The following is a 220,434-nucleotide window of genomic DNA, read 5'->3' as shown; positions in this document are numbered from 1 at the left end:
AATCCACACATTTTCCCTCTAAATGACACAAAAACGATTTTCTCTGTCACACACTCAGTCACGACACACGTGCCTGGCTGCAAAAGTGCGTTCTGAGTGACGTCAGCAGCAGGCGCTCAGCTCGTGCACAGGCAGCAGCAGACCAGCAGCAATTTCAGCAAATTGCAAATCATTGTTGGCTGACTGCAGCAGCACGGGTTCGACGAGCCAAACCCAATGAATATAGTTGGTCACGAATGTTTGATCTTGAACAGAACTTACAACATCAATCAACATGCCTCAATCAAAAGTGTACAGCCAGAAGTACAGAAAAGAGTGGGAGTCTGTACCTGAACAAATGTCAAATCATATTTTTTGCCGAGATGGCCAGTCAATTTGAGTAACGTTATTGTGTATTCTACGTAATGACGCAGTTTTACGTTATCACGCAATGACATCACAATGTCATTTAGCAACTTTTAGCAACAAATCAACCTGCCTCTAGCAACTTACCCTGAAAATTAGTTAGCAGCACTGCTGATGTAAGACCACTGAATTTTGGAATTCAGTTACCGTATGAGAAAAGAGAGGCTAGAAGTGTGCAACAACAGACCATGGCAATACTTTCTGTCCTGGTCCCATTAGTAATGAATTGATTTGTTAGGTTGTAAAGGAAACAAATGTGTGACTTCTACATTGTTTGACAAGGTATAATGGTTGTCTGACTGAAGAAAGGACAAGTTGTCAGGGATGTAGTTCAATTTTCTCACGTCACTTATGAGAGCTTTTAGTTTTCAGGTGTCTGTTATGACATTTTGAGCCACTCCTTTGGAGAGCAATGCAGTGTACTTTTATAGTATGGTATAAATTATTCATAAGAAAAGAGACACCACCATGACATTGTATGGAGAACAATTTACTGATGTATTCTAGCTTCTAGACATCTTGTTTTGACGATGATGATCCATCTCAACAAATTCAACCAAACATCTGGCTTTAGAGACAGAGAAAATAAACCAATATTAGGCTTTGTTTAATGGCAGCATTTAAGTTAGTCCCCACCCCCGAGGGAATCAACTGCATGCCTCTGCTGCATCCTTCCCCTGCGAGGTCCACACGTAATGAGGCAAATAAAAAAACAGGAGGGAAGCGTCTGGAGGATCCGCGTCTGTGAATCTACAGCCTTGAGCCCTGGCAGCTCCAGTCCACGGGAAGCAAGCATTGAAAACCTCGCTGAGGAGGTGGGAGGAAGGAAGGGGGGAGGGTGGGGGGGAGTTTGGGGACGCTGGGGAGCGAGGAAGACGGAACTGCTTTTTTTTCCAGGGGGAAAAACCTGAGAAGACTGGATGTCTCTGCTAGTTTTAGGTGTCAAAACCCAGTGTGTGCAGCGGAGAGAAGAAGACAAGACATTGAGCTATGCTGTACGCTCATGTTGCACCTAAAACAAGAGATTCTCATGAACTGAATTCTGGGTGAATGACTGAAGGCTTACCCAGTGGCAGTCTAAAGAAATTGATCTCCAGGCGAGAGGAGGTTTCTCATGAGGTGAAGGAGCTGAACTCGGTATGATCCCTTCTACTTCCCCCTCCATCCCCTTCATAATTCGGACATGCACTCTCACAACCTGACACTTCACCTGTTCTTGGAAAACCAGTTCCAGTAGGGAGTGTGTCCAATCAAATCAAATGGTATTTGTCACATGGTCCAAATACAACAGGTGTAGTGAAATGCTTACACCTTGTCTAGCCATGGAGTCTTCAGTGCCGTATAGCACCCCCAAACTGTCACTCTTAGTAGTAATGTATGTGTCAGTGAAGAAGTATCAAAAGTTCAGAGAGCAGACATACACACTCTTGTTTCTCCTCCTTTGAATTTCTTTGTGTCCATTCTTGCAGGGGTTTCCCCGGGAGTTGTTGTTTAGATTAGACACTGTATTGCCATATGCTTGCTCTAATTCCTGACAGAAAAACAAACAATGCCCAGAATTATTCTAACCAAGGGGGCTTGCACCAGGGGGAGAGAAGTAGCTTACGCAATTGGAGGGTTTACTTTTGTTTGTCAAAGTTTGGATTTAATGTTCAGAGGTAGTTTATTTGAAAGGAAAATAACTTTGTTTAACTCTATATGGGAACTGGGATAATACTACCCATAAGGGTTTTCATTGCCTCATGACTCCAAGCAAAGCCAGTCAGCCTCCCGTGGACAGATTTTCACCTATGTTACCTGTCCCATTTGTAATACGCATTTGGTTACACTGTGGCTGCAATTTGAGAATACCTATGGTGATCCCATCATGTGACAGACTGTTTATTAGGAATGCAGGCTGCAAACAGATGCACAGAATTGCCAAAATCTTCATCTTTTTCAGACCAAGGGAAAACAAAATCATATCACCGTCTCAAAATGAAAGGATATCATGTGCAGAATTCGTTTAACCCCTGTGATCATGCAACGATATGTGTTTCCCTGAGCTATAGTCCAGTTACTGTAGCTATAGAGATTTTAAATGTTTTAAATTAAATTGAATTGGGATCGGTTTTGTTCTTCAATGTAAGACAGTATGATATCTCAATAGCGGTGTGTTTGAGAATGACCAAAGAGGTCAAGATAATCGAGATTGGATTGAGACGATATAATGTTTTCTCTTCTCATCCTGGGGGTAAATTTACATGAAAAAAGGCTCAATTAACTTGCACATTTACAACCTCTAATTGCCTTATTAAAATGCCACTACTCACTCGGACACTGTGGCATTTAAAAAAAGACTGGTGTGTGTGTGTGTGTATGTGTGTGTGTGTGTGTGTGTGTGTGTGTGTGCACGTCTGTGGTTCTGGGTGTGGAAGAAGTGTTAGAGTTTTTTCTGCAGTCAGCATTCCGATATACCTGGCTGGAGGGGAATCTCAAGCGGTACCTTCCCCGCACTCTCCCCTCACCCCTCCTGTTACATTTCACGCACATGTGGTGCCGGGGATGTTCATGGAATGTTAAAACAGCTCTCTGACATTTAAAAGCAAGTCATCCCAGTTCCACCTTTCTCCGCTTAACATGAAAAGCGGTACTAGATTGTGTTGTGCTGGCTCCAAAATGCGAACACAGTCGAGAATGATCGTTTTACCTAACAAAAATGGCCACCAATCCTCACAAACCAATGACCTTTTTTATCCAAGCCTAGAGTTATAAGCATAGCATGGCACTCATTGTGAGGTATTGCTGAGAGTCTTTTTGAGGGGGGTGAAGCATTGAGTGAGCTAAGAAGGCTTTGCAGACACACATTCACAATTCAACTCAACTGCAGTTGGACATCAAGGGTAACATGTCATCTGAAATATTTTTAGGGGTCAAATACAGGGGGAAATGTTTTTTTAGTTTGTGCTCTTCACTAGTTTTCCCGAGACACTTTCCCACTATGGGAACATGAAGTTCCGTGAAGTATCAAATTTAAGGGTGACATGCCAAGGGAGGGGTGACTCATTTATGACAGCCCAATTTAGAAACCATTTGCAATGTTCAGACACCTCAATGAATGAGGAAAGTAAACCATTTTGTCTGAGATGAACTAGGAAGGAATCACAATAAGTTAGATCAAGGCACTTGGGTGCTAATCAATAGTACCTTCAGGAGAATTGACCGTGGGTAGTTGTGTGGGGTGGAGGGGTGTGGGTGTGTGTGTGGGGGGGGGGGGGGGGGGAGCTTCACTGACAGAGGTGGCAGCAGTAACTCTAATGGGTCTGAGTGCTGTTTGCCTCTCCGATCGCCTCGGTGGGGGCCACAGTCGAAGCGAAAGATTCCCTAGTTATGCATTCCACCCAGGTAGGAGTAATTGGGCAAACAAGATTTAATGACTGCGTGGTTGTGCAATGTCACTTTGGGGAATTAGACATGTTTTTAGCAGATGGATGAAGTTTCGCCTGGTGGTTCTCAAGCAGAAAACGTGTTGTGCTTCCACTGCTGTTGGATTTATGTCCAACTTCGGCAGTCAATCTCACAGGGACTTGCGAAATTGGAGAAATGACATTGGAATGCAAGTTCAAAGGAAAGGGTAATGCTTGCAAGAGATAAGTACTTCAAGACTACCATTTGATCTGACTGTATAATTCTCTTCTCTGAAGTTGTATATGCCTTATTTTACTACATTTGACAGAATTCTCTATCAATGTGCAGGGGTTGGGTTGGCTTTAATCATTGTTTGATTTAATTTCAGATCATGGTTTGATTGAATCCTAGGTTAGGTCAATTAAGTAAGCTTCTTTAGTTGTGGGTAATATCAAGAGGCCCAATTTCTGTCTTGGATTTGTAGAGTTGACTTGCTTCTCACAAAACGTGTTACCGGGCCCACACTGGATTCTGTGTAACATCTGGTAAATGTCTCCGAAATGCCACTAATTCCTAGATTAAGGCTTTCGTTGTTTTTGGCATTCAATACCCGCACTGTAAATGTTACCGTCATAGTAAAGTATACATCTCTCCATGTGTTGTCATGAGGGGCTCCTTCAGTCAGTATTTTAGCAACTGAGAGACTTTCATAATACACTCGCCTGTGTCACACATTTACAGGTAGTTTGACCAATTGGCCTAGTGGATCCGCTGTTTTTCTTCAAGGTTAACACAGAAGCAAATAGACCACCTTATTTTGCCTGAGGAGGTGACCTGAGGTTCAATGTATTTCCCTCCACATCCCCTTCTCGCTAAACTATGTAAGCCAGGGGCACGTTTAATTTCTCAAAAACTACATTTCACACTCCAGCTCCTTTTTTATTTAACACGGTAGAGGGAGTTCTAAGTAATGAGAGCGATATCTAGAGACACTTCAAGTTATCTGTGCCTCACAGCCCAATTCTGATATTTTTCCCCTAATTGGTATTTTACCAATCAGATCAGTTCTGAAAAAGATCTGATGTGAAAAGATCTGAGTGATTGGTCAAAAGATCAATTAGTGGGAAAAATATCAGAATGGGGCTGCCTGTCTAAATGCAGCCACAAAGGCCCACCTTAACAAAAGGCTTGGGGCTTCCTGCTGTGAAAGAAAGCCAGAAACCGTGACTGCTGAGAAAGAGGGATGCACACAATACGTTTACCCGTGTGTAGCATCACCAGTCACTCCTCTTAACAAGCTTTTGAACGTATTCTCCAGCACAGTGTAAGAATAAAAAATAAAAAATTAACATGCCACCTGGTAAATGAAGCATTAAGTAATGCAAGAAATGTCAATTGTTCCTCTCTGTTGGGGAACAAATGGTAGGCACACATTTTTTGAAGCCCAGAGTGACCGATGTATTCTAAGGATAAACTATTTGTTTGACAATACAAACCTGTGTAACGATGTTTGCAAGTCCTCCAAAACATACTGCACCTAATTGCTGTAGTCCTTAAAAAATATATATATTCAAATTCCATTGAAATTATATTTGAATGCCTCAGAGAGAACACGTTTTTTGGTTGATTGTGTCTAGAAATTATAATGGTGAAAAATAAATCATAATGTTAGAAAGTGGGATTAAATAGATTTAATTTACAGTTTTTGTCAACGATCTATACAAAATTCTCTGATGTCAAAGTGTAAGAAAAATTCAAAAAATATATATATACACTGCTCAAAAACATAAAGGGACCACTAAAATAACACATCATGGATCTGAATGAATTAAAGATTCTTATTAAATACTTTTTTCTTTACATAGTTGAATGTGCTGACAAAATCACACAAAAATTATCAATGGAAATCACATTTATCAACCCATGGAGGTATGGATTTGGAGTCACACTCCAAATGTAAGTGGAAAACCACACTACAGGCTGATCCAACTTTGATGTAATGTCCTTAAAACAAGTCAAAATGAGGCTCAGTAGTGTGTATGACCTCCACGTGCCTGTATGACCTCCCTACAACGCCTGGGCATGCTCCTGATGAGGTGGCGGATGGTCTCCTGAGGGATCTCCTCCCAGACCTGGACTAAAGCATCCGCCAACTCCTGGACAGTCTGTGGTGGATGGAGCGAGACATGATGTCCCAGATGTGCTCAATTGGATTCAGGTCTGGGGAACGGGCGAGCCAGTCCATAGCATCAATGCCTTCCTCTTGCAGGAACTGCTGACACACTCCACCCACATGAGGTCTAGCATTGTCTTGCATTAGGAGGAACCCAGGGCCAACCGCACCAGCATATGGTCTTACAAGGGGTCTGGGGATCTCATCTCGGTACCTAATGGCGGTGTCTCCAGACTCTATCACGTCTGTCACGTGCTCAGTGTGAACCTGCTTTCATCTGTGAAGTGCACAGGGCGCCAGTGGCGAATTTGCCAATCTTGGTGTTCTCTTGCAAATGCCAAACGTCCTGCACGGTGTTGGGCTGTAAGCACAATCCCCACCTGTGGACGTCGAGCCCTCATACCACCCTCATGGAGTCTGTTTCTGACCGTTTGAGCAGACACATGCACATTTGTGGCATGCTGGAGGTCAATTTGCAGGGCTCTTGCAGTGCTCCTCCTGCTCCTCCTTGCACAAAGGCGGAGGTAGCGGTCCTGCTGCTGGGTTGTTGCCCTCCTACGGCCTCCTCCACATCTCCTGATGTACTGGCCTGTCTCCTGGTAGCGCCTCCATGCTCTGGACACTACGCTGACAGACACAGCAAACCTTCTTGCCACAGTTCACATTGATGTACCATCCTGGATGAGCTGCACTACCTGAGCCACTCCGTCTCATGCTACCACTAGAGTGAAAGCACCGCCAGCATTCAAAAGTGACCAAAACATCTGCCAGGAAGCAGGAACTGAGAAGTGGTCTGTGGTCACCACCTGCAGAACCACTCCTTTATTGGGGGTGTCTTGCTTAATTGCCTATAATTTCCACCTGTTGTCTATTCCATTTGCACAACATCATGTGAAATGTATTGTCAATCAGTGTTGCTTCCTAAGTGGACAGTTTGATTTCACAGAAGTGTGATTGAATTGGAGTTACATTGTGTTGTTTAAGTGTTCCCTTTATTTTTTTGAGCAGTGTATATATATATATATATATATATATATATACACACACAGTAACAGTCAAAAGTTTGGACACACTTATTCGTTCAAGGTTTTAAAAAATATTTTTACTATTTTCTACATTGTAAAATAATAGTGAAGCCATCTAAACTATGAAATAAGAGAAGACAATCCAACTTGACTATCGAGAGGAAGTAAAAGTCGTAACAAGGTCATGTTGTAACCCAAAAAAGAGTTAAACAAATCTAAATATATTTTATATTTGGTAAACGACCAAGTCGATATTATGTAAAGAACAGCTCGAATAAGCAAAGAGTGACGATAGTCCATCATTACTTTAAGACATGAAGGTCAGTCGATATAGATAATACGGTTTCTTCAAGTGCAGTCGCAAAAACCATCAAGTGCTATGATGAAACTGTCTCTTATGTGGACCACCACAGGAAAGGATGACCCAGGGTTACCTCTGCTGCAGAGGATAAGTTCATTAGAGTTAATAACTGTACCTCAGATTGCAGCCCAAATAAATGCTTCACAGAGTTCAAGTAACAGACACATCAACATCAACTGTTCAGAGGACACTGCGTGAATCAGGCCTTCATGGTTAAATTGCTGCAAAGAAACCATTACTAAAGGACACCAATAAAAAGAAGAGAATTGAATTGGATTGAAACACAGGCAATTGACATTTTTGGTTCCAACTGCCGTGTCTTTGTGAGACGCAGAGTAGGTGAACGGATGATCTCCGCATGTGTAGTTTCCACCGTGAAGCATGGTGGAGGAGGTGTGATGGTGTGTCTGTGCTATTTAGAATTCAAGGCACACTTAACCATCATGGCTACCACAGCATTCTGCAGCAATATGCCATCCCATTTCATTTGTGCTTAGTGGAACTATAATTTGTTCTTCAACAGGACAATGATCCTACACAGCTCCAGGCTGTGTAAGGGATATTTGACCAAGGCAGAGGGTGATTGAGATGGTTTGGGAGGAGTTGGACCGCAGAGTGAAGGAAAAGCCACCAACAATGTTAAGGTGCGTGAATGAGGACCCAAAAGCGAATTAACGTAAACAGAGCTTCTTTAATAACAAAACAAACGTAGGCTCAGATGGACCGGCAGATTCCGACAGGACAGGACAAGGTTGCAGCAAACATGACGATAGTCTGGTTCAGGCATGAATAACACAAACAAGAATCCGACAAAGACAGGAGCAGGAACAGAGAGAGATATAGAGGACTAATCAGAGGGAAAAAGGGAACAGGTGGGAAAAGGGGTGACGAGGTAGTTAGGAGGAGACAAGGAACAGCTGGGGGAAAGAGGGGGAGAAAAGGTAACCTAATAACGACCAGCAGAGGGAGACAGGGTGAAGGGAAAGGACAGAAACAAGACACAACATGACAATACATGACAAACAAGGGCTCAGCATATTTGGGAATTCCTTCAAGACTGTTGGAAAAGCATTCCAGGTGAAGCTGGTTGAGAGAATGCCAAGCGTGTGAAAAGCAGTCATCAAGGCAAAGGGTGGCTACTTTGAAGAATCTAAAATATATTTAGATTTGTTTAACACTTTTTTGGTTACTACATGATTCCATATGTGTTATTTCATAGTTTTGATGTCTTCACTACGATGTAGAAAATAATACAAATTAAGAAAAAAAACTTGAATGAGTAGGTGTCCAAACTTTTGACTGGTACTGTACATATGAAAAATAAACATGAATATATCTCCATTAGATAAATATTCAACCCCCTGGCAGCGATTACAGATGTGAGTCTTTCTGGGTAAGTCTCTAAGAGCGTTTGCACACCTGGATTGTACAATATTTTCCCATTTATTATTTTTTAACTTCAAGGTCTGTCAAGTTGGTTGTTGATCATTGCTAGACAGCCGTTTTCAAGCTGATTTAAGTCAAAACTGTGACTAGGCCACTCAGGAACATTTAATGTTGTCTTGGTAAGCAACTCAGGTGTATATTTGGCCTTGTGTTTTCATTTATTGTCCTGCTAAAAGGTAAATTTATTTCCCAGTGTCTGTTGGAAAGCAGACTGAAGCAGGTTTTCCTCTAGGATTTTGCCTGTGCTTAGCCCTATTCCGTTTCTTTTTATCGTTAAAAGAAACTCCCTAGTTCTTGCTGATGACAAGCATACTCATAACATGATGCAGCCACCACCATGCTTGAAAATATTAAGAGTGGTACTCAGTGATTTGTGTTGGGTTTGCCCCAAACATAACACTTTGTATTCAGTACATAACATTTATTTCTTAGCCACATTTTTGGCAGTTTTACTTTAGTGCCTTATTGCAAACATGTTTTGGAATATTTTTATTATGTGCAAGCTTCCTTCTTTTCACTCTGTCAATTTGACTGGTATTGTTGAGTAACTACAATGTTATTGATCCATCCTCAGTATTCTCTTATCACAGCCATTAAACTCTGTAACTGTTTTAAAGTCACTTCATGGTGAAATCCCTGCGCCGCTTCCTACCTATCTTGCAGAGTTCGGAAGGATGCCTGCATCTTTTTAGTGACTGGGTGTATTGATACACCATCCAAAGTGTAATTAATGACTTCACCATGCTCAAAGGGATATTCAATTTTTACCCATCTACCAATAGGTGCCCTTCTTTGTGTGGCTTTGGAAAACCTCCCTGGTATTTGTGGTTGAATCTGGGTTTGAAATGCATTGCTCGAATGAGGGACCTTACTGGTAATTGTACGTGTGATGTACAGAGACGATTTAGTCATTCAAAAATCATGTTAAACACTATTATTGCACACAGGGTGAGTCCATGCAACTTATTATGTGACTGTTAAGCACATTTTTGCCCTGGAACTTATTTAGGCTTGCCATTATAACAAAGGTTGTTGAATACTTAGACTCAAGACATTTCGTTTTTCATTTTTAATTAATTTATCAAAGTAAAAAAAAAAAAATGATTCCACCAAACAAAAACACTATTAGTAAGTCATTCTGGTTAATGACCTTATTGATTATGCAAAATGGTGGGATTTTATTCTTCTAGGGACATGTCAGAATGGTTCATTCAATATCAGGTTATCTAGACAGGGTTTTTAATCCGTGCTGGTATATCAACTGGTAATAATTTGTTACTTGGTCTGAAATATTTGATTTCTGTGAATGTGTCTTTACAGCACCTTGCCTTTGCATTCATCCAGTCCCAAAAATCATTGTTTTTGATCACCATGATATTGACTTTTGTTTTACATCTCAAGAACACATCACAAAGCAATCCACATAAATATGTTGTTTATCATAACCAAATTACAGTCCACATTTAAATTAGCTGGATGCCTTTTATATAATGTGCATCAAGTCTATTGCTGATACACAATGAGTGTGTCCATTTCATTATGTATTTCAACATGGTGTTTGATTATAAAGGTCACACTTCACATCTTCATTATGATTACATATGTACACCTGATATAGCCTAATTGTGTTACGTGTAATTGCACACACATTGACATTGACATGCAGGTGTAATTGCATTGTTTAAAGGATACTTTATGTGAATCCTATCAATTTATCAACTTGATTATTAACATCAACTTGATAAAAAAAAGTACTTGTCATTTCCAAATCAGAAAATATATATAGCTATATCAAAATCAGTTTAGGCTTTAGATTGTGCATTCATTTCAAGACATGTTACCCGTGGACTCCGATTCATGACTTGGTAACAAATAAAACAAACGCAGAGGAACTGTCCAGATTGATTCAGTGCAGTTTCCCAAAGTTAGTTTGGCCTCTAGCTGAGACTGTATTTTATCCTGGATTTACCCATGCCCTGTGCGTGTGCCAAGTCATCCGACGCAGACGCAATTCTGCTTTTTGGTCCAATCATTTGCTCACTCTTAGGAATGTCACATCTCATTTTGGACATTCATAACATATTTTTTCCTCAGCACGACCTTTGATGACCGGATGTATTTCTGTAAATACATTTGGAATTGAAAGGAACAGTTTTTTATCTTGAGATTTAATCAATGAATGCCACCGCAAACATTTTTCACAAAGGCTATTATAACGTTCAAAAATGATTTATGAGAGTTAGGCTATTTAAGGACGTGGTGTAACTGTTTTTGCTAAAACAAGTAAATTAAAAAAGTGCAAGTTCCAAATAAACACATTTTATCATTATTTTCATGTTGGCAACACGCAGGTGTCCGTTCATTTGTCAATACCGGGTCCAATACTCCCGCCTCACGACTGCTGCTCCGCTAGTGTTCTCCGAGGATGACAGTCCAGCGGCATCTCCGCCTTTACATCGTGCACCCCCTCCCCTTCTCCTAGTCACACATTCTCACTGTAACTCCAACTGTAGATCACAGGTAATATAATCGTCGAAAAAAGGACCTTACGTCAAAGAAAAGGGAAGAAAGAAATAAGGCAAGCAATGCTATCTTCTGACAATATCTCATTCAGTTTGAGAGCGCAGCAGGATGAATTTAATCTTCTCAAGATTCTTGGCATACTTTTACTTCGGATTCCAAGTTATTCTACAGTTCTTCATCGACCCTTGTCACCTCCATCCCCAGCCGTGCCACATTCTGGCGCAGATAGGACACACCGTGCGCCTTGGTGCCCTTCTGCCCACCCGCCAGCCGGCCAGAGTGCAGGCTGCCTTGAACCGCGCCCTCACCGGTCTCGTTCAAACTGGGGACAACTTTCTACCTTACAACCTGAGCCTAGAAGTGGTTCCCCGAGAGCCGGCCAACGGAGATCCGGAGTCCCTTTTCAGGTGTGTTTGTCAGGCTATCGTTGTTCAGGGGGTCTCCGCTGTTCTCGCCTTCCCCCAGACCCAGGAAGAGATCGTACAAGTGGAATTTATGGCTTCTTTTTTGGAAATCCCTTTTATAAGCATCATTGAACACGGAGAGCCTCTGAAAACACAGGTAACACATTTACATTCAGTTATGTCACAGCTGAAGTAGTCTTTACAGTGTTTGTTTTCAGGTAAATGGTTTGTACCGCCGCAGTAAACTTAAGCTATTCAAATGCCTGTGCGTTATGGTGCGCCACTGTGGCCAAAAGTGTCGCGCTGCTTTTTCCATGAACCCAATCGAAACCAAGGGGGTGAATGTGCAGTTAACAGGGTTTTGTGGAGATAAAGCCTATATAAAACATTTGTGGACATATATTGTGAAAAGAGCACATGAATATAGTGGCAGTGTAGTCTTATGGCAACTAGCCACTCTTTTGCCTCTCCCAACTGTTGCCCTTTTCTATTTTTAGCCCCAGTGTCCGGGTTTTGGTCCTTGTAATATTATGACATTTACCCTGCGAACCTGATATTTTGTTTTCAAGGGAGATTTTATTAAAATGGTGCAATTTTTGACCTGATCACGTACAAGATTTGCCTCGGTAACACGCTGCGCGAGAGCGCACTGATTGTTTCTCCAAAAATGATTTCCATCAGACTTTCCATTCGACCTGATCTATTAATTTCTCATTTAGCAGAATACATTGTCAATGTGTATGTTTGCTTTAGGGCCATAGTGTGGTGCTGCAACCTGGTCTCAGAGCATTTCATATTACTCTATACATAAATCCAAAACATCTAATTTAGTATGATATGTTAGGTTTTGTATGGTAGGCTATGTATTCATTTGTGGATGTCCATCACCCATTTCGTATGATATGTTACGAATTACAATTCGTATTAAACTGAACAAAAATATAAAGGCAGCATGTTGAGTGTCGCTCCCTTGGTTCATGAGCTGGAAAAAATATCCCAGAAATGTTCCATATGCACGAAAATCTTATTTCTCTCAAATTTTGTTAGCAATTCTCCTTTGCCAAGATAATCCATCTACCTGACAGGTGTAGCATATCAAGAAGCCGATTAAACGGCATGATCATTACACAGTTGCACCTTGTGCTGGGGACAATAAAAGGCCAGTAATGTGTTGTTTTGTCACACAACACAATGCCACAGATGTTTCAAGTTTTGAGGGAGCGTGTACTTGGCATTCTGACTCTAGGAATCTCCACCAGAGCTGTTGCCAGATAATTTAATGTTCATTTCTCTACCATAGGCCACCTCCATTGTTGTTTTAGAGAAATTGTCAGTATGTCCATCCAGCCTCACGACCACAGACCATGTGTAACCACGCCAGCCCAGGACCTCCACATTCGCCATTTTAACCTGCAGGATTGTCTGAGACCAGCCACCCGGACAGCTGATGAAACTGCGGGTTTGCACAACCAAATAGTTTTTTGCACAAATAGTCAGAAACCATCTCAGGGTAGCTCATCTGCGTGCTCGTCATCCTCACCAGGGTCTTGACCTGACTGCAGTTCGGTGTCATAACCGACTATAGTGGGCAAATGCTCACCTTCGATGGCCACTGGCACGCTGGAGAAGAGTGCTGTTCATGGATGAATCCCAGTTTCAACTGTACCAGGTAGATAGCAGACAGCGTGTAAGGCGTTGTGTGGGTGAGCGGCTTGCTGATGTCAACATTGTGAACAGAGTGCACCATGGTGGCGGTGGGGTTATGGTATGGGCAGGCATAAGCTACGGACAAGGAACACAATTCTATTTTATCGATGGAAATTTGAATGCACAGAGATAACGTGATGAGATCCTGAGACCAATTGTTGTGCCATTCATCCGCCACCATCAGCTCATGTTTCAGCATGATAATGCACGGTCCCATGTCGCAAGGATCTGTACACAATTCCTGGAAGCTGAAAATGTCCCAGTTCTTCCATGGCCTGCATACTCACCAGACATGTCACCCATTGAGCATGTTTGGAATGTTCTGGATCGACGTGTACAACAGCGTGTTCCAGTTCCCACCAATATCTAGCAACTTCGCACAGCCATTGAAGAGGAGTGGGACAACATTCCACAGGCCACAATCAACAGCCTGATAAATTCTATGCAAAGAAGATGTGTCCCGCTGCATAGGGGTCACATAAGATACCGACTGGTTTTCTGATCCACGCCGCTACTTTGTTTTAAAGGTATCTGTGACCAACAGATGCTTATCTGTATTCCTATTCATCCATAGATTAGGGCCTAATGAATTTATTTCAATTGACTGATTTCCTCATATGAACTGTAACTCAGTAACATCTTTGAAATTGTTGCGTTTATATTTTGCCAAACGTACTAGATATTACGAATATGCTAAACATTTGTTACAAATTCTAGCTAGGTGGCTAGCTAACGTTAGCTTTAGGAGTTAGTTTAAGGTTAGGGGAAGGGTTAGCTAAAAGGCTTAAGGTTAGGCTTAAGGCTTCCACATGCTTCCCTGCCGAAACAATTCGTAAGAGTTTGTGCATATATTATGACAACATTTTGAGATGTTTTTGTTTGTTTTGGACTTCGGTGAAGGTTTTTTACAGCTGTTCTGGCACACAACAGTTTTTCTAGAGGCAAACTGAAGTTCGGAGCCAAAGTCTCCGCCTCTGTCAGTGATTGGTCAGCAGTAGAGATTCTTCAATAAAGTCTTTGTTGTCAATTTTGCTAATTTTCATGAATTTAATTTTTTTGAGAAATACTGCACCAAACAGCTTTATTAAGATGTAAAATTGAGCGACTAAGATCTCCTCGGCAAAACGGCAAAATGAATGACAGATTTTTTTCAGATATCTTAGATAAAATCATACTTTTAGTAAGTGTATACTGGCTATGGCGTCTCAAAATGGACAACCAGTACCGTTTCTGCTTTTGTCTCATTTTTCACGCCAATGTCTTTTAAGGAAGTATTTGAGCACACTCGTTCGTTTCGCCTAGCCGACTTCGGCTAGCCGCCAGCCGAACTGAAGCATGCTGATGCCTTTAGGGGAAGGGTTAGCTGACATGCTAAGCAGTTGCAAAGTAGCTAAAGAGTAGTAAGTAGTTGAAAAATGATTGATTTGACCTATCTGAGCCTTCTTGGTGACATGGAATGAGCTACAGCTAATCAGTATATTATTGAAACACAAGAGGCATCATCCTGAGTTCATACTATTTGTGCCTGTCAGTTGTCATGTTCTTTACATTATTACCTATGACAATGACTGCTTTACACACACACACACACACACACACACACACACACACACACACACACACACACACACACACACACACATACACTTCCATCTGTATATTAGATAACGTCAGTGACTTTAGAGCAATGTGAAGCAACGTGACTTTCATGGTAAAATAGCTCTGCAATGATTTCCCTCAAAATTATGCAGATCGGTAACTTCCATAGGGACCATGACATTGCTCATTCACCTTGTTGGTAAGGGACAAGGCCATGTACTTGAGAGCATTTCACCATCTTTCATTCAAAATGTCTCTCAAAAGACGTATGATTTCACAGTGTCATTGGATTTGGTATTGCTATTTCCCTTGGCATGCAAGGGAGGCGACGTGAACATCTTAAAAATCATAGCCAGCTGGAAGATTCCTTTGAGCACTGCAAGCTCGGTACACTTGGGGAGAGCTGTGCCTAAAATCAGAGAGAGCGAGTGAGAGAGAGAGGTGGGAAGTGCAGTCACAGTATCCGTACGCCGATTGAAAACTTGTACTCTTGTCTCATTTTGTATTCCACGGCCCCTTTCCATTTTGCCATCAAAACCAAGATCACAACTCTGGCTAATGGTGCATCCTACAGTATACAACCTCCATCCCTGTCATGGCTTTCAGAGAGAGGCCTGCAGTTTGATCAGCACTACATGAGACGACAGGTGTTTGCCTGGGCACTGGCCGTTTCTTTCTGACCTTTCAGGTCAGCTATTACCCTGCCTGTCATGCTATGCTGGCTCTAATGCACCTGTCCCAGGTTTAAGAGACTGGATGAGTCATAGTCACAGTTTCACAGCACCAGCTGAGCCACCCCAGTCAAGCAGCCTGCCGTAGTATGATGTGTCAGAGTGCTCACTTTGGCAGTTTCAGCTGGAGTCTCTAGCTGTGGTTCTCCTGTGGTTGTTCTCTCACTCTGTCTGTCTCTCTCTCTCTCTCTCATTTGTCTCGGGGCGCATCCCTTTACTTACTGGCAGTAATCTGAAAGAGCTGGACAGCTGTGTACGCATATGGGCAGTAGGTGTCCTCCATATTGCTTTCACCTATCCTGTGTCTTCATATCCATGCAGATAAAGGAGAGGTGGGAAAGCCGCTTTAGGTTCTCGAAAAACACCTTTAGCTGTATGTCTCCGTGACTTGTCCGTTTGTGTTTGTCTGTTAGTCTTTCTAAGATGTGCAATGTGTTTTAAGTCTTTTGTTGATGTGGTTGTAGGCCACTTGACTGTGTGCACTTGTCTTTCAGCTGTTGATGCGCCTGTCCTGACATGTGCATAGTTACTACGTCAGTGTGTCTGTGAACTATTGAACTTGGCAGACCTGCCCAGTTTCAGACGGCTTACAACACAAGGTACTTTAACAAATTAAAAGGGAGAAAAAAAAATCACACACTGTAAATCTTAGGGTGGGCAGGGAAAAGTGCACACATTTGTCTTGTTTAATGTCTGCCCATTAAAATTGCTTTGGAGGGTTCCTTAACTGACTGTGAAATTATCACTGGGCTGAATGGGGAAAGAGATGGGAGGCAAACACATACACACAGTCCACCCACCTGGACTGTTTTGTACCAAGCCACTTGACTTCCTCAGTTGCACCTCATTATGCCATGATCAGCAGCAGATGAAACCTGTCAGAATTATTCATGACAACAATTTCACGATGCCATGACACACAGCAGTGGACAATCATGGTTAGCCAACGAGCCAACCTCCCAGTAAATCACTGCATGTTCAGGAATTTGCCAGGAATTTGCCATGAACTTCCATTAATATTATCACTGGAGTCATGTTCTGTTAATGAAAGTCCTACGTAGGGGTTATATGAGGTCCTGATGAGTCCCCTTGCTTCACTGGGATCTGAAAGGAAAGGAATAAGTCATGTCATGTCGGGTTTATGACATGGCCTTTTGATGTCTTACTCTGCTTCCAAACCGACTTTGAGAAAAGGAACGATCCCTGTGGAAGGATGTAATGTATTCAATGTCTACACGTCATAGTTTTATGTAGGTCATATACTGCGTTCAGTGTTTTATACAATGTGGTGTTTCACACAATATAAAGGCGACACAAATAGTCTTTTAATCCTGTGAAAAGTGGGATTGTGGCATATGGGAATGGCATCACATGCATGGGGCAGAGCTGAGATGGAAATCTCACAGACACAATGAAGTCCCTTTCCCTCGCCTTCTTCAGTCTGCCAATCAGTCTAAAAGCTCTCATTGGTCTGCACTATGGCGCATGTTGTGTAACCCCCCGAAAATTAATGAACATGAGTAACAGAGAAGAACACAATGCCTTAGAAATGGGGGATTGGCCTTCTTCAAGCTCCTTTGAGATGCATATTAGTGCCTAGAGCCGAGTCTACTTTAGATCAGACACTGAGATAGAACTACGGGCTCTGGGAGGGGAATGAGCTGAAAGATGGTCCCTGCTGTTCTGGTGAAGTGTTTGCTTTAACAAGCATGGTGAGGTCTTGCAAACTGAGGTTGTCATACTTTGCTTTCCCGGGCGAGTTCGCCGACTGCACTTGTAATGCAATTGTGTGTATAAAAGAACAGATCATCACTTAAGATGTGAGAGGCAGCCTATTTTGAAGCTTTGACAGTTGAATCAATATCAAACCCCTGTAATCTGTTTTGAAAATTTGCTGTTGTTTGAGTGTGTTTATTAGTAGTGGTATTTCTTATGGCAAGCATATATGATTGTGGATGCTCTTGACTAGAGCTAAACCCCTAATTATTTGCTCAATGAAAATGGTCGCAGTGAGTGTGACAGGCAATTAACGTTGCCAGTTTTATATGTTGGTAATAAATGATTTGGTAATACTGCACAGTGATTACGCTAATACACCCACACAGTAGGTACCAAGTCCTTCTTTTAAGATTAAAATACCAAGCTGTGATGTACCGCTAATGCAAACAGCCTTAAAAGTAATCAAACCATGTTCTCATTTGAGAACTCTCTAGATAGTAACTTTCATGGTGCCTTTTTGCTGCTTCATTCGGTGGATTGATTCTCAGAAATATTCTGCAACTTTCTTGATAATGCTAGAATCTCATTGAATGTTATTTCTCAGTGGTACAGCACTGGGCTTTTTTCACAGTAGGTCATTACATTTAATGAATCATCTGTCCCAGAGAAATGTTTACAGATACGTTTGCGGAAACATGCATATTGGAGAGAAATGGATTTGGCTTGAGGGTTAAAATAGATCTCTTGCTCCAACCCAACATTAGAGGGCAAAGGCACAACTTTCAGAGAGGTTAACTTTCCTCCTTATGCAACTTACTTGAGTATAACATTTAATTAGGATTATCTTGAGTGAGATTCTCGACTGCTTTGTTAAATAGGGGGAAAAGTATGGGTGTGAAAGCTATTTTTTGTCAATGTGTTTCTTTACTACCCAATCCGAGCTTTGCTGTCAACAGCAGAAGCTCGGCTTGCAGTGGTCGAAGTTAAGGCAGGCCCAGTGCATTAGCGGAAAAAGGTCTGAGTCAGTAGACTCCTGAGCACCAAAGATAGAGGCCTGCCTTTCATACTGCAGGTCCAGTTTACTGCTCAAGGGACAAAAGGCAGGGAGCGCAACGATTAAAACTCCCCCTCCCCAAGACTATTCCGCTTGCAGAACTAGACATGAGTCATCATACGCGATTTGATGCTCTAATGCCTAGCAAAGGTTATTAAAGAGAAGGGACCTGGTTTGACACCCCAGATTCTTCTATTCATCTTCAGAGGCGCATTGCTATTTCAGGCAGAATCTGAACTTTGACCTGTTTCTGTTTGATTTTTGCCTCACCAATAAGATAAGTTGCTGATAGTACTAAGAGGCTGAACAGACCCTTGATGGGTGTTGGCAAACATGAGAAATGGGATTCAGAATATGCTGACATATACAGTAGCTTCATCTCCCTTTCCTTCAGGAGTAAGCACATAAATACACATACGGTTCCTCATAGAAATCTTTATATTTTTCACTTATATCTCTCTTTTATCTCTCTTCGTCATGCAAACATAGATTCACCTTAATTGCAGACTGTTACTCCACTCAGAGTTGACCATTGCAGCCCTGTCCAAACAGCTCCAGTCTGCTTCACCTAGCTGTGCAGGGAGAGGTGTGAAATACCTGGGGGAGATAACTGGTAATTGCTCACAGGTGGGGGAGAGTGATAGGCAGTGTTAGGATCTGGCTAAGTCCAAGGTTACAGACCCAGGGGAGACTGGCTGGGAAAATCAGTTTGCTGCTGGAAGAGGTGTTTGAGGGGCCAAGAAGGGCACTCATCCTTTGCTTCAAATGGAGACCCCCATTACCCCAGGGCAGTAATGGGGACATTGCCCAGCAAAGGGTCCTATACTTTAGATGAGATGTCAAACTGAGAAGCGTGATCTCTGATAATCTCATGACATGTGTTGGCATCATGGTGAACTTGCTATCTACAGAAGTTGGAAGTTTACATACACTTAGGTTGGAGTCATTATGACTCATTTTTCAACCACTCCACAAATTTCTTGTTAACAAACTATAGTTTTGGCAAGTCGGTTAGGACATCTACTTGGTGCATGACACAAGTAATTTTTCCAACAATTGTTTACAGACAGATTATTTCACTTATAACTCAATGTATCACAATTCCAGTGGGTCAGAAGTTTACATACACTAAGTTGACTGTGCCTTTAAACAGCTTGGAAAGTTCCAGAAAATGATGTCATGGCTTTAAAAGCTTCTGATAGGCTAATTGACATAATTTGAGTCAATTGGAGTGTACCTGTGGATGTATTTCAAGGCCTACCTTCAAAGTCAGTGCCTCTTTGATTGACATCATGGGAAAATCAAAATAATTCAGCCAAGACCTCAGAATAAAAATTGTAGACCTCCACGAGTCTGGTTCATCCTTAGGAGCAATTTCCAAACACCTGAAGGTACCACGTTCATCTGTACAAACAATAGTACGCAAGTTTAAACACCATGGGACCACGCAGCCGTCATAACGCTCAGGAAGGAGACGAGTTCTGTCTACTAGAGAAGAATGTACTTTGGTGTGAAAGTGAGAATCGAACAACAGCAAAGGACCTTGTGAAGATGCTGGAGGAAACGGGTAGAAAAGTATCTATATCCACAATAAAACAAGTCGTATATCGACATAACCTGAAAGGCCGCTCAGCAAGGAAGACGCCACCGCTCCAAAACCGCCATAAAAAAGCCAGACTACGTTTTGCAACTGCACATGGGGACAAAGATCGTACTTTTTGGAGAAATGTCCTGATGAAACAAAAATTGAACTGTTTGGCCATAATGACCATCGTTATGTTTGGAGGAAAAAGGTTGAGGCTTGCAAGCCGAAGAACACCATCCAACCGTGAAGCACGGGGGTGGCAGCATCATGTTGTGGGGGTGCTTTGCTGCAGGAGGGACAGGTGTACTTCACAAAATAGATGGCATCATGAGAAAGAACAATTATGTAGATATATTGAAGCAACATCTCAAGACATCAGTCAGGAAGTTAAAGTTTGGTCGCAAATGGGTCTTCCAAATAGACAATGACCCCAAGCATACTTCCAAAGTTGTGGCAAAATGGCTTAAGGACAACAAAGTCAAGGTATTGGAGTGGCCATCACAAAGCCCTTACCTCAGTCCTATAGAACATTTGTGGGCAGAACTGAAAAAGCGCGTGCAAGCAAGGAGGCCTACAAACCTAACTCAGTTACACCAGCTCTGTCAGGAGGAATCGGCCAAAATTCACCCAACTTATTGTGGGAAGCTTGTGGAAGGCTACTCGAAGCGTTTGACCCAAGTTAAACAATTTAAAGGCAATGCTACCAAATACTTATTGAGTGTATGTAAACTTCTGACACACTCGGAATGTGATGAAAGAAATAAAAGCTTAAATAAATAATTCTCTCTATAAAGTGGTGATCCTACCTAAGAGGGAATTTTGACTAGGATTAAAAATTGAGTTTACGTACACCTTAGCCAAATACATTTAAACTTCTGACTCCAACTGTTCGCGTCGTTTCTTGTGTGTTCTAATGGAACTGTGTCCAAATATATTTTATATTTGTCATCCTGATTTCCGGACCTTTTTTGGATTATCATTATATTCATCATTATATCCCAGGTCTGACAGAACCTGTGCAGATGATCTAGGTCCTACTGTAACTCCTAGTGGGAGACAGCAGCACCAGGTCATCTGCGTACAGCAGATGCTTAATTTCAGTATTGTGTAGGGTGAGACCAGGTGCTGCAGATTATTCTGTTTTTGCCAATTCATTAATGTAGATGTTAAAAAATGTTGGACTTGTTGAGCAGCCCTGTTTCACTCCATGTCCCTGAGAGAAGTCTGTTTGCTTGTTGCCAATTTTAACCGCACATTTGTTTTTATTGTACATTGATTTAATAACATCATCTATTAGTTTATAATAAAAAAAAGACCTTCATGCCAAATTGAATCAAATGCATTTCACATTCTTAAAATAAAGTGGTGATCCTAACTGACCTCAAACAGGGAATTTTTCTAGGATTAAATGTCAGGAATTGTGAAAAACTGAGTTTAAATGTACTTGGCTAAGGTGTATGTAAATTTCCGACTTCAACTGTATATTCCCCCACAAATTTGCTGCGTGCTGGTGGGTGCTACATATTGGTGACGAATGGATTGAGTTACCTCCACATCAATCAGTTTATGAAAAGCCCTGTGTGAAATGCAATAATACATTGTAATCTTCAAGGAAGGCACTACTTCCATTGGATTCGCTAAGTCTATTAGAAGATCCTTTGAAAAAATGTGTAGAAATGACAGTTAGTAACTCAAAAATGCTGCACGCACAAAACAAATATTAGACAGCAAGGCTCTTGATCCAGGATTGGATTCTCTGCTGTTACCAAGCAAAGCTTGATTTTGGAAGAAGCTAACCACTTCGCTAGCTACATATTGAATTTGAATTTCATTTATTTGGGGTAAAAGACATATACAACAAGATGTACAATGTTGACCTAGAGGATATCACTTAAAAGTATTCATTAAAAAGCTTGTTTCCAAAGTGGTCCTCGATATTATTGATTAAAAGGCAAGACAAAATTACAAACAACCATATATACATTTATTTATTTATATTGACGTCCTAAAAGGTGTCTCTCTTCACTGCACTTTACCCTAACCTTAAAAATCAACCATATTAATTCCGACCTTTAAAAAACAATCTATTCATTGCATCATACCTATCATTCAAATATATACACCTGACCAGCGGTAGGGGGCACAAGGGGCAGTGGACGGGTTTCTATTACTTAGACATCCTTGTCTGAATGAAAACCTTTGCCTGCTTTTTAAAGCTATTTCATAGACAAATGTCTGTATAGAGAAACGTGCTCCCTCGCAATACTGTTTACTCTTGGGATTTTACAAGACATAACACTAGCTCTAGACCATATCAATGTGGTTTTTCATATAACCTGGGGCACAATCATTTAAGATGTCAAACATATGATTAAGTTTAAGTTGGTCAACTCTGGACTCCAAAGGAAACAAGCCCACCTCCCAGAACTCCTGTACCCCTATGTGGGTCCTAAGGGGCCATAAAGCATATACCTGATAACATTATTTTGCATGACCTGCATTCTAATTTTCTGCTTTTTTGATAGCCCACTATACCAAGCAGAGCAGGCATAATCAAAATTACACAGATTCAAGGTTGAGACAAGCAGTTTTCTTCACTTTGATGTTAAAATATCAATTTGTTCGCCATTTTATAAAGAATTTTAGCAGCAATCAGGTCTCCAGAAAGGGATTGATCTAGGGACACACCAAGATCAGTTACACTTGTTTTAGATTCAATCTCCTTGCCTGCACAGTTTACCCAAGCAATCTATGTTTTGTTCCAAACAAAATCGGTTACATTTTTCCCAAATGTAGCGACAATTTGTTGTCAGTCAACCAATCTCCAACTAAATGTAATTCCTTACTCAGGGTCTCCTTGATGTAAACTGTATCCTTCCCTGATACCAGTATGGCTGAGTCATCAGCATAAAGCAGGAGTTTGCATCTGCCATGTCATAAACGTATATAACAAATAAGAGAGGCCCTAAAATTGATCCCTGCAGTACTCCACAGGACATTTCTTTGGCCTCTGACAGAACATCACAAACCTTACATTCTTGTGTTCTGTTGGTCAGATAAGACCTAAACCAATTCACTGCTACACCATTTAGACCCATGCATTTCAGTTTCATCAGGAGAATATCATGTTCCACAATGTCAAAAGCTTTCTGCAAGTATAACATACCTGAATAGTTCCCCATCTCACTTTCCTGCTTGATGTGGGCAAAAAGGTGGATAAGGCAAGTATCAGTGGAATGAGATGTTCTAAAGACAGATTTGAGTTCATGAATACATTTGTGCTCAGTATCCCTCAAGTTGATTAAAAACGAATCTCTCAACAATTTTGGATAAGCTGCTGAGGATCGACACAGGCCTGTAGTTTCAGGAACCACCCTGGCTGTTTTGAGATAATTGGGAAATGTACCACTACTAACAGAAAGGTTAACAATATGCAATATAATTTTAGCAGTGACACAAGCACTATCCTTTATGAATCTTGCAGGAAGGTTATCCAGCCCAGTTGCTTTGTTTGTGCTCGTTAAGCATAGTAGATTGGAGACTTTGTTCTCTGTTCCCATGCACAGCCCAAACAAATAATTTCTGATACCTTTGCTATGGTAAAAGTTGTTAATGAAAGACTGGCCATGGTGTCCAGAGAAGGTTGGTAACTTCTTAACCAGAGATGAGGCTATAGGAGGTAAAAAAAAATAAAAAAAATAATATGCAACCTTTGCCTGGTCATAACATAAAACATAATCAATATCCAGGCCAATACTACAGGATTTTACCTTATAGGGAGTTTTTGAGCCAATGTCCTTTAAAATATTTCACAGTTTACAAGGCTGATGTAAGTTGACATTAACAGTGTCTATGTAATGTTGGGATTTGGCCTTATCCATTTTGTATCTTGCCTGGTTTCTACAGTTAATAAAACCATAATCTTGTTGTAGATGTATCCTTTTAAATTTGGCCAGGTTGCGATCCCTTTTCCTAAGATCTCGGAAGGGATCCATTTTCCTGTTTGATTCAAATTTGTTTCATCGCCAGAAAGTCGAGTGCAGACAGAAACATTTATTTATTAAAGATACCAAAGATACCTGTCCACCCACGACTGCGTGGCCAAACACGACTCCAACACCATCATTAAGTTTGCTGACGACACAACAGTGGTAGGCCTGATCACTGTCAATGATGAGTCGGCCTATAGGGAGGAGGTCAGAGAACTGGCAGTGTGGTGCCAGGACAACAAACTCTCCCTCAATGTGGGCAAGACAAAGGAACTGATCGTGGACTACAGGAAAAGGTGGGCGAACAGGCCCCCATTAACATCGATGAGGCTGTAGTGGAGCGGGTTGAGAGTTTCAAGTTCCTTGGTGTCCACATCACCAACGAACTATCATGGTCCAAACCTACCAAGACAGTCGTGAAGAGGGCTCAACAAAACCTTTTTCCCCTCAGGAGACTAAAAAGATTTGGCATGGGTCCCCAGATGCTCAAAAGGTTCTACATCTGCACCATCGAGAGCATCCTGACAGGTTGCATCACCGCCTGGTATGGCAACTGCTCGGCATCTGACCATAAGGCGCTACAGAGGGTAGTGTGAAAGACCCATTATATCACTGGGGCCAAGCTTCCTGCCATCCAGGACCTAATAGGCGGTGTCAGAGGAAAGCCCATAAAAATGTCAAAGACTCCAGTCATCCAAGTTATAGACTGTTTTCTACCGCATGGCAAGCGGTGCCAGAGAGCCAAGTCTAGAACCAAAAGGCTCCTCAACAGCTTCTACCCCCAAGCCATAAGACTGCTAAACAATTAATAAAATCGCCACCGGATGATTTACATTGACCCCCCCTCCCTTTTGTACACTGCTGCTCCTCGCAGTTTGTTTGTTATCTATGCATAGTCACTTCGCCCCCACCTACATGTACAGATTTTCTCAACTAGCCTGTACCTCCGCACACTGACTCTGTACCGGTGCCCCCTCTATATAGCCTCGTTATTCTTATTGTGATACTTTTTATTTTAGTCTACTTGGTAAATATCTTCTTAACTCTTCCTGAACTGCACTGTTGATTAAGGGCTTGTAAGTAAGCATTTCACTTGTTGTATTTGGCGCATGTGACAAATAAAGCTTGATTTGATTTATTCTAAAATATGTTATTTTTTAATCCTCAGAAATCTACACATAATACCCCATGATGACAAAGTTAAAACAGGTTTTTAGACATTTTTGCCAATTTATTAAATATTGAAAAACGAAAATACCTTATTTATATAAGTATTCAAACCCTTTGCTATGAGACATGAAGTTGAGCTCATTGATCCTCCTTAAGATGTTTCTACAACTTGATTGGAAATTCAATTAATTGGACATGGTTTGGAAAGGCACACACCTGTCTATATAAGGTCCCACAATTGACGTGAGGTCGAAGGAATGGTCCGTAGAGCATCAAGACAGGATTGTGTCGAGGCACAGATCTGGGGAAGGGTACCAAAACATTTCTGCAGCATTGAAGGTCCCAAAGGACACAGTAGCCTCCATCATTCTTAAATGGAAGAAGTTAGGAACCAAAAATAATTTTTCTAGTGCTGGCTGCACAAACAAACTGAGCAATCGGGGGAGAAGGTCCTTGGTCAGGGAGGTGACCAAGAACACGATGGTCACTCTGACAGAGCTCTAGAGTTCCTCTGTGGAGATGGGAGAACCTTCCAGAAAGACACACATTAAGACACCATTTATGGTAGAGTTGCCAGACGGAAGCCACTCCTCAGTAAAAGGCTCATCTCTGGTCTGATGAAACCAAGATTTAATTATTTGGCCTGAAAGCCAAGTGTCATGTCTGGAAGAAACCTAGCACCATCCCTACGGTTAAGCATGTTGGTGGTAGAATCATGCCGTGGAGATGTTTTTCAGTAGCTGGGACTGGGAGACTAGTCAGGATCGAGGCAAAGATAAATGGAGCAAAGTACATGGAGATCCTTGATGAAACTCTGCTCCAGAGCTCTCAGGACCTCAGACTGGGGCGAAGGTTCAACTTCCAATAGGACCACGACCGTCAGCACATACCCAAGACAGCGCAGGAGTGGCTTTGGGACAAGTCTCTGAATGTCCTTCAGGGGCCCAGCAAGAGCCCGGACTTAAACCTGATAAACCGAACATCTCTGGAGAGACCTGACATTAGCATTTCAGCAATGCTCCCCATCCAACCTGACAGAGCTTGAGAGGATCTGCAGAGAATAATGGGAGAAACTCCCCAAATACAGGTGTGCCAAGCTTGTAGTGTCACACCAAAGAAGACTCAAGACTGTAATTGCTGCCAAAATGTGCTTCAACAAAGTAAAGGGTAAAGGGTCTGAATACTTATATAAATGTAATATTTCCGTTTTTTACGTTTTATAAATTAGCAAACATTTTTAAAAACCTGTTTTTACCTTGTCATTATGGGGTATTGTGTGGAGAATTGAACCCTGTGGCAGAGGTCCGGAGGCCCTCCGATTTGACACACTGAACTCTATCTGAGAAGTAGTTGGTGAACCAGGCGAGGCAGTCATTTGAGAAGCCAAGGCTATTGAGTCTACCGATAAGAATGCGGTGATTGACAGAGTCGAAAGCCTTGGCCAGGTCTATGAAGACGGCTGCACAGTACTGTCTTTTATTGATGGCGGTTATGATATCGTTTAGGACCTTGAGCGTGGCTGAGGTGCACCCATGACCAGCTCGGACACCAGATTGCATATTGAAGAAGGTACGGTGGGATTCGAAATGGTCGTGATCTGTTTGTTAACTTGGCTTTCAAAGATTGTAGAAAGGCAGGGCAGGATGGATATAGGTCTATAACAGTCTGTGTCTAGAGTGTCTCCCCCTTTGAAGAGGGGGATAACCGCGGAAGCTTTCCAATCTTTGGGGATCTCAGATGATACGAAAGAGAGGTTGAATAGGCTAGTAATAGGGTCTACCAGGTAGGCTAGTTGAGAACAAGTTCTCATTTATAACTGCGACCTGGCCAAGATAAAGCAAAGCAGTGTGACACAAACAACAACACAGAGTTACACATGGAATAAACAAGCATAGAGTCAATAACACAATAAAAAAGATTAAATCTACAGTCGTGGCCAAAAGGTTTGAGAATGACACAAATATTAATTTTCACAGAGTCTGCTGCCTCAGTTTGTATGATGGCAATTTGCATATACTCCAGAATGTTATGAAGAGTGATCAGATGAATTGCAATTCATTGCAAAGTCCCTCTTTGCCATGCAAATGAACTGAATCCACAAAAAACATTTCCCCTGCATTTCAGCCCTGCCACAAAAGGACTAGCTGACATAATTTCAGTGATTCTCTCATTAACACAGGTGGGAGTGTTGACAAGGACAAGGCTGGAGATCACTCTGTCATGCTGATTGAGTTCGAATAACAGACTGGAAGCTCCAAAAGGAGGGCGGTGCTTGGAATCATTGTTCTTCCTCTGTCAATCATGGTTACCTGCAAGAAACACGTGCCGTCATCATTGCTTTGCACAAAAAGAGCTTCACTGGCAAGAATATTGCTGCCAGTAAGATTGCACCTAAATCAGCCATTTATCGGATCATCAAGAACTTCAAGGAGAGCGGTTCAATTGTTGTGAAGAAGGCTTCAGGGTGCCCAAGAAAGTCCAGCAAGCGCCAGGACCGTCTCCTAAAGTTCATTCAGCTGCGGGATCGGGGCACCAACAGAACAGAGCTTGCTCAGGAATGTCAGAAGGCAGGTGTGAGTGCATCTCCGCACACAGTGAGGCAAAGACTTTTGGAGGATGGCCTGGTGTCAAGAAGGGCAGCAAAGAAGCCACTTCCCTCCAGGAAAAATGTCAGGGACAGACTGATATTCTGCAAATGGTACAGGGATTGGACTGCTGAGGACTGGGGTAAAGTCATTTTCTCTGATGAATCCCCTTTCCGATTGTTTGGGGCATCCGGAAAAAAGCGTGTCCGGAAAAGACAAGGTGAGCGCTACCATCAGTCCTGTGTCATGCCAACAGTAAAGCATCCTGAGACCATTCATGTGTGGGGTTGCTTCTCCGCCAAGGGAGTGGGCACACTCAGAATTTTGCCTTTGAACACAGCCATGAATAAAGAATGTTACCAACACATCCTCCGAGAGCAACTTCTCCCAACCATGTAGGAACAGTTTGGTGATGAATAATGCCTTTTCCAGCATGATGGAGCACCTTGCCATATGGCAAAAGTGATAACTAAGTGGCTCGGAGTACAAAACATCGATATTTTGGGTCCATGGCCAGGAAACTCCCCAGACCTTAATCCCATTGAGAACTTGTGGTCAATCCTCAAGAGGCGGGTGGACAAACAAAACCCAACAAATTCTGTCAAACTCCAAGCATTGATTATGAAAGAATGGGCTGCCATCAGTCAGGATGTGGCCCAGAAGTTAATTGACAGGATGCCAGGGCGGACTGCAGAGTTCTTGATAAAGAAGGGTCAATACGGCAAATATTGACTCTTTGCATCAACTTCATGTAATTGTCAATAAAAGCCTTTGGCACTTATGAAATGCTTGTGATTATACTTCAGTATTCCATGGTAACATCTGACAAAAATGTCTAAAGACACTGAAGCAGCAAACTTTGTGGAAATTAATATTTGTGTAATTCTCTAAACTTTTGGCCACGACAGTCTATATAGTGTGTGCAAATGTCGTGAGAAGGTAAGGTAATAAATAGACCATAGTAGCAAAGTAATTATAATTTAGAAAATTATCACTGGAGTGATAGATGAGCAGATGATGATGTGCAAGTAGAAATACTGGTGTGCAAAAGAGCAGAAAAGTAAATAAAAACAATATGGGAATGAGGTAGGTAGATTTGATGGGCTATTTACAGATGGGCTATGTACAGCTGCAGCGATCGGTTAGCTGCTCTGATCCCGGATGTTTAAAGTTAGTGAGGAAAATAGAAGTCTCCAGCTTCAGTGATTTTTGCAATTAATTCCAGTCATTGGCAGCAAAGAACTGGAAGGAAAGGCGGTCAAAGGAGGTGTTGGCTTTGGGGATGACCAGTGAGATATACCTGCTGGAGCGCGTGCTGGGTGTTGTTATCGTGACCAGTGAGCTGAGATAAGGCGGAGCTTTACCTAGCATAAACTTATAGATGACCTGGAACCAGTGGATCTGGCGACGAATATGTAGCGAGGGCCAGCCGACTAGAGCATACAGGTCGCAGTGGTGGGTGGTATATGGGGCTTTGGTGACAAAACGGATGGCACTTTGATAGACTCCATCCAGTTTGCTGAGTAGAGTATTGGAAGCTATTTTGTAAATGACATCCCCGAAGTCGAGGATCGGTAGGCTACTCAGTTTTACGAGGGTACGTTTGGTGGCGTGAGTGAAGGAGGTTGTGTTGCGAAACAGGAGGCCGATTCTAGATTTAATTTTGGATTGAAGATGTTTAATATGAGTCTGGAAGGAGAGTTTACAGTCTAACCAGACACCTAGGTATTTGTAGTTGTCCACATATTCTAACTCAGAACCGTCCAGAGTAGTGATGCTGGTCAGGCTGGCGGTTGCGGGCAGCAAACGGTTGAAAAGCATGCATTTGGTTTTACTAGCGTTTCAGAGCAGTTGGAGGTCACGGAAGGAGTGTTGTATGTCATTGAAGCTCATTTGGAGATTAGTTAACACCGTGTCCAAAGAATGGCCAGAAGTGTACAGAATGGTGTCGTCTGCGTAGAGGTGGATCAGGGAATCACGCGCAGCAAGAGCGACATCGTTGATATATACAGAGAAAAGAGTCGGCCCGAGAATTGAACCCTTTGGTACCCCCATAGAGACTGCCAGAGGTATGGACAATAGGCCCTCCGATTTGACACACTGACCTCTGTCTGAGAAGTAATTGATGAACCAGGCGAGGCAGTCATTTGAGAAACCAAGGCTGTTGAGTCTTCCGATAAGAATGCGGTGATTGACCGAGTCGAAAGCCTTGACCAGGTCAATGAAGCCATGCTGTACAATACTGTCTTTTATCGATGGCGGTTATGATATCGTTTAGTACCTTGAGCGTGGCTGAGGGGCACCCGTGACCAGCTCGGAAACCGGATTGCACAGCGAAGAAGGTACGGTGGGATTCAAAATGGTCAGTGATCTGTTTACTAACTTGTCTTTTGAAGACTTTAGAAAGGCAGGGCAGGATGGATATAGGTCTGTAACAGTTTGGGTCTAGAGTTTTCCCCCCTTTGAAGAGGGGGATGACTGCGGCAGCTTTCCAATCTTTGGGGATCTCGGACGATATGAAAGAGAGGTTGAACAGACTGGTAATAGGGGTTGCAACAATGGCAGCGGATAATTTTAGAAAGAGAGCGTCCAGATTGTCTATCCCAGCTGATTTGTACGGGTCCAGGTTTTGCAGCTCTTTCAGAACATCTGCTGTCTGGATTTGGATGAAGGAGAAGCTGGGGAGGCTTGGGAAAGTAGCTGCGGGGGTGCTGTTGGCCGGGGTTGGGGTAGCCAGCAGGATAGCATGGCCAGCCGTAGAGAAATGCTTATTGAAATTCTCGATTAACGTGGATTTATCGGTGTTGACAGTGTTACCTAGCCTCAGTGCAGTGGGCTGCTGGGAGGAGGTGCTCTTATTCTCCATAGACTTTACAGTGTCCCAAAACTTTTTGGAGTTAGAGCTACAGGATGCAAATTTCTGTTTGAAAAAACTAGCCTTTGCTTTCCTGACTGACTGTGTGTATTGGTTCCTGACTTCCCTGAAAAGTTGCATATCGCAGGGACTATTCAATGCTAGTGTAGTTTCCGTGCTGGTCGAGGGCAGTCAGGTCTGGAGTGAACCAAGGGCTATATCTGTTCTTAGTTCTACGTTTTTTGAAAGGGGCATGCTTATTTAAGATGGTGAGGAAATTACTTTTAAAGAGCAACCAGGCATCCTCGACTGACGGGATGAGGCCAATATCCTTCCAGGATACCCGGACCAGGTTGATTAGAAAGGCCTGCTCGCAGAAGTGTTTTAGGGAGCATTTGACAGTGATGAGGGCTGGTTGTTTGATCGCGGACCCATTACGCACGCAGGCAATGGGGCAGTGATCGCTGAGATCCTGATTGAAGACAGCAGAGGTGTATTTAGAGGGCAAGGTGTGAAGTGCCAGTTTTCAACCCCCCTGGCCTGCTAGGCTCCAGTGGGGGAAGGGAGCCTCCTACAGAAGTTAGAAAGTTACATAATTTGTGTCTCTGAGGGCTGTGAGATGGTGTGCTAAAGATGTCCACATGCTTCCCAGCTGAAACAGTTTGGAACAGTTTGTGCATATATTATGTAAACATTTGGTGACGTTTTTGTTCATTTTGGACTTCGGGAAGGGTTTTTTCAGAACAAATGTTACATTTTTTATCGAGGCAAGTCGGTAAGCGAGTTGGTAACCGAAGTCTACGCCCCCTTGTCGGTGATTGGTCAACAGTAGGGATTCTTTAATGAAGTGCCTGTGGTCATTCAACGAGAGACGACTCGTCCTAATGCACATTTTTTCACTAAAGAAATGCTTTACCAAACATCCTAGTCAGATGCAAAATTGCGCAACTAAGCAAAATGTACAAAATTAATGACAGATTTCTTGAGTTATTGTTTGATTAATTCTGACTATTTTGAGGAAGTGTATACTGGCTACAATGTCTCAAAATGGACAAACAGTACTATTGCCATTTTTCAAGTATGGGAGTATGTGAGCACAGTTGTTTGGTTCAACCGAACTTAAACATGCGGACACCTTAAGAGTCTCTGGCAGGTAATTTGTAACACTTAAAGACATTCTATTTTTGGTGATTACATTTTATGCACTGCAGTAAGAATATGAATATAGGGCCCATAAAAGTTGTTTGGCTTGTAATAAATCATTAAAACAAAAAAGAGGCAAAACTTGAACTAATTTTAATTAACATGTCAGAGTAAGGGTTATGAGAATGGTACTGAAAGTTCCTTTTTTACTGGGATCAGGGCTTTGAAATCAAGCCTAGTTGTTGTAGATGTGATACTGATCTGAATGCGATCCGGTGTTTGGCAAAAACTCTATACTCCCATTTGTTGTTCTTAGGGCTGTATTATCTCAGATCTAACTAAACAGAGATTCATGGGAGCGGCTTATGCATGTATTCATATAATTTCCCAGGGACGTTCTGGAATAACTAGGGTTGGTTTTGGTTGTTGCTCAAAAATGCAGAGCTTGCTTTTGTTTAGTGAAAGTAGAGGCACTAGAGGCAGACCGTACCCAATCTCTGTATTGTTTGGGCAAGACTGTTGTTGGGCTTTTCCTTGATAACAATTTTTTTGTAGGGGTTGATACATTTTTCGTAAGTGAAAATTAAGTCAGAAATGTCAAAGTGATTACAAACTTCAGAAGCCTTTTTAAACCTCAAATGCACTACAAGTTTTACATTTCCTGCAATTCCCTGAAAGTTATTCTGCAACAGGGTGATCAAATTAAGTTCAGGCACCTGTATAACGCAGTCCAAAACAAGCCTATTTGATTTTCCCATATTCCAATGTTCCCTTTTTAAAATTATTATTATCACAGAGTAAGTTATCACTGTATCGTCTATTAATTTCACAACTTCGCTGAGAGAACGCCTCGGTACCATTTCCAAGACAGCATAGATCACAGAGACGCTATTCGATTACAACCACATGAACAAATGCAAGGAAAAAAATGACAGGTCAGACTGTAGAATGACCCCCAATATGGCCTAGTGAGTGAGCATAAACAGTACATTTCCGCTGTGTCGGCTGTCAGGCCCCTCTGTGTTATTTCTGATTCACGGAGCATGGTTATTGACCTATCATTACTCTTAGAAGCCCTCCAGTCTGCTTCAATGCAGAGGAATTCAGCTGACTGTTTTTTTTGTTGTTGGATGAAGCAGCACATTGACCGAGAGACCAGACCAGCACTGGGGCTGGATGGAGTGTGCTGGCATCTCACTTCAGAGCTAATCCATTGTCTTCCCCTCTGACTGCAAACAGCGTTTTGGCAGGCACCGCCGCTCCCTGAATTCTGCATTCGGCTCGTTCGCCTGCCAAAGACTCCCCTTCAGCTTTGCCGCTGCACCCATGTTATTATCCAACCTCTAGTTGTGTTGAGCTCTTCCTTGTTCATTTTTTTTTTGCGACCACCATTTTCTAGACACAGCCTCGTTTGCCCTCCCCTTGATTCTAAACAATCCCACTTTTGGTGATTTTATTGCAGAATTTGCTCTGCAACAACCATCCCTGCCAACCCTTGAATTGAATGTCGTTCAGACATTACGAGGTCCAGTGTATTAGCCATATTGGTCATTTGCACCATCAATGCTAAAGTGGGGGTCTTCGTAAATGTGACACTTAAGCTTGTACCACTGTATGCTCTCTCAAATAGACGAGGCACTTCAGCCCGGATCTGATTGAGCAAACAAAGAGTGAACTTAACCTGTGTAAACATCTTCGGCAAACAAATCTAGGTTTGGAATGGTCAGTGTACTACCACGACCTGTGGCAGTCATCAGCTCGCTCATGCTACAGCTTAGCAACGAAGGGAACTATATTCTCATGCAATACTTTGATTTCATCAATCCAATTAATTAATTGCTAATCCTGACAGTTCATCCAGCCATTTTGTGCTGGACAGTTCCCAATCTTAAGTGCCAATATCATGTCATGATATTTGACTGTCAATTTGGATACTCCTCGATTAGATTTCAGAAACATTTAATTTAGCAGATAAGGTATGATATTTATATATTCCTGTTGTAAACCTAGTGGTTTTGTAAGAATTCATTACATTGAGTAATTAACAGTATGCGGACTAATTAAAGGACAAAACGCAGCATCATATGATGTAAAATCCATCATACCGGCTGTAGTTATGAATTTTGAATCACCTCCTTGATTATCTTCCCTATATCTGTCACTTCCCTTGGTTCTCTCCTTAGGTGTTATTGACTCTGTTTTCATGTCGGTGCGTTGTTTGTGTTACGTGTTTATGGTTTCATTTATTTATTAAAACAGTCTCAGCGCACTCGTTACAACAGCTCAAATAAGCAAAGAGAAACAACAGTCCATCATTACTTTAAGACATGAAGGTCAGACAATACGGAACATTTCAGGAACTTTGAAAGTTTCTTCAAGTGCAGTCGCAAAACCGGTCAAGCGCTATGATGAAACTGGCTCTCATGAAGACCGCCACATGAATGGAAGACCCAGAGTTACCTCTGCTGCAGGGGATAAGTTCATTAGAATTACCAGCCTCAGAAATTGCAACCCAAATAAAGACTTCCTAGAGTCCAAGTAACAAGGGCGGCAGGGTAGCCTAGTGGTTAGAGCATTGGACTAGTATCTGGAAGATTGCAAGTTCAAATCCCCAAGCTGACAAGGTACAAATCTGTCGTTCTGCCCCTGAACAGGCAGTTAACCCATTGTTCCTAGGCCATCATTGAAAATAAGAATTTGTTCTTAACTGACTTGCCTGGTTAAATAAAGGTGTAAAAAATAAACAGACACATCTCAATATCAGAGGAGACTGTATGAATCAGGCCTTCATGGTCGAATTGATGCAAAGAAACCACTACTAAAGGACAAGAAACATGCGCAATGGACATCCGACCAGTGTAAATTTGTCCTTTGGTCTGGAGTACAAATTAGAGATTTTTGGTTCCAACCGCAGTGTCTTTGTGAGACGCGGTCTGGGTGAATGGATTATCTCTGCGTGTGTATTTCCCACCGTAAAGCATGGATGAGGTGTTATGGGGTGCTTTGCTGGTGACACTGTCTGAGATTTATTTAGAATTCAAGGCACACCTAACCAGCATGGCTATCTGGTTTGGGCTTAGTGAGACTATCATTTATTTTTCAACAGGACAATGACCCAACACACCTCCAGGCTGTGTAAGGGCTATTTAACCAAGAAGGAGAGTGATAGAGTGCTGCATCAGATGACCTGGCCTCCACAATCACCCAACCTCAACCACTTTTAGATGGTTTGGGATGAGTCAGACCGCAGAGTGAAGAAAAAGCGGCCAACAAGTGCTCAGCATATGTAGGAACTCCTTCAAGACTGTTGGAAAAGCATTCCAGGTGAAACTGGTTGAGAGAATGCCAAGAGTGTGCAAAGCTGTCATCATGGCAAAAGGTGGCTATTTGAAGTATAACATATAAAATTATATCAAATATATTTAGATTTGTTTAAGACTTTTTTTGGTTACTACATGATTCCATATGTGTTATTTCATAGTGTTGATGTCTTCACTATTATTCTACAATGTAGAAAATAGTTTAAAAAAAAAAAAAAACTTGAATGAGTAGGTGTTTTAAAACATTTGACCGGTAGTGTATATATATTTTCTTAATTATTATTATTTTGTGTACTTTTACCCCTTTTTCGTGATACACAATTATTTACAATGACGACCTACCCCAGCCAAACCATCCCCTAACACGACACGGACAACACTGGGCCAATTGTGCACCTCCCTATGGGACTCCTGATCACGGCTGGGTTATGATACAGCCAGGGATCGAACCCCAGTCTGTAGTGACGCTTCTAGCACTGTGATGCAGTGCCTCAGACCACTGCGCCACTCAGGATCCCAAAATGTGCCATGCAAATGCCAAGCTCTACCAACTGAGCCACAGAAATCAGACATCGAATATCTCTTTAAGCATGGTCAAGTTAATTATGCAGTGGATTATGTATTAAACCACCCAGACACATCAAAGATACAGTCGTACATCTGATTTGAGCCGCAGGACAGAAATGAAACTGCTCAGGGATGTTGCCATGAGGCCATTGGTGATTTTAAAACAGCTACAGAGTTCAATGGCTGTGATGGGAGAAAACTGAGGATGGATCAACAATATTGTAGTGACTCCACAATAATGATCTAAATGACAGAGTGAAAAGAATAATAAAATAGAATCCAAATATCCCAAAACATTGTATGCATGGCACTTGTATGCAACAAGGCACTAAAGCAGCAGTTCCCAAACTGGGGTTCGCAACCCCATGTGGGGTCGCCTGATATGAAAATAGGGTCGCGGTAGAAATTCCAGAAATCCTGAGAAAATATATATACAAAAACAAATATAATATTGTCTTTGTATCTCAAAATCCTTGTAATGTGGTTTATCTTAAAAATGTAAATGAAAAATATTATAATCTAAAATATTAAATTAAATAATTCCCACTGAATGGCTTGGCCCACTACGCTATGAAACCACACACTATTGCAGAGACTTTGATATTACCAACCACAATTGATATGGTGAAAACAATGAGTAGGGAAGCAGAGGCACAAACTCACATCAATACCTTTGCATGATCAGTCCCCTTCTGTACTCCCTGTTCACTCCCTGTTCACTCTTGACTGCATGGCCAGGCACGACTCCAAAACCATCATTAAGTTTGCCGATGACACAACATTGGTAGGCCTGATCATCAACAATGACGAGACGGCATATAGGGAGGTCAGAGACCTGGCCGTGTGGTGCCAGCACAACAACCTCTCCCTCAAACGTGATCAAGACAAAGGAGATGATTGTGGATTACAGGAAAAGGAATCCACAATCATTCTCATCGATGGGCTGTAGTGGAGCAGGTTGAGAGCTTCAAATTCCTTGGTGTCCACATCACCAACAAACTAGCATGGTCCATGCACACCAAGACAGTTGTGAAGAGGCCACGACAAAACCTAATCCCCCTAAGGAGACTGAAAATATTTGGCATGGGTCCTCAGATCCTCAAAACTTTCTATAGCTGCACCATCGAGAGTATCCTGACTTGTTGCATCACTGCCTTGTATGGCAACTGCTCGGCCTCCGACCGCAAGGCACTACAGAGGGAAGGGCCTACGGCCCAGTACATCACTGTACTGGACCGTACCAGGCGGTGTCAGAGGAAGGCCCTAACAATTGTCAAAGGGTCCAGCCACCCTAGTCATACATAGACTGTTCTCTCTGCTACAACAATTGAATCAATCTCTTTGAAAGACTTTCTAATTCTCACCTAATCTTCTCTTGAACCCTTTATCATTGAAATCCATCTTACTCCAGCATGGCCATCTGCATTTTACTTGCTCTTTAAAAAATTAAAAAAAGAATGTACTTGAGAATAACAGGAACGTCTAAATTGCGAACAATCCAGCTCCTGACGTCCAACTTTGGCAATCATGTTGTTCTTTTGATTTACTTCTAGAGAACAAGGTAAGTCGGCAGTCACTTCCCCTATTAGTATGAACTGACCCTGTATATAGCTTACTTACATTCTCATGTTCTTTGTATTTCTATTTCTCGTGTTTCTTGCTGTTGTTCTACTTTACTTTATACTACTACTGATATTGAGTACTGCGTTGTTGGGAAAGAGCTTGCAAGAAAGGCATTTCACTGTACTTGTGCAGGTTACATAGGCAATCTCGAAACAAATCAAATGCCATCAGGATGTTCAATCAATCTAACCCGCTGTATGCAATACATAGGTGATTGCAGCTGCGACAGTTCTGATAGCAACACACACAAGTGTTCATGTTAGGTCCCTGGGTACATCATTAACATGGCTTTGATCATGCCTAATTAAGAAATATAACGAGCATGTCACTCCAGTTCAGTCGTATCACTCCAACCATTGCATGAGCACAATTAAAAGTGAACATAAACATAGTTCCCTCATCCAGAGGGAATTCCAAGATTTTGGTAAATGAACATAAATGAGAACCATTTAAAACTCACACTGTACGAAATAAGATAATGATCATACCTTCTTTCTGCTTGTAGCAGAAAAGGTCATGGACAGCAGTTGGGGTAGGAACTTGGATTTTGTCTTGGTGTTTCATATTTCTCCCAGGTGAGATCTATGAGACTGGTTGTGAATGACAGCCCTTTGTAGCTCCCCTCAGTGCTTCAGGCCATTCTTCTTTGGTTCCCATCGCCCCTCAGGCCTCTCCATAGAGATAGACCTGTTAAAACCTCTCAGTGAATAAGCTGTCAATCATCGAAGACTTGAATACCTGCAGCCTATGAATGATGTAATAATTATATTTGGTTATCTTTTGCATTTGGGGCTATCCCTAGATGACAGATTTGATGTCCATGCAAATGTGTAATTTAAAACCATTGTCTGTGTTGGCACCATTATTTTTGCCCGGGTACAACAGGTGCAATGTCACTATAATTAATGACTAGCATTTGCATTCGTATTGTTCAGTGCAGACCGTAATGGACACTGGAGTCACAAACGTTCATGAAATAAAGATCTCAACATTTTGTTTCACTATTTGGAGTGGAATTCAAAAAGGCACTCGCACATCTGAGCTCATCTATTTTGGAGCAGACATACAGATGTTGATAGAACCTTAAAACAGACCTGATCATTCCGTCAGCAGTGATTTATATTGGATTTTTTTCATTTGAACTATCGACAAAGGACTCACCGTAGTATGGGTAAAGGGACCTACCATGATGATTCTGGTGCTGGGGTTTCAGTGTGGCAGGCCAGGCTGGGGGTTGGAAAAGGGATTGAATACCTGCTCATAAATATCTCGAGGCCATACGTTTCTTTGGTGCGACAGTGTACATTCTGCATCACCGGAGGTACAAACTGATTTGTTTTGACTCCAGCAGTGCTATGCTGTTCTGCACTCTCAATGCTGCCAGCTACAGAAACCCACTGTACTGTTGAACAATGCAGGATGAGGACACTTCAAGCAGACTTGCTGAGTCAGGCCCATGTATAAAGAAGTTGATACTTTCTCTCGATACGCTAACGCAACTATAATTAGTTTTCATTTCCTAAGCCTTGTTTTTGTTTCGGCTTACAATGACTATAGCGAAGTGTTTTCTCAGCTACTACAGCAGATAGCTAAATGTTTTTCGTGTTCACATTAAAAGGGTTGTCTACAGGGCTGGGGAGTAACAGTTTGCCAATATGCGTTTGATTGAAGGTTAATGAGTTTCATTCCCCACCACTTACTCATCTCAGCCTCTATCATGCCTTCATACAGTAACAGTTGGCCATGGTGTTATTCAAGGTAAACAGTCAGTTGGCCATGGTGTTATTCAAGGTAAACAGTCAGTTGGCCATGGTGTTATTCAAGGTAAACAGTCAGTTGGCCATGGTGTTATTCAAGGTAAACAGTCAGTTGGCCGTGGTGTTATTCAAGGTAAACAGTCAGTTGGCCATGGTGTTATTCAAGATAAACAGTCAGTTGGCCATGGTGTTATTCAAGGTAAACAGTCAGTTGGCCATGGTGTTATTCAAGGTAAACAGTCAGTTGGCCGTGGTGTTATTCAAGGTAAACAGTCAGTTGGCCGTGGTGTTATTCAAGGTAAACAGTCAGTTGGCCGTGGTGTTATTCAAGGTAAACAGTCAGTTGGCCATGGTGTTATTCAAGGTAAACAGTCAGTTGGCCATGGTGTTATTCAAGGTAAACAGTCAGTTGGCCATGGTGTTATTCAAGGTAAACAGTCAGTTGGCCATGGTGTTATTCAAGGTAAACAGTCAGTTGGCCGTGGCGTTATTCAAGGTAAACAGTCAGTTGGCCGTGGTGTTATTCAAGGTAAACAGTCAGTTGGCCGTGGTGTTATTCAAGGTAAACAGTCAGTTGGCCGTGGTGTTATTCAAGGTAAACAGTCAGTTGGCCATGGTGTTATTCAAGGTAAACAGTCAGTTGGCCATGGTGTTATTCAAGGTAAACAGTCAGTTGGCCATGGTGTTATTCAAGGTAAACAGTCAGTTGGCCGTGGCGTTATTCAAGGTAAACAGTCAGTTGGCCGTGGTGTTATTCAAGGTAAACAGTCAGTTGGCCGTGGTGTTATTCAAGGTAAACAGTCAGTTGGCCGTGGTGTTATTCAAGGTAAACAGTCAGTTGGCCATGGTGTTATTCAAGGTAAACAGTCAGTTGGCCGTGGTGTTATTCAAGGTAAACAGTCAGTTGGCCATGGTGTTATTCAAGGTAAACAGTCAGGGGTTTCCTGAGAAGGTGAAGTTAGTGCCGGGGGTTTTCCCCTTCTTCAATTAAGTAGAGGAATACTGGTAAAAAATACAGGGACCAGGTTATTACTCCTTCCAGGCAAATTAGAATGTTGTAGCTTTGATTATGAAGTCAGATATTTCCCTAACATCCTTTTATCTGTCTCATGTTGAGTTTCCTGTTCCCGGTGTTTCCTGTGTTCTAGGAGTTCTATGTTTTATCATGTTTTATTTTCTGTGCCCTATGTGTATTTTCACATTGCATTTTATCTTGTGTTTCAGTAATATACTTGACTGCCATGTGGGATAAATAAAGTAGTATGTAGAATTTACTGAGGTTATACTTCTTTGCTTTTGGGTTTGTTTGTTTTGGTTTTGCCGGCACTAAAGTGATGTGGGGATCTGTGGCAGTGGAGTGATTTAGACAGGCGTCTTGAGGTCTGCTAACGAGGCTCTTCAGACGCAGGACCTTTGGTGCCTGGAATTGAGGATTGGTTGTTGGGTTGATGAAGCATGGCAGTTAATTATTCCTCCCTCACTCAGAGCAACCACTTGTGGACATGGAGGAAATGTGCATAATCAAGTTTGACTGATAAGGCTCAGGAGTGATTTGGAAGGAACAGATTGAGAGAAAAGGGAACATCATCTAGTTAAAGTTTGAGCTATTCAAAATGGATCAAACTTGACTTGTCCGTATTTCCTATACAAACCCAACCCTGCCTTTTTTACCTTTTCATCTCCCTCACATAATACTTGAAATATGTTAATCTTTTTTTCACCAGCCCTTTTTTCTTCCGGGGTGTTTTCATTTTCATTATTATGTTTTGGATGAATCTGCTGTAATTTAAAATGTATGTTTTTATTTTTATTTTTTGTAAATGGTATAGTATTTTGTCTTTTTCGTTATGCGTTGGACCCCAGTAAGACTAGCTGTTCGCCATTGGGGTCGGCTAATGGGGATCCTAATAAATCAAATCAAAGGAAACTGATACAGTTGTGTCGGAATCTGAAACATATTGCAGATGATATGGGTTGCAGCCTTGGTTCTATCAAATTTAACAAAAGCATCAGCAAAGTGAGTCATGACATTAATACATGGCCTAGGTCCTAATTAAATATTTGTGGATTTGCCTTATGCTGCGGTAAAGGCAATCTACAGAGAACTGGAAACGTTGGCCCTCTGGATTTATTTAACCTTGATTAGCTAAGCCAAATGGAAGTTGTTCATTTATCTTGAATGGATATTATCTGTTTTACAGCCTGCATTGATTTGTTCCAGATTAATCATCCATCTTATACTGTAAAAGGTCATTTGGATGTCATTGGGTCTTGGAGACCCAATTTGCATGCAGCAAAGAGGCAGGAAAGAACTAGTCCAAGTCAACTCAATGATGGCAATCATTATTTTCTCCATATAACATGTTCTCGGGCATCTAGGTGATGTCTTCTGTGGTTTTAGATCAGAGGTCTTAGTTCTGAATAGAGCCACAGTTGATAGCCCCATATGTCATACTTACTTATCAACCTCCTGAAGGCCTCCCACCTGTTTATTAACCTTGCATTTGGACTGAAAGCGATTGCAGTAATTTTGGACCATAAATCAAATCAAATTTGATCTAAAGTGCATTTAAACATCTCAATTCACGTTACAGTAAACCCAACAATAAAAACATGGTCCACTCTTTTCCAACCTATTTGTTTACTCCTTCCAGGGCCGACCCACTGATTAGGCAATTAGGCCTATGGCAGCAGATTGACGAGGGCGGGATTTTCTGAGCTAGACTGACCTAAACGCAACTCCAACAACACATAAAACCTCACATAATTCTGCCCCAAAACAATTTCTATCAACCAGTGGCGTATGGGCTTTTTTTAGGTGAGCGCTGATGCCACCTATGATAAGCAGTGCCCACTTTGTCAAAGGCAGAGACCCAAATATTGATATTTTCTCATTCCCAGCGCGCCTCTCCAGGGTGCTGTTGGAGAGACGCATCGCTGCGGCGCGCCACCAACATTCTGTCCCCAAAAATGATCTAGAATAAATCATGTAACAGATGGTAGAAAGAGTATGTGGCTTTTTCTATAGTCTACAGGCTGGAGATAAGATGTATGACAATGTAAAGAGACGGAAATCATGCCGGTTTCTCTGATCAAATAGTCAAACCTAAATGGCGCCCAATCAAATAAAAAATGCTCTTACATGTTAACAACATGTCCTAAAAAGAGGACGGGTTAAAGTCAAATGGACAATATATAATGGATAATCAGGCTACTCACAACTGCTGTCCAGGAGTTTCATCCCGTGGCCTATATTGTCACGATCAAGTGGTTTCGCGTTTGTACCCATAAATTTTTTTACAAGCTGAGCATAGGGGAAAGCTATATACACTTCTGCATTTCCCATTGTGTAAAACAATTGCAAATGGTCTCAGGATAACTGGTACCGATAAAGTTGGGTGGCCAAATTGATTAATCACAGGAATCAGGAGGAATAAAGCCAATGCAACTGCCTTTTCTTTCCTACCAAACAGTGAGCCTGCCACATGGAGGCCAACATGGTAGGCTACCCCAGTAAGGACGGGCCGACGTATTTTGGCTGTCTTTTTATTCTACGTATAAAAAGATACACATAGGCTATACCTCATTAAGCAGGACCGACACTGACGCCATTCGGACGTCTTTGTTTGGTTCAGATTGTGTCCGGTCTGGACCAACCTTAATTTGGCCCAAACATAGACATCTATAAATGTTGTCTTTTCAACATTCATTCAGAACCCGAAAATGAACCCGATTTCAAGGTCTGAAAAATATTTCCTTTTTCAACTTTCGCTCAGAACTGAAAATGAATTTGATTTCAATAAGACTTCTCTTCACTTTTCATTCAGAACCTAAAGTGTGAATTTTCGACGTCTTTTCAACGTCATTGTACCTACTATGATTATTCTAGTCGGGACCTAAAATTTCGTTGCATGCTGACTCCTTCAGTATGCAAACAGTATCTTCACTGCAGATTGAAACGTTTTGATGAAGACAAGCGTCAAAAGCGCTATTGATCTGTACTCGTTTCTCCCCAAAGTAATGACCAGAGATACTGGATATAATGACGAGACCCTTGTGTCTTCGCCTTTAACAATGGCATTCGTTATCCACAGAGCGGAACAGTGGGCATGTCAAACTCCTGCCTAGTCCTCTCTTTGGATTGGGGCATACATCTTGTTATTTCAGTACTTTTTTGAATATTCAATGAGTGACGTGCCTGTGTTCAATGGAGAGTGAGATGCTATGCTAGCCTCATGAATATGTATAGACCATCTTGAATTTCAATATGGACAACTCCGATATAAGATGTTTTTTCACAAAGTTTTCGGGATGTCACATGCCTCACACATATCAGTAGTCTCGTAACAACCTAAGCATTACTAAACTTGTATTAGATCAAATAAGCCTCACGTATCAAAATAGCAATTCATTTTTCTCTTGAATAAATTCGACATGCTCTCATTGCCCTCCATACAAAAACTCCTCACTTGCTTAATAATTAATGATCTGCTTAACGTGGGCATATTTTGGGCGGCCAAACCCTCTCGCTTCGCCTCTTGCTCCCTGGTAACGCATGGCATGATTTATGAGGGCTATAGGAGAATCTCAATTTCATACTCCTCATGTCCACTCTCCTTGCCTCTTTCTCAAAGCCCTTTGGAGGAGAAGGTCAGAGGGGAGGAACCTCTGGCTTTTTCATCCAATGGGCTTTGAGAAGGAGGCAAGGAGAAAGAAAAGAGGACATTGTGTAATCACCATATATTTGACCTAGTTCATTATTAGAGAAATCTCAGGCTCTTTGGTGAGCAGAGTATGACAGGGACAGGCTAATCAGAGAGAGGCCCAGAAAGTGTAATTTATTTTGATTGTAGTGTCCCTTGAGAGCAACGACCCTCATTAAGTCTCAGAATTTGGACTCCATTAAGGGCTTATGGGCCTTTTTAGCATTTTTTTTTTAACATTAAAGCTACGAATAACTGAGATTAAATAAACACTGATATCACACAGAGCATTTTAGTATTATCCAGATTGGGCAACATACTACCATCTTTAGTGCCCAGTATTCACCGACTGTATGCAATGCTCCTTTGGAATGAAGAATACATATGGGGAATTGTTAGCTTAATACTGAAATAGTTTCCCAATATGATTCTAGCCCAAATTACAATGCATTGGGAGGTAATGGAAATGCAAACATAGTGTATTCCAGCTTTTAAAAAAAGCTTCTAACGTTTGTAATTTTCACTTTAAAATGTCAGACTTGATTTCCTAACAAAATATGCATCAACCCCTACAAAAAATGTCCATTATTTATAATCCACACAATAATTCACATTTCCTGTTGCTGCAGGATTATTTTCCTGCTATGAGAAACTGGTCAGATTAAGAGCCTACACCTATACTAATTCAAAGAGAGAGAATGCCTGATGCTGATGAAGTCGATGTGTTAGACCAGTATACATGCTTGTTTAGCATCCTGTAGGACTACTGTACATTAGGCAAGTCCATTACCCAGCAAGATCAGGATATGTAAACCTAAGGATGTCGAATGGCACTCGAAACATGATCTAAATTGGGGTTTAGGCCTCCTGAGTGGCGCAATGCTTGAGGCATCACTACAGTCCCGGGTTCGATCCCAGACTGTGTCGCAGCCGGCTTCAACTGGGAGACCCATGAGGTGGCACACAATTGACCAAGCGTTGTCCGGGTAGGGGAGGGTTTGGCTAGCCGGGATGTCCTTGTCGCTCTAGCGACTCCTTGTGGTGGGCCGGGCGCATGCACACTGATTTTGGTCGCCAGTTGTATGGTGTTTTCTCCGACACATTGGTGCGGTGGGCTTACGGGTTAAGCAAGCAGTGTGTCAAGAAGCAGTGCGGCTTGGCAGGGTCGTATTTCGGAGGATGCATGCCTCTCAACCTTCACCTCTCCCGAGTCCGTACGGGAGTTGCAGCGATGGGACCAGACTGGAACTACCAATTGGATATCACAAAATTGGGAAGAATATGCCCAAAAACAAAAAAAGGATGTTTAATGGATTTAAAAATAAATCTACATATATGATAATTCGAAACCATCATATACATGACAAGTTTTATGGGACACTCTTACTTAATTCAAATTACAAGCCACATATGCTATAGTATTGTTGAATTATATTTCCATGATCCGTCCATCACAGTGCAGATTAACATAGTACTTCCTTGTCTGTGGGGTACATATGGTGCATACAATCAATGTATCAATATGGCTAATCAATATGCCAGAAATAAGCTAATTTAGTGCAGTGAATCATTACCCATTAGGAATCATAGACAGAGCATAAAAATACTACACTATACTATCGTATAAATACTATACTACCCTACTGTAGTATTTACTGTAGTGTTGCAGACATGACTGGAGTATACGGTAGTATTTACAGTGTACTATAGTAAACACTGACCGTAAATATTGTCATAAATAACTGTAGGATATACTATAGTAATTCTTGTGTTTTTGCGGTCTGTAGAATATTGTAGTATTTGCTGTAGTGTTTTTGCAAACATTTCTGTATATTTACTATAGTGTTTTTGTTTTATTATCTTATAAATATCAGTGGTGGCTTTCTCCTTGAGGAAACCTGCTGGACAAAATACTCAAAAGTACACATTTTCCACAATCTGTAGGTAGATAGGACTGAGGTTCAGAGCTTCTGCATTTTTCTATAAGCTATCGGGAACACAATATATTGTCTATACTTGGCATGTAGGTTTCTCACTTATGGGTGGCACAAATTAGAATATGGGTGGAATGGGAAGGGTATATGCAAATGAAATACTGTAGTATATAATTGAGTATTTACTGTAGTGTTTTTGCGGACATCACTGTAGTATTTACTGTAGTATTTTGCGGTCTGTAGTATACTGTAGTATTTACTGTAGTATTTTAGAGTATACTACAAAATTCTATATTAAGTACTACACATGATCAATGGATTCTGAAGTGTATAGTGTTGTACAGTATACTACAGATTTTCATAGTAAGTACTGTATTATTCTATAGTAAACTGTAGCATTTTTCCATGTGGGTATTGTCTTTTCTTTTCTAGGGGAGTGTAGAATTTACAGACTGGTAGCCACGTGCACTGGAAGCTAAGATAACATGACAGAGGCCTGCCTCTGATACCTTATCTGACCGATTTCAGACTGCCGGGCAGCTCAGATGTGCTTATCATACTTTCCTCCACATAATCCTAACAAATAATTGAGCTCTAGTAGTTCCATGGACACCCAGGCTTGACTAATGAACATGGTGTACCCCCGCTCAGTTAGTAGTGAGGTAATGCTGGCAACCTTATTGTCAGTGTCCTTCTTACCCCACTCCCTCAATCAAACGACGTCTCTGTGTGCACTTATTAATGCCACTTGAAACAGATTGAACGTGAAGTGGCCCACTCAGAGTTTTGGGATGTAATTGGTTGCAGAACTGAGATGGACATGGGAGCTTATGTGCATCTTGAGATGGGTGTGAAATACAAGGCTATCTGAGTTTAAACTGACTCACCTTGATGCGTTTTGGCACACCGACTCCACACCGAAATGACAAAAATGTCAAATGTCAGTTCAATCATTTTTCTTGATTGGAACTCCAAACGATCAATACTTTTGTGGAATTGCTTGACTGTAAAAATAACTCACCAACAGGTAACACCTCTGATATCCTCTGCAGAGGATAATAAGACAGCACAGAACCTCATAGGAAGCAGGTTTTGGGGGATGTGTCAACACCTCCAATCCAGCATTTACAACCTGAGAGACAAAAGCCCTGCAATGAGTGTGAGAAGTTCCCTATCATAAAGAGGGACGTTTTGGAAGCCTGTGACTGAACTTTTAAGGTTATGTTGTAAAGCTGTTTAATACCTTTTTCAAATAGCCTCAGAGCAGTGCAGACACCAATTGCAGCAGAGAGTCAACATTGACAAATGAATTGGCCATGCTAGTTGAATGGTACATCGGGTTAACGTAATGGCTGACTGGTGGCTGTCCCCCCCCCCCCCCCCCCCCCTCACTTCTGTGTTGCCAGAAGTTCCCCCTCTGCTTTGTGACGGTCAGCCCCACCAAGACTGGCAGAGGGATAGTGTCCTTCTCACTGTCCATCCACCTCCCTCACTCATATCAAACAGAAAGGAAACTTCAGGGCCAGTCAGTGGCTTCCTGAGAACACAGGGTGAACCAATGAGTGACTGAGTGAGGACCAGATGAGATCTGTCAGGAGTGTCTGTAGCACGCCTGATAAGACTGCCCTGGGTATCTCGCCTTTCACATCACACTCGAAGATGCCTCCGCTCCCAGTGATTCACTCATACCGTCCTGAGTGAATATATAGAAGGAACAGATAGACAATCAATACATCAGCTCTTTTTTCTGTTTACTCTATGTTAAGGCAGGGATTGGTAACACCAAACTTGGATATTCCATCTGTGGATGCTCTACAGACTATCAGTAACCAGTCAACTATCTACTACCCCTACCCCTAACTCTAACCTAACCCTCAATTTAACTTTTACCCTAACCCTTATTCTTAACCTAACCTTCAACTTAACTTTTACCCTAACCCTTATTCTTAACCTAACCCTAACTGTAACCTTAGATGTGTTGATAGTATGACCATCTGTAGAGCATCTCGGACTATCCAAATAAAGTGGGACCCATTGATTTACTCAACTTAACCTTTATTTCACCTTGAGTTTGACCTTTGATGTACAGTTTGTAGTTATGTTGATGTAGTACAAGGGGCCAAGTGATATGAAAATGGCTGTCCAGATCTTCACAGGATGAGACAAAACAACCTTCTTACCATGCTGCAATTGTTTGATTGAATAGTCATTCTTTTTTTGCTCGGGGTGGCGTGCTGAATTTCTTCAGCCGCCTTAAGAAGAAGAGATGCTGTTGCACTCTCTTGACAACAGTGGTGACGTTGTCAAGTCCTCGGTGATGTGGACACAGAGGAACTTAAAACTGCTGACTCTCTTTACTGCAGTCCCGTTGATGTGGATTGGGGCATGTTCCCTCCTCTGCTTTTTGACGTCAACTATCAACTCCTTTGTTTTGCTGACTTTGAAGGAGACGTTGTTGTCCTGGCAACACAATGCCACTTCCCTTACCTCATCCCTATAGGCTGACTCGCCGTTGTTGGTTATCAGGCCTACAACCCTGGTGTCGTCAGCAAACTTGATGAGGGAGTTGGTGTCGTGCAAAGCCACGCAGTCGTGAGTGAACAGGGAGTACAGCAGAGGGCTGAGGACACACCCCTGGGGGGGGGTCACATATGTTAAGAGAGTGTGGAGGAGGTGTTGTTGCCAATTCTCAGAGCCTGTGGTCTGCCCGTCAGGAAGTCCAGGATCCAGTTGCAGACGGTGGTGTCCAAGCCCTGGGCTCTGAGCTTGGTGAAGAGCTTGGAGGAACAATAGTTGTTGAGTGCTGAACTGTAGTCAATGAACAGCATTCTCACATAGGTGCTCCTCTTGTTCAGATGTGTTATGGCTGTGTGAATAGCAATGGAAATAGCATATTGCGAGGATCTATTGGAGAGGTTGGCAAATTGGATTGTGTGCCTGGCCTTGAGTGTGTTCCTGGCCTTGATGTGGGCCATGGCCATCCTCTCGAAGCACTTCAAGATTAAGCAGCACTCAGGTTTTGCTCATTTTATAACATGTCAGGAGGGCCCCTACAAAGCCTTTCATAATCTGGCAACCTGTTTGAGGATAGACTACTTATTTCAGAACTTGAGGTCGACTTGTCCCTTCATTTATTCTGCTTGACATGAAAGGGAGCATTAAACATTTTGGCAAATACGTCAAAATGTATCACCCACAGCTGTCTTAATCCACTTAGATACCCAAATACACCTAGTTTAAAATTACAGTGATACAGATTTGATTTGTTGCTTGACGGATGGCTGTTTGAATCCATACAGACCTTGTCAACGGCTGTCGTCGACATTAACAGCTTTTCTTTACTCGGGAGAAGCTACAGTATTGTAAGCCGCAGATTTTTTCCCTTCATATTTCCCAAGCTGGTACATGGGTCTTACTCTCTGTCTGTGTCAGTGGAGAGAAGGAAAGTGGTTCATTAGCCTGTCATTTAGAATGTATCCTTCAAGGCGTCTCTTCCTTAGTAAAGGCCTATATCTCCGCACCGCGCCGCACGTATAGGGTGCTTAAGCACGGCAGCTCCTTTTTGAGGGATTGAATGTGATCTCCCATCGGGGTGCCTGGAGATGCACAAGGGATGTAAACGCTGTCACCCAGCTAATGCTTTTCAAATGTGCCCAGACTTGACACATGATTAGCCGCCACATCAGCAGTGGCCTACCTACGGTAAACAAAGAATTGTGGGTGTCGTTCAAAAAGGCTGCTAGGGATATAATCCGCCTTGACAAAGGAGTCCTATCAGAGACCGAGGTTAAGTGTAGCAATTAAAGACTGCCGATTGTGATGAAAACCCATGGCTTCTTTCGCCTATGCTGGAGGGGTGATGGGAAACACACCATGGAGGGAGAGAGAGATACGGAGGCCTCTATTCTACCTTTCTTTCACCCAATGGTAATAATGACTGTAAGATCAACCGTGTTTAGGAATCTCCCTCTCTTTTACATTCAGCAGTGATGGGCCATCTTGATTCGAAAGCTTTTGAAGTGTAAGCAGTATCTAATAGTCACAGGGGAATGATCTGCATTGCACTGAGACTGATGTTTGCCCCATGTTTGAGCTTTTCACACTGTTGGCATTCTCTCAACCGGCTTCACGAGGTAGTCACCTGGAATGCATTTCAATTAGAAGGTGTCCCTTGTTAAAACTTAATTTGTGAAATTTCTTTCCTTCTAAATGCGATCTAACCGTGTATATTTATAGACAAAGCTCTAATTCTGAGTAGGCATCCGTCTGCATCCTTAAACTGGGGCGGCAGGTAGCCAAGTGGTTAGGCCAGTAACCAAAACGTTGCTGGATCGAATCCCTGAGCTGACAAGGTAAAAATGTGTCGTTCTGCCCCTGGACAACTGTCAGGTGTTAGTTGTGCAGAGATTCGTGACATATGTTTCCATAGCCGCCGTCTCCTCCTGTGACAGAGGATACATGTGACTCCTGGGAAGTGCTGCTTCTACCAGGAGATATATCGCACCTACCCGCCATCGATGGGGTGGTAGTTGAGTCGACTTCTTTTTACAGAAAGCGAGAGCCAAATCGGCATATTCAGGGGGGATGTGCATAGTGGAGACCTGGTTTGGACTCTCCACCGTAGTTGCCCCTATGGAAACACCTATACACCTCCCTGAACACTGACGTGACCATCCCTTGAGAGCCTTCTGTTGCCACGAAATAGTGGGGTCATGATAAGCCAACCAGGGAAGCCCCAACACCACAGGAAACGCAGGAGAATCGATCAGGAAGCGTTATCATACATAATGGAGCTGTGACCTCCCTAATCAGGCCCGACCCTAAAGGACGACTATCTAAAGAATGTACAGTAAAGGGAACATCTACAGGGACAATAGGGATCCCTAAACTAAGAGCAAACGAACGGTCAATAAAATTCCCAGCTGCGCCTGAATCTACTAGCGCCTTATGCTGGGAATGCGGGGCAAACTCAGGGAATTCCATAGATGTGTATAGAAATTCTATACACATGTGCGCAACAGGAAGCTCTGGGTGAGTTGGGTGCATACTCACCTGGGATGATCCACCAGTGCCCTGCCTGCTGCCTTGACTTCCTGGGGGACCTCTCCAGCACCGACCAGCAGTGTGTCCTCTGCGGCCACAGGTAGTGCAAGAAACAGCCCCCCCTCCAGTCACCCTTAGAGCAGCACCTCCGAGCACCACCTCCTATAGGTGTAGGATCGGAGGTGCTGCGAGATGGAATGGACGGACCCTGATCCGGACATCCAATGGTGGCCAACAGGTTATCCAGCCGGATAGATAAATCCACCAGCTGGTCGAGGGTAAGGGTGGTGTCCCTGCAGGCCAGCTCCTGACGAACGTCCTCACGTAGACTACAACGGTAATGGTCGATCAGGGCCCTCTCATTCCATCCCGCGCTGGCAGCCAGGGTCCTGAAGTCCAGTGTGAATTCCTGTGCGCTCCTCTTCCCCTGTCTGAGATGGAACAAGCCTCCCCTCAGGTGGATGATCGAAGACCGGCCGAAAGCGACAGGCGACAGGTGAAATCCTCATAGCGGTCTCTTACTTTTTTAGGGATTTTCTTAAAACTGCATTGTTGGTTAAGGGCTTGTAAGTAAGCATTTCACTGTTGTATTCGGCGCATGTGACAAATCAAATTTGATTTGATTGGGTGCAGGTCAGCCACAGCAACCCACGACAACCTGGAGTTTCCTCCAAGATGAATCCATCCCCAGCTCATTTGAAGCTAGTTAATTATTAATTGGTCATTTATCCCGCCGAGGCAATAAATCCTCAGTGAAACGACATGTCATGTGTTATTAATGACAAATGACAGATATTTTTGCCTGGCCCTAGAATTTCAGTACAGGCAAATAAACAGTGGTGCCTGTCGTTGCAATCAACCAATCAGTCAAGTAAATGATAAATCAACTCATGTTTACTTTTTCATCAAGATGTTAATAGTATATGAGATGCTGGGGATGCTTAAGGTTTTTAGAAGTGGTTTGAGCTACCTGGTCTTGATCTGGCAGCTCTGGCCCAAAGGATCCCTTTCTGTAATGGAGTCAAATATGACATATCTTCAATTCCTCCCATTGTCATTCCTGTGGATAGTTAAATAGATCAAATGACCCGATCCCTATAAACCTAATGGTCCTTTTATATGTATGTTTTTACTTTTACAGACTATGTCTGGACAGTGTGCATTTTGCTGGTGGGGAGAATACATTTCCCTCAAAAATGGCTTTTTCACAGCAACTGCCTTTAATTGAAGTGAACGGGGCCCCCTGGCAGACTCTTCAAAGACTTGTTTAAAGACATCTGCAAAAGTGTCATTTTTACTGTCTTCCCTCTTCAGCTCCATGAAGGGAAAGGGGGGCTGATGAAGGGGTACAGCCTGGCTGCAATTGTCTTGGCGAGCCAAGGAGGAGCAGACTAATCAGGGGCCCAATTCCCTGAGTGTCAGGAGGAGTTTCCACTCTCAGTCTGTAACGCAGATAGGATTCACAGCTTATCCTCTTTGGTGACTGGAAAACTGACACTGTCTGCTGTGCTAATGAAGCTAGCTACCTCGATTATGATGCCTCTGTCTGTCCGACTACTCCCTCTGTCTGTCCGACTACTCCCTCTGTCTGTCCGACTACTCCCTCTGTCTGTCCGACTACTCCCTCTGTCTGTCTGACTACAATGAGGAATAACAGATCATTGCTTTAGTAAATACACAGGATTCTGCCGGTGTATTAATACCCCTGAATTTATTCAGAATGAGGCCTGGATTTAGCCATTCCTACTCATAACAGTGTTTTGTGTTATGTCTTCCAGTAATACAGTCAATACTGTTGTTAAAGGTTAACACTTCTGGAGGTGTCTTGTCATAAAGGCCTCTCCGAGTTGCACACATGTCTGCTTAGACCTACAGTGTATGATGGAAGAATATGTCGAGCCATTCAGAGAGAGACAGGCTATAATTGCCTATGTGAGGATCTTGAGAGGCCATAAGTACCTCACCTGCCAGCAAGAAATCAGCCCCCCCCCCCCCATTCCTAGGTCTCCTCCTTTGAGCTCCCTGTCTTCCCAGATAAATTCTCCCACTGATGTTTCATCTTGGCAGCCCCTACCCTCCGTCTTCCAATCCCAGTAATCCATGTGTACTGGGATTTGGGCTTTGTGCAAAGTCTGCCTCTGCTTGATCCCATGTGTGAAGTGTCACCATGGAATGGAGAGAGGGATATCCTCTTTTCCCAAGAAAGCTACCTCCATTTTCCACCGTTAAGGCTGTGGGCTTTGTAGCGTAGTGTTCAGTGCGAGTGAAGGCAGGTGTTCAGCTTGATACAGGACTCAACAGCTGACTCTGATCTCCCAGCTCCGTCAAGGGTTGTTCTTTATTTTTACTATTTTCTACTTTGTAGAGTAATAGTGAAGATATCAAAACTATAAAATAACACATATGAAATCATGTAGTAACCAAAAAAGTGTTAAACAAATAAAAATATATTTCAGATTTTAGATTCTTCAAAGTCGCCACCCTTTGCCTTCATGACAGCTTTGCACACTGTTGGCATTCTCTCAACCAGCTTCATGAAGTAGTCACCTGGAATGCATTTCAAGTAACAGGTGTGCCTTGTTAAAAGTTAATTTGTGGAATGTCTTTCCTTCTTAAGGCATTTGAGCCAATCAGTTGTGTTGTGACAAGCTACTGGTGGTATACAGAAGATAGCCCTATTTGGTAAAAGACTGTCCATATTATTGGCAAGAACAGCTCAAATAAGCAAAGAGAAACGACAGTCCATCATAACTTTAAGACATGAAGGTCAGTCAATCCGGAAAATGTCAAGAACTTTGAAAGTTTCTTCAAGTGCAGTCGCAAAAACCATCAAGCGCTAGGACCTGCACAGGAAAGGAAGACCCAGAGTTACCTCTGTTGCAGAGGATAAGTTCATTAGAGTTAACTGCACCTCAGATTGCAGCCCAAATAAATGCTTCACAGAGTTCAAGTAACAGACACATCTCAACATCAACTGTTCAGAGGGGACTGCGTGAATCAGGCCTTCATGGTCAAATTGCTGCAAAGAAACCACTACTAAAGGACACCAATAATAAGAAGAGACTGGCTTGGGCCAAGAAACACAAGCAATGGACATTAGACCGGTGGAAATCTGTCCTTTGGTCTGATTTGAAATGTTTGGTTCCAACCGCCATGTCTTTGTGAGACACAGAGTAGGTGAACAGATGATCCCACTGTGAAGTGTGGGGGTGCTTTGCTGGTGACACTGTCTGTGATTTATTTAGAATTCAGGGCACACTTAACCAGCATGGCTACCACAGCATTCTGCAGCGATACGCCGTCCGACCTAGTTTGCTCTTAGCGGGACTATCATTTATTGTCAACAGGACAATGACCCAACACACCTCCAGGCTGTGTAAGGGCTATTTGACCAAGAAGGAGAGTGATGGAGTGCTGCATCAGATGACCTGGCCTCCACAATCACCCGACCTCAACCCAATTGAGACGGTTTAGGATGAGTTGGACCGCAGAGTGAAGGAAAAGCAGCCAACAAGTGCTGAGCATATGTGGGAACTCCTTCAAGACTGTCAGAAAAGCATTCCAGGTGAAGTTGGTTGAGAGAATGCCAAGTGTGCAAAGCTGTCATCAAGGTGGCTACTTTGAAGAATCTCAAATATAAAATATATTTTCATTTGTTTTACACTTTTTTGATTACTACATGACTCCAAATGTTATTTCATAGTTTTGATGTCTTCACTATTATTCTACAATGTAGAAACCCTGCAATGAGTAGGTGTGTCCAAACATTTGACTGGTACTATTCACAAACGTATTGCACTGGGCCTTTACTAGTCCTGTATTACCGGACCGATATAGCCCTATGTAGAGCAGGCATTAAAAAAGAAAATCTGCTTTTCAGCACCCTTCTCCCCAAACTACTTCCCGGGGCTATGCATACTCGTATTTGTAATCCTCTCTGTATATTGACAGTTGATAGTCGGATTGGATGATACTTGTGATCAGAAATATTTTTAACATTTTAATATGGCTAAGTAGATGTTGGCAAAATAAGTTACCCGGTCTTCCTGCAGGTTTATAGACCAAACAAATTGCAGATTAGGAGCCATGGAGGGGTGTGTGTGAGTGTGTGTCTGTGTCTGTGTCTGAGTGTCCTCAATTTGCAGCAGGTAGACAGGTTCTGCGTTTCATTTTTTCCCCTACCCTCACCCCGCTTGTTAGATATCAGGGTTGGGTAGGTTACTTTCTAAATGTAATCCGTTACTGTTACTAGATACCTGTCCAAAATTGTAATCAGTAACGTAACCTTTGGATTACCCAAACTCTGATTACATTCAGTTACTTTTAGATTACTTTCCCCTTAAGAGGCATTAGAAGAAGACAAAAATGTATGTTACCAATTGAACAACATCTATTGCAGGACAAATCAATGTTAAGGTTTACATAGCTGGCCATATATGGATGTTAAATTTTACTTTATGGGTTGGTTATGTAGGCTTCTTCGCTTTCTACTACATACAGTGCCTTGCGAAAGTATTCGGCCCCCTTGAACTTTGCGACCTTTTGCCACATTTCAGGCTTCAAACATAAAGATATAAAACTGTATTTGATAAATACAATCCACCTGTGTGTAATCAAGTCTCCGTATAAATGCACCTTCACTGTGATAGTCTCAGAGGTCCGTTAAAAGCGCAGAGAGCATCATGAAGAACAAGGAACACACCAGGCAGGTCCGAGATACTGTTGTGAAGAAGTTTAAAGCCAGATTTGGATACAAAAAGATTTCCCAAGCTTTAAACATCCCAAGGAGCACTGTGCAAGCGATAATATTGAAATGGAAGGCGTATCAGACCACTGCAAATCTACCAAGACCTGGCCGTCCCTCTAAACTTTCAGCTCATACAAGAGGAAGACTGATCAGAGATGCAGCCAAGAGGCCCATGATCACTCTGGATGAACTGCAGAGATCTACAGCTGAGGTGGGAGACTCTGTCCATAGGACAACAATCAGTCGTATATTGCACAAATCTGGCCTTTATGGAAGAGTGGCAAGAAGAAAGCCATTTCTTAAAGATATCCATAAAACGTGTTGTTTAAAGTTTGCCACAAGTCACCTGGGAGACACACCAAACATGTGGAAGAAGGTGCTCTGGTCAGATGAAACCAAAATTGAACTTTTTGGCAACAATGCAAAACGTTATGTTTGGCGTAAAAGCAACACAGCTGAACACACCATCCCCACTGTCAAACATGGTGGTGGCAGCATCATGGTTTGGGCCTGCTTTTCTTCAGCAGGGACAGGGAAGATGGTTAAAATTGATGGGAAGATGGATGGAGCCAAATACAGGACCATTCTGGAAGAAAACCTGATGGAGTCTGCAAAAGACCTGAGACTGGGACGGAGATTTGTCTTCCAACAAGACAATGATCCAAAACATAAAGCAAAATCTACAATGGAATGGTTAAAAAATAAACATATCCAGGTGTTAGAATGGCCAAGTCAAAGTCCAGACCTGAATCCAATCGAGAATCTGTGGAAAGAACTGAAAACTGCTGTTCACAAATGCTCTCCATCCAACCTCACTGAGCTCGAGCTGTTTTGCAAGGAGGAATGGTAAAAAATGTCAGTCTCTCGATGTGCAAAACTGATAGAGACATACCCCAAGCGACTTACAGCTGTAATCGCAGCAAAAGGTGGCGCTACAAAGTATTAACTTAAGGGGGCTGAATAATTTTGCACGCCCAATATTTCAGTTTTTGATTTGTTAAAAAAGTTTGAAATATCCAATAAATGTCGTTCCACTTCATGATTGTGTCCCACTTGTTGTTGATTCTTCACAAAAAAATACAGTTTTATATCTTTATGTTTGAAGCCTGAAATGTGGCAAAAGGTCGCAAAGTTCAAGGGGGCCGAATACTTTCGCAAGGCACTGTATAATAACACGATTAAATTATATATTTTCATTAAAAACCAAAGTCTATCAATATTCCAGTCATTCCAATAAATGTTATACTCCTTGATCTTCAAGAATAGGACTTGGAAATATGGAAGTATAGTTTAGCCAAATAGTTTTACCTGGGCATAACCACAAAACGAGGACTTATTAGCCAGCCCTACTCTGTTTTTTATGATTTTGTTGTCATGGAGGACTGATTGGCTCATTGATTTGAGTAGAAATGCTGCACTCATGGAATGTCATACTTTGAGCACTACTGAAAAGTGCTATTTACATGTGAAAAATGAATGCCATATGCTGCATTTGCTATAGGTATCTGATATCTTAATAATATGCAGCTGTATAAAGGGCAAATCCACTGATGAAACAATAACAAAACTGTTTTGGTAAAAAGCTGAGTTATTGGCCTGGAGAAATGTAATGTAACCACAGATTATTAGACATATTGTAGCTATGGATGCAAGGACTGAGCATCCATGACATCAAAATTATGGTTTTAACCATGTTATGAGGCTATACACTGTTTGTTTACATTTACACTGTTTACAAACATGGAGAAAAACAATCTTATATTTTGGGTTCTCATGGAGTGTGACAGTTGAACTAAGCTCATGGGGCATTTTTAAGTTATATTCTTCAAGAATCAATGGATATAAACTCAGCAAAAAAACAAACAACCTTTTTTCAGGACCCTTTCTTTCAAAGATAACTTCACAGATCTTCATTGTAAAGGGTTTTAACACTGTTTCCCATGCTTGTTCAATGAACCATAAACAATTAATGAACATGCACCTGTGCAACAGTCGTTAAGACACTAACAGCTTAGAGACGGTAGGCAATTAAGGACACTAAAGAAGCCTTTCTACTGACTCTGAAAAATACCAAATGAAAGATGCCCATGATCCCTGCTCATCTGCATGAACGTGCCTTAGGCATGCTGCAAGGAGGCATGAGGACTGCAGTTGTGGCCAAGGCAATAAATTGCAATGTCCGTACTGAGACGACTAAGACAGCGCTACAGGGAGACAGGGCGGACAGCTGATTGTCCTCGCAGTGGCAGACCACGTGTAACAACATCGGTACATCCGAACATCACACCTGCGGGACAGTACAGGATGGCAACAACAACTGCCAGAGTTACACCAGGAACGCACAATCCCTCCATCAATGCTCAGACTGTCCGCAATAGCCTGAGAGAGAGGCTGAACTGAGGGCTTGTGGGCCTGTTGTAAGGCAGGTCCTCACCAGACATCACCGGCAACAACATTGCCTATGGGCACAAACCCACCTTCGCTGGACCAGACAGGACTGGCAAAAAGTGCTCTTCACTGATGAGTCGCGGTTTTGTCTCACCAGGGGTGATGGTTGGATTCGCGTTTGTCGTTGAAGGGATGAGCGTTACACAGAGGCCTGTACTCTGGAGCGGGATCAATTTGGAGGTGGAGGGTCTGTCATGGTCTGGGGCGGTGTGTCACAGTATCATCGGACTGAGCTTGTTGTCATTGTAGGCAATCTATGCGTTACAAAGGAAGACATCCTTCTCCCTCATGTGTTACCCTTCCTGCAGGCCCATTCTGACATGACCCTCCAGCATGACAATGCCACCAGTCATACTGCTCGTTCTGTGCCTGATTTCCTGCAGGACAGAAATGTCAGTGTTCTGCCATGGCTAGCGAAGAGCCCGGATCTCAATCCCTTTGAGCCTTTCTGGGAGGGCTAGGGCCATTCCTCACAGAAATGTCCGGGAACTTGCACAGGCCTTGGTGGAAGAGTGGGGAAACCACTCACAGCAAGAACTGGCAAATCTAGTGCAGTCCATGAGGAGGAAATGCACTGCAGTACTTAATGCAGCTGGTCGGTCACACCAGATACTGACTGTTGCTTTTGATTTTGACCCCCCTCTTTGCTCAGGGACACATTATTCAATTTATGTTAGTCACATGTCTGTGGAACTTGTTCAGTTTATGTCTCAGTTGTTGAATCTTGTTATGTTCATACAAATATTTACACATGTTAAGTTTGCTGAAAATAAACGCAGTTGACAGTGAGGACGTTTCTTTTTTTGCTGAGTTTATATATGTAGTTTATAAATCCAAAAAATGGATGTAGCAACTACAGATTGCCCCTTTAAGTCTATCAAAAGTGTGCAAATTTTAGCATGTGACCATTCAGATTATGATTATTTTTTTTGCAAACATCCTTTCTGAATTTAAAAGTAATCCTTGAAGTAATCATCTATCTTTTCAAAAGTATCTGTAATCTGATTACAATATTTTTGTTGGTAGCGTAACAGATTACAGTTTTTTTGTAATCCCGGATTACATGTAATTACATGTAATCCTTTACTCCCCAACCCTGTTAGATATTATGCACATTGATAGCTTGATAGAAAATGTTCTTGCCATTTGATTTATCATAGTAACAAGCTAACAAGAAGCAGCAGTAGTCTGAATGATTAGACCAAAACAGAGAAGTGGAAGTGATCGGGCGAGTGGACAGAGAAATAATTTACAGCCTGCCTTTCTCTTTACAGACAGGCAAACTAGCCAGTTGAGTTGCACCTCACTTGACTGACTGACTTGAGAAAAATGCGTGCTGGCACACGAAAATGTATTTTGTTCCGTTCATGGATAATTAAAAAAAATACCTGACCCTAAACTTAACCCTAACCACACTGCTAATCCTAACCTTAAATTAAGATCACATATTTTTGTTTTCATGAATTTTTACGATACAGACAATTTGGATTTTGCCCATTTAGCGAAAATCAGATCTGCATTCAAGGCAACATTTATGACAATAAATGTCAACCTGCGTTATAAACATGTTTAAGAAGAAGGAGGTTACCTTGAGTGCGGGCCTTATTGAGCTGGGCATTCTCACCTTTTATGTATGACATGCTTTGTTTCTTCTCTTCAAGTGAAAGAATGTCACATTTAAATGTTATTTTATTCTGGGAAGGAAATAGGAAACAGCTGTAATATCACTTAGAGTTGACGTATTGGAAGAGTCTACTGTTACGGGAGAAATAAATAAAGGCTTTATTGTGTCTTCTCTGAGCACTTTAAATACATTTGTTTCTCTCTCCGTGAGAGTGCTTTGTACAAAACGAGGTTAGCCAAAAGGTATTCTCTGTGTAATGGTAGGTGATAAACATAATGTTGACAAATGTGTTGTTTTATAATGGTGAAATACGCCACAGCATTAATGTCAGCCTGTAATTGATTTGTTTAATGGTTTGACATCAATATACTCTGTTCAATTGTTCCCCCTCTTACCTCATTCCTGGAACATGCTCTCTTGACAGGAGGATTAAATGTTAGATTGAAAACCCCATAAATTCCCATGAATATCACGTTTCAGGTAAGACCCAGATGCAGACAGTGTTGAAGTAACAAAAGTTTATTACTAATACAGGGGCAGGCAAAATGACAGGTCAAGGGCAGAGAGAGGTCAGTAATCCAGATAGAGTTCAACAGGTCCAGAACGGCAGGCAGGCTCAGGGTCAGAGCAAGCATGGGTCAATAATCCAGTGTGGTTGGCAAGGTACAGAACGGCAGGCAGGCTCAGGCAGAAAGGTCAAAACCGGAAAAAACTAGAAAACAAGAACTAGAATAGACAGGCGCAAAGGGAAACCCGCTGGTAGGTTTCGAGAAAACAAAACAAACTGGCAACAGACAAACAGAGTACACAGGTATAAATACACTGGGGATAATGGGGAAGATTGTCGACACCTGGTTTGGGGGGGGGGGGGGGGGGGGTGGAGACAAGCACAAAGACAGGTGAAACAGATCAAGGTGTGACAATGAATCCATTTGTTTTAATTGTTGTTTCAATAAATACACAAAGGAATGAACAATAGATTACACTGAAACAATGAACAGACACATTTTGCCCTCCCTACAGGCTTGCTGTAGTATACTATAGTTTAAATACTGTACTATTACTATTTACAGTGCCTTGCGAAAGTATTCGGCCCCCTTGAACTTTGCGACCTTTTGCCACATTTCAGGCTTCAAACATAAAGATATAAAACTGTATTTTTTTTGTGAAGAATCAACAACAAGTGGGACACAATCATGAAGTGGAACGACATTTATTGGATATTTCAAACTTTTTTAACAAATCCAAAACTGAAAAATTGGGCGTGCAAAATTATTCAGCCCCTTTACTTTCAGTGCAGCAAACTCTCTCCAGAAGTTCAGTGAGGATCTCTGAATGATCCAATGTTGACCTAAATGACTAATGATGATAAATACAATCCACCTGTGTGTAATCAAGTCTCCGTATAAATGCACCTGCACTGTGATAGTCTCAGAGGTCCGTCAAAAGTGCAGAGAGCATCATGAAGAACAAGGAACACACCAGGCAGGTCCGAGATACTGTTGTGAAGAAGTTTAAAGCCGTATTTGGATACAAAAAGATTTCCCAAACTTTAAACATCCCAAGGAGCACTGTGCAAGCGATAATATTGAAATGGAAGGAGTATCAGACCACTGCAAATCTACCAAGACCTGGCCGTCCCTCTAAACTTTCAGCTCATACAAGGAGAAGACTGATCAGAGATGCAGCCAAGAGGCCCATGATCACTCTGGATGAACTGCAGAGATCTACAGCTGAGGTGGGAGACTCTGTCCATAGGACAACAATCAGTCGTATATTGCACAAAGCTGGCCTTTATGGAAGAGTGGCAAGAAGAAAGCCATTTCTTAAAGATATCCATAAAAAGTGTTGTTTAAAGTTTGCCACAAGCCACCTGGGAGACACACCAAACATGTGGAAGAAGGTGCTCTGGTCAGATGAAACCAAAATTGAACTTTTTGGCAACAATGCAAAATGTTATGTTTGGCGTAAAAGCAACACAGCTGAACACACCATCCCCACTGTCAAACATGGTGGTGGCAGCATCATGGTTTGGGCCTGCTTTTCTTCAGCAGGGTCAGGGAAGATGGTTAAAATTGATGGGAAGATGGATGGAGCCAAATACAGGACCATTCTGGAAGAAAACCTGATGGAGTCTGCAAAAGACCTGAGACTGGGACGAAGATTTGTCTTCCAACAAGACAATGATCCAAAACATAAAGCAAAATCTACAATGGAATGGTTAAAAAATAAACATATCCAGGTGTTAGAATGGCCAAGTCAAAGTCCAGACCTGAATCCAATCGAGAATCTGTGGAAAGAACTGAAAACTGCTGTTCACAAATGCTCTCCATCCAACCTCACTGAGCTCGAGCTGTTTTGCAAGGAGGAATGGGAAAAAATGTCAGTCTCTCGATGTGCAAAACTGATAGAGACATACCCCAAGCGACTTACAGCTGTAATCGCAGCAAAAGGTGGCGCTACAAAGTATTAACTTAAGGGGGCTGAATAATTTTGCACGCCCAATTTTTCAGTTTTTGATTTGTTAAAAAAGTTTGAAATATCCAATAAATGTCGTTCCACTTCATGATTGTGTCCCACTTGTTGTTGATTCTTCACAAAAAAATACAGTTTTATATCTTTATGTTTGATGCCTGAAATGTGGCAAAAGGTCGCAAAGTTCAAGGGGACCGAATACTTTCGCAAGGCACTGTATATACTATAGTATTCATTGTCGTATTTTTGCAGACATTACTGTAGTATACTGTAATATTTATTGTAGTGTTTTTGTGGACATTACTGTAGTATATTGTAGTATTTACTGTAGTGTTTTTGCAGAGATTACTGTAGTGTAGTGTTTTTGTTTTATTATCTTTGACATAGAAGCAGAGGCTTTCTCCTTGAGGAAACCCACCGGACAAATGCTTAAAGAGCTATTTTTCAATAACCTCTCAAAGACCGCAGTGTATAAAGTCAGAACATATGCTGTCTCAGCCACTGCCTCTCACCAATGGAGTACCCCAAGGCTCGATCTTAGGCCCCACGCCCTTCTCAATTTACATCAACAACATAGCTCAGGCAATAGGAAGCGCTCTCATCCATTTGTATGCAGATGATACTCAGCTGGCCCCTCCCCGTTGTTTGTGTTAAACGCTCTACAACAAAGCTGTCTTAGTGTCCAACAAGCTTTCTCTGCCCTTAACCTTGTTCTGAACAACTCCAAACAAAGGTCATGTGGTCCGGTAAGAAGAATGCCCCTCTCCCCACCGTTGTGATTACTACCTCTGAGGGTTTAGAGCTTGAGGTAGTCACCTCATACAAATACTTGGGAGTATGGCTAGACGGTACACTGTCCTTCTCTCAGCACATATCCAAGCTGAAAACTAAGGTTAAATCTAGACTTGGTTTCCTCCATCGTAATCGTTCCTCTTTCACCCCAGCTACCAAACGCACCCTGATTCAGATGACCATCCTACCCATGCTAGATTACGCAGACATAATTTACAGATCGGCAGGTAAGGGTGCACACGTGCAGCTAGATGTTCTTTATCATTCGGCCATCAGATTTGCCACCTATGCTCCTTATAGGACACATCACTGCACTCTATACTTCTCTGTAAACTTGTCATCTCTGTATACCAGACGCAAGACCTACTGGTTGATCCCTATTTTTAAAACCCTCTTATGCCTCACTCCTCACTATCTGAGATACCTACTGCAGCCCTCATCCTCCAAATTCAACACCCGCTTTGCAGTGCTTAATTTGTAAATCAGGGATGTCCCAGAACATATAGTGAGCGCGAGGGGGGTGTATCCGGGGGGCTCTGCGGTACCGGAACATATTGAGAAAAAATGTGCTGATTAATTCAAAGCATTTTAGACGTCACTGCAGTATGTATGCCTACATACTTGAGTATAGCTGCAGGACGTACACAAGTCTGAATTTCTTATAGCTTAATTTTCTAGACCTCAATGTACAGCAACATTTTTGGACGACACTGCAGAACACCCGCCATATGCATATGCACACACACTCAGCTGTGGGGCTTACATTTAATATAATTTTCACCACATCAATGTAGCAGTAAAACAACTATCACAATATCGGAATATGACTCCAAATAAAATACATCTCTGTAGGCTACAGCAGTACACACATATGAGAATATATAGGCCTCCTGCCTATGTGATAATATGAAGAACATATTCAGATTAACTTCACAGTACAGAACAGATTAAACGTTTTTTTTAAAAAATCCTACCTTAGTTTTCAAAACCTCCAACAATTTCAAGTCCATTTAACTCATGAGAGTCAGTTTCTTGCTCAAAGCCATGAGCAGGCCTTTGGCTGTGACGTTTAGCCTCCTTCTAAGGCTGTTCTGAAGACTCTGGCTGTAGTGTCTATTTTTTTTTCATTTTGAGAGTTAACTCTTTAGCCTTGTTTACAAAGCTTGCTGCCGCCAAATGTGCCCCCTCCCCTCCTGCTGATCGCTTTTACAATAATTTCTACAGTGCGAACAGTGAAACAATTAGGTACCGGAACAAACAAAGTCAAATCTGAGAGGTGCCGGATCCTGTTCCGGCAGGATCCGGCTCAAATTAAGCACTGCTGTTTCGCCAGTCACATTCTGTTAAAGGTCCCCAAAGAACACACATCCCTGGGCCGCTCCTCTTTTCAGTTCCCTGCAGTTAGCAACTGGAACGAGCTGCAAAAAACACTCTGGACAGTTGTATCTCCATCTCTACATTCAAAGACTCAATCATGGACGCTCCTACTGGCCCCGGAGAGGATGGCTGACGTTTTATTGGCTCTTAACCAGATGTTTGTTTTTTCGCGTTGTTTGTAACTTATTTTGTGCATAATGTTGCTGTTACTGTCTCTTATGACTGAAAATAGCTTCTGGACATCAGAAAAGAGCTTCTGGACATCAGAACAGAGATTACACACCTCGAATTGGATGAATTTGTTTTTTTTTTAATGAGTCGGACGATAGGGATTTACTCCAGACACCCGAAAAAGGCCCTCATCACCGTCATTCTCAGGAGAAAGAGACAAAGATTTTGCAGAAGGAGATCGGGGTGACTTGTGAGGATCAGGCAACGAGTGGCTAAACTGCCTTTGCCATCCATACTATTGGCCAATGTACAATCGCTGGGTAATAAATTGGACGAACTATTAGCACGTATATATCCTACCATACCTAGCATACGAGTGGAGGACAGAGGAGCCTCTTAAAGAAGAAGTAACAGGTCTGTGAGAGCCAGAAATCTTGCTTGTTTGTAGGTGACCAACTACTTATTTTCCACCATAATTTGCAAATAAATTCATTAAAAATCCTACGATGTGATTTTCTGGATTTTTTTCTTCTAATTTTGTCTGTCATAGTTGAAGTGTACCTATGATGAAAATTACAGGCCTCTCCCATCTTTTTAAGTGGGAGAACTTGCACAATTGGTGGCTGACTAAATATTTTTTTGCCCCACTGTATGTGTGAATGCTATTCATTGACTACAGCTCAGCGTTCAACATCGTAGTGCCCTCAAAGCTCATCACTAAGCTAAGGACCCTGGAACTAAACACCTCCCTCTGCAACTGGATCCTGGACTTCCTGACGGGTCGCCCCCAGGTGGTAAGGGTAGGTAACAACACATCCGCCTCGCTGATCCTCAACACGGGGGCCCCTTAGGGGTACGTGCTCAGTCCCCTCCTGTACTCCTTTGTTCACTCATGACTGCACTGCCAGGCACGACTCCAACACCATCATTAAGTTTGCAGATGACACAACAGTGGTAGACCTGATCACCGACACTGACGGGACAGCCTGTATGGAGGAGGTCAGAGACCTGACCGTGTGGTGCAAGCACAACAACCTCTACCTCAACACGATCAAGACAAAGGAGATGATTGTGGACTACAGGAAAAGGAGGACCGAGCACATCCCCATTCTCATTGACGGGGCTGTAGTGGAGCAGGTTGAGAGCTTCAAGTTACTTGGCGTCCACATCACCAACAAACTAACATGGTCCAAGCACACCAAGACAGTCGTGAATAGGGCACAACAAATCCTCAGGAGACTGAAAATAATTGTCATGGGTCTTCAGATCCTCAAAAGGTTCTACAGCTGCACCATCGAGAGCATCCTGACGAGTTGCATCACCGCCTGGTATGACAACTGCTCAGCATCTGACCGTAAGTCGCTACAGAGGGTAGTGCGAAAGGCCCATTAAATCACCTGCGCCAAGCTTCCAGAACCTGTATACCAGGCGGTGTCAGAGGAAGGCCCTAAAAATTGTCAAAGAATCCAGCCACCCTAGTCATAGACTGTTCTCTCTGCTACCGCACGGCAAGCGGTACCTGAGCACCAAGTCTAGGTCCAAGAGGCTTCTAAACAGCTTCTACCCCCAAGCCATAAGACTCCTGGACATCTAATCAAATGGCTATTCCAGACTATTTGCATACTATTTGCCTCACCCCTCTTTTATGCTGCTGCTATTCTCTGTTATTATCTATGCATAGTCACTTTAATAACTCTACCTACATGTACATATTACCTCAATTACCTCGACTAACCGGTGCCCCCGCATATTTACTCTGTACCGCTACCCCTTATATATAGCCTCGCTATTGTTATTTTACTGCTGCTCTTTAATTACTTGTTACTTTTATTTCTTACTTTTTCTAGACATTTTTCTTAAAACAGCATTGTTGGTTAAGGGCTTGTATGTTAGCATTTCACTGTAAGGTGTACGTACACCTGTTGTATTTGGCGCGTGTGACAAATAAAATTTGATTTGATTTGTGGCTGCTTCACGTGATGTGTTGTTGTCTGTACCTTTTGCCCATTGTGCTGTTGTCTGTGCCCAACAATGTTTGTACCATGTTTGTGCTGCTGCAATATTGTGTTGCTGCTGTGTTGTTGTCATGTTGTGTTGCTACCATGCTGTGTTGTTGCCTTAGGTCTCTCTTTATGTAGTGTTGTAGTGTCTCTCTTGTCATGATGTGTGTTTTGCTCTCTATATATATTTTTTTAATCCTAGCCCCTGTAGGAGGCATTTTGCTTCTTGCTGGGCCTTCATTGTAAATAATAATTTGTTGTTAACTGACTTGCCTAGTTAAATGAAGGTTACTGTAAATAAAATACAATTTAGTTGTCTGAACAGATAGCTCAGGGCTTTTGCTCTTTACTATAACCTGTAGGGAACACAATATATGGTCTATACTTGGCATGTAGGTTTCTTACTCATAGGTGGCACAACTTGTGGCTATGGGGGAGGGGAATGGGTGGGGTATATTGAAATGAAATACTGTCGGATTTAATATAGATAATAAAACCGTAGTTACTATCTACTACAGTGTTATTTTGCGGTATATATTGTAGTATTTACTATAGTACTTTACAGTATACAACAAAACTATATTGTAAGTAATACAGATGATCGAGGGATAGTACAGTGTGTAGTATATTATTCTAGTGTACTACAAAATTCTATAGTAATCACTATATAATCGAGGGATACTACAGTGTGTAATATAGTATTCTATAGTATAATACAAAATGATAAAATAAGTACCACACGTGATCGAGGGTTACTACAGTGTGGAGTATAGTATTCTACAATAAACTACAGTTTACTACAAAATGATATAGTAAGCACTACACAATTGAGGGATACTGCCATGTGTAGTATAGTATTCTACAGTATACTACACAATTATATAATAAGTACTACACATGATCGAGGGATACTACAGTGTGGAGTATAGTATTCTACAATAAACTACCAAATTATATAATAAGCACTACACAATTGAGGGATACTACAGTGTATAGTATAGTATTCTACAGTATACTTTTCTGCTCTTTTGCACACCAATATATCTACCTGTACATGACCATCTGATCATTTATCACTCCAGTGTTAATCTGTAAAATTGTAATTATTCGCCTACCTCCTCATGCCTTTTGCACACAATGTATATAGACTATCCTTTTTTTCTACTGTGTTATTGACTTGTTAATTGTTTACTCCATGTGTAACTCTGTGTTGTCTGTTCACACTGCTATGCTTTATCTTGGCCAGGTCGCAGTTGCAAATGGGAACTTGTTCTCAACTAGCCTACCTGGTTAAATAAAGGTGAAATAAAAAATAAATAAATAAAATGAATATACTACAAAATGATATACTAAGTACTACACATGATCTAGGGATGCTACAGTGGGGAGTATAGTATTTACAGTATACTACACTATTCTATAATAAACAGTAGTACTTTTTCATGTTTGATATTAGCTATTTTGCCCTCTTAAGTAGCTGAATGAGGTATAGACTTACGTGTCTTTCGTCCACATTATCAATAACATTTGGAATTCATCCCACAGTATCAGTTGCTTTTTGTTAGACAATTTTCCTGACAAGAGAGCTTTTTCCCTCCTACAGCTATTAAGGTAATGTATGAGGCAAATATCCTTAACTACAGTTAAACATATTATTGCCTTTGTTTTCCAGCTTGAACATTTCCAACATACACTACGTGCTTCTACAAAAGTCTTGACTCAGGGGTGTGAATACTTATGTAAAGGAGATACTGTAATATTTTACCGTCAGAATTGTAATGGCTATAGTGTTCATACATTGACTGTAGTTGAGAGCAGGTCACTTACCAAAATGGATCATCTGTAATTGTGTGTCCCTAAATAGCCTTTATTTTCAAGTTGGATCTAATGAGTCATTTGGGTCCACAGGAGTCTTTAATATTTATATAGCAGCCATATGTGAAGGATCATTTTCCATATGCGTATTAGAGCAAATCCTTTACTCTCCCGAAGCTTCAGACGGTCATAATGGCTGTGTTATTGTTTCGGATTGGAGTAATGGATGCTGCTGCAGCTCTTTGCTAACCGTTTTAGACTCGGCTGCCTCGACACTGCTGCCTGTGTTGCCTTGGGCCTTTTCCTGACTCATTCCCCACAGAACTCACAGCATTAAACAACTGGGGTCTCATTGTCCCGCGCACTGAACATCAAGAGCCGCAAGCCAACACATTCCTTTAATTTTGATGGATCATCGGCAAATCTGATTGCGACAGGTTTTTATTCTCCACCACAACAGTTTAATGAGATGAATTTCAGAGTTGGGGAGATTGGTTGGGCATGCTCAATGCTTCACACATTTGACACACACCTCTGTTACCTGAATACTCTCATTTGTCTGTATTTGGTTGTGATTCAAATGTTTGTAAATATGAGGTGACGCTAGAACAAGTGGTGACTCCAGAAGTATGGCCTCCCTGTCTGAACCTTTAGACTGGGTATTGTCTTATTAATGTGTTGGACTAGAGTAGAGTCTGGTCATGCTTCAGTGGTTCCAATACTGGTCTAAACCAGCTAGCAAGCTTACGTTGGCCCATGAGCAGCCCGTCGAACAGACAAGGCAGGTGCCCGCACATGGCAAAAGGTGTCTGCATTCAAGTCTTGCTCAATTGAAAATGAAATCCTCTCTTAAACAAGCCGTACAAAGCTGGTTACAATTTACATTGTATCCTCCAGAAAAGACAGAACAAATGTTACAACAAATATTATGGTTAAACTCAAATATACTGATTGATTTAAAAAAAATCTTTATGGATAAAAATATATATATATATATATACATATATATATATATATATATATATATATATATATATATATTTATATATAATATGTATATTACATGATATACAAAAGTATGTGGACACCCCGTCAAATTAGTGGATTTGGCCATTTCAGCCACACCTGTGTATAAAATTGAGCACACAGCAATACAATATCCAAAGACAAACATTGGCAGTAGAATGGCCTTACTGAAGAGCTCAGTGACTTTCAACGTGGCACTGTCATAGGATGCCACCATTCCAACAAGTCAGTTTGTCATATTTTTGCCCTGCTAGCGCTGCCCCGATCAACTGTAAAGTGCTGTTATTGGGAAGTGGAAACGTCTAGGAGTACCAAGGGTTCAGCCGCGAAGTGGTAGGCCACACAAGTTCACAGAAAGGGGCCGCCGAGTGCTGAAGCACGTAGCGAGTAAAAATGGTCTGTCCTCGGTTGCAACACTTGCTACCGAGTTCCAAACTGCTTCTGTAAGCAACATCAGCACAAGAACTGTTCGTTGGGAGGTTTATGAAATGGGTTTCCATGGCCGAGCAGCCACGGGGGGGGGGGGGGGGGGTGTAAAGCTCGCCGCCATTGGACTCGGGAGCAGTGGAAACACGTTCTCTGGAGTGATGAATCACGCTTCACTATCCGGCAGTCCAATGGACGAGTCTGGGATTGGCGGATGCCAGAAGAATGCTATCTTCCCGAATGCATAGTGCCAACTGTAAAGTTTGGTGGAGGAGGAATAATGGTCTGGGGCGGTTTTTCATGGTTTGGGCCCCTTAGTTCCAGTGAAGGGAAATCTTAATGTTACAACATATAATGAACGACGTTCTAGACAATTCAGTGCTTTCAATTTTGTGGCAAAAGTTTAGGGAAGGCCCTTTCCTGTTTCAACATGACAATGTCCCCGTGCACAAAGCGAGGTCCATACAGAAATGGTTTGTCAAGATCGGTGTGGAAGAACTTGACTGGCCTTCAAAGAGCTCCGACCTCAACCCGATCAAACATCTTTGGGATGAATTGGAACGGCGACTGCGAGCCAGGTCTAATCTCCCAACATCAGTGCCCGACCTCACTAATGCTCTTGTGGCTGACTGGAAGCAAGTCCCAGCAGCAATGTTCCAACATCTAGTGGAAATCCTTTCCAGAAGAGGGGAGGCTGTTATAGCAGCAAAGGGTGGACCAACTCCATATTAATGTGAAATGTCAGAATAATAGTAGAGACAATGATTTATTTCAGATTTGATTTATTTCATCACATTCCCAGTGGGTCAGAATCAGTATTCAGTAGCATTGCCTTTAAATTGCTTAACTTGGGTCAAACGTTCCAGGTGGCCTTCCACAACCTTCACCCAATACGTTGGGTGAATTTTGGCCCATTCCTCCTGACAGAGCTGGTGTAACTGAGTCAGGTTTGTAGGCTTCCTTGCTCGCACATGCTTTTTCAGTTCTGCCCACACATGTTCTATAGGATTGAGATCAAGGCTTTGTGATGGCCACTCCAATACTTTGACTTTGTTGTCCTTAAGCCATGTTGCCACAGCTTTGGAAGGATGCTTGGGGTCATTGTCTATTTAGAAGACCCATTTGCGAAACAAGCTTTAACTTCCTGATTGATGTTTTGAGATGTTGCTTCAATATATCCACATAATTTTCCTCCCTCATGATGCCTTCTATTTTGTGAAGTGCACCAGTCCCTCCTGCAGCAAAGCACCCCCACAACATGATGCTGCCACCCCCATGCTTCACGGTTGGGATGGTGTTCTTCGGCTTGCAAGCCTCCCCCTTTTCCTCCAAACATAACGATGGTCATTATGGCCAAACAGTTCTATTTTTCCTCATTTCTCCAAGAAGTACGATCTTTGTCCCCATGTGCAGTTGCAAACCGTAGTCTGGCTTTTTTATGGCAGTTTTGGAGCAGTGGCTTCTTCCTAGCTGAGCAGCCTTTTAAGTTATGTCGATATAGGACTAATTTAACTGTGGATATAGATACTTTTGTACCTGTTTCCTCCAGTATCTTCACAAGGTTCTTTGCTGTTGTTCTGGGATTGATTTGAACTTTTCACACCAAAGTACATTCATCTCTAGGAGACAGAACGCATCTCCTTCCTGAGCGGTGTGACGGCTGCGTGGTCCCATGGTGTTTATACTTGCGTACTATTGTTTGTACAGATGAACGTGGTACCTTCAGGCATTTGGAAATTGCTCCCAAGCATGAACCAGACTTGTGGAGGTCAACAATTTTTTTTGTGCTGATTTCTTTAGATTTTCCCATGATGTCAAGCAGAGGCACTGAGTTTAGGTAAGCCTCGAAATACAGCCACAGGTACACCTCCAATTGACTCAAATTATGTCTATTAGCCTATCAGAAGCTTCTAAAGCCATGACATAATTTTCTGGAATTTTCCAAGCTGTTTAAAGGCACAGTCATCTTCTGACCCACTGGAATTGTGATACAGTGAGTTATAAGTGAAATAATCTGTCTGTAAACAATTGTTGGAAAAATGTATTGTGTCATGCACAAAGTAGATGTCCTAACCAACTTGCCAAAACTTTAGTTTGTTAACAAGAAATTTGTGTAGTGGTTGTAAAACAAGTTTTAATGACTCCAACCTAAATGTATGTAAACTTCCGACTTCAACTGTAGATGGGTGAGAGAAAAAAATCTATGTAACACAAAAAAATGTGGAACAAGTCAAGGGGTATGAATACGGGGGAGCATAACTCATGAATCCAATAAGATTTGATGGCATTTAAATGGTTATAAAATTCCATTTGCACATTGTGTCTCTTCATGCTTGATGGGGAACTGCCAGGGGCTGGCGTTGAGCTCCCGACTGTCGGTGCGCTCTGATGAGCGGCCTGCCCTTTAGACTGGTAGTGACTGAGAGGAGGATTCCCACTGCTTCTACTCATTCCACAGCATTAAATATGTACACAGACTAACGTCTATAACATCTGCCTTCATCTACTCATCTAGCCGGTGAAGTTGTGATTACTTTAAGTGACAAAATGTGGATAGATGATGGTTATAATGTTTTTTGATTTCTTATGATTGATGAATGTTATTAATGTATCCTCATTACATGTTTAGGGCCAGCAGGAAACTAGAAATCCAGATTGATCTCTTTGTCATTTTTAGAACGTCGCAAAGCAGGAGGTGGTAATCATTGTCTGGTGGAAGGAGCGTTAGGGTGCTATTACTAGGTTTCAAATTGGCTGTGAGCAAAACAAAACTTGTTTTTAGTTTGAAACTAAGCTGCTGTGTTTTATGGTGAAGAAGTCGGATTTGTGTGTGGTGCAAAGGTTTTTCAAAATGGGCTAACTCAGTGCTGTGTAGAGTTGTTTAGAATGGAAATGTCCCTTTAGCTATTACATGGTCAGACCTAATGAATTTAGGATTGTTCAAAGGCTTAAGCTCATTGCAATAACCCCCCCCCCCCCCCATACAGTCCTAAAACCTCTAGAGAGAATAAAGCACCAACCATTCACTACGATTCATACATTACATGTCGTACTGTGGAGTACAATACAAAGAAAGACATTTGTTCCCTTTCTCTGAGGCACTCAGATAAGCAAACACTAATTTACCGTTTGTGTGGGTCCCCGTTACATGCGGAAACACATCGCTTGAAACCCGGCTGATGTCATTTGTCACAATAATTCCTCTTTTTGTTTGGGCTTTTTCCACTTTATGCCATATTTCATAACAAATGGTTCCACCTGTCACTCATACCCATTCTAAAATGGTGCTAGTCACGGTTGACAAGAAAGCAGCAACTCGACTCACTTTCACGGAAATTCAAGAGCCGCCAAAGAGAGAATATACGAGCCCTGATCAATATTTAATTCCATGTGTCCTGAAAAAGAGCAGAATTACTATTTTCTGTGAGTTTGTGACCTCAGGAGGACACTAGCCTCGTACGAATCCTCTTGATCTCTGGAGCTCACATTCTGTTTTGTGAGCTTGCGAGTTCGTACGAGACTAGGAGGACACAGGCAGGGCTGGGAGATCAGAAGGATTGAATCAGAGTCTATGGCTGAAAAGGCCATAGCAGCCTCCCCCTCGGTCTCTCCCGGGAGAGGGTATCTCCCACCCCTGTCACCAACTATCACCATCACCCCTCCTTCCCCCTGTCAAACTCCTCTACCTCTTTCTCTCCTATTGGGCTCCCCTACCTCTATTCTTGGGCTGGAAGCTAAGGTTACAGGATTGGAACTTTAAACCAGAAGGCTTAAATAAGTCAAACATGCATTTTGAACTGAGATAAGTAAGTAAGCATAGACAGTTGTGCCTCTATTTGGGATGTATTATTTTCGAAAGCCAGGACATTTGTGCCACTTTGGGCTTCTATGCATGAGCTGTCTAATCAATGTCTCAGAGACAATAGCTGAATGGATTGATGGAATAGTCTGTTGTTATTATCATTCCTCTGCTATTTTTTAGACCTTATAGCTAGAACCTCCATCAGAGGCTAGCCATCAGATGCTAACCAGCTAATTAGCTACTAGCAATTTAGTCATTGTTAGCCACTGCTAGCGGCCTTTACCTCTAGCTCAGACACCAGCCGCTTTTACCCTGGATAAAACCCGCCAGTCTGCACAGCGCGATATCAACCCTGAGAATATCGGACTGCTTTTCTCCACCATTACTCCAGATTACTCCATTACTGGACCATTACTCCAGATCATCACAGCTAGCAAGCTGCTACCGAGTGGCCCAACCCCGAAGCTAACCTGTGAGCCAGGCCCATCTCCCATCTCCCGGCCTGCTCACTTATGATCACTTGGCTACACAGCTGATGCCTCCCGGACTCTTCACTAACACAACTAGAAGCCACTACATCGCCAAATTCCTGCCGTAAGCTTTGGACCTTTGCATCGGATCATCGCAACTAGCTGGAGCCTTGGTTTCATGCATGTTAACATCAGAAGCCTCCTCCCTGAGTTTTTTTTACTCACTGCTTTAGCACACTCCACCAATCCTGATGTCCTTGACCTGTCTGTATCCTGGCAAAGGAAGGCCACCAACAATTCTGAGATTTCCATCCCCAACTACAACATTTTCCGTCAAGATAGAACTGCCAAAGGGGGAGGAGTTGCAATCTACTGCAGAGATAGCCTGCAAAGTTCTGTCATACTTTCCAGGTCTACGCCCAAACAGGTCGAGCTTCTAATTAAAAACATTAATCTCTACAGAAATAAATCTCTCACTGTTGCCGCCTGTTATAGACCCCCCTCCACTCCCAGCTGTGCCCTGGACACCATATGTGAATTGATTTCCACCGATCTATCTTCAGAGTTCGTTCTGTTAGGTGACATAAAATTGGGATATGCTTAACACCCCGGTCGTCCTACAATCTAGCTAGATAACCTCAATCTCACACAAATCATCAAGGAACTCACCAGGTACAACCCTAAATCCATAAACTCGGCCAACAGCTCCGCACCCCCTGCAGCTACTTGCCTGCTACAAGCCTCCCCAGCTTCTCCTTCACCCAAATCCAGATAGCAGATGTTCTCAAAGAGCTGCAAAACCTGGACCCATACAAATCAGCTGGGATAGACAATCTGGACCCTCTTTTTCTAAAATTATCCACCGCCATTGTTGCCAACCCTATTACTAGTCTGTTCAACCTCTCTTTCGTTTTGTCCGAGATTCCCGAAGATTGGAAAGCTGCCGTAGTCATCCACCTCTTCAAAGGGGGTGACACTCTAGACCCAAACTGTTACAGACCTATTATATTGTTTTGATTTACTTTTTTGCTCTTTTGCACACCATCATCTGCACATCTATTACTCCAGTGTTAATTTGCTAAATTGTAATTACTCCACTACGATGGCCTATTGATTGCCTTACCTCCTTACTCCATTTGCACACACTGTATATAGATTTTTCTATTGTGTTATTTACTGTACTTTTGTGTATCCTATGTGTAACTCTGTGTTGTTGTTTTTTTGTTGCACTGCTTTGCTTTATTTTGGCCAGGTTGCAGTTGTAAATGAGAACTTGTTCTCAACCGGCCTACCTGGTTAAATAAAGGTGAAATATATATATTTTTTTCAATGTTCTGTTTTCAATGTTCCTATTTACAGAGGCACCCCATTCCAAAAGCATAATAACTACGAGCCTCCGTGGGCAGATTGGGCTTGTTTATGATTCACGACCTGAATTCATTTCCCCATAAAGGTGTTCTATTGGCCCTTATCACAGAGATGTATGCCGAGTGACAAATTGTAATTTGGCATAAGTAAGTTCATCCATCGATCTTCTGGCTGCCAAGGAAGCAAAACAACACAAATCAGACTGCCAAAGGCCTTCACTTCGGCTGGATGTCGTGGCTGCAGACTCGATGCCATGCAGACGCCATAGCAGCATTACATAATTAATTCTAGTACAGTAGAGAGTGATATTGGACCATCCATCATGTGTTTGGCTTTAGTGCCTGTCCATTTTGGCGATGACAGGCAGAACTTGTCACCTGCAAATGTCAGGCCTTGAATGACATTCCAAAACGAATGATTTAAGGACGTTGGGCAGGATTTGGCCTTAGAATAAATGTATATTTGGTGTAGTTGTAGCTAGCTAGCGGTTGTTTACGATGAGTTAGCAACCGCTTTGACACCCGTTTCTATTACCGTAGAGCTCTCGTGTCAAACACCTGTCTCCAGAAAAAGCTCCGGTGCCTTCCGTTGTGGTTACATTCAGCGACTGTGACACACCTTCTGTGCATATTCACTTCCCATGCATGCAGTATCCTGTTCGATGTGTCATCATGTCCAACGTGAATGTCAACATTCTGAATGGCTTTCCCCAATATTTCTATTATCTACTATGCAAAGAGCCTTAACCCCATCCTATTCCAGCCGTACTCCTATGCTAGTAGCTAATTTATTAGTAGCATTCTGGGGCCAAGTGAAAAGCTTGTTTGAATTCTGTGTTTGCCCAGGCTATACTAATAGGTTTGCTTAGCCATTGTAAATCTCCTCAGCAAGCTGTGTAATTGGACAAACGTTGAGTATTGACTATTTCTCCCAATATGACCTCAACCCAGCTTAACATAATGAGAGGGCCATGACATGTAAACATCAGGATGACTGTGTTTGTGGTTTGGCCATAAAGAACAAAGTCTTTAATGAATAAATAAAAATGGCCTGCACTCTCTCAGAGCAATTGCATACAGAACAGCTTGCTGTTTTTTGGGGGTGCCTAGGTGTAATGGAGGTGATTTGGAACATTGTCGCCCTCAGATCTTGAGAATGTCCTCTTAGTTTAATGGTTAAGATGTTGGGTTGGCCAGAGACCTAGGTTGTACCCCTTTCGGCAACATTGGCAAGATGTTAATAGCAAACAGATGTGGATGTTTGGGCTTTGTGTCCCTCTCACACAACAAGGGCGCTCCTCCTCGTTGTGTGTGAGTGTGGGAAACACCTGCTGAATATTATTTAACCTCTGTCCCACCCAATACCCCGGGTATATGACTTGGCTCCACTAGCTGACACGATCTCCTCTTTTTATTATCCTATTACCATGGAATACCAACATCTCTTTAAATCTCAGAGACAGTTTGTTTCCGATCCCGGATTCATTTCATAAAGTGATTACTGTAAGCCATTTTCAACACCAGCATCAAGTATACATGAGGTTATTGCAAAAGACACCATGGTTGGAATTTCAAATTGAACTTGAAGAATATTTTTTCGAGGGGTGCACTAGAAGGGCTGACGGCCCCACCCCCTGCTCAAACTAGAATTGAGATGATACTTCCGTGATCAACAAAAATGGAGGGGTGAGTCCCTTGTTTTACCCACAAGTGCCAATAGTGGAAAGTATTGCAGAGTGCATATAGTGGAAAATATTGCAGAGTGCATATAGTGGAAAATATTGCAGAGTGCACCTTTAAGAATAATAACGTGAAGACTGCAATGCACATTTCGCAGCAGCTCAAATTCGTATACTTTTTTTATTTTCTTGCAAAGGCTCAATGCTCATGGTGTCAGGTGTTCAGAGCTTGTTGTATTTTGCAGTGTAATGATTTTATGGATTCAAGTGTGACCGCTCGGCATGGGCCTCCAAGACTTTTGTATAGTACCGCCAGAACCTCAGGATTACCTGTTCATTACCTCCTCTCTGAACAGAGCGTCTCGCTTAATATAGAGGCTGGATGGCCATCCCTCTCCTGTTAATGTCCCAGTCACCACTAATCCCTTATGGCAGCCAATTTAAAACACCCTGCCTTGATATTGCCTATGACTTTCTGCACCGGACAGATAAACACCGTCATTTACATGTACAATCGGGCTCGCAGCTCAGCGCAATACCAGTTACAGTGCCTTCAGAAAGTATTCACACCCCTTTACTTTTTCCACAGTTTGTTGTGTTACAACCTGAATTTAACATGTATTAAATTGAGATTTTGTGTCACTGATCTACATACAATACCGCATAATGTCAAAGTGGAATTTTGTTTGTGCACACTTTTTTAAAAATTAATAAAGAAATAAACGCTGCAATGTCTTGAGTCGAAAAGTATTCAACCCCTTTGTTATGGCAAGCCTAAATAACTTCAGGAGTAGAAATGTGCTTAACAAATCGCATACTATGTTGCATGGACTCATTCCGTGTTCAATAGTAGTGGTTAACATGATTTTTAAACGACTACCCCATCTCTACCACACACATACAATTATCTGTAAGGTCCCTCAATTAAATAGTAAATTTCAAGCACAGATTAAACCACAAAGGCCAAGGAGGTTTTCAATGCCTCGCAAAGAAGAGCACCGTTTGGTAGATGTGTAAAAAAAAAATAATAATAAATCAGACGCTGAGTATCTCTTTGAGCATGGTAAAGTTATTATGCTTTTGATGGTGTATCAATACACCCAGTCATTACAAGGATACGGGCGTTCTTCCTAATTCAGTTGCCGGAGAAGAAGAAAACTACTCAGGGATTTCACCATGAGGCCAATGGTGATTTTAGAACAGTTACAGAGTTTAATGGTTGTGATATGACAAAATTAAGGATGGATAAACAACATTGTAGCTTATTCCACAATACTAACCTAAATGACAGAGTGTTTGCAACAAGGGACTTAAGTAATACTGCAGAAAACGTGGCAAAGCAATCAACTTAATATCCTGATTACAAAGCTTTATGTTTGGGGCAAATCCAATCCAACACATCACTGAGTACCACTCTTCATATTTTTAAGCAAGGTGGTGGCTGCATCATGTTATGGGTATGCTTGTCATCGGCAAGAACTACGGAGGTTTTTTTTTATAAAAAGAAACGGAATACATAAGCACAGGCAAAATTCTAGAGGAAAACCTGCTTCAGTCTGCTTTCTAACAGATATTGGGAGATGAATGCACCTTCCAGCAGGAATATAACCTAAAACTCAAGGTCAAATCTACACTGGAGTTGCTTACCAAGAGAACATGGAATCTTTTGGAGTGGCCTAGTTACAGTTTTGACTTAAATCGGCTTGAAAAATCTATGGCAAGAATTGAAAATGGCTGTCTAGCAAGATCAATAATCAACTTGACAGAGCTTGAAGAATAAAAAAAAAAGAATGGGCAAATATTGTACTCTTCAGGTGTGCAAAGCTCTTAGAGATTTACGCAAATAGACTCAAGGATGTAATCACCGCCAAAGGTGCTTCTACAAGGTATTGACTCAGGGGTGTGAATACTTATGTAAAGGAGATACTGTATTTCTGTGTTTCATTTTCAATGCATTTGCTAAAATGTATAAAAACATGTTTTTACTGTGTCATTATGGGGTATTATGTGTAGATGGGTGACAAGGGGTATGAATTATTTTGGAAGGCAGTGTAAACAAGACTGCCTCTCTCAGAAAACCCACACATGTCTCCTCAGTTCTCTGGAATGTATTATTTTCTGTCGAGAAACATGTGCATGTGCCCATAGCAGAATGCATTGTGGGGTTTTCATTGTCATGTTTGGGGAGAACAGCAGTGCAGCAAAAAAACTACTGAGTTTGTTTGCTCTTCCTCTAGAAATGCTAGAAATGACTCCCTAACCAGTCAATCTCATATCAGATTCAGAAAAGATGCTGTAATTATTTTTAATCAGAAGAACCCCCCCCCCCCCCCCCCCCCCCCCCCCTAAAATATTTTCTCTCAGCAGAAAGAAAATACAGTTGCCATTTACAGTTGCATTCTTATCTTTTATTATTTCTTAAATGTTTTTTTATTGTCGAGAACGAACCTGCGAGGTACCATTCTGTTGGACAGTGTATACTATGTGTATCCGGCAGGGTAGCCTAGTGGTTAGAGTGTTGGACTAGTAACCGGAAGGTTGCGAGTTCAAACCCCCGAGCTGACAAGGTACAAATCTGTCGTTCTGCCCCTGAACAGGCAGTTAACCCACTGTTCCCAGGCCGTCATTGAAAATAAGAATTTGTTCTTAACTGACTTGCCTGGTTAAATAAAGGTAAAATAAAATATAAAAAAAATCCTGTACATATGGCTAATGAAACTATCTCAGACCATGTTTATTTCAGTATTTAGGTGGGCTTATTTCCAAACATATTGGATGTATATGTAAAAATGTAGTTGCACATCATGCATGTTTGGAAATTAGTTGCATAAGCAAACTAAGAAAGCCAAGAAAGAGATGGGAAAGACGTTTCTCTCATATTGCATTTCTAATATTTAATATTGTATGTGCATTTCTAGTCTTGCTATGGCCAGAAGGCTGAGCCAATACAAGTTTTTGAGTCTGGCTCAAGAGACTAGTGCATTCCTAAGATTTAACATGGTCTGCCAATACTAAATAGGTTTGTTCCAATTCTTTATAGTCTTTTATATGAATTCAGTTTTACCTCTGCTGTAAAAGGCTTACTGCAGTTCTCTTCCAATGTTCCACATGAGGTTTTCTTCTCTTATCATTATTGTCAATTTTTGTTTCCTGTCAAAGACGTCAAGGTCCATCAGTTCTGCCCGTCTTCTCTTTTGTCTTCGCTCCAGTCAGGTTTGAACCTTCCCAGTGTCTCTATGCTACTTCCCATTCACAGAAGACTAATGTAATGTACTGTTTCAGAAAATAGCAGTGCTGCTGGAGAAAGTACCATTGCTTTTTCTCACCACCTGCTGGTTCGTGAGGGTTGGCCTTAAAGTCACACTCCTCGATCTGTCTTCACCCACTTTGAGCAACTTTTGTTTGTAAACTAAGTGGTGGGTCTTGGTGAATGTAACTGCCAGTGTTTGTTGAACTCTGTGGCAACCAACTTATTAGTTTGTTGATTGATTGGTAACTGCCACCTCATCTGTGGCGTGGCTTTAACGAGGTGTTTCACAGATTTGATCATCTTTTCACAATAAGGATGTGCAAAGGCAGCTCAATAGTCTTTATGATTGAGGTGATTTGTAGATCAGATTTCTATGCAACCCCGGTCTCAGACCGACCAACACGAACTACCAGCACCTTTCAACAGTTTTACCATTTTCTTTTTTTTTAGCTAGGCTTGGTTAAGAGAAGCTAATCAAGCTGCTAGTCTGCATTTTGTACCGGAGAGACGGCTTAAGAGTTTTCAGCACATTACACATGACTGGTTTTAAATCCCTCTTGGTGGATTCCATCATTGATGAGAAAATCGTCAGATGAAGCCCCCTGGAATACAATTTGTTCTATGTTATTACTGCGATGTTACTACTCTAACATGATCTAATGCTACATTTGTCATGATGAGCAATCACTCTCGAAATGGCTTTTATGGTAGTCGTACAGATATCGGATCTTCGTTTGAGACAGCTTGCTACAGCAGGAAAAGTATCCTTCAGAAGCAGGAGATTTGAATTATTATGTGGATTATAAATAATGGACATTTTTGGTAGGGGGTTGGTACATTTTTCATAAGGGGAAAATCATGTCTGAAATTTAAAAGTGGGAAATTACAAACTTCAGAAGCCTTTTTAAACCTAAAATACACTAAGTAAAACATGTCCTGCAACAGGGTAATCAACTTAAGATCTTATATCCGTAGATAACAATGACTTGATTGGCCATAGTTTCAGAAAATGACTATATATGGAGCGGGTTGATATTCTTATGCTGTGGTAGCTGGCAAGATTCCACACTTGAAATTATAGGCCCACGTAGGCACATTCCAATTGAGATATTACTCCTGTCTGAACAGGATGAACATTCACAAAGAAACCAATTAAAAAAGCCTAAACTCAGATGAGAAGCATCTCCACAGTTGCATATTCCCTGTTGTTCATATTCAGGTCGCGCTCACTTGGGTTTGAGTGATCTGTAGAGTACTGTGGAAGTTCTTAGCTATAGGCCTGAACTTGACGATGCACTTGGCTAAACTATTATAAGGCAGATAAACATTTGAAATGTAGAATATACATTCAGGTTTGTGCTGAGTAGAGGAGTCTGCATTAGACACAAAGCCCACTGTCTATCAGAACCTCTTTCTTTTTTAGAAGTCAAATGTGTTTGAAGGCTCCAAAGTGAGGCCAGAGTTCCTGGACGGGTCATTTGCAGCTTGCTCTTTGGCTACATACTGCAAATATCTATATTTGCGTGAGTGCAGAGAGATCGGTATGAGGGATATGACATTGGTCAGATAATCTCCAGTCAGCAAAACATAACACCCCTTTTCTTTGTGACAATCAGGTGACGTCCCTGGAGCAAGCCGGAAACTAGACATACAGTTGAAGTCGTAAGTTGACGTACACCTTAGCCAAATACATTTAAACTCAGTTTTTCACAATTCTTGACATTTAATCCTAGTAAAAAATCCCTGTTTTAGGTCAGTTAGGATCACCACTATATTTTAAGAATGTGAAATGTCAGAATAATAGTAGAGACAATGATTTATTTCACATTCCCAGTCGGATAGAAGTTTACATACACTTAATTATTATTTCGTAGTATTGCCTTAAAATTGTTTAATTTGGGTCAAACATTTTGGATAGCCTTCCACAAGCTTCTACACAATAAGTTGGGTGAATTTTGGACCATTCCTCCTGACAGAGCTGGTGTAACTGAGTCAGGTTTTAGGCTTCCTTGCTCGCACACACTTTTTCAGTTCTGCCCACAAATTTTCTATGGGATTAAGTTCAGGGCTTTGTGATGGCCACTCCAATACCATGACTTTGTTGTCCTTAAGCCATTTTGCAACAACTTTGGAAGTATGCTTGGGGTCATTGTCCATTTGGAAGACCCATTTGTGACCAAGCTTTAACTTGACTGATGTCTTGAGATGTTGCTTCAATATATCCACATTTTCCTACCTCATGATGCCATCTATTTTGTGAAGCACCCCCACAACATGATGCTGACACCCCCGTGCTTCATGGTTGGGATGGTGTTCTTCCTTTAAATACATCCACAGGTGACTTAATTGACTTAAATGATGTCAATTAGCCTATAAGACACTTCTAAAGCAATGACATCATTTTCTGGAATTTTCCAAGCTGTTTAAAGGCACAGTCAACTTAGTGTATGTAAACTTCTGACTTACTGGAACAGTGAATTATAAGTGAAATAATCTGTCTGTAAACAATTGTTGGAAAAAGTACTTGTGTCATGCACACAATAGATGTCCTTAACCGACTTGCCAAAACTATAGTTTGTTAACAAGAAATTTGTGGAGTGGTTGAAAAATGAGTTTTAATGACTCCAACCTAAGTGTATGTAAACTTCCAACTTCAACTGTACATCCAGGGTACCATGACACAACATCCCAAGAACGTCCGAAAAACATCCTCTGGGATGTCCCTGGGACAAACTGAGAACTAGACAAAACCTCCCGGGCACTGTGACACAACATCCCTAGAATGTCCTAAAAACAACCTCTGGGACATCCCCGGGACAAACCGGGAACTAGACAAAATCTCCAGGGTACAATGACACAACATCCCAAAAACGTCCTAAAAACATCCTCGGGGATGTCCCTGGGACAAACCGAGAACTAGACAAAACCTCCAGGGGGACCATGACACAACATCGTAAGAATGTCCTAAAAACATCTTCGGGGAAATCCCCGGGACAATCCAAGAACTAGACAAAACCTCATGAACAATGGCACAACGTCCTGACCACTTTAGACAACCATTTTGTGATGTTCTGGGTAAGTCCTAATGACGTATTTTTGTTTGCAGGGATACTCCTTCTGACATGACGTTATGATTCCTGCCTCAACTCTGAATTACCTTCAACCTGTACGATTCTATCAAACATGAATAAATGAACAATAAAAATGGTTGCGGTATTAAAAAAATAATATCATAGGACAGAGAATAAATAGGAACCTTGAGTGCTCCACCTCACTCACCTCTATTCCATATCTATCTGAACTCTGTCCTTTCTCTAGTGCTGGATTTACTCAGCCTTCACACCAGTGCACAGTTGCTACCTTCTATATTCCTATTCCACAGGCTATAAAATATATCAGTTTGAACCAAGGGTAAAACAAGTGTTGGGAGACAGATAAGATCGGAAGGTAAAGTGTAAACAAAGGGAGGTTCATGGCTCTGTATATCCGGGGGGGAGCAAAACAGAAGCGTTTCAACTAAAGATAAAACAAGGATATTGGGGGAGGGATAAGATCTAAAAGGAAAGGGTAGATAAAGACAGTCTCATGTTTTTTTAAAAATCTTTGTCATTTGTTTCCTTTTGAAAAAGACGGGAGCAAACTTTGCATAGTTGCAAACACTTACCAGTGTCCTCTAGTCTACTTCCCATTCACCATATTCTCCCCCTGTCATCATCAGTATTAGAATTAATTACACAGTGACTCCTGGGGGATGCTCTAGAAATAGTTGGCTGTACCAACATAAGAATGTGTAACTCTTATGGGGATGCACACCTTCATATACTTAATGTTTATGTCCGGATTTGTGATGGAGGTACCCAGAACCCCCTGGGTCACAATTATGACTGCCCGCTGTCTGTAAGTAAAATGTTAGAGAAAGATGTTTGGCTGCTGCTGTGTGGTAAAGGAATTGGGACAGAATCTTAAAATCTTAATTCCCTCAATTTCCCTTTTCCATTTATTTCCATTTCCAGGACTAAGAAAGATTGGATTCTAAATGGATCCTGTCATTCTGTGGTCACCCACTATTTCCGTCTCTCTTTTCTTCTCCCTTTGTAGTTCCAGTTTCCAATCAAACACTATGAGATGATGTCCTTGTCCTTTTGTCCTCTCTCAGGTTACTGGAGCCATTAGTTACCCTTGTTGACCTCTATGTTCTCTGAGAGTACCTGTATAATGCACCTCTCTATATTGTCATTTTCAAACGGCTTTGCAAGACAGGAAGAACTCACATGTGGGATACTCCTGTGGTCTCAGTGAGATGTTATTGAGGGTTTTCATTGAATTGGTGACGGACTGGGTTTAGTGCATCTGTGAAAAGGATAATGACATTGTAAATAATCTATTCACATGGGGTGAGAAATAATGCCGGATATTTGATTGAATCAACCAACGTGCGGGATTTTTATAAATCACTAACCAGCTTTCCATCCAACCTTTTTATGCGAGTCAAGTACATGTTTCATGACAGGCCTGATGGAAACAGGAAATGTTTTGGTACACTTTTCAAATGTCGACAAAACAAAATACGCTAGAAAAGGTGGGATCGTTTGTGTATGTAAAATTAATTATGCGAGGAATGTCGTGGAAACGCTTTTATGCGCAAACATTGATATAATAACTATCATATTGAAGTAAACTTGGGAGTCCCACGATGATATGTTGTGTGGTTCTCCCACTACGACTGGGAAGCATGTCGTTTATTTCGCTACAGATTAAATACAATTTGATGAACTTCACAGGGTGGTGAAAGTGCAAGGTGATGAGCTTGATGCTCCTTTTCAATAAATATCGAGGGTCTTATTTTAGTAACATGACCATCGATGCCTGGCTGCCGTTTGACAAATACCAATTATCTTGCTCTTTTGCCCGTAATAATCTCATTATATACGTGCACTCTAGCCAACAGCGCGCAGATACCAAAGTGGGCACACGCTATATAACGCTTTTTTTTTGTGAGAACACCATCAGAGTTTAAAATGCAAGTGTGCCCTATTTAACTTGTATTTTTTATTAGGTACATTGGAAATCAATAGCTAAATATATTTGTATGTGCACTATGTCATCACGCACAGCCTTTTATCTGCAACAAGTCAATTTGATAGAAACCTCTGGTAGGAAAATGCGCATATTTAAAACTTGTCACCAATTGGATGGAAATCAATAATCAGTGGCTTTTTAAAACTGTACTACATCCAGCTTGGTGAAGATATGGTTGAGATGTGGCACAAATAACGATAATCCTTCTCTTTTATTTGGAGTTAACAGTCATTGTGTGGGTATACTTTTTTGACTTAGAGGATTGGTTTGGTAGTTATAATACATGATATAATAAACACCCCTCACATGGCTTTGGTGAAAACTGGCACAAAAGGTACTTATGAGTATTCATAAGAGGTATGATGCTTTGATGACAGGATTTTTTGGTTGTGTGCCATTGTGTATGTCATCGTCAAGTCTGACGAACTAACACTAACTGACACATTAGTAAGCTGTGATTTTGAGCTTTAGCTCATCAAAAGGTGGACAATCTGCACACCATTCTTTCTAAGGGACAACACAACCCACAAAAAAAAGAGAAGCAATGTCGAGATGATAGAAAGAAAGTCGTATTCTTTTAACAAGTATGTTTAAAAAAAAAAGAGGTGCAGAGTACACTTCAAAGTGAACTACAGACACATTTATGACCTTTTTTTGGTTCACACTACTTGTATGTTTTCAGCAGCTCATGAAACAAAGGGAGTTGCCCATCTCTGGTCAAAGGGAGTTGCCCATCTCTGGTCAAAGGGAGTTGCCCATCTCTGGTCAAAGGGAGTTGCCCATCTCTGGTCAAAGGGAGTTGCCCATCTCTGGTCAAAGGGAGTTGCTCATCTCTGGTCAAAGGGAGCTGCCCACCTCTGGTCAAAGGGAGCTGCCCACCTCTGGTCAAAGGGAGTTGCCCACCTCTGGTCAAAGGGAGTTGCCCACCTCTGGTCAAAGGGAGTTGCCCACCTCTGGTCAAAGGGAGTTGCCCACCTCTGGTCAAAGGGAGTTGCCCATCTCTGGTCAAAGGGAGCTGCCCACCGCTGGTCAAAGGGAGCTGCCCACCTCTGGTCAAAGGGAGTTGCCCACCTCTGGTCAAAGGGAGTTGCCCACCTCTGGTCAAAGGGAGCTGCCCATCTCTGGTCAAAGGGAGCTGCCCACCTCTGGTCAAAGGGAGTTCCCAACCTTGGTCTAGCGAGTTTCCCACCCCTGGTCTAGAGGGCAACATCAGTCTATTCAAATCAAATCAAATGTTGTTGGTCAAATGTTGGTCACATACACATGGTTAGCAGATGTTATTGTGAGTGTAGCGAAATGCGTATGCTTCTAGATCCGACAGTGCAGCAGTATCTAACAATTCCACAACATAACCTAATACACACAATCTAGTAAAGGAATGGGATGAGAATATATAAGTATAAAATATATGGATGAGCAGTGACAGAGCGGTTAAGATGCAATAGATAGTAAAGAATAGATTGTGAAGGATACAGTAGACATTATATACATATGATATTAATAATGTGAGACATGTAAACATTGTTAAAATGGCATTAATAAAGTGACTAGTGTTCCATTTCTTAAAGTGGCCAATGATAACAATCTGTAGGTAGGTAGCCGCCTCTCTGTGCTAGTGATGGCTGTTTAACAATCTGATGGCCTTGAGATAGAAGCTGTTTTTCAATCTCTCTGTCCCAGCTTTGATGCACCTGTACTGACCTCGCCTTCTGCAGGATAGTGGGGTGAACAGGCAGTGGCTCTGGTGGTTTGTCCTTGATTATCTGTTTTGCCTTCCTGTGACATCAGGTGTTGTAGGTGTCCTGGAGGGCAGGTAGTTTGCCCCCGGTGAGGCGTTGTGCAGACCGCACCACCCTCTGGAGAGCCTTGCGGTTGTGGGCGGTGCAGTTGCCATACCAGGCGGTGATACAGCCCGACAGGATGCTCTCATTTGTGCACCTGTAAAAGTTAGTGAGGGTTTTCGGTTACAAGCCACATTTTTTCAGCCTCCTGAGGTTGAAGAGGTGCTGTTGCTCCTTCTTCACCACACTGTCTGTGTGCGTGGACCATTTCAGTTTGTTGTGATATGTACACTTTACACCTTTCCACCTTTCCACCTTCTCCACTGCTGTCCCGTCGATGTGTATAGGGGGGTGCTCCCTTTGCTGTTTCCTGAAGTCCACGATCAGCTCTTTTTGTTTTCCTCTATGCCAAGGGGAGGGGCTGACTACAAAGCTACTTCTCCCTCAGTTCCAGGAGAAACAAAGCCTTGATCTCTCTATCTGGAGCAGAAGAATACTGAAACTTTTGATGCGCGTCATTGAAATGCTTTGTGGATGCTGCCTGCAAACATACGTGTGTCAAACATTTACCTTCCAACTTCTCCGCTGATGCACTGGTCCCAGTGACTGGGTCCCATGTGACTCCGTTGGTAGTGCGTGGAGCCTGCAACGCCAGGGTTGTGTGTTTGATTCCCATGGGGGGACAGCACGAAAAAAAGGATGACAATGTATTCACTCACAACTGTAAGTTGCTCTGGATAGGAGCGTCTGCTTAATGTAACGTTTGAGGTTGCGGGAGTCAGAGAGAGGGGAAGACATGAACGGAGACCCACAAACACAAGGGGGGAACCTGACGAGACAAAGCATGAATTGCAATTTGTGCGTTCCATCTCTCCTGTAGGGCTTGTTGCAGCAAAGCAAATGAGCAGCATGTCAGGGAGGGTTATGAAGACGGGTAGCCCAACTTTGTGGCAGTTATCAAAGGCTTTTGAAACGGATGGATTGAAATCGGCACTTTCATCTGTTGATATTGCTTTTTGAGTCAACGTGTGACTAAAGAGAGCATAAGCTCAAAGTTTTGTTTAATGAAAAGGGGATTATAAAGATTTGAATTTGAGTCAGGGAGTCGAGTTGTAGTCTCTCCGAAAATATTTCACTGAATAATTTGTTTTGGTTCTTATATCCAGCTTGATCTATTTTCCTTTTTGAAAATTAAGCCTTCATAATGCATTTTATAAGCCCTACATAGATGGTTCACAGATCATTTATAAGCAAATGTCATACTGAAGAGAGTGTAAAGTCAATACAGTGTGTAGGTTGCTCTGCCAAATGTAACATAACCACGATGGCATACCCTCACAAAGCTGTGCTTCACAAAGGGTGAGCAATGCTATCTTTGATTATAGCAATTGCGTGACTCATGCTCCAGTCCTTTTCTTTAGATCTGACAATCTTTCTTATTCTCTCTCTCTCTCTCCTCCCAGAACCGCTTCCACTTGCAGATGGTTACGCGGATCCCCCCGTCAGGCCTGTCAGAGCTGCTGCTGACTATTCTCCAGCGGAGCGGCTGGCAGGAGGGCATGGCTGTGCTGTGCCAGGGCTGGGAGGAGGCTGGCCTGCTGGAACTACTGGAGCTCCAGAGCCGCCTTGGCTGGGGCGCCACCCGCTGGCACCTCCGAGCCCTCCTCAATCTCACCCGGGCCGGGCCCACAGAATCCGAAATCCAGGACTTCCTTTCGGAACACTTCCGGGGACAGGGGCCAAGTCAGATCCTGCCACCGGCCGCGGTACTGCTGTTCGGGGCCGACCCGGAGTGTGCAGCGGCGGTGCTGCGGAGTGCCCAGGACTTGGGGCTTACGCTGCCCACAGTGCACTGGGTGCTGGGCTACCCACTGAGCCCCGACACCCTGCACTCCATCGGCCTGCCCCTGGGGCTGCTGGCCTACGGTGAGGTGGAGCGCAAGCCGCTGGACTTCTACATCCGCGACGCGCTGCAGCTGGTGGGCCAAGCTGTGGCAGCAGCCACAGTGGTGCGTCCCGACCTGGCGCTCATCCAGAACATGGTCAACTGCTACGACAAGCCCAACAAGCACGAGGTGCCCTCGTCCGGACAGTACCTCGCCAGGTAAAGCTGGTTCACTTTTAACCTTTGACTCACAAAGTCTCTGGAGGTTTGAAGGATTATTTTACACACATACACACACTCACATTAAGTTTGAGATCACTTTATTGGTCAATTGCACACAGCGGCCAACTGAAATTTGACTTCCGCTTTTAACCCAACCCCTCCGAAAGACACACATAAATACACAGAATTTGGAGAGGAGCGGGGTGCTGCCACACTGGGCACCCAGAGAGCTGTTGTTGTGGGGGATTAAGTGCCTTGCTCAAGTGCACAACGGCAGACAATGGCATCTAGGATTTAATACCAGCAACCCTCCGGTTGCCGGCTCTCTTCCTATCAGAATTGTTCCTGTCGGACCTGGGATTTGAACCAGTTGCTGGCTTGCCTCTCTAACCGCTGGGCTATCTGCCGCATACATATATATTGTACATGCAGTGCTTTCGGAAAGTATTCAGACCTCTTTACCTTTTCCACATACTCTAAATTGGATTGAATCAAAAATGTTCCTCAGCAATCTACACACAATACCCCATAATGACAAAGTGAAACAAGTTTATTACAAATAAAAAACAGAAATACCTTAATTACATACGTATTCAGACTCGTTGCTATGAGACTGTGAAATTGAGCTCAGGTACATCCTGTTTCCATTGATCATCCTAGAGATGTTTCTACAACTTGATTGGAGTCCACCTGTGGTAAATTCAATTGATTGGACATGATTTGGAAAGGCACACACCTGTCTATATAAGGTCCCACAGTTAGCAGTGCATGTCAGAGCTCCGAGACAGGATTGTGTTGAGGCACAGATCTGGGGAAGCATACCAAAACATTTATGCAGCATTGAAAGTCCCCAAGAACACAGTGACTTCCATCATTCTTAACCTCTCTGATCTCCCCATCCCGGATCCGGTATCAGGAATACAGACTCAAGCTCATTACCATAACGCAACGTTAACTATTCATGAAAATCGCAAATTAAATGAAATAAATATGCCATCTCTCAAGCTTAGCCTTTTGTAAACAACACTGTCATCTCAGATTTTCAAAATATGCTTCTCAACCATAGGAAAACAATAATTTGTGTAAAAGTAGCTAGCTAGCGTAGCATTTAGCGTTAGCATTAGCGTTAGCATCCAGCACGCAACATTTCAACAAAAACATAAAAGCCTTCAAATAAAATCATTTACCTTTGAAGAACTTCTGATGTTTTCAATGAGGATACTCTCAGTTAGATAGCAGATGCTCAGTTTTTCCAAAAAGATTCTTTGTGTATTAGAAATAGCTCCGTTTTATACATCACATTTGGCTACCAAAAAAACCCGAAAATTCAGTCCTCAAAACGCAAACTTTTTTCCAAATTAACTCCATAATATCGACTGAAAACATGGCAAACGTTGTTTAGAATCAATCTTCAAGGTGTTTTTCACATATCTCTTCATTGATATATCGTTCTTGGAAGCATGGTTTCTCCCCTCAATCAAATGGAAAAGTACAAGCAGCTGGCAATTGCGCACCGAATTCCACGCAGGACACCAGGCGGACACTTGGAAAATGTAGTCTCTTATGGTCAATCTTCCAATGATATGCCTACAAATACGTCACAATGCTGCTAACACTTTGGGGGAACGACAGAAAGTGTAGGCTCATTCCTTGCGCAATCACAGCCATATAAGGAGACAATGGAAAACAGAGCTTCAGAAATCTGCTCATTTCCTGGTTGACGCATCATCTTGGTTTCGCCTGTAGAATGAGTTCTGGGGCACTTACAGACAATATCTTTGCAGATTCTGAAACTTCAGAGTGTTTTCTTTCAAAAACTGTCAAGAATATGCATAGTCGAGCATCTTTTCGTGACAAAATATCGCGCTTAAAACGGGAACGTTTTTTATCCAAAAATGAAATAGCGCCCCTAGAGATCAAAGAGGTTAAATGAAAGAAGTTTGGAAACATCAAGACTCTTCCTAGAGCTGGCCGCCCGACCAAACTGAACAATCGGGGGAGAAGGGCCTTGGTCAGGGAGGTGACCAAGAACCCAATGGTCACTCTGACAGAGCTCTAGAGTTCCTCTGTGGAGATGGGAGAACCTTCCAGAAGAGCAGCACTCCCCCAATCAGGCCTTTATGGTACACTCTAAAAATAAAATGTTCCTGGAGTATCGTTTAGGGGTTTAGGGGAACCCCTATAAGTTATTCTAAGTATCTATAAGTATTATAAGTATTAAGAGCTGTCCTCTTAATGGATCCCCGAAGAACGTTTTGAAGAACATTTTGAGGTTCATTTTTGAACTACCCCCCCTGTTATTATTAATGATAACAATATGCATAACAATAACACAATATTTTAGTTCTCAGTGTTAATTATAATTTTAGTGGCAAAAATCCAAATATGAGGTAAAGGCCCAGCAGAGCCCCAAGTCCAATGGCTATATCCTCTGCCGTGTTGCTTTGATGCACCTGTACTGACCTCGCCTTCTGGATGAAAGCAGGGTGAACAGGCCGTGGCTCGGGTGGTTATTGTCCTTGATGATCTTTTTGGCCTTCTTGTGACATCGGGTGGTGTAGGTGTCCTGGAGGGCAGGCAGTGTGCCCCCGGTGATGCGTTGAGCAGATCATACCACCCTATGGAGAGCCTTGCGGTTCCAGGCGGTGCAGTTGCCGTACCAGGCGGTGATACAGCCCGACAGGATGCTGTCAATTGTGCATCTGTAAAAGTTTCTGAGAGTCTTAGGGGCCAAGACAAATTTCTTAATCCATAGCCAGTATGATTTTGCAGTGCATGGTGATCGAACAGGTTTCTTGTTATATTCATCCGCGGTGTAGGGAGGGTGGAGTCTGTCAATCCCCCAAAACGTAATTAACAAAACATGGTTTTCATACACATACCTTGTCCATAATGTAGAGGCCTATGGGATATTCATTGAATAGGTAAGGGAGGATGGTAAATGTGCATAACATACCAATACCAATTGACATACCTTTGTATGCCTCCTTGTCTGTATACCTGCAGACACAGACACCAAAGTGAGCAGTTCAGTCATCTGCACCCAATACAGCTAGCCTTCAACATATTCTCATAGCCTACATATGCGTAGCTCTTTGTTGATTAATATCCATTGAATTGTGTCCATTTTCTGTTTTAGAAAGATTTGCACAAATATGAAAAGATAGATGGTATCATCATAAAACAATATCAATTTAGATCATAGAAGGGACAAACCTTACCTTAAATTGAGGAGATCTTTACAATTTTCAGTTAAGTGCCTGCACCTGCTGTTCTTTCAAATTAAAATCCAAATGTTTATGTTTGGCAGTTAGGTTCCTGCAAGAACCCACACCAACTAAGGAGCTTCCTTGATGAACCCCACCTCCTATGGGGTTCTTGGAAAAACCTTTTGGGGGCCATTTTCAGTGCCTAGAACCATAAGGTACTTAGAAGGACCCGTTTTGAACTCAGAAGTGTAGATTGGCCAACTGGAAGCCACTCCTCAGTAAAAGGCACATGACAGGCCGCTTGGAGTTTGTCAAAAGGCACCTAAAGACTCTCAGACCATGAAAAACAAGATTCTCTGAAATGATGAAACCAAGATTGCACTCTTTGGTCTGAATGCCAAGCGTCACGTCTGGAGGAAACCTGGCACCATTCCTACGGTGAAGCATGGTGGTTACAGCATCATGCTGTGGGGATGTTTTTCAGCAGCAGGGACTGGGAGACTAGTCAGGACCGAGGGAAAGATGAACGGAGCAAAGTACAGAGAGATAATTTATGAAAACCTGCTCCAAAGCACTCAGGACCTCAGACTGGGGCGAAGGTGCACCTTCCAACAGGACAATGACACTAGGCACACAGCCAAGAAAACGCAGGAGTGGCTTCAGGATAAGTCCTTGAGTGGCCCAGCCAGAGCCCAGACTTGAACTCGATCGAACATCTTTGGAGAGACCTGAAATTAGCTGTGCAGCCACGCTCCCCATCCAACCTGACAGAGCTTGAGAGAATATACAGAGAAGAATGGGAGAGACTCCCCAAATACAGGTGTGCCAAGCTTGCAGCGTCATACCCAAGAAGACTCGAGGCTGTAATCGCTGCTAAAGGTGCTTCAACAAAGTACTGAGGAAAGGGTCTGAATACTTGTGATATGTGATATTTCAGTTAAACATTTTTTTATTTATAAATTAGCAAAAATGTATAAAACCTGTTTTTGCTTCATCATTATGGGGTATTGTGTGTAGATTGATGAAGAAAAAAAACATTTAATCAATCAATCACAAAATGTGGGTAATGTCAAGAGGTCTAAATACTTTCCAAATTCACCGTACATACGTACATAAATACGTAGTCTTACATCTCCTCCTTTTAGCCAAGTTGTGTCTGAATATAGTGTTTTTGGGTCCATATTATTATAATGGACTTGGTAAGTGCTATAGACAGTTGAGCAGTGGTTCTTTCCCAGTGTTTGCATGAGTCTGCAAATAGGCCTATCTCTTGCTGAGGTCAGACTGCTAGTCACCCCTAACCACAGAGCAGCTCCTCCAAACACAGCGATAGATGCAACCTCCTGTGTATGGAGCGAGGCTAGAGTGTGTTTGTACACGCACATGCATACGTATACACATACACACAGACAGATACTCACACGCACACGCACGCATGCACGCACACACACACTTAATACTCTCTCTCACACACATACACACAGACAGATACTCACACACGCACACACTCTCTCTCTTCCTGTCACACACACACACACACACACACACACACACACACACACACACACACACACACACACACACACACACACACACGTGTGCGTGCACGCACCCAGCTGGAATACAAACATGAAGTGGAGGAGGGTAGAGCTTTAAGCTTTATTCATGAGTTCCAGTCAGTTGCCTCCCCAATAGGGTAGCCAGCCAGGCAGGCAGGCTTCCTTATCAAAAGAGCCCACAGCCCTTTCTGCCTCTCAGTGGCTCAGAGCAGAGCGACAGCAGCACACAGCTTTACACCCGCTGTATCTGCCATGGACCAGAGTAACAACAGCAGCGCAAGCTAGCCATGCAGACAGTGTCTCAGCACAAAAACACAATAGGATGAGCTACAATTGGGCCCAATTGTGCCCCGACTCAGCTAAACATGTTGGGAAAAAGAATATAGTGGAAATTATGAAGAAAGTAAGTGGTGGCGGCTGGACTGCTAGAGTACTGGTGTATCGCATTTATTCATTGGCGTAAAAATGCAAGCCATTTTCCAGTGGTGAGCAGTAAGCTTCAAGAGTAGAGTTTGTTGCCTGGGGCTTCAACACAGAGGAGAATGATTACAACATTACGGCGTCTCCGCGTATGAGAAACATTTTGGAAATCACCCCATTATAACTATATTCAGTTCTACCAAGTCATTTAAGAGGGCCATCAAATTAATGGGATTGCACTGGGTGCCTAGTGCCTAGTAAAGATCGACGATGTCGAGCTTATGACGACGTTTTGCTCAGGAACAACTCCATGATGAAGTGTCATAATCATGATGGCACTTAGACACATAACAGCTACATAACAGAACAACTATTAGAGAGAAGAGGGCTTCGGGGGAGGAAGGAATGGAATATGAGAGAAATGCACGAGGGATGGTAGTGAGTAAAGAAAGGAGCTGTAGAGAAACCCAAAAGGTACAGGTTGGTGGGGGGGGCTTTTAAGTAATTACAACCTGTACCTACTGGTAAAGAGAAACGCATAGCCTTTCAATGTAATGATGTAATGGCATTCAGCTCCTTTTCCCTCTTGTGGGACTGAGGTGGGGGGCTATATAGGCTGAGATAGGGAGAAATTAATTACCTAAAGGTATGGAGCCAAATGACCTTTTTCTGATTCATCCATCCCTCTGCCTTTTTCTTTTCGATGGAAGGAGTTCAGCAGCGGTCACGCGGCGCCACCTCTATTATTAATGGCCGCACACATTTCTCATGACTCAACATGACTGTCACAACTGCCCTTAGCCAATGGGATTGGCTGGATCTGAATTGCCTGAAGTGACCCCTTCGCTAGGCTAAGCTAAACCCATATGCCGTAACTAATTGGGGGGCTAGTGGATTTGAAAAAGTCATCAACTGTTGTTTTGAGGGTGAAATTTCAAACCAATGATTGTTATCATTGTAACCAATTTTCAACTTAGACAAACCATGTATAAAAAAAGTTGAATTTGTACCTTTGAAACAATTTCAGATGTTCAACGTTATACCAACTATAAAACACAAACAACAAACAATAGGTTTGGCAGTACCTCCTATTGGAGAATTGATCTACAGCTATTAATTTGGTCTGCCAACCAAGCCCAGCTTTTATATTTGTCGCTGACTACTACCAATGTGTTATCGTGAGAATGATTGTTGAGAGACCTCTTAATAACTAAATATGTTCACCGTTGCTAACGAAGTCATTCCTAAAGGTGGGCTTAACAGAGAACCAGACACATCTATCCAAGCAGAAGACGCATCTCCTTCAAATGTTGATATTTGGTTGCGCTGACAACCAAACACAATTCAATATCCAGTTTGTCTACAAATGAATGATTGATATGTTGGATTCACGTCTCCAGCTCAACCAAATATCAAAGTTAAAGAAAGTTAAAGAAACTAAAATCAAATCAAACTTTAAATGCACTTTAACAAATGACCTGGATCAAATAAAATCAAACTTTATTTAAACAATTTAAAGTTTGATTAGATTAGATTTAGTACTATCCTTAAACTTTTGGGGGGGGTTGAGATCGAGACGTGAATCCAACATGTCAGTGATTCAATTGTAGACAAACTGGTGATTACATTGTGTTTGGTTGTCAACGCAACCAAATATCAACACTTGAAGGATATGTATCTTCTGCTTGGATAGTTCCATCTGTGCCACTTAGTCTGGCTTTAATTTAAGTTAATTTAATTTAAGTTAATTTAAGTTCAAATGAATCATTGATATGTTGGATTCACATCTCCATCTCAACCAAAAATCTAAGTTAAAGAATAGGCCTAAATCACTATACCTTTAGACATGATTCTTACTTGGATTCTTATTTGAGATGAAGATGTCTTTTTATTTTCCTTCATTTAACTAGGCAAGTCAGTTAAGAACAAATTCCTATTTTCAATGATGGCCTAGGAACAGTGGGTTAACTGCCTGTTCAGGGGCAGAACGACAGATTTGTTCCTTGTCAGCTCGGGGATATGAACTTGCAGCCTTTTGGTTACTAGTCCAACACTCTAGCCACTAGGCTACCCTGCCACCCCTGATGTGAATCCAACATTGTTGACATCCAAACAATTCAAGATCACTTTGCAATCCAGTAAATAGCCTATTGACAAGTTATCAAATGGTATGTTGGATTCACGTCTCCAACTAAACCAAACATCTAAGTTAAAGAATAGGATTAAGCCAGTGGCTCAGATGAAACTATCCTCCATTGTCAACCAAACACAATTCAATCATCTTTTTCTAATACAGTAAATCTTACAAACTAATGTAACAGTATTTATTCAACATTTTGAGGCTAGACTAATGTAACTATAAATAAATGTCTTCTTATGTAATCATAGAAAGCGTGCATGTTCAATATAGCATGCAAATGTCGCAGATCTTGAAGGTCTTGAACAGCATTGATCACTTGCACGATGTACAGTCATGTAATCTCAACTGCAATCCAGGTCATATGGTTGTGCACAGTGATAACACATTAAGTTGTTGCATAAATACAAATATCAGATATTGTATTCCCATTTAAACTTTGTTGTGCTTTTAAAAAGGTTGAAAGCGCAGCTAACACGTTTATTTATTTTTATTTCACCTTTATTTAACCAGGTAGGCTAGTTGAGAACAAGTTCTCATTTGCAACTGCGACCTTTAGAGGACATCTAAACCAAAAATCAGACATTGTTCTTCCATTGGAAATTGGCGTTGCTTTTAAATCGGTATAAAGCACAGCGATAACACGTTGGGAATTCAACAAACCTCTGGCTGTCTTTTTGAGTGGGCGAATAAAGTTGGAAATCTCATTGTTCAATGTCTCAACCAAATAGGACGCACATTCCCACATAGAAAGGATGTGGCGTTCCCCGCGGGACACGACAGTTTCCTTGACAAAGCTGAGCCTAGAGTTTACAGTCTGTGAGGAGGCCCAAAGTGTGACAGGCAGAAAACAGCTAATCCTAGCCACGGGGAAAACATCTAGCTGTCAGTCAGGGTTGTGATGATACACTGTTGGCCTTGCTGCAGGTGCAGGGTGGATTCGTTTGGCTTCAATTAGATGCCAATCCGGGTTTTGACATGTTGTACTACAGTACCGGTGTCTGTCTAGACTGTGCTGCAGGTCAGATGTGTCACTGTCTGCTATGCAGTTCACGGTCCATCCATTTTGTACAGTAAGTTTGAAACTGTACAGTCTGACTCACTATCCCTCTGGCAAGAAGCTATTGGAGTCCATACATGCCCCTCCCCCCACCACACCATAAGAAATCATCAATGGGAAACACTGGGGATTTATTATGCGCTGGCGTCGGACTCTCACAAGTGCATGCAATAAATAGTCTGAATCTAATGTGATCTCCTCTGGCCCATAGATTCCTGTCTAACACGTCGTTCTCGGGGCTGACCGGGCCGGTGTCGGTGCAGAGGAACCTGTCCCGGGTTCTCACCTCTCAGCGCTTCCACATCTGGAGCCTGCGGCGGGATGCGGTGGGCCAACCCACCTGGGTGACGGTGGGCAGCTGGGAGGGAGGCCGCCTGAAGGTGGAGGACCAGAGCCTTTGGCAGGGTCCCAATGGCAAGGGCCACGACCGGGGGGAGGGCCAAAGGAGTGGGGGCCGGTGGCAGGCAGGCATGCCTGTGGCAGACAGCCGGGTGCGGGTAGTTACCCTGGTGGAGCACCCCTTTGTATTCACGCGGGAAGTCGATGAGGACGGGAACTGCCCGGCGGGACAGTACTGCCTGGACGCAGGGACGAACAGCTCTGACATGCTGGAGAGCTACTTCAGCGAGCGTGCCTCGGGAAACTCTACCTTCCTGCCCACGGACTACAGCAAGTGTTGCTACGGATACTGCATTGACCTGCTGGAGAAACTGGCCGAGGACTTGCGCTTTGAGTACGACCTGTACATCGTGGGTGACGGGAAGTATGGAGCGTCGAAGAGCGGCCGCTGGACAGGGCTGGTGGGCGACCTGCTCAATGGCGTGGCCGACATGGCCGTCACCTCATTCAGCATTAACTCAGTGCGTAGCCGCGTCATCGACTTCACCTCGCCCTTCTTCTCCACCTCGCTAGGCATCCTAGTGCGCAGCAAGGACACAGCGGCGCCCATTGGCGCCTTCATGTGGCCCCTTCACTGGTCCATGTGGGTGGGTATCTTCGTGGCACTGCACATCACCGCCCTCTTCCTCACCCTCTACGAGTGGAAAAGCCCTTTTGGCATGACGCCACACGGACGCAACCGCCTGCGGGTCTTCTCCTACTCGTCGGCGCTCAACCTGTGCTACGCCATCCTGTTCGGCCGCACAGTCTCCAGCAAGACTCCTAAGTGCTGGACGGGTCGGTTTCTGATGAACCTGTGGGCCATCTTCTGCCTGCTGGTGCTGTCCAGCTATACAGCCAACCTGGCCGCCGTCATGGTCGGCGAGAAGACATTCGAGGAGCTCTCGGGGATCCACGACGCCAAGGTGAGACCCACACTTAATAGTTATTTTAATGTTGTCTGTAATTATTTGTTTTGATTATTAACTCTTTCCCCTCTCTTTCCCCCATCCCAATCTCCCTCTCTTCCCCTCTCCCTTCCTCCTCCCTATTTTCCTCCCTAGCTCCACCACCCGTCCCATGGTTTCAGGTTTGGGACGGTGAGGGAGAGCAGTGCCGAGGAGTACATGAAGAAGAGTTTCCCAGAGATGCACGAGTACATGAGGCGCTACAATGAGCCCACCACACCTGATGGAGTGTCCACCCTCAAGTAAGAGATCAAAACATATACAACCCCACTCATGGAGAACTACAGATTGTGCAAGATTTGTTCCAGGCCTACGCTCACATAGCCGATTCAGCTAATCAAGGTCCTAATGAGCAGCTGCTTCTGAAGTAGGTTTCCAAGAGAAGCTCCACAGCACTCCTGCTCTATAGCCAAAGAAATGCTATTTATTTAAATAGGCAAGTAATTTAAGAACAAATTCTGATTTACAATGACAGCCTACCGGGGAACACTGCCTTGTTCAGGGGCAGAACAACAGACAACCTTGTCAGCTTGGGGATTCAATCCAGCAACCGTTTGGTTACTGGCCCAACGCTCTAACCACTAGGCTACCTGCCACCCCAAATTCTTGTGAGTGCTTATAAGCATTGTTGAAGTTATTTGTCTAGAGGTGGATAAAGTAGAACACAGAGTAGATAGATACTTTCTCTTTCTACTCTGTCAAGAAAGAGTTTTGAATTCTCTGTCTTCCTCTCTCCCTCCTACGGGAGAAGTGTTTGTTGTGGTTCTCAGACTTAAGTCTGTCATCCAGGCAGACAGAAGAGAAAGGCAATGGAGAGGAGAGCCCAGTGGTATTGCTTCAAAAAAAAAGATGAAATGTGAAAGGGAGCAAACACAAACAAAATGGCTCTCTACACAGGGTTGAACTTCAGGTGGATGAAAGAGGTTATAGTTCAATTCAAACGAGGGGAGAGAAGACAGCTGGCATTTGAGCTTGTGTGTGTGACTGTGTGGAATGTGGATCCGCCTATCTTTGCTTTGTTAGATCTTTTGACTATGCTAGCCAGTAGCCATATACAGATATTTTTTTGTATTATGTTGCAAATACTTACTTTTAAGGGCAAATCCCTTTGAATACAATCACTTTTTGACAGCACCCCTTTTTATTTGAACAAAACCTTCTATACATATTTAGCCATTATACAAGTGGTCAGAAAGTGAGATTTTTGGGATCTGAATGCCAAAACATTTAAGAGATAAAGGTGCTCAAAGTTGACCTATTTTGCATACCCCACCATACCATGAGACATCCATCTCTTCATCACTGGAAAAGATAAACAGCTGAGATTGATATCAATTAAAAGCTTACAAATAAGGTTGTCAAACAACGTTGTAATTTATTGAGAAAAAAAACTATTTAATAATAAAAAAAAATAAAAATTGTTTAACCTTAAACGTCAATGATTTAAAACCGAATAAACTTTTTTTTCCTTCATATTTGCATATGTTGTTGCTTAGACCATATTATACATCATCTGAGGTTTTTGTGTTGTGGCTGCCATTGGCTGAGACACAACGTGCTCTTGAATTTAGGGTGAGTGTCATGTTTTGGCTAACAAATGAACTAAAATGGGAATAAAATTTAAATTGGTACCACAAAGATGTTTTGAGGCCCACACATCAGAGAATATTGACTTCAATGGGAATATCGGTTGGCTTAAGTTATACTGTCAATTCTCCATCAGAAACTTATTGAAATCAAGGAAATATAGATAGAATAGATATGACCATTTGTGTTAACATTCGACGGCGGATGGACCGGTGGCCATCTCCGGGATAGTAATTAGAAGTTACGATTTCAATTTGATTTCAATTTCAGTGGAGCACCAGCTGAATTGCAGTGTTCTGAAGGAATAGGTCCATTCTACAAAATATATTTATATAACTTAAATGACAACCACCCTCTCTATTTAAGAGCACATTGTGTCTCAACCAATGGTGGGCACGGCACAAAAACCTCAGATGATGTAAAAATAGGTTCTAATTTATGTTAAAGTTTTTTTTTTTTTAAAAGTCATCATTTATTTTCAAGAAATTGTGAAATAGTTTGACAACCCTGTTTGTAAACTTTCAAATGATGTCAAACTCAACCATTTATCTTTTCCAGTGATGAAGACATGGATGTCTCATGGTATGCTGGGGTATGGAAAATAGGTCATCTTTGAGCACCTTTATCTCCTGAATGTTTTGGCATTCAGGTCCAAAAAGTCACTGTCTGACCACTTCTCCCATGGGCAAACATATATGTGAAGTGTTTTTTAAATGGTGGCATCATTTTGTCGAGCACGGTGCTCAAGTTCAGGATGGCTGTCAGTCAAAACCCATACAGAGCTGTGAAGTGGAGACCATGAGCTCTGACATGATGTACAGCCACTGCGTTCCAAATTAGGCGCTTATCAGTGTTCAACTGTGCCATTTTCAACCATATACAGGTACAAGTGTAAAGGGCTACTCCTATTCATCCCCGGAGGAACATAGGGCCTGTACTAAAGTTTTCCATTGTTGCCGGTCTTGGGCCGCATTCTTTGCCTCAGGCCATGACAAGTGGATCTTCTTGAGTTCCGCTTCTAGACACCTGCGCCAGGTCATTGTTGGACGTCCCCTTCTTCACTTGCCTTGAGGATTCCAAGGATTTGCAATGTTCTCCGGGCCTCTCTGGGCCGTGTGACCAACCCGTCTCCACTTCCACTCCGAAACAGGCTTCTGGTTGATTTTCTTTACAGGTCTATATTAGAGATCCGCTCAGGCAACCAATATGAGCAGGATTTGTTTGAGACAGGAGTTTACAAAGACCTATGGCTTGTGTTCCAGGCTCAGTTGCAAAATAACTCAATACAACTCCTCTAGGTGGATGGTTTGATGGATGGTTTGATTAAACAGCCAAAGTGCCAGAAAATTGCCAGTCATATTCACAGGCGATTTCTTACCCAAGAGGTCATCCACTCCTTACAATTGAAGGCAGATGACCCGAAAGCTGACACACATAACAACAATGCGCTGTTTTGACATCTTGAGCCTGTATTACGACAGTTCCCATGACCCATAATCCTCTCTGGTTCAGCTAATGTGCCTAGTCAGGGGTCACGCCATAAAAGAAGTTGAGTGCCTGATTTGGGTGTTCTCCCATTTTGCCATTGCCTCAGTCAGTGTACTCTGCATTCATTCCAGTCTTGTTTGGTCAGACAGGCGATTAATGGCTTTGCTTTACTATTCTCCTTCTGCCCAATTTCCCTAGCGGTCCCCCATTTACACTGAGACATGAAGTATAATCATGATGGTAACGAGGCTCATGTGCTACATCTGGAATGAGGGAGGAAATGTCCCCAAGGCCGGATGAGGTACAGAGACGAGTGTTTGTGGGGACTGGTAAAAGGTGTGTTAGGGACATAGCCTGTTTGGTGTGTGGTGCGTAGGATTGGGACATGATCTATTTCAAACTTGGCCTTTTTGGTTTGTGGCGATTGGGACGTGGCCTATTTTGGTGTGTAGACCTAGCGTTTAGGACATGACTTTTGTTCTCATGCGTTTTGTGGTGCGTTCCATTGTCCCCTGTTCTCTGTCTATAACCCCTTCTCCCTGTGTGTTGAAGGGTAGATCCCCCTCAGCTTGATGCCTTCATCATGGACAAGGCCCTGCTGGACTACGAGGTGTCCATCGACGCAGACTGCAAGCTGCTCACCGTGGGCAAACCCTTCGCCATTGAAGGTAAGAAACCCCTGTGCACCCCAACACAGTATTGTTTTGACCTCACACTTGGAGGCTCTTATCTTCTGTTGTGTGTATATGCTGGCTGTATGTCTGCTTGTGCACGTTTATGTGTATGTGCGTCACAATGTACATTTATTTTTATGTGTATGTGCGAGAGTGCCCCGGTGTGCAGGTGGGCATGCACTTGTTTGTCTGTGTGTTTTGTATTCCCCGTCCTCTCCCTGTTTTTAAGTTCGCCCACATCTCAAATTCACATTCTTTTGATTTGAATATGGAATTATTCAAATATGTTTGCTGCTATTTTGTCTGAATCAACACCACACCCCTGTCTCTGAGAAGCCGGGGCAGGATTAGGAGAAATAAGTGGAAACAGATTCCCGCGCCTCGCCTTTCTGTTTTTGTCTTTCTGCATTGCTGCTCCCACATTGTCCACGCATTAAGGTTCTCTTTTCACCGTCAGCCTTTTCTATAGCAGTTAGTAATGGCTTCTGGAGACCCACAGAGTGTGCAGGCTTTTACTCCAACCCTGCATGAAACGGAAGGAAACAGCATGAAACAGCGTGAAATGGAGACATACTAGTACTTTTTTAAATGTTGAACTAAACGTAATTTGCGTGCCTTAATAACACAACCCTAATTCAGTTCACCAAGGTCTTGATGAGTACTTGGTTATCTGTATCAGATGTATTTGTGCAGGGATAGGACAAAAGCCAGCATGCCCTGTGGGTCTCATCTTCAACCAGGATTGAAGAGCACTGTTTCAGAGAAGCATCCCTCCCTGACCCTGACCCAATATCGCATACCTACTGAGATATAGAATCTAGGAGCCGGGCTGTAAACTTGAGCTGTCATAAGATATTGATATGGCTTATTTAGTTTCCATGGGACACGTCACTTTCATTTGAGAGGTGGGGAGCGGAAATAGAAGGATGGGGAAGAGGTGGAACAGTAGTGGAAGAGGCTGTCATCTGGGCGCTGTTTTTATTAGACTGAAAGGGCAGGCCTGCGGTGTTGGCTATGTAGAACGTCAGCTCATGCTGTGTATTCAGATTCATCACTGGGCAGGATGCACACACACGCACAGATACACTCACACACACACAGATACACACACACAGATACACTCACAGATATACTCACACACACACAGATACACACGCAGATACACTCACACACACTCCTGATTGGCTTTTTACCTTTTCCTCCTGAAATGTTTCAACCTTGAGAGTGGTTCCATGTCATTTCAGCAAGCCATGACATACACCATCTCAGTTGTTCTGAAATGGTTTATTTAGTCAGAAACAGGCAAGATTGGAATTCCTTAAACATTATTCTGTTGAAATAACAGTTTATCTCTGAGAAATTCAGCTAATTGAATGCACCCAAATTGGCCATTTTAATTGATAAGATTCAGATAATGTCCAATAAATTTAGCACCCAACGTCTGATTTGGACCAAACCGTTTCCTATTAATGAGAAAGACATAAGAAATCCCCCCCAACAACAATAGCCACGGACCCCCCCACACCCCATGCCAATCCCACCCCAGCAACCAGTATACAGTATCAGTTTTCTTTGTTTGACATGTAGTATGAAGCTGTGGCTTGGAGCATTGCTTCTCCATACTATGTAAATGTATTCCATGTGAATCTGATGATGCTTTTTTTCCAACCCTGTCCAGGGAAATTGCTAATTCAAGTCACTTGCATTATTTACCTTAAAGTAGTGTGAAAGTACCAGGTTCTGACCACTAGATGCTGCTGTTCCTACTATACCGCCACACTTTCCCAAATTTTGCAGGTCTCTTGTGTTTATTAAGTAGATCACAATGTTTTCTTTGCAACTTTGGGTAGAAAACCAATAGTTCCTTTTCAGTCAGTCACTCTGTATAACATAATATGGGAGTCAACGACCAGTCATATTCACCTGAAGAAATCACACCCAACGGGCCAGTGGATGCAGATATTTCGCCTGAAGGAAGAACGTGCCACGCAATTTACTAACTGTTCAATCACACAAAGACTACGAGATTCAGCTCCGACTTAGGTGTCTGTTAGTGGAGAGAGAGTACTCGTCCCCCTAGATGTTCGAGTTTTGGTCTTGGTATCGGTTTTGTGTTACTTTCTGCTTACTTTCTGCTCTGCTTCTGTAGCTAATTCGTCCTTGCTTGGGTAGAATTTGTGTTGGCTAAAACACCACTATTTCTGCTCTGCTTGTGTAGCTAATTCATCCTTGCTTGGGTAGAGTTTGTGTTGGCTAAAACCCCACGATTTCTGCTCTACTTGTGTAGCTAATTCGTCCTTGCTTGGGTAGAATTTGTGTTGGCTAAAACCCCACTATTTCTGCTCTGCTTGTGTAGCTAATTCGTCCTTGCTTGGGTAGAATTTGTGTTGGCTAAAACCCCACTATTTCTGCTCTGCTTGTGTAGCTAATTCGTCCTTGCTTGGGTAGAATTTGTGTTGGCTAAAAACCCACTATTTCTGCTCTGCTTGTGTAGCCAGTGCTTCCTTCCTTCCGTAAGATGGACAGTGGTAAAAGTAAGTTCAAAAAGGCTAGCCAGCCGAGTTTGAACCTCTGACCGTGCCCTACGGGCATGTGGTTTCACAATGAAAATGAAAGATACTCACAGAGGCTGTCCTGTTTGCCTGGGATGGATAACACGCTCAGGAGGCTTTGGCTCGGACCAGTTTGTGTGACAACTGTCTCCGGCTGGGCTCAACGTCCGTTGGGCGTCGGGCTGACTTTGTGAGACAGATTGTGGCTGCTGGCGAACGGTCTTCCGGGGTTGTCTGAGGTGAGAGCGGCAGCGGTGGTCGTAGTTGATAAGGGTCCCATCCCAGCCGAGTGAGGATTATGCTAGCCCTTAACCTCTTGAAACTAGGGGGCACTATTTTTATTTTTAACATTCCCAAAATAAACCAACCTATTTTCAGGACCAGATACTAGAATATGCATATAATTGACAGCTTAGGATAGAAAACACTCTAAAGTTTCCAAAACTGTCCAAATATTGTCTGTGAGTATAACAGAACTGATATTGCAGGCAAAAATTATTTCGGTGTTGTCGGCGTTCTGAACATAACGTGACAAAAAAACAGGTATTTTGGGTATAAAAATAATCTTTATGGAACAAAAGGAACATTTGCTGTCTAACTGGGAGTCTCGTCAGTGAAAACATCCGAAGATCATCAAAGGTAAACGGTTAATTTGATTGCTTTTCTGATTTTCGTGACCAAGCTTCCTGCTGCTAGCTGGACATAATGCTATGCTAGGCTATCGATAAACTTACACAAATGCTTGTCTTGCTATCGCTGTAAAGCATAATTTCAAAATCTGAGACGACAGGGTGATTAACAAAAGACTAAGCTGTGTTTCGCTATATTTCACTTGGGATTTCATAAATATGAATATTTTCTAGTAAGATTATTTGACCATTGCGCTATGCTAATTAGTGTAGTTGCTGACAATTCTCCCGGATCCGGGATGGGTAGTTCCAAGAGCAAGACAGGGATGCCTTGAGCTGTCCGATGGCAGTGGCGAGATGCGTCCAGACACGTAGCAACCACCCAGAGCTGAAACAGATGTCCCAGAGGGACCACAGCTATCATCGCACTGGCGCCAAAGCCTCGGCCGCCGCCATAGAAAAGGTGTGGGACCAGAAACTCGTAGGCCACACCCTCAAAATGAAACCTCCAAAACTTTCTGTGGGGAGGATGGTATAGCCACATGAAAATACGCATCATTCAGCTCTATAGACCAATCGCTGGCATGCACCGATGAGAATAGCCGGCAAAGTGTGAGCATTTTGAACTTGCAAACCTTGAGGTGCTTGCTTAAAATATGCAAGTCCATGATAGGACGCAGCGTTCCATCGCTTTTGGGACTAAGAAATACTGGCTGTACCAACCGCTCTGCATTTCTTACACGGGGACTACCGGAATAGCCTGCTTTTGAATAAGAGAGGAAATCTCCTCTCTCAAGACAAGCGTTAGGACCTCAGGGATCATTGGCGTAATGACGCGACAAAAAGGAGGAGGGTACACAGCGCACTGAAGACCGTACCCCCTCGTCACCGTCCTCATGGTGAAACTGCGCATACCCGCCTCTGGATGGAGCACGCTGCCAGTCTCCCATACATTATCTCCTGAAGGGGCAGAGCACCACCCTGAAGACTGGGATAAAACAAAAAATGCTCATGCACTCTTAGAAAAAATCTAGAACTATCTAGAACTTAAAAGGGTTCTTTGGCTGTCCCCGTAGGAGAACCCTTTGAAGAACCCTATTTAGTTCCATGTATAACCATTTCCACAGTGGCTTTTACAAAATCCAAAAAGGGTTTTACCTGGAACCAAAAAGGGTTCTACTTGGAGCCAAAAAGGGTTTTCCTATGGGGACAGCCGAAGAACCGTTTTGGAACTCTTTTTTTATAAGAGTGTGCTTGTTTTCATATCCGCCACCCTTGACAACCGTTTGTCTGAATGTGGGGAAGGAACTGTGCTTATTATGCCAACAACTGGACAATACCGCACACTAGATACCCCTGAACACATATGAACCTTGCATTGGTTTTAATGGTAAATGTCACATCACAATAAATATAGTTTCCTGATAATTTTATTGAAAAACATAAGACTGCTGTAACGGCTCTCCTCTTCGTCTGATGATGAGTAATAGGAATCATCGGACCAACACGCAGCGTGGTAAGTGTTCATAGTAAATTTAATTAAATAAACTGAACACTGAATGACAAAAAAACAACAAAGCGAGTGCACGACACAAAACAGTCCTGTAAGGTGATAAAACAGGAAACAAAGGCAGAGAGCAGCCTTGGACTATGCAAGGAAAGTTGGGCTGAAGCATTAGGTTGCTATTAGCACAAACTGAATAGCTTTTATGGAGGACTGGTTTTAATTGTGAGGATGACCACACAGTTTATTTCCATAATGAGACAAATCTATTGGTTTTCTACATAAAGTTGCAAAGGAAATGTTGTGATCTATTTAATAAACACGAGACCAGAAAAATGGATAAAGAGCGTTGCGGTATAGCAGTAGCAGCGGCATCTAGGGGTCAGAACCTGGGGCCTTTCACTTCTTCATGGAAAATAATGCTAGCAACTTCAATTACTAATTACTAATTTCTCTGACCCCCCCCCCCCCCCCCCCCCCACCAGATTCACAGCGAATACATTACATAGTATAGAGAAGCAATACTCTAAGCCACAGCTCCATACTACTTGTCAAACATAGAACTGATACTGTATACTGTTTGTTGGGGTGGGATTGGTGGGGGGGTCCATGGGTGGCTTTGACACACAAAAAAAAGTATTCCTCATATCTTACTCGTTGGTAGGAAGAAGTTTGGTCCTAATCTGATTTTGGGTACTATATATATATTTTTTAGGGGGTAGATCAGCTTTAATATTGCAGATAGATGGTGGTTTCTATCAATGTAATTGTCTGCATCGTTTGCAATCCTCCATATTTTGTTTTTGTAACCCTAACCCTCTGCTAATTGGAGTAAACTAAAGGACAACAACACTTAGGCCTCTACTTCCAGCTTATAAATACTATATAGATTTCAAGGACACAGTATATTTTACAATAGTTAGATTTTGTTTGTTAGTTCCATCCTTCATCTCTCATCTATCTCTGAACACCATCCAGTTTTGATTTCAATTTGCCATATATTTTTCAACTGTGCTGTGATGTTTCACAAAAGTTCTGAAACGTTCTATTCTCATAGTTTCAACAGATTGTAAATTAAAGATAAACATTTTTGCTAAGTGGATTATTATATATATATATATAACATTATATTGGTTGCAAGAATTTTGTATAATACTTTCAATTGAAAACCTCTTTTAAGTTTTGAATCCAGCGTTGTTTTGTGTATCAGTTCATAAACCATGTGGGTACTATATTAATTGAATATTATCTAAGTCCAATCAATTAAAATGGCCAATTTGGGTGCAATCAATTACTGTAGCTTAATTTCTCAGAGATATATTTCCACAAAATAATGTTTAGTGAATGCTAATTGTTTCTGTTATTAACTACAGAAACGATTTGAGAACAATCTGAGATGGTGGGTGCCGAAATCCTCTTTCTGTGTTTTTTGAGGTGGAATGACCCGTGGGATAACTACGCACATATATAGTGCATTCAGAAAGTATTCAGACCCCTTCCCTTTTTACACATTTTGTTACGTTACAGCCTTATTCTATAATGGATTAAATTGAAAAAATCCTCATCAATCTACACACAATACCCCATAATGACAAAGTGAAAACAGGTTTTTAGAAATGTTTGCAAATGTATACAAAATAAAATAATAATACCTTATTTACGTAAGTATTCAGACCTTTAGCTATGAGACTCGATATTGAGTTCAGGTGCATCCTGTTTTTGATCATCCTTGAGATGCTTCTACAACTTGATTGGAGTCCACCTGGGGTAAATTCAATTGGTTGGAAATTATTTGGAAAGCACACACCTGTCTATATAAGATCCCACAGTTGACAGTGCATGTCAGAGCAAAAACCAAGCCATGAGGTCGAAGGAATTGTCCGGATAGCTCCGAGACAGGAGTTTGTCGAGGCACCGATCTGGGGAAGGGTACCAAAAAATGTCTGCAGTTATTTAAGTTCCCCAAGAACACAGTATCCTCCATCATTCTTAAGTTGGAGACTTTTGGAACCACCAAGACTCTTCCTAGAGCTGGCCGCCCGACCAAACTGAGCAATTGGGTGAGAAGGGCCTCGGTCAGGGGAGGTGACCAATAACCCAATGGCCATTCTGACAGAGCTCCATAGTTCCTTTCAAAAGGACAACCATCTCTGCAGCACTCCACCAATCATGCCTTTATTGTTGAGTGGCCAGACGGAAGCCACTCCTCAGTAAAAAAGCACATTACAGCCCGCTTGGAGTTTGCCAAAATGCACCTGAAGGACTCTCAGGCCATGAGAAACAAGATTGAACTCTTTGGCCTGATTGTCAAGCATCATGTCTGGAGGAAACCTGGCACCATCCCTACGGTGAAGCATGGTAGTGGCAGCATCATGCTGTGAGGATGTTTTTCAGAAGCAGGGACTGAGAGACTAGTCAGGTTTGAAGGAATGATGAATGGAGCAAAGTACAGAGAAATCCTTGATGAAAACTTGTCCAGAGCACTCAGGACCTCAGACTGGGGCGAAAGTTCCCTCCTCTCATTTGCAGATTTTAAACTCATGAATTTTGTCTGCCAGATATCTTTCATGAGACTAAGTCAATCAAATTGCATTTGACTCAAGTTGTTTCACTGCTTTCCTGAAAAGAACCCCCCCTACTAAAAAAATGGTAGCACTTCCTTTACATCACAATATTTCATGAAACAGCCTTGTGAGTACTTGATTACTTGATCAACTGGTTTCTCTTGCGAGGTGATTTTTCCAGGTGAGTAATTTCACAAGTCAAGAGGGATTTTTGTGTGGAACCAGATTGACACCTTCTCTTTTCATGTACAGTAACTGCTCTTTTTCCCTGGGTTTTGAGGTGTGGAATATTCCTCCATTTTGGGCCCTGACCTCTAGACAGTCATCCACAATAAAACAGTAATTGGGGTTTTGCTCAATTAGACCTCTTCTAGCTCATCTCTCCCCTCTGCTAATTGTATTTTCTACCTTCCCTCGCTCCTCTATTGCACTTTATCTACATGGTTCCTCACGGTATTCATTACTCCATCCAGTATCATATCACGCACGCGCGCACACACACACACACACACACACACACACACACTCTCTCTCTCTTTGGTTTGCAGCTCGTCCTCTATTTATTCATTTCCAGATACTAAAACAATTTATCCGCAGAAATGCAGCAATGAACTATCGCTTCAAACAGAGTTCACTCGTTCAAAAGACTTTCTGAATCTCTGTCCTCTTCGGGGTTTTATTTGTCTCCGGTGTTTGGACTGAGTCGTAGTGGGCTACAGACAGTGGACCTGGCAGGTGCCAGGACTCTTTCGATTTGGTGATTAAAGCCACCCAGTATTTAATGACTGCGATTCAAAGCACAACATCGTCATTAACACTGGGCTACAGGGACGTCTGTGCCAGCGCAGGGAGCCGACTCTGTTGGCTTTATGGGAAACAGAGGGATGTTTATTGGATCTCCGATGCATTCATTAAGAATATTAGACTGAAGCACATGCTTTACACAACGTAGTAGTTCATCTGTTTTTACCTGTTGGAGCTGGCAGGCAAACAGGCAGGCAAACAGGCAGGCAGGCAGACAGACCGAGACAGACAGGCTGTGAGAGAGATAGACATGCACGATCACATACGCATATGCGCATATCCTCATTCAAAAACGCCTTTGACGGTGTGTGTGTGTGTGCTTGACTGTGTGTGTGCGTGTTCGTGTGTGCGTGTGTGTGCGTGCTCGGGCAGTCTCGCTCTGATGAAACGTGTTGATGTCAGAGCTTGTCTGGCATCTGTCATCTTGACTGGGAGGGGTAGGTGGGAGTGAGGGAGAGTGAGGGGGGGGGGGGGGGGGGGGGGTGGAAGGGGAGATGACTGACAGACATTAGCCATGAGGGATGAGGGGATGGATAGGCAGAGGTAAACCCCTCCATTGATTAAATACCATTTTTGAGATGGACGGAAGGGATGAAGGAGGGAAGAAGGGAGGAGGGAGAGGTGGAATGAGAGTTGTTGTGTCTCAATGATCCTTGGGCTCTCACTCTCTGTTATCCCCAGCCCACCAAAACTCATTATTAATTCTGCTGTCAAAGCCAACACACACACACACACACTCCTTGTCATTAGATAATGGATGTGCCGAACACTCCACTTTTTCTTTGTCCTGTTTCTGTCTTCCTCCATCAATCTTTCTTCAAACTCCCGTTGCTACCGACGACCACGAGATGGGGATTTTTTTTCTCCCTTCCATCCTTCCACGTAAAATCAAGAATCCGATATCGAAAATCTCATTCACAAAATGTCATTAAGAAGTTCAAAGGAGTAAAGTACAGGAATAGCAGTACAGGTAGAGGAGGAATTGTCCCATTTTATGGAGCGTCATGGAGGCTGAACTCTGGTTTAGCTATAATAATAACCAAAGCCCTGTGTGTCCCTACTGAAAGGGTTGAAGGTAAGGTCATCCGATTTGGGTTGTTATGGATCAGAAGCGTACCGCAGTTTCGCAGGGCTCCCTCGCAAGGTCTGAGCAAGGCCCCCCCCCCCTTCCCATATAGCTAATCTCATGCTATTCTACACATTTAACCATGAGGCTGAGAGAAAATGTTGCAGTGTTACAGCTAATTTCTTATAATTCCATGACTTGTTTTGCCATGGTTTATGACGTGTTCATATCCTTAGGCGGAGAGGAGGAGAGGATCCAGAATAGGCCTGCCAGTTAACTCACTCGGCATGAAGTTTGGAAGGATACGAGTGTAGGCCGCTGCTCAGTTCTCCACCTAAACAATTGAAAGAAATCTTTAAAGCAGTTAGGGCATTTGAAGTGGAATGGTGTAAAAATAGATACCTCCAAAATTAAGTCTGTTTATTTAGCAGATGTGAGACACTGTCCATGTCAGTGTTTCTACCCAGATGGCAAAGCCATGGGACTTGTGGTATAGAAGGGAACGCACCACAACTTTAACATATTTACATGCTGACATTGGTAACATGTTGTTTCCCTCCATAACCACCCTTTTATAATTGTTCTTCATTTGTTTGCGTCTAACGATATCTTACCCTTGCCTATTGTATCTACTTTTATGTAACAAATGGTTGAATGCTTCCTTCACTGGACAGTTCTCCTTTGTAAAAGATACTTTTCATCTCAATGGGATCACCTGAACAAATAGAATTAAACCATAGAAGTAATCGAATAATCTCATCTATACTCTTAGAAAAGAAGCTGCTACCTAGAACCATAGTGGAGAACCCTCTGAAAATATATATATTTTTTATACAAAGTTCTACGTGGAACCCTTTTCACCACCAAAGTGTTCAACCCGGAACCAAAAATTGTTCTGCTATGGGGACAAACGAAGAACCCTTTTTTGCTAAGCTTGTGGTAGTTATTTTATTTCCATTAATTTCTATAAACCACAATACCCATTGTACTATTGTACTATGCTTTCTTTCTCCCCCCCCCCCAGGCTATGGAATAGGCCTCCCGCAGAACTCCCCTCTGACCAACAACGTGTCAGAGTTCATCAGTCGCTACAAGTCAGACGGCTACATGGACATGCTGCACGACAAGTGGTACAAGGTGGTGCCCTGTGGGAAGAGGGTGTTCGCCGTCACCGAGGTGAGTGTCTGTCTGTGGCCTGGTCCCAGATCTGTTTGGCCTATCTTGTCAACTTCTATGGCCATCAAAGTCAGCCTGGGCCCAGATCTGTTTGTGCAGACAGCACCAGCAGATCAGGCGCCAGGCTAGAGTGTGGCTGTGGCGGAGTGGCGCCCCCTGTAGGCACACCACATCGGTTGCGGACAGTTGATGGACATTGGGTTTGGCCATTCTCATACATCTGGACATGTCAAACTGAATGTTTGGCTCTGTTCTAATATCCACACTAGCATACCACTTGATTGAAGCAATGTATTGGGCATGCATTCTTAGAGCTATGCAAGTCTGGGTTGCAGACATTCTTCAGATCCATCAGTGTCAGATGTTTATGGAAAAGATTGATTGCTAGATTCTGCCTCTGTGTGTGTCTATGATATCCTCTCAGGATTGTGTGCCATCCTAAAGTTATCCTTTAACCTCAAGCACTTAGCTAGTATAGTACTCCAACTCACGCCTTGTGGTTAGTGTCCGCACTGAGATTAGAAGGTTGGGAGTTTGATCCCCAGCCGAGTCATATCAAAGACTGTACAAATGGGTCCCAATACGTCTCTGCTTGGCACTTAGCATTAAGTAGATGTATGGGGGTAAGGCCCAGCGATAGACTAGAGTTCTGTTCAGCGGGTATGCCTGTACATCAAGCTGCCTCGCGCTACAGAAACAGGAGGCTATGAGCTGTTATGAGCTGTTATGACTTGCACAAGGCTACTTAGCTGATCCAGATTGCTTAGCAAGGCTACTAACTTACTGGGATGGCGTAACTGCCCTGACCCAATGGCTCTGTTAGTATAGACAAGTGTTTATATACATCATTGTCTGTTACTGACTCCATAACTTGTTGTTTGAATCGTTTTACGCTAGTGTTATTATTGTTGCTGCCCTGTTACTGGGACAACCGTCTGGTCCCATCAGCATGATGATGTGGGCTGTTTACCTGTTGGTTCTCGCTCCCCAGACAGACAGACAGCAGCTGAGGACTCTGGGATTGCTTTTCTAATGCCAACACCATATCAGCTTGCACTGATTTGTGGTCTGCACAGACCCATTGAAGAGAAAGTGTGTGGAGAGAGAGAGGCTCTGTGTGTGTGTGTGTGTGTGTGTGTGTGTGTGTGTGTGTGTGTGTGTGTGTGTGTGTGTGTGTGTGTGTGTGTGTGTGTGTGTGTGTGTGTGTGTGTGTAGGTGTGCGTGTTCAGGATGGGGAAAACGGTGCTAGAGCGAGACAAGCAGTGATCCTAGCCATCTGTGCAGAAACATCAAAGCCATTCCCAGTCTTGTCATTACCTAATTATCAAATTATCACCCGATTTAACTTTGGGGAGTGACTGAGGGATGGATGGTAGAACATGGATGTTTCCCACATGACAACATCTACCGTTTGTCTCGACTGAGCTGCACAAGACACGACTGACAATAACGTTTTTTTTTCCTGTTAGCACCGCTATTGATTTGCCCCAGGTGACGTTCCTTTGAACTGTGATGTCATAAACTTTGACGTTTTTTTTTTTTTGTCATCGTGTACCTGGCCATGTCAGCCCCTTAAAGATGCTCAAATTTAGAATTGGGAATGTAAACATATACATTGGCAGACTGTCATTTTCAAGCTGCCAATGTGAGAAACTCCGAGGAGTGACTACAGCACAAGTTTAAAAAAACACCCTATAAACCACATATCTAGGGTATATCTTTCAGTTTCCTCTATATCTTTCACAGTTTCATCTATATCTTTCCCAGTTTAATTTATATCTTTCCCAGTTTCATCTTTCCCAGTTTCATTTATATCTTTCCCAGTTTCTTCTTTCATAGTTTCATCTATATCTTTCACAGTTTCCTCTTTATCTTTCACAGTTTCATCTTTCACAGTTTCAGTTATATATTTCACAGTTTCATCTTTTACAGTTTAATGTGTTTCACTATTTTACTATAATTAGGAGGTTGAGAATTGCTGTGGCCTGCATTGAACAGCTTATACCTCATTTCCATTCCAAATCCTTCCCCTCACACGGATTCTGAGGGGAAAGGCTGAGGGACAGCGGAGTGGGGAGGGTAACAGGGGGGAGATGAGCTACGGCTGCCCAGAAACAATATGACGGAGGATAGGCCCACTCTTAAACACATTCGACAATCTAACACCATCCATACTCTGGCCCCAAGTTCTAATGGGATGAGTTATCCCCCCTGCATACCAAACACGACTGGATCAAGGCGAGGAAAGGGAGGGAGAAGGAAGGGGGAGAAGATAGAGTGGAGATGAGAAGGGAGAGAGAAGGATGGGGGGGGGTGACCGATGGATGGGGGGAGAGGGAGTGAATGAAGTGAGTAAGAAGAAGGGGGGGAGATAGGGAGAGAGTTATAATGGTGAGGTGGAGGGAGAGAGCAAGGGGGAGCACAGTGGTAGACTGGAAGGGAGAGAGAAAGAAAGGGAGCACAGTGGTAGAGAGAGAAAATGAGAAAGAGGGAGCAGAGTGGCACGAGGCTGAGACAGGCAGCTCCCTTTCTTGGCCGAGTCCCAGAATGAAATGGGAGGAGGGATGGAGTGAAGGAAGTCGGGAGGGAGGAGTGGAGGGAGAGATGGGGTGGGCCTTGACTGGACCCCTGGGGTTCACTGTGTCAGCACTTCGGAAACAAGCCTGCCATCGTCTACCCCTTCCTTTCTCCCTCCCCTACACATACGTCCAAACCTCTACAGATAATATCAGAGAGAGAGGCAGGAGGTCTGCATTCGGTTTAGAAGATTTCCTCTGAAAAGTTCTCTCTCCTTTCGGAAAAGTATCAAACAGTGTTAGACAATGCGGCTGCATAGACACTGAGTATGCAAAACATTAAGAACACCTGCTCTTTCCATGACAGACTGACCAGGTGAAACCCATGTTGTTAAACCTTAACAGGCTAGACGTATTGTACAACTATGCATATGTACTATAAAACTATGGCGGTGCACTGTACTATACAACGGCTGTAATGTATTGCTGTGTGTGCTGGCAGGCAGGGCCACCGTAAGGTGGATACTCAGACAGGGTGCTCACTGCTCACACTGTGCGTCTCAAGCACACACTGTCCTGACTAAAAGGCACTGCATGGTCAATCCGGCGTCTGCATTGGCCGCGCAGCCTTTACAGTGAAACGGCCTGTGCGAAAGTCAGGGCATTCGTACTTCTTACACTTCGCGGGGCAGCGCAGAGCTGTTGAGTAGAGCTGTTGAGATGGAAGTTGTCAAGGAAGTGAGTTTGTGTTGATACAGGTCCTCCACATTGTTACAACATTTGGGAGGCGCACGGCAATGTGGTATGGCTCCGCAATTGCGTCACACGTAGCCTCCGACCACATTTACAGATGAAGCATTAATTGGCTTTTCGGCTAAATGCCCTCGAAGCACTGCTGCAATTCAAAAAGGGCCTCTGCAGCAGCCCACAGGGTAGAAACTAATCATACAGGGTAAAATCAAATCAAATCCAATTTTATTTGTCACATACACATGGTTAGCAGATGTTAATGCGAGTGTAGCGAAATGCTTGTGCTTCTAGTTCCGAGTAGAGTAGAAGTGTAGGCTTATAGAGATACAACGAGAAGACAGTAGAATAAACTATAACCAGATAGAATACCAGGAAATAGAATATTCCCGAAGGCAGCCCGTGGCATGGAGGTTGAAAACCTCCATGGGACAGAGATCAGGCATGTGTTACTCAGTGGGCTCACCGCTCGGGTTCCTAATGGTTACACAGTATCATCTATTTCAATTAGTGAAAGCTGGGATCCTCCTCTTTTTAATAGACGCCATCAAAACTCTGATTTCACACGCGATTGCATAGCCTATAGAAATGTTACACAATGACTGGGTTTATAGGAGCACTTTGTTCATTCCACACATCAAAAAGGCTGTTCGATTTGATTTTCCATTGCATTCGCATTGACGTCAGAGTGACTAGAGGGACAATAGAGCGCTGAGTACCAGGCCATTAGCGACTTGATGGCCGTTAGCGAGTTTTGTCGGCTACCGTCGACCATCAGCACCATTCATTTACAGAGCGCAGTTCTGGAGTGAGTGGCCTACCCACTGGGTCCAGACGTCAATTCAACGTCTATTCCACGTTGGTTCAATGTAATTGTATTGAAATGATGTCGAAACAATGTTGATTCAGCTAATGTGTGCCCAGTGGGTAGGTATCTTGACCCAACGGTCATGTGGAATTTAACTCCTGACCGCCGGTGTAGCGGTAATAGGGTCATCGTAATAGCCCTAGACGCCCTGCTTTTTACATTCTGATTAGTTCTCCTACGCAGGACCCCTCCAGGCCACTCTAGGGGAGGTTGACAATCAATTGACTATATTGTTGACCCCTTGCGTTACATGTGTTAACCCTGTCCAAGTAACCCAACTGTCCCCTCCCTCCCCCTACAGACTCTCCAGATGGGCATCCGTCACTTCTCAGGGCTGTTTGTGCTGCTGTGTGTGGGCGTGGCCACGTCGCTGCTCACCCTGGCTGGGGAGCACGCCTTCTATCACATGGTGCTGCCCCGCATCCGACGACGACAAAAGTACAAGTACTGGCTCCACACCAGCCAGGTGAGATGGAGGGAGGGGGTGTGTGTGAGTGAACCAATACAATATCCTTTCACAGTAAGCCACTGCCTTGAGAACCTTCCTCCTGTTCCTCCCTCAGTCTTGACTTTTTCATTGTTTCTTTCATTGGCCTTTTTAAAGTGCTCTTTTTTACTTGAACAAATGTGTGGCATGTTTTACAAACTCCACATCTAAAAGCACTTACACCTCACGTATCCACTGTGAATTCAATATTAACAAACCGTTATTGCTTGTAAAATGTTGTTTATGGTGTAGGTTTCTCATGCTCTTGGCTAGACTGTCATCGGGACTATATATATCACCTTGGCTGTCATTTGAAAACATTAAGGCAACACCGCCATCTGCTGTTGACTTAGATAACCACCATTTTGGAAGCCCAGTCCAAGTTGAGTATTAAAAGGACTGACATTTCAAATCTGCCTGGTTTAAGTACGCGGAGGTCTCCTAAGCTCCTTCCCCAATTGAGGATTATTAATGAGAGGGGAAAAGTAATTACAATTTCTAAGATGGTGTCGATTCTGCACGTTTTGAATAAAACAGTGTGGAGCTTTTCAACCCCCGTAGCGCTAGGCTGTCAGTGTAACTATAGCCCCATTTATTCTGCAGAAAATCCACCGAGCCCTGAACCAGACCTATGAGGACGTGAAGAAGAAGCAAGACACCAACACAGAGAAAAGGTGACAAAATGGCTGCCTTTAAAAAAAAAAGAATTTACTTGACCTTCCATGATCTGTGATCATGATCTGACAGGACATGGACAGGTAGAATCCATATGGCCCTTTTACCCATCAGCGGTAATGAAAGGAGGCAGTCATATTACTGAGATACAGATTCAAAGCGAGCTAACACACTAGTAGGGCTTGATTTGGCACCAGACCAGTGTCTTTCTTTCTTTACTGACACAAGCCTTTTATCTCCCAGTAGCTGCTGCATCCAGAAGAACCAGCACCCCCAGCCTCCCCCTGACCCCCTTCTCTCCAGGGCATCGGCCAAGTGGAACAGCGAGAATAGCAGGGACGCTGCAGCCGCTAAGGACAACAAGCGCGTCCACTTTAACCTGGAGACCCTCAACAGCCGCCGCCTGCTGGCCCGGGGCGTGACCAAGTCCGAAGGGGACAGAGGGGGGGAAGGTATCCCCGGGGCTAACCAGGCAACACGTGTCTGTGCAAATGGAGGCTTCGGGACTTCCTTTGCCAACCTGGTGCTCTCCCTCCCCTCCGCCTCTTCTTCATCCATCCCTTCTTCATCTTCCTCCTTGGGCGTTCCTCCAAGGCCAGGGGAGCTACAAGAGCTACAGGAGAAGATCGACTTGATCCGGGATCAGCTAAGGACGGCTCTGGCCAGGAGGGCTGAGCTGCAGACTTCTCTGGCCAAGGAGAAGGCCGCCTGCTCTGCACCCATAGTGTCAGGAATGCCCCCCGTGGTTTTAGCTGCAGCATCCCTCCCCACCTCCACCAAAACCACCTCGTCCCTCCCCTCCACCCGCTGTGCCACCACCATGACAGACCCTGTCCTCAAGGCCCTGCCCACAGTCCGCACAGCCCCCGCCAAACACACCAACGAGAAGAGGTGATGCCCCTCTGGTGTTTGGACACGGACCAATCAATGGTGTAGTAAGGGGTTAAAAGGGGAGGGGTTTGTTGAAAGCGGCTGGATTCCCTTGGTTTGGATGTATCCTTTTCCTGTGATCCTGATGCCGTAGCATGGCAGCTCTTTCCCTGGACACCAACCTTTCGCTACTGGGTGAAAAATGAAAGAGCTTCTAGGGCAATTCCTTGTGCTCTACGCTGCCCAACTGCCTCATATGGCTAGTAAAATGTGCAACCTCAGGCCTACTTGAATACAGTATATCGTCCCATGCGGTAGAGCATCTGTTCTGTGAACTGAGCCATTAAACTTTCTAGCGCTCACTCCTCTGCCACAGATCCCGACTCCCACGGAGGAATCAGGAGCAGTGCGTTATGTTTTATTTCCTTTGAGATCCGAATCGATATTGTTCACTGGCCTTGATTGACATGTTTTTCAAGAATAAAAGTCTGATGAAAGTGTTGATTGTGATGAAGGTTGAAATGTGAATCCTTGTCATGTGTACTCTGTGTGGTCTGTATTTTTTACCTTTCGGGTACTGAGGGTTAAATTTCAGTGATAGAATAACAGGTATTAGGCATGTTTGATGTCTGGCAGTGTATAGAGAGCAATAGTAATGGTGTTTTTTTGTAGGCACCATGGTTGGTTGGGAAAAAGCCTATGGGAAACTTGAGTTGGATAAACGCCAAAAATAAGGTCTGTGGTACACGCAGGCTTAGGAGATCTTTTACGGTTTGTTCTATGAGAACCTTTATCAGCTAACGTCACTGAGAATTTAAGAATTTCTGCAATATTTTTTTTTTTTTTTTAATTAGCACACAAAAAGGTCACGTTTAACTGACTCTCAGAACAAAAGATCTAAGCCTGCGTTACCTTATTTTCGGCATTTATCCCAAAACCCTATTCTTTCCACATAGGAATGGCTGAATGAACCAGGAGGTAACTCATTTCTGGTTTTTAGGACAACAAGCTGGCAAGCTCTATTACACATTAATTAACTCGAAACATGTATTCACATTTAAACAAGTAAACAGGGTGTCATTTCTCCTTTCTGATATAGGATCCTTTTGTCAAATCAGGGGTTTCCTCGTGAACATGATCCAAATACGGATGTGACAGGATTTGAAATATGTCAACATACAATACCCAGGAAGTTCCTATTTTGTGACCAATAAAATTGTATTTGATTTTACAAGGGAGGTTTCCTGACCTCAGTGGGACTTCCTGGATAAATAAAAAGGTTGAAAAAAAAAAGATATATTATATTGTGGTGGACAACATACTTTGTGTCTAGGATTTCCATGACCAATACTAGGACACACAAACAGAAATAACCACAACAACGGCATTTTGTGCAAAGAATGCTTCTACTGCACTTGGTTTACTGAACAGTTAAATACATTTGAATGAGAGGAATCTAGTCCATCACAGATCGAAGGGTTCATTTATCATTGTCTAAAATTAACTACAAATGGATAGCAACTGTTGCAAGGCTACAATCATCCCGTTTTCTCTCACAGAACGGAATATAGGCACAGATAAAGAAACTGATCAGAAAACCTCATTGACGGAACATTTTTTTTCTTCTCTTATCGGTAAAAGCTTCCCCTAGAATGAACTCAAAAGACTTCTTTAAACTGACTTGTCATATTGCACAATTTGGACAACCTTCTCATCCCATAACCACATCCTCTGTCCTGCCCGTTGCATAGCCTTGACTACATCTCCACACAACTCACTGAGCAGAAATTACGCTAACCCCTCGTGTCTCAATAGAACAATGATATTTTGCGAAATGTCCCTTGATTATCGCCATTCTGTTGAGAAACAACCCATTTTCCTCTGATATGAGGCCAACAAGGGCAATCTCAACTTGCACTAATCTCTCATTCGGAATCATATAAGGTATCATTCAAAATAAAAGCTCTCTGGTCAGATTGTTCTCAATTCAAACAGCTGAGGACGAAGACGCCGACCACACCTGTCAATGACTTCTGATCCTTCCCTGACCGTTTATGTCTATAGAGTTACAATGTCAAAACCTCTCGACTTGTGTTATACCCTGTCCATGTTAGTACCTTGTTCAGCTAGTTCCAGAAAAGGGGAAGCATGATGCATGTCAGGTCCATCTGAGTACAGGAAAACAATGTTTGTCTTTAGACCCTAGCAAATACAACTAGCATCACAGTAGCATTTTACAAGCCAGTTATTTAGTCTCCCGTGAGCTATGGAATAGAGCAGTGGCCACAACAGCCGTGGAAGGTTTTTAACATTGTGCAGCTTTATCATAATCTCCTGAAGGTTTTGAAACAAGAACATTGATGAAAGATAAAATATTAATCCTAAATATATTTTTCTACAAAATTAAATGCCCCCTAGGGTCCAATATATGCTTTTTCTTCATAACTATCCAGTTGGGCAGCTGAATGGTAGATCGCAATGACAAATGTAATGGAGATGGGTTCGGCTGGGTACAATGGCTTTACCCTGAAGCTGTTCAACATCGCCTGGTATTGTCTTGTGCCAGTCTGGGGCAAAGATCTGTGTGTTTGAGCTTGAAATGGGCCTCAGTCAGCTGACGCCATGAACCAGAAAACTTCCTTGTGATGAAGCGCATTTCTTTTTTACAGTCACATGCTCCTCTTTTGGAATACAGTCTAAGGGGCCATGGGAACAAATATTGACTTAAATCATTTTGTTTGAAGACCATGAAACGGGTGTTTAAGGCAATGGTTGAGCCTTCAGGTTGATTCTGTTTAATGTGCACATGACTAGTGAAGCGATTCTAATGTGAAAGACAAATACAAAACATGGTGATGAGAGAATTGGTTGGCTAGCAGTACACAGAAAAGCTCCCAGGGGCGGACCAATGACGCAGTTTCACTCAAAAGGGGTTAAGATGAGAGAAACCGCAATGATGGCCGCTCTTCTTCAGCTCAAGAAGTACGGGGAGCAACTGCCAATCGTCATAAGAGAAGCGGACAGGGGGGAAAAAATCTGAACAAGAGCAAGCAGGTCTGCTTAACACTCCAAAGAATGGATGAAAACTCCATTTCCCATGATGCTCCACTCAGGGCTAGTGCTAGCTTGTGGAGCCGGTTGCCAGTTACGACTACAACCTCCAAACTGGAGGAGTTGAGCGCCTGTGAAAAAGTGGTGCGTGAAGTATCTACACAAACCACAGCAACATTACTAGCCTACAGTTCTGAAAGAAAAATGACCAACTCGGATACTAGAGCAACTCAGAAACACAGGGTTGTATTCGTATTTTCTTTTTCTGGGTTCGAGAACCAGATGGAATGAATGACTAGGATACGAGTACGTGTTACAGCCTTGTTATGACTGGTATGGTAGTCAACTGTGCTCTCAAAAAGAAAACGCATAGAGTACACTGCCATTTCCAAAGCCCGTCGAGACACCTAACCAAAAGAAACATCCTTTAAGGAATTGTACATCAACGCAATAGGATTGCCGCCTCTCTATTTTACAAATCAACTTTCAATCATAAACACAAATATCACATGGCAAAATGTCATGGTAGCCTTTCACAAACGATTCCACACCTTTGAAGCAAAGTTGGTGTATCACACATAATTTGAGCAAAAACTCTGCGACGGATGGAAAAAGTCACTGTCCCACTAAGGATGGGGAAACTAAAAGCAAAACAAAACATTATCGTAGCAGAGATTCTAGAGGAGAGTGGAGGGGGGCGCCTTTTCTTAGCTTTCCATCCCTCGCTTCTCCTTGGTGTCGTAAGAATGAGATTACAGTAATATAGCCACGGCGGCAATCTTGCGGTGTTGGAAGAGGAATTGAGGGGGGAGAAGACATGTTGCCTCTGCGTGTGGGAGCATACGTGAGTTGGAGTAGGGGGGCTCAGGACGGAGTGGGGCTGGGGGGTTCCTCTGTCTTGGGCTCCCAGTCTGTGGGGCTTTGCCCAGGGCTCTCTGGCTCCCCTGCCCTACTGCAGTCTGTGTGTGGAGGAGGAGAAGGAGGAAGGAGGAAGGGACTGACACTAGAGAGACTAGTCTCTGCTTCCTGAAGTCCTCCCATTGGAGGAGAGGGAGGAAGAGGCGGGCCTAAGCCAGCTGCACTGCTGCTGCAGGCCCCTACGGTTTTGATTTCCACTGGAACCAAGCTGGGATTGAGGCCATCTGTACCCTCTCCTCCTCCACCCCCACCCCCCATTCGAATCTCCGCCACCACGCTGAGGCCCGCCTCAGAAACCATGACCCCCCCCACCTCTTCAGCCTCCCCCAGCAAACCCCCTTCCGTGCTCTCCAGCTGGGGAGCCAAGGAGGAGGACAGGGCCTCCGTAATGATGGCCGCCGTCTCCGCCATCCAGTCCAGCTCCGTCGTCATCGTCAACTCTTCCCGGGCCCCTTCTAACGTAGCGCTGCTGGCCATGCTGTTAGACTGGGAAGCCTGGGTCGCTGTACCTTGGGCCTGGGCCGCCGAAGCCGCCTGGGGCTCGTCTGGCAGTTGGACCTGGCCATTGGCTGCCCCCCCTCGGGCTGGAGCTGCTCCTCCAGCTGCAGCTGCTGCGGTGGTGTTGTTGTTAAGGTTGTCCTGCAAGGCCGTCTGGTTTCCCCCCTGGCCCACCTGCTGGTTCTGCAGCAGCATCTCCTGGATGCGGATCTGCTGCAGGATGGCCGGTAGCTCGTAGTGGTGGAAGAAGTAGATCATGGAGTGCTAGGGATGGAGGGATGAAGAAGAGAGGTACAGGGGTTTAAATAAGTGTTTTTAAGTAATGGAGTTAGAAACTGTGCCTGGAAGGCTGCAAATTCCAACAAGAGCTGTGGCTGGCATGACTTCAGGGGTGTGATCAAATCACAGGCGAATCGCTACATTGGCTAAAATGTAGCCTAGGATGCTAATCTCTTTGGGACAGCCACTAGCATGAGGGCTGAAACCTTAGCATCATGCACAGTCACTACTACAGATAAATTGATTTATTCAGGAAATTTCTTTACAATTGGGTTTAAAAACCCACTCTAACCCAATATGATTTTCATTGCTATTTACTAAAACAAACACAGTTCTGTGTTTTCTTAGATTACAGTAACATTTAATGAGTAATAAGCCGGTATAACAGCACAATAACATGATAAATCACTTTCCCGCTCAGCGTACTGAATAAATGAAGTGTGTAGGTCCCTTGAAACAAATGCAAAGCCTATAGTGTTTCCAACTCAAAACACTGGAGGAGTGTGTGGGCTAGTACACTAGTTTGGGAGCGTCTTTTCTCTAGTTTTTTTATTTTTTATTTAAATGTCCACAATTTATTTGTATTTCATTTCATCCAACTCCTCCTTTCCTTCCCTGCCGTGTCTCACCTGTATGAAGAGCCAGGAGGTGACCAGAGCCAGGCTGCTGTACTGGCCGTTGAAGCGGTAGTGGTAGGCGTAGAACGCAAAGTGATACAGATAGAAGAACCTGCGGGAGAGACAGAGACAACCTCCTTAGAGAGTAGCTGAAAATACCATCATCACACTGGACTGACTTGACTGTGGAATGGAAGGACTGCCTGGAACTGGAGAGACAAAGTGATCAGTTGTTTGCTGAAGTCATAGAAATGCGCCAAATAGTTCCCTTTTCGTCAACCCATCCCCATTTTATGAGATATTGGAGGGTATGCACGGCTTACTCCAGCCAACGGCATTTCACACTCACCTCAGCCAATGACGTTTGCTGGTGTTGGTGTGGCAGCAGATGGCGTCGTACTGGTCGGCCAGCCACACGATGAGGATGATGTAGAAGGCGGTGGTAGTGTCGTTGAAGAACTCCGACATGATGGCCTCCATGCCTGGTAGAGAGGGAAAGCTTCTTCTTACCCACTGTTCATTCGTAAATAAAATCATTTTAAAAAACAAGACCCAGCTTGTTGCATGGTGGCTCAAACGGCGAGACGCTCTTACCCACGAGAGCCAGGATGACGGTGAGCAGAGGGGCTGCTGGGAAGGCGATGGTCATGTTCATTTCCAACATCTGCAGCAGATCCACTGGTGAGACGGAGAGGGTGAAAGGTGAGCGAGTTTGGCGTAAGGGCAAAGAGACGTGCGGCACGGAGTGTGTCTTTCAAGGCTACTAGCGGGGTCTGTGTGTGTGTGTTCTCACCGATGAAGACGAAGATCTGGTGGTGGGAGTAGCGCAGCAGCATAGACACCGACAGGGTCTGCAGATAGAGGAAAACAACAATTAAACTTTCAATGGAATGCCTCATTCTTACTTTTTTGGGTGAAACGTTCAATAAGGAACCCAAATAAAGGCTTCTAATGGGCTTAATTGAACACATGGGACGTTTTTTTTTTTTTTTTAAGTAGGATTTTGAACACTTGGGATTTTTAACAAATGGTGTGTGGAGACTGACACTTACGAATATTACCATGATGACAAAGGCAGCCAGGTAGGAGGTGCGGGCCATCCACATGCTGACAAATCGGTAGTGTTCCCCTGACACCACGTTCCTGAGGAAGCCTGTTCTCACACACACACACACACACACACACACACACACACACACAGACAGACATAGCACCGATCAGACACGCACTAACACACAGTTTTGCATACCACTAAGGAAAGGCACACGCAGGAGAAACAGACCTCCGCCCTTAACCACCGTGTACCTTTATTCTCCTCGTTCTCGGCCAGGGCCTTGACGCTGGACATCAGGATGTCATCGTAGCCCAGGAACTCATCCAGGAGGAAGCGGCTGAAGCCGTCCCCAAAGCACTGGTCCTTCATTGGGTCTGCATGCGCACACAGGCACAGGATTAGGTTCCGAAGCCTCACACAGACAGCACCTCCTGTCCTCAGAACACTGCACCTGTGCTACTTCAACCAGGCTTTTTAGTGTGCCTGAGTACGATGTTGAGTGAAGTGTTTTGCTGGCGATACTTGATTGCCTTTAAAGCTCTGGATAAGAGCGTCTGCTAAAATGCTAATGTGAAAGTTAGCCGAGGGAGCGCAACAAAGGGTGGTCAGAGCGCTTTCAGCTTTGAGTTTCGTTAAGATGACTGCTTAATAAAGCACCATTGTGTTGGCAAATATGACCTATGGCCCAAATACTAAAATATTTCAAAATAAAAGTCAGCAACGAGCTAGCTCCTGCCCATCTTAGCCACCAGAGGATGAGTACATCAGCATGCTCATCGGTAACTACTGATCTAACCAACTACTGCTGCTGCTCATCGGTAACTACTGATCTAACCAACTACTGCTGCTGCTCATCTGTAACTACTGATCTAACCAACTACTGCTGCTGCTCATCTGTAACTACTAATCTAACCAACTACTGCTGCTGCTCATCGGTAACTACTAATCTAACCAACTACTGCTGCTGCTCATCGGTAACTACTAATCTAACCAACTACTGCTGCTGCTCATCTGTAACTACTGATCTAACCAACTACTGCTGCTGCTCATCTGTAACTACTGATCTAACCAACTACTGCTGCTGCTCATCGGTAACTACTAATCTAACCAACTACTGCTGCTGCTCATCGGTAACTACTGATCTAACCAACTACTGCTGCTGCTCATCGGTAACTACTGATCTAACCAACTACTGCTGCTGCTCATCTGTAACTACTGATCTAACCAACTACTGCTGCTGCTCATCTGTAACTACTGATCTAACCAACTACTGCTGCTGCTCATCTGTAACTACTGATCTAACCAACTACTGCTGCTGCTCATCTGTAACTACTGATCTAACCAACTACTGCTGCTGCTCATCGGTAACTACTGATCTAACCAACTACTGCTGCTGCTCATCTGTAACTACTGATCTAACCAACTACTGCTGCTGCTCATCTGTAACTACTGATCTAACCAACTACTGCTCATTGGCAAGCTAACTTGCAAGTCAGTGGTCAAAGTTCCTATCACTTTAGCAACATCACTGTTTGTGACACATGCTATGGCATGCTTTTGAGTGTTCATAGTAGGCTTTATGACAGAGCTTACCCAGATATGAATATGTATGACACCTGCTATGTCATGCTTATGAGTTTAGACAGGCTTAATAACAACACTCATCTAGCTAAGACCATTCATGACATCTGTGATCATGTGTTATGTCATGCTTATGACAATGTTAAGTAGGCTTTATAACCACTTACCCAGCGTGACAACCATGACGGGGATGTTGAGGCGTTGCCGGGTGGTCTGGGACAAGCGGAGGAAGCCGTACTCCAGAGAGTACTCAACTATGTACTCCTCCTGAGGCCACACTGACGACACACACAGAGAGAAACACACTTACAGGTAAGCAGTGCAGCTTACCACACCAACAAAGCACACATACAGCAACCCACCAACACCACAGCACACACACTCTTGCATTGCATTAGAACAACTCATATTTAAACTAGTTAGAGCCCACCTAAAATGGCAAAACATTGACAGAAACACATTGCCAAGACTTATTTAAAAGCAAATTAGGGAAAGGAGGAGTCAGACTTACAGCAATAAAACGCAAAACATGCATACATAGCACATAAGAAATGTTATGCAAAGACCATTTAGAATTGTTAAAGCCAATGTCAGGGCACACAGACACGACACAAACAGGGCCTAAACTAAAGTCTGGAGCCTGACTCTTGACTGCTTCTGCTGGAGCGAGCTGCAAAAGGTCAGATCAACACAGTCTTCGTCTTGGCACAGCCAGGGCCCACTGCAGGAAATGCGATGGCATCATGGCCACACAGTCGGATTCAAACAGTCTGATCCATCACAACAACAGCTACAGGAAGTCGTTGAGGTGGCAGAAGACAAGGGAACACATTTTTTGGAAAGGAATCATGCCAGAAGGGGGTGACCAAGGACAAGAAGATGGCCGGAAGGGAGCTAGCTTGCAGGAAGAGGGAAGGAGGAAGAAAGGAGCGGTGAGAAGAGAGGATTCTCACTCACTAGGGGTGTAGACAGGTAGGTAGGGTTGGGGGGGGTTGAGTTTACCTGCTCGTGTTAGCATCTCAATCTCGGAGACTGTCTCCCTCAGCGGCTGCATACCTTTAGTGGGCGACTGGCTGAAGGAGAGATCCTGGCTGTCGTTGAGGCCCCCTCCCCCAAGGCCGATGCCGCTCAGCGAGGGCTTCAGCCGCGGCTCGATGTCTAGCTCAAACTGACAGCGAGAGAGGAGAAAAAGACTTGAGTAGTCACACCCCTTGACTTTTTGCTAATTGTTGTCGTTTTATAGCCTGAATTTAAAATGGATTAAATTGAGATGTGTCACTGGCTTACACACAATACCCCATAATGTCAAAGTAGAAATATGTTTAAACATTTCTACAAATTAATAAAAAATGCATCATGTCATGGGTATGTTTGTCATCAGCAAGGACGAGGTCGTTTCTTTAGGATAAATAGCAACGGAATAAAGCTAAGCACAGGAAAAATCCTAGAGGAAAACCTGGTTCAGTCTGCTTTCCAACAGAAACTGGGAGACAAATTCACCTTTCAGCAGGACAATAACCTAAAACACATGGCTAAACACACTAGAGTTGCCTACCAAGATGACATTGAGTGGCCTAGTTTTAGTTGACTTAAAATAGTCTTGAAAATCTATGGCCAAACTTGAAAATGGCTGTCTAGCAATGATCAATAACCAACTTGACAAAGTTTGAAGAATTTAAAAAATAATAAATGTGCAAATATTGTACAATCCAGGTGTGCAAAGCGCTTAGAGACTTACCAAAGACTCATAGCTGTAATCACTGCCGAAGGTGATTCAAACATGTATTGACTCGTGTGAATACTTAAGTAAATTAGATATTTCTATATTTTATTTTCAATACATTTGATATAGTGTGTGTAGATGGGTGAGAAAAACAAATGTAATCCATTTTGAATTCAGACTAACACAAAATGTGGAATAATACTTTCTGAAGGCACTGTGTGAACAATGCAAAGTCATTGTATGGTCATTATTGTGGACAGGGGCACGCGGTGGCAGGATCATTGGTGTCACTGCCTTTAGCCTTCCTCTCAAGCCCCATCCCTGCTTCCCTCCCTCTCTCTCTCTCTCTCTCTCTCTCTCACCCTCACCTGCACAGAGCTGTTGTCAAACATTTCCAGGGTCATCTCCTCCTCCTCGTCCTCCTCCTCGTGGTGCAGCGCGGCCAGGCCCAGCCCTCCTCCTCCCTCTCCCTCTGGTTCCTTGACCAGGCCCTGGAAGCCATCCGTGTCGTAGAACTGCAGGAAGATGGGCGCACGCGACGAGTTGCGCTGGATCTCCACGCGCAGGATGCCGTCACGCGGCCACTTCTCCCGCACGTGCTCCAGGCAGTTGATGGGCGAGCGGGAGAAGGCTATGTGGATGTAGGCCAGGATGAAGAGCACAAACAGGGCCTGGTAGAGGTAGAGAGAGGTAGAGCAAGAGAGAGGTAGAGAGCATTAAACTATGGCAGATTGTCTAGGGCAATATTGGTATTTACAGATGTTTAATGGGGGGGGTGTCGATAGTTACATATCGCAATATTACCTGCACCAAAGGTCTGGTATTTTTCATTTTATAGCTTGTTCTCCATCTTTCTTTTTTTTTTAAGTGAGCAAACATGTTTTCAACTCATTTTCTCTTGCTCTGTCATCTCTGCAGAGTAACATGTTTGGAATATCAAATCGTAATACATATAGGATCATGGGAATCGCTATACATATCGTATCGGCACCTAAGTATCATGATAATATCGTATTGTGAGGTCACTGGCAATGCCCTAGTTTAAGGGACACATTTTTGTATGTTTCCCCTCCGGCAACACTGATAATGTTAATGACAATCACATTGCCAGAAACAAAAGATAGTTCACATATGTGCAAGGTTTGAGGAGTAGCAGAAAGAGATCCTGTCAGGATCGGGGTCAATTGCTTTTCAACATTTTCCCCCAACCCTAAATCCTATACATCAAATGGTGGAGAAATAGCCTAACTTGGTCCTGGGGCTCCCCCTGGGTGCACATTTTGGTTTTTGTAAATGCACTACACAGCTGATTCAAATAACCAACACATCACAAAGCTTTGATTATTTGAATCAGCTGTGTACCCAGGGGGGGCCCAAGGACCAAGTTTGGGAAACCCTAGCCTAAATGACCGTCACAGAGGCTGCTTAGTGAAGGTGCCCACTACAAAAGGTGCAGTAGGATAGATTCCTACAGACAGCAGTCAGCTGAGGAGAAACGTGAGGTGCTAGAGAGCCTGGTCTATTTAGAATGATCCTCTTCATCAGGAAGACAACACTCAGAACATCAAAAAGATGCTTGTGTCCAAAGCTAAAGTGTCAGTGAAACCAGAGACAGATAGGGGACGTGCCATTTTGTTTCCCATCCATCGCATCCCAACAAGTAGTGGCAGGCAGGTGCCTCTGAAAATGGCTGTCCATCTCTCTTCTCCTGTCCTTCCCTCTCTCTCTCTCTCTCTCTCTCTTCCCCCTTCTCTCTGCTTCAGAGCGTCGCTCTTCTCTCTTGTCTGGTAACAGACTCAGGCAGGCGGATTCCCACTGTCAGTTAGCTTGTGTGGAGGCCTGGTACATAATGTACACACACACACGGAGCGCCAAGTCTAGGTCCAAAAGGCTTCTTAACAGCTTCTACCTGCAAGCCATAAGACTCTTGAACAATTCATCAAATGGCTACCCGGACTATTTGATTGTCCCCACCCCCCATTTTTACACTGCTGCTACTCTCTGTTTATTATCCATGCCGAGTCACTTTGCCTCTACCTACATGTACATATTACCTGGTTCCCCTTCACATTGACTCTGTACCGGAACCCCCTGTATATAGCCTCGCTACTGTTATTTTATTGTTGATCCTTAAATATGTGTGTGTTTTTTATATATACACATCTTAAAACTGCATTGTTGGTTAAGGGCTTGTATGTGACAAATACAATTTGATTCGACTTTTGATTTGATACAAACATGAACAATACCTTCCTAATATTGAGTTGCACCACCACCCCCATACAGCAGCGTTGTAGTTCTTGACACATTCAAACCAGTGGGCCTGGCTCCTACCATACCCGTTCAAAGGCACTTCAATCTTTTGTCTTGCCCATTCACCCTCTAAATGGCACACACACACACACACACACACACACACGCACACACGCACAATCCATGTCTCAATTGTCTCAAGGCTTAAAAATCATTCTTTATCCTGTCTCCTCACCTTCATCTAAAGTGATTGAAGTGGATTTAAAATGGTGACATCAATAAGGGATCATATCTTTCACCTGGTCAGCCTGTCATGTAAAGAGCAGGTGTTCTTAATGTTTTGTACACTCAGTGTATGTATGCACACACACCTTGACCACATAAAAACATAATCAACAACCTCTGAGTTTTTATCCACACAGATAAGGAAAAAAGCTAGGACAGGAGAGCTCTAATGTAATGCCTGTTAAGATGACTCACTAGTGACTAGACTGAGTTGAGGGTCACTGCACTTATAACCCCCTGAAAATGCCTGTCTTTGGTGTTATGCTGCCTGCAACCTTCATGCAGAGCTGATGAGGATGAGTGTGCATTTTGGTCAATGTGTTCCTGTATGCCCGGAGTTGCACAAGCAAAGGCTTTCCCGGGTTTAAGCCTAATCACAGTTCGGAAAGGCCGGCCCTACTGCAATGTTGAAACTCGAGTTAATTACTGGCTATGATAATATATTGTGTAGAATAGATGTGTCAATCATTGACTCTGTTGATGACGAGGATGTGGCTAGAACTAATACATTTGACATGTACAACCTTCCCACCTAATGCTAAGGTTTTTCTTGGTTATTGTTGTGCTGAATCAACCCATTCCTATGCGCCAGTGTAATGTGCCAGAGATAAATACGTACATGATGTGTTTATTTGGTCAGAATCTGATGCAATCAAGCGGCAATTGTGGAGGTTGATTATTTATGTTCTACTCAACTGTAAGATCTAAGGCCCACACTATTCCACACATCAAAACAGAGGCAGCAGCAGTAGTAGCAGCAGAACCACTCCAAACAAATTCGGAATTTGGACTGTGGCATGATCACAGGATGCAAAGAACGGCGAGGGCACGCTGCACAGACCCATTCACGTCCCACTTTTGGCAGGTCAAGTTGAGGTTCAACAAACTATACTATTGTTGGGCGAGAAACGAACCAGCCATTTCTACCCCCTCTTGTTTGAATGTTACACAAAGATGGTTTCTCATTGTGGTATTGTTCATGAGAAACTGCTGTTTTGTTGAGGCACTGTTTGGAGATATGGTGGGGGGGGGGGGATAAGTAGTCTACTTCCATTGACATGTGCATTCTGTACCACCTGTCAAGTTGACAGTGGCTAGGGTGTGCATTTTCTGAAGGGGAGGGGGGGTTGTACTCCATGCACACCTTTACTGTTTACCATTTTCTGTAGGTGCCCTTAGCAACATGGGTGTATTTACATACACTGTAGAGAGAAATACTGTCAGTGAGTAGCACACAAACAGTCTGGGGGTTCCACAGAAACAGTCCATGGGAAGTCCGAAACGAAATACAATTTCATTTCAACTTACCGTGCCAGTGGGCAGGACTGTTGGTCATTATGAATTTGAGACAAAATATCTAAAAGGATTGTATTATTAAACATACTTTCCAAACGTGGGTCTGTTGTAGACCTGCTTACCTAATGTCAAAATAAAAAAGTCCTGCACCTTGCACCATTATGTGGACAAAAAGGAATAACCTGTGGGGGACTTTGACATGAGGTAAGCAGAGATTAATTGGGTCTACAACAGACCCACGTTTGGAAACTGTTTAAGAAGATCCATGAAGCTCAAATTCCACACCCATTGGCACAGTAAATTTAAATGGAATTGGATTTAACTTCTGGCTTCCCACTGACTTTTTGTGCAACCCAATACAATTGAAAGCAATGCTAGTGTATGTACTAGAACCGCGTTGCTAAAAGCACCTACATTTTCTGTAATCATTGGAAGAAGTTACCCCCTGAGAAGCAGCAATCACACATGTACAAAACCAATTTGAAGCAAATTAACCTACCATTCGTTCTTGTTAGCCGATTCTTGACATTGCAGCCTACATGAAGGTAAAATAGTGAGAGGAAAGTCTTACCTTCAATAGGACAAAGAACTCGAAGATTCTTCTGAAAGATGGTGGAAACAATCTGGCATAGGTAACTGCCATCTTGAAGAATAGGGCATGGAAAAGTCTGTCTCGAACATTGATGAGTGGGTTCTGGTTGATATTAGGGTTTCGCATTCTGTTCGCCCCGCCATTGTTATTTAGCGGGACGTTATTGTTCACGTTGCCCTGGTTTTCTGACATTGTATGTCTGGCAAGACGACTGATAGCAAGTCACTATCTCAATCCAGTTGAAACGTGGATCTATGTACGCAACTTAACCGCACTGGCACCAACAACTCCAACTGTAGGATGGTCAGTTTACATCGAAAAGTCACAATTGCTAGAGGTGACCCATTTGATGTCTAGAAGGGCTGTGCGTTATATAAATTTTTCCGACATGGTCGTTGTGTATCTGGCATTCTGGCTTAACTCCCAAAGCGCCCCCACTAGCGTAGCTAACGTTAGCTAATGAGTTCCAATACAACTCAACCACTGTAGCAACCTAAAAAAATGGCGTATACAGTAATGTTAAAATATTCTTTACAAATTTCTACTGGCCGTTTTAGGGCCTTATAACTAAGCGTCAGTCACCATTCAAACCCAGGCTAATTAACTACCTGCAACATACCATTGCTAACATGCTAGTTAGCACTGGTGGTGAACAACATTCCGAGGCGAAAACATTGACGATTATGGTGATGTATATTCTTAGTATATTATTTTAACTTAGCTTGTATGCATTTGTCTCATTGTAATTCACCAGAAACGTCCAATAAAATAAAAATAAAACGCTTATCAAGTTAGCTAGCACTACCCTGCTCACGCTATAGTGGCTATCTAACGTTCAAGTTCTACGATGATAACCCGTATGTTACTTTTTAGTCGAGAGTTCGCCTCGAAAATGTCTCTCAGTTTGACTTTTTAGATGGACATTGAGTATGATTCCCGATTTTTTTTTTATTCTACCGTTTGCAATACTCTCAACCAGTTTAACTATTCCTTAGCATCAACCATTAAGCCTTGAAAACAAACAAGGCAAGTCAAGAGTTTGACAATAGTCGATTGGAGCGAGCGCCCTCTGTAGATGCAACGTCCATACACTTTATAAAAAAAGATCATACAAATATATATATTATATATATATTAAGTGTAAACAAAAATTGACAGATTAAACTGTGATTCGTTTTCGATTAAATTATAATCTACCAAGGAAACGCAATTTATTTAAAAAAAATGTTGCAGGCAACTCAAAATAGGTCTAAATTCGCTGTCAGGGGTCCTATCGTACCATCTTTGTGTTCATGGTTATAAGGTAGCAATATGGTATCCATATTTTGTCAAATTTACGTCAAAAGTTTAATTTTGTTGTATTTTCGCTAACCTTATCCTAATTATCATAATCTGCTGCGTATAGTTCTCGTAACCTGCTATGATTATGACAAAAGTTAATTTGACAAAAGCTGTATCTCTTCTAGCAATGACCCATATTTTAGTTGTAGTTGGATGGGGTGTATTCATTAGTCATATTCCGTTGTAAAAAGTTTTGTCAAATTAACATCAGATTTGCAAACCGTTTTGCAACGGAATACGACAACCGGGGAGGGACTTTTTGGACAATTTGTCCAATAGAAACTCTCGTTGCAAAACGTTTTACTTTTGGGAGTAAATGGTTTCCGTTGTAAAATGTTTTGCAACAGGATCTGACTAATTAATACACCCCTGATTTATTGCACAGTGCTAGATAGATGGTAAGGAAATACATTTTAAATCTCACATACTAGTTCTATGAATAAGAGATGTACATTTAGCTTTTATTAGAAGTTCGTCTAATGTAGTTGCTTCATGGTCAGGTTCTTCAAATTTTACCATTGTTATATGCTATCTAGCTAATGCTAGCTTGATAATCAGGATAATTATTTCTATAAACCAGCTAGTTTATGCAAGCAGCTAATGCATATTAGCTGGTAAGTTTTATTACAACATATATATTTACATTTGAGTTATTTAGCAGACGCTCTTATCCAGAGCAACCTACATGAGCATTTGACGGTTAGCTAACTAAGTAACCTAACGAACTAATAAGTGACGAAGTTAGTCGAATACGATTGCAAAGAAGGTGATACAAGCAAATTTGACATGCAGCTAGCTAGAATTATGTCTCTTGCGTGTGTTATACCTGCAAAGTGTAGTCCAACGAAGCCACGCAAAGGGACTGATTAAATATCAATTTCTCTGATTGGACAAGGACTGAAAACGCATGCTCAATCAGTGGACAATTGTATGGTTGAATGATGGAGGTGGCCTATGTTTGTGAGTGGGAGAAGAAACCCAAGAGTGATCACTGTCCATCCATCCCACTGGCGTGTGCCTGGTCCTGCAGGAACCTAAGTTGCCTTTACCACAGACCTAAAAAATGAAGAAGATGAGAAAGGTAGACAGCTGTGCTTTTGGTACTGATCTTCTGACAGTTTTGATGTTGTGCAAAGCAAATCAAACAAATCCCATTGCTGTATCAGTTTTGATCCTATAAACGGATATCATTTTGCATATGTAATTCAACGCCTAGTGACTTGATTAGCAGAACATGCACTGCAGCAATTTGCTTTGTTTCAGAAGTCCGTCATGTGGTCCACATCATTGTCACAGAGCACCCATGGGATGTGTACTCCATTTACTCTGGACATGCCGAGGTCATATCCTGTCTGGAGTGGGACCAATCAGGTGGGTCAACATAGTAGTAACACCAAATCCACCCTTAAAAGAAAAATAATAATCCACTCAAACTATATATATATATATATATATATATATATATATATATATATATATATATATATATATATATATATTTTTTTTTAAATTAGTCCACTGTTGATACAGTCCCAAAATGTTTGGATTCAGCAATCCATTTTTCAAGATATAGGTCTTTCAAAATGCAAATTGTAACTTGCCACATAATCAAGACAATGTGGCAAGTTAATGAAAAGTAGTTTGAGTGGATTATTCCTTTAAAGGTGCAACTGCCCTATCAGTCCAGATAGACTCATGTGGAATGCCAGGAAGTGTCCCTGGTGTATTGAGTTTAAAGGTTGCGTCTGTGTGCGCGCGCGCATACGCACGATTGCATCCGTTCATGTGTCTTTGTGTTCCAGGTTGCTGTCTGCTGACGATTGCATCCGTTCATGTGTCTTTGTGTTCCAGGTTGCTGTCTGCTGATGGAGACGGGCAGATCAAGTGCTGGGCGATGACAGATCACCTGGTGAACAGCTGGGAGACTTCACTGGGGAGTGGAGTGGACGGAGACCCTATCGTAGCTCTGTCCTGGCTGCATAATGGAGTCAAGCTGGCTCTGCATGTGGAGATGGTAATGGACCAGCTTATTCTCATATTCACAGTGTCGACCAGCTCTTCTCAACTGTCTGTGTGGACCTTATGATTTATTACTTTGTCAGTATTTTATAGACACGTTTAAGAGCGTTGGGACAGTAACTGAAAGGTCAGCTCGGGGATTCAATCTAGCAACAAGGTAAACATCTGTCGTTCTGCCCCTGAACAAGGCAGTTAACCCACTGTTCCTAGGGCGTCATTGTAAATAAGAATTTGTTCTTAACTGACTTGCCTAGTTAAATAAAGGTTTAATAATTGTTTTTAAACCCTTTACACTCGTACCTGTATATGATTGAAAATGGCAGATTTGGACACTGATAAGCGGCTAAATTGGAACGCAGTGGCTGTACAGTAAAATGCTATACATGATGTCAGAGCTCAGGGTGTCTGCTTCACAGCTCTGTATGGGTTTTGACTGACAGCCTTTCTGAACATGAGCACTGCGCTTGGCAAAAAGTTGCCCCCATTCCTCACGCTAATTGGGCAACTTTTGCAAATGTTTTGTTGTCTGAGTGAGGGAAGCTGTAAATTATTATTTTGAAAGATGATACGTTGAGGATTATAATAAACATCATACAAGCAGGGCAAACACCCGTGAATCCAAATGTCCACTTCACATTTCCATATCATAAAACCTATGTAATACACAGTGTCAACGTTTAGGAACACTATGTTTGATGTACAAGATGATATGGCTTTGCACCCTACATTGTCCTGAACAGAATGAGCCTATGTTTGTTGTATTTTGAATAAAATTTGCCGCGAACCACACATCAGAATGAACTCGTGACTCCATTCTATGCGCACCAAAATTACCATCTGAATTGCCGTATGAAACCTAACACTGTAAAATCGTATTTTATAATTTAGCTTGTCATGTTGACAACAGAGCAAACGTTCAAATTATGCCCACCTGACCCAGATTGCGATTTATAATGGACCGTTTTTGGATTGCGTAAGCAGCAACAGTAATTGTGTAAAGGCGGGAACGCAGGGCTGGGTTCACATCAAAACAACTTAAAGTGTGCTTGCTCTAGTTCCCCAATGGCACAGCTAGGAGAGCTTAAAAATGCACCTTATAGTTGAAGACACTTCTTTGAGTCATAAAAGTGCATTAAAATGACTTAGGAACTGTGCACACTTTGGAAAGGTGTGTGGCCACTTGGAAACACCAGTTAGACCTTTCACTCAAACCCTTGTGATTTTTTTTTTGGCCTTACTTTTTGGCACCTACTCCAAATTTTCCAAGAATATTCTTATTATGTTACTGAATGTATCCAGAGTATGTTCAGATTTCGTTATCAACAAATGCTGCAAAAAGTCCAGTAAATGTCAAATGCACATAAAATCAACAGTGTAATGTTTGGATTCAGTCTTGTCAGGTGAACTGTTGTGTCTTCACCTTTAGTCTAATACTTTTCCCATAATCTCCTAATTGTTCCCTTTTTAATTTCTACAATGGTTATGCATATGCTTTCCATATTTCTTCTGTAAGAAACATTTCAATGTCGTCTTGTATATGTAACGGATGTGAAACGGCTAATTCCCATGAGGGTAAGCTCTTGAGATCTGCCAATACTCTATATGTCACTATTTGGCAGGGGTGCTGTAAAATGGCTGTGTAGCGCTGCATATAACAAGCATATACAGACATATCTATAATTTTCCACTTAGTTTGTTGAAATGTGCTACTACCCACTCTCTCTCTACCTCTCCTCCAACCTTCCCCCACCCCAGTCAGGCTCCACCAACTTTGGGGAGAAGTTTTCACGGGTCAAGTTCTCGCCGTCTCTCACGCTGTTCGGGGGTAAGCCCATGGAAGGCTGGCTGGCAGTGACGGTGAGCGGCCTGGTCACGGTGTCCTTGCTGAAGCCCAACGGTCAGCTGGGCCTGAGGGGCCGAGTTGCCCTGGCCGACATCGCCTTCACCGGCGGGGGCAACATCGTGGTGGCGGCAACGGACGGCAGTAGCTCCTCACCTGTGCAGTTCTACAAGGTATTAGCTAGCAATGATATTGAATTTTTCATCATTACTGGCTAACATCAGAAGTGCTAGACAGTCATCGTGTCTCTGATAAGTCTGGCAAGCGACACTGTACAAATGCTAATGCATTTTCTTTTCTTGTAATGAGGGTTTACTGCACGATTATATTAAGTTTTCCTCCAATGTAATGTATCAAGTGGTACTATTATTGCAATGCCATTATTGTGATCCTTACTCAAGGTGTGCGTGAGCGTGGTCAACGAGAAGTGTCGCATCGACACGGAGTTGCTGCCCTCACTCTTTATGCGCTGCACCACAGACCCGGTCAGGAGGGACAAGTACCCGGCTGTCACACACCTCAAGTTCCTCACCAGGGAGAACTCCGAGCAGGTGAGAGGCACACACTGTGAACACACTGTCTTTCCAAGTGTCCTTTATTGGGAGTTATTTCCAGCTTTTTCACTTACCAGTACAACATAAACTCAGCAAAAAAAGAAACGGCCCTTTTTCAGGACCCTGTCTTTCAAAGATAATTCGTAAAATTCTAAATAACTTCACAGATCTTCATTGTAAAGAGTTTAAACACTGTTTCCCATGCTTGTTCAAGGAACCATAAACATTTAATGAACATGCACCTGTGGAACGGTCATTAAGACACTAACAGCTTATAGACAGTAGGCAATTAAGGTCACAGTTATGAAAACTTAGGACACTAAAGAGGCCTTTCTACTGACTCTGAAAAACACCAAAAGAAAGATGCCCAGGGTCCCTGCTCAGTTGCGTGAACGTGCCTTAGGCATGGTGCAAGAAGGCATGAGGACTGCAGATGTGGCCAGTGCAATAAATTGCAATTCCGTACTGTGAGACGCCTAAGACAGCGCTACAGAGAGACAGGACGGACAGCTGATCGTTCTCGCAGTGGAAGATCAGGTCTCAGATCAGATCAACACCCGCACAGGATCGGTACATTCGAACATCACACCTGCGGGACAGGTAGAGGATGACAACAACAACTGCCAGAGTTACACCAGGAACGCTCAATCCCTCCATCAGTGCTCAGGCTGTCCGCAATAGGCTGGACTGAGGCCTTGTAGGCCTGTTGTAAGGCAGGTCGTAACCAGACATCACTGGCAACAACGTCGCCTATGGGCACAAACCCACCGTGGACCAGACAGGACTGGCAAAAAGTGCTCTTCACTGACGAGTCGCGGGTTTGTCTCACCAGGGGTGATGGTCGGATTCGTGTTTATCGTCGAAGGAATGAGCGTTACACCGAGGCCTGTACTCTGGAGCGGGATCGATTTGGAGGTGGAGGTTCCATCATGGTCTGGGGTGGTGTGTCACAGCATCATCAGACTGAGCTTGTTGTCATTGCAGGCAATCTCAATGCTGTGCGTTACAGGGAAGACATCCTCCTCCCTCATGTGGTAACCTTCCTGTAGGCTTCCTGACATGACCCTCCAGCATGACAATGCCACCAGCCAGTTCTGTGCCTGATTTCCTGCAAGACAGGAATGTCAATGTTCTGCCATGGCCAGTGAAGAGCCCGGATCTCAATCTCATTGAGCACGTCTGGGACCTGTTGGATCGGAGGGTGAGGGTTAGGGCCATTACTCCCAGAAATGTCCGGGAACTTGCAGGTGCCTTGGTGGAAGAGTGGGGTAACATCTCACAGCAAGAACTGGTACATCTGGTGCAGTCCATGAGGAGGAGATGCACTGCAATACTTAATGCAGCTGGTGGCCACTCCAGATACTGACTGTTAACTTTAGATTTGTACCCCCCCCCCCCCCCCCCCCCCCCTTTGTTCAGGGACACATTTTTCCATTTCTGTTAGTCACATCTGTGGAACTTGTTCAGTTCATGTCTCAATTATTGACTCTTGTTATGTTCATAAGAATATTCACACATGTTAAGTTTGCTGAAAATAAACGCAGTTGATAGTGAGAGGACGTTTATTTCCCCCCCCCAAGTTTATGTATTCAAACAGTGTAGCGCATACATTTAATTAAGGCTGGCACAATTACCGTATAACCGCGTGATTGACGGTTATGGATGATGACCGTCATGAAAATAAAATAACAGTCATAACCGTAAAAAAAAAACACCGCTGACTGACGACAGGACAGCCGGACATTCGTGCGGTCCGTTTCTGCAGTGACTTGGACGCTACAGTAACTTGGACTCTACAACGTGATGAAACGTTGTTGCTCCTTGCTGAAACAAGCCAGGTGTTGTAGCTAACGAGTCTTTGGTTGCCTAGACAACGCCCCCCTCCCTGCAGCAGCAGCACACGCAGTCAGGAGGAAGAAATGTGCATCTTTTAATGTATAATCATTTTTCTTGCTATTCGAACAGTTATTACGGTGACCGCAGTCATTTGGCTGACCAATAACCAACATCCAAAAATCCAATACTGCCACAGCCCTACTTTTTAATGAATGATACAAAGTCCTGTTAAATTGCAGGGAGTGTTAACCAGTTGACTGAGGTGTGTGTGTGTATATGACTATGATATTAATACTCCTTTAGGTGCTGTTGTGTGCCTCCAGTCAGATGGGCAGCATCGTTGAGTGCTGGTCACTGCGAAAAGAAGGCCTCCCTGTTAATAACATATTCCAGCATCGCTCACCAGTAGGTAAGGAGGAGAACAACAAAAACCAGGAAGAACTCTAATGGAAAATATAAGTATAGCTATAGTTTAGAGTTGTTTCCAATTGTCCACTTTCTTTAAAGAACTGAACAATTGACAGTAAATTCTCTTTAGGAACCCTCCATTGTGTTTTCAGATCAATACATTTTAAGGAAAGGAGAGCAGTTAATGATTCCACAATTGAGGTGCCCCCATAAAGACACACAGACACAACCCTTACTCACCCTTTCTCCTCTCCACCCCCACAAGTGGGTGAGAAACAGCCAATCTTGAAATGGCGCATCCTCTCAGCCATCCTCTGGACCGCGTGTCGGCCGTTGCTCTGCCCAAGCTGCCCATCTCCATCTCCAACCCTGACTTAAAGGTGGCGTCGGACACAAAGTTCTGCCCAGGCCTCGGTAATAATAACCCAATAACCCATCATCGAACCCTCCATATCTACTCTTGATTACTTCAGGTGGCAGCATACACCTTTCCAGAATGTTGATATGCAGTACTATTAAATCCACCAAAGAAGAAGTCATTCTATGCTCAAGAAACATGGTCGGGAAGTGGGAGCTACATTGAATGTGTCCCACACAACACAGTTGTGTCAAGACAGATTGATGTATAATGGCAGAGAAAGTGTGTAGTGTTATACACTCACTGTGTTGCCCCTGTTTGTGTGTACTGCTGGTGTCAATGTCCACCTTTGGAGGTGAATAAAGTTAATTACGTTTGATGAGATTCTGTATGGTGGTCCCTCCCAGGCCTGGCTCTAGCCTTCCACGATGGCAGCATCCAGATCCTCCACCGGCTGTCCCTCCACACTATGGGCGTGTTCTACGGCTCCTCCTCGGGCCCCTCCCAGCGGCCCGGGGACGAGCCGGCCATCAAGCGGCAGCGTGCCGGCGGCCACACCGTCCACTTCAAGGCCCTGCAGTTCTCCTGGACCTCGCTGGCCCTGGCCGGAATGGAGAACCGCGGCAAGGTGAGAGACGGTAGCACAAGTCAGCTAGTTGGAGCACATCAATCGCGCGTCAATGCGTTCAGATCCGTTGACTATGCAGTGACCTTAAAATGTCCCCACACAGTACTCGTATCACCCTTTTATCTCGGTAGATGATAGTATAGCTTAGATGGCTGACGTTTTTGAAAAAAGGCAAAATATTGTATTTTGACCTTCAATGTCCCTTGAACCAGCCGTTGGTGTTAAAGCTTACAGCAGTGTGTGGTCTAAAGGAAAAATAAAAACTCATACCTTTATCCTCTCTTGCAACAATAAGCTATCCATATCCCTGTCCTTAATTCTGGTAATCAGCCCCCGAATATGAACAGCAACAAAATTTTAGATCTCCGCTTTGGCTCTTTTCCCCCCTCAGCTGCACATGATCCGCGTGTCTCCCTCCATCGGCCAGATGTTGGACATGAACACACTGCTGCGCCACCTGCTGTTCCTGCTGGAGTACTGCATGGTGACTACGACTGGTGGGATGTGCTGCTCCACGTGCAGCAGGGCATGGTCCATAACCTGGTGGAGAAGCTTCATGAAGAGTACATGAGACAGAACCAAGCCCTGCAGCAGGTAGGTGGACCAGGGTCGTGTTCAGTAGTGAATTGTTATGCAACGGGAAATTGAAAATATACACTATATATACAAAATGTGTAGAATATGTGGACAACCTTTCAAATTAGTGGATTCGGCTATTTCAGCCACACCCGTTGCTGACAGGTGTATAAAATCGAGCACACAGCCATGCAATCTCCAGAGACCAACATTGACAGTAGAATGGGCTTACTGAATGTTACGCACGCCTTTATGAAGAGGGAACGCAACACTCTGCTACAACTAAACTCTCTGTGAAGTGAAAAAGGTATGGACTGTAGGTGCGAGTAAGGATGACAACAGACAGAATGTGGTACCGTTTACAAGGACTTTATTCCTTTACGAGGTAATATGGGGAAAAGGGGCTGGACGGAACCAAAGCAAAGAAAGTAAATCTCAAAGCCCCCCCCCCCCCCCTCTCTCTCCTATCTTACCTGCCTACCCACTACTTACCTAATTTAGCACCACCTGGTACCCTAACCAAAATACAGGGGGTGGTCCGCCCAGGTCTTACCTAGTGTGCCTAGACAGTGAATATACTACGGGTATATGTATGCCCGCGGGCCTCTTGCCTAAGCACTCCCAAGGTGCCTTCCCCTTTCCCCCTGGGAACAAATGAAACAGGATATTAAACAATTTCACAAACTAACAAAGGACATCAAATAAGCTCTACCTGAGCAACAAACTCACAAATCATACCAACTTCCCAGCAATGAACTACCATCAAAATCAACCTCTAGCAAAATCTCTCTGCAATGACCTCCAAGCAAATCTCTCTATCACAAACAATCGCTCTGCAATCCTCCCAGAAAAACTCTCTAGCAAAATCTCTCTCAGCAATCCCTACCTCCAAAATCTCTCTCCTGAACAGAACACTGGCTTTTATATAGCTTCAGAAGGAATGGGTAATTGGAGACAGCTGTGTCTTGACTAGGGGGCAGGGTCAGCTCTCCAATTAGCCCTGGAGTCGACCAATCAGCTGCTTGAGGGATTTCAGGAAGCCATTTCCTGAAATAAACACATGCAAGTACACAAACTACAACACATAAACTGGGGAACGTAACACTGAAGAGCTCAGTGACTTTCAACGTGGCACTGTCATAGGATGCCACCGTAACAACAAGTCAGTTCGCAAATTTCTGCCCTGCTAGAGCTGCCCCGGTCAACTTTAACTGCTGTTGTGAAGTGGAAATATCTAGGAGCAACAGCAGCTCAGCCGCGAAGTGGTAGGCCACACAAGCTCACAGAACTGGACCGCTGAGTGATGTAAATCATAGCGAGTAAAAATACCCTGTCCTCAGTTGCAACACTCACTACTGAGTTCCAAACTGCCTCTGGAAGCAACTTCAGCACGAGAACTGTTCATCGGGAGCTTCATGAAATGGGTTTCCATGGCCGAGCAACCACACACAAGTCTAAGAACACCATGCGCAATGCCAAGCGTTGGCTGGAGTGGTGTAAAGCTCACCGCCATTGGATTCTGGAGCAGTGGAAACGCGTTCTCTGGAGTAATGAATCACGCTTCACCATCTGGCAGTCTGACGGACAAATCTGGGTTTGGCGGATGCCAGAAGAACGCTACCTGCCCGAATGCATAGTACCACCTGTAAAATGTGGTGGAGAAGGAATAAAGATAATAATTTCAGGGGAAATCTTAACGCTACGGCATACAATGACATTATTTCTGTGCTTCCAACTTTGTTGCAACAGTTTGGGGAAGGCCCTTTCCTGTTTCAGCATGACAATACCCCCATGCACAAAGTGAGGGCCATACAGAAATGGTTTTTCGAGATCAGTGTGGGAAGAACTTGACTGGCCTGCAGAGCCCTGACCTCTACCCTGAGACAGGCCTAATCGCCAATCATCAGTGCCTGACCTCACTAATGCCTTTGTGGCTGAACGGAAGCAACTCTCCGCAGCAATATTCCAACATCTAGTGGAAAGCCTTCCCAGAACAGTGGAGGCTGTTATAGCAGCAAAGGGGGGACCAATTCCATATTAATGCCAATGAGTTTGGAATTAAATGTTTGACGAGCACATGCTTTTGGTCATGTAGTGTATGTTCTTATCGGACAAATTTGGGTGTTAGTTGACATTTCAAAACACAACCCAGGGATCCCCACTGCAGGGCATTATGTTTGACAAACTGAAATGTGTGACAATGAAGGGATGGAATTGTTTGTTTGTTTTTATAATATACTGTGTGTGTGTGTGTGTGTGTGTGGTAGGTGCTCTCAACACGCATCGTCGCAGTGAAGGCCTCTCTCTGTAAGCTGTCGGCGGCTACGGCAGCGCGAGCCTGCGACTTTCACGCCAAGCTCCTCCTTATCGCCATTAGCGCCACCCTCAAGTCCCTGCTGAGGCCCCACGTCCTCCACACGCCAGACAAGAGCCCCGGGGATAGGCTGGCAGAGATATGCGCCAAAAATACTGACACTGGTGGGAGGACTAGCATCACTATCATTATACCTGTATAATCAATGAATAGACGGATCCTACTTCAGACACCAATTTCACTTAAAGGTGCAATATGCAGGAATTTCCTGGTTGCTAAAATTAAAATATTTAATCTAATTTCAACCAATGTGTAGAGAATCATTGTACCATCTAAACCGCTATGAAATATCTTTTCAATACCAAAAATATTGTATTTTCAGCTGTTTGAAGCTGGTGTACAAAAACTTAAGAATGGGAAGCATAGAAATAGCACACATAGAAATGACGAGGTAGATATGTTCTATGTGAATTTGGTCTGGTCGCCCAAAAAGTTACATAATGCAGCTTTAATGTGAGGCTGGAACTTTTTTCAGTTTGTAACCGAGCTTGAGTTGTACATAGTGACCTGTTGTTATTGTTGACCAGACCGATTCTGTAGGCATAAGGCTGGCCCTCCTATCTGCTAGTTAGCACCTACAATTATGGGACATTTTATTTCAAAACGTCAGTGATTCTGTTTGAGATTGACCTTCCCCCTCTCCGTAGATATCAATAAGGTGATGATCAACCTGAAGACAGAGGAGTTTGTGCTGGACGGCCCCCCGCTCCAGTCTCTGCAGCAGCTCATCCAATGGGTGGGAGACTTTGTGCTCTACCTGATGGCTAACCTACCTAATCAGGTGGGTCTCCAGTGCACCACCATTTGTGTGTGTATTTACTCCTACATTTCCATTAAATCGTGCTATCTGTGTTGGCCTTTTCACAACGTGCTGAAAAATTGCGCAATGCTTCAGATCCCCATGCTTACCACATTTGATATTAATGATGTGATGTTGCATTGAAAGAATGTAGCGTTCTATCGAATGTAGAGTTGGTGCCATTATAGAGTGTGTGTCTGTACTGTCTGTCTCTATCCAGTCTGTCTGTCTATTAACCTGTGTCCTCTCTCAGGGCTCCATCGTGCATCCCGGCTTTGGGTTCCTGCGCGACGGCTCGTCCCTGGGCATGCTGCGTGACATGATGGTGATGATCCGGATCTGGGGCCTGCTGAAGCCTGGCTGCCTGCCCATCTACACGGCCACCTCGGACAACCAGGACAGCATGTCGCTCCTCTTCCGCCTGCTCACCAAGCTCTGGCTCGGCTGTAAGGATGGGGCGAACACGTGTAGCTGACTATGTGGATGCATGGGTGTACACTACCGGTCCAACGTTTTAGAAAACCTAGTCATTCAAGGTTTTTTTTCCCGCCACGCGGCTTTTAGAAAACATATGGCCCTTCTCTTTCATCAGCCAGAAAGAATCCTTCAAATACAAAAATATACACTTACTGTAGCAGTTTTGCACAGATCCATACAGACATGGGTGCCTGCAACCGGCAAAACTGGACTTCCCGAGTTATGCTTGCACACGTGTGTTTGGAGCAGCTAGGTGGCTAATTAGCCCAGGTGCTCGCCTCTTGTCTTCCGTAAAGCAAGCGCCATAACATGAAGATATGGCCGTGTGGGAACCCTAACCCTATCAAGGTGTGTATCAGTTGAACCTTTTAGTTTTATTTAAAAAAAATAAAAATAATTGCTGATATGAAAGGTCCTTATGCTTCCAAAACCGTACCGCAAGCGACGCGTCAATGTTCAGATTGAGCGTCTGGGCTCTTAACAAAACTCCTCCCTACAGAAGACTCTTTCGTCCATGATCAAGGGCTACAATGAACATTGATTCTGGAAAATGAATGTTCAGGTTTCTGTTGTGCGCGGCATTGCGGTACCACATAGTACTAGTAGGATTTTAGCATTGCGGTACCACATAGTACTAGTAGGATTTTAGCCACAGACTTGGAATACTAGCCATCTAGTCTGCGTTTTGTAAAAGTGCAATGAGCATAAAATACAATTATATAAGGAATTGGCAACTCGTTCTTATTCCGAGAAATAAGGTAGGCCACTTGATTTCAACATCTGAACAAAGTGGACAGGCCAACATGCTGTTCAAACAGTTGGAGAAGGACAGACGGGTGTGTTCATAACATTTCAACTGTTCTGCCTTGTTAGCTAGCAAATAGATCCAAGTTGGCTAGACTTTAAATATAAAGATTATCTGGCTACTCAGTAGCATGTGGGCTTGTGCTTGAGAGGTTGTTTATGAGGTCTGTGTTCATTTTCTATAATGCCTGCTTCAAGAAGTTGGTCATTATTAGTGAATGTGCATTATGCATGATTGTGGTTACATTTGTAAACAAAAGGGACAGACATGAAAACCAGATCAGTGATTATGGTAAAAAAATGATCAAATAATGTCATTATTAGTGGTTGTCGAAGGCTTATATTTAGGTGTCATTTCACAAGCCCTGAATTAATTTGATTATTGCTGACTGTTTAAAATGCAGTGTATTTTATTTCTAATTGGACAACTAGCTTATTTAGAGAACATAAAATTTGTTGGATGCATTTGCAGTTTCCGATTTATTTTGTGCCCAATAGATGGGTAAATAATGTCATTTTCTTGTAACTTTTATTGTGTGTGTGTGTATTGTGTGTATATATATATATATATATATATGAATAAAAATCGGTTTCTAAACTACATTAATGTGGATTACAGATAATCATGAATGAATTGTGAATAATGATGAGTGAGAAAGTTATAAATATCATACCTACCTCCCAAAGAAATGCTAACCTCCCCTGTTATTGGTAATGGTGAGATGTTAGCATGTCTTGATATGATCTTTGTGCCTCTAACTTTCTCACTCATCATCATTTCTCACTCACTCGTCACAAGCTTGATGTAGTCATTGCGTGCTAGGAATATGGGACCAAATACTACTCACTACTTTAATACACATACTGTAAGTAAATTAGACCCAATACTTGTGGTTCCCTAAAATGGGGGGACTATGTACAAAAGGTGCTGTGATTTCTAAAATGGTTCACACGATATAGATAACAATGCCCTCAAATGAAAGCTAACCTTCTGCACATTAACCTCATAGTCATTGTGTCATTTCAAATCCAAAGTGCTGGAGTACAGAGCCAAAACGAAACGTGTTGCTGTCCAAATACTTTTGGACCTCACTGTATGTGGGCCTGGCCTTCACCCATGTATGTCTCCAGCTCGGGACGAGGGCCACCCCCAGGAGCCTGATGAGCCGCTGATAGATGAGTGCTGCCTGCTGCCCAGCCAGCTGCTGGTGCCCAGCATGGACTGGCTGCCCGTCAATGACGGCATCATCTGCAAGCTGCAGGGCAAGCAACCTCTGCGGCTGCAGTTTGGCAAGCCCTACAGCCTTCCGGGTCTCAACTCCACCGCCCAGGTGGAGATCTTCTCTAGGTGAGACCCACAGGAGCAGGCTAGCTGGCATTTAGAAAAGTTGTATTTTTAGGGTTTCAATTGGGGATAGTGCTCAAGTGACCAAGGCAGTAGCCCTGTACTATGTTGACGCAAAAATCTAAACACGGTTGTCATTGGATCACCATTTGGGGTCAGATGAAGCTCAGCCTGCTGTAAAATTGAAAAAGTAACAGCCCATTTGCTAAAAATGTGCGTTTCCAGGAGCCCAGGGGCCCAGAGGATGGATAACCTACGTTGTCTCCACATGGGAGTCTGCCCCACAGAGGAGAGCAAAGCCTGCACCCGGTCAGACACCAACTTGCTCTTTCACCCACTCCCTAGCACTTGCATCTTTCCCTTATTTCTACCTTAACATTATATCATAACGTCAGCATATCCCTCTACATGTAACGTTACACTTTTAAGAACCTTTTTGTTGGTCCAAAGCAAGCAACAATTTGAAGATTCTCTTTTCCCGACCCTGCTTTTTTTTTCTCTCTCTCTCCATCTCAGGTGTGGCTGTGTGACCATGCTCCGCTCGCCCAACAGGACCAACGCAATGAAGCAGTGGGAGCAACGCTGGATCAAGAACTGCCTGTGCGGAGGCCTCTGGAGAAGGATTCCCTCCACACTGTCCTGAGATCAGTCAACGGACAACTATTGACTCTGACAAGCCCATGGCCACCGCAAACCCCGACTCTAGATCAGCCTTTGGAGTTTGGACAGTAGATTGCACAGCGCTGCTGCCTCCTAGTAGATGTCACGAAGGACAGATTCCATATCCAATATGATGAAGTATATCAATGCAGTTGTATTGCACATATGGCTATTTGGAAAGGCTGTAATCATGCCATCATTGTTTCCTACCTGTAAGTAGGAACCATGTTTTTCATGTCCCTTTTTATATGCAAACGCGTGTCAAGTAAATAAAGCTTCTTGAGGACCTTACGGGTGAGAGGTGTGACATTTTTTACTTTCAATCCTATTTGGATGCTTTTGCACATATTTTCATGTACATTGTGCATTGATGTCAATGGGAGATTTGCACAATAATTAGGATTTGGTCCTTGGTGGTTTGTGTGTCAGATGTAGTTGGACATTTGTGCCACATGGGGGCACTAGACATCTCGTGTGTGTATAGAACCTAATCTGGTTTTAGTCCTGTCATGTGCACCAGGGATTAGATGAAGGAACTAATAATGAGTGGAATTAACTGAAGATGGTTTTATATCAAAATGAAGGGTTTTACTTCCCACTCCCAGAAGAGATTCTGTTTAATAAAAAAGGACTAGAGATTTTTCAAACACAAATTATTTTCTTTGAAGTCATATCTCAGTCCCTGAAATAGCTGGAATGAAATTGACTGTCTAGTCTGGCCAATTTTGAAAGATCTTGTCTAGCCAATTCAGGGTAAAGAGTGTCGGTTTTTATTTAAATTGACCAGAAGATTTAAACATTTCAAAGCATGATTTAAAATGTACTTTCATCTATATCATTTTCAAACACAATTTTGTCCAGGTCCAAGTGAAATAAGATTGATTTACACAGGGAATGTCTCTGAATCAATTTTACAAGAGAGAACTGCCTGTCTATTTCCCAATAGTATAAAGTCAAAGCAATTTGCACTCAAATTAATACTTCCTATGGACCACTGCTTTACATACTATCAGAAGAACCGCTTGGTTCACCCCATAAAACAAAAGAATATATCAGACGAACTCCCCTCTATATTCAACCACCAAAATAGCGCCTCCTACCATTGGCACACTGCTCACCTCAACCAAACCCCTTCAGGTGAACTCTGTGCCCTCCTTCTGTCTTTCGCTCTGTTGTGGTTGGCTGCTTGCCCTCGCCTCATGAGGTCTCCACACAATCAGGTCACCTTGATGGGCGCACCTTTCTGAGATGAAGCCAAAGGCCAATTTATCCTCTCTATCTCCTGTTGGACAATAAAGTTGTATTCAGTTCTGTTAATATATCTCTTAGAGAAATGAATGACCTGAGTGACTTAGTGAAGCTAATTATGGGGATAACTGGGTGTGTGGTATTAGGTGGTATAAAGAGTGTATCTACAGTAGATAGTATCCATCCGATGTTCAGGGTTATATTAGTATCGTGGCCCTACAGCAGGGTACAACATTACAGAATGTTCAGTGAGATATCGTATGTATTCTGTAGAACATATACAGTGCCTTGCGAAAGTATTTGGCCCCCTTGAACTTTGCGACCTTTTGCCACATTTCAGGCTTCAAACATAAAGATATAAAACTGTATTTTTTTGTGAAGAATCAACAACAAGTGGGACACAATCATGAAGTGGAACGACATTTATTGGATATTTCAAACTTTTTTAACAAATCAAAAACTGAAAAATTGGGCGTGCAAAATTATTCAGCCCCTTTACTTTCAGTGCAGCAAACTCTCTCCAGAAGTTCAGTGAGGATCTCTGAATGATCCAATGTTGACCTAAATGACTAATGATGATAAATACAATCCACCTGTGTGTAATCAAGTCTCCGTATAAATGCACCTGCACTGTGATAGTCTCAGAGGTCCGTTAAAAGCGCAGAGAGCATCATGAAGAACAAGGAACACACCAGGCAGGTCCGAGATACTGTTGTGAAGTTTAAAGCCGGATTTGGTTACAAAAATATTTCCCAAGCTTTAAACATCCCAGGGAGCACTGTGCAAGCGATAATATTGAAATGGAAGGAGTATCAGACCACTGCAAATCTACCAAGACCTGGCCGTCTCTCTAAACTTTCAACTCATACAAGGAGAAGACTGATCAGAGATGCAGCCAAGAGGCCCATGATCACTCTGGATGAACTGCAGAGAACTACAGCTGAGGTGGGAGACTCTGTCCATAGGACAACAATCAGTCGTATATTGCACAAATCTGGCCTTTATGGTAGAGTGGCAAGAAGAAAGCCATTTCTTAAAGATATCCATAAAAAGTGTCATTTAAATTTTGCCACAAGCCACCTGGGAGACACACCAAACATGTGGAAGAAGGTGCTCTGGTCAGATGAAACCAAAATTGAACTTTTTGGCAACAATGCAAAACGTTATGTTTGGCGTAAAAGCAACACAGCTGAACACACCATCCCCACTGTCAAACATGGTGGTGGCAGCATCATGGTTTGGGCCTGCTTTTCTTCAGCAGGGACAGGGAAGATGGTTAAAATTGATGGGAAGATGGCTGGAGCCAAATACAGGACCATTCTGGAAGAAAACCTGATGGAGTCTGCAAAAGACCTGAGACTGGGACGGAGACTTGTCTTCCAACAAGACAATGATCCAAAACATAAAGCAAAATCTACAATGGAATGGTTCAAAAATAAACATATCCAGGTGTTAGAATGGCCAAGTCAAAGTCCAGACCTGAATCCAATCGAGAATCTGTGGAAAGAACTGAAAACTGCTGTTCACAAATGCTCTCCATCCAACCTCACTGAGCTCGAGCTGTTTTGCAAGGAGGAATGGGAAAAAATGTCAGTCTCTCGATGTGCAAAACTGATAGAGACATACCCCAAGCGACTTACAGCTGTAATCGCAGCAAAAGGTGGCGCTACAAAGTATTAACTTAAGGGGGCTGAATAATTTTGCACGCCCAATTTTTCAGTTTTTGATTTGTTAAAAAAGTTTGAAATATCCAATAAATGTCGTTCCACTTCATGATTGTGTCCCACTTGTTGATTCTTCACAAAAAAATACAGTTTTATATCTTTATGTTTGAAGCCTGAAATGTGGCAAAAGGTCGCAAAGTTCAAGGGGGCCGAATACTTTCGCAAGGCACTGTATAATGCTTTCATGTCGTGAAGTAGGACATTGGCTCATCTCAATTCACAATATTTTCATCCGCAACATTCGGGAACATTTGAATACATCTCTTGCACAGGGCAGATTTTTCAGGGTTAAATGGACGTCTGTATTCAAAGAGGTATCAACACATGGTTCTCGATCTCACAACCGGAGGAACAGCCTCTCCCTACAGGTGTGCCTCAGCCTGAACTGTGAGGTAATACCCCTTAGGACTACTACCCTGCTCACCGTACTCAAAAGACCCAACACAGAAGGGCTTTGACTTCTATTCCATGAGCCTCAGGGGATCCACACATCCCATTTGACAGTTACTCTCAGCTTCTGCAATAAGGTTGCCAAAAGATACTGTCAAAGAGCATTAAATCGAGAGAAGCAGTATCTTTCATGTTGTAGCAGATACTGATACTAATATCGTCAGACAGTTTCCTGGGGACAGTGTAGAAAAGATAGGTTGAACAGATTTAGAATCATCTTCTTGGACTCCTAGGCCCACACACCAAGGCTGTAGTGTGTTTTATGGTCGCCTCATGATCTTGTTTTACAGTATACAGTAACAGTAGGGGAGAGTTTAGTCTCTCATCACTGACTATTAGAGGTTTTTCCCCCGCAATTGCTACGTCCCCGTCACGCCAGGACAATCTGGTTGCCACAATGACGCTTTCTCAATATGGGATTTAGCTCGCCTGGTGTGCATTTTTGGAGACATTCCATTTTCCCTTAAGCGTATATCCCGCCCACGTCGCACACCGGGCAACCTGAATCAAGTGCCCTTTAAAATCAGAGTTTTGAAACGCCAGTCTTGAAGTGCTGTAAATGTTGGTTGCATAAGAGACGTGTGATTGAATTAGGCTTGATTGAAGTGAATGCTGGCGAGACTTGAGAGCACTTATAGGCTCTGGGTGGGAAGGCTCTTAACTAGACCTTCTGAGGGTGGAGATTAGGCCTAACATTCAGGCTGTTTTATCCCAAAATGCTTAGATCACTTCCTTTCCTTGTCTCCTTTTCTTTGCAAACATGCACTCAGGCAAAGGACTGAATTTTTGTGCACAACATAGAAATTGAATAGAAATTGAAAACCCTGACATTCTTCTCTTTCTATTTTTCTCTCTCTTTCAAACCCTCCATTCCTCTTCTCTACCAAGTCCTTTCAGATCAGGAGACAATGAAACAAGGGGACATCTTGGGATGTAGTCATGTCTCCTGTTGGTCTCCCAGTGCCAGCCAGGAGTCCTCTGAAAGCTCAGTGGAGAGGAGAGACCAACCGAACAGACTGATTCCACTGACTGAGCAGAGCAGCCGATGGCACAGGCAGTGGCGGCTGGTGAGTCGTCGAGGGTAAGTTCATGCGAGGCAGCTGTTTCTTCTCGCCCTCTGTCGAGGCATCCGCGCAACGACTCTGCAGCGGGCGAGCCCAGGGAACAACGAGGGAAGAGAAGGAGGGAGGAGAGGGAAAAATCAATCACAATGCGATCAGTCAATGCAGGACCATAAACACTGAGAGGGAGGGCGAACGGTAGTGCATTTCCACCGCGTTATCGGCTTTTTTTTAATCAGCTCAAGAGACGGATAGATCCTTTGGGGGTTCTTCCTTCTACAGTCATGTGGGAATACAAAGGGTAGAAATTGGCAATGTGCTGTACTGAAAAGAAAACACGCATTTGTGTACAACTGATAACTAAAGAAAAAGTGTTGAGGCAGGGGATGCCTCGACAGGGAATATTAGGCTTTATTTGCCCTATTCTCAATTAAACAGAGAGTGTTATGTTGAGTTGAGCTGCCTTCGTATGCCAGGTGGAAGACTGTATTTTCATCTAGTCTATTCATTTCGGTTGAGATTCAGAGTCGGAATTGAGGATGAAATCCATTGAGGTTCAGAAACCCTTTTTTTTTTTCTTCAAAGGAAGGTCAAAACAGCAGCATACAGTAACAGTGTGCCATAGGTCGTGGACGAATTCCCACTAGGTTTTCCTGGCCGGTGTCCCAGCAGTCCCTTACTAAAAACAATGTACAGTATATTGTTGTAACAAAGGCCTTCATGGACGTCAGCCTGTGACACCTTTCACCTGGGTGGAATGGGGAGGACAATATCAAAACACTTTTCATTTTTCTTTCCTTCTCCATATAAAGTGTAGCACTTTATACAGTCTCCCTCTCTCCTTCTAACTACCCCCCAGTGATGTATTCTGGGTAACACTTCAGTACCGCTGCCCGAAATAAGGATGACACAACACATTCATAAACAATTCATTGCACCTTTCCTACCTATATTTAAACATAAATGCTTAACCCAACGACTGCTGGTTGGCTCTGTGTAGTGCTCTTGCAAAGTTTTAAATAATAAATAGACTAAATAGTAAATAGACTATTGGTCCAAAGAGGAATGTATCTGGTGTGAAGAGTAAGAGGGCTTGCCCAGCCTAGCAGCAGTAGTTAATGGCCCAGTGTTTGGTTGGATGAGACTAAACGGCTGGATGGAGCTCATTCATTAGCTGTCTGCCTCGCAGGTGGCCCTGGTGTGTGTGTGTGTGTGTGTGTGTGTGTGTGTGTGTGTGTATGTGTGCGTGGATACTGGCCCTGGTGTGTGTGTTCATGGGAGTCCGACTGCAAGAGGTTTCCCTTGGGGGTCCACGACGACCAACCGGTGACCGATGTCAATTAAAAATCCCCTTCATTAAGTGAGACGAGATCCTCTGGCTTGGAATGATGACACTTAAACAACCGCCGCCATTCCCCACTCACTGTTGCACATTTCCCTGTCTGCATTGAGCGTGGGTGTCAGTGCAGATATGAGGCTTTTCACACTGGCAGGCAGAGTGGAGCGACGCATTGGCTCACACCACCCGCCGTGACATTTTGGATCAATTTCCGGGTCCTGCTCACACAGTTGCTTTACAATGAATGTGGTGCCATTGCTGCTCGGTGGAAATACTTGCTCGTGTAGCACTGCGTTATGCTGAGTTTCCGGACATGTATATTATTAGTCATTTATGCCCGTGAGACTCCATCGGCTCCCTCCTGTTGTAACGCTAAACTTGCCAGGGTCAAACGTGCACAGAAATTATGTTCTTAAAGATAGGTGTGCTCAAAGGGTATAGCCTACTGATCCATTTTATAATAGCTGTAGCCTATGATAAGGACTATGGGGGATGTGTTGCAGGCACAGGCAGTGTCTAGGCTGCAATGCTGGTATATCATATTGTCCCCAAATAAAACCCGCAGAAAATCCTGCAAGACAGAGGCAAGAGGTGTAGGGCTAAGGCAAGCACCGCCGACTCTCCCGTGGACAATGCTGTGTGGCATGCATGTGGTGCAGATTAGGAGGATCGTTTTTCGTTGAAAGGCAGTGAGTGCGTGTCTGCTGCAATTACCTGATTGGTGGGAGAATCTCTAAAAATGGACGTGCGGCCCATATGCATGTTCGTGGTCCCAAACAAAGACTCCTTGAAGTTATTCTGGTGTAAAACTACAGCGCGGAGCAATCAAAAGAACATGAGGGAGAGAGAGTATGCATGAGGGCAGACTGACACTATGTGTCCCTAAAATGATGGTGGGGGAAGAAGCCGTCTTTCTCTCACATTGGCTGTAACACACACGCACACGAACTACACAAAAGGCTACGCACTTCACAAAAGGCTACACACTTACACCCCTCCCCGCTTCTTCTGCTCTCATATTCTTTTTGCAGTAGCCTATGATGCATCATTGACAGCCCCCCGTTCCCCCATGACGGAATACTAGGGCTGTAAATAGACAGGTTATCAATTATTATCTGTCATCTATCTAGCCAAGGTCAGGAGCAAGACCACAGTATCCGAGGCAACCTTTTGAACCAGGAGCGGTGCAAGGCATTTCTCGCGGAATCGCCAGTGTTGCCCAAGTCAAAAGCCCCCTGAGGCCGGGGGAATCGTGCATTTTCACTCCACCAGAGCTGCACCCACTACACGCTTTCTTCGGGATCGCTCCGTGTGAAACGCGAGCAGAAAAAAAGAAAGTGAAATGGAACTGAGTGGCTGTGAGAAACGTTGACATTATTTCCACTTGCGGTGCGTAAAGGGGGAACAGCGGCAGTAGTAGCCTAGTCTTAACCATCACGTTTATTCCTCGTGCTATATCTAATCAATTAACTTTAGCTGATTTTCAATTCATTATTTGTATTTAGGCTACGTAGAGCCTAGGTGAGTTTTGGTGTTTATTATTCTCTTACAAGGATTGTATGCTTTAAATGTGTGTGTTTTTTAAACTTGATGTCTGATATGCATAGACTAGGCTAATTGATCGAATTAATTGTAGCTCTTTCACTGTGTGCATGTAAAGCAACCATCATAAAATATCATGATATTTTCAGCCATGTGCTGTTTATAGTCATATGGGTAGCCTGCCCTAGTGATTCATATAAAATGTGATTCCCATATGGATTTGAGGTATAGGCTATTGCCTCACTCACCAGACAGCACGGTTTTGTCGTTGTGCCCATGTAACCGCCGTTAATTGTTGGTGTCCTGACGCTTAGCATACATTCAAATATAAAAATCAATGCAGCGGTTGTTATCTCTGGATTTCTGTCAATTGATAAGCACCGCACGTTGTATGGCAGCTCTACACCTAGGAGCTAATGCTTGGAATTTGTTTTATTGTTGCACCAACTATGCTCATGTCTGCCTGTGTGTGTGTGTGTGTGTGTGTCTGTATCTACCTACTTACAGTACATACCTACCATAGTTGTATAGCTAAGTTAATTAAGTTGCATTACTGTAGAAGCGTTATTTGTTTGTTTTGGAATTGAATCCTCTTTATCAGTCTGATCCTGCCTTAGTTATACACTGCCACTCTTATCCCTGCAATCAATAATAAGTTGTGAGGAGGTCCTGTGGATGTCCCGAAATGGTCGCCTAAAGTCGTCATGGTCCCCTGGTTTTTTGTCTAGTTCCCAGTTTGTCCCGGGACGTTTTTTTAGGACATTCTTGTGACATTGTGTCATGGTCCCCTGGAGGTTTAATCTAGTTCCTGGTTTGTCCCGAGGACGTTCTTTGGACGTTGTGTCATAGTATCCTGGAGGTTTTGTCTTGTCCCGGGGCGTCCCGAGGACATTGTGTCTTGGTCCTCTGGAGTTTTTTTGTCTAGTTACCAGGTTTGTCCTGGGGACGTCACCTGATGGTCTCATAAACAGCAGCATTGTATTTTTATTCATACAGTTTTAAGATGTAACATGTCCTCAGCTGGGATTTGAACTCAAAATCTCTTGGTTCATAGCATTCCGATAATCCTTCTTCTCCACCATGTCTGTATCAGTGACTGATTTAGACAAAACCTCCAGGGGACCATGACACAACGTCCCAAGAACATCCTGAAAATGTCTTCGGGGAAATCCTCGAGACAAACTGGAAACTATAATTAAAATCCCCCTTGGGACCATCACGAGATGTCCTAAAGACTAGTAAAATGAACATCCTGAGAATGTCCTAAAATGATCCTGACATGGTCCTCAGTGATGTCCTAGGAACTTAAAGGGAACTAGACAAAGGTCCCAAGGAGAACGTTCCCTTGGGACCATCACATGATGTCCTAAGGAATAGTCAAATGAACGTCCTGAGAACATCCTAAAATGATCCTGACATGGTCCTCAGTGATGTCCTAGGAACTTAAAGGGAACTAGACAAAGGTCCCAAGGAGAACGTTCCCTTGGGATCGTCATGCGATGTTCTTAGAATGTTCTCAGAACGTCAGAGGGATAACGTTGCACCGAAACCCTTAAGGGACCTGATGGAAACGTGGTTGAATGTCCTCAGAATGTCTCTGGTTTGTTGGGATTAAAATTGGTGAGTTACAGGGTACCTCAACCAACTGTTATGTTGAAGGTGGGTGGAACCGTCTCCAAAACATATTCTTTTAGCAATACATAAACATCGAACATCATTCAAATGTTTTGAAGCTTGCTTTTAATAAGATGTTGGAACCCCTGATTTCGGCCTCCTCCTAAAGGAGTCTCCAACTTTGTATAGAATAGTGTTGTTTTGCTCTGGAGCAAGGACAGCATTGCCCACAACACTCCACACAAACAATGTGAAGGAATTGTGTAAAAAAAAAATCTTGCTTTTTGTCTTAGACTGAGGGACCATTTTGACTCCCACTTGAGAGCAACAATAGCCCCAGGGAAGACAGCTGTGATCTGCCATTTTCTAATCCGTCTTGTTTAATTGAAAGACTCCCCATTCAAACCCTCTCGCTGACTGTCAAACAGGTTTTCTGACCAGACATACACAGACCTCAGTTTGTTTGAGGCACTGTCTACACCCCCTTCCTCTCCTCTCCACGCACGCACGCACGCACGCACACACACACACACACACACACACACACACACCTCTCGCTCTCTCCCTCTTTTAAGGAAAATCTGGCTCCTCTAGATAAACATGTCTTTTCCCCAATGAAAGACGAGCACTCTGTTGGCATTTTACCTCCCTCACTCTAGGGTTGTCTTGTCAAGTATCTTGGCACTTGTATTTTCCCTACACAAACAGCAAGCATCTATATGCTCAGGGAAGCACTTTCTTTTTGAGGGATTATGTAACACATTTATGCACCACACATAACAGCTGCATTACTGCTACACTATGTCAATTGCAAGTTGGTATCACCGCATACCCTATTTCAACCTGTAGATGTTGATGTAAGCTGACATAAGCAGTTGTAAATGTTTGTACAGTGCATGGTGTTATAAATCAGTCATCAATGTCTTATTTATATATATATATATATATATATATATATATATATCGATCGCGAGAGAGAGAGCCTTATTTATTTTGTCTTTTGTTTTCCTCCATATTGTACATATTCTGATTCCTGAATATCAAAATCCGTCAGACCTCAACAGGGGTCTAATGTCAAGATGAGATGCACCTATATATGTCATATGTATCAATCTACACAACAGATGGTGTGGGACATGGACTTATCCCCACATTGCACTGCTGTTGAGGTATGAAAACCTCAGACACATTTGAACATTCTCTTGGCAAAACAAAATAAGAAAATGAGAACCTCACTGTCACATTTTTGCTATTCTTCAGTACCTACATTAAGACGGCTAGCAATACCTATCCAGAAACGTCTAGAACCTGATCTCATCGCCTGCTGGTTAGAATAATTAGCTGCTAGCAGAGAAGGCTAACAGTTAGTACCACTGTACCCATGGAGAGAGTCTATTCCAGGCTTGGCTGTATGCTCGGAATGCTAGCGAGACTGGCTGTGTGCGTGGTTGGCCAAAGTCAGCACTAGTTAGTTACTTTGGCATCATCCTCTCTGTAGGTATGGGTTTTCAGCACTAGTTGGCCTCCCGAGTAGCGCAGCGGTCTAAGGCATTGCATCGCAGTGCAAGAGGTGTCACTATAGTACCTGGTTCGAATCCAGGCTGTATCACATCCGGCCGTGATTGGGAGTCCCATAGGGCGGCACACAATTGGCCCAGCGTCGTCCGGGTTTGGCCAGAGTAGCCATCATTGTAAATACACATTTGTTCATAATTGACTTGCCTAGTTAAATAAAGGTTTTTAAAAAAATAATTTAAAAAATAACAATTCTGTGCCAGAATAGGCCTATCAAGGTTTTGTATGTGTGGGCTATAATAATGAAGGAACCACTTTCAATGTGTGTCCACTCACTGGCAAATTTGGCATACACAAGTTGGCCTACCATGCCTGTAAACCATATGCTAAAGCAATGGAATCAGGAAAATAGATTAGCAGTTCGGGTCCTCGAAGGCCGCTGGTTGTCCTGCTGGTTTTTGGCTTTTAACCTGTGACTGATTTCTACCTGGAACAAGGTGTGTGCTCTCTCCAGGAAACCAGTAACATTAATTTATCAATTAAATGCCAAAGAGAAACAAAAAACAGCAATACTGCAGAACATGAGGGCCTGAGTTGTGCTCCCCAGGAGTTTTAAAATGTCATTCATTATCATGGACAGCCATGTGTTTTACCATTGAATTTGACTACATGGCATTCAGAGCTCTTAGCAATTTTAAGCATTCATTATTTAAATTGAATCCATTTTAATATAGTCTATTAAAATAGCTAAGAAACGACCCTGAGCTCATTCAGTACTATCATTTTTTGTTGTTGTTAAACTTCAACTATCTGTTCTTTCAGGTTTGTCCACATCAGACGTCACAATGATGACTCCAAGAGACCCAAAGCCCAAGAAGAAACCGCCGAAAGACAGCTTGACTCTGTTGCCATGCTTTTATTTTGTAGAGGTGGGTAGAAAGATCAGCGTTATGATACAAAAGAAACGGGGAACTTCGACATGTTACCATGATAAATCTTTGGTTGTGTCTGATTGATTGACTGAACGAATGAACGAACAGACAAATGAATGAACCAACTAACAAACACATATTGATTAACTCCATCAGAATATATTTGTCTGGCGCTCTGCGTTTCTCTCCCTCTCTGTGTCTTCTGGTTTGTCATTATCATGGGTGGATACATTTGGGTCAATACGCTGAAGCTGAGGATGAACTGCTTTCCTATCTTTTACGGTCACATGTCATTATTCTAAACGATCTGAACCTCATCTATTCAAGTATCTAGTTAGTCTATTTAGGGGAACCCTTCTGGTTCAAGACGCGAAACCTCTATATAGTTATCTTTAAGGTCAGAGTTAGTGGTTGTAAGTATAGTGACAAGTCTGACAGCAACCTTTCACCTACACTTGCACTTCCTGTTTCCTGTTTCTCAGCTGCCCATTGTGGCTTCTTCTATGGTGTCGCTCTACTTCCTGGAGCTGACGGACCTGCTCCAGCCTGCCCAGGTAGGCTTCCGTTGCCATGACCGCATGCTGAGCATGCCCTACGTTGACGGTGGAGATGAGCTCATCCCTCTACTCATGCTGCTCAGCTTGGCCTTCGCTGGCCCCGCCGCTTCGGTGAGTACACCCCTCTGAACACACTTGCACTCGTGCAGAGACAGACACACACACACACACACACACACACACACACACACACACACACACACACACACACACACAAACACACAATGCTGCTCTGCCTGCATAAGTACCCATCTAAACACTCTCACACATGGCCTATGTGAAACACTATGTATAATTAAGCCATTAGACACTCAAACTATATGGTGAAAAACATTCAGACAAAGTATAGTTGTCAAATATATAGGATTACATTCAAATCAGACCATATAACATGGGACCAAGTTCACACATACCACATACAACAATCTAATACTCAAATAGCCCAGTCTCTGAGATGGTGTTCAACACAATGAGCAAGTCCAAATGTATTGATTAGTGCTGCCGTATCTCTGATTGTGTGATCTTGTTGTCTGGTCAGATCATGATGGGCGAGGGCCTGGTCTACTTCATGCAGTCACGCCTTAAGATCCGCCCCGGGGTGGAGGGCAGCATCAACGCCGGCGGGTGCAACTTCAACTCCTTCCTTCGGCGAACGGTGCGCTTCGTAGGTATGGTTCCACACTGTGGAGGAATGTCGCTTGTTCAGGGATATCTCCAGTCTGACAATGACTCCCTCTCGCTCGTTCTTTCTTGTTTTCACTACTCTCTCTTTCAACTCCCGTCACTCCTCCGCTCCCTCCTCTTTCTCTCAATCTCCCTGTATTTCTCTTCACATCACCACATACCCCTCTCTCTGTATTTCCGCTCTCCCTCTTCCTCCCTCTCTTTTCCTCTCATTCACCGTCCTCTCTTTTCACTCCCCTTTTTCTCTCTCGCCCTCTGTCTCTCCAGGTGTCCATGTGTTTGGGTTGTGTGCCACGGCTCTAATGACTGATGTGATTCAGTTGGCCACAGGTTATCACACTCCCTTCTTCCTGACTGTGTGCAAGCCCAACTACACACAGCCAGGGGTGGCCTGTGATAAAAACCCCTACATCACCAAGGACATCTGCTCCGGTCACGACCAGCACGCCATCGTCTCTGCCAGGTATAGCTACATGACATGACATAACATAACCACCTGACCCAGGAAGGATTAAGGTTCTGTTACAGTATCCATACTAGAATACCAGTTTGAATTAAGCAATTGTTTTTGGCATTCATTGTTAGTAGAATGCTCGTCTGGATAATGGAATATAGCTTTTGTGTGTCCTCGTCTCTGTGTATCACTCATGCCGGAAGTCCCGATCAAAAAGACAGAGTGGTTCAAAGGCTCTCACTGAGGCAATATAAACACTGTAAAGGGGAAAAAAATGCATTGAGAAAAATGAATGATAGATATGAATTTAATGGTTTTTTAAGGAAATTATGTATTAAGTATTGGAATGCAGCCTTGGACAGAACATTGTATATACTCTGGCAGAGGATGAGTCTCAATACTCATGAAAAGCCTACTTTTCTTGTTTTCTTCCTCTCTGGACCACTGATCTGAACCAACTGGCTAGGTGAAATCCAAGACAAGTTTTCTGTTCCTCCATTTTGCTTCCAGATAATCCATCTCATCCAGTCTTAGATATACTAAGTGATCAGGAATTGGTGTTAGTAAGGAAGCCATTTTGGGGTGTTTCAACACAGATTCACAGATCAGTCATAGACAGATAAACAAGGATGTTTCAACACTGTACACTTAGACAGATACAGCACACCTTGACAACATCACCATAACAACAATAACACGCATTGTAGCAATGTGTAGGTGTGATCTTTATTTCACACTAGCACTGTTTTCTCCCCTTTCACATTGTGATCAAAGCTGTGGGACATATGGTGTCTGTCTGTCTGTCTGTCTGTCTGTCTGTCTGTCTGTCTGTCTGTCTGCTGCTCTTGCATTTCATCTCGCCACAAACACATTTTCTCTTTCTCGTCAGGAAAACCTTTCCCTCCCAGCACGCAACCCTGTCTGCCTTTGCTGCTGTGTACATATCAGTAAGTACACCTCCTGCAACAAATGCACTGTATGAAGTGTCACTGGATAGGTTTCCATCCATTGGCAACATATTTTCAAGCCAGTAATCAAACTCTGCACAAAAACGATGCATTTTCCCACCACATATGGGTTTCCTTCAAATTGACTTGTTGCGGATAAAAGGATGTCCGTGATGACGTTGTGCACATAAACATTGATTTTGCAGTTAAGTTCCCATGTATCGAATTTTAAAAAACAACAACAACCTAAGTGGGTTTCCAGCGCATTTTCAAATGTACTGATGGTTTTGTCACAGAAATGTTTTGCGCTATATAGCGAGTGTGCCCACTCTGGTCTTGGCACATGCACTCAAGCCAACAGCTCACAGATACAGTGTGGGCACTCTGAGTAGGTTACCGACAGTACATGATGATATTATTATGGACAAAAGAGCAAGATCGTTTGTATTTGTCAAACGGCAGCCAAGCTTCTATCATCATGTCACCAGAATAAGACCCTCTGTTTTTATTGGAAAGGAGCATCAAGATCACCACCCTGTGAAGTTCATCATCATTTAAAAAATATCTGTAGCCTAATAAACAGCATTCTTTCCCGAGTTGTAGTGGGAGGACCACAGAACATATCATCGCGTGACTCCAAGTTTACTTTGATATGATGGTTATTACGTACACTCAGTGGCAAGTTGATTAGGCACACCCAACTATTGTTTAATTCATTTTTTAAATTTCACCTTTATTTAACCAGGTAAGCTTGTGAGAACAAGTTCTCATTTACAACTGCGACCTGGCCAAGATAAAGCAAAGCAGTGCGACAGAAACAATAACACAGAGTTATACATGGAATAAACAAGCGTACAGTCAATAACACAATAGAGAAAAAATAAATTCTATATACAGTGTGTGCAAACGGCAAGGAGGTAAGGCAATAAATAGGCCATAGTAGCAAAGTAATTACAATTTAGCAGATTAACACTGGAGTGATAGATGAGCAGATGATGGTGTGTAAGTAGTGATACTGGTGAGCAAAAGAGCAGCAAGGTAAATAAAAAACAATATGGGGATGAGATAGGTAGATTGGGTGGACTATTTACAGATGGACTATGTACAGCTGCAGCAATCGGTTAGCTGCTCAGATAGCTGATGTTTAAAGTTAGTGAGGGAAATGTAAGTCTCCAGCTTTTGCAATTTGTTCCAGTCACTGGCAGCAGAGAACTGGAAGGAAAGGCAGCCAAAGGAGGTGTTGGCTTTGGGGATGACGAGTGAGATATACCTGCTGGAGCGCGGGCTACGGGTGGGTGTTGTTATCATGATCAGTAAGCTGAGATAAGCCAGTGGGTCTGGCGACAAATATGTAGCGAGGGCCAGCCGACTAGAGCATACAGGTCGCAGTGGTGGGTGGTATAAGGCACTTTGGTAACAAAACGGATGACACTGTGATAGACTACATCCAATTTGCTGAGTAGAGTATTGGAAGCTATTTTGTAGATGACATCGCCGAGGATCGGTAGGATAGTCAGTTTTACTAGGGTAAGTTTGGCGGCTTGAGTGAAGGAGGCTTTGTTGCGGAATAGAAAGCCGATTCTAGATTTGATTTTGGATTGGAGATGTTTAATATGAGTCTGGAAGGAGAGTTTACTGTCTAGCCAGACACCTAGGTATTTGTAGTTGTCCACATATTCTAGGTCCGAACCGTCCAGAGTAGTGATGCTAGTCGGGCGGGCGGGTGCGGGCAGCGAACGGTTGAAAAGCATGCATTTGGTTTTGTTAGCGTTTAAGAGCAGTTGGAGGCCACAGAAGGAGTGTTGTATGGCATTGAAGCTTGTTTGGAGGTTAGTTAACACAGTGTCCAAAGAAGGGCCAGATGTATACAGAACGGTGTCGTCTGGGTAGAGGTGGATCAGGGAATCACCAGCTAGCTGCAAGAACGACATCGTTGATATATACAGAGAAAAGAGTCGGCCCGAGAATTGAACCCTGTGGTACCCCCATAGAGACTGCCAGAGGTCCCGACAACAGGCCCTTCGATTTTACACAATGACCTCTGTCTACGAAGTAGTTGGTGAACCAGGCGAGGCAGTCATTTGTGAAACCAAGGCTATTGAGTCTGCCGATAAGAATGCGGTGATTGACAGAGTTGAAAGCCTTGGCCAGGTCGATAACGACGGATGCACAGTACTGTCTTTTATCGATGGCGTTTATGATATCGTTTAGTACCTTGAGCATGGCTGAAGTGCACCCGTGACAGCTCGGAAACCGGATTGCACAGCGGAGAAGGTACGGTGGGATTCAAAATGATCAGTGATCTGTTTATTAACTTGGCTTTCAAAGACTTTAGAAAGGCAGGGCAGGATGGATATAGGTCTGTAACAGTTAGGGTCTAGAGTGTCACCCCCTTTGAAGAGGGGGATGACCGCGTCAGCTCTCCAATCTTTAGGGATCTCGGACGAAACAAAAGAGAGGTTGAACAGACTGGTAATAGGGGTTGCAACAATGGTAGTGATCATTTTTAGAAAGAAAGGTTCCAGATTGTCTAGCCCAGCTGATTTTTACGGCTCCAGGTTTTGCAGCTCTTTCAGAACATCTGTGATCTGGATTTGGGTGAAGGAGAAGCTGGGGAGGCTCGGGCAAGTAGCTGCGAGGGGTGCGGAGCTGTTGGCTGGGATTGGGGTAGCCAGGAGGAAAGCATGGCCATCCGTAGAGAAATGTTTATTGAAATTTTCGATTATCATGGATTTATCGGTGGTGACCGTGTCGCCTAGCCTCAGTGCAGTGGGCAGCTGGGAGGAGGTGCTCTTGTTCTCCATGGACTTTACAGTGTCCCAAAATCTTTTGGAGTTAGAGCTACAGGATGCAAATTTATGTTTGAGAAAGCTATCCTTTGCTTTCCTGACTGACTGTGTGTATTGGTTCCTGACTTCCCTGAACAGTTGCATATCGTGGGGACTATTCGATGCTATTGCAGTCCGCAACAGGATGTTTTTGTGCTGGTCAAGGTCTGGAGTGAACCAAGGGCTATATCTGTTCTTAGTTCTACATTTGTTGAAAGGGGCATGCTTATTTAAGATGATGAGGAAATTACTTTTAAAGAACAACCAGGCATCCTTGAATGACGGGATGAGGTCAATATCCTTCCAGGATATCTGGGCCAGGTCGATTAGAAAGGCCTGCTCGCAGAAGTGTTTTAGGGAGCGTTTGAAGGTGATGAGGGGTGGTCGTTTGACCGCGGACCCATAGCGGATGCAGGCAATGAGGCAGTGATCACTGAGATCCTGATTGAAAACAGCAGAGGTGTATTTGGAGGGCAAGTTGGTCAGGATAATATCTATGAGGGGGCCCATGTTTACGGATTTAGGGTTGTACCTGGTGGGTTCCTTGATAATTTGTGTGAGATTGAGGGCATCTAGTTTAGATTGTAGGACTGCTGGGGTGTGAAGCATATCCTAGTTTAGGCCACCTAACAGAACAAACTCTGAAGATAGATGGGGGGCAATCTATTCACAAATGGTGTCCAGGGCACAGCTGGGAGTGGAGGGGGGTCTATAACAGGCGGCAACAGTGAGAGACTTATTTCTGGAGAGATTCATTTTTTAAATGAGAAGCTCGAACTGTTTGGGCATAGACCTGGAAAGTATGACAGAACTTTGCAAGCTATCTCTGCAGTAGATTGCAACTCCTCCCCCTTTGGCAGTTCTATCTTGACGGAAAATGTTGTAGTTGGGTATGGAAATCTCAGAATTTTTAGCCAGGATTCAGACAATGCAAGGACATCAGGGTTCGCGGAGTGTGCTAAAGCGGTGAGTAAAACAAACTTAGGCAGGAGGCTTCTGATGTTAACATGCGTGAAACAAAGGCTTTTTCGATTACAGAAGTGAACAAATGAGAGTGCCTGGGTTAGCCTCCACATCACCTGAGGAACTGAGGAGGAGTAGGATGAGGGTACGGCTAAAGGCTAGCAAAACTGATCGTCTAGTGCGTTGGGGACAGAGAATAATAGGAGCAGATTTCTGGGCGTGGTAGAATAGATTCAGGGCATAATGTGCAGACAGGGGTTTGGTGGGTTGCGGTAAGCCCAGGCACTGAGTGATGATAAGAGAGGTTGCATCTCTGAACACGCTGGTTATACTGGGTGAGGTCACCGCATGTGTGGGAGGTGGGACAAAGGAGGTATCTAAGGAATGTACAGTGGGACTAGGGGCTCCGCAGTAAACTAAAACAATGATAATTATCCTAAACAACAGTATACAAGGCATATTGACATTTGAGAGAGACATAAATTGAGGCATAAAGCAATCACAGGTGTTGATTGGGAGAGTTAGCTAAGTCAAAAATGGGTAAGACAACAACAGCTAATCAGCTAAGACAACATCAACAGGTAAAGGCCGCTAGCAGTGGCTAACGATGACTAAATAGCTAGTAACTTAGCTAATTGGCTGGCTACCTTCTGATGAAAGTTTTGGCTATAGGGTCTAAAAAAAATAGCGGATTTGTGTCACATTGAGGGAGGCGGTTTACCGGAAGGTATATTTAATAAATAAATGGAAAACGCGATTGAAAATAAATTGGAATATATACAAAAAGGACGAAAAATACAAAAAGTAAATGAGAGGACAACAAACCACGTCTGCACTGCTACGCCATCTTCGATATACAGAAGGTAGCAGGTCAGACCCCCTTTGCCTCCAGAACAGCCTGAATTCTTCAAGACATGGGAACATTACTCAATTGGAATCAAGTAACCTAACATGTGCCAGGAAAAACATTCCTTACATCATTACACAACCCGGCACTAGCCTGTACTGTTGACTGGATTTGCTTACGCCAAATCCTGACTCTGCCATCAGCATGACGCAACAGGAACTGGGATTCATCAGACCACTCCTCAATTGTCCAGTGTTGATGATCACGTGCTCACTGGAGCCGCTTCTTCTTGTTTTTAAGTGATAGGAGTGGAACCTGGTGTGGTTGTCCGCTGCAATAGCCGATCCATGACAAGGACTGACAAAATGTGCGTTCTGAGATGCAGTTTATTGCCTTTTTTCAGCGAGCTGTTTTTGCCCACAGGACTGCCGCTGACTGGATGTTTATTGTTTGTCGCACCATTCTCTGTAAACCCTAAATACTGCCTTGTGTGAAAAGCCCAGGATTCCAGCCTTTTCTGAGATACTGGAACCGGCACCCATGGCACGGACGATCATACCACGCTCAAAGACACTTAGGTCACTCGTTTTGCCCATTTAACATTCAATCGAACAGCAACTGGATGCCTCAATGCCTGTGTACCTGCTTTACATAGCAAGCCACTGCCACGTGACTGACTGTCTGTAGGGGTACCTAATATACCTAATAAACTGTCCACTGAGTATACAAAACATTAAGAACACCTGCTCTTTCCATGACATAGACGGACCGGGTGAATCCAGGTGAAAGCTATTTTCTTTTTTTGAATTTTACCCCTTTTTCTCCCCAATTTCGTGGTATCCAATTGTTTTTAGTAGCTACTATCTTGTCTCATCGCAACAACTCTCGTATGGGCTCGAGAGAGACGAAGGTTGAAAGTCATGCGTCCTCCGATACACAACGGACCGGGTGAATCCAGGTGAAAGCTATTTTCTTTTTTTGAATTTTACCCCTTTTTCTCCCCAATTTCGTGGTATCCAATTGTTTTTAGTAGCTACTATCTTGTCTCATCGCAACAACTCTCGTATGGGCTCGAGAGAGAGACGAAGGTTGAAAGTCATGCGTCCTCCGATACACAACCCAACCAAGCCGCACTACTTCTTAACACAGCGCTCATCCAACCCGGAAGCCAGCCGCACCAATGTGTCGGAGGAAACACTGTGCACCTGGAAACCTTGGTTAGCGCGCACTGCGCCCGGCCCGCCACAGGAGTCACTGGTGCGCGATGAGACAAGGACATCCCTACCGGCCAAGCCCTCCCTAACCCGGTACGATGCTAGGCCAATTGTGCGTCGCCCCACGGACCTCCCGGTCACGGCTGGTTACGACAGAGCCTGGGCACGAACCCAGAGTCTCTGATGGCACAGCTGGCGCTGCAGTATTAACCACTGCGCCACCTGGGAGGCGAAAGCTATTTTCAATCAGTGTAGATAAAGGGGAGGAGACAGGTTAAATAAGGATTTTTAAGCCTTGAAACAATTGAGACATGGATTGTGTATGTGTGCCATTCAGAGGGGCGGCAGGGTAGCCTAGTGGTTAGAGCGTTGGACTAGTAACTGGAAGGTTGCAAGTTCAAACCCCCGAGCTGAAAAGGGGGTTTGGGGGGTTTGTTCTGCCCCTGAACAAGCAGTTAACCCACTGTTCCTAGGCCGTCATTGAAAATAAGAATTTGTTCTTAACTGACTTTCCTAGTTAAATAAAGGTTAAAAAATAAATAAAGAGGGTGAATGGGCAAGACAAAAGATGTGCCTTTGAACGAGGTATGCTAGTAGGTGCCAGGCGCTCACTGCAACGGTGCTGGGTTTTTCAAATCCAGCCAACTTGACACAACTTTGGGAAGCATTGGAGTCAACATGGGCCAGCATCCCTGTGAAAGGCTTCCAATGCCATAATACATTTTACAGACACAAAAAGATCCCACCTTGTCGAGCGTATTTGGTTTTTGTCGAAATTATGGAACGTTTTTTATCCGACATGTACTAAACCTGGTTAGGGACCATATTACATGTTACAGTGGACACACCAATTAAAGAGGCAGCATTGACATTCATGTAAACAAAAGCATCCAGAGAGTTCATAGCACGGTTAGAGTGTATTGCTAGGGCCAGGTGAAATTTTATGTGGCAGTGTTTCTCATAGGCCCCTAAGACTCAAATGAAAAAGTGCCTGTCGCTTTAAGTCAATTTATAAACAAAAACTGTGACTAAACATGATTGGCTAGTTTTATTGATTAAACATGTCGAAAATGCTGTCATGGTAAGGAAGGATCCACCCCAGATTTTGGCTTTTTTTTTGTGCTGTTCAGTGGCTGACCAAGTACAATAGCAGATTGATTAGCCACAAATTGGGGAATTGTGTGCTAATATTGTTTGAGAATAAAGTGGAATTGTAACCAAAGTATTCACACCAGATTCTCAATGTACAAATCCCTTGCGCAAATCTGTCCCGACTATTTATTTTAAGTAAGAGCTTATTGTATTGTGCCATGCTGGCCTTTCCCCCATATATATATATTTGATGGCTTAAATTGAAATGTTTGCCTCAAACCGTTTAAAATATTATCATCAAGCTTAAAATATGTGGATTGAATTAAGGGAAAACATGTACAAGGCATTTTTGGTTAATAAATAGCTCATGAACTTAATGGTTTAGAACCCGTTTCTGAGCAGGAATAAAACGTATCATATACATAGAAGAATGGAATGTATTTGAGTTTTTCTGTTATAATATATCTCACCGTGTATTTTCTCAATTTCTCTCTACTTGCAGATGTACTTCAACTCAACCATCTCAGACAGCACCAAGCTGCTGAAGCCAGTGTTGGTGTTTGCGTTTGCCATCGTGGCGGCGCTAACCGGCCTCACCCAGATCACCCAGTACCGCAGCCACCCCATTGACGTCTACGTGGGCTTCCTCATAGGGGCCGGCATCGCTGCTTACCTGGTAAGACCTAACTTCCAATGACATCTATCTGGACTTGTGACATTTATTTGACAGTGATGATGCATATTAATCTTTATTTCTTTTTTTATCTGCAGGATTGACAGGTGGTTAAAACATTTAGGAACATGACATTTAAGGATTCTGTCAAAGCGGATTTAAAAAGGGCTATTCGTGCGCGCATACATTTCTGAAAGGGACAGTACCATTCAAAAGTTTGGACACACCTACTCATTCAAGGGTTTTTCTTTATTTTTACTATTTTCTACATTGTACAATAATAGTGAAGACATCAAAACTATGAAATAACTTATATGGAATCATGTAGTAACCAAAAAAATTGTTAATCAAATATTTGATGTATTTGCGAAGGGAGTCTACCGACTACTTCCTGTAGTAGCCAAAACGATTCTGCAATTTGATTTCAGGCGAGCACTGGAGAGGAAAGTGTTATTCACTAGACAGTGATGTAGAATTTCAGCTGATCAAACTGCACTGCATACCATCTCTCCCTCCCCCACTTAAACGGCTTACCTGCAGTTTAGTGCTAGGCTCTTTGATATCTCCAGATTGCTGCTCTTATTGAAGTTTTTCACACTCCTCCCTCTCTCATTTGCTTTCCGCTTTCACACGACTATCTGTCCTCAGGGAGGGATGGAGTTCACTTTCATGCCCATCATTTCATTCCCTCTCTCTCTCTCTCTCTCTCTCTCTCTCTCTCTCTCTCTCTCTCTCTCTCTCTCTCTCTCTCTCTCTCTCTCTCTCTCTCTTTTATATATATATATATATATATCTCCCTCTCTCTCCATTTTAGACACTCTTTTTCCATCCTTCGTCTGAATGGCGATTATTTGAACAGATTCTGGAATTGTCTTTCTATGACATTCTGTCTGTCTATGGTGAGGCCTACTCTACATACCCATTTGTCTTATCATGCTCTCTCATTCGTATGTCATTTTTTCTCAGAGCTCTTTTCTGTCTCATATCTCTTCCCTTCTCTCATTTCCTCTTGGTCCCTATGTTCTCTCACTCTTATCGGAGATAGCGAGCGGTGGTTAGAGCTAGCTCGTCAGTTCTGTTTAAGTCGGCTTCCTCTGGAGTGTAAAGCACAGGGCAATAAACCAGGCAGACGAATGATAGTGAATGATAATGACTTTCCACAGGACTATTATGCCGAGTAGCTGTGGAGGGATTTCAGGCGACCAAGGCCTTCTCTTCTTCTCTTCCAGGCTTTCCATGCCGTTGGCAACTTCAGGTCCTCCGACGACATCATCATCAAGCCAGCTCCGCCCCCCCAGAAGGAGGACGCCCTGCGAGCGCTGACCCAACGGGGCCACGACTCGGTCTACAACAAAGGTGTCGCCTCAGCATCGGAGAGCGCCGACGAGATCGCCGCGCCGCCCTCCCTGGACCGGCTGGAGGGCATGGGTCGGCCACTACAGCGCGAGAAAGCCTCTATCGGGAGCTTGAAAAGGGCCAGTGTGGACGTGGAGCTCCTGGCGCCCCGCAGCCCCATGGGCCAGCAGACCATGGTGACCTTCAGCAACACGCTGCCCAGATCTAGCATGAACGCTAACGGGGGCCTGGGCGCTAACGGGGGCCCAGAGGAGTCCATGATGCCTACTCAACCCGTACAAAGGAGGCTCAAGGCTGTGCAAGTGCCCATGGACCCCATGCGCTCACAGCAGTTGGTGACGGAGTGGAAGCAGAAGTCCATGGAGATGCGGGGTCTGAGCCTTAGGGATGAAGCCGAGCGAGATGCCAGTGAGGAGGGCTCCGAAGGGGGGGAGGAAGGGTCCGAGGACGGGGGGCCACAGGCCTCGCTCTATCCATCTATGGTGCAGTCCAACAGGGGAGCTTCTGCCGGCCCAATCCCCGTCAGTGTGGGGCCTCCAGGTAGTGCCAGGGTGGTGGCAACTCCTAGACCCCCCCACATCCCCGAGGCGGGTCCCCCGCCAGTGTCGCCCAAAAGCGCACTAACCCGCGCCAAGTGGCTGTCCATCACAGAGAAGAGCGGTGGTGGCGGGTCGATTCGCGGGGCACCCAACCAGCCGCGCATCATGCAGGTGATCGCCATGTCCAAGCAGCAGGGTCTCCTCCCTTCCTCCTCCTCAGGGGGCACGCCCAAGTCCTCCGAGACCACCTCCACCTCCTCCTGCACCTCCTCTACGGCCAGTGCTGATTCGCCCCACTACCGCCCGCCCTCAGAGGCCCAGCGTGATTCGGCCATCATCACCGTAGACGCCCACGCCCCCCACCACCCGGTGGTGCACGGTGGCCCGCCCCCCTGCTCGGGCAACGGGAACCCCTGGGAGTGGAGGGGCGCGTCCAACGGCAGCGACCCTCGAGACTCCTACGAGCTCAACGACCTGAACCGCGGCGACAGCGTTGGTGCTCGCGGCAGCACTGGCAGCTTCCGGCCACACCAGACCATCTCGCCGTGCTCCTCCACCGGCGACGGGGACCCAGAGATGCTTCCCCCTCTGCCCCTCCCCCACGCGGAGGTCCCCCACGACGGGAGAAGCCGGGAGTCCACCTTACGACGCAAGACTGCACTAGTCCTCCTGGAGAGGGACATTCAATTTCAAAACAAGAGTGAGCAGGAGAACTACTATAAAAAAATACAGGGTGGCCGGAGGTATAAGGATTAGTCACTAACTAACTGATAAGCCTTACAGTCAAACCACAAAACAGCACAAAACCTGGACTGACAAGCTGGGCTCTGCTATTACGCATCTCTCGGACTTTGTGTGTTATCAAAGGAGCTGTGCAAAACTGTTGTAGGCTACTACGATGTATGCTAGACGGAGGGAAACATCTCGAGTTGCTGTGGGACCCTGAGGTATTTTCAGGAGCACATAGACATTTTTCAAAGGTTCAAATCAGAAGCACACCACCCCGCAACACAAACCCCCAAAAAAGACAATGTATTAAAGCTCCGTCTACTGAGCCGAACCAGACAGTTTTGTTACATTTCTTTATTGACTCCATCTTCCTTTCAATGTTTCCACTGTTATGACCACTCGATGGGCTGATTGTCTAGTGTTGGAATGGCATCTACTGTATGTTGTGTTCTCTCCGGTGTTAGTGCTTGATTGCTAATGTGTAGATTCTGAGCATGTATGTCTGGGTGTTTTTGTGTGTTTGGGTCAGTGGGTCAGGTGCTTGTGTGTATGGGTGTGTGGGTATGTGTTGAAGAAGAAGTGTGCTTTCAACAAAAAAAAGAAGATGTTATTCTGCGGCAGAATGTTCGGGGGCCCCTGATGGTGCCCATTCTCGACAAAGTTCAGACCTTGAACTTAACTTCAAAATGAAGAACAACAACAAAATGTAACATCAACTTCCTTCTTTTAGTGGAGAATACCACGAGGACTGAATGGCTGTAAAAATCGTGCAAAGGAGTGCTTTTCAATTTCAACATTTCCATATGGATGTTACTTTTGAGACAGCGACGGGAGTACCCCTTGACTTAAAGCATTAACCGTGTGTATTTTTTGGGCTGGACACGGTATAAGAGAAACCACAATAGGAAAAGTGACATCAGTCATTTGATCAAAGCAATAGAGGCAGTATGTGTAAAATAGAATGGGTTATTTTGAAGGTTTCTTTTTTCTGATCGTTGAAAGTGAACATGTATACAAATCAGCATACTCCTGCGGATGGACTACTGCATGTATGTGGCTGTCAGGTTGGAAATACTACTTTGTCAGTAAACAAGAACAACAAAAAAAGAAATTAAAAGTTGTCGTTAGTAACTGAACTGTGAGGTACCAGTGTGGCAAATGTTGCATATCTGAGACTTTATTGTCCACCAAAGCCCTTCAACTTACAATCAGAAGATGTGTCAATTCCTCACAACAGCTTTAGAATATGCTGTATTTTGGCTTCTTTCAAAGCGCGTTCTAGTGCTGCGCACGATAATTCCAGCCGTGTGCCTTTTTAAAGGGAATTTACCCACTGTTAAGGAGATCGCATTCATGGTAAATGCTGCAGCTCAAACGTAAATTCGACACACGCCTAAACAAGTGCAATGCATTTGTTGTCAATGCATTTCGAGTTGAATCCTGGCCTTAGTGTGTCGACTAAATCATTTCATTCAGCAAATTATGACCCAAACAAACCCATTCCTTTTTTGTTTGTTTTTATTTTTTAGCCCTTTTTCTCCCCAATTTCGTGGGTTCCATTTGGTAGTTACAGTCTTGTCTCATTGCTGCAACTCCCGTACGGACTCGGGAGAGAGGCGAAGGTCGAGAGCTGTGCTTCCTCCGAAACACGACCCAGCCAAGCAGCACTGCTTCTTGGCACAATACCCACTTAACCCAGAAGCCAGCCGCACCAATGTGTCGGAGGAAACACTGTACACCTGGCGACCGTGTCAACATGCACTGCGCCCAGGCCCGCCACAGGAGTCGCTAGTGCGCGATGGGGCAAGGACATGCCTGCCGGCCTAACCCGGACGACATGGGCCAATTGTGCGCCGCCCCATGGGTCTCCCGGGCGCGGCCGGCTGAGACAAGGCCTGGACTCAAACTCAGAATCTCTAGTGGCACTAGAGATACCCCGAGTCCCTGGTTTGAGTAGCACCCTGAGTTGTCCCCTAAAAATACTGGAGAAGCACTCATTTGCTGGATTACCGTGCGAGTTGGGGTTCACTAGCTAGGCGATCAGGCTGGTGTCAGGGAGATGGAGAGAGAGAAGGCAGCCCCAGGCACCAAGCAGATTGCTGTGGATGATGTCCACAGCCACTGGGGGTCTAAATTAGCACCAAAACGCCTGCGGGTATACACTGACTATGATTTATTACTGAGGAATATGCTAAACAGACACACAGGCATGTACGCTCACACACAGACACACACACACACGTGTTCACATGAATGTCTCCACTCACAAAGGGACACATGCATAGCTACATACAGTACTACAGGAATTCACTTCATTAACCAAATGGGATCATTGCGAAACACAGCGTTGCATCTTCTCTGTTTAATAAATGAAGCTTAACTATGTTTTGCAGGCATTTTAATGAGTCAATTCTCAGGGCAAATTGTGTAGTCTCCAAATCATTACTTTCCCTAATCCGTCTCTTTTAGTCTGTTAACTTCTTCTCTCGTGCGGAGTTGAAACGATGCTCTTAAATTGAGGTGCCGGAATAGAGATCTGCATGCCCCATGAGGTGACTGGTTAAACTCGCCAATTAAAGGGAGATTAAAGGGAGCCAGAGATATGAAAAGATGTTGCCAAACATGAACTGCAGAATCCTAGATAGTCTCAAGGGTGAAGTTTTTAACCCCCCCAGAAATGGTCTGCTATCCACCATCTGAAGCCCTGCCTATTTAACACATGCTCCACCAAAACAGGTTATCTCAACCCGCAGAGAGGCCCTTTAATTGATCGTGTTAATAATACATGCTCAATTGATTGAGGATGGGAGTTAACTTCTTGCTTATTGTGAATGGTCTTTGTTGTCGTGGAAAGATGAATAATGCAAGGATAGAAGTGGGCAGAATAGTTGCCCTATCGGATGGTTAAAGAGCGTCCATGCCCCGATGGTATCCTTGACGATGCACACGGAACCTTGTGTCCCACACCTGGGGCCTCATTATGCAGTTACCAGGGCAACGTGTAGGAGAAACACACTTCCCTCCCTTCTTCCTCCTACTCTCCTTCTCTTTATCTCTCTATCCTTCTCCCTCTATCTTTCATCGCACGCATGCACGCACACACACACACACACACACATAGGAGACTGGAGACAGGCTTACTACCAGTCAATTTCAGATCAGCATAATTCTGCATTAATGTACACCTAGGGTCAGCATCCACTTGGTGACGACCGTTTGATTTGATTTTGCTGCCAGACAGATAGGAACTTGCTGTAGATTTGGAGTGCAAAGTAGATTTTTTTCTGTACACTGCAATGTAACCCGAATTCAGGCTTGCATTTTTAAGCTTTTTCGTTAGGATAGATCAATTCCAGCTTTGAGCTTCAATGAAAATTCATATCCTCAGTGCTTGAATTTTTCAGATCGTCTGATACAAAAACACTTATCTCTAACGATTTCATCCAGCAATATCTGATCAAGCAGAGGCTTCCTATGCCGTCTGATTAAAAGCCAGATCAGATAGACACGCACTATTAAAATATGTAATTGCAAAGGCATTGTGATTACACGATTGTGGAAGAGACCTGGTACAGTGTAATTTAATCCAAGTTATTAACATGAAGAAAGTAGCAGGCAATGATGATTTATTCAATCTAAGAGTCAACAGCCGAAGCCTGAGGATGATGAAAAATGTGAGTAATATCAGCCATCTGGTAAGGGGAGGTGTTTTTGGTCTCAGTATCTCTTTAACAACCAGACTAAAGACACAAAAAGCGACTTGCGTTCAGCCTCTACATGCAGTGCCTAATGGAAACTTTTCCTCGGCTGGTTTGCATTGAACTTTTGGTAGTTTCAACACCCCACCTACACACCCACACACACGCCGCAAGGGGGAGAGACGGCGGTCAGCACCCTGTGATATACATTTGTTTCTTTATTTCCTGGAGGCGAGCACAGCCCAGGCTGTTGCTATGGCGACAGGGGCTCTGCAATGTGCGCTTGGAGTGTGAATCAATTTATCATTTTAATGAGGAGTGTGTGTGTGTACTGTGTGAGTGTTTGTGTGTGAGTGAGAGAGAGAGGGCGGGAGCAGCAGAGGACGGGTCAAAAGGTGCACATGAGACAGGCATTCAATTCATTTGATTTTTCTGGCATTTCATGAAAGAATGCATTTGAATGAATCTCTTACCGTTTTCTTGTCTGTGCTTCTGAATACACTGACAGGCCTTCATCAAAATCTTATTTCAAGCATAACATTACACGCTTTGAGTAGTTTGCACATCAATAAGGTGACAATTGATGTAATCTGAGCGGAGAGCCAAATATCTGTGATACAGTACCTTTGGCAATAATATGTTTGGTAAACGTGTTAAACAAACAGTGCAGGACAGTACTGCAGGGAAGGCAGGAAGAGAGTGAGGCAGGGCAGGAGAATGGAGCGATTTCAGTGCCAAGAGTTCCATAATTGTTCATTTGTGTCAGGATATTGAATTTGAATGTAATGTTTTTGAATATGTAATGCACAAATGTAATCATTTAATTCAGAAATGTAACTTGTATTTCATGATTTTAGACTAAATTGAGTGACTATTGCATTCCATTTTTAAATTAAATTAAATTGAAATGTTTTAATTAAATTAAATTGAATATTCAAATTGAATATTTATGTATTCAGTTTGTATATGATAGATATTGCATTCATTGTCTGCATCAAGTTTACAAAATATAATTTTAAGTTTTCAGTTGCATATATTCAACTTCTCAGATGCATTCAGATTCAGTTTTCAAATTAAGTTCTCTAAATTCAGATTCAAAGATAAGATTCAAAGATGCATTCAGATTCAATGATAAGAAGGCTGTTCCTAACCAATTGTATTTTTTCGTTTGTTTCTTTGCGTTGTTTGTAACTTATTATTTTTTGACTTATTTTGTACATAATGTTGCTGCTACCGTCTCTTATGACTGAAAATAACTTCTGGACATCAGAACAGCGATTACTCACCACGAACTGCAGAATCCTTTTTTTCCTTTAATGAGTCCGACGAGCCCGACCTGAATGACATACTGCTTTTCCGGGAACAGGCCCAGATCCCCGTCATTTACGTGAAGAGAAGGCGGAGAAAAAAGGTCCAGAGGTCGAGCTGCCTTCTGAGAATTCTTAGGCAATCGAATAAACCCCCACTGCCTTCCGTTCTGCTCGCAAACATGCCATTTTTGAATGACAACATTATCAACATACAGCTGGCTGGTTATACGCTGTGTCGGCAGGATAGAACAGCGGTGTCTAGTAAGACGAGGGGTGGCGGACAATGTATTTTTGTAAATAACAGCTGGTGCATGATATCTAAGGAAATCTCAAGGTTTTACCTTCCTGAGGTGGAGTATCTCATGATAAGCTGTAGACCACACTATGTACCTAGAGTTTTCATCTGTATTTTCGTAGCTGTCTACATACCACCACAGACTAATGCTGGCACTATCAGCATGTTAAATGTGCAACCAGAGGGGGAAAAAACTCTGTAATACCAACATGTTTTAAGCAGACCACAATAGTTTCTGTGCCCAAGAACACTAAGGTAACATAAATGACTACAGACCCATAGCACTCACGTCTGTAGCCATGAAGTGGTTTGAAAGGCTGGTCATGGCTCACATCAGCATCATTATCCCAGAAACCCTAGACCCAATCCAATTTGCATACCGCCCCAACAGATCCACAGACGATGGAATCTCTATTGCACTCCACACTACCCTTTCCCACCTGCACAAAAGGAACACCTACAGTGCCTTGCGAAAGTATTCGGCCCCCTTGAACTTTGCAAACTTTTGCCACATTTCAGGCTTCAAACATAAAGATATAAAACTGTATTGTTTTGTGAAGAATCACCAACAAGTGGGACACAATCATGAAGTGGAACGACATTTATTGGATATTTCAAACTTTTTTAACAAATCAAAAACTGAAAAATTGGGCGTGCAAAATTATTCAGCCCCTTTACTTTCAGTGCAGCAAACTCTCTCCAGAAGTTCAGTGAGGATCTCCGAATGATCCAATGTTGACCTAAATGACTAATGATGATAAATACAATCCACCTGTGTGTAATCAAGTCTCCGTATAAATGCACCTGCACTGTGATAGTCTCAGAGGTCCGTTAAAAGCGCAGAGAGCATCATGAAGAACAAGGAACACACCAGGCAGGTCCGAGATACTGTTGTGAAGAAGTGTAAAGCCGGATTTGGATACAAAAAGATTTCCCAAGCTTTAAACATCCCAAGGAGCACTGTGCAAGCGATAATATTGAAATGGAAGGAGTATCAGACCACTGCAAATCTACCAAGACCTGGCCGTCCCTCTAAACTTTCAGCTCATACAAGGAGAAGACTGATCAGAGATGCAGCCAAGAGGCCCATGATCACTCTGGATGAACTGCAGAGATCTACAGCTGAGGTGGGAGACTCTGTCCATAGGACAACAATCAGTCGTATATTGCACAAATCTGGCCTTTATGGAAGAGTGGCAAGAAGAAAGCCAATTCTTAAAGATATCCATAAAAAGTGTTGTTTAAAGTTTGCCACAAGCCACCTGGGAGACACACCAAACATGTGGCAGAAGGTGCTCTGGTCAGATTAAACCAAAATTGATTTTTTTGGCAACAATGCAAAACGTTATGTTTGGCGTAAAAGCAACACAGCTGAACACACCATCCCCACTGTCAAACATGGTGGTGGCAGCATCATGGTTTGGGCCTGCTTTTCTTCAGCAGGGACAGGGAAGATGGTTAAAATTGATGGGAAGATGGATGAAGCCAAATACAGGACCATTCTGGAAGAAAACCTGATGGAGTCTGCAAAAGACCTGAGACTGGGACGGAGATTTGTCTTCCAACAAGACAATGATCCAAAACATAAAGCAAAATCTACAATGGAATGGTTCAAAAATAAACATATCCAGGTGTTAGAATGGCCAAGTCAAAGTCCAGACCTTGAATCCAATCGAGAATCTGTGGAAAGAACTGAAAACTGCTGTTCACAAATGCTCTCCATCCAACCTCACTGAGCTCGAGCTGTTTTGCAAGGAGGAATGGGAAAAAAATTCAGTCTCTCGATGTGCAAAACTGACATACCCCAAGCGACTTACAGCTGTAATCGCAGCAAAAGGTGGCACTACAAAGTATTAACTTAAGGGGGCTGAATAATTTTGCACGCCCAATTTTTCAGTTTTTGATTTGTTAAAAAAGTTTGAAATATCCAATAAATGTCATTCCACTTCATGATTGTGTCCCACTTGTTGTTGATTCTTCACAAAAAAATACAGTTGTATATCTTTATGTTTGAAGCCTGAAATGTGGCAAAAGGTCGCAAAGTTCAAGGGGGCCGAATACTTTCGCAAGGCACTGTATGTGAGAATGCTATTCATTGACTAGAGCGCAGTGTTGAACACAAGCTAATCAATAAGCAAAGGACCTTGGGACTAAACACCTCCCTCTGCAACTTGATCCTGGACTTCCTGACGGGCCGCCCCCACGTGGTAAGGGTAGGTAACAACACATCCGCATCGCAGTGCTAGCGGTACCACCAGAGATTCTGGGTTCGAGCCCAGGCTCTGTCGTAGCCGGCTGCGACCGGAATGTCCATGGGGCAACGCACAATTGGCCCAGCGTCGTCCGGGTTAGGGAGGGTTTGGCCGGCAGGTCTTATCGCGCACTAGCAACTCCTGTGGCTGGCCGGGCGCAGTGCATGCTAACCAGGTCGCCAGGTGTACAGTGTTTCCTCCGACACATTGGTGCGGCTGGCTTCCGGGTTGGATGTGCATTGTGTCAAGAAGCAGTGCGGCTAGGTTGGGTTGTGTTTCGGAGGACGCATGGCTCTCGACCTTCGCCTCTCTCTCGAGTCTGTACGGGAGTTGCAGCGATGAGACAAGACTGTAACTACTACCAATTGGATACCACGAAATTGGGGAGAAAAAACAACAACACATCGCCACACTGATCCTCAACACGAGGGCCCCTCAGGGGTGCGAGCTCAGTCCCCTCCTGTACTCCCTGTTCACTCATGACTGCACGGCCAGGCACGACTAAAACAACATCATTAAGTTTGCTGATGACACAACAGAGGTAGGCCTGATCACCGACAACGACTAGACAGCCTATAGAGAGGAGGTCAGAGACCTGGCCGTGTGGTGCCAGGACAAAAACCTCTCCCTCAATGTGATCAAGACAAAGGAGATGATTGTGGACTACAGGAAAATTAGGACCGAGCACTCCCCCATTCTCATCGATGGGGGCTGTAGTGGAGGTTGAGAGCTTCAAGTTCCTTGGTGTCCACATCACCAACAAACTAACATGGTCCAAGCACATCAAGACAGTCGTGAAGAGGGCATGACAAAACCTATTACCCATCAGGAGACTGAAAAGATTTGGCATCGGTCCTCAAAAGATTCTACAGCTGCACCATCGGGACTGACTGGTAGCATCACTGCAATGTATGGCAACTGCTCGGCCTCCGATCGCAAGGCACTACAGAGGGTAGTACTGGCGTTTGGCCCAGTACATCACTGGGGTCAAGCTTCCTGCCATCCAGGATTTATATACCAGGCGGTGTCAGAGAAAGGCCCTAACATTTTTCAAAGACTCCAGCCACCTTAGTCATAGACTGTTCTCTCTGCTACCACACGGGAAGCGATACCGGAGCACCAAGTCTAGGTCCAAGAGACTTCTAAACAACTTCTACCCCCAAGCCATAAGACTCCTGGCTACCCAGATTATTTGCATTGCCCCCCCCCCCCCCCCCCCCCCCTTTTACACCGCTGCTACTCTCTGTTGTCATCATCTATGCATAGTCACTTTAATAACTCTACTTACATGTACATATTACCTCAATTACCTTGATTAACCGGTGCCCCCGCACATTGACTCTGTAACGGTACCCCCCTGTATATAATCTCGCTATTGTTATTTTACTGCTGTTCTTTAATTACTTGTTACTTTTATTTCTTATTCTTATTCATTTTTTTTTTAACTGCATTGTTGGTTCGGGGCTCGTAAGTATTCGGCGCATGTGACTAATAGAATTTGATTTGATTTGAAACCAGAGACAAGATCCTGGTACTTTGCCAGCCAAGAAATGTAGATGAGAACTGATAGAATCAAACAATCACTGTGGTACACAGAAGGGTCCATGCTATCCGCGATCCTTGGGATGTCCCTACCCCATTGAGGTTGAAATTGTAAATGGTTTGTGTTAGACGTGTTAGTTTCAAGTTTCCGGCAAGGGTAGTCATGATAAGGTTACCATGTAACTGACTGGGTTGAGCTAAAGCCTAGGCATTGGTCCTGTGACTTGGATGGGTCTCTTCAAGAAGGAGCTCAAAGGGGGGTGAAAAATAACACAGGTGGCTCGGTGACCATGGTCATGTGATGAGTGACTTGTCTGAGACCTGGAAACTTGCATTGTCTGGCACACAGGAGACCTGGGTCAGAACCCCATCACTCAAACTAATGTCCCATGTGCCTATGGTTCTATTAAGTCATTTTTCCGTTTACCTCTTGCTTTATTTTTTATAGATTTACTTAGAAGTGCTTTAATTTGTATTTATTCCTAGTGTGTGCTGTGTTTTGGTTGACTTCTTATTTACTTATTTGAGTGACTTCCTTTCCTTTCAATTCGTTAACCCCTTTTGAATGCTTGTCTCATTGTGTAAATGAATGTGTTAATTAGGGACCTGAGCCACACTCACCACACCTGAGGTGTACAGTAATGGGGTTAATGATAAGCTGTTTGTAAACAAGTTATTTTGTGGGTGTCACATCCTGACCATAGAAAGCCTGTATCTTCTATGGTAGAGTAGGTCAGGGCGTGACTTGGGGTGTTTAGTCTAGTTTAATATTTCTATGTGGGGTTCTAGGTTTATTTTTCTATGTTGGTGTTTGTGTATGATTCCCAATTAGAGGCAGCTAGTAATCCTTGTCTCTAATTGGGAATCATACTTAAGTTGCATTTTTTCCACCTGTGGGTTATGGGATATTGTTTATGTATATTGTGTTTGAGCACTACGTAGTCACTGGTCTTTGTAAGTTTCGTTATTTTGTTTTCAGTTTCACTTATTCATTAAAAGATGTGGAACTGTACTCACGCTGCGCCTTGGTCTGATCATTATTACGAACAACGTGACAGTGGGGAAAAACTCATTCTGATTGGCTGGACCTGGCTCCCCAGTGGGTGGACTTAACTCCCAAGTGGGTGGGCCTCCTAGGCTGCGCCCCTAACCAGTCATATGAAATCCATAGATTTAGGGCCTAATGAATTTATTTTCTTCTATGAACTGTAATTGTTGCATGTTGCATTTATATTTTTGTTCGGGATTGTTTATAGCCGAAAAAGTTAAAACACTAGAGCGAAATTCATAGGAGGAAAATAAATTCAACATGCCACATTGGCTTTAGAAAGCGCCAGAAACATCTATACCAAAGTGCGTGTTTAATTCTATCTGTTCTTATCTACTTTTCCTGGCTGGCGAAGTACCAGGATGTTTTCTCTGGTTCTCTGGTTTTTGGAAACTGAATCTGAATGCATCTTGGGTATATGAAACCTTGATCAACTTGAAATGACCGTTTGTAAGCTTGATACACAAACAATGAATGCAATATCTACCATTTTGAAACCAAAAATATTAATATTCCATTTTAATATTCAATTGATTTTTTTTAAACTGAATGCAATATTCACTCATTTCAGTTTCAAATCATGAAATACAATTTATGGATTCAATTTGTGCATTACAAATTCAATATCCTAATTGAAATTCAATATTATGGAATTCAAATGCAATTTCTGTTGACACTGAAATCGCTTCATACTGGAGGCTGGGTAGGTCTAGACTCTAGAGGCAAAGTTTTGTACAACTGGAATGTAAATTCTTTACCACTGAAACTCTGTTTTGATCTTTTCAATATCCCCCTGATCACAAGGCAATTAACTGCTGTGTGCATGAGAGGAGGTGCAGTAAACCCAATGGAAAGAACTTTCTCCTTCCAGATGACTGTTCTTTCCCTTTGCTATTCAATGTGAAGAATGTGTGAATTAATGGAATGAGAATATCTCATTTAAAAACACTAGGAGCAAACTATTCCTCATTGAACAGATATACCACAGACTATACCACAGAGGAAATTATACTATGGCATTGTTTTTTAAATTGTGTGGTAGTTTTTCTATTTTGGTCTATTTATTTCCGTCATTACCTCCCATTGTTTTCTTGTGTGGGAACATCGCAATACCCACAGGAGTATGGCTATTCAGCTGTAGCGTAAGATATTGGTAACTGATCAAATAAACACTTGAGGAAATGAGGGATACAACAGATATTGAAAGCTGCTGCTTCCACACAGGTGTGGTTCCTGAGTTAATTAAGCAATTAACATCCCATCATGCTTAGATCACGTATAAAAATGCGCAATTGCCCATTATTTTTGCTACCGTGGTTTCAAAGAAGAGATCTCAGTGAATTTGATAGAGGGGTCTCAAAGGAGCAATGTTGGGGTTAAAGGGTGTGTGTTTATGTGTGTGTCTCAGTCACCAGATCTCAACCCAACTGAACACTTATGGGAGATTCTGGAAAGGCGCCTGAGAAAGTGTTTTCCACCAGCATCAACAAAACACCAAATTATGGAATTTATCATGGAAGAATGAAGTTACATCCCTCCAATAGAGTTCCAGACACTTGTAGAATCTATGCCAAGGTGCATCGAAGCTGTTCTGGCAGCTCGTGGTGGCCCAACGCCCTACTAAGACAATGTATGTTGGTGTTTCCATCATTTTGGCAATTACCTGTATGTAGATGCTATAAAAAGATTTGTACATACAGTATCTAAATGTTTTTAAAACGGGGAAACCTGTCACGACTTTTAATCAAACAGTAAAACATTAAACGCTGTATTTTTTTCTCCCTGGCTGGCCTTTTCTCTGTCTCCAACCCGCATCCATGATTGATGACTTTGACATGCAATTATCGCTATCCTCACTGGTTCTTGACCCACCTATCAACGGAGAAAGCGATTACAGATTTTCAACCTAAAATCCTTCCATTCATTTTGTTTACCAGTGCTTAGTGAGTACATTTTTTGCATTGATCCTCTGTCTTCTTTTTGGTTTCAACTATCCATTTTTCCTTTTTACCTCCTACTCAGATATCATCACTTTAGCCTGAAAGAGCTTTGGTGTGCCTGTCTGCTTGTTGGCATGAGTTACTCTACAAGATCATGACTCCTCTACAGCTCTCTGACTCAGTGGTGAAGGTAGTTGAAGTGTGGATGTCAGCTTCAATCATATGCAACAAAAGACCTTTCGGAGACTGAGGGCAGTACTGTCAGGTACCACACTTTAGCCCACTCACCCCAACTAGTTTCCCCTTTGAAATGCTGTTCATGATCTGTGTCTCCCAAATGTTTCTTGTGTTTACTGAGTGTGAACCTCCTAAAAGCATTTTCCTGTAGCCCTCTATCCCGATTGATTAAAACTATGGCCCTGTCCAGAAACAACCTCTAACCCACCTAAGCCTAGACACTTGGGTAGATTAGAAAGAATTAGGACAGTATCTCCACTTACACTCTAATACACTTGGTTGAATTTTTGCCATCTTGTTAATATCCTCCCTTCCAGATCCAACTGCCCTAGGAGGTAGCAGTTAGGCCTTGTTTCTGGACAGGGCTTATGTTTCCTGTCACAACCCTTCATTAAGTCATGATTAGAAATGGCAAACACATATCCAGTTCAATCAGTATCTTAGCTGTCCTCTGTCACTCTGTCCCTAAACTGTGTCTGTCAGTATGGTGTTATGGTGGTGCTGCTATGCACTGCACAGATAGCTAGAGCAATGACACGTTTGCCCTCAGAATGGCACCCCGTGGAAACTGTTAACGCAATGTTTGTATGCCTACTGACAAGGCTATAACCACTGCACTTCAGCTGACATTCCCTCCGGAATGGCTGTCAAATAGACAGCCATAACTAGGTTGGGACAATATCAGCAATTAGCAAACTTAGTGCCACCCTTCACAGTTGTTTGTGTGGCCTAAATGAACCTTGTGATTGTGATGCGGGGTGCCGCAAATCGCAGCGAGAGCAAATTGCCTCTCGAGGGCACGATGCGATCATTAGGTTACCTCGTTTTCTGCACCTTCTCTCTTTTTGTCTCCTACTCAGTGGCAGTTCATTCACCACGATTAAAATTTCAGGAGCTTTAATTGGGTGTGTTTGATCCGCAGGTGCGAAAGCCTCACTGGCTGTGTCAAGCATTTTCCCCGACCCAATGCAAGCGGATATGTTCAAAGCTCCTGAATGAGGATGACCAACATGTCACTCCAAACTCCAACACTTCGTAAAAGGGATTATGAAACACCAATTCAAAGTACAGTTGTTGCCATGTCTTGCCATTTCAAAACAGGCAACTAAGCTAAGCCAACAACTGAACTGGTAGAAGATTTAGCCGGTTATTCATGTTTCACCTTGGCCTATAGCAGGTTATTACACAAATCTTATAGTACCAAGTTTGTGGCTGAATGTACCCTTTTCAACTAGATTTTTTGACTCTAAACACTGACTCCATCTTATAAACCAGGTCAACCATTTCCAAACCCCACACATATCATATTCTCAATGTTCTCCCCTACTGTAACGCCGCTCAGTTTCCTGGTCATTTGTGCTGCAATAGGCTTTTCTCCCTCTGGTCCTTTCCTTTAATTTCCCCCACCAATCCCCATCTCTGTCTCTGCACCAGACAAGATAACAGCACTCACTCTGAGTGTGCCCGTGCGTGCGTGCGTTTGTGCAAGAGAGCGAGCGAGAGGGAAAGAGAGTGCCCTTGGGAGTGCTTGCATGTTCTGCCTGTGTCTGTGTGTCAGTGCAGCCTACATGCAGCAGCTGTGTGCTCGCATGTCAGTGGTGTTTCTGCTCCCTATGGTGTACTACAGTGGGATGACCATTCATGACCATTCATGACCATTCCTCTGATCTTGTACCACTCTGGGCAGAATTAAATACAAAATGGCACCTAAGGGTACTTGCTTTCATTCATTGCAAAGAAAACAATCTATATAATGTGAATAGTCGAATAAAATATGAATGCGTGGGAATTTACTTGAATCTTAAAAGCCACTTTACAAACCTTGCTAATATTACGTACAATGAGTGCTGTACGTAACCTTATTGTAAGGATTCAATGGCTGCTGGGTATTTTCGTAAGGATTCAATGGCTGCTGAGTATTATCGTAAAGATTCAATGGCTGCTGGGTATTATGGTAAAGATTCAATGGCTGCTGGGTATTATCGTAAGGATTCAATGGCTGCTGAGTATTATCGTAGAGATTCAATGGCTGCTGAGTATTATCGTAAAGATTCAATGGCTGCTGAGTATTATCGTAAAGATTCAATGGCTGCTGGGTGTTATCGTAAGGATTCAATGGCTGCTGGATATTATCGTGAATATTCCATGGCTGCTGGGTATTATCGTAAGGATTCAGTGGATGTGGGTATTATCATAAGGACTCAATGGCTGTGGTTATTATTGTAAGGATTTACAGTAATTGCTGTGGGTATTATCATAAGGATTCAATGGCTGTGGGTATTATCATAAGGATTCAAAGGCTGTGGGCATTATCATAAGGATTCAATGGCTGTGGGTATTATCATAAGGATTCAAAGGCTGTGGGTATTATCGTAAGGATTCAATGGCTGTGGGTATTATAGTAAGGATTCAAAGGCTCTGGGTATTATCGTAAGGATTCAATGGCTGTGGGTATTATCTTAAGGATTCAATGGCTGTGGGTATTATTGTAAGTATTCAATGGCTGTGGTTATCATCTTAAGGATTCAATGGCTGTTGGTATTATCATAAGAATTTACAGTTATTGCTGTGGGTATTATCATAAGGATTCAATGGCTGTGGGTATTATCGTAAGGATTCAAAGGCTGTGGGTATTAACATAAGGATTCAATGGTTGTGGGTATTATCATAAGGATTTAATGGCTGTGGGTATTATCATAAGGATTTAATGGCTGCTGTGTATTATCGAAATGATTCAACGGCTGCTGGTTATTATCGTAAGGATTTACAGTAATTGCTGTGGGTATTATCATAAGGATTCAATGGCTGCTGGGTATTATCGTAACGATTCAATTGCTGTGGGTATTATTGTAAGGATTCAATGGCTGTGGGTATTATCGTAAGGATTCAAAGGCTGTGGGTATTATCATAAGGATTCAATGGCTATGGGTATTGTCATAAGGATTTAATGGCTGCTGTGTATTATCGAAACGATTCAACGGCTGCTGGGTATTATCGTAAGGATTTACAGTAATTGCTGTGGGTATTATCATAAGGATTCAAAGGCTGCTGGGTATTATCGTAAGGATTCAACGGCTGCTGGGTATTATGTTAATGATTCAAGGTCCGTGGGTATTATCGTAAGCATTCAATGGCTGTGGGTATTATCATAAGGATTTAATGGCTGCTGGGTATTTTCGTAAAGATTCAATGGATTTGGGTATTATCGTAAGGATTCAATGGCTGTGGGAATTATCATAAGGATTCAATGGCTATGGTTATTATCATAAAGATTTACAGTAATTGCTGTTGGTATTATCATCAGGATTCAATGGCTGTGGGTATTATTATAAGGATTCAATAGCTGCTGGGTATTATCGTAAAGATTCAATGGCTGTGGGTATTATCATAAGGATTCAATGGCTGTTGGTATCATCGTAAGGATTCAATGGCTGTGGGTGTTATCTTAAGGATTTAATGGCTGCTGGGTATTATTGTAATGATTTAATGGCTGCTGGGTATTATTATAATGATTCAACGACTGCTGGGTATTATCGTAAGGATTTACAGTAATTGCTGTGGGTATTATCATAAGGATTCAATGGCTGCTGTGTATTATCGTAAGGATTCATCGGCTGCTGGGTATTATCGTAATGATTCAATGGCTGTGGGTATTATCGTAAGGATTCAATGGCTGTGGGTATTATTGTATGGATTCAATGGCTTTGGTTATTATCGTTAAGCATTCAATGGCTTTGGGTATTATTGTAATGATTTAATGGCTGCTGGGTATTATCATAATGATTCAACGACTGCTGGGTATTTTCGTAATGATTTACAGTAATTGCTGTGGGTATTATTATAAGGATTCAATGGCTGCTGGGTATTATTGTAAGGATTCAATGGCTGCTGGGTATTATCATCAGGATTCAATTGATGTGGGTGTTATCATAAGGATTCAATGGCTGTGGGTATTATCGAAAGGATTCAATGGCTGTGGGTATTATCGTATGGATCCAATGGCTTTGGTTATTATTGTAAGGGAATACGGTATGTAAGGACTCAATGGCTGTGGGTATTATCGTAAGAATTTACAGTGATTGCTGTGGGTATTATCATAAGGATGCAATGGCTGTGGGTATTATCATAAGGATTCAATGGCTGTGGGTATTATCGTAATGATTCAATTGCTGTGGTTATTATCGTAAGGATTTACAGTAATTGCTGTGGGTATTATCATAAGGATTCAATGGCTGTGGGTATTATCATAAGGATTCAACGGCTGTGGGTATTATCATAAGGATTCAATGGCTGTGGGTGTTACCACAAAGATTCAATGGCTGTGGGTATTATCGTAAGGATTCAATGGCTGTAGGTATTATCGTATGAATTCAACGGCTGTGGGTAGTATCGTATGGATTCAATGGCGATGGGTATTATTGTAATGATTTGATGGCTGCTGGGTATTATCATATTGAATGAGCGACTGCTGGGTATTATCGTAAGCATTTACAGTAATTGCTGTGGGTATTATCATAAGGATTCAAAGGCTGCTGGGTATTATCGTAAGGATTCATCGGCTGCTGGGTATTATCGTAATGATTCAATGGCTGTGGGTATCATTGTAAGGATTCAATGGCTGTGGGTATTATTGTATGGATTCAATGGCTTTTGTTATTATCGTAAGGATTCAATGGCTTTGGGTATTATCGTAAGGATTTACAGTGATTGCTGTGGGTATTATCATAAGGATGAAATGGCTGTGGGTATTATCATAAGGATTCAATGGCTGTGGGTATTATCGTAAGGATTCAATGGCTGTGGGTATTATCATAAGGATTCAATGGCTGTGGGTATTATCATAAGGATTCAATGGCTGTGGTTATTATCGTAAGGATTTACAGTAATTGCTGTGGGTATTATCATAAGGATTCAATGGCTGCTGGGTATTATCGTAAGGATTCATCGGCTGCTGGGTATTATCGTAAAGATTCAATGGCTGTGGGTATTATCGTAAGGATTCAATGACTGTGGGTATTATTGTATGGATTCAATGGCTTTGGTTATTATCGTAAGGATTCAATGGCTTTGGGTATTATCGTAATGATTTACAGTGATTGCTGTGGGTATTATCATAAGGATGCAATGGCTGAGGGTATTATCACAAGGATTCAATGGCTGTGGGTATTATCATAAGGATTCAATGGCTGTGGGTATTATCATAAGGATTCAATGGCTGTGGGTATTATCATAAGAATTCAATGGCTGTGGTTATTATCGTAAGGATATACAGTAATTACTGTGGGTATTATCATAAGGATTCAATGGCTGTGGGTATTATCATAAGGATTCAAAGTCTGTGGGTATTATCATAAGGATTCAACGGCTGTGGGTATTATCATAAGGATTCAATGGCTGTGGGTATTATCGTAAGGATTCAATGGCTGCTGAGTATTATTGTAAGGATTTAATGGCTATGGGTATTATCGTAAGGATTCAATGGCTGCTGGGTATTATCGTAAAGGTATTATCGTAAGGATTTAATGATGTGGGTGTTATCATAAGGATTCAATGGCTGTGGGTATTATCGTAAGGATTCAATGGCTTTGGGTACTATCGTAATGATTTACAGTGATTGCTGTGGGTATTAGCATAAGGATGCAATGGCTGAGGGTATTATCACAAGGATTCAATGGCTGTGGGTATTATCATAAGGATTCAATGGCTGTGGGTATTATCATAAGGATTCAATGGCTGTGGGTATTATCATAAGAATTCAATGGCTGTGGTTATTATCGTAAGGATATACAGTAATTACTGTGGGTATTATCATAAGGATTCAATGGCTGTGGGTATTATCATAAGGATTCAAAGTCTGTGGGTATTATCATAAGGATTCAACGGCTGTGGGTATTATCATAAGGATTCAATGGCTGTGGGTATTATCGTAAGGATTCAATGGCTGCTGGGTATTATTGTAAGGATTTAATGGCTATGGGTATTATCGTAAGGATTCAATGGCTGCTGGGTATTATCGTAAAGGTATTATCGTAAGGATTCAATGATGTGGGTGTTATCATAAGGATTCAATGGCTGTGGGTATTATCGTAAGGATTTAATGGTTGCTGGGTATTATCGTAATGATTTAATGGCTGCTGGGTATTATCATAATGATTCAACAGCTGCTGGGTATTATCTTAAGGATTCAATGGCTGTAGTTAATATCGTAAGCACTCAATGTCTGTGGCTATTATCCTAAGGATTTACAGTGATCGCTGTGGGTATTATCATAAGGATTCAATGGCTGTGGGTATTATCATAAGGATTCAATGGCTGTGGGTATTATCTTTACGATTTTTTTTTTTTTTTTTTTTTTTTTTTTTTTACCTTTATTTAACCAGGCAAGTCAGTTAAGAACAAATTCTTATATTCTTAAATTCTTATCTTGATTGAATGGCTGTGGGTGTTATCATAAGGATTCAATGGTTGTGGTTATTATCGTAAGGATTTACAGTAATTGCAGTGTGTATTATCATAAGGATTCAAAGGCTGTGGGTATTATTATAAGGATTCAATGGCTGTGGGTATTATCGTATATATTCAATGGCTGTGGTTATTATCGTATGAATTTACAGTAATTGCTGTGGGTATTATCATAATGATTCAATGACTATGGGTATTATCGTAAGGATTCAATGGCTGTGGGTATTATCATAAGGTTTAAATTGCTGTGGGTATTTTCCAAAGGATTCAATGGCTGTTGATATTATCGTAAACATTCAATGGCTGTGGGTATTATCGTATGAATTTACAGTAATTGCTGTGGGTATTATCATAATGATTCAATGGCTGCTGGGTATTATCGTAAGGATTCATCGGCTGCTGGGTATTATCGTAAAGATTCAATGGCTGTGGGTATTATCGTAAGGATTCAATGACTGTGGGTATTATTGTATGGATTCAATGGCTTTGGTTATTATCGTAAGGATTCAATGGCTTTGGGTATTATCGTAATGATTTACAGTTATTGCTGTGGGTATTATCATAAGGATGCAATGGCTGAGGGTATTATCACAAGGATTCAATGGCTGTGGGTATTATCATAAGGATTCAATGGCTGTGGGTATTATCATAAGGATTCAATGGCTGTGGGTATTATCATAAGAATTCAATGGCTGTGGTTATTATCGTAAGGATATACAGTAATTACTGTTGGTATTATCATAAGGATTCAATGGCTGTGGGTATTATCATAAGGATTCAAAGTCTGTGGGTATTATCATAAGGATTCAACGGCTGTGGGTATTATCATAAGGATTCAATGGCTGTGGGTATTATCGTAAGGATTCAATGGCTGCTGGGTATTATTGTAAGGATTTAATGGCTATGGGTATTATCGTAAGGATTCAATGGCTGCTGGGTATTATCGTAAAGGTATTATCGTAAGGATTCAATGATGTGGGTGTTATCATAAGGATTCAATGGCTGTGGGTATTATCGTAAGGATTTAATGGTTGCTGGGTATTATCGTAATGATTTAATAGCTGCTGGGTATTATCATAATGATTCAACAGCTGCTGGGTATTATCTTAAGGATTCAATGGCTGTAGTTAATATCGTAAGCACCCAATGTCTGTGGCTATTATCCTAAGGATTTACAGTGATCGCTGTGGGTATTATCATAAGGATTCAATGGCTGTGGGTATTATCATAAGGATTCAATGGCTGTGGGTATTATCTTTACGATTCAATGGCTGTGGGTGTTATCATAAGGATTCAATGGCTGTGGTTATTATCGTAAGGATTTACAGTAATTGCAGTGTGTATTATCATAAGGATTCAAAGGCTGTGGGTATTATTATAAGGATTCAATGGCTGTGGGTATTATCGTATATATTCAATGGCTGTGGTTATTATCGTATGAATTTACAGTAATTGCTGTGGGTATTATCATAATGATTCAATGACTATGGGTATTATCGTAAGGATTCAATGGCTGTGGGTATTATCATAAGGTTTAAATTGCTGTGGGTATTTTCCAAAGGATTCAATGGCTGTTGATATTATTGTAAACATTCAATGGCTGTGGGTATTATCGTATGAATTTACAGTAATTGCTGTGGGTATTATCATAATGATTCAATGGCTGTGGGTATTATTATAAGGATTCAATAGCTGCTGGGTATTATCGTAAAGATTCAATGGCTGTGGGTATTATCATAAGGATTCAATGGCTGTTGGTATCATCGTAAGGATTCAATGGCTGTGGGTGTTATCTTAAGGATTTAATGGCTGCTGGGTATTATTGTAATGATTTAATGGCTGCTGGGTATTATTATAATGATTCAACGACTGCTGGGTATTATCGTAAGGATTTACAGTAATTGCTGTGGGTATTATCATAAGGATTCAATGGCTGCTGTGTATTATCGTAAGGATTCATCGGCTGCTGGGTATTATCGTAATGATTCAATGGCTGTGGGTATTATCGTAAGGATTCAATGGCTGTGGGTATTATTGTATGGATTCAATGGCTTTGGTTATTATCGTTAAGCATTCAATGGCTTTGGGTATTATTGTAATGATTTAATGGCTGCTGGGTATTATCATAATGATTCAACGACTGCTGGGTATTTTCGTAATGATTTACAGTAATTGCTGTGGGTATTATTATAAGGATTCAATGGCTGCTGGGTATTATTGTAAGGATTCAATGGCTGCTGGGTATTATCATCAGGATTCAATTGATGTGGGTGTTATCATAAGGATTCAATGGCTGTGGGTATTATCGAAAGGATTCAATGGCTGTGGGTATTATCGTATGGATCCAATGGCTTTGGTTATTATTGTAAGGGAATACGGTATGTAAGGACTCAATGGCTGTGGGTATTATCGTAAGAATTTACAGTGATTGCTGTGGGTATTATCATAAGGATGCAATGGCTGTGGGTATTATCATAAGGATTCAATGGCTGTGGGTATTATCGTAATGATTCAATTGCTGTGGTTATTATCGTAAGGATTTACAGTAATTGCTGTGGGTATTATCATAAGGATTCAACGGCTGTGGGTATTATCATAAGGATTCAATGGCTGTGGGTGTTACCACAAAGATTCAATGGCTGTGGGTATTATCGTAAGGATTCAATGGCTGTAGGTATTATCGTATGAATTCAACGGCTGTGGGTAGTATCGTATGGATTCAATGGCGATGGGTATTATTGTAATGATTTGATGGCTGCTGGGTATTATCATATTGAATGAGCGACTGCTGGGTATTATCGTAAGCATTTACAGTAATTGCTGTGGGTATTATCATAAGGATTCAAAGGCTGCTGGGTATTATCGTAAGGATTCATCGGCTGCTGGGTATTATCGTAATGATTCAATGGCTGTGGGTATCATTGTAAGGATTCAATGGCTGTGGGTATTATTGTATGGATTCAATGGCTTTTGTTATTATCGTAAGGATTCAATGGCTTTGGGTATTATCGTAAGGATTTACAGTGATTGCTGTGGGTATTATCATAAGGATGAAATGGCTGTGGGTATTATCATAAGGATTCAATGGCTGTGGGTATTATCGTAAGGATTCAATGGCTGTGGGTATTATCATAAGGATTCAATGGCTGTGGGTATTATCATAAGGATTCAATGGCTGTGGTTATTATCGTAAGGATTTACAGTAATTGCTGTGGGTATTATCATAAGGATTCAATGGCTGCTGGGTATTATCGTAAGGATTCATCGGCTGCTGGGTATTATCGTAAAGATTCAATGGCTGTGGGTATTATCGTAAGGATTCAATGACTGTGGGTATTATTGTATGGATTCAATGGCTTTGGTTATTATCGTAAGGATTCAATGGCTTTGGGTATTATCGTAATGATTTACAGTGATTGCTGTGGGTATTATCATAAGGATGCAATGGCTGAGGGTATTATCACAAGGATTCAATGGCTGTGGGTATTATCATAAGGATTCAATGGCTGTGGGTATTATCATAAGGATTCAATGGCTGTGGGTATTATCATAAGAATTCAATGGCTGTGGTTATTATCGTAAGGATATACAGTAATTACTGTGGGTATTATCATAAGGATTCAATGGCTGTGGGTATTATCATAAGGATTCAAAGTCTGTGGGTATTATCATAAGGATTCAACGGCTGTGGGTATTATCATAAGGATTCAATGGCTGTGGGTATTATCGTAAGGATTCAATGGCTGCTGAGTATTATTGTAAGGATTTAATGGCTATGGGTATTATCGTAAGGATTCAATGGCTGCTGGGTATTATCGTAAAGGTATTATCGTAAGGATTTAATGATGTGGGTGTTATCATAAGGATTCAATGGCTGTGGGTATTATCGTAAGGATTCAATGGCTTTGGGTACTATCGTAATGATTTACAGTGATTGCTGTGGGTATTAGCATAAGGATGCAATGGCTGAGGGTATTATCACAAGGATTCAATGGCTGTGGGTATTATCATAAGGATTCAATGGCTGTGGGTATTATCATAAGGATTCAATGGCTGTGGGTATTATCATAAGAATTCAATGGCTGTGGTTATTATCGTAAGGATATACAGTAATTACTGTGGGTATTATCATAAGGATTCAATGGCTGTGGGTATTATCATAAGGATTCAAAGTCTGTGGGTATTATCATAAGGATTCAACGGCTGTGGGTATTATCATAAGGATTCAATGGCTGTGGGTATTATCGTAAGGATTCAATGGCTGCTGGGTATTATTGTAAGGATTTAATGGCTATGGGTATTATCGTAAGGATTCAATGGCTGCTGGGTATTATCGTAAAGGTATTATCGTAAGGATTCAATGATGTGGGTGTTATCATAAGGATTCAATGGCTGTGGGTATTATCGTAAGGATTTAATGGTTGCTGGGTATTATCGTAATGATTTAATGGCTGCTGGGTATTATCATAATGATTCAACAGCTGCTGGGTATTATCTTAAGGATTCAATGGCTGTAGTTAATATCGTAAGCACTCAATGTCTGTGGCTATTATCCTAAGGATTTACAGTGATCGCTGTGGGTATTATCATAAGGATTCAATGGCTGTGGGTATTATCATAAGGATTCAATGGCTGTGGGTATTATCTTTACGATTTTTTTTTTTTTTTTTTTTTTTTTTTTTTTTTTTACCTTTATTTAACCAGGCAAGTCAGTTAAGAACAAATTCTTATATTCTTAAATTCTTATCTTGATTGAATGGCTGTGGGTGTTATCATAAGGATTCAATGGTTGTGGTTATTATCGTAAGGATTTACAGTAATTGCAGTGTGTATTATCATAAGGATTCAAAGGCTGTGGGTATTATTATAAGGATTCAATGGCTGTGGGTATTATCGTATATATTCAATGGCTGTGGTTATTATCGTATGAATTTACAGTAATTGCTGTGGGTATTATCATAATGATTCAATGACTATGGGTATTATCGTAAGGATTCAATGGCTGTGGGTATTATCATAAGGTTTAAATTGCTGTGGGTATTTTCCAAAGGATTCAATGGCTGTTGATATTATCGTAAACATTCAATGGCTGTGGGTATTATCGTATGAATTTACAGTAATTGCTGTGGGTATTATCATAATGATTCAATGGCTGCTGGGTATTATCGTAAGGATTCATCGGCTGCTGGGTATTATCGTAAAGATTCAATGGCTGTGGGTATTATCGTAAGGATTCAATGACTGTGGGTATTATTGTATGGATTCAATGGCTTTGGTTATTATCGTAAGGATTCAATGGCTTTGGGTATTATCGTAATGATTTACAGTTATTGCTGTGGGTATTATCATAAGGATGCAATGGCTGAGGGTATTATCACAAGGATTCAATGGCTGTGGGTATTATCATAAGGATTCAATGGCTGTGGGTATTATCATAAGGATTCAATGGCTGTGGGTATTATCATAAGAATTCAATGGCTGTGGTTATTATCGTAAGGATATACAGTAATTACTGTGGGTATTATCATAAGGATTCAATGGCTGTGGGTATTATCATAAGGATTCAAAGTCTGTGGGTATTATCATAAGGATTCAACGGCTGTGGGTATTATCATAAGGATTCAATGGCTGTGGGTATTATCGTAAGGATTCAATGGCTGCTGGGTATTATTGTAAGGATTTAATGGCTATGGGTATTATCGTAAGGATTCAATGGCTGCTGGGTATTATCGTAAAGGTATTATCGTAAGGATTCAATGATGTGGGTGTTATCATAAGGATTCAATGGCTGTGGGTATTATCGTAAGGATTTAATGGTTGCTGGGTATTATCGTAATGATTTAATAGCTGCTGGGTATTATCATAATGATTCAACAGCTGCTGGGTATTATCTTAAGGATTCAATGGCTGTAGTTAATATCGTAAGCACTCAATGTCTGTGGCTATTATCCTAAGGATTTACAGTGATCGCTGTGGGTATTATCATAAGGATTCAATGGCTGTGGGTATTATCATAAGGATTCAATGGCTGTGGGTATTATCTTTACGATTCAATGGCTGTGGGTGTTATCATAAGGATTCAATGGCTGTGGTTATTATCGTAAGGATTTACAGTAATTGCAGTGTGTATTATCATAAGGATTCAAAGGCTGTGGGTATTATTATAAGGATTCAATGGCTGTGGGTATTATCGTATATATTCAATGGCTGTGGTTATTATCGTATGAATTTACAGTAATTGCTGTGGGTATTATCATAATGATTCAATGACTATGGGTATTATCGTAAGGATTCAATGGCTGTGGGTATTATCATAAGGTTTAAATTGCTGTGGGTATTTTCCAAAGGATTCAATGGCTGTTGATATTATTGTAAACATTCAATGGCTGTGGGTATTATCGTATGAATTTACAGTAATTGCTGTGGGTATTATCATAATGATTCAATGGCTGCTGGGTATTATCGTAAGGATTCATCGGCTGCTGGGTATTATCGTAAAGATTCAATGGCTGTGGGTATTATCGTAAGGATTCAATGACTGTGGGTATTATTGTATGGATTCAATGGCTTTGGTTATTATCGTAAGGATTCAATGGCTTTGGGTATTATCGTAATGATTTACAGTTATTGCTGTGGGTATTATCATAAGGATGCAATGGCTGAGGGTATTATCACAAGGATTCAATGGCTGTGGGTATTATCATAAGGATTCAATGGCTGTGGGTATTATCATAAGGATTCAATGGCTGTGGGTATTATCATAAGAATTCAATGGCTGTGGTTATTATCGTAAGGATATACAGTAATTACTGTGGGTATTATCATAAGGATTCAATGGCTGTGGGTATTATCATAAGGATTCAAAGTCTGTGGGTATTATCATAAGGATTCAACGGCTGTGGGTATTATCATAAGGATTCAATGGCTGTGGGTATTATCGTAAGGATTCAATGGCTGCTGGGTATTATTGTAAGGATTTAATGGCTATGGGTATTATCGTAAGGATTCAATGGCTGCTGGGTATTATCGTAAAGGTATTATCGTAAGGATTCAATGATGTGGGTGTTATCATAAGGATTCAATGGCTGTGGGTATTATCGTAAGGATTTAATGGTTGCTGGGTATTATCGTAATGATTTAATGGCTGCTGGGTATTATCATAATGATTCAACAGCTGCTGGGTATTATCTTAAGGATTCAATGGCTGTAGTTAATATCGTAAGCACTCAATGTCTGTGGCTATTATCCTAAGGATTTACAGTGATCGCTGTGGGTATTATCATAAGGATTCAATGGCTGTGGGTATTATCATAAGGATTCAATGGCTGTGGGTATTATCTTTACGATTCAATGGCTGTGGGTGTTATCATAAGGATTCAATGGCTGTGGTTATTATCGTAAGGATTTACAGTAATTGCAGTGTGTATTATCATAAGGATTCAAAGGCTGTGGGTATTATTATAAGGATTCAATGGCTGTGGGTATTATCGTATATATTCAATGGCTGTGGTTATTATCGTATGAATTTACAGTAATTGCTGTGGGTATTATCATAATGATTCAATGACTATGGGTATTATCGTAAGGATTCAATGGCTGTGGGTATTATCATAAGGTTTAAATTGCTGTGGGTATTTTCCAAAGGATTCAATGGCTGTTGATATTATTGTAAACATTCAATGGCTGTGGGTATTATCGTATGAATTTACAGTAATTGCTGTGGGTATTATCATAATGATTCAATGGCTGCTGGGTATTATCGTAAGGATTCAATGGCTGTGGGTATTATCGTAAGGATTCAATGACTGTGGGTATTATTGTATGGATTCAATGGCTTTGGTTATCATCGTAAGGATTCAATGGCTTTGGGTATTATCGTAATGATTTACAGTTATTGCTGTGGACATTATCATAAGGATGCAATGGCTGAGGGTATTATCACAAGGATTCAATGGCTGTGGGTATTATCATAAGGATTCAATGGCTGTGGGTATTATCATAAGGATTCAATGGCTGTGGGTATTATCATAAGAATTCAATGGCTGTGGTTATTATCGTAAGGATATACAGTAATTACTGTGGGTATTATCATAAGGATTCAATGGCTGTGGGTATTATCATAAGGATTCAAAGTCTGTGGGTATTATCATAAGGATTCAACGGCTGTGGGTATTATCATAAGGATTCAATGGCTGTGGGTATTATCGTAAGGATTCAATGGCTGCTGGGTATTATTGTAAGGATTTAATGGCTATGGGTATTATCGTAAGGATTCAATGGCTGCTGGGTATTATCGTAAAGGTATTATCGTAAGGATTCAATGATGTGGGTGTTATCATAAGGATTCAATGGCTGTGGGTATTATCGTAAGGATTTAATGGTTGCTGGGTATTATCGTAATGATTTAATGGCTGCTGGGTATTATCATAATGATTCAACAGCTGCTGGGTATTATCTTAAGGATTCAATGGCTGTAGTTAATATCGTAAGCACTCAATGTCTGTGGCTATTATCCTAAGGATTTACAGTGATCGCTGTGGGTATTATCATAAGGATTCAATGCTGTGGTTATTATCGTAAGGATTTACAGTAATTGCAGTGTGTATTATCATAAGGATTCAAAGGCTGTGGGTATTATTATAAGGATCCAATGGCTATGGGTATTATCGTATATATTCAATGGCTGTGGTTATTATCGTATGAATTTACAGTAATTGCTGTGGGTATTATCATAATGATTCAATGACTATGGGTATTATCGTAAGGATTCAATGGCTGTGGGTATTATCATAAGGTTTAAATTGCTGTGGGTATTATCATAAGGATTCAATGGCTGTGGGTATTATCATAAGGATTCAATGGCTGTGGGTATTATCATAAGAATTCAATGGCTGTGGTTATTATCGTAAGGATATACAGTAATTACTGTGGTATTATCATAAGGATTCAATGGCTGTGGGTATTATCATAAGGATTCAAAGTCTGTGGGTATTATCATAAGGATTCAACGGCTGTGGGTATTATCATAAGGATTCAATGGCTGTGGGTATTATCGTAAGGATTCAATGGCTGCTGGGTATTATTGTAAGGATTTAATGGCTATGGGTATTATCGTAAGGATTCAATGGCTGCTGGGTATTATCGTAAAGGTATTATCGTAAGGATTCAATGATGTGGGTGTTATCATAAGGATTCAATGGCTGTGGGTATTATCGTAAGGATTTAATGGTTGCTGGGTATTATCGTAATGATTTAATGGCTGCTGGGTATTATCATAATGATTCAACAGCTGCTGGGTATTATCTTAAGGATTCAATGGCTGTAGTTAATATCGTAAGCACTCAATGTCTGTGGCTATTATCCTAAGGATTTACAGTGATCGCTGTGGGTATTATCATAAGGATTCAATGGCTGTGGGTATTATCATAAGGATTCAATGGCTGTGGGTATTATCTTTACGATTCAATGGCTGTGGGTGTTATCATAAGGATTCAATGGCTGTGGTTATTATCGTAAGGATTTACAGTAATTGCAGTGTGTATTATCATAAGGATTCAAAGGCTGTGGGTATTATTATAAGGATTCAATGGCTGTGGGTATTATCGTATATATTCAATGGCTGTGGTTATTATCGTATGAATTTACAGTAATTGCTGTGGGTATTATCATAATGATTCAATGACTATGGGTATTATCGTAAGGATTCAATGGCTGTGGGTATTATCATAAGGTTTAAATTGCTGTGGGTATTTTCCAAAGGATTCAATGGCTGTTGATATTATTGTAAACATTCAATGGCTGTGGGTATTATCGTATGAATTTACAGTAATTGCTGTGGGTATTATCATAATGATTCAATGGCTGCTGGGTATTATCGTAAGGATTCAATGGCTGTGGGAATTATCGTAAGGATTCAATGACTGTGGGTATTATTGTATGGATTCAATGGCTTTGGTTATCATCGTAAGGATTCAATGGCTTTGGGTATTATCGTAATGATTTACAGTTATTGCTGTGGGTATTATCATAAGGATGCAATGGCTGAGGGTATTATCACAAGGATTCAATGGCTGTGGGTATTATCATAAGGATTCAATGGCTGTGGGTATTATCATAAGGATTCAATGGCTGTGGGTATTATCATAAGAATTCAATGGCTGTGGTTATTATCGTAAGGATATACAGTAATTACTGTGGGTATTATCATAAGGATTCAATGGCTGTGGGTATTATCATAAGGATTCAAAGTCTGTGGGTATTATCATAAGGATTCAACGGCTGTGGGTATTATCATAAGGATTCAATGGCTGTGGGTATTATCGTAAGGATTCAATGGCTGCTGGGTATTATTGTAAGGATTTAATGGCTATGGGTATTATCGTAAGGATTCAATGGCTGCTGGGTATTATCGTAAAGGTATTATCGTAAGGATTCAATGATGTGGGTGTTATCATAAGGATTCAATGGCTGTGGGTATTATCGTAAGGATTTAATGGTTGCTGGGTATTATCGTAATGATTTAATGGCTGCTGGGTATTATCATAATGATTCAACAGCTGCTGGGTATTATCTTAAGGATTCAATGGCTGTAGTTAATATCGTAAGCACTCAATGTCTGTGGCTATTATCCTAAGGATTTACAGTGATCGCTGTGGGTATTATCATAAGGATTCAATGCTGTGGTTATTATCGTAAGGATTTACAGTAATTGCAGTGTGTATTATCATAAGGATTCAAAGGCTGTGGGTATTATTATAAGGATCCAATGGCTATGGGTATTATCGTATATATTCAATGGCTGTGGTTATTATCGTATGAATTTACAGTAATTGCTGTGGGTATTATCATAATGATTCAATGACTATGGGTATTATCGTAAGGATTCAATGGCTGTGGGTATTATCATAAGGTTTAAATTGCTGTGGGTATTTTCCAAAGGATTCAATGGCTGTTGATATTATCGTAAACATTCAATGGCTGTGGGTATTATCGTATGAATTTACAGTAATTGCTGTGGGTATTATCATAATGATTCAATGGCTGTTGTGTATTATCGAAATGATTCAACGGCTGCTGGGTATTATCGTAAGGATTTACAGTAATTGCTGTGGGTATTATTGTAAGGATTCAATGGCTGTGGCTATTATTGCAAGGATTCAAAGGCTCTGGGTATTATCATAAGGATTCAATGGCTGTGGGTATTATCATAAGGATTTAATGGCTGCTGTGTATTATCGAAATGATTCAACGGCTGCTGGGTATTATCGTAAGGATTTACAGTAATTGCTGTGGGTATTATCATATTTATTCAATGGCTGCTGGGTATTATCGTAAGGACTCAACGGCTGCTGGGTATTATGGTAATGATTCAATGGCCGTGGTTATTATCGTAAGCATTCAATGGCTGTGGGTATTATCATAAGGATTTAATGGCTGCTGGGTGTTTTCGTAAGGATTCAATGGATTTGGGTATTATCACAAGGATTCAATGGCTGTGGGAATTATCATAAGGATTCAATGGCTATGGTTATTATCATAAAGATTTACAGTAATTGCTGTTTGTATTATCATAAGGATTCAATGGCTCTGGGTATTATTATAAGGATTCAATAGCTGCTGGTTATTATCGTAAAGATTCAATGGCTGCTGGGTATTATTGTAAGGATTCAATGGCTGCTGGGTATTATCGTAAGGATTCAATTGATGTGGGTTTTATCATAAGGATTCAATGGCTGTGGTTATTATCATAAGGATTCAATGGCTGTGGGTATTATCGTAAGGATTCAATGGCTGCTGGATATTATTGTAATGATTTAATGGCTGCTGGGTATTATCATAATGATTCAACGACTGCTGGGTATTATCGTAAGGATTTACAGTAATTGCTGTGGGTATTATCATAAGGATTCAATGGCTGCTGGGTATTATCGTAAGGATTCATCGGCTGCTGGGTATTATCGTAATTATTCAATGGCTGTGGGTATTATCGTAAGGATTCAATGGCTGTGGGTATTATCGTATGGATTCAATGGCTGTAGTTAATATCGTAAGCACTCAATGTCTGTGGCTATTATCCTAAGGATTTACAGTGATCGCTGTGGGTATTATCATAAGGATTCAATGGCTGTGGGTATTATCATAAGGATTCAATGGCTGTGGGTATTATCTTTACGATTCAATGGCTGTGGGTGTTATCATAAGGATTCAATGGCTGTGGTTATTATCGTAAGGATTTACAGTAATTGCAGTGTGTATTATCATAAGGATTCAAAGGCTGTGGGTATTATTATAAGGATTCAATGGCTGTGGGTATTATCGTATATATTCAATGGCTGTGGTTATTATCGTATGAATTTACAGTAATTGCTGTGGGTATTATCATAATGATTCAATGACTATGGGTATTATCGTAAGGATTCAATGGCTGTGGGTATTATCATAAGGTTTAAATTGCTGTGGGTATTTTCCAAAGGATTCAATGGCTGTTGATATTATCGTAAACATTCAATGGCTGTGGGTATTATCGTATGAATTTACAGTAATTGCTGTGGGTATTATCATAATGATTCAATGGCTGCTGGGTATTATCGTAAGGATTCATCGGCTGCTGGGTATTATCGTAAAGATTCAATGGCTGTGGGTATTATCGTAAGGATTCAATGACTGTGGGTATTATTGTATGGATTCAATGGCTTTGGTTATTATCGTAAGGATTCAATGGCTTTGGGTATTATCGTAATGATTTACAGTTATTGCTGTGGGTATTATCATAAGGATGCAATGGCTGAGGGTATTATCACAAGGATTCAATGGCTGTGGGTATTATCATAAGGATTCAATGGCTGTGGGTATTATCATAAGGATTCAATGGCTGTGGGTATTATCATAAGAATTCAATGGCTGTGGTTATTATCGTAAGGATATACAGTAATTACTGTGGGTATTATCATAAGGATTCAATGGCTGTGGGTATTATCATAAGGATTCAAAGTCTGTGGGTATTATCATAAGGATTCAACGGCTGTGGGTATTATCATAAGGATTCAATGGCTGTGGGTATTATCGTAAGGATTCAATGGCTGCTGGGTATTATTGTAAGGATTTAATGGCTATGGGTATTATCGTAAGGATTCAATGGCTGCTGGGTATTATCGTAAAGGTATTATCGTAAGGATTCAATGATGTGGGTGTTATCATAAGGATTCAATGGCTGTGGGTATTATCGTAAGGATTTAATGGTTGCTGGGTATTATCGTAATGATTTAATGGCTGCTGGGTATTATCATAATGATTCAACAGCTGCTGGGTATTATCTTAAGGATTCAATGGCTGTAGTTAATATCGTAAGCACTCAATGTCTGTGGCTATTATCCTAAGGATTTACAGTGATCGCTGTGGGTATTATCATAAGGATTCAATGGCTGTGGGTATTATCATAAGGATTCAATGGCTGTGGGTATTATCTTTACGATTCAATGGCTGTGGGTGTTATCATAAGGATTCAATGGCTGTGGTTATTATCGTAAGGATTTACAGTAATTGCAGTGTGTATTATCATAAGGATTCAAAGGCTGTGGGTATTATTATAAGGATTCAATGGCTGTGGGTATTATCGTATATATTCAATGGTTGTGGTTATTATCGTATGAATTTACAGTAATTGCTGTGGGTATTATCATAATGATTCAATGACTATGGGTATTATCGTAAGGATTCAATGGCTGTGGGTATTATCATAAGGTTTAAATTGCTGTGGGTATTTTCCAAAGGATTCAATGGCTGTTGATATTATTGTAAACATTCAATGGCTGTGGGTATTATCGTATGAATTTACAGTAATTGCTGTGGGTATTATCATAATGATTCAATGGCTGCTGGGTATTATCGTAAGGATTCATCGGCTGCTGGGTATTATCGTAAAGATTCAATGGCTGTGGGTATTATCGTAAGGATTCAATGACTGTGGGTATTATTGTATGGATTCAATGGCTTTGGTTATTATCGTAAGGATTCAATGGCTTTGGGTATTATCGTAATGATTTACAGTTATTGCTGTGGGTATTATCATAAGGATGCAATGGCTGAGGGTATTATCACAAGGATTCAATGGCTGTGGGTATTATCATAAGGATTCAATGGCTGTGGGTATTATCATAAGGATTCAATGGCTGTGGGTATTATCATAAGAATTCAATGGCTGTGGTTATTATCGTAAGGATATACAGTAATTACTGTGGGTATTATCATAAGGATTCAATGGCTGTGGGTATTATCATAAGGATTCAAAGTCTGTGGGTATTATCATAAGGATTCAACGGCTGTGGGTATTATCATAAGGATTCAATGGCTGTGGGTATTATCGTAAGGATTCAATGGCTGCTGGGTATTATTGTAAGGATTTAATGGCTATGGGTATTATCGTAAGGATTCAATGGCTGCTGGGTATTATCGTAAAGGTATTATCGTAAGGATTCAATGATGTGGGTGTTATCATAAGGATTCAATGGCTGTGGGTATTATCGTAAGGATTTAATGGTTGCTGGGTATTATCGTAATGATTTAATGGCTGCTGGGTATTATCATAATGATTCAACAGCTGCTGGGTATTATCTTAAGGATTCAATGGCTGTAGTTAATATCGTAAGCACTCAATGTCTGTGGCTATTATCCTAAGGATTTACAGTGATCGCTGTGGGTATTATCATAAGGATTCAATGCTGTGGTTATTATCGTAAGGATTTACAGTAATTGCAGTGTGTATTATCATAAGGATTCAAAGGCTGTGGGTATTATTATAAGGATCCAATGGCTATGGGTATTATCGTATATATTCAATGGCTGTGGTTATTATCGTATGAATTTACAGTAATTGCTGTGGGTATTATCATAATGATTCAATGACTATGGGTATTATCGTAAGGATTCAATGGCTGTGGGTATTATCATAAGGTTTAAATTGCTGTGGGTATTTTCCAAAGGATTCAATGGCTGTTGATATTATCGTAAACATTCAATGGCTGTGGGTATTATCGTATGAATTTACAGTAATTGCTGTGGGTATTATCATAATGATTCAATGGCTGTTGTGTATTATCGAAATGATTCAACGGCTGCTGGGTATTATCGTAAGGATTTACAGTAATTGCTGTGGGTATTATTGTAAGGATTCAATGGCTGTGGCTATTATTGCAAGGATTCAAAGGCTCTGGGTATTATCATAAGGATTCAATGGCTGTGGGTATTATCATAAGGATTTAATGGCTGCTGTTTATTATCGAAATGATTCAACGGCTGCTGGGTATTATCGTAAGGATTTACAGTAATTGCTGTGGGTATTATCATATTTATTCAATGGCTGCTGGGTATTATCGTAAGGACTCAACGGCTGCTGGGTATTATGGTAATGATTCAATGGCCGTGGGTATTATCGTAAGCATTCAATGGCTGTGGGTATTATCATAAGGATTTAATGGCTGCTGGGTGTTTTCGTAAGGATTCAATGGATTTGGGTATTATCATAAGGATTCAATGGCTGTGGGAATTATCATAAGGATTCAATGGCTATGGTTATTATCATAAAGATTTACAGTAATTGCTGTTTGTATTATCATAAGGATTCAATGGCTCTGGGTATTATTATAAGGATTCAATAGCTGCTGGTTATTATCGTAAAGATTCAATGGCTGCTGGGTATTATTGTAAGGATTCAATGGCTGCTGGGTATTATCGTAAGGATTCAATTGATGTGGGTTTTATCATAAGGATTCAATGGCTGTGGTTATTATCATAAGGATTCAAAGGCTGTGGGTATTATCGTAAGGATTCAATGGCTGCTGGATATTATTGTAATGATTTAATGGCTGCTGGGTATTATCATAATGATTCAACGACTGCTGGGTATTATCGTAAGGATTTACAGTAATTGCTGTGGGTATTATCATAAGGATTCAATGGCTGCTGGGTATTATCGTAAGGATTCATCGGCTGCTGGGTATTATCGTAATTATTCAATGGCTGTGGGTATTATCGTAAGGATTCAATGGCTGTGGGTATTATCGTATGGATTCAATGGCTGTAGTTAATATCGTAAGCACTCAATGTCTGTGGCTATTATCCTAAGGATTTACAGTGATCGCTGTGGGTATTATCATAAGGATTCAATGGCTGTGGGTATTATCATAAGGATTCAATGGCTGTGGGTATTATCTTTACGATTCAATGGCTGTGGGTGTTATCATAAGGATTCAATGGCTGTGGTTATTATCGTAAGGATTTACAGTAATTGCAGTGTGTATTATCATAAGGATTCAAAGGCTGTGGGTATTATTATAAGGATTCAATGGCTGTGGGTATTATCGTATATATTCAATGGCTGTGGTTATTATCGTATGAATTTACAGTAATTGCTGTGGGTATTATCATAATGATTCAATGACTATGGGTATTATCGTAAGGATTCAATGGCTGTGGGTATTATCATAAGGTTTAAATTGCTGTGGGTATTTTCCAAAGGATTCAATGGCTGTTGATATTATCGTAAACATTCAATGGCTGTGGGTATTATCGTATGAATTTACAGTAATTGCTGTGGGTATTATCATAATGATTCAATGGCTGCTGGGTATTATCGTAAGGATTCATCGGCTGCTGGGTATTATCGTAAAGATTCAATGGCTGTGGGTATTATCGTAAGGATTCAATGACTGTGGGTATTATTGTATGGATTCAATGGCTTTGGTTATTATCGTAAGGATTCAATGGCTTTGGGTATTATCGTAATGATTTACAGTTATTGCTGTGGGTATTATCATAAGGATGCAATGGCTGAGGGTATTATCACAAGGATTCAATGGCTGTGGGTATTATCATAAGGATTCAATGGCTGTGGGTATTATCATAAGGATTCAATGGCTGTGGGTATTATCATAAGAATTCAATGGCTGTGGTTATTATCGTAAGGATATACAGTAATTACTGTGGGTATTATCATAAGGATTCAATGGCTGTGGGTATTATCATAAGGATTCAAAGTCTGTGGGTATTATCATAAGGATTCAACGGCTGTGGGTATTATCATAAGGATTCAATGGCTGTGGGTATTATCGTAAGGATTCAATGGCTGCTGGGTATTATTGTAAGGATTTAATGGCTATGGGTATTATCGTAAGGATTCAATGGCTGCTGGGTATTATCGTAAAGGTATTATCGTAAGGATTCAATGATGTGGGTGTTATCATAAGGATTCAATGGCTGTGGGTATTATCGTAAGGATTTAATGGTTGCTGGGTATTATCGTAATGATTTAATGGCTGCTGGGTATTATCATAATGATTCAACAGCTGCTGGGTATTATCTTAAGGATTCAATGGCTGTAGTTAATATCGTAAGCACTCAATGTCTGTGGCTATTATCCTAAGGATTTACAGTGATCGCTGTGGGTATTATCATAAGGATTCAATGCTGTGGTTATTATCGTAAGGATTTACAGTAATTGCAGTGTGTATTATCATAAGGATTCAAAGGCTGTGGGTATTATTATAAGGATCCAATGGCTATGGGTATTATCGTATATATTCAATGGCTGTGGTTATTATCGTATGAATTTACAGTAATTGCTGTGGGTATTATCATAATGATTCAATGACTATGGGTATTATCGTAAGGATTCAATGGCTGTGGGTATTAGCATAAGGTTTAAATTGCTGTGGGTATTTTCCAAAGGATTCAATGGCTGTTGATATTATCGTAAACATTCAATGGCTGTGGGTATTATCGTATGAATTTACAGTAATTGCTGTGGGTATTATCATAATGATTCAATGGCTGTTGTGTATTATCGAAATGATTCAACGGCTGCTGGGTATTATCGTAAGGATTTACAGTAATTGCTGTGGGTATTATTGTAAGGATTCAATGGCTGTGGCTATTATTGCAAGGATTCAAAGGCTCTGGGTATTATCATAAGGATTCAATGGCTGTGGGTATTATCATAAGGATTTAATGGCTGCTGTGTATTATCGAAATGATTCAACGGCTGCTGGGTATTATCGTAAGGATTTACAGTAATTGCTGTGGGTATTATCATATTTATTCAATGGCTGCTGGGTATTATCGTAAGGACTCAACGGCTGCTGGGTATTATGGTAATGATTCAATGGCCGTGGGTATTATCGTAAGCATTCAATGGCTGTGGGTATTATCATAAGGATTTAATGGCTGCTGGGTGTTTTCGTAAGGATTCAATGGATTTGGGTATTATCATAAGGATTCAATGGCTGTGGGAATTATCATAAGGATTCAATGGCTATGGTTATTATCATAAAGATTTACAGTAATTGCTGTTTGTATTATCATAAGGATTCAATGGCTCTGGGTATTATTATAAGGATTCAATAGCTGCTGGTTATTATCGTAAAGATTCAATGGCTGCTGGGTATTATTGTAAGGATTCAATGGCTGCTGGGTATTATCGTAAGGATTCAATTGATGTGGGTTTTATCATAAGGATTCAATGGCTGTGGTTATTATCATAAGGATTCAATGGCTGTGGGTATTATCGTAAGGATTCAATGGCTGCTGGATATTATTGTAATGATTTAATGGCTGCTGGGTATTATCATAATGATTCAACGACTGCTGGGTATTATCGTAAGGATTTACAGTAATTGCTGTGGGTATTATCATAAGGATTCAATGGCTGCTGGGTATTATCGTAAGGATTCATCGGCTGCTGGGTATTATCGTAATTATTCAATGGCTGTGGGTATTATCGTAAGGATTCAATGGCTGTGGGTATTATCGTATGGATTCAATGGCTTTGGTTATTATCGTAAGGACTCAATGGCTGTGGGTATTATCGTAAGGATTTACAGTGATTGCTGTGGGTATTTTCATAAGGATTCAATGGCTGTGGGTAATATCGTAAGGATTCAATGGCTGTGGGTATTATCATGAGGATTCAATTGCTGTGGTTATTATCTTAAGGATGTACAGTAATTGCTGTGGGTATTATCATAAGGATTCAAAGTCTGTGGGTATTATCATAAGGATTCAATGGCTGTGGGTATTATCATAAGGATTCAATGGCTGCTGGATATTATCGTAAAGATTCAATGGCTGCTGGGTATTATTGTAAGGATTCAATGGCTATGGGTATTATCATAAGGATTCAATGGCTGCTGGGTATTATCGTAAAGATTCAATGGCTGCTGGGCATTATTGTAAGGATTCAATGGCTGCTTGGTATTATCGTAAGGATTCAATTGAGGTGGGTGTTATCATAAGGATTCAATGGCTGTGGGTATTATCGTAAGGATTCAATGGCTGTGGGTATTATCATAAGGATTCAATGGCTGTGGGTATTATCGTAAGGATTCAATGGCTGTGGGTGTTATCGTAATGATTTAATGGCTGCTGTGTATTATCGTAATGATTCAACGGCTGCTGGGTATTATCGTAAGGATTCAATGGCTGCTGGGTATTATCGTAAGGATTCAACGGCTGCTGGGTATTATCGTAATGATTCAATGGCTGTGGGTATCATCATAAGGATTCAATGGCTGTGGGTATTATCATAAGGATTCAATGGCTGTGGGTATTATCGTAAGGATTCAATGGCTGTGGGTATTATCGTATGGATTCAATGTCTGTGGGTAGTATCGTATGGATTCAATGGCTATGGGTATTATCGTAAGGATTTAATGGCTTGTGGGTGACAAGGAAAAGACATTGGGAGGAAACATTTATCTTGCCCTTCTCATAAAAATATCCACTCAGCAAAATGGCCAGGGCTCTAAATTTGCAGCAGCATGGCTTAACCTGGCTTGCAGTATACCCTTTGATAGATCATTATAATATTCACCACCGGCAACACAGACAAAAAGAGGATTCATATTGTGTGGCTTAAAGGGATAGTTCACCCAACTGACTTAATGAGTCGCTGGCTGTGTGCTAAGTAAACAACTATGAACCATAGACACAGCTCTTGTTCCAAATCCTATGTGGTTAAACATTGACTTGTCATACAACCATTTCGGTAACACTTGACACCCCAGCATCATTTGACACAATGACACGGACATAGACATGTCATAACAGCTAACTTGTCATAACCTGTCATAACATGTTCATAACACTGACACATATATTTAGACCTGTTGTGACATATACTGTGTTATGTTATGGCTGGTTATGACACCTACGTAAAAGTGTCTTAACTCACAGAAATTCAGATAAAAAAAAGATGTAGAACTTAGGTTCTTAACTTTCAAATAAAAGGAAACTTCTCGGCAGGGAAAAAAATCATTTAATAAATGTACTCATGTAGGTGTCATAACCAGGAATAAAATAATGCAATATATGTTACAACAGGCCTAAATGTATGTGTCATGACACTGTTATGACTTTAATATGACAGGTTATGACAAGTTATCTCAGCTGTTATGACAATGTGTTATAACGCTGGGTGTCAAGTAAAGTGTTACCATAATTTCTGTTAATTTCTGTATCTTCAATCTTGTTATGTTTTTCCTACCTTCGTTAATATTGTGTGAATTCAAGATTCCCCTTGAAGTTTCCCTGCCTTTTGCGTGTTCTGCCAAAGCTTTCTCCTTCTCTACAGGTTTATTTCTTCCCGGGATAGTCTTTGCTTGGTTGGTTTCCAATCTCCCTCTCTCTCCCTCTCTCTCCCTCTCTCTTCCTCTCTCTTCCTCTCCCTGCCTCTCACTGGACCTGCTAGGAGTCGTCTTTCATTACTGCTACTCTGCAGTATCTTCTATTTACAGTTGACGTCAATTACTTCCCACACTTTGCCTCTCGGGTCTCCAATGTCTATTTGACGATTCTTCCCTGATGAATTCTCTCCCTCTCCCTTAAACCTCTTCCTCCCACTTACTCTCTTTCTACTCTTTCAGTCAGATAAGAGGACACATGCTGTCTGTCCGAAACCTCATGTGGTAGACGCCAGTTTGACACTGCAGAATTTCCCTCTCCCTCTGTCTTGTTTATTTACGTTTATGTAGGCCATTTAGTCTCAACATATAAAGGAAAAATCCTATACAATAGAATTACATTTACATTTTATTTTATACTTTGTGTTTGGAATCCTGCATGCCCTACCTTTCCATACTGCATCTTGCAGTGTGCTTGTGGTGCCTCTTCACGCTCAATGTGAACCCATTAAATAGCAACTACCGATAGTCATTGATTGCACTGGGCAAGAATGAAATCCCTCATTGATTCCTATGCGCAACAATGAAATCCCTGCCTTGCAAAGAAAATTGAAGTGTCAAAATTGAGCAGGAGAGAAGGCCGAACCCTTCGTGCATCCCCTGGGCCGTGGAGCAACCCCCCCCCCCCCCCCCCCCCCCAACACACACACACCCTCCTCCTTTTGGCCTTTTGGCATCTTCTCAGTTTAGCACAAAACCACACACGCGCACAAACAACTATACACATGCTTATACACATGGACGCAGACAGGCACGCAGACACACTCTCACACGCACACACACACACACACCGCTCCTTCTCCATTCCCTTGGAGCTGAGGGGCTTCCAGGGGCTTTTACGAAAACCGTCCCATTGATCAGAGCAAATGGAGACTTGTCGAGTTACCACGGTAACTATCATGCCGACTCAGGGGGTGCGCGCAAGCTGTTGGAGAATCTGTGAGTCAGGTTGACGGGCAGGGGCCAATGAAGAGAGAGAGAGAGAGAAAGAGAGAGAGAGAGAGAGAGAGAGAGAGAGAGAGAGACCGCTCTTGATGGCGGAGAGAAAATCCAATAATATCTTTTAGAGTTAATTTCCTGCAATTCTACACATTTTGCCATGGGGCATAGAGAAAATGTTGCTGTTTCTTAACAAGCTTGCTGAAATTCTACACATTTTGCCATGGGGTGGAGAAAAATATTTTGCTTAGTTTGACTAATTTCATGCAATTCTACTCTTTTTGCCATGGGGTGGAGAGAGAAATGTGCAATTTTACAGGTAATTTCCTCCAATTCTACATGTTTTGCCATAGGGTAGAGAGCATTTTGGGGGGGTTTGAAGCTAGTTTCCTGCAATTTTACCATCAGAAAACCATTCAGTATCTGGTGTGACAACCATTTGCCTCTTGGTGACATGTCTGGTGAGTATGCAGGCCATGGAAGAACTGGGACACATTCAGCTTCCAAGAATTGTGTACAGATCCTTGCAACATGCGGCACTGCATTATCATGTTGAAACATGAGGTGATGGCGGCAGATGAATGGCACGACAATGGGCCTGAGGATCTCGTCACAGAATCTCTGTGCATTAAAATTGCCATCGATAAAATGCAATTGTGTTTGTTGTCCATAGCTTATGACTGTCCATACCATGACCCCATTGCCACCACAGGGCACTCTGTTCACAATGTTGACATCAGCAAACTGCTCACTCACACAACGCCATAAACGTGGTCTGCTGTTGTGAGGCCGGATGGACGTACAGTACAGCCAAATTCGCTAAAACCACGTTGGAGGCGGCATACAGTATGGCAGAGAAATTGACATTCAATTATCTGGCAACAGCTCTGGTGGACATTCCTGCAGTCAGCATGCCAATTGCACACTCCCTCAAAACTTGAGACGTTTGTGGCATTGTGTTGTGTGAGAACTGCAAATTTTACAGTGGCCTTTTATTGTCCACAGCACAAGGTGCACCTGTGTAATGATCATGCTGTTTAGTCAGCTTCTTGACATGACACACCTGTCAGGTGGATAAATTATCTTGGCAAAGGAGAAATGCTCACTAACTGGGATGTAAGCAAATTGGTGCACAGAAATTAGTGTTTTGTGTGTATGGAACATCTCTGGGATATTTTATTTCAGCTCGTGAAAAATGGCATGAACATTTTACATGTTGCATTTATATTTTAGTTCAGTATATTATGACCCCATTCTGGGATATGGATGTTGCATTTATATTTTTGTTCAGTGTAAACATTTTCAGATGACATGGGTTAATTGAGTGACCATCAGTGACTGACATAACAAGAGAAAAACTCCTGGTTGTTCATTTCAAAATTGCGCCTTGTGTATTTTACTATTTAACTCTCAACAGGAAGTAGAGAAAAAAATTGTCCCTAAGCGGTCTCCTATGTCGCTTATGTCTAGGGCCAGCCCTGTGTCTGATCCTCTGTATGTGCTGGCCCCAGTGACCAGCTAGATAGTCACAACAGCATGTAAAGCCGCTTTCTGTCCCATCCTTTGATGGGATCATTGGTGTTGCGGTGTTTGGCGGATGCAGCATGTAGCAGGCAGTAGCTTACCACTGAAGTAGACTAGTGGTTCTCAATCCTGGTCCTGGGGGAGTACATTTCTGTTTTTTTGCACTAGCACTACACACCTGATTCAAATCATCAACTCATCAGGATTTTATGATTTGAATCAGGTGTGTAGTGCAAGTGCAAAAAACAAAAATGTGCTCCCCCAGGACCAGGATTGAGAACCACTGCAGTAGACTATTAAAGACAGGGCTATCCTCACAGCACAGAGCTGCATTACAACAACAGATGAGGCTGCTGGACGAATGGATACCATATATATACCATGGTGTATATATTTTGGGAGACAAAACAAAACGAGCACTGGTGATTTATTAGTAACATGGCTATTAGTGCTTTACAACAGGGCTGGCTGAAAAGGATCCGCGAACTCACAGATTCTATAGATAGTGTATGTATTGTCTTTGAAGGATTTTACCACTAACTATCTGACATACTCCTTCAATTTGAAGTTTAAGAATAATTTCTACCTCTAAAGCGAGAGCATGCTCCTGTTTGTGGTTCATGCTTGGGTAACAATCATTTTAAGACAGTGTCTGTGCAAGTCTGTATTACAGTAAGATGTTTCCACATAGCAGGAGTTGGGCTCTTACGCCACCTGGAGGCACAGTAGGTGAAGTTAATGTACTAACTGAATATCAAAATATCATTACGCCAACCCTACTCCTGAAAAGGCATTTGTTCCAGCCCTGCACTAACACACCTAATTCAGCTAATCATGGTCCTTGGGAGCAGCTAATTAATAGAACTGGGTGTGTTAGAGTTGGGGTGGTACAAAAATGTGCACACCATATACTGTACGCTGAGTGTCCAAAACATTAAGAACACCTGCTCTATCTGTGACATAGACTGACCAGGTGAATCCAGGTGAAAGCTATGATCCTTTATTGATGTCACTTGTTAAATTCACTTCAATCAGTGACGATGAAGGGGAGGAGTCAGGATAAAGAAGGATTTGTAAGCCTTGAGACAATTAATACATGGAGTGTGTATGTGTGCCATCCAGAGGGTGAATGGGCAAAACAAAAGATTGAAGTGCCTTTGAACGGGGTATGGTAGTAGGTGCCAGGCGCACTGGTTTGTGTCAAGAACTGCAACGCTCCTGGGTTTTTCTTGCTCAACAGTTTCCCGTGTGTATCAAGAATGGTCCACCACCCAAAGGACATCCAGACAAATTGACACAACTGTTGGAAGCATTGGAGTCAACATGGGCGCCAGCATCCCTGTAGAACACTTTCGACATCCATGCCCTTACAAATTGAAGCTCTTTCTGAGGGGAGAAGTGTGTGCAGCTCAGTATTAGGAAGGTGTTCCTAATGATTTTTCTCCTCAGTGTATATGACTCTACAGGAGAAAGAAATGTAGCTGGTGCTACAAGTCTACAGTAGGTGGCAGATTCCTCCACTAAATGGAATGTCATGGTTGATTGATGGTCAATGCAGTACAGTCAGTACAGTATTGCAGTAGAGAAGAGAGGATCATGTCCAATCCCGTGAGAGCCTGTAAGAACCAGTGTAACCTCAATGTGTGACATGGTGCACATCATGTCTGAAAATATGGAATTTGGGAAATTGAATGAAGCTGAGTGAAATCAGAGTTTGTGTTTATTTTCCTTATTTTACAAGTATTTCCAATGAAATGTAGTGGATGATGCAGTCATAATTTCACTGGAGTAAATATATTTAATTAATTTAATTTTTTCAAGATATATCTTTGTTTGTTTGTGGTTATGCATCTTCATGTAAAAAAAACAACCATTTCTCATTAGCTGACTTTCAGGTAATTTACTAGTACATATTTAATTACTAATAGGCCTACATTTAACATCACGTTTCAACATTAAAAAAACATATTACACCAGATAATAAGAATTTGTGATTCTTAATTCTGCCCCTCCAAATATCTCTTTATTTATAATTTGAGAGAAACCTCTATTAAAGGGATAGTTTACTCAAAAATGACTAAACTATCTAATAACAGTGGGCCAATGAACAAAATACTCAAATACAGTTTGAGTGAACTATCCCTTTAATAGTGGGTGCTATTGTAAATAATGACCTAAAACAACACTGACCTCCTTAATGGCTTCAAACCAATTCCACCCCACATTGATTTAGCCGAGCAATCATTCCACATGTGTGACCATTGAAAAAAGTATGAAAAAAGGGACCTATTTCTGCTACTGGACACATAGTATGCTGGAGTCCAGTTATCGATTCTTTAATCGCTGAAATCAGCGTCACAAAATGTTGCACCATAAACAATAGCAATGGTTGGCCAAAAGTGGGCACTGTCATAAGACAGCAATGGTCGTATTTAGAGACTTTAGTTTCAACGATCGACACCGACTCTAACTAATTTTATTGCGATGAAAGTCATTGAAAGCGGTTACACAGACTTAGACCCCTGTACCTTGCAGATCACCGTTGGTCTGTGGAAGAAGATGGAACAATGTTTGGAAACCTCTTGTCTGGAGCTAATAATGTCTATGTCCAAAGTCCTTCAGAAAGTTTGCAATGTATCTGTTTTACCACAGCAACAATTTGACGGGTATTCATGGTGGTTCCCCATGATTATTAGATTAGAGAACAAAAACTTGAATGTTCTCATTGTGGCAACTCATTTGCGGTTATGGATACAATCATCTTTTAGCAGTGCATGTAGACCAAGGCCACATTTTAATGTACAGTACAAGCCAAAAGCTTGGACACACCTACTCATTCAATGGTTTTTCTTTATTTAAAAAAAAAATAATTTAGACATCAAAACTATGAAATAAAACATGAAATCATGCAGTAACCAAAAAAGTATTAAACAAATCAAAATATATTTCATATTTGAGATTCTTAAAAAATGGCCACACTTTGCCTTGATGACAGCTTTGCACACTCTTGGCATTCTCTCAACCAGCTTCAGTCACCTGGAATGCATTTCAATTAACAGGTGTGCCTTGTTAAAAGTTCATTTGTGGAATTTCTTTCCTTCTTAATGTGTTTGAGCCAATCAGTTGTGTTGTGACAAGGTACGGGTGGCATACAGAAGATAGCCCTATTTGCTAAAAGACCAAGGCCATATTGTGGCAAGAACAGATCAAATAAGCAAAGAGAAATGACAGTACATCATTACTTTAAGACATGAAGGTCAGTCAATCAGGAACATTTTAAGAACTTTTAAAGTTTCTTCAAGTGCAGTCGCAAATAACGATCAATCACTATGATGAAACTGGCTCTCATGAGGACCGCCACAGGAAAGGAAGACCCAGAGTTACCTCTGCTGCAGAGGATAAGTTCATTAGAGTTACCAGCCTCAGAAATTGCAGCCCAAATAAATGCTTCACAGAGTTCAAGTAATAGACACATCTCAATATCAACTGTTCAGAGGAGACTACAGTGGGGAGAACAAGTATTTGATACAATGCCGATTTTGCAGGTTTTCCTACTTACAAAGCATGTAGAGGTCTGTAATTTTTATCATAGGTACACTTCAACTGTGAGAGACGGAATCTAAAACAAAAATCCAGAAAATCACATTGTATGATTTTTAACTAATTAATTTGCATTTTATTGCATGACATAAGGATTTGATACATCAGAAAAGCAGATCTTAATATTTGGTACAGAAACCTTTTGTTTGCAATTACAGAGATCATACGTTTCCTGTAGTTCTTGACCAGATTTGCACATCTTAGCTTCATCTAAGTCACAACAACAGACAAACACAGTGTGCTTAAATTAATAACACACAAATTATTGTATTTTTCTTGTCTATATTGAATACATAATTTAAACGTTCACAGTGTAGGTTGGAAAAAGTATGTGAACCCCTAGGCTAATGACTTCTCCAAAAGCTAATTGGAGTCAGGAGTCAGCTAACCTGGAGTACAATCTTTGAGACGAGATTGGAGATGTTGGTTAGAGCTGCCCTGCCCTATAAAAAACACGCACAAAATTTGAGTTTGCTATTCACAAGCAGCATTGCCTGATGTGAACCATGCCTCGAACAAAAAAGAGATCTCAAATCAAGAATCGTTGACTTACATAAAGCTGGAAAGGGTTACAAAAGTATATATTTTTTATATATATTTTTATTTTCACCTTTATTTAACCAGGTAGGCAAGTTGAGAACAAGTTCTCATTTACAATTGCGACCTGGCCAAGATAAAGCAAAGCAGTTCGATACATACAATGACACAGAGTTACACATGGAGTAAAAATAATAATAATACAGTATAAACAAGTCTATATACGATGTGAGCAAATGAGGTGAGATAAGGGAGGTAAAGGCAAAAAAAGGCCATGGTGGCAAAGTAAATACAAATAGCAAGTAAAACACTGGAATGGTAGATTTGCAATGGAAGAATGTGCAAAGTAGAAATAAAAATAATGGGATGCAAAGGAGCAAAATAAATAAATAAATTAAATACAGTAGGGAAAGAGGTAGTTGTTTGGGCTAAATTATAGGTGGGCTATGTACAGGTGCAGTAATCTGTGAGCTGCTCTGACAGTTGGTGCTTAAAGCTAGTGAGGGAGATAAGTGTTTCCAGTTTCAGAGATTTTTGTAGTTCGTTCCAGTCATTGGCAGCAGAGAACTGGAAGGAGAGGCGGCCAAAGAAATAATTGGTTTTGGGGGTGACTAGAGAGATATACCTGCTGGAGCGTGTGCTACAGGTGGGAGATGCTATGGTGAC

At 42.4% G+C, this 220,434-nt stretch overlaps 3 protein-coding genes and 1 pseudogene across 7 annotated transcripts; 3 read left to right on the top strand and 1 right to left on the bottom strand.

Annotated features, from left to right (window-relative positions):
- The first annotated feature begins 10,885 nt into the window (after positions 1 to 10,885).
- Positions 10,886 to 120,458, top strand: grin3bb (glutamate receptor, ionotropic, N-methyl-D-aspartate 3Bb). Of its 2 annotated transcripts, none has more exons than XM_036977945.1 (9): positions 10,886 to 11,881; positions 88,600 to 89,240; positions 97,840 to 98,932; positions 99,071 to 99,216; positions 102,602 to 102,717; positions 112,867 to 113,018; positions 117,451 to 117,615; positions 118,240 to 118,310; positions 118,558 to 120,458. In XM_036977945.1, the coding sequence occupies exons 1-9, from the start codon at positions 11,429 to 11,431 to the stop codon at positions 119,204 to 119,206; spliced, it is 3,486 nt and encodes a 1,161-aa protein (XP_036833840.1). In that variant the 5' UTR covers positions 10,886 to 11,428; the 3' UTR covers positions 119,207 to 120,458. The 2 variants fall into 2 exon arrangements, with proteins under 2 accessions (XP_036833840.1, XP_036833839.1); XM_036977944.1 differs by having other exon boundaries at positions 118,555 to 120,458.
- Positions 120,459 to 120,566: 108 nt separating this feature from the next.
- tmem259 (transmembrane protein 259) lies at positions 120,567 to 134,373 on the bottom strand. Of its 3 annotated transcripts, none has more exons than XM_036977947.1 (11): positions 133,308 to 134,370; positions 129,271 to 129,573; positions 128,236 to 128,347; positions 127,347 to 127,457; positions 125,850 to 125,972; positions 125,597 to 125,697; positions 125,338 to 125,395; positions 125,139 to 125,222; positions 124,894 to 125,026; positions 124,557 to 124,656; positions 120,567 to 123,912 (listed from the first exon to the last, which is right to left on the bottom strand). In XM_036977947.1, exons 1-11 carry the CDS (start codon positions 133,518 to 133,520, stop codon positions 123,097 to 123,099), a joined length of 2,154 nt encoding a protein of 717 aa, XP_036833842.1. In that variant the 5' UTR covers positions 133,521 to 134,370; the 3' UTR covers positions 120,567 to 123,096. The 3 variants fall into 3 exon arrangements, with proteins under 3 accessions (XP_036833842.1, XP_036833841.1, XP_036833843.1); XM_036977946.1 differs by having other exon boundaries at positions 128,182 to 128,347; positions 133,308 to 134,369; XM_036977948.1 differs by lacking the exons at positions 120,567 to 123,912; positions 124,557 to 124,656 and having other exon boundaries at positions 124,890 to 125,026; positions 133,308 to 134,373.
- A 176-nt stretch (positions 134,374 to 134,549) lies between these two features.
- On the top strand, positions 134,550 to 149,638 carry LOC110524128 (annotated as a pseudogene).
- Positions 149,639 to 156,149: 6,511 nt separating this feature from the next.
- plppr3b (phospholipid phosphatase related 3b) lies at positions 156,150 to 174,793 on the top strand. Of its 2 annotated transcripts, none has more exons than XM_021603481.2 (8): positions 156,150 to 156,558; positions 160,663 to 160,769; positions 161,255 to 161,440; positions 161,868 to 161,997; positions 162,281 to 162,476; positions 163,357 to 163,414; positions 170,861 to 171,034; positions 172,261 to 174,793. In XM_021603481.2, exons 2-8 carry the CDS (start codon positions 160,686 to 160,688, stop codon positions 173,680 to 173,682), a joined length of 2,250 nt encoding a protein of 749 aa, XP_021459156.1. In that variant the 5' UTR covers positions 156,150 to 156,558; positions 160,663 to 160,685; the 3' UTR covers positions 173,683 to 174,793. The 2 variants fall into 2 exon arrangements, with proteins under 2 accessions (XP_021459156.1, XP_021459157.1); XM_021603482.2 differs by having other exon boundaries at positions 156,150 to 156,690.
- Positions 174,794 to 220,434: the final 45,641 nt, after the last annotated feature.

Source organism: Oncorhynchus mykiss, chromosome 5, assembly GCF_013265735.2.
Source record: "Oncorhynchus mykiss isolate Arlee chromosome 5, USDA_OmykA_1.1, whole genome shotgun sequence".
Classification (NCBI taxonomy): domain Eukaryota; kingdom Metazoa; phylum Chordata; class Actinopteri; order Salmoniformes; family Salmonidae; genus Oncorhynchus; species Oncorhynchus mykiss.
The sequence above is the reverse complement of the archived record's forward strand: the minus strand, read 5'-3'. Positions and strand labels throughout refer to the sequence as shown.

Coding starts and splice junctions, on each gene's coding strand:
- grin3bb (XM_036977944.1), top strand. CDS start 11,429: ATGAATTTAATCTTCTCAAGATTCTTGGCATACTTTTACTTCGGATTC. Junction 11,882..88,599: donor GAGAGCCTCTGAAAACACAG/GTAACACATTTA, acceptor CTCTCCTCCCAG/AACCGCTTCCACTTGCAGAT. Junction 117,616..118,239: donor ACTGGCTCCACACCAGCCAG/GTGAGATGGAGG, acceptor TTTATTCTGCAG/AAAATCCACCGAGCCCTGAA.
- tmem259 (XM_036977946.1), bottom strand. CDS start 133,520: ATGTCAGAAAACCAGGGCAACGTGAACAATAACGTCCCGCTAAATAAC. Junction 125,973..127,346: donor CGTCATGGTTGTCACGCTGG/GTAAGTGGTTAT, acceptor GTGCGCATGCAG/ACCCAATGAAGGACCAGTGC. Junction 125,698..125,849: donor CGAGAACGAGGAGAATAAAG/GTACACGGTGGT, acceptor GTGTGAGAACAG/GCTTCCTCAGGAACGTGGTG.
- plppr3b (XM_021603481.2), top strand. CDS start 160,686: ATGATGACTCCAAGAGACCCAAAGCCCAAGAAGAAACCGCCGAAAGAC. Junction 161,998..162,280: donor GCGAACGGTGCGCTTCGTAG/GTATGGTTCCAC, acceptor CTGTCTCTCCAG/GTGTCCATGTGTTTGGGTTG. Junction 163,415..170,860: donor TTGCTGCTGTGTACATATCA/GTAAGTACACCT, acceptor CTCTACTTGCAG/ATGTACTTCAACTCAACCAT.